The following is a 288,358-nucleotide window of genomic DNA, read 5'->3' as shown; positions in this document are numbered from 1 at the left end:
GATATTTATATACATTGATAAGATCCCCCCCGAGCTTTCTCTTCTCTAGGCTGAACAGTCCCAGCTCTCTCAGCCTTTCCTCATGGGAGAGATGCTCCAGTCCCTTAATCACCTTCATGGCCCTTCATTGGACTCTCTCCAGTATGTCCATGTCTCTCTTGTACTGGGGATCCCAGAACTGGACCCAGCAGTCCAAGTGTGGCCTCACAAGTGCTGAGCAGAGGGGAAAGATCACTTCCCTCGAACTGCTGGCAATGCTTTGTCTAATGCAGCCCAGGCCTTAATTGCCACAAGGGCATGTTGCTGGCTCATGTTGAACCTGGTAACCACCAGGACTCCCAGGTCCTTTTCTGCCAAGCTGCTTTCCAGCTTTATGGCACCAAGCATATACTAGTGCATGGGGTCATTCCTCCCCAGGTGCAGGATTTTGCACTTCTCCTTGTTGAACTTCATGGCACCCCAGCCTGGCCTGAACTGAACCTTGTAGCCTTGCATAATGTGAAGTGAAGACCTGAATCTGGCATTTACCCTCTCCACCTGCTACCCCTCAGGAGGCTTGCGCTATACTCAGTTCAGACCCTACAGAAAACAATGTTTGAAAGTCCCCTTTCCACCAAATAAGCACTTCATGATAGTATCAGTACTGCTGGTACCTCCCTCCCCCTTCATCCAGCTTCACCATCAGAGCACTCATGCAGCATGGACGAGCCCTGCATTCAGCTCCTTGCCTGGCTCAGAAGGTACCAGAGGCCCTGCCACTGTGGATGCTCTCCACAGTCACAGGGACAGTGGCCATCCTCTCTCACAGGCCACACAGACCAGCATCTCTCCTTGTTCCTCATGCCTCCTTTAGATAGCCATGGGGCTCTTCCTCTGGGGTTGGGGCACCTTGACAAGAGAGCACAGCCACACCGCTGGCCTGGGATGGACCAGAGCTCAGGGGAGAAATAGCAGCCACCCAGAATGGAGGGAATTGTCATTCAAACCCCAATTCTTCAGCTGGTGCCACTCCTAGCAGGAGCACAGCACTGGAGCCATGCTGTCTTCCTCTGGCCAGGTCTGGAAAGACAAGTCCTTTCTCTCAGCCCATCCTCAGTGACTGCTTCAGAAAAAAGTCCAGGCAATGAACCCCCCCAAATGGCAGGACCCATGTCCCTAAGCAATACACCTCCTGGGTGCCAGGTCATGCATCCCCCTTGGATTGTCCTTTTCTATGCTGACAACACACCCCTCATAGGGAAAGAAGGGCTGAACATGGGCTTTACATTACAGGTGACTAAAGACTGGGTGCTGCAAGGAGTGTCATTGCTGCACCGAAAACACTTTGAGCACTTGGGCTTTAGATCTTGCAAAGAAGTAGCAGCAGAGGGGAATAAAACCCAACCTGCCAGGGCTTCCCCGGTGGCTGGCAGGCAGTGAGTCTCCAGCCTCCGCCCTTCCCATGGCAGGTTTATTGGCTACTGGAATCGTGGCTGTACCCATTGCCAAAACAAAATGAACATTCGTGCCCAAATTGTTAACAGATGTTGGGAACATCTCAGAAAATACATAAAGCCCTAAATTGGTCTTCCACTGACAGATTAATATTATTATTATTAATATTATAATGTCATCCCAGCACAGTGCCTCTCACAGTAATCTGCCAAACCAAAGAAAGTAATTAACAAAGTTAAGACTGTGCTGTAAGTCCAAATAAGGGAAGAGGAAAATGGAAGTTTATCTTAAGCTATCCTTAGCTCACCTTACTGTGTCTAGATGTGGCAGGTTGTCAGAGAACTGTCTAAGTGCCTTGGGAGCGGGTATGCAGCAGATCAAGTCCTTCAGCTCCCAGCGAGGAGAGCGTGACTGGTGCTTGCAGACTGGAGCTCACTGGGAACCTCTGTAAAGCACAGTTGGATTTTAAGCCTGCGTTTTTCAGTTTCTGGATGTATCGAGGCACAGGGTGAATTTGAAAACAAAACCAACATAACAAGTCTCATGCAGAAAGGCTTTTGCCTCTCTCTCACTGCCTCTTTGAGGCATTTCAGAAGGGTCTGAAGAACAGCTTGCTAGAGACATCTCCACGGAGCATCCTGCAGCCTGCTAGGTGATTTAACGCAGTTAAGTGTCAGCATAAGGGCAATACAAAACCCATGAAATTTTGCATTGGCTATGATCAAACACCACAACCCCCCTACACGTGCACAAAAATCACCCTTAAGGAAGAAAGATCACATTGGGTGAGAGAGGGAAGATGGGTTGTGGATTCAACAGTTTTTATAGGAAACAAATATATCCAAAAACCCCTGAACTATTCACCTTGCTGTTTAGCTAAGAAGAGTTTAATATTCTCCCATGTGCTGGTGCTCTTGGAAACTATGTTGGTGCAACAGAATTCACTTGAGACTAGGGTTTTTAAAGAAAGGCTTTGACATGTTTCTCCTTAGAAATTAGTACCTAAGATGCAGCAATAGAAGGAGATCATGGTGGGCAAGAGGTGGTTACAAAGAAGGAAAAAGGCAAAAGCCAAATGGAGGTGGGAAGGGTCAATAAGCATGATCGGAGAACAAAGCAGACTATAGCAATTACATCATCATTTTGCTCTTATGCCAGTAACGTATTTTGAAAACACAGTATTCTTCTGTTCCCTGCAGCATAGCCCACAAAGTTGCAGGCTTGCTGTGCCAAAAGACTTCAAGTTAACATGCTGTATATTTATATCATTAAAGAAATGAGACCACTTCATTCACCATATTTAAGCCTATATATTTCAAGATCTAAACAGGTTTTGAGTGAGAGGGCTTGGTAAGGTTACTCCATAATTACCTACTATGAAATTTCTCTAAAGCTTCTGACTGCCTGACTACTGCTGCAGACACATACTGGCATAGCCAGACCACGTAATACAGCAAATCCACCTCCTGCAAGTCTCCCTGTTTGCATATAACCTTACGCTCACCCCATCCCTATCTGAGATCAAAGACGCTGCGGTCTCCTGGTTCACAGCACAGCAGGAGCTGAAACTGGAAGTGACGTGTTTAGAGAGTGGTCATTTAGCACTAGCACAGGCTTCATGAGTTTCCACTCGCCTTGATATTAAACAGGTGTTAAACAGTAGGAAATTTTTAAAGTTTCTTTTAACTGGAAACTGTCTTGAAAGCAACAAAAACCTCACAGAGGAGGTTTCGTGAAATGTCAGAGGGAAACATCTGTTATTCGAAAACCTAATAGAAGGAAAGCACTCCAGTTAGAAAGTTCTCTTTTGCACATTTTTCCCATGCTGGGAAGTGCTCCTCTGGGACTCTCACTCTCGCCTGCCTGCAGCTTTGCTGGTTGAAGGCTTGCTTGCAGGAGCGTCAGGATCTAGAGCTGCTAGAGGTTCAGAGAGCAGGCACAGTGAGGCAGCTCGGCATCGCACAACCCTTTCCGGGCATGGGAGGCCCTGCCACAGCTTAGCACCCTTTTGCCTCTTTAATTTGTTGCACTTCCAGCAAGACCTGACTTTTAATCACTACCCGTGTCCATCAAATTGTGTTGTTTAGGGGGAAAAAAGATAATTTCAAGGGCCTGTCCTGTAACTGAATTTTACTGAGGACATCAAGGAGAGCTCTAAATACAGGGAATAACAGGTAGGAATGAATGATGAGCGCTTACAATATGGCCAGAGTCATCATATTCCTCCCCTCAGCATCTACTATTGGCCACCAGCCATAGACAACTGGGCAACTCAGGAATTTTCCTAAGGGATAAATTTGAGGTGGATCCTGAAAAGCTGTTGTTTCAGTTGCAGGCACAGCCCTGGCTGCTTCGCTGGGGATCAGGGAGGGAAAATGATACTTTACAGAGCATTCTGCAGCTGGTGTTTCATGTTCCCCTGATGTCCTCTCCTTTGCTGCCCCAACCTCTGGCACTCTGGATTCTGTGGATCCTCAGTGTCTCACAACCTCAGGAACTCTTGACAAGAGCAGTGCAGTGGGTCCTAGGAGAGAGCAAGGAAATTGCTTTTCTACCTAGACCTGAGTCTGATACACACCTTGATATTATTCATATGCAAAACCAGGAGATCTGAAGTAGGTCAGCAAGACAAGACATACTCAGATTCTTGTTTCTACAGTCATTTCTTTATTCTTCAACTCAACCTGAGAGCAGCAGGGGTTAGTACACTCCCACATAAGGGGAGAAAGGTTAGCATGAGGAACCACAAAGTTTTTCCTCTCTGTCCTGTGAGAAGGTGATAGCCAAAGCAGAAAACAAACCCAGTCCTGGGGGACTTTTGTTAGCTCCGTTCAGCTTAGGGCAAGTTCTCAGAGCCATAGACACCGGTTGTTTACCATTGCGCTGTCAGCTTTAAACTGCTCAGTGTGACTGTTTTGGGTAGAATAAATAGCTTTTGTTTCACTCCTCCGCTGTCTTTGGCTCCTGCATGTACTGGTTTATTGGATTAAAACACACAGATTAAGGGGATAAGCTAATCAACAAACAGGCATCGAGCTCCACAAGGCTGGAGCAGATGGTGGTGCAGTGCATACAGCCAGCTCAGCCTCGACACCTGGCAGCATCGGTGCATGCTTTGTTGTTGTAGAGACAGGTTTGCCTTAGTCGTCGCTGGGGCAACACGCTCACGGGCCAGCACCATCGCACACACCCGGATGAGAAGTCACACCCATGTCCTGTGCGCCTGGTCTCACCTTCTGCTATGTTTGTGGGGTCCCGTTTGGCCTGTGTCTGCACCTGTGTTGAGATCTCCTGGCAAAATTTTAGACCCTAACCAAGTACTTGCAACGTCTGTCCTGGCAAAAGCCTCAGGCAAACTCAGCCCAGGGCCCATGACACTGTCCTAATAAATAGGACAGGCAAGCATTTGTTAGTCACACATTTTCATGGGGCCCAATTTAGCCAACAACAGACGACTGGCATGGGACGGATGAGGCAAACCCTTACCGGCCATTCCTGCACCAATTTCCTTGGGCACGAAGACCGTGTGCTAGCGTGTGGGCTGCTGGCAGGATCAGAGGCCTTAGCTCAGACTCATTTTTACAACCCCAAAGTGTTTAAACAAGAAAAAAAAAAACAAACTACCTTGTTTTTTTGGGGGGAAGGGAAAGAGTGACACATGCACATACATAGGCTCTTGCTTGTCCAGATGTGGGCTCAGCCAGATACTGTCTTTTTCTTTTCCCTCTGAGTAATCTCCGGAGACACTACACTTGAATTGTCCCGGCTCTTCGCACGGGCTGCTTGCTGCTGTGTTACATCCCCATGGTATTTGCTATAATCTGGGCTCCTAAAAGGATTAGCGTGAAGTCCCTTTTCAGAAAGTTATTTGACATTCATCTGCTGCTCAGTTCCGGGGAAGGTTACCTGGAAACCTTGGTAAGGTAACCTGGGGTAGGCTGCAAAGCAATGATGTAAATACACGTAGCTTTACATTACAGAGCTAACTCAGACCTGCCTGGGGACCCACCGCTGGGCCTGCAGGGGAAACCCAGCAAGTGCCTCTGCAACCCTCCTGCAAAGCGCTCTGTCCTCCCCGGCAAAAGCAAGACTGCTATTTTGGCAGACTGTCGCACCCTGTGCCTCACACTTCAGAGCTGTTGCAGTGCCACAGCCACCTCCTTGCTGCAAGATGCACGATGAAGCCATCCTAACCACCTTTTCACGTGGCCATTGCCGCCACCCTCCCCTCACCTCCATCCGCTCCCTCACAGTCCTATTCCCCTGAACCGCTGTGGTTAGTGATACGGTTTTGTGCCCATCCATAATCTGTCTGTGTGCTGGCCAAACACTTCTCATGCAGCTGTCAGCTCACAAGGCAGGCAGCGGCCTTGAGCACAGTGGATTGACTTCATGAGTTACAAAATAAGAACAACCATCCCATTTTCATTATTATTCTAAAAATTCAGAGTGGAGCAGGAAACCTGACCCCAGTAATTGCCTTCTCCTCCAAGGCAGGAATCATATGAAATGAAAAGGAGCCATCTTCGCACCCAACGGCATGCTTCTAACCTCCTCTGAACACACAAAGGTGATGCAAAATGCCCATATTCTAACTGCAAAGGTCATATTTGGCTGAGACAGTACAGGCTGACCCAGCTGGGCATGGGTTCTAAAAGCAACTAACACGTCCTGAAACACTGTTTCAGCATGTGTTCCTATGAGAAATATGGCCAGAAGAGAAATCCTAGGTGCCCCGATGGACAACTGCTTCACCTTTAAAGGCAGGCAAGACCACACTTTCCAGTGCCACAGCCACTGCTGCACAAACTTAAAAGCCTCAACCCATTCCTACCTGTGCTGTGCAAGCCATTTTCTCCAGCCCCTGCCCCGTTTGTCTCCTTTCAGTTGCCTTGATTTTGTGGACTGAAACATATAGATACTTACTGCAGGAGCCTTTTCCCTTACAAAACCCCAAGTCTTGAGTGAAGTCATGAGCTTTGTGTGAATGGCTTAACGTTCACTAATTAGGATCCCTCTTTTTAAGGATATATTTTTTAGGCTATACTGACATCTGCAGGTGCACCATAATGGATTTTGGAAATTAGACATGCTATGGTTGAAAAATCAGCCTCCAGGTTTGCAAAGAAAATGATGATTGCACTACTCTCTCTGAAGGGAGTAGAAGAGCAGCACAAGTTCCCACGAGAGGGTGCTACACATTTCAGTGGCCAAGCTTTGCTACCAAACCCTTGCTGATGCTGTAAGAGCAGACTTAATTACTCCTTGCTCATGAAATTGTTCTCAGGCCAGTAAATCGCATCAGGCCAACACAGTAAAGCACCTGCAAGCTGCAGCTCCTCAGGATTAGAAGAGATTTGCATTTAGGTATATTTTTTCTGGTATTCAAACCTGTGTTGACCAATGTTGTCCTTAATTTATTGTTAAATTAAAGCCAGAGAAATCTACATTTGCAAAAATGCAGAAGATTGTAGGTGAGAATGAGGGTCAAATTAACTTAAGTCATCGTTACTTGAACTTCAAAACACCCATTGAAATTGTATTCAGCCAGAATACAATGATGTGCTCTACAAATGTTCCCAATTTTCTACAGTTCTGCTCTTATAGTGAAGTATTACATTTCTGTAATACTTCTGCAAAACTGCAGCAGGGTGTCACATATTCTTTAAAATAAGAGGTATTCAGAGTCTCTTGCCTTTAATGAAGCTGTACACAAAAAACCCATGAGAGATGCAACGTGAAGCAGTCAAAAGATAGAGCAAAGCCCAGGCGCTAAGACAGGCAGGCATTTCTGTGGCCTAATGCACGCCTGGAAGTTACAGAACTGAAAAAAAAATTGGTTGAAGCTTAACTACCCATGACAGTACTGTAGTATAACATTTTTGCATAAGTGAGGTGTTCTTAGATAATTTCTTCATAAAGTAAACACACAGAGAGAATGATCCTCATTTTCCTCCCAAAGATTTTTCTGGCTTCTTAAAGTATTTTATTACCAATACAAGACTTTCTGCTTTATCTCATCTGCAAAGTATTTCAAGGCTTGAGGACTTGGACAGCCGTTGCGTTACTTCTAGGTATTCCTGAAGTATTAAGAAAGAATAAATCCATGAAAACAACACACAGTCCTTCTAGTTTAAACAGAGAAACTTCCAGTATCTAAGCTGTGATTTGTTTGTCTCACAGAACATCTCACATCTCACATTAAAATTCAGGCTCTTTGCCCATTGCCTAATTGACCTCAACAGACACCCAGGCACGCCCAGGCACAGGAGCCCCCAAAGGAGGGGGCTGGAGGGAGACAATCTGCACCCTCTCCCCTGCAAACCACCCTCGTGCAATCCGTGCTCAGGACCTGCACTGCTGAACCCACTCGACATCTTGCAACTCATGCCAGAGGCGGCAGGGACTGATCCTGGAAGCTGCTACTTTTTAAGATGAGATTGGCATGGCTTAGTACCCAGTTATGAGAGGAATGACGTGCCATGCAAATGAATCCTGTCTGCTGACACACAGAACAGCAGGAGAAAGCCGGGGATTAAGACGCCCTTCTCTTATGCTAAAGGCCAGACGCTGCTCACTTTGCCTTTCCAGATACTCCCACTGAAGTCAAAGCAGCTGCTGGAGCAAGTAAAGTGAAGGCAGTTGGACCGCAGGTGTGCTAATGTTAGAAGATCTTTCCCGCTCCCCAACCAAGATACTACATCCGAGTGTTTCTCAGTGACTGTGCTGGTGCAGAGCTGCCTTTGACTGCACCACTCCCAAGACCCGATCGATCCGGTGGGTGCATGGAGAAGCAGATGAGCTGCCGTCTCTCCCCTGTGAGCAGAACAGGGAAGGACTCGGGCAGCCTCCTCTTGTGCTGAGGACTAAGTGCCCCAATCACAGTGCACAAGAGGAGGCAAGTCAGCTAACACAGCTGTCCTCTGCGCCGTGCCTGGAGGGAGCGACCCGGAGTTTGGCTGGTGCCTTGGAGCAGCTCTTAAAAGATTGCAGCAGAGCTTAAAAATGACCCCAGCGTGCGTTAGTGCAGAGTGCTAGCCGGCTACAGATCAGGAGCATGTAAGCATGAGAAATGAACTCCTGTCAACACCATGTACTCGGTACATGGACTAGATTCACAAAAAAAAGGGTTTTTAAGTCCTTATCTATCTGCCAAACTAGAACCCATCATCTCCCTGAGTTACGTGCCTAAGCTCTCTGCACACTGTATGACTGAGGGGAGTCAAACACCTGTGAATAACAGTCATGAAAACCAAGCTGTGGGGTGAGGGGTTACCCTGCACAGCAGTTTGGAAACACCCAGGACAGGCCTGTCTGCCTCCGTGTGTACCCAGAATAAGATATGGAAGTCCTGCGGTAAGAGCAATGGTTTATTTCCAGCTGAGGTCCACAGCCTTGGAGCAACAGTGTCTATACCCCTCCAGGCATAGCTGTCTGCATCCTTTTATAAATTCTGTAATGGCACATTGCCTGATGAGGCAGGAGGCAGGGGTACAGCTCTCCCGCACCTCAATGGCTTCGGGCATGCCCCTCCCAGCGCCGGATGCTCCCGCAGTGAGGGTCTGAGGTGGGGGCAATGTGGCTTTTCTAGCCCCTCTAGCAGGAGTCACTCCTTTTGCAGTGCAAAAACAGGCTGGAGAGCTGGAGCCAAAGAAGTTCTGAGAGACACTCACTCAGCAGATCTCGTCCTATGTGCGAGCTGTGGAGCAGCTCAGCAGCCCACAAGACATGTCCCAGAAGTCCTTGGCAGCACAGAACCTCCCAGGAGTTGGCCATAGCTTTGCCATGTGGATGCTCACATCCCTGTGGTCATATTTAACAATACAGCAAGCACATCCTCAAACCAAGAGAAGTAGCCATGAATGCATCATTTCCACCAGAGCTTTATACACTTAGAGAGGAAACAAATCTCCCCGTCTTTGTTTCCACAAGAGGAGCCCTGGGGCAGGCAAGCCCTGCAGTACACCTGCCGTACACTGTGTGCAGGACAACCGCCAGCCATGAACGTGAGACAGCCATGAAACAGGTGAGGAGGAGAGGATGGGTCCAGTTCTTATATTGCCATCCTAGCAATGGTAATGACCTTGGAAAACAATCCACAGGAGAAGGACCCAAGGGCCACCTGTTTATTTCTCTGCGTCAAGAGAGCTGTAGATCAAATCACCTAACAGATGGGTGCAGGGTCATAAGAGCCACGGCCATAAAAGCCAGGGTGAGCCTTCCTCTTCTTCTGTTATGAAGAATGGACATTTAATAAAACAGGGAAAATTCACTGCATGCAAGACCTGCTGAAGCCCCTGTGCTGAGGACTTTTCTCACTTGCTGACATGACATAGCTTTAGTTCAGCAAAGAGGAACATGAGAGCTGGTAAAACCCTCATCCAAACCCTACTTGCTGAAAGTGATGGGGAGAGGAGAAAGGAAAGCAAACCCGGGTCAAGACCCAGAATGTATGTTTTGGTTTGTGTTTTCTGATGGTCTAAACCTGAAGTCTGATCTGAGAGTTTCTGAAACACAAGGAATTCAAATTCAGGTCCAGACTTCATATTTGGATCCATTCAAAATAAAACCAAAAAGGACTAAGTCTTCTGCTGTCTGAAGATTAGACGCCTTTATCTGCCAAATTGTCTGTTACCAAGCATGAGTTTAGAATAATTTAAAAAAAAAAGAAAAAAAAAAAAAAAAAGAAAGAAAGAAAAAAAGGGGAATGCATGTATCTGATTTTAAAGCGGTGATTGAATAGTGTAGATCTGAAAATGCCACCTATGAGGAAATAAGACACTAGCCCAGCTCTGAAACTGGGAGTTTTCCAAACTATTAAAAAAACATGTAACACATTGTCAAAACAAGCTACAGAAAACAAGCATACAACAGGTGAAAAATGTGACTGCAAGGGGTGTGATGACAGTTCTGTTTGCACAACACATTAATTTCAAGGTACTTGAGCATCTGTTATATATTTAGTTCTTTTCTGCTAAAGACAATAAAGCAGGTGAGCATCACTTACACCTAGGAGACCATATGTTTGTGAGATGCTGGGAGGTGCACTCAGCAGTAAGAGAAATGCTTTCCCTTCAGGGGAAAGCAAAGCAGGCTGCATTTCTTCTTTGCACAAACTGCTCTCCATTATCATAAAGTTATTAATGCAAGTGATTTAAAATCATGCACACAGAATACAGCACCTGGGCTAAATGCCTCCTCTTCCTTGCTCCCAAGACATTAAACAAGAGTTTTGCTTTGGCTTTTGTGGACAAATAAAGTCTGGAAAGGAAAGTTAAAAGTGACTGCATTTCTCTACCCTTTGTACTGCATCCTCTCCTAAATTGTCAGGAGGGGAAACTGGACATGAAAAGGTGGCTTCCAAGCTGGTTTCTACTACTAAAGAGAAGCTCCTAGGTGCTTAGCTTAAAGTCTCAGCTGGAGGCAGGAAAGGAAGAGGTTACTTTGTTTTAAAAATTCCTGTTTATGATGTCACCGTTCCCAGAAACACCACAATGGCTGCTTTTTCTCCCATTATTTGAGGTATGTTTTCATGTTTTGAGGAAACAACAGACTGAGGAAAGTAGTGACTCCCCTTTATTCAGCATGTGTGAGGCCATACTGGGAGTACTGTGTCCGGTTTTAGACTCTCCAGTGCAAGATGGACATTGATATACTGAATTACACCCAGTGGAGGCCACCAAGACGGTTGGAGGCTGAGAGGGCTGAGCTTGCTCAGCCTGGTGAGGGATGGCTGTCAGGGCTCCTACTGCTGTCTGCAGCTGCCTAATGGGAGGGAATAAGGAAGAAGGAGACAGACTCTTTTCTGTGGTGCACAGCAAGAGGCAATGGGCCCAAGCTGGAACATGGGAAGTTCCAGTTAGCTAGTAAGTAAGTTGGAAGTTATCTGCTGTTAGCGAGGTTTTGGTGAGATATTCTCCTGAGGTTCCTGCCAATCTACATCATTCTGTGATTCTAAAATTGGGTACTCTCCCATGGAGGAACAACCCACCTTCTTCACACTTCAGGTTTTGATAGGAAATGCAAAGAAAGGGAGAGAAACCATATGAAAGTGAAGATGCGCTTTTATTTGACTACGTGGCTTCCAGGAGAATTCAGCTAAAAGGGCCCAAGTAAAGAAACTCCCCAATTTCTAACTTCTAGCAAAGTTCACCCAGTGCAAAAAACTAACCAGGTGAATATGTTTACTCTTCATCGACCACTGCACTGCTGAAACAGCCAGGCCTCAGCCTGGAGAGAGGCTATAAATTTCCTGTGTTTCAGGAAAGGGTTAAACAGAGATCCCCAGTAAAGGAGAGCTGGATGGTTACAGCAGGGCTGGTGCTGCAATGGGGTTTCTAGCACTGTCTTGTGGCCTCCGTTTCCCTGTTATCAAATCAGGACAATGCTACCTGAGCTGTGAAAGCACCTTGCTGGGCAGGAGATCTCCAGCCCACCAAAGATCCCTGCTAAGCTGCAGCAGCTGGGCAGGACAGAAACGTGCCCTTGGGGAGCCAGCTGGCACAGGAGGAGAGGTGGGAACCACCACCCCGTCCCACCCATGAGACCTCTTAGTGCAAACAGGTCTCCCCCGTAAACCCTCCTGTTTCTCCACATGGAGAGCACGGTCAGCACCCATCTGAGTCTTTCCACGTCTCTCCCAGCCATTACTGGGGGGCTCCCACTGACAGAACAGGTAGAGGAGCAACCTCTGGGAGCTAAGCAAACCTGCCAGCATTCTTGGGCTGGTGATTTAGGGGTGCTCCTTTAGCAATTCCAAGTGCTTAGGGACAAGAGACAGGCAGGCCTGTGAGCCATTTTGCATGGCCAAGGAGCTGGGCCCTGCTCGAGGCTCTTTGCTTTTCCCCATACCGGTGCTCCCAGCAAGGCAGTGGCAGCGGAAGGGAGCGGCCCTGAGGGGACGCATGGCCACTGGGCTGCTCTCCTCAGGCAGGCCCTGGGGCTGCTCGAGCAACTTTTCATCGGTCTGGGGCATTTGGTGGGGAGCAACGGAGCGGTACAAACTCCCCAGTGGAAAGCCAATGCTGGCCTCCGCCATGCCCTCTGGCTCGCCTGCTGCCTCCTCCTCGGGGCCTCCAGCAGCCCCGAGCCCCCGGGGCCCTCTGCCTGCTACTTACTTATTTCTCTTGTAAGCGTGAGCCCGGCACGTTTCGCCTCTCAGCCCTTCTTGCGCCCTGGAGGGAGGAGGTAAGGCAAGACCTGGCAGCAGACGCACGTGCTCATCAGCCCCCGGGTCCCCCGCAGCGCCTCTAGGAGGGCCCCCGGCAGGAGGCTCCGGCCCCCCAGAGGGGACCACACCGGCATCGAAAAACATTTGGCAGCCCTGCCATCATTAATCCATACGCTTTTTTAAATAAAGAACATGAACCTAAATAAAGCCAGGGAAAGCATACATATAAAAATAGCAGGAAACACTGGAGACTTGGAGTAGCATCTTTCCTCTACTGGGGGGTTTCCTTCTGCATAAACACAACAATAAATAACAAGTCCTTCAACTAACTGCTATAGATAGCATCTTGTATGCACACTCAGATGATTTACACGCTTGCCCTGGAGTGATTGGGCTGGAATGAGTTGCAGCCTGTTCCTCTTCCTACATGGCAGGAGTTCTCCCATTACCTAAGCTTCATTGTTTTTACATTTTTTATTCCAGGGCTTCACGCATGGCTTGTTTGCTGCTCAGTTCCTTCCTTGCCAGCATTTCCAGCGACGGAGATGACACCTCATGGTGAGCTGATCAGTGGCTGGTTTCCTTCCTCTGAACTCAGCCCGTCCCACAGCCACGCACCACAGCCCATCAGCTTCCCAGATATTCCCACTTGTTTTGTTTTCATAGGATATTTGAAAACATTTCTAATTCACCAATGGCTGGGTGAAAATAATGCAGGCCTTAAGCAACTGTGCTGACTGTAATCATATGCGTCCTGTTGAAGAGGGGACACACACACACATACTGTGCACACTCTTTTCGCACATGTGCATATATACATGTTTTCTGGTGCAAATAACATGTTTCTTCTATTGGTTACTCTTGGTATGAAACACTATCTTTTGAGGCAGAAAATATCACGTAGCACCGACAAGAATTTTGTATTATTTGGCTTGATATGGCAAAGGCACTGATGAAAATTTTCCCTTGGGGACAGACATAGCAGCTGAGATTTCTCCTGACATTCATGAACATATATAAATGAGCCTTGATTGTATGAATTGCTAATTGAGAAGATAGAGTAGAAGATAGAGTATAAGTCCCCTTGCTATCCCAATTACATGGCTGTAAGATTGCATTTGCCTTCTTTAAAGCTTTCCTGCCACCTCAACTAAATAGAGGCCAGAAAAAGGGAACACCATTGTCCCAGAATAGGGCTTCACAGACTTTTTAATCTGATGTGCCAACCCTCATTCTTTTGACCCACAGCTCCACAGATCAACGCCATCTCCTCTGCAACCCACATGTTGCTGGAGGTGGTTCAAAGACATATGGAGAGTGAGAGCCTGCTACAAGGAGAAGACAACACCGCTTCTGCTGAGGGCAGGAAACAAGCCAAAGGAGAGCTTGCGATGAAGTCAAGACTGTGCTTGCTTAGCCCACTGCTCTGTCAGCCTTGGAACTCCCACCACCAACCACTGAGTCACAACTATCGACTGAGAATTCTTGGCCTAGCAGAACTCATCTGCCACTTTGACATTTCTTGTAGGGAGAGATGGAGGCAGACCTCCTGGGTTATCACAGCCACGTGAACATCCATGTTTCTCAACAGTAACAATTGCAAAGAGGATGTGCATGTCCTGAGGCTCCACATAGCTGCAGGCTGGTGCAGAAGGGCTGGAGGCACTCCCACTCACGACAATTGTTTGCTTGCAGCTGGATTATGCACATGATTGTGTCCAATGTCCACAAAAGGTTGAAGAATGCAGGGAAAACAACTCAGACAATTGTTTATTTGTGTTAAAAAAGGAAAAGAGACTCTCTCAGTGGAGAGCATCAATTCATGGCCAAGCACGTGTCTTTGGGACTAGAATAAGTGGTGCCTCCAAGCAAAGGAGATGAAAGTTGATATCTCCTGCCAGGCTGGGCCATGACACCACCTCGTGCTTCTGTCTCGCCACAAGTGGCAGGACAGCATCTCCCCGAGTTGAGTTCAGCAGAATTAGGGTCTCAACCTCTTTGTGCATCTGTCAGTAGAGGGCAATGTAGTTACAAATAACTGACCTGCTCCAGGTCCCCACCCAGCAGAAGGCCTAGACCTTACCTAATATTTTATATTGCCATGTGTGACCCAAAGTGTATCCTGCTGTTATGTGCCGTGTTTAACATACCAGTAACACTATGTCATGCAGCTGATACTAGAATTAAGGTCTAGGGTATTTGTTTATGAAGGCAGGTTCCTTTGCACTCACTGCTATTTGTGGCAGGGGGAAAGGAGGGGACACAGCACTGGAATGGGTTTCCAGTGGGCGTTTGTTTACTGTACTTTCGATTGCACTGGTTTATCAGCCCAGGGAATAAGTTACAGCTTCCCAGCCTGCCTGTCTGGTTACAAATTCCAGTCTGTTCCTCCAAGCTGAATATAGAGAGCAGCTGGCTGAAGCTAAATGAATAATACTGCCTCACAAAACAATAGTGCTGGGCTCAACATGTTGCACAGACATCTATTTTGAGTTTGGATATTTAAAGACTAAGGAGGCATGACAGGCACATTTATGGGGCAGCAATTACCAGCAGCCTGTGCCTTGGATGTGAACAGATTAACACCTTCCTCTCTGCATGTGTCAAATACTCTAGTAAAGAGTTCACCTCTTCAAAGAAAGTGTCTCTGAAGAGTTGACAAGTCCTTCCACTTCTTGTACATCCAGCATTTGCACATTGGATAAGCTAAAGAAGAAAGTTTCTGTGCTACAATCAATCCTATCTAGAATAAAGCAATGAAACATAATGCTGTTATTTTATTCCATCCTGTATCTTTTATTAGTGGGAAAAGGCAGAAAGACCTTACAGGCCTTTATGGTTTATAATTTTCTAATTTCATGGCAAACTCTTTACTCTGGAAGAATGAAAGCGCTACTAAGAACATCCTTAGCATATAAGGTGCCTCAATACTTAACAACAATTATTGCTCTTCAAAACCTAATGGACAAGGAGGGTTATTTTCTGTGTTTCAAGACACTCAGGGCTAGGATATAACCAAATATATTGATTGCTTCTGCAGATACTTCATCTCTTTCTGTTTTACCCTCTGATTTACAGCTATGAATTCCTGCATATACCTATATTCCAGAAGGATACTGGATTCTTATTTTGGGTAGAACCTGCTATTCTCTATCCATTTCAGGTGAAGCTGAACTTGCACAGGAGAGCAATTTTTATAACTCTGTGGCCTGAGCCTGGAATTATGTACTGAAAAGCATGGCTTTCAGGACACTGTCATGATAGATTGAACTGCTCTCAGGCAGGGCAGTGCTAGGATAAGGCCTTAAAACGTGTTTGTTTTACAATCCAGTGTCATAAAACTGGATACAAGCAGTCATAGGAACTTGCCAGAGCTTTTATAAGCTCATGGTAGCTTCAGGTACTTGAAAGCGCCAAACTTTGACTATTATCTTCAGCAGGAGGGAAAAATACTCTAATTTAAATGGTGCTTAAGGGAAAAATTCAATCCTTCTTAACAAGCTCACTGGCCAGTGACCCTGGGGTTAGAGAAAGTCCTGATCATAGTAGGAAGTGACTCTATAACCCAGGTTTAGTGGCTGAGTTATAAATGAACATAAGAAGGATCCTTGTCCAGACTTCAGTTGATAAGCAACGTGGACTGGCCCGCAGATAGCTTTTGCACTGATGTATTAGTAATTTCATGACAAGTAATTCAAAATACCCAGTGAAAGAATTTGGGCTAGGTTAAAAAAAGACCACTAGGAAATCCAAAACAGTTATTCACACCAGCATTTGCTGTCTTTTCCTGCAGTTTTGAAACGAGCACAATTCTCATATCTCATCATGTAGTTCTGCATGCAGCAAACAACTAGGACAGTGAAAACAAGCAATGGACAGAAAATCCCAGTAAAAATACAGTACACCACAATTCTGACTTTTGTCTGAAAATCGCACGTGATACAAATGCTTTGTCTCACCAATAACATCCATATTAATGAAGCTGAACATCTGATTAAAAGCTTTGCAATACTAACAGTATTTAGTCGAGGCTTTTGGAAAGCTAAAAAAGGAATATATAATCATCTGTAAGGAAAAAAAAAAAAGATTCAGGTTCAGGTTGTGATTTCAAGGAAAAGTAGAACTAGCATTCCAGCAGAATTAAACATTCACAGCTGTGTTTATGTCACAAAGCTTATAGCAGATAATGAAGGAGCATATTCCCCCAATCCAATACTGCATACCTATTTACCTGGCTAACCTTCCTAAGGTCTCAGTAAGGAATGAAAGGCTTTTGTAGGGGGCAAATCAAAGAACCTAACCTGGAACTGTGCTCTAGAGCACAGGCTTGAGGAGACCAACTGGCCAGTTTAGTCTGGACAGTGCCTTAGAACCGTAGAATAATTTAAGTTGGAAGACACCTCTGGAGGTCATCTTGTCTGACCTTCTGCTCAGAAGAGGGTCAGCTACAGCAAGCTGCTCAGGGCTTTGACCAGTTGGGTTTTGAATATCTACAGGGACTGAGATTCTACAACCTCCGTAGGAAACTGTTGCAGTTTCAGGATCTTCTTTCATCCCTTGGATGAAAAAAGGTTTTCCCACTATCTAACTGGGATTTCCCATGTTCCAGTTGGTGTCTGTTGCCTCTCTCCCTACCACTGGGCATCACTGAAGAGTCTGGTCCCACCTGCCCTTTTGGAGAAACCCCTGCTGAAACCTTCCCTTCTCCAGGCTGAACAAACCCTGTTCTCTTAGCCTCTCCTCATACATTATCTGCTCCAGACCCCTCACCATCTCTGTGGCCTCCTCTAGACTCACTCCAGTTTGTTGATGTACTGTAGAATCCAAAAGTGGGCACAATGCTCCAGATGTGGTCTCTGTGTGGGGAGGAATCATAGCCCTTAGCCTACTGTCTCTGCTCATGCTCGTACAGCTCAGTGTGGAGCTGGCCACCCCTGCCATGGGAGCACACTGCTGACTCATGTCCAACATATGGTCCACCAGGATTTCCAGCTCCTTTTCTGCCAAACTACTGTCTGTCCTCTTGGCCCCCGCCTGTCCTGCTGTGTGAGATTGTTCCATCCCAGGTGCAGGACTTTGTGTTTGCCTTTGCTGAGTTTCATGAGGTTTTTCCCAGTTCATTACTCCAGCTTGTTAAGTTGCCCCTGAACAGCGGCACCTCTGCTCTCCAGCATAACGGTTACCCCCCCCTTTTTGGTATCATCTGCAAACTGCAGGGTATGGGTATAGGAAGTAATTAGTTGGACAAAGTGCATCTAAATCCTTCGAACAAGCCATGCTTGAGGTCTTCTCTGCACAGCACCCCGTGGCAGCAGTCACGCACAGCGTTCCTGGGAGTCAGCTGCGAGGACAGACACTCAGCACCGGGCAGTGCCGGGTCCGGCGGTGCAAACAGCCCTGCCGCTTGCAGACGGTCTTTCTAGGTGCCTGTCATGTTTCAGATAGTCAGAAGTGTAGGACCGCAGTGACTGAATGTCCAGGATTTGCGTCTTGCCCTATCTGGAGGGTTTATTGTTGCAATAATGTAATATTAGGAGAGTAAGCAGGAGACAAAATGTCATTATGTTTGTTATCAATACTTTTGCCATCAGTCTGCACTGCTAAATTTTTAACAACCAAGGGCATGGAAAGTAACTGAGAATCTCTAATTAAGCCGACAGTTTCCCCTGATTTCAGCAACTCCCTGTCCCACTTTTCATCCTGATTTTAGAGTGCTTTTCCCGGGACCAGCTCTGTCCTCCACTGACAAGGTTGCAGCTGGTCCAAATCTGACAGGCTAAAAGCTCTGTTCATATCTCTGAAAACTTTGCCAGAGCCATGTCTCCAATTTGAATTTGATCTAATAAAAGCCACAGCGTCTAGACAGTGAAGCAAACTGCGCGGGGAACGCACCGAGCCCGACCTCCGCTCACTGCCGCCGTGACGCAGCGCGGTGCCGCACGGCTCCTGGCCGCGGCCTCCTGCCCGGGCCGTTGGAAACGGCTCTTTGTGTCCGGTGGAAGATACCAAACCCTCTTCTGTACCAGGGAGAGCCCTCAAGCAAGAGCAAACCACTTCTCCTTACCTCATGCAAATGTTATTTGGCACAAAAGGTTACGCCGTTTCCCAGGGATGTGATTACAAAGCCAAGGAGACACACTCGCGCTGCCTATTAATAAACATTCAGTTAGTTAGACAACTTAAATCTCCTCTCTGTACACTGAGTTTTGGCAGTAGTGGCCACGCAGGGCTCCCAGCATCGCCCCGCAGTGTGCACAGCACTCCCTGACTCCACAGTAAATAGGTTCCCACCTGGTGCAAGACCCGAGGAATCACTTGGCGTTGCTTGCTTATAAATAGCATACACCTAATCCGAGTGCTAAATTAAATTAGACTGAAAATATTCACGCAGTCTACACCTGGTTCCCTGCTAATGGCAGCTAACAGCTACGTTAGTCAATGCTCTTTTTCTCTAGCAAGCTCTCCCTTCTGAGGGAGCTCTGGCAGAGCTCAGCCCGAGCCAGAGAGGCTGGGGCGAGGGATATGACCCACCTCTGCCCCTCACTAGTGCCGAGTCTGCCATCCAAGGGGGACACCCCTGAAGCCTGCTGCCTGCTTTTTCCCTTCGGAGAGTTCTAAGTTTGCTATTTTTGTATCATGAACAAGGTACCAGCTCCTCTTCATTCTAAAGATTTAAAAAAAAAAGAAAAAAAAAGACACATCTTGCATTTTCAGAGATGCTGAGGGACTGCGTATTGGGCACCTCCAAAAACACAAACCGGTATTTATTCAAGGCGTCTAATAGGTCTTTACCGACTATCTTTCATTTTCTCAGTGACACACTGCATACACAGATTGATGACGTGGCTTTATGGTTTAAGAGTTGCTGCATAATTGTTTCCATATAATAATACGATAAAAGGTGTCGTATTTTTAGCACCTAACTTTGACCTAGAAGGCAGCTTGCCCTGCTAGACTTCCAAGGAACAGCTACTTACAAGCAGTTTAATAAGCAGATCCTGTATCCGAGCAGGTTACGCACAGCTCTGGCCACCGTGGCTGCCTTTACCAAGCTGGATGGTCCAGAAATTCGCAGGCCAATCAAATCTTTTAGCAGGTATAAACAGCCTGGGCCAAAGCCCAACAAAAACCATCTTCCCAAAACAGGAAGAAAACTTTGAAACATGTGGATAACTTATTTTTGTATTTAAAAAAAAAGGAAACACTTTTAATTTTTGTTTTAACCTTGACTTATGTTTGTCAGAATGGTAAGGACAGGTAATTCAGAAAAAAATGCCTGTATCTCTGGCTTGTATCTCTGGCCTGAGGAAAGTATTTGGGGGTTCACTCTTTTTTACAGTTTTGGCTGCCGGATTAAAAAAATCCATTATTCATAGAGCTCTATTCAGGATCTCTCAGCCTACATGTCCCATTTGGCAGGGCTTAGGCTTTGAGAAGTAGCAAATATCAAATATTTGGTGCAATTTTGGGGTGGGGGAAGGAGAGAGAGACTAAGAAAATGTTTATAATTCAGGTTCTGTTTAACCCATGTTAAAAAAAAGTCTTTGAAAGCCACTGTGGAGGCAGCGTCTAATGTGTTTAACTCAGGACTGTATCTCCTGGCAAGCTGGAACTGAGTGAGAGGCATTAAAAACAGCCTTCACAAGCTCTGTAAAGCCCTTGTACAGTTCCTTTCTGCTGGTAGTTGTGAGCTTTGTTCTTAGTGGTGTGGAAACTGTGCCAAAAACTGTATCCCTGTAAACAGGACTTCTGACTTGATCACTTTGGAAATCATAAAATAGCAGTAACACTCAGGGCACCCATGTAAATGACAGGCAGAGTTATGCATAACAGGTGTTAAATAGTAATTTGCAAATTGCCTATTATTTGCTGAGCATTGTGTAAAAACAGAGATGCTGCCTGTTCTGACAAGCGTATGGACCTTGGTTTTTAACCAGTAGCATGCAGCCAGACTGCTGTGGTTGAAGGTCGAACCACTGCTTTCATGTGCACTTTTCACCAGCAGACCTACACATTAAAAGCTGCTGCCTAAAGAGCAGAGCCACCAGGTAGGAAGGATGAAAGGGAAACCAGGGTTTTGAAAGCGGTCTTTCTATTCCCTGCTTTACCTCAGAGACTGTGGGCAAGCTAAAGGCTCATGTTCCCCATCTTTAAAATACTGTGACAGCACTTTGCTACCCTGCAAGGATGGTGAAGCTATGCACATTTAAGACTGTGAGACTCTCTGGCACTAAAAAGAGAGAAGTGTCCTAGACAGACACAGAGTAGGCAGGCTGCCCTGGAAAGCCCCGAGTGAGGAATGTGGCTCAGTATTTGCGAATTACAGCTGACACTTTTTTTAGGACTTAGTATTTTCTGGCAATGATAACACTTTCAAAGGAATAGACCCACAGTCTCTTGCAAATCATGCACTAGAGCAGATGTCATATTTCTGATGCTTTGGCCCATTACATATATTTTTGGAGCTCTAAAAACTCCGAAATCCTCCAAATCTAGATTGAACACCCTATCTGTGTTGTAACATAAATATGCATGGCTGAAACCCTGGTTATGACTGTCAATACTAACTAGAGAACCCTAATGTGCTTAAATTTAAGCCCACTTAATTTGCAGAAAGCTATTCAGGTGCTGTCAGTCAAGCTGGGAATTTGAAGAATATTTAAGTTGTTGATAAAGTACTTAACATTACAGGTTAATGCAAAATTGTCTGTCCTACTTTTCTTGTGGTTATATGGTGACCTGTTTAAATATTGGAGTTCTGTCTCATTCCTTCCACTGCAATCAGATCCACGTCACCCCAAGTAAGCCAGGACTAGAGGAGGAGGTGCAAATGCTCATTCCCATGTCAGGCTGCCCACTAGCAACTCCCTTGTGCTGCTCATTTTCTCTCACCGACGAGATGCAGATGTTCACTAGCTGTGCATGTGAGAGCCAAATAAGGCAGGAGGAAGTAGAAAGTCCACAGAGCTCTTCCTCTTTCTAGACCTGTAGTGAGGTCTCCTTGCATGGGAAGGGAGAAGGACAGTGCCAGCGGAGGCATGGATGGGAACAGGCATGCTCTTCCAAGACCTTGAGTTTTATTAGAGCTCGAAAGTGCTATGAGTCAAGGTGAAAATGGCAATGCTAGGTCCCTCTCCGCCCAAAACAGCTTCCGTCTGAGAGAATCATGACCCTGTCATCGTTTTGCACATGAAAGCTGGAAGGCGAAACTCTCTCCCCTCTAGAGGCTGAGGATTTGTGTGCAGAACAGCAGGTCAACATCACAGAGCAGAACAGAGCATTTGCACTGCCAGCGCCAGAGCTTTCATGGTGAGGCTTTTATTTATTTTTTCTTGAAGTCATAGGCATTGCAACAAGGGTTTACAGGATATTTTCAGCATAAAACAAACTAAAGTACACACAAAACCTCCCCACCAACTTTTTAACCTGTCTTAAAGAGAAATGCCAGAAAAGATAACCAAATGCAATATAAAAGACTTAAAATTCAGAAGGTCTTCCATCCTTGTTGCGGGCTGTTGTCAAATCTTGTGATTTTAGGCAGATGGACATGCTGAATGTTGAGGCTGCCAGCATGGCTTTGTTGAGCACCACATAGGCCAGGGCAATTCTGTACTCCCCTCCAGCCACTGCTTTAGCAGCGCTGTGCTACAAAGCTTCCATGCAGGTGTGTTCCTTTCTTGTGACCCTCATTTACGGAAGAGGAAGTTGAAGACTTTAGATGCCCTCTGACCTCACAGGTCTCACTTGATGGGTTTGAGGCCAGGAACAGTTCACGTTTACCTCCCCCTGACATTGTTTCAAGAGCTGAAAAAAATCCAGGGTGGAGGGTTGAAACTCATTAAGTGGTTGGAGCAGAGATCACCCAGTGGCAATGTCCTCCACCTCCACATACGGTCACAGAACCCACCTCACATCTCTTCAGCTACTGACATGCCAGCCCCATAGCTGCTGTACTTGCTCACTCTTCTATGCGACACTAGGGAAGAGTATAATTTATTTCTTTCTTGTTTTAACAGAGTTTAGCAGATAGAAGGGGGTTAGGAACAAATGCTGCATCATCAGCCAGTTCCTACAGATAAGCACCAAGTGGTCTTCAAACTGTACCTGGGAAAGCAGCTGGTGAAGACGACATGTACTGACATATACATGGACTCAATGTGATGGAGGAGTTTCTGGTATGATTCAAGGGCTAAGGTTTTTTGGGTTAGCTACATAAACCTACATTTTTACTTAGTCAGCTTCTCTGCAGTTAAAGAAATCAGATTACCACCTGCCTGTTTGACTACTGGACTGTAAGGATGCAGTGATTCGTTAAAATAATAATTCTTACAACATGATACATACGTTTATAAATGGCCTAAAAATATAGGTTTTGTAACAATGACACATGGAGTATGTGCCTTTGGGTTGGTTTAGTCCTAAATGTACAGTGAATGGAACCACCGTGTTGTTTAGTTCAGCGTTAAAGAAAAATGCTCGTGACTTATTTCTAAGTGTTTATTCTAGTATGCATTCACTTCCCTGGGAGTTGGTTTTTTAACTGTATTCCCAGGGTAGCCAGGATGTTGGTAAATATTCATTGGCAAAAACATGCCCACATGACTGGAATTCACTCCCAGCAGGCATTAAATTGGAACAGAGGAACAAAGGATATGCCAGACTTGATCAGACCACTGGTCTGTCAAGCCTGGTACCCTGCCTCTGGCAGTGGCCCATTCTTTACGCTTCAGACAAAAGCAAAAAAAGCAAAAAAAAAAAAGAAAAAACCACCTGTCTGGAAATGCATCCTGGATGCTTAACGCAGACTTACTACCTCATCTTAAAGTAGCTGGGACTGGAGTTACAGAGAATAAAATAACTTCATACAGTATTGCAGGGAATTATTGTATTCACTTAATTTTTGCTGCACTTTATTGGTCATCTAATTAGGAGAGACCTTACTTTAATATTTATGCAGCTTCCGAGTTTCCCTGACACTGTTGAAAATGAGCTGTGGCTTCTTAGGCGTAATTCTGGTGGGTGACTGTCTCAGAAATCAATCAGATTTCACTCTGGTAGTTTGATACACAAAAACTGCCTTTCACTTACAGCTCGACAGCCCAAGTCCAGGACAGATGGGCAGTTCCCTGAAGTCAGCACCTCGGGTGGCCTTTGCAGAGCTTCTTTGATTCCAACAACTAGGTTAAGCTTTTATTATCGTAGTTTATAAGTAACTAGCAATAGAACAAGAGGAAATGGCCTCAAGCTGCGCCAGGGAAGGTTTAGACTAGATATTAGGAAAAATTTCTTTACTGAGAGAGTGGTCAAGCATTGGAATAGGCTGCCCAGGGAAGTGGTGGAGTCACCATCATTGGAAGTGTTCAAAAAACGTGTGGACATGGTAGTTCAGGACATGGTTTAGTGGGCATAGTGGTGCTGGGTTGGTGGTTGGACTTGATGATCTTAAAGGTCTTTTCTAACCTTAATGATTCTGTGATTTATCCTGTATTAAGGCTTCTCCAGGCCACCCTGCCCAGGACCCACTGTGGTGGCCCATGCACAAGCCTGACTCAGATCTGACACCCCCCGCCCTCAAAGAGTTTATGGTCCAGAAGAGAAACTGTGGCAAGTGAACGAAACAGGTAAGCCAGCAGGGAAGATGGGGGGCGGACTAGTATATTCATCAGGATAAAATTAACAGGTTTCTCCCACACTGGTACAATGACAGATCGGATCTGCTCATTGAGTATGTGGTTTTATTGGCAGTGTCAGCAGGAGAGCTGAGGTTTCAGTGACATGGAAACGGAGCGATGCTCTCTGCCCAGATATATTGCCCTCTGGAGCAGGTCTGGGCCATGTTGATGAAGAAGGCGCTCAGCACCCAGGCTTGGGTGGCAAATAAAGGCTCTTAGAGAACCTTAGAGGCCTCCAATGCTGTGTTCTTCATGGGCAACACATGAATAATACAAGTATGCTATATCTTTGCATGCACATGTGCGGGACAAGTGTCTTCAGGTCTGTGAGCAAGCAGAGCACCTCTGTTTCCAGGTGAGGAAAAAGGGTCTTTAGGCATACTTTCCTCAGATTTTGAATCCCCCTACCTCAGGCCAGTCTCAAGTACTTCAGCTGAGAAACCTTTGGTCCCAACTGCACTATATTACACAAGGGATATGTGTCATGGAGTCCTTTCTTTTGACCCTAATACATTGTAATAATGTACATTGTGTGCCAGTGCTGTGTGAAAACTAGTGTGTGTGAAAAGTGATGCTTACAGAAGACGGGTGCAGTGAATGCCACTGGCAATAAATGACTGACTGCCGAGGAGGGCAGGCAGGGTAAAAGAGGCCAGTGCTTTGACCTTAAAAGCTGTTCTAAGTGCGTCCAGTCTGTATGGAAAACTCAGTCAAGAACAGCCATCTGTGTTTTCTTTGGCAGCCTGAACAGATTAAAACCAAAATGCATCTCAGCCAGGACTACCCTTGCACTAAAGCAGATAGCTGTGAGGGCACTAGAGGCTGAGATGACAGGCATAGTGGTAGTCGTGGACCCAAGGCTCTGGGAACAGCCACGGTGCTCACTTTTCCTCAGCTGGTAGCCATTTCTTTGAGGATTTGAGCTGCCTGGGGCTGGGTGAGAGTTTGCAAAGTGTCTATGTGGGAAACATTTCCATCTGTGTTTCTGCATGCAGCTGCTGGAGGAGAGGAGCACGGCCTGGGAATCCAGCAGTGCCCTGCACAACCCATCTCGCTCAGGCATGCCCTGGGATGAGTGGCTTCACAGCTGGTTTCAAGCTCTTCTCAGTGCTTTTAGAGATGGTAGAGCATTTCCCCTGCCTCTAGGGACTGTTTGCTTGCTGAAGATAATTAAAAAGAGGAGCTCACATATCTGACCACCATGGGGTATAAAACTGGATGAGAAGAAAAAATGTTGAGCCTCCAATGGGTAACATAAATGTCCAGGTCTGTACCTGTGGTAAAGTTTTTTTGTTTCATTGCTGTAAGAAAGGAATGAAGATTTTTGCCCAATTGAGCCCATGACAGAACACCAGATTTAAAGAAAAGCACCAGTCAACTTTTTGCTGCTAGGAGGATAAATATCAAGAGAGATAGACACATGCAATGCTCACGCCAAGATATTTATTAACCCTTGCCACTGTTAGGACTGTGTCAGAACAAAATGCCCTTCATCAGACTGAAGCATCTAATGGTGATATGCTGATGATAATGATATGCGAATGACAAAAGATTTTGCATCCTCCTTGCCCCAGAAGCAAGAACCAAGAAGCTGATACCACTGTGTTGATTATGGAAATGCATATATCCTGGTAAGGAGGTACTTCTGGCCTCTCAGATAGGAGCTCAGAGTACTGCCCATCGTCATTCTGAAGTATGTCAGTTTGGTGGAGGGGGCAACCGTTGTAACACCCAGCAGTGTTGCCTTCTGCCAGTGTGATGAAGGCAGGAGCCAGCTGGAAGGCATGGGTCTGCAGGCTGCGCTGCTCCAGAAACTCACCCTGTAGCTGAGCAGCAGCACTAGCTGAACCTTCCAGACCTCTGAGAGCCTGTGACCATTCCAGCTCAGGGTCATTTATCAATAACGCCTGACAAAGAGGGCATTTCTTACAAGCTAACATGTGACTGCAGATGTTTTGAGGCTGAAAAATAATCCAGCCAGTAAAAAGCTGGAAACGCCAACCTGGTTGGTCATTGCAAGTAAACCATTTGTTTAAAGTTGTGACTGGTAAGAAGGCAGGATTACATTCCCAGCATCTCTAATGCTTATAATGAAGTAAGGAATAGAAAAGCACCATAAAAGCCCAGTTCTAGTGCCCAGCAAGGACAGAAACACTGAACATTTGGAATTATTTTTGATTACTCCTCTAGAACAGCATGCACAGCCCTTATGGAGTGTCCAGGCTGCCATGTGGTGTGTTTGGGGGAGTCGCGAGTGTCTGGGCAGACATATGGTGAGGTGAAGAACCAGCCAGCGCAGGTTGATGCAGACACTGCCAACCCGCTTTCTGCTGCTGCTGGGCAATTAGGCACATCAGGAACTCAGTGATTTTTTTTTTTCTCTCTCCATGTTTGTAAGTGAAAAGACATAAAATGTCTGCAGGGCTCAAGTACACTTTCCCTGCCATTGTCTTCATTGGTGTGTGTCCCCCCGCCAGCAGTCACCAAAAAATAAGACAAAAATAGCACTGTTTGAGCTGAATGTATCTCTGTGCAGAGGGATCATGTAATGCCCTCTGCAGTATTCAAGCCTTGCCTTGGGACTGCATATGGCTCATGGGTGACGCAGCCACACAAAGAAGGCTGTTGTATTGAACAAGTTCCTTCGGCACAATAAAAGTCTCTGCCGTAAGAATAAAGCTCCTTTGTGCAGGCAGCGGAGCACTTCCAGCGTGCGGCGGTGGAAGGAACACCCCTAGAGACTGGGCAGCATCAGGCATTTGCCATCGTCTTTTCCCAGCACGAGGCTTCTTTATCTGACGTTGCCTTCTCGCCGCGAAACACATAGCGGCATTGATCTCAAAGAAACAAGCCACCCAAAGAGGCCTTCTCCTGCGCTGCTTCTCCCCCCAGGCCGTGCACGAGCCGAGCGGGGCCCATGGCAGTCACGCTGCTATGGGAGGGAGCTCGGAGGGTGCAGAGCTGAGACCTCGTTGCTGCGCGGTTGTCTCTGAACGAGAGAGAGAGGGGGCTGGGAACGGCGGCCGTTGCATACCCGGGCCACCCTGTGAGCTCCTGGCGAGGGTGCCGGGCACGGCCGGGACACCAGGAGCTGGTAACCCCTTCTCCTGAGCCCTGCAGGGCCAGGGTTGCAATTCACATGATGGCTGGAGAGCCAGAAAGCCCCAAACAAGTGCCTACACCCTATGCAGAGACGCCTGTGCTTAAACGCTCTTCTGACGCTGGCCAGATCCAGCTCGTGAGCTGAGGGAGCCCCTGCTGCCATTCCTTCCCAAATGAAAAGCACTCTGTAAAGGCTGGAGCCCTTGTGAGGCCTGTGCTCGAAACCACATCTAAAAACAGACCGTGTCAACAGAATATCAAACCAGACATCGGCTACATTTAAAACCACATGCAAGGCCTGACTTTAAGCTGAATCTGCCAAATGTGCATGGCAAAATGGCTGGTGGTGTGGTGGCCACACTTCCTGTCGTCCCCAGGCCCGGGGTGCTGCGGTGCTCTGAGGCAGAACATTCATCCCCGGCAGCGCTGGCCAGGGGATGGAGTGGCCTCAGGTGCCTTGGTACGAAAGCTCCCATCGCTACCAGTGCTCCCCAGCCCTGCGGCCGCTCCCCGAAGGGAAGGAGGGCACGGCACGGGTTGTCCAAGTGCCCAGATGCTGAGCTGAGAAAGGCAGCAAGACCTGGGGCCTGTCTACTGTCGTGAACATGGGGCTCTTTGCTGGCTCCTCAGGTGGGAGGTGGGGAGGGGTAGTCCCAACTGAGCGTGGTCGGCAGAGAAGCAGGAGCTGCTGGGCGGCGGAGGGCAGCAGGAGCTGTGGGCACCTTGGCACCTCTGGAGCAGCACAGAAAATGTTTTTGACTGGGTTTAGTTACAACAGGACCTGTGGTGGGTAGAAGGACTTTTCACGGGAGCTTGGGGGATGCAGGCAGAAGGAGACAGTTCTGGATTTCAAGCTTCTCCTTGGTTTGGGGAAGAGATGCTGCTGGTGGGAAAGCCAGGCTGAAGAGAGGTCTTGACCCACCATGATTGCTCCTGTTGACATGGCATGAGACAAAGCCCAGTCCCCTCTCCTGTGCTGAGGAAAAGGCCGCCGGCTCCTGCGTACCTCTGATGACGACAGCCAGGGCTTTGCCTGTGAACGACGGCTGCTCCACACCGCTGGAATGCCTGGGGGATTCGTGCCTTAAAACCCACCCCAGCTCCAGAGCAATCAAGTGCCAGGACGAGAGGGACCGATTAGCGGCACCCATGGAGAGCGGGAGAGGCTGCAGTGCTATTCACTCACTGTGTCTTCAAAAAGGTTTTCTTTTCTGTATGTTTAATATGCAAATATTTAATGGGGTGTATTAGAGCATAACAGCCATAACTTGAGACTTTTCAGTCAAGATTAAACAGGTGCCGAGCCTTTCTTTTCAAGGCCTGGCACAGCTGCAAGCCTGGCCTCCCCAGTACGTGATTATGGGATGCTGTGGGGCCTTTTCCACGTCCCTCCCCCACGATGCCTCGCCCGCTCCCGCAAAGACCCTTTTTTGTCTTTCTGCAAGAGACTGTCCTCACCGTTCAAAAGGAGCAGGAAAAAAGAATCGTGATTTATTATTTCTGGCGTAGAGGGGCAAGGTTTTGACCTCAGGTGTGAATCTGAGAAAAATATTATTTTCCTGACAGCCAGCGCTCTCGGAGAGAATTAAAACTGCTATTGTGAGGAAATGGATTGAAGCCATTTTGGCTTTTATGACAATATCAAGGCGGTTACTTTATAGAGTGTCTAGGATGTAGACTTGCCCCAAGGTGCTTTATAATCATCGGTTTAAAGGGAGAGAATTTGCCTGCAGAGATGAATCAATGGGTGTATTTTATGAAACATTAATGACTGTTTTTGTAGATGTAAATTTGGGGGGTATGCGCCTGCATCTCTCCGTGCTGTCCTGCAGCTGCAACTTAAGCTCTTTTGCTGTTAGTGAGGATCATAATCCAGCAGCGCAGTTTTGCTGGAGGAGCTTTACATCATCTTCTAATGTAAACAATATTGTAAGAGAGCCCGACAGCCCCACAGGATTTTTATTGAGCGATGATTGATGTGGAAAGGGATGGAACTGCAGTGATTCTGCATCAGTCACAGCTCTCGCTTGGCTCTAAAACTGACCCTGTTAGCACAGTCTGACTTGGATCATTTGTCTCAGAAGTACCAAGGGATTTTAAAACAGCTGTGGATTCAACCATTTCAAATGGGAACATATTTTTGGTTTGTGGTAAGAACAACATAAACCGTATGTGTTTCAGAACTCGGGCCTCAGCATTCCTGGCTTGTTTTGTCAGCGCGTCTTTGCTCTCCTCGGCAGCATTCGCACATGCGGCTCCACAGCGGCTTTTTTTCAGTTTTGTTTTTCCACTTCAGGACTTCCTCCCTTTTTTTTATCTCCCACCCCCAAAGACAGACAGAAAGAAAATGCATCACCTTTGCTTTTTACGGCGAGGCAAGGTTTAAACTGCAGGAACGCTTAAGTAAAGGAAGTATTTGTTTTTCAGCCTTTGATGTATCCCCCATCTCATGTGTTTTCTCCTAAATGCTGTTGATCGTACAAGTGCCCACTGGTAAAAGCAAGTACCAGACATCATGGCAGCGCCTTGTGCAGTAGTAACTGTGTGCTGCCGGCCCTCTCTCTGTGTCCAGATGGATATCCCATTTCACTAATGCAAAATTACTCTAATTTTCTGCTCCTCTCCCCAGCCCTTTCCATCACTCCTCCCCTTCTCCTTCGGCAGGTTCCTCCCCTGCTGACATCTGTTCCAAGGAATGATGAACCGAGCTTTGGAGCAATTACCACAGTTTGCATTTCCCGAACCAGCTTGCAGCATGTGTATTAAAAACACCAGCACGAAAAGTCAACAGGGTGTAAAAGGTAAGAGTCTCCCACCTCAAAGCTAATGATGTTTTGCCCTGTGAACAAGAGCTGTGGATCTTAATTTGCTGGCTCCTTTCTCATTTGTACAATTTTCAGCCATTGCTTAATGAGGCCCGCCTGTTCCCATAATGTGATATTATATTATCGCAAAGCTCGTGTTAAAGGCCTTATATTTCACCCCAAGCACCTGTGGCTGCTCAGCAAGGAGGAAAGCTCGAATGTGCCAACTTGGATTCAGATTTTGCAGCAGGAAAAGCCTGATTTTGGAAATGCTCCTCTGCCTCCCTCGCGGCCAAGCGCAGCAGGGGCTGGGGAGGCGGCGGGCTGCTCGGGGTGCCTGCTGTCCGAGGCGGGCTCTGTGCTACAGCCAGCGGCTGGGGATTAGTATCCCAGAGAGAGAGAGAGACGAGTTATTTCCGCAATCCGTTCACATAATGGATGTGAATGTCAAGATGTCGCCATCTGAAGTATGAGCGCCTTGGAACAAAACAAAAAATTACTGGCGGTGTCAGCTTTCAGGAATGCTTTTCAGAGGTGGTGGAAAGCTGCACACGCAGCACCAACTTTCTTCAGCATCTTCCTTTCTAAATAAAGGAAGACCTCAGGCCCTCTCCTCTTCCTCCACAGGCAGTCACGCACAGATCTCTTATAAACTAAACGCTGTGCACACTTACTACAGTGTGAGCAGCTCTTTGGCAGGCGGTTTCTCGGGCAGGCACCCTCCTCGGGGTGGATTTGTGGCTTCAGTGTATGCAGACTCTGCCAGAGGGCTGTGAACAGACCAGAGCATCTACAAACCCTGTCTGAAGTTTTATCCCCCTCTTCGCTCCAGACTGTCCAGAGCTCGTGTCGGACATGAGACACGGGCTGATTTGGCAGTGTCTCCTGTACAAACACCACTCCTGGATCTGGAGCTCCAGGACTAAACTGAAGCTGGAGCAGGGTTTAGTGCTAACCATGAGATGGCTGTAATCATCCTGGTACTACGCTGTGCTCATGAGCTTCCTGGCTAGAGGTCTAAATACTGTCCACATCATCACCATCACCATCACCGCAGCTGGTCTGAATAACTTTGACTGTGAGCTCTGATTACATTGGAGAGCCATCTACTTTAGCTGTTGAAATACTTCTCTGTTGATTTGGGGACACAGGTAGAGCAAGATGCATTGCTCATATCTTGGCCCTGGATGCTCAGCAAGCCTCAGCTTCTGGGGCTGTAGCACTGCTATATGGCATGAGTAGGAAATTTTGACTTGTATTTTCCCTAGAAAAATGCTATTGACTTTGCAGTGGGTCAGCGTGTGGGAGAGTGCTGCTCCCCATTTGGAAGGAACCTGGCCCAAACCTTGTAAGAGCTTTGTAAAAGGGACATGGAGGGAAGACAGGGAGTTTTTACACGAGTTCCTATATTTGGTGCCTAAAGTGCACAGTGACTGATGTCTTGGAAATGAAATAGCCTGGCTGTTACATCAAAAGAACTGTGAAAATATTTATATTCTCTCAAATAGACACTCCTGCCCAAAAGTGCCACCCAAAATTTTTGCCAGTAGAGAACCCTCAAAGCCTGGATATTGCACCTTCCCTGACCCAAGTCAGCTGCAAGGAGATCACTGATGCCAAAAATATGAGATGCAAAGTAAGTATTAGATCCTTGGATCAGACTCTGTCCATGGCCTGTCAGGGTACTTCAAGGGCTGAACAGTATTTCCAGTCTCCCGCCCCATGTCACCAACTTTCCTATCATGTGATGAAGTTTCATTTCTAGGAGAACAGGAGTGTCCTGGCATTCAGACACGATTGCCTGATTTGAATTTATATTATTCCATCAAGGTAATAAAAAGATCTGGGATCACAATCTGCTGGAATAGTTTAGTAAACCATGCGAGGTCACTATTGCTTCTTACAAATATGGCTTAGACATAATTTACCTGGCAGTAACTTGACCTGGAAGAGAGAGGTTTATCTTCTTGGCATGCTGTGTCTGGGTAGCTCGACAATCTCTAGATAAATTTGAGATCTTTCATTCTCCAGCTGGTTGCTATTACTTATAATCTCTTAATGCAAAAAGTATTCCTTCCAGAGGCCCCTTTCCTTGTCTTTTTTACCTTTTTTTTTTTTTTTTAAAAAAAAGGATTTATTGCATGTTGTTTTGTCTTAGGATCTCAGGCCCACGCCCTTGCAGCCATTATAATTTGGTCATTGCACCAAAAGCCTTTGTTATGTTTTAGGTGCTTCTTCACTTCTAAATGTTATGCTATGTTGTAACATAAGACTTTCAGGAAACATTGATTAAAGGACCTATGTTGAAAACCTTTCCTTGTGGACGTATCCCATAGCATTGCTTAGAATCCCTTTTGTGAGGTCATTACAAGCAGGACAGGGGAATTACAGTAGAAATGGGGAAAAATTGCTGCAGGAATTCCTGAGGGAGGCCTGATCCTGGCCTCTCTTGGGGTACTTAGTGTGCAGCTCTTACACACCCTGCTCCATCCCTCCCTGGCTGTCTGAGACCGGCAGTGGGTCGCTGTCTGTCTGCACTGTGCCAGTGCATTGCCCTTCTCCATGTCTTGGGATACCGTCCCTATCCCTTGTCCCCTTCCTTGGTGCCAGCAGGGACCAAGCAGCTCCTCATCATCGCCTCAGCTGCCTGCCAGCTGCTTCCTTCTGATGTCTGCCCCTTCTCCCACACCTACTGCTGCTGTTAGCTGCAGCACTGGGGGATTTCTGCTGCCCTTTGAACCTCTCTGGTTGTTGGAGCATGAAACACCCCCTCAGCATTTCCATGTTCTAGAAAGGGTGGTTTCACTTCTCTTTTGGGTTTTTGGGTTTTTGAACCCCAGTAGGGCAACCCACTGCAGGCTCTGCTTCCTCTCCTTTATCAGAAAGAGCCAGCACCAAGGACCTGCCCCATCCTCGTGACTAAGCCCTGAGGGAAGCCCTGTGCTGCCTTCACCACCGTAAGGGGAGCGAGGGAGAGACAAAGCCCATCTGGAAGCAAGTTGTGCTTCTGGTGTCTGCCCATCACTGGCAAAACCCATTGTGTGAACTGACTGACGTGTCCCACTGTCTTGGGACAACAACACTCCCATAAGCACGTGGCGGCCGCCCCCGTCTGTGCAGCGGGGCTTCCCTGGGGGAACCCTGGAGGCATGGCCCACGGCCAGGGCACGTGTAGAGTGAGTCCTGAGGGACTGGGATGCTGGGGAGCACGGCAGGGTCGGCCTGCCCTGCTGCACAGACGCAGCCCCTGAGAGCTGGAAGGCAGCAGCCCCTTGGTGTCTGGGCTCAGCTTCACTGCCAGAATAGAGGGTCAGTGCCTTGACATGTCTAGCACCAGCACGGGGCTTAGCGGATGGGCACTAAAATGCAGTCATCCTAGAAGGCAAGAAGAAGGTCTCTGGAAATGGTACTGTTTGTTTGGCAGAACATATTTGCCTTCATAAAATACACCGCAATGCAAACATGCAGTTTGATATATAGCCATTACAGTTGTTGTCTAGGTCCATGCAGTTCCCCTCAACAATCTTCTATCTTTTCTGTTGTGATTATCTGAACCCCGATCATTACCTGTGTCTCCTTCCCATTATCATTGTACTTCATTTTAGCAATGTGACAAACAGCGGCAGCCTCAGAAATGCCAGTTTTAAAGAGTGACTAAACCCTCACCCACACTTTAAAATTGGGACAGCCGAGAAGGAGCTTTTATGTAAGATGATGCAGAGCATTACAGCCATCCCCATCAGGTTGTTTTGTTTTTTCTTTTCCTCCTCCCTTGCCTCAAGACATTGCAATTTTAGCTTGTATTTGCTTTTTTTCCAGCTCATGACTCCACTTCTGACTGGAAGGCAGAGCCTCCAAGCAGGGCTCTGCTGATGTCTGTAACATAAGCGCAAGGCTGTCAGGGTGCAGACGACACGTGATCTGGAGAAGCTAAGCTGGGACTCTGTGATTCAGATAACCAGCTTTCCTATTTCTGGCTCTGCTTCAAGGTCCATGTTCTGCCTCGGAGGTGGGAGTGCAGGGCCACAGCATCCCGCCATGGCCAGCAGCTGGTGTCCAGGACCATGTAGAAACAGCATGTGCATGAAACAGGGCATCAGCTATGGAAGAGGAACCAGCAAGGGGACTGGGCTGGAAATACCCCAAGGAACAAACATTTTTAGTAGTCTTGTTGCAGAAGCTGAAGGATTTTCTGTTTCTCCGGCAGTTAGGAGCACTTAGCCCTGTGCAACGGAGCTGTTTCATCCCCTCTGGCTCCTCTCCTACTGCTTTTGCTTTTGCTGTGCTTTTTTCAGCAACTCTCCCAACAGAATGTCATCCCCAGCTCTTCTTCCTGCCACTTAGTCAAGTGCCTGGAATGGATGGGAGGTGGAGGGAGGTGCTCCTGGGCAATTTATCCAGCAGCCTTCGAACTACACAGAACTATACAACTTCAGCAAAATTTTAACCTGCCCCTGGAAATTATAGGTTATTTTTTATTGAAAGAGAGATTTAATTGAAAATTCAGGGCTATGTCTCCTGTTGGGCTATTACTTATGATGAGTGTAATCACTTAAAGTGAATTTTACTTTTAAATTATGGGGCAGTGTCATAGGAAAGGAGCATAATTTCATTCCCGTAAGAGAGTTGCCCACACACGTCTGAGAGCGATGCTCTCCGTGCACAGCCTGCCAGAGGCTGGTGTCTGAAGTGCATAAACCTACAAGAGCAAGAAAGCAGAAATGAAACTGTTGCTTACCAACCTGCACTGCATGAAATGCTAAAAAAAAAGGTTGCTGTACCCAAACCACCTATTTAAGTCTTATAACTTATGGCAAATATTACCAAAACACCTATTTAAGGTTGTTCTGTCTTTGCAGATACTATGGCTGATGACAAAAAGGAGTGGGATTAAAGCTGCTCTCGTTTGATGTTCAGTAGGTGGCTCTGGAAGAAGCAGCTGCTGCTCCATTCCCACAGGTCCATCGTAAAAGCTTTAATGAGGGAACAAACAGCGACAGCCCTGTGCCACAATGTTGGTTGCAGGTGGCCTCTCCCTGCCCCAGCCAGCGAGCCCACAGTGCCAGCAGGCCATCGGGGCACAACATCTGTCTGACCTTCACAGCTTCTTTCACCCAAACCCTCAGCCTAAAGCCCTTGCTCAGAGGCCTCCCCTGCCCGGTCTCCTTTCTCACTCCCCTCTCCCTGCTGGCCTCAGCCTCCTTCTGGGACAGGCCTAGTTCTCTTTTTTTCATCTTTCCTTCACAATTTCTGTAATCCCCTTTCTGTCTCCTGTGCATCTCTCTTGCTGTCTATGGCCTGCTAGAGGTGTCTTCCCCATAGCATCTCTCCCCTCTTCCTTCATCCCTTCCACAGATTTCTCTGCCCCACAGAAATGGCACTCGCTGCAGCTGGGCCGCTTCATGTCCTCCCCATCAGCTCTGCCCAGCTTCTGCTGGGTCTTCCCTCTCACGTTGCCCTGTGACCTCCTGCATCAAAGTCCAGCCCCACCACTGCCTCCCTGTATCTACATTTCCTTCAGGGAATCCTCCTGCTTCCTGGAGGCAATATTAGACTCAAGAAGACCCCAGGGAAAGTGGAGGTTTGGGCATCCCTCCTCTATCAGCAGATGGGAAGAAGCTTCTTAAGTTGAGCTGTGAGGACCCTGCTATTGCCTTTACCCATGGACAATTGCCCAGGCTGCTCGCCTAGGAGAAATGGCTTTCTTTCCTGACTGCTTCTCCCTCCCACTCTCTTCAGTTGTGACCTTTGCCTGTGGTTTCTCATACTCTTCCCCCCCATCTCTCCGCCCACCCACCATTCCCCACCGACAGCCTCTGTGAATCACCGTATGGTTTGACGGTAACAGCTTCAACTGCACCGCCGCCTGTCAATCGTCGTCATGCTGTGCCCCGACTGTCCTCTGCACCTGCCTGGCATCACCCCATGCCTGACACGCACACGTTTGCCTCCTGCTGTCGCTCTTTGACTCAGACCAGCCACCCATCAAGGTGGCAAGATACTGCCAGGAAAACAGGAGGAAGGAACTTATTCTTGGTCCCCACCTGGCCTTCTCTTTGCCAGGCTTTCCTTTCCTTTTTCCTCATTTTCCCTCATTCCATCACAGATTTTCTGGGTTAACATGCCCCATTTTGATTTTTCAGCCTGCTCTGAGAGGTAGCAGTTCAGTCCTCTTCTTGATCCAGACTGATTTTATTTTCTCAGGAATTTTTGTCACCTTTTTCGAGACCTTTTCAGGTCACTCCAGCTTGTGCTTTTCTCTCTGCCCCTGCCTCTCAAAGGACTCTTCCCATATATTTTTTTACTCTCTCGTGCATCTTATGCTCAAAGGCATATTTAGGTTAGAAGAATCAGGGAAGCCAGCGCTTTTTAAGTTTCAGCAATGCTTTGGTCTTGGCAGATGTCAGTGATGTTGTAACAGATTAATCTATTGCCCGGGAAACCAAAGCACCCCACCTGCGTCCTGCCCTGCCCTTGGCGGTGACACGCACTTGGACTTGGGTGGGCTTGATGTAATTATTCCTTCAATATGTTTCTCTGGGCTTATTATTTATCCCATGTAAGATCCACTCTTACCTTTTTATTTCTGACACTGACCGCATCGCTCCTGCCGTGCCCTCTCCCTTACCCTCATGTCAGCAGATCATTCCAGTTCATTTCTTTTAGCAAAAATTATGTGTCTTCATAAGCCTCTGCCATCATGCTTCTCTTTCCAGTCAAAAGGAAACAGAGGTGAAATGAAACTAAATTACTTTGTGTGTTTTCCTCTGCATATTTGTAATCTTACCCTGAAGAGCACTTTGAAAAAGTTACAGAAGAGCTTGTGATGACTAATACAATGCTGTCATGCAATTACCACCATACTCATTTAATAATCCATCTTAGGAAAGAAATTGCCATTATATCAAGAAAGTTTATCAAACCCCCCCAAACACTAACCATCTCAACATCAAGATATCAGTTTATCTTTTCTCTTCTGTCTCTTGCTGCTATATAACCTGCATTATATGCAGCAAGTCTGCATGTGTGAACCCTTTTCTTCTTCAGAAATAATGGTTTGCCACACCATTCTTGAAGAACATCCCAGTCTGGGATCTTTTCTCCAGCGATATTTGGTGTTGGAAGTTTCAGAGGATCATCTAAGCTTCACTTGCATGAAATAAGGCAAATTTTTCCTGCCTCTACCTAGCAATGAAGTTATATGCTTAAGGAGAAAGATTGCTTCTTGTGTAGTTTCACAGCCCCTAGTGTAACTACGTGTAGAAATCTTCTTGTTACCAGTACATGGACTCCGCAATTTTGGTTTGATTGTTGAAAAAAAAACACTAAAGCCTTATCTGAGTGGAAAGCTTTCCCTTGTCCCTGCGGTTTCAGATGCTGTCTGTCTCTCATCTTACTCCGTTTCCCTGAACAGTGCGAGCTGGGGGTGACCTGGGCATTCTCTGCTGTGCCTGCAGCACGGAAAAAGCATTTTTACTTCATCTTTCACCAGCACAGTGGTGAGGAGGCAGCTGAAGCTGTATCAGGAATCAAAGCGATTTTATATGCCATGACTCCGGAGGAGAAACACATGCTGCAGCAAGCACAGGGTCTAAAATAATAGACACTAGGGGGAAATAAAAGCATGTCAGTGGGTGGACTGTTAAGCCCACACAGCCAAATCCTGAGAGGTATTAAGCCCTCACAAGCAACTCCTGTTGGCTTCAAGAGGACTTCGGGTGCTCATCTCCTCTCAGGACCTGTCCACAGGGTTTTTATTTAATGAAAAGGTCTCCAATGACCAGGCTGAGAGCGAAAGGTTTTTGAGCACAATGAAATTATTTTCCTGGATTTGTGGAACCCAGCATGGATTGGGGTTCGTAACAGCAGTACCTGTTTCCCTGGAAATGGCGGTCATGGGTCCTGGTGCTGGGAATACATTACTGCTTCTGGACTCGCTACAGCAAAACTGTGTAAAATGGGGAACAAAAAGAGCCACTGTCAGAAGGGCTCATAGGTAGCAGATGCCTGCATGGCTCTCTGGAGGGAGGAAAATCTTGCAATTCAGATGGCTTTGGACTCCTGACTCTTCAACAAACTTCATATTGCATCAGACAAAACTTATATTTAAACAAAAAAGACTTCTTTGTTTCCACATGGAGTGGAAGGGGTCCCATAGGACTCCTCCCAGTGATGCAAAGCGATTGCTAATCAAACAGCACTTCAGTGCTTGTGCATCCCACAAAGAGCAAATCTTTACCATGAAACTGTATATTATTATTATCATTATCATTATCATTATATCATTATCTGAAGACACTGAACAGAAGTGGACTAACTCAGAGTATTATTTTCAGTAGTTCCAACAATGTCTGCAGCACACCTGCTCTCCATGGTCATTTCAAGCCAGCTCCTGCTCTGTTGTTATTGGCTCCATACCAAGAGCCAGCAAAGCAAAAAAATTTTCACTTAAGCCCAAACTTACTGTTCTCCTGTCAGCTTCCCCATAATGTATTACTTCACCATGTCCTTTGACCTCTTGCATTTTTTTGTAGAGAAATATAATTAATTGTAGGACACAGCTTAGCTCTGGGGGTTCAAAACAGTTTCACGTGTTTACTCAAAACATTAACTTTTTTCCTTCTTTTTTAATTTCCAAGCAGAAAAGGTGATGAGGGTTAAACAAAGCATTGCTCCTTCCAAGAGCTCCAAACCCCAGCAGGGCTGGAAGGAGCTGATGGGAGGGAGGAGGGCGGGAGGGATGGACAAAGGGGTTTCTCAGCCAGACCCCAGCAACAAGAGCTGTGCCTGGGAGCTCAGGTGTGGGAAGGAAAGAGGGACACCTCTACTGCAAAAATAGCTTCAGCCTTAGAAGAACAAAAAGGAAAAGAAGATGATGTTCTAGGAAAAAATACAACCCAAACTATGGTCATCTAGTACATAACTACCTAGGCTTTTAAAGGAGTATGGGTATAACTCTGCAGTCCTACCAGAAGCTCTCACCATGCAGGATGAACAGTGTGGTCCGAGATCCCACCAAGAGCCATGGGGGACCAGCCGTGGTGTGCAGCACCAGGCAGCCCCGGGAGCTCATGGTGCCAGTGTAGGCAGCAGCAAACCTGTCGCCTGGGGTTCCGTGCACAGCCTTTGCCTTCTGGCTCCAGAGGGCTGTGAAGAGGAGACCTGAGACCAAGCCTGCAATGCAATAACCTTAAATATATAGGCTGTAAACTTCATCACCAGTTTCTGTGCTGGCCTGGGGAGCTGGCAGCTGAGGGCTGGGGCAGCTGAGGGCTGGGGGAAGGCTGCTGTGCATCTGAGCTGCTGATTTTCCTGTGCTGTGCACCACGGTGGTGTCAGTGATGGAGGATCTCTGCAGATCTTTCTCTGTTTTGAGGGAATATTCATTTACATGCTTACTGCACAAAAAGCTACCGCTGCCAACAGCAACGTCATCACTTGCCCTTCTCATTTGGGCTCCCTCGAGAAATGATGACACAGAAGAGGTGTTAAAGTGACCTGTCCTCTTCTTTATTCACACATTAATTCATGAGGATTTGCCACACAAATGATGACAAACCTTATCACTGGAGGAAGGTCTTGTTTACTCATCACGCTGATAGCGCCTTCATAGCAACCTTACTGATACTGTAGAAATCCTGTTTCATCTGTGGATTACTGTCAGAAGACCCAAGGGTCTCTAGAAGCCCTGAAGGACCCAGTTAGGCCACTTTTTTCAACCTCTTTCTGCTGCAGAATCTTTCTTATGTTGGGGGATACGCTCACAGACCATCTGAGGGCAGCTGCTGCAAATCCAACACCTGGGTGCTGTTAATCCCACAGGAATTTTCTTAGGAAAAAGAGGGGGAAGGGAAGTTGCATATAGATACAAGAACAAGCAAAAGCCTGCTTATAAAACTTCAGCACATTTCTATTTCTCAGGCATCCAGAGCCATCCAGCATCATAAGCAGCCAGTAACTGGAAAGAGATCTATTCAGTAATAATGAGAGATGCACTTGGGGTTATACTTTCAAAGGGATGTGAGGTTTTTAGTCCTTATGAATTCAACGGTAGTCCCATAGCTGATGCTCCACAGAAAGCCCTGGTAACCCTTTGCAAGTCCAGTCAGCACCTTTGAAGTCAATGACAACATTGCCACTGTAATAGCTCTAAAGAGCTATGTTGGCTCTTATATTGCTGAAAGACCATCTATTTTGCTACACTTGCGTTCTTTGAACTAGCGGCACTTCCCAGGCTTACAGCACCTGATACATCTGCCGTCAAGCTTCTTTGCTTCTTCCTTACTGCTTTTCCAAAGCAAGCTCTCTTATAACTTAAATTCTTATTGCTTTTAATAGAAAAAAAATCTGGTTCCATAATAAACTCAGTGTCTAACTTTTCTGGAATGTTATACAAACAACCCTGCTGGGATTCAAGCAGCAACCAGCCGCTGGAGGTTCGTGTTTGTACATCCTCATACTTTAACTCCTTTTCCTCAAAGCAGTCCTGAAAACACTCTTGCACGGAAACTAGCAGGAAAAAGGTCTATATTTAATATCAAGAAAGGTGAAAAACTAGTTGGAAAACAGACTGTGGGTTGTTTTTTAAAAATATTTCATTGTCATATTGGGAGGATTAAGTAATGTCCCAACAAGGATTGTCACATATCTGGCGCAGAGTAGGTGAAGGCAGCAGCCAAATGCTATTATAAAAGCCAAAGCTGACATTTAACATCATGCATCAGCTAAGAAAACATGAAAGCTCACAGCACAATTCTCATCTAATTGTGATACATTTGACAGCTGGATGCCAGAAAGTTCTTTGCAGCTTACTTAATGGCACGATGGAGTACCAAAACGGCAGCGACACCCTGCCCAGGCCTGGCCTGGCGATCTCAGCCTCGAGTCTATGGCATGAACCAAACATTCAATGTTAGTACATGATGCTTCACATGAGGAGAATGTGTTAACTTATGTGAGATTGCATGCCCAAGGGTGATCTTACCCTTGACTGTTTTCTATGCATACAGTGAGAAGCAGAGTGCTCAGTCCTGGGCACTAGACTAGATCCCGCTGCTTCTTGGCTGCTCCTCACCACCTACTGTACTGTGCCAGTAACCTGAATGGCAAACCCAGTACAGAACTGAGCTTCAAAGGCCACATCAGATCCAGTCTTTAGCAGGGGTGGGATAAAAACTAGTTCTGGAGTAATTGGTTGTAGCCAGGAACGAGGAGGAGTGGCTCAGGAGGCAGCAAACAACCTGTACATTTTTTAAATCTGAGGATTTCTGACAAATCATTATGACATCTAATAAGGAAGGGAAACCAACAGTAATTTATCTGAAGCCTTACGGTCTTTTGGGTAAACTACTTCTCCCTGCCTCTCAAGCACAAGTCCATACTGCCAGTACAGACTGGCTACTCTTTTAGTACCCAGACTAAGATAAATGATCATCTTGTCTACAAGTCATCTATACCATTTCCCATAGGAAGACAAGGTTTGAATTCAAATTGATCCTGAAGAACCCAAAGGAACAGACAGAAATCAAATAGATGACAGTACAAAGCACTTAATAGGGAAATGTCAAATGCAAGTGCCCAACAAACCAGCCCAACCTGTTGCCCTCATGAAGAGTGACCTGCCAGGCAGCAGTGTGCAGAGAAAGGCCCACAGCCTTTAGAGATCCAGGGACTGTGGGAGTCCTTGGTATTGTCTGCCCACAACACAAGAAAAGGCAAACACACAAACACACCTGCAAGAGTGTTTTATGTAAGACACAGAAGAAATTATTGTGCTTTACTTGACACCAGTGCAGTTTCAGCTGGAGTTTGGTGTCTAGTTCTCAGCATCACGCTTTAAGGAAAATGGAAGTTGGACAAGGTCCAAAGGAGCTCATATGAAAGACAAAAGGTTTCAAAGATGCAGCCCGAGATAATAGGCTGATGGAGTGGGCGTCCTCTGTGTGGAAATGAGAAGATGAGGGAAACCTCGTAACACTTAACTGTCAGGTAGAAACCTGACTTCTTTCTGCCCATTATAAACTGGTGATGTGAAGTGTGATGTCTTCCACTCTCTGCTTTCATTTGGTGGGCTTGGTACAATAGGACAGCTTTTGCAGTGCAAATTTAGACCACCTGTAAGAGCATTTTCAGACCTTTAATATGTCCTTAGAGAAACCAGATCTTCCTCAGATCAAAGTCCCTCAAGATTCCTCTCAGAATCCAGTTTTGCTGCCAGCATTCATCATTACCAACTGCACATCCAGTTGTCTGGGAGACTGTATAGTTTAGTCCTACAATGCTGTGATTAAGCTGAGACAAGCTCTGGGACACGATGGTTCTTACTGCACAGCATCAGTCTAATGACTTCTTGCTCTAGGAGACACAACCTGGACACACAGGGCTTGAGTCATTTCCAACACGGGCTTCTCCAGTGGTGCACCTGCCAGGGCTGGCAGGTACAACACAGGACCTACAGAAGACCTGCATGTTTCTGGACCAGAAGCTGGGCTCAGGTAGCACTTCCTAGGGGAAAATGGCAACTAGCCTGTACTCTAGCAGCTGAATTGTGCCTGCTGTCCAGGCAGGGGAGGAAGTATTGGAACAGCAGCACATTTATTAAATCACTTACAACAGGGGTAGCCTGTGCATGGATAAAGTACACCACCCTGCAGTGACACTAGTGGGCAGGAGATGGGGTTTCTCTCCATCCTACATCCAAGGCTCCCAAGCTGAAGCCTGGGGCATCCCCGAGTACAACTTGTCCAAGGACCAAGTGCAATGCAGTGCCCAGCAGGGCTGGCAGCAGGGTGCACATGTGAAAGCCAAGGCAGGCAGCAGGACAAGGGGAATGGCTGGAATAGGGGCCATTTCCCCAGCACGTTACTGCAGCCACATATCCCTGCAGGCACTGCCTCCCCTTCCCTTGCTGAAGCCGTTACTCCCAGACCCTCCGCTTACCCAGGGTGGTAACAGAGCTGGCACAGACCTGCATCCACCCCAGATCCTGTTTCTGGGCCACGCTGACCAAGAGTGCAATCATGCACACTTCCTTCCACATTTATGCAAAAAGCATCAACCCCACACGTATTTCCACTGTATTTCAGGCCTTGTGTAGTCTTGGCAGAAGTGGATAGATTTTGCCCAGAATACACAATTTAGTGCTAATTATCTCTTCCTGCTGGGCTTTAGAGCACAGAGCTTTCAGTTCAAGAACAACAGCTACACGAGCTAATGGATTGCTCTGTTACCAGGAAGCAAACTCTTTGCAGAGCGCAGAGGATCCTGCCCCACCACAGGTCCCGGGGAAAGCCCAGCTCTGCAACAATAGGAGGACGGAATCCGTTAACTCTTCAGGGAAGGAGAGAGCATCTCCAGCATCTTAATTGCCTTCCTCTGGTGCTGCTGGGGGAAACACCCCAACACAAAAGAGCATCTCACCCCTCCCAAGGCATAGCAAATTATGTTATAAAAGTAAGAGAAGAAAACTCCCCTTGTTGGGTCAGTGAGAGGCTGTAGAAGAGAAAAGGAAGGAAAATCTGTGGCTGAGATTAATTTCCTTCCATGTCACACACAGTAAACCTCCATATTTTCTGCTCTCCATACACCCTTATTTGGGGTGAGTGTATGGGACATGGATTAAACTGTTGTTTTCCAAACCCCACTTCTCACATGCGTTTATCCCACATCTAGGATGACCTATGGGCCTTTTGGCTAGGGATCCACTGACAAGCCACTTCTTTTTTGGAGACACTCTTTGATATGAGAAAGAGCTTTGCACCACTCTGGTGGCAATTCAGCTGCAGGTAATGAATTAACAGCATATGGGAGTCACACTTGGAACCAATAATAATTTAATTCACCTGCACTGGCACTTAACCATCCAGCAACAACCCTTGCAGAGCTGGTCTCTGCACAGCTAATTTAGGAGCTTTATAGACCTACATGTGGTGATCATTTGATTCTAATGCTGACATGTTACCTGAAGGAGCGTCCAAAGTGCCTCCTAGCATGGTGAGTGTTTTGGCTGGTGGTGACCACATCTTAGCTTCTCTTTCAAATGCAGTCTTTTAGGTGCAGATGCTCACCTACTTGAATATCCTTACAAGTGTAACAAATAAAATACTGAAATATAGAGCAGATGCTTCAGTACCTTGGATGAGATCCATTATTGACACGGGACCAACATTACACCCTTCTCAAAGACACTTTCTCACTTGCTCATATGGTGCACAGATGTAAGCTGCTGGCAGCGATCTCTAAGGCAATGCAGGCAACTTCCACATTTTCTGCTACCCTTTATCTTCATTTCTTGTGCAAGATTCTGGACAGTTGACTCTCATTTGGGTCTCTGTACTTATCAATCACACTAAAATATCCTCATTATGGCTGTGTTTTATCTCCCTCTTGAAAACAGTGTAAGGGAAACACTGCTGGATGAACAGACCAGCACTGGAGGTGAGGGGGTTGTCCATCCCTGGCAGCGTCACTGCAGGCCACTGAGATAATCCTGTGACCTGCCTGCCAACGTGCAGAGGTTTTAGCGGCAGCTCTTCTAGTGAGCCTGTTACTACCAGCGGCAAAGGTCTTCACGGCATGGAATCACGACTACCAGCACCAAAAAGTAACAGCTGTAAGGAGTGAGATTCTTTCTTTCTTCCTGAGGCAGTGGAGGAAACAGCTGCATAAAGCCTGAAGCCCCTTTGCTGAGACAGTTGCGAGCACCCTCTATCATGTTAAGCACACAGTTTCCTGTCTCTAGAACAAGTTGTCCAGCAGTGGCTCACTGGAAAACACCAGAAAAAAAAAAAAGAGAAATACCAGGTTGATTCCAGGGAAAATTCTCTTCTGTAAAACAAAGATAAATAATTCTGCTGCTTTATGACTGGTGGTTTTACTGTGAGGTACTGCACAACAGACTTAAATAATGCTGAAGTATGACTACTTCGAGTTTTATCTGGCTCTAATGTTTCTCCTTAACTCATTGCATCTTGGAGAAGGTTGGCTATGAGGAACAAAAGCCTTTCAGGCTGCTTGCATATGAACCCTTCTTGCCCAACCTCAGCAAAAAGCATGTGAAGTGCATATTGAAGTAATTCTCCATAATGTTTTGTCTCATAACATTTGAAATTGAAGTAAGCTTTTTAATTTTATGAATAAATATTGAGCTAATTGCATTAATAAACATAAATCAAAACTGTATATTTTGGCAAATAAAAGGCAGAACGTACTCTTCCTACCCCACATGTGGACGGCCCCAGGTTCCAGGATGAGCAGGTCCATGGGGGACCAGTGTGGGCAACCACCACAGAGGATGTCAAAGCAACTGGACACCCCGTCCCCGAGCCCCAGCCTCAGGACTGCAGAGGCCCATCTCTCCCATGTCCCTGCCTGGTTGGCCTGCCTCTACTTCTTACACATTTTTATCAGAGTTTGCCATGCGCCTTTTTGTCCAGAAAGTCTCTATCTTAGTACTGTCACAAACCAGCTGCCCACCTTGTCCAGTAGAAAAGGAAGGAGCTGTTGAAACCCCCGCCTTTGAGAGAAAAGCATCAATTTGCCTCGTCTCACATACTATTGAGGGTGCTCCACAAACACCTTCCCCACCCATCTCCTCAAAGGGCAAGATGCTTGTCTTCTCTCCCTTCTTTTATTTCTTGGAAAAAACTCAATTGAAAAACTAACTGAGAGGCAAGTCCCCCCATGGAAAATAGAGCTTTTGCAAAAAATGATAAACAGCTTGAAGCAGATCTAGCTGGTGGACTGTCAAGCCGGGGAGTCAGACTGTAAACATTGAGCAGGCCCAGAGACGTACGTCTGCTTCTGTGCCATGTCTTCAAGCCCAATGCCCTGGGTGTGCTACAACCACAGCAGAGTTGCATTGCACATGTGGGATTTAATGTGTTGCAGCAAAAGTGGAGGAAAGCCATGGCCGGTCTTCCCTTCAGATGAGGCTTGGGATTTGAGCAGTAAGTACAGGACAGCCCATATTGCACAGGGCATCTGGCCACTGAATGCCAGGCCCTCTCTGTACCGCAGGTGATGTTCCAACACCATCCCACAGCTACAGCTTTGCACTCCTAGAGTTCCTATGCTTCACCGGCTAGGCATGACTGAAATTAGATCTCACAGCATGCCTGTGGATACTGATTTATATTTATCTTTCCTCTAAAGATAGGGAAACTGGAGCAGAGACAGGGATTTCTTCCTGCTGTAGAGACATTTCCATTGTTTTCATCCTTGAATCTGACGTTTGTGATCTGGGATTTCTGCCTCCCACCCCACTTATTCCTGCACTGCAGTAGGATGTGGGCACCCGGTTGCCCCCACGGGCAGCTCTGCCAGTGGCTTTGGCAGAAAGGGACAATGTAAGGCAAGAAGACCCACTTGGACCTCCACAAAAAATACGTTGTTTTTTTTTTTCAGTAGGGCAGCACATCACTCACACAGTGGCAGGGGGAACAAGGCCAATCTTTGAGAATTTTTTGGGGAGTTTTGCTGACTGTCAGCTGGATAGCTGTAAAAACACTTACGTGGGATCAGGTCTGAAAACACTGCAGGGCCATCCTTCTTCACTGGAGGGATTTTGTATGGAGACTGGTTGAAAACCAGCGAGGTAATGGACATTGATGCATTTCTTTTTTGTTGTCATGGCTGATAGGAAGAGTTGGTTTGTGTATTCACTGACATCATGATTCACAGCAAAAGCTCTATCTAATGTAAGTGCCTGTAATAGCCCTTGGCCCCTCCAGCAGCCATCCAGAGGTCCCTGCTGTGCAGGTGTCCAGGGCCACCCCAGTGCCAGTGGGTCAGCACATCTTTCCTGCCCAGGGAAAGGTGAAGGACACTTAGTATCATGGATCCCAAAAATCTCCTGAGGAGCCTGACTTGCTGGCTGTGCCCGGAGCTAATCTCATGCATACTGATGACTTCTGTGCCTTGTGAAACACAGGCACAGCTGGTGTTTTCTTCTAAACCTTGGGTGGAGGAGGTACCTGTCCCTTATGCAGCAGCTTGTAGCAAGAGCACTCACCAAGGATGCTGTGCTGGTGCTTGCCATCTTCTACTCCACCATGGTGACTGAACATGCATGGACCAGTCCTTGGGACACAGAGATCAGTAGAGGGGCATCATCTCCACCAAAGGACTACTCTTCCCGTGGGATCAGAGACAGGTTCCTCCTCGTGCCTGTGCTTGTTTGAATGGTTCTTGTCTCCTTTTCCCATCCTCTCATTTTACAAAAGTCCTGAAATACTGTCTAAAGAGGAAAACTTCCTCAATAGAAGGAAAGGGAGTGCTCCAGCCCTGCTCTGAAGTAGTCTGTGTCTGCTGGGTTAAAGGCTTCAGTCACTGATGAAAGGATGATGGGTGGGTTAAATGGGATATTGGATTCTTCCTCCTGACATGAATAATTTTATCTTTTGGACATGGGCAGGAGCGGTGTTTGAAGGAGCTCAGCGAGCCCTGCCCAGCACAGGTCCTGGCTGAGGGAACTGGTGTTGTTCAGTCTGGAGAAGAGGAGGCTGAGGGGAGACCTTATCGCTCTCTACAACTATCTGAAAGGGGGTTGTGGTGAGGTGGGTGTTGGTCTCTTCTCTCAAGTAACTAGCAATGAGCCTCAAGCTGTACCAGGGGAGGTTTAGACTAGATATTAGGAAAAATTTCTTCACTGAGAGAGTGGTCAAACTTTGGAACAGGCTGCCCAGGGAGGTGGTGGAGTCACCATCTCTGGAAGTGTTCAGAAAACATGTAGATGTGGCACTTTGGGACATGGTTTAGTGGGCTTGGTGGTGCTGGGCTGATGGTTGGACTTGATGATCTTAAAGGTCTTTTCCAACCTTAATGATTCTGTGATTATGTGATTCTCAGGGAGAAATCCATGTTTTGGAGCATGTGTGGACAGAAGGACCCAAGTGCATCCCTGATTCCAGGCAGTTCCAGCTGATTTGCATCACATTTTGGTGCACCTGATTTTCCTTTTGTACTGTATAGCTTCCCAACACAGATTCATGGACTTTATTCCAGGGTCAGGCCCTTAAGTCCTTCCGTATGTCTAGCCTGTAGTCTCAGCATGATGACATCCTGCTGCCAGTGGCTCATTTGTAAGCAAGGGAAAAACCAACCCATTCTAATTTTGAATATGCTAAATGACTAATAGAGCTAATTGTGGCCTCTGCTCTTGTAACAGCTTGAAAGTGAAAAGGAGATGTTGACGCAATAAGACAAAGGACATTTTCTAGCTCTGGCAATAACTCAGCAGCCCGGACTAAAGCAGCCATGTGCTGAGAAGGTGCCGTGCTGCCAGTGGCCCACTCTCGCTGGGGTCTTGCTCACCTTTGTAATTTACTTTAGATTTTGGCCATCAGTACAATCTTAAACACCATCACTCTTGGCTTCGTGCTGGTGCCCACCAGAACATATAGAAACCCTGTGATGGACAAAGCAAACCCAGAAGAGTAGAATACCTGCAATCCAGCCTCTAACTGTTATTTTTACCAAAAACAGCAGCATAGAGAGCACAGACATAGGAGTGGGAGAGTGGGGAAACACTATGTTAAGTGAACCAGCACAAGAGTTTGTTCTTAGCTCAAAACCAAAGTGATCTTCTTGCATCATAAAATAAATGAAGTTTTTAGCAACAGTCAGAAGTCTATGCAGCCACATATACAGGGAACAAAGAACTTTGTTTGCACAACAGTGGTCATGCTGCATTTCAGGGTAACAAATGCCAGTGCAGTACTAAGAGCAGAGCAAACCCAGTAGTTTGGGTTTAACTGTGAGCTATTACTGCTACAGACTGTAATGGGAGACTCTTTCCTACATTGTTTCCCACTGTTGATACTGGGGCATGTGTCTTGGCCAAATAAACTCTGTACAAGTTGTCGCTGCTTGGCAAAACCAGCTTTAAATTCAAGTGGAGAACATTTCAGAAGGGCAAAATCAAAGGCATTAAGAAGATGATGAATCTTATCAATAAGCATAAAGGATTTTCAAAAAGCATTTCAGCTAGTTCCACCTCCAAACTGCTCCATCTGAGCTAATTCTTACTTTCAGCAGCTGTACAAAAAACTGGGGCCCTCAGAGGCACCAGCCAGGCGCTGCTGTCCTCCGGAGGCAGGGATGCCCTGGGCAGCTCAGGCTGTAGCTCAGCACCTGCTTTACACCACCGTAAAAGGAGCAACCCCACGCCCCAACCTTCCTTTCTCTTGTTCCAGCAAAAGCTTTCGTGTTACTCAGTGAACTGATCCAGCTGAAAAACAACCCAGGAAATGGGACTCTTAACTGGATCGGTCCTGATGGGGCTGAACAAGCCTGGAAGAGGGCAGAGGATGAGAGGGGGGCCAGATTCTCCCTTCCAGTAGCAGCAGCACTTGCTAATACTGACTGCAATGGTTGTTGAATCACAAGCTCAGTGCTTGGAAATACCTCGAGAGGTTTAAACCTCTGCTTCTGGGCATTCCCAGAAGTCCAACATCATCATGCTGACTAATCCATCAGAGCCCACAGACTGGGTCTTCCTTCACCTGTATCACTTGGGAAGCATGGTGAGATAGGCTTAAACCCACTTAAACCATTTGGACTGAGCTGCACGCTGGTGTGGGAATAACAGGATAAGCCGTGATTATGTCCATGTTACAGCACTTATGAGGGACACATGAAACTTGCGCTCAGTTTTTCTATCTAAACCTTTGAGGAGGTTCAAAGGCAGCATGCTCTGTTCAGGCCCTCCTGGAAGAGAAAGACTCTATCATTGGGTTAGTTCTACTTTGCGTGACAGAATTTCGTATTTGGCTGGAGAGTGAAAAAATAAACGTGATTCTTAGCCTGTGACAGAGACGAGGGTGTCAGCTCTGTTGGCAGCGTCCCATGTGAGTAATGGCCAGACACTGTAGTTAGTACCTTTAAAGTTAGTACTTTTTAAAGGGAGTGCAATAGTCAAATACTAATTAGAAATACTTGCTCTTGTGTATTTTTTCTTTTCTCTTTTGTCCTCTCAAATAACAGCATTAACAAGACAGCAACCAAAGTATTGAAACTCCCCGTAATCTTCCCTACCTTTCTTGGCTGGACAAGCAGTGGCACATGCTGGGGGTGGTTCAGAATTGCACTTAACGATAGTAAGGGGTTGAACAATACCTGCCTTGGCCTATCAAGGACATCAGTTTGGTCCTCTGCCCTAGGCAGACAAGTTTCACAAGTCATGCAAGGACTTTACGTCTTTGACACATCACCTTTTCTGTCAAAGTTGGCCAGGAATAGTCATCAGGTCAAAATATATTGTAAGATGAGAGAAGGGAACATGCAGCACAGGAGAATCCCATTGCTTAGGAGACCAAGGCCAAAAACAATGTAAGTGGTTACATGGTATTTGTAGCAAGGGAATGGTATTTTGCAAGGATATTTAATTTATTGTTGCCATTTTTGATTGAGAAATACATTTTTTTATCCCAAATTCAGAGCACTCCAGAGATTATACAGTAGCATTCTTCCACCCCTTACCACTGCTGGTCATTCAGCAGAGCATCTCTGTGTGCTGCAGGACACTGATGGTAATGTGCACTCTTCTGGGGAGCAAAGGTTCTGCTTTCTACAAGGACAGCTGGGCCCTGCACGCACTCAGCAAATTCCACATCAAGTGGCACCACAAGTCTAAACAACAAAGTCAAAAGGCAGGCAAAACGCATTTCAGAAGCTACAGAAGACAGGTCATTTAGAAGAATTACAGGCAAAGTTCATTTGTGCAATATGAAGTTATTAACCAGGAGGTATCCCACAGAAGTTTGAATTTGTGATTAGAAGGAAGCATATGACCAGGCGATGGTGAATTAGGTGCAGTGGTCTGGCCGACTGCGTAAGGCAGCTCTGCTGTGACAACGAAGCTAGGCCACCTCCTGTTCTGGCATTTTCAACTGCTTGTTTTTCCAGCAGCAGAGTTAGTCACCGGAGCATGGCCACACCACGAGGAGATTCTTCTTTACCTACAGCAGACACAAGAGGTGTAGATGTGTTTGGGTGGATTGGGCCTACAGGGCAAAACTGAGAGCAGCTGGGAAGAAACTAGGTAGCAGGAGCAGCAGAGGATGGACTTGGACAGTGCTTTTCAACATAAAGTTTAAAAAATGAGGAACATGTATGGTCTTTGACCTATACATGGTTCTGTTCATGAAATATTTGCATTTTTTTGGCATCAGATTCTCCAGCTATTTTCAGTTGGGTTTAGATACAGAGAGATGAACAGATTCAGATTTCACAGAACCAAATACATTTCCCTTATCGGAGAGTAAGCAATGCAGTACTGCTGTTCTTAAACAGAGGTGGTGGGGCCACGGTTAGGAACTAGGTGAAATGCCCTAATAAACTCCAGTAAAGCAGGAATTAAGTTTTTGTTTTCCTTGACATTAAAAAAAATCAGGATATTTTAACTGCAAAAGAGAAAGAGCAGATCCTACAATGGTTTTACTTACATAAGTAATCATGAGTTGAGCAATTTCTGTAAAGAAGGATTATTCATACATAGAGCAATTTGCTGCACTGAGGTGGTTCTTCCCCTCCACTCCTCTCCCCCGTGGGTTACAGCTGGAGACCCCACTGGGGAGCCATCAGGACCCAGACAACGTGTCCCTGACAGGTGGCCTTCACAAAAAAAGAAAGGTACAAGGAGCAAGAAGATATATTGGGCCAGCAGGAGCCATAGAGAGTCAGCAAAGCTTTCAGTCTTTCCCCTCCGTAAGTCACCGGCAGAACTTGAACTCCCCCCAGCCTGACAGCACACTCACCACTTTGCTTCTGGCAGCGATCCCAGCATCAGCCTATGCAGGGAGCAACGGGGCACAAAGATTATGGGTTTCTGGAAACAGTTCTGGAAGTAAATTGTTAGTGGCAACCGACCACCTAGCCAAATGTCCCACCAGCCATTTTTTGGCATCTGCTGGCTCTATTGTATACAAATTCTGAGTCTTTGCTGCTTGAGCTGAAGAACTGGCCTCTTGACTGCAGTATAATAGGATAAGCTTGTCAAGTGGTAAAGCTGCTAAAGGGTGAGCTCCACTGTGCCGCTGAAAATCAAAATGCCCCATTTGCCACATTGCTTCAGAACAAACTGCATGCTAAAGCAGAAGGCAGATGGCTTGGTCATGGTAGAGACTCCTCAGTTCTGTTCCCAACTCTGCCTCAATAGCTCTGTGCAAGCTATATTATCATTCATCAGTTAATGTTTATCAGGAAAACTGGCCTCATAATCAAGGTTGGGAAAGATACAGAAATTGTGAAAACACTCATCACAAGTGCAAATACTAGAATTCCTTGTTCCTTGGTTTATAAAAGGCCTCTCACTAAGCTTCAGGACCTTTTAAGAGCACTTGACACAACAGATTGTCTTGGAGACCAAAATGCCAATACGAAGCACCCTGATTAAAAAGGTAAAAAAAAGATTTTAGAGACAATGCCATGTTTTGGGGAACATGAGTTGCTACTCTCAAGAATTTATAATTTACAGACTGAAGGGTGGCTGTTCTCCTGCCTTAGGTGATGCAGGCTGCCAGCTCCTCCCAAGCATGGTTGCTGGCTCCTGCCAGAGGAATTCTTTGAAGCTGTCTAAATGGGAAAAAAAGCTGACTTGAGTCAACTTAGTCAGCTTGCCTTGATTGAAGTCTCCGTTATCTCTGCAACCACAGATGAGATCATTTGACCTGGTCAGGCTGTAACCATGACCACTTCAAACACTCCCTAGCCGGTAGCAGCAGCAGCCGGTAGCGCAACCAGCTCCAACCATTAGAGAGGTTAAACCTTCCTCCCCTTCACTCCGACGCTGCTCACAAGGACCCAAAATGAAGTATGTGCAAGTGAGACAGCTGTTCAGCTCCTGGTTTGGAGGACACCTGCGGCAGCATTACGTTCAGCCTGAGCAAAAGCAATCGAGGACTGCTGTCCACATTTAAGTATTTTCCCATGATTGGGTTGATTTGATTGAGGGAGGGAAAAAAATTCCAAGTACCCTTTTCGTGTATAGTGACATGACCTTACAAACCTGTTGGAAGTGCTTGTTATTTTCAGAATTTTGCATCATTTTCCAATGAACTTATTTCTTGAACAATTCGGTCCAGCTTTGAACAATTTGGTCCAACAGATTTTCTTCTTGCACGCTGAAAAGAGCAAAATGCTCCATCTATACCTTTGCAACAGCTTCAATAGCATACCTGTCATTAAAAATGCAGGACGTTTCACAGAATTCAGGGGTTCCAGTGATACTCAACAACAGTCATGCAGGATTTGGCCTAAAGAGAGAGCTCCTGAATGGTAAGGGATGGAAACAGGACTCAGTCATACAAAGTGCTGTCAGACTTGTGGTCTGTCTTTGGGCCCAGGGTATGCTAAAAGTGAGCAGACTTTCCAGGTAAAGAGGAACAGAAACTCATGAGGAATGACACCAAGTTAGTGTAGGTGTATTTCAGGCTTTTTTAGGGTCTAACTCATTTAACCCTTTAATTCCTGAATTAACATGCAATGCAAATCTCGTGATTATTACACAAACCCTCGTCCACACAAAGATGTGCAAAACCCAAGAACAGTCCCCCATACAGAATGGTTAAAATCTAAAAGCAGAATCAGAGAATTTGAGACTCACCAGAAAATCAAAGGAAAGACCAAAATGGAATTTTCAATATATTTATTTTAAAGATTACTTCCCATTTCCCTCACAATTTTTAAAGATCTTTTTGGGGATCTGCTTAGTGTAGAGGTATGGCCTTGGAGAACTTTACCTAGTTGTAGATTAATACTACATGACTTTCACATTCGGCATGGTACTAGGGCAAACTTTGCCCTGGAAGTGCTCCTGGCATCAGCAGATTTCACGTTTAATCCCAACTATGAGTTTATTTTCTAATTACAGGTTAAAAGAAAAGCAGATTTTTATTTTGGTGAAGCAATGAAATATAGATTATATAGTTTCCCCCAGAGACAACACACATACAATGTGTATGATAGGCATAACACACACAATTAAGACAGCTGTGTGAGAGAGTGACCAGAGGTCATAAAACAGTAGAGGGATAAAACAAAAATTGTAAATATTTGATCACTTTTAAGAAATAATTTGATCATCATAACCCTTTTGTATTTTTTTTGGTGAAAATCAGACTGTGCAAATATCATTAGAACAACTGCCCAAGAAAAACATGAACAATATAAAATACAGACTTGAAAAATACTCTAATAGGGAATTTCCATTATGAAATTTAGAGATTATTCTAGTGACAATTAAACAAGCTATTCTGCCAAGGAAAGCGAAAAAAATACTTTTGTGTTTAAATACCAGAATGTGAATTGCAAAACATACAACAAAACTTGTATCCAAGCAAAGAATTGTGCACAGATTTATACACTGGTAATAAATAAATTACACCCCCCACCCCCCCCCGCCTTTCAAGAAGTGCTGAGGACAGCAAATATTAAGCTCTTTCCTCTCCCCTTCTCCTCTGCTCAAAAGCCATCCTCTATCTTCACTACGACCTCCATGAGCAAAAGGGACTTTCCTCATCCTCAAATCATTACCTGCACCTCTAATGGGTCTTCTGTACACTGGGAAGTATTTTCATTTCTCTGCTATAGACTTCTACGTTGGCTTGGAGCGTGTACGCCTCATCTTTCATCGCTTTGATGATAAAAGCCCCAATGTAGCACTTTGCTGTGGCAAAACCCGTGCTTTTAGTACTGCTGTATTTTCTCGCTTGTAAATGGCTTTGCTTTCACATTGCCACTCAGGCTTGTGCCCACCACCATCCCTGGCAAACTTTACCAGCACAAACATCAGTAACGAGCTGCTTGTACAGACACTGACTGCGGGTTTAATGGCAATAATTGCATTAGAATAATTCTACTCAAGAGTGCGAACACAGCACTTGTTGCCTGTTTAAGCAATTCTTAATCCGTTTGAAGAACAGTGCCTTTTAGGGTAACTATATTCCGTTCTGGGTTGATATGCCATAGTGTGTTCTTCACCACTTATTGAAACACACTGGCACTCTGAGGTTGGCCAAACTAGCAAAACTTCCTGATTTCTTCTTTTGGCATCCATTAATTTATCTGATTATTTGTAATCCAATACGATTTAAAAAAAACCTTTTGAGCTCATACATACAGCATTGCTGAGCACTGCTATGTTACCGATCACACATAAGGATAGGCTGCTCCAGAAAATCAGCAAGTAGACAGCAATGTGGCTACGGAGAATTTTAGGATGCCACCAGAATCACCACTGGGATGCTACACAAATACTACTAAAAAGGAGAAAGCAGTTACTTCTCTTCAACGTATCTTCTAATTTTCTCTGTAGCCTTAAGTCCCTCTTTCTGCTCCTGTTTGCTCAGGATCTCAGAAGTGTATTCCCCATCCCAGGGCATGAAACTTAGTATTTATTCTTGAAGGTCTTTTCCAACCTTAATGATTCTGTGATTCTGTGTGATTCTGTGATTCTTCCTACAGTTATTCTGTAATATTTTTCCTATTCTCAAATTACTTGATAAAAGAGGACATATCACTATCACAATTTTGCAACTGGAACTGCTTTTGAAACATAGCAATTAATGATATTCTGGAGTCATAAATGGGTCAGTAGCAGAATCAAAACCAGAACATCAGGCTCAGGCCAGTGCTCTGCCCCATGCCGCATTCAAAGGATGCTTTTTGTCAGCCTGGACTGTGACTGTGACAGTTGGTGACTGTCCCGATTGCTTAGCTGGGATGAGCCACGCACGGTGAGCACGAGGAAGAAGCAGGCACAGACAGGGCAACTGATGTACTTTTCATCTTCTGAACAAAGAAGAGGTCACAATGCTTGAAGTTTTATTAAAACTACGTTCCATTTTTAGTGCTCTTTTCCAACTTCTATTTAAAGGGCAGAACGCAAAGGCTTTACGCTTTTGCGTTCGCTTTTTCTCATGTCTGAAACTTACTCTCCTTGAGACGGCTTTGCCATTAACTTAGAAGGTCCAGTGGCTGCAGCTGGACTGCTTCTGGTACCTTGGTGGAGGGACTCCCTCACAGCTGCCTGGGCTGCTCCACACTGCGCAGCTATCTGCAGGCACGGACGGGGCTGGGAATAAAGCCTGTGTCTCGCAGGCACCTCTATGCTCCAGATGAGTTTACTCTGCTAAATGAATATGCATCACAGTTTTTGTGTTTTTCAAATGAGTAATAAATGATGTTACAAGGTCACAAACATCACAGGCATCTCTGAGCGTAACAGATGCAAACTTCAACACACCAATCCATTTTGAAGATACAAATATTAATACAGGTTTCATAATCTAAGTAATGAATATACATTTTCTCCCCTAAACCAAGGACATTTCCTGAAGCAAAATTGCTTGGACTTTGCTCTCTATCCCCACATAGTTTTCTCTTGCTTCATTTAAGGTTCTGGAAATTGAAGTTACTGGCCTTTCATGTGCAGCCGTCACTTACGTGAGTAACCTTGGATTTATTAAAATTATTTGTTCTATTACTAAGGACAGCAAAATTTTCCCATTTCAACAAATGTCTCACTGGGTTTATCACTATTGACAAGTAAGATGTTCCTGGAATATGAAAAATGTGAAAAATCTTAAGATAGTTTCCAAAAGGTGTGTTTCATTACCTAGAACAGAGCAGAGCCAGTTTTACTTGCAAGAAACCGTGAGCTACCTGATCGACTCTGTTATGATAATTACAAGGCAACATTATTGATGCAATAGAAATTATTATTTTTTTCAAAACAGCTTTCTCATGTTTACCTCAATGAGACTACTGAGTTAGGAGCTTACTCCACTTAAAAGCGCAATATTAGGTATACTGTACAGCAAAACATGGACAAAGCAAACCAATTAATATATGGGATAAATGCTTTGTATGTATTAATGTTGAGACTGAAAATTATTCAAAACTTACATATGTGAATATAAAATAACTTACATGATGTTCGTGTAAAAAACCGAAAATTAACAACTGAAATCCCCTTTTAGGGATCATTAAAGAACATAACTGTGCTTAAAGAACAGCCTCTAAACTTTGCTTAAACTGCAAAACATTGTAAACATGCATATGCAATACAACTTTCAAGCCTTCATACTTACATTACTGAAATTAGATGTATCTGTAAAGTTGGTGCTGCATCTTTGGAAAGTTCATCAGTAATATATACATCAACCTTTTCGCTAGCTTATTGCTAAAATCAAGAAAACAGTTATAGACTGACTTTTCCTTTAAAAGCAGTCTTACTGAAAGAGAGCATTAAACTGTGTATTAGATAGATACAAGAGAAAAAAAATCACAAAACCACATGGTTTGTTTTGAAAACTCAGTTGTTCTACTACTGGTGGTAAATCACTAAACTAACGTAGCAATCCCTTTGCCTGTGCACAGTCCCACCTTTCTTTCACTTATGTGCTCCCTACATGCCATTGAAACTCAGTATCGACACTGAAGCAGGAACTCTGTCCGAATAGCATCTCCTAGAAATAATTTGAAACCATTTTCTAAATTACCAGAATAATGACAGTAAGTCAGACTTGTTGACGCATTTTATTGTGAGATGGGGAGTCTGGTAAAAAACTAGAAAATGACCATGATGTAACAAGGAACTTAAAAATGAAGTTTCAGATTTGTAACATACATACATGAATACAGGAACAAATTGGCACAAAAATGTTAAACATTGTTCCCAACACTGTTTATAAGATTATTCTAATTTGGCTTACTAAGGAAATGAGTTTTATGGTTAGACTACTCTCTTAATAAAACTGCAGAGCATCATGCTATTAGTCACACAGTGAATTTCAAAATTTAAGAGCTTTATATTAAAAACTGGGTAAAGGTAAAATGAATTGATTGCAATTGTAAAATTAATACATTCCCATTTTAATTCTTCTGTTCTACAGTCCAAGGCAAGTATAAATGTTAACATAACACTGTTAAATCAAATCTCAATGCAAGAGAACCGATTGCATCTCTACTTTAAATCTTATCAACTTTCCAAATTTTCATACTAAAATATATTATTGTATTAATACAAACTACAGTATTATACACTACACTGTGTAATAAATAAAGAAATATAAAAATAAGACACATAAATATAAAAGTTTTCTAAAACTAAAAAGGTACATATGTCAGTAAGAAGGGTATTAATACTGCCAGGTTTGAAGACATACAGTACAAAATGTTGCACAGATCTATAAACTAAAAGAAATAAAATAATACTGATAGGTAAAAATCAGCTAACATTGTTAATAAATGGGGTCCATAATAACTAACATTTGAAAATATTTATGAGACAGATAACATGTCATGTATGTGTCTGAAATTAAAGTAAACCAATAAAGCAATAAAGCAGATTAGAAAATTTCCCTTGTAATTATTGTAGAGAAATTCTGCAAGTCAGGTATTAACCCAAAATACCACCAAATAATTAAAAAATGAAATATACCAGTGTTCTTACTTCTCTGATGGTTGAGTGTTTTTTTCCCCATGATTAGTTTAGAAGTTTGATACAAATCAACAAATGCTAGTTATTGTAGGCCACATATTGGATAAAGGCTGCTTAGAGCCTTTATAATACTGATAAATGGCACTTACAGCACACAGGTCTTGCATAAGGCCAAAGGAGATACAAAGCTTCATATCATATCCTTCATATTGTTACTACATACTCAAAACACAATTACAAACACTGATTTTGACGACTTTGCTGTCCTTACCAGTATTAACACTGTTAGTCCCTGCAATCAGAACTCAACGACAACCTTTTCAACTACGTTTTTAATCACGAGTAAGAAACTTCAGTTCTTCTATCATCTGCTTTCTTAAGGCTAACAATACACTTTAAATGATAATATGCTCTACTACAACATCTAATGTCATAAACCGCTACCTTCTAGGTTGAATTTACAAAGGTAGCCAAGCACTGTTTGCAACTGCATTACAGGTTTCTGCAAAAGGGAATTTTGTAGTGCAGAAGTTCTCACATTTTAAAACATAAGAAAATACTGAAGTGGGTTTTGGGAAATGGTTTACCATAAAAAAAAAAAAAAATCACATAAATCTCTCCCAATTGTACAGCTTAAAAATTAATCAACTTAAGAATGAAAATTAATACTGATAAAACAAACAATGCCAGATGCTTGTCTAATAAATCAGGTTTCCTACAACCTGTTAAACCTTTGCTTCCAGAGTCGCTGTATTTTTCTAATCTGCTTCATGTTATAAACTTGTTCCTAACTTTGAAAACTGTGTGAAAAATTACTAAGTTTGAGGTTCAGGCACACCTGGATTTCTTTTTTTTTTCTTTTTCTTTTTTTATATATATATTTTTTTACACAGTAGTGAACAGAAATCACAGTATGCAGGCTACTGCGTTTCCATGAAAAGCATGTATAATATAGAACGAACTTCATTACCAATTTTTTTTCCGTATAGAAAAAACTATCATTTAAGCTTTATTTGTTTTTTTCTTCTGACACCTGCCCATTATTCTGTATAACTTCTGGTTCTGCATTGCTTGCTTGATTTACAGCTTCATCATTCTTGTTACCTTCAGTTTTCCCTCCTTCTTCTTCTTCCTCTTCTTCTTCTTCTTCATCCTCTACTTCTTGTAGTTTCCTACATTCTTTTTCTTCCTGAAGTCCTTCTATTTCTTTTTCTTCCTCCTCCTCTTCCTCTTTTTCACTGTCTTCCTCTTCTTCCCTGGTTAGACTCTCTCTCTCATCTGAGTCGATCTGCGATGGAGATGCCCTGGCACCAGTATGCTCATTATTGAGGACCTCCTGGCCTGTCTCCTCCTGTTCCGTGCTGTCACGGTCTTCTGCCTCTCTTTTGCAATAGGAGTAGCGATGATTCATGTGTTGAGAGTAAGACCCCGAGTGTGAAAAGCGCTTTCCACATTTGTCACATTGGTAGGGTTTTTCCCCAGAATGCAGTCGCATGTGTTCAATCAAATGGTGTTTGTGTTTAAATGCTTTTTTACAGATTCCACACTCATGAGGTCTTTTACCTACAAAATAAAGCACAAACAATTGGACATGTCGTAGCTGAAGTTTTAAAAATTTATACTGTTGTTTTCATCATAAAATGCTGTTGGTGAATGTATTACGAACAATTAATAATTTTATTTAACAAGATGCTCTACTCCACGCATTATCAGCCTGAGTTTCTCACCTGAGCCCAAAGGGCGAGGGTGCAAGGGTGCATTGTCACAATTACATGGGTAATTTATAAGTTTTTTGGTTACACCATACAAATGATCAACACCTCCATGTCAACTTATGTCAAACAAGCAGTGAGGTGGGTGTTGGTCTCTCTTCCCAAGTAACAAGTGATAGGATGAGAGGAAACAGCCTCAAGTTGTGCCAGGGGAGGTTTAGACTGGATATTAGGAAAGATTTCCTCACCGAACGGGTTGTCAAGCATTGGAACAGGTTGCCCAGGGAAGTAGTAGAGTCACCATCCCTGGAAGTATTTAAAAGACGTGTAGATGTGGTGATTAGGGACATGGTTTAGTGGTGGAGTTGGCAGTGCTGGGTTGGACATGATGATCTTAAAGGTCTGTTCCAACCTAAACGGTTCTATGATTCTGAACACTGCACTTAATTTAAAAGTAGAATGGAAAGAACAAATGTGTTATGAAAAGGAGGAGTTAAAAAGTCTCAGGACAGGAAATGTATGAAAATAGATAGTCTTAACAAATACAACTTGAGAAACTTGATCAAGTGGTAAAGACAAAAGGGAATTTTTAATCTTTTAAATTCTGTATGTGAGATGAAATTAAAACATTAATATGCAGAAATATAATATAGGCACCTAAGCAATAAAAAAAAGATTTTTTTTTTAAAAAAACATCACAAAAGAAGTAAGAGAGCAACACTAAAGATACCAGAACTGGAGCCAAAAGGAACAACTATGAAAAATTAAAAATAAAAATCAAAGCCAAAACGGTGTTCTTTTGGGGCTAGAGTCCATGTCTCATGAGTGGCTGTTAATTTCCGATTATTACAAATGTTGCTCAATTCGAAAATCCTCCATGCAAGATAGATTCACTGCCTTTCATGTAAAGTGTCATACACATACACAATCCTTTTTTCTTAACATATAATTTTAATTTTTCTTAATTTATAATCAGGCAAGGTAAATTAGAAATAATACATCCTTGATTACAGGCTGTGGCTTGCAGCTGATTGTCCATGAGCCAGATGGAAGAAACTCTCTATTCTAATTCTATTCTATTCTATTCTATTCTATTCTATTCTATTCTATTCTATTCTATTCTATTCTATTCTATTCACAAATATACAAACCATAGGTTTCTAAAGAAAGCGGAGCAAAGATGATAAGAAGGACTATTACACTTCCCTACACTTTCCAAGAACTGGATTACAGTTGAGATTATCAGTTATACACTACCAATGAAATAATGATCTGAAACTGCTTTTCCTAGTACATACCTGTGTGTTCATACTTATGTCTCAATAATGAGCTGCTCTTCTGGAATATTTTGTCACATAAATCACATGCATACATCCCGTTTTCTGTCTTTCTCATCTTTTTCTTTGGGGGTGTTGAATCAGAATCATTTTGATCTTCTACATTCGATACTCCTTCTGAGCTAGTGTCTTGCCTTTCATCCTTAAGAAAAATTACAAAAAAGGTTGAGTTCAACAAAACAAATGCACTGATGCAGCACACAATTTATAAAAAAAGCTGAAGCTGCATTGTTATTCTCATTCAATTCCGCAAACAGCCAAACAAAATTCTTTAGACTTACATACTCAAAAAAATCTTCCGCTGCATCACTCTGCTTTGCAGTCCCTGCCACAATACAGATGCAGAATCCTCACTGGGACTGACTTTAATCACATCCAAATCTGACTGTTGGCCAGATCTAAGCTACACTGACACATCATGTTTTAGGGCCCGTAAAATAAATGCAATGTTAGGAAGGAAAAGATTACAGACCTATAAAGGACCTCAGGAAGCTTGAAGAGCAAATGCAATATCTAACTGCATTTTTCAACTCATGTTTGTCATCCACATTTTGGTACCCTGCAGATTTTATGGAAGCTGAGACTGTATTTTTGATGAAGTTTTCCCAAAAAGCTATTTAAGTTACCATTCGAATTTGCATATTTGACTACCCTCTTCCTCATAAAACTATCACAAATACTACTTAACCCAAAATTTGTGGGACTTCAAATGTTTCATTAATAAAAAGTTTTAAAAATATCATAGCTGTTGTCTATTTCTAAGCATTTCCAGTGCTGAAACTCACCTATAAGAAGCACAGTATTTTCTACTGATATCAGCAGTATCACAACACACAGAATTAATTTTGTCATATATTATAAAATCTGAATATAAAAATGTACATGTTAGCCACCTCAAATGTTGTCTGTCTCACAAACTTTAACATACAAGCAACCTTGTAATTCTTCAAGGCTCTTCAGTCTCTGGCAATACAGAAGCCTGCATAAAATGCTAAGCAGCCAATTTCTAAGATTTAATTAGAAACACTCAGTCTTCACGTGAGTCACTTTTCTGTTCGGCTCTGTCCCTACCTCAACAGGCACAGGTGTTTCTCAGGAGGACTGACTCCAATGAGATCACATCTGGATGTACCCCGGGAGGAACAGGGCAGGATACAGGAATAGCAGATGAAGAAGATAAATATCTGCCCAACTTTCAGTTGAGAATACGTCTGAATTTTGTTTAAAGTACCATTATGGTGTAGGATGAGTTCAGCTACTCTGCAAGCCAGGAAAGCAAAGCAGCATGAAGGGAGTAGCCAAAAGTTCCCAAGAGTTTATTTTCTGGATGTGGAAAGATGAGATATGGAGCCAGCAAGAAACACAAGCCATGACCTTACTTTGCTTTTTGAACAGGAGAATTGGGTTGTCTTTGAAATACTGAGCACTAATGTCCTAGAAGACACTTCTGAATGACTGAATAAGGTGAAGAACTGACTTGACCATGCACAAAACTATATAGTTTCTTTCAGTCTGGATTCACGCTGCCTGAGCTAACTAGCTTTGCAGAGGACTTAACAGTAACATCTATTACCCATTAACAATCAATCTGAATAAACCTGATAGCTTATATTTACATTTTTATTTAATTTATCTTAACAGTTTTCTCTTAGTTCAGCATGAATACAGAATGAATACATCATACACAACATACAGGAATACAGGGACCAAAGTACCTGATTTCCATTGGCTTGAGTCTGTTTTGGTGGTGTTTCTTGAACTGCAGGACTAACTGTAGTAGAGTACGTATAAGCCACCTGTGGAATCAAAATGGTTTGCTTATTGGCAGCGAGAGCTCTCAAGCATGGAACACTGTTCTGGTCAGCAATGGCAACAATTGTAGGTAACTGGGCAGTGACTGTAGGTATAGCAATATTTATGGGATTGGCACTTGGTGGGATTACATTTACAATAGGTTCAGAGTCTGTAATACTGTTGTCCTTTTGTGGTTCTTTTTTTGCACAAGTTAAGTTCAAAGGTTCTTCTTGGACAGAATAAACACTGTTCTGGTAAACACTTGTTATGGTAGATCTTTCCAATAGTTCTCCATGTTGCTTTGGTAGCGAAAGGTCAAGAGGTTCAATTTGTGGCTCTTCTTGTACACCCTCTGCTGTGTACGTATAACCCTGTGAACTTCTCGATGAAGAAAGGTTTAGTGGTGATGGGGATGGCGTGCTACTGCGTGAACCATTCAGAGCTGATCCCCCTGGTAAAGTCTGAGATTTTGTTGTACTGACAGGATTTTGTGAGTTATTTGTGCTGTTCTGGGGTTCGCTTACATTTGTAGTTGCTGCTTGATCATCATTATCTGCAGGACTGCTTAATTTAACTTGTTCAGGAGAAGATGGTCCAGAAGACTGCACAGAAATTTGTCCAGCTTGCATTTTTTCAAACCACTTTTTTACCACATCCAGTGGTAGGTTTACTGAATCTGCTATTTTTGAAAGCTCTTCTGCACTCGGTTGTGCATTTAATGCATAATACGCTTTTAAGAGTGATAAAAGGTTCTTTAAAGGCGGCTGACCAGGAGATAAGTTGTTCTCCCCAGTTTCTGATGGGACAGGGGAGTCGGGCTTCTCAGCTTCTGTTCCACTGGGCAGAGGAAGCTCAGGAGGATTTTTCGTTTCATAGTGCTTTAATTCTTGAAGTGCATTAAGATCTCCTGGACAGTCATCACAAAGAAGACAAGTGCTATCATTGGTCTCTCCTTCAAAGTTCTTATCTTTCTCAGACTTCACTGTAAGATCTTCTGGTAATTTTTCATTTTTGCAACTATTTGTAGGAACAGAGTTTTCTTTTTTTAGATTTTGTGGAACAACCTGAAGTTGACTTGGCTGCTCCAAGCTGTAGTTGATGATAATTTTGGTTGTCCCGTCTTGGTCAACCAAAGGAAGACTGATAGCTGAAATGAGGGAATGGCCAGCTTGTTGTATAGATGCATTGCTGATTGTTTCTTGTTCTTTGGATGCAAGATTAGCATGATTGTTTTCCAATACTTGCCTTATTACATTACCATCCACTGCCACTTTAAGTACATTTTGAATGTCACTTAAGTTGATGCTTATTGGAGACACCAGACCTACTGTTGGTAGAACAACAGCTTGCACCACACCCTGAGGAGAACTGGTTGCCTGCAATGGGCTACCACCACTAAAAACCCCATTCTGCAAAGGGGTTGAACAATTAATTCCTGAAGCAACCACTATGGGCTTGAATTCATAATCCACAGGTTCAGTTTTAATTTGGTTAACGGGAAGTTGCTCTTGCAAGGGTTTATTTTCTATCTTTTGTCGTATCTGTGGTCTTGCTGGGCTACCTGGTGATGCAGAAAGGGAAGGGGAGGAGCACTGAGACGTCTTGAGCCCTGACCGGGCTCGACCATTCACGGGCATCAAACCAATACACTTCTTACTGCTTATATGTGAACTGTATGAACCAGAATGGGAAAAACGTTTCTTGCAGTTTGGGCACTCATATGGCTTCTCTCCTAAAGATTAAGAAAAAAAGAAAAAAGGAATATGCAACCATTTACCAGGTTACTGTGTAACTTCATCAAGCAATAGTAACTACAAAAGAATACATCAAAATGACCTCCCAAAGAGTCCTAAGGAAAAAAATCTTATACACAGTGAATTGAACCCTAGGAGTAATTATGTCATCTACAGCTGTGATCCTAGGGTTCTTTAATAAGTTTGTGATCCACTAGTAGATATAGGATGGAGCCCACATGATCATGATATGTTCTAGTATTTCCTAGTAACTGTCTACATATCACATGAGTCTATATGATACTTGCAGATTTCATTAAACTTCATTCAAGTAGTGCCACTACTAACTTCAGAAGCTACATAAACTACTTCAGAATGGAAAAAAAACAGAATATGATTAAGTACCAGAAAAAATTCCACGAATGCAAATCACGACTGTATAATGAGCTATGCACATTTTATTGCAGCAAACTCAAATACAATATATCCATATCCTACAGTACCCATCAGCTGAAAACCAGGTAAAGTTTAAGTAAAGGGAAACCAGACACATGTAGACAACAGATGTATATTTGCCTTCAGAGATGAATGTCAGGTTAAATTGCCAGAAGGAGGCACACAACTAAGCAATCATTACACCCCTAGTAAGACTTGGCTTTTCAGATCTGTGCTACAGAGGAAAAGGGAAGAGCTGAAACAGCTGGCTTGTCTCAGATTGAAAAATACGCTGACGGAGGCTTTCCCACTCACAGGCACAGTGGCACTACCCTCTGGAAATGAAATGAAAACCATGTTTCCTGAGGGAGGACTTCTAAGTGAGGTGAACCGCATTGGCTAAGCAACTGATAAGAAAGGAAAAGACAGCCTAAAAAATTGTTTTCAGACTTTCTGTCAATGGGTAAATCTGGGTTAAAGACAGAAATAGAGAATCTCTTTAAAGTGACCAAATTTAACTTACTGTTATATTATATATTAAGTATATTATTATATATTAAATTTCTTATAAATCAGAACTTTTCTTATAAATTGAAACTGTTGTGACAATACATCACAAGCATAGACCTGTGTCCTGAGGCTGTTTTAATATGACTAGTCTTAAATGACGGCAATCACAGCCACAGTAGGAAGCATAGTTCTTATGTCCTAATTATTATCAATTACAATTTTCTAGCAAGGCTCATAACATGCTGAATGATCTGCAAACACTGAGAAAAATTAGACAAGTGAAAAAGGACCAGGAGGATGCCTCTATTTCTTCTGCCAGAAGTGAAGTTTTCCTTAACTGCCAGAGCTTAAGCTGCAACTGTAAATCCTCTGGAGTTATTCTACATATTTCCTACACACAGCTGAAGGTTGCAATCAGTGCTTACAGAGTCCCAGAGTGAAAAAAAAAAAAGGAAAACACTAGTATTTTAAACTTAGACTTACATGACTGATATCACATCAAAGTTATAAAGAGTAGAAATGGCAACATTAGTACACAATTCAATGCTTGCTTTATTTACCACTGTGGATTCGTAGGTGCTCCTTTAGGTGATGTTTGTATTTAAAAGCTTTTCCACATTCAGTGCACTTGAATTTTCGATTACCACTGGACTGCGTCACATGTCTCTGTAAGAAAGAATTTGTAATTATTGCATAGGACAGCATGTTGGAAAAACATCTTGTATTTTCCCATTGTAACAGAGAAAATGCAATACAAAACTGAAAAGAATCAATCATAATTTTAAGAGACTGAAGGTGGTATGCGTTATGCATGAAAAAGAAACAAATTAGAAGTCAAGTTAAAATTGAGCCATGTGTATCTTCTGAACAAATTTGGTACAGTAAAAAGAAAAAAAAAAAAACAAACACAGACCCGAAATATATTTGCCCCTTCTCCTAACTTCAGATGAAACTTGCACTGACATGTTATGTGAGTAAGAAGTTCCAGGATGCATTCTAATTCTACTTATGAAAGCAAAAAACCCAAGAAAACCCCCAAGTCCACCACGCACAGAATATGTCACACAGGATAGAGAAACATTAAAGCATATAAAAGCCTGTTTAAAGTTTAATCGGTTGACTTGATTTTTCCATTTACATGCTTCCAGCGCTTACTGTTGGCCTTGGATTCCTCTATGTAATGATGCCACCGGATTGCTCAAGAGAAGATGGCTCAGTGACAACAAAGGCACTCTCAGTCACAATTAATTCTCAAAATAAATGCAAAAAACTAAATTAAAACAAATAACAATATGGAGGGATTTCCCAAGTACACAAAATCAAACCTCTTCTCTATTTGCCTGGAAGCTCTGTGGTTGTATTTTGCTGTGTGAGAGAATTTATTGTTAATTATTTTGAATTTAATTGTTACTCTAGTTTAAAAAAAGCAAAAGCTAAGAAAATATTAAAATATATGTAATATGTATGTGATATGTAAAATGCAAGATATATAATGTTATCACAAACTGTATAAACCTATGGATGTGTATTTTTAAAGACAAAAATTACATACATCTTAGAAGTTGGAGCAGCTTAATTACCAACATGAAATGGAGGAATCAGAAATTTTTCTGTCCAAACAAATTGTTTATTTAAAAAAACCCAGCAGCTTCTTTTTAAGTAGAGCTCACTCTGCCAAAAGATACTCTACCCCCATTTGGATGCAGCTGCAGATTTTTGGTAACCGGGGCAAGTATTTTCATCAACCCATTAACAGAGATCTTCATGTACTCTGGGGAAACAGCCTGCCTACGGGCAGCTACCACGCGTCGTCGGCGCGCGTTAACTTTCTCCGGCGTGGAAGCGTGGCAGGGAGCCCCTACGCCGAATTCTGGTGTAGTGTGGTCGGCAGCGCTGGGAGCAGGTGCTCACTGAGTGCTGAGGCTATTCACCGAGTGCAGACATGGCAGCTGGGGGCTGAGACCGCGCTGGAGCAGCGGGGATGAATAAAAAGGCAGGATGATGCTCCTGTTCTGATTTATGCCTTTAGAGCTGAAGAACCCGCAGCCGTGCTGTTTGCAGGATCGAAGTCTGAGCACTCTGCTACGAGATATGCTGTCCAAATTATCAACCCTCCCCATTCTACACCCTGTCCTCCTTTATACAATACAGATGCTAACAGAAGACAAATTGAAACAAGATAATCTAAATTGCTTCCAAGTACTCTTAATTCGACAGTTCCCTTGGGATAAGCGTTTGCTTAAGCTGCAGTTTTCACCTCTCAGCAGATACTGCTCCCACTCTCCTCGGAACAGGCTCCTTCCCGCCTCCTCCCAAGCTCTGCAGAGTGGTCTCCACTTATCCCGATTAGCACTTGACCCTTATTCCTGGGTTTGCCAGTTGTCTTTTGCTAGTCCGCACAGCTTTTCAGCTTTGTTTAAGTCCCTTGAAGATGATGTTCTAGATGATTGTGTCTGACTCACTGCATTTCACTTCAATGATCCAACTTCACTGAGTAGAGGACCGCGTCAGGATTTACTTAAGCTTGCAGAGAATCAGTTACTACTCTTTGACTTGAGATTATATGAGTTAAAGGATCCCAGCATATATACAGCTATTGCAGATGCTGGACTACATAAATATTCATACTAAATATTAGTTCATGTATTCAATCTGTCAGAAGTGTTTCTGCTCCAGTCTTTAAAATGCAGTATTCTGCTTACCAAGGCATGGAAGCCCAGATTTCTCTTACCAAATTTTTAATGAGTTTTCCTGTTTTCATGGTTATAGCTATAAGCTGTCTTAAACTTTCTGCTAGGCAGTGTTTTCAGTGTTTACAGGCTGCCCACGGAGGTGGTGGAGTCACCACCACTGGAAGTGTTCAAAAAATGTGTAGACGTGGCGCTTCAGGACATGGTTTAGGGGGCATAGTGTTAGGCTAACAGTTGGACTTGATGATCTTGAAGGTCTTTTCCAACCTTAATGATTTTGTGATTCATCTATTTTGCCTTATCTCCTTATATCTGTAATTCTTTATTCAGCTTTCTTGCTGTCTCTTTTTTTTTTTTTTGGTAAATCTGGTATATCCTCAGGGTTACTCTGCAGGATCTTCTTTAAAACTAACTGTGAAATTATGACTCTTCTCTAAAGTACCATCTTTGCTACTCTTTCACCATCATTCAGATTCAAATCATTCAGATTCAAATGGTTTTCCCCCTTTCGGTACTGTTAAATCCACATTTTTTTGTGCCTCTGATGTGTGATATATTTTTTAATGCACTGTACATAACTGCTGTTTTCTGCTCATTAAAGAATTAACCGCAGCATTCAAAGAATACTCTTTTGCATTCCTTTAATGACTGAAAGAAGAAAGATCAGCATTAAGGTCTGTAACTAGCCACTAATACATCCCTGCATCAAATATTTACTGTGCTTAGGACTAACGTCCACTCTGTTCATACCAGAGAACAGAAACTAATTAATGGGAATGCTCAAAAGTTGTTTGGAGAACAGGAATTACAGGTACATCAGTGTTTTTTCACAGCCAGTTTAACCATGGTCTTCAAGAACTGCCATTTCTCAGCGGTGTCCACATCAACAGGAGATTTTAAGAGACTAGCTATGGGTGTTTTGTAGATTGTTGAAAGGAAAAATAAATCTAGGAAGCACTTATTCATACTTCAACATCTTTTTTGGTGCTTCACATGTGAAAGCAGATGATACATATCCAGCATTGCCTCCTACCAACCGTTACTGTTGTAGGAGAAGCCACAGAAGCCATGAGGGACGCTGGGGACGGGGAGGAGGGAGGGACGAAGGAGAAGGCTCAGGGATGGCTCTTGGCTCTCTGCTGGAGCAGAAGTAGCCACGGTTTGGCATATTCCCCCCTTCCTCAGAGAGAGGCATGGTGTACACAGACCTCTTCCACAATTACAAAATTGTCACATGCTGGACATTAACCAGCTAACAAGGTTCTCCAAATAATCTACTTCCAGGTGAAGTCCTTTAAGAATAAGACTGAGTTCTGAAGATGCAGCTGTTTAAGATCCACAACCAGGAGGTCTATACTTTACTATGGAAAAAATTTAATTTTCCATTACACAAATGATGTAATCATTTACAGGCACATGAAGCCAATTTTGAAGACATGACAACATTATGACAGTAACAGAAACAAATACACATTTCAAATTTACCAAATATCTAAACTATTGTAGTTTTGATCCTGGCTATGGCTCTAGACAAACACCACACTTAAATGGGTGTAATATTGAGTTCCCAATACTTCACAGAAACAACATTTATCAACTACAATTGTGCCTTCAAAAGTATAAGCCCATTAAAATACAACTGCAAGAATACTATTTAAGCTTCCCTTTGTAGTATTTCTTCTGAGATTGTTTACTTGCTTGGTATTTTTCTCTTTTCATTCAAACTTAATGCAAATGTGGGAAAGGCTTCAAGCCCTTCTAACTACTTTATTCTTCTGCTTTTATGCTTCTAGGTGGAAAAATTGAAAATAAATGCTGTAGCTCACTAAAAAGCATTATATAAAAAGCATTCATAGATTTTATAGTTAGAAATATAAGATGTATGTAAGGCAATAGTAACTTTATAATGGAAGCCAAGCTAATAAACCAGCAAGAGAGAGCAAGACTGAAATGAATTGTTCACAGGAAATGTATTTGAATAAACAAAACCTGCCACATCAGAATACGCTGGCGAGGTTACTCCAAACCCTGTGAGACAGTAAGATCCCTGCAGCAGGACGGCCGATACTTGTAACAATTTCTCCTATCTAATTTACCCATGAATGTGTAATAAATTTTTGAGCCTGTTAAACTCCTGGACTTAGTAATACTTTGTAGAATGGAGGTTAATACGCAATGTGTAAAAAAGCATCTCCTTTACTCTGTATTACAGCCTTTCAGCTTAATGAAAGTTCTGTTGGCTTGGAGCTGCAAGAAATATTGAAGTACCTTTCTCTTTACACTCTTTTCACTATTCACAGTTTTGCATATTTCTATGATGTTTCTGTTTTCTCTCTGGAGAGTATCAATCTTTTTAGTCTGTCCTCAGAAGGGAACATCTTCAAGCCCCTCTCTCTATAACTTGGCAGTTGAAAATCTGTACCTTTTTTTCTGGGATAATTCCTGACTGTTTCACTGAGTGTCAGTTGGTTCCTGAGCCTCAGAGTGCCTCTGATAAGCTACGGAAGCCTGTAATTGGGGATGGATGATAGGAAATTATGGGGATAAAAGAAGAAAAGAAAAAAAGAGAGAGGGGAACAGAATCTCAGGACCTTCCATAGTGATGAGAAGGCATTTCGAGGAACCACGCCCTCAGGTCAGCTCATGAACCACAGGAAAAAAGCTCAGAATATCTCTAACCCTTTTTGTTGCTTTATTTAGTGTTGACATGTTGTATTTTATGCACAAATTATTTGTATATTGTCTGATAGCATGGGTTACATTTAAAAACTGCATCTCACAGTTCAAGCAAATGAATCAACACCATAGTTTGTTTCTTAAGGGCAAAAATGGGTACAGTAAATTTTGAATTAGCCAAACAGGACTTATGAAAGGAAAATTTAAGTGTTTCACTAAAGATCTGAGATTAGACTTGAGTCACAATTTTTATGTAATGTTAGCCAATGAACAGAAAAAAACTCATTACCTATAAATGCAATAAAGCACTTCTGAAAACTAACAATTAAATCCAAGTATACTGCCTAGGTGCAGGAAAACACAGGAATTCAGAGCTCATCCTTTGACAGCTATGGAAAAAGTCTGACTTCAGCAGCAAGTTTAAATGCTCCAGGACTGGGACTTCAGCCTGTAGATAATCTGACATGAACAGCTTACTTGCTCTGTACATTTTTGCTCACGTAACACATCACAGTGTTGTTACAGAGGACGATAAACCCTTAATTCAAAGGCCACTTACTTGATCTCTTCCTGATTTGTGTGATGTCATGTGGCGGTCGAGCTGCGTTCTGTATGCAAACGTGTAACTGCACAAGGAGCAACTAAAGTTATCTTCATTTTTTTCATGGCGATATTTAATGTGTTCCTTCAGAGAGGTAAAACGCTTGTACCCTCGGTCACAATACGGGCAAGTAAGCAGTTGGGAAAATGCATCAGGCGTTCCTACGCAGGAGAGACAGTACACCATTTTTAAATAGCTGTAAGCTCCAGCTTATTAGCATCAACAAACATGCTTTACATTTACATATATTAGTGTAAGAAAACATGCAGCTGCTAGAAACTCCATCTGTTTTAGAAAAGGAATAATGATAATTTATTTTTTTTCCACAGGTATTATGCTACTAATTACAGTATGGTACAGTTGGCCCAGTGTACACTGGAGAGAGTCCGCACAGTATGACTACCCAAAACCACACCCTCCACAGCGAGTCTGTTGGACTTCCCAATGCAGCACTAGAGCTTCTATGTATGCATTTCTGTTTAAAAAGTGGTCTGAAAATCATGAAACATGGTTTAAGATCTAGTAATCTTTGTAGATCTGGTTAGCTCAATCACAGACAATCCTCAAATCCTGTTTAAAAATATAAGTCTATCACTGAAACATTTAATGGTCACCCTGTTTTCAGCTCCTAAGGAATAAGTAATATTCACAAGCTGTAGAGAATATTTTTTTTTTCTCTTTACCTAACACAGAAGTGTAAGTGAAAAGAGAACTGAAAAAAAATCATTAGAAATGTGGTTTATAATTCTTACACCTGGACCTGCTTCGGCAGGTCCAGAGGGCTACCAAAATGATCAGAGGGATGGAGCATCTCTCCTATGAAGAAAGGCTGAGACAGTTGGGGTTGTTCAGCCTGGAGAAGAGAAGGCTCCGGGCAGACCTTATTGCAGCCTTCCAGTACTTAAAGGGGGCTTGTAAGAAAGATGGGGACAGACTTTTTAGCAGGGCCTGTTGCGACAGGACAAGGAGTAATGGTTTTAAACTGAAAGAGGGTAGAATTAGACTAGATAGAAGGAAGAAATTTTTGACGATGAGGGAGGTGAAACCCTGGCAGAGGTTGCCCAGAGAGGTGGGAGATGCCCCATCCCTGGAAACATTCCAGGTCAGGTTGGACGGGGCTCTGAGCAACCCTGGTCTAGTTGAGTATGTCCCTGCTCATTGTGGGGGGGTTGGACTAGATGACCTTTAAAAGTCCCTTCCAACCCAAGCCATTTTATGGTTCTATGATATACAGATATGTACCTGTTAATAGGACACACTTTTTGAATGACAGAAAGGAGAGAGACCAAATTTGAGGCCATAAATACAGCTCTAATGGGACCTGTGGAATCTATCCTGCTGGCTTTCATGAAGTTACTTACCTACCAGTATAGGACAAAGTGAAATAAAATTGAAGCTGAATATTAATTTCACAAGTCTGTTTCTGAGAAGTCACCATTTATGAAGTTGTAACTCCATCTCTTCTTATTCGCATATATTTATCCCCCATATTTATATAGTAACTTACTTACATGCTTAAAAATTAATTTTTTAAAGGATTGAAAAAAAATCTTTTTTTTATAGGTTGATAAAAGTGTGTTTAAATAAATGTAGCATTTGTTGTATTTGATCAAACTATCAACTTGTAAGATGTGATATCCTCCAATGACCATACTACTCTTCCATGCTTCAAGGGAAATGGGAAGCAAATTTTGCAAGGATGCATTTATCCACTGTGCTGAGAGAGCAGGAGAGGAAGGTGGAAGGTCTTTACTGATTATTGTTTTATGCTCTGAAGCAAATTTGCACACTGTTATTTTAAGTTCCAGAACTATAAGCATTATTAATACTCATAAAATTAACTAGTACTTTAGAAAGTATTTATCTCCATGACCTCTTCCAGCTGTTATCACCATAGATTGTTTATACGGTCTATAAAGTAGCAATTTGTTCTGTTGCATGGTATTTACTACTTTATTTTTACCGAACGTGCCGTTGTTCTTGCAAGAGTGGAAGAGTCAGACCAGTTTTTATTATTACTAAAAATCAACACCTTCTCTGTCATATAGGTTCTTTTACACTCGTTATGGTAACAGGCAAGGTAATGCTCATGTTGCACTGGTTTTCCTGTTCCATCCTGTTCTGCTTTTCCTGGATTAGCTGGGTTGTCCAAAAATAGACATGTGTAGACACAGTATGCTTCCCTTCAATTCTCATTTTTCCACCTACAGTTCAGTTCACCTGACATAAAGAATACTCCATTTCAGCACAAATGACATTTTTTGTTCAGTTATGTTTTGTTTTTTTTTTTTAAACAACTGGAGCACAACAACTCCTAACCGTTTATGTAAGATGTTACTTTCTTTTGAAAAAATCTTAAATACTCCAATAAAGGCACACAATCTGGTTGAAACTGCAGTTGTCACAGGTTATGAAAGTTGAACACTTCAGAAAGCAGCACAGAACACAAAAACAATCTAAATGGGTTTTGCCTTCAAATAGTTCATGATGAAGATGCCTTCAATGTTTCATGATGAAGAAATGAACAAAGTATGACATCTCAACTCACTCCAAAGAACCTTTCTCATTTCATTATGAAATAATATTTTCAAAGTCTATTGGAAAGTTCGTATTTCTTAATGGGCTCCCATTAAGAAAAATAACAGTGGGTCATTATTTTATTTCACATAAACTTTTTTGTATAAACAATGTTTCTCTTTGCTCCACTACTGTTTTTCAGGAAAAAATCCTAAGCCTGTCATAGGCTGGCTACCTAGTAAAAGAATTTCTATCTAACAGATCATTTTGGGGTTTTCACTTAGAAATATATATAAAAAAAGAAAACGTTATAACTTCCCCTACATTATTCTTATACAAAACTATACTCTCCTGCTTCAGTCCCATTCTAATTAATAAATGTTTGTTCCGTTCTTTTGTATAATGCTAGTGAATTAATTTATGAGAGCTTGAATTTTTATTTCCAGTTACTGGAGGTTATCATTTAGGTATCCATACAACCGAATCCCAGTGCATGCCTTCTTTCACAACATCAACTAGTGATGTTTCTTGCATGATGATTCCATTATCTTATATTTATTTAACTAAGACTTTTTTCCCCAAAGCTACACGTGTATGCATTGTTGTCTTCTAAAATACAACAGAACTTCTAGGTCAAGTAGTTAGTACAATTTATTTCCTAAGAACTGAACTGGTGGCATATTTACCATTTTCATCCTGACCACTAGCTTCTGGTGTGCCTTGTCTCTGGTCCTCCTCAGGTGCTTCAGGGTAGATAACAGCTGTATCTTCTTGTTGAAGGAATTCTTCAACATTAGGGTCATGGTTTTGTTCATTTTCTGCATCAGAATCACATTCATCTTCTTTTACTAAGAGTGAAAAACAAGATGCAAGATATGAAATGAAGAGTTTAAAAAGAACATAAATGAGATTCAGTAATTCACATTTTCAAACCACCCTCTATCCAAGGAATTCAAAAGTCTTTACAAATACTCATATAGGTCAAGCACTTTTAAGATGCAGGAATATGCCAAGTTTTAAAACTAAGAACCAGGGGCATAATGAAATTTTAAAAATTGACTAAAACCACAGTTTACCTCTTAAACTCAGTGCATTTTTATAATTTTGGATTTAGCTGTTCCCCCTCAACTTCCCTAAAAATCTTAAATGCAACATTAATTATGATTTAGCCCTTGTAGTTTGAAGGCCAGCTTAAAGTCTTGGCTCCTATGTTTGCAAAGGTAAATTTGTTGTCTTCAGGATGCAGTTTTTTATGTTATTTAAGACTTGTTCAGAAGTGCAAACCCAGAAGGTATTTAAACTCTGAATAACAACTTGTCTGTCTGAAATGCAGCAAACTTGAACTGTGAGTGGCTTGTTCTCCCGTGTTGGAAATGGCTATCAAAAAGGTTTCAGATCTAGTTAGCATCCTTCAACATTTTCCAGTTTAAAACTTCAGAAAACAATCAATGAACAATTGTATTTCAAAGTTAACAAAAAATAAATTAAATATTTTACTTATTGGTTGTACGATAAATATTTGCTACCAAGTATTTGCCTAAATACATTGTTCACAAGGTTTACTTTTATCATGGTGGAACATTCTGTGAGAGCTCTGCCTGTGGCACACTGAACCATGACAGAACTCCTCCACTATTAATAATGTGAGGTATATTTTTAACAGGAAGAAGAAGTTCTACAATTCATCTCTCAGTGTGAAGTCACATACTCAATTTCCAATTTAACATAAGGTTTTTATGACATGAGACAGTTTTTCTCATATATAGACTGTGATGTACTATAGAATGTAGTTCTTTGTACTTGTTTGGGGACACCTGACCTTATAGTGACTAAAAAGAATGCATGAATCTACAGTTTTAACATATCTATGTTTAGGTTGTTTGTTTTTTTTAAACAAGGCTTACGCCAATAATATTTAACTATTTAGTATTAAGGGCATTTAAAAATAACATATAAAAGTCTTTTAAAAAGCGGTATGGGCTATATTATTTTTTTTGCCAACCAGAGAAATAACAAAATAACAAAACATGTGTTTTGGTTTGATTCTGAAACTGAAGATACACATTTTATTTTGCCTTCTGCATAATCAGTACAGAGGAGCTGATAATAAGATGCAGTATTAGCTTAAGTTTATTTTGGTATATTCCTTATTAGTTTAAAACACTCCCTTATTGACCTGTAGTTGCATTCTACACAGCTATGCGTAAGATCAGTGCTATTCCTCATTTTGCTCTTGCTCTTGAAGCCATTAGGAGAGGCGGTGCTGCAGCGGCATTGCGGTCAGCCCTTGCGTGAGGGGACTGCTCCGTGTCACGGGTCACCTAGACCTCCACACCAAGGACAGCCGAAAGGAGCCCAGACTATTCTTCCTCAGCTAAAATCCTGTTTACAGTCAAAGACCTCTAGCATGGAATAGCAAGGCAGTTCATAAAGAGAGGTGGGAGAACTTCAAAGATTTCAGAAGGATACTCACCTAACCAAAATTCAATAGCACTATATGAATAAGGGACTCAGATTAACAAAGAAATACCTGTACATCCAACTTCATCTGTCTGAGCTTCAGGCCCCAGGATTTCCTTTGTTTCTTTTCCAGCTGAAATAGTACATTTCACAAAGAGAAGAAAGAATATTTAAAAAACAAAACAAGAAAAGAGCCACAAACACAACAACTTAATATACCTGAGTTATTTCTTCAGCAATTTTTTCCATTTCTGTACCATTTAGAAGAACTGCATTTAAGCACAATGTTCTTTCAAAAATATGGATTCCACATTATTTCATCAGTGTGTAATCAGTTGAACCACAATGATAGTCCATGGTTAAAGAAATGAAATCTTAAAAGGAAGAAATACTAAAAACCAAGCAATATTTGAAGAGAGTTGAAGATGGGGACACAGTGTTTCTCCAGCAAATACAGAGTCAATTGCTTAAATAACCCCATCTAGAAATGCAGCTATCTGATATACTGGAATATTAATACTGGAAACCAGAATATCATAAACCAAGTATGTTTACACTGTTTTCTCCTAGTAGCAGTTTTTGGAAATGATTGATGATTTGCTGGTAATGTCTGCAAACAGCTACTTAATGTGTTCTCTTTCTTGTAAATCGTCTAGAAACCATTTATAGACTGCAATTTCTTAAACAGACATGGATTTTGAACACACGCTCCCCACTTCAGATCAACCGTGCACTACGAAAATGTCTCACGTATCAAGTCCAATATCCAGTACCAGTTTGCAGGTACCAGATGTCCGCAACACTAACGCCGTGGAGCCTACCTGCCTCTGAAGCTCCACCGGCTCCGGCCAAGCTGCGGCGTTCAAGGATGCAGCATGGAGGTTTTAACTCGCTACAGGTTGTCGGTTCAAATCAATAAATGGCTAAAATTGTTCCTAATTTACATATGTTGGGTAGCCTCGACTGGGAAGTTCCCACTGGAAAGGCCACTGCTGCCATTTTTGTCAGTAACTGGCTTGCAGCAGGAAAGCCAGGTTGGTTTTGTCACTCCTTTATCAGCAGTATGCTATGTTGACATAGGTGAACACATTAGCAGTCAATAGCTGCGAGTTGATGGAAATTAAAGCATTACTTCATAGGTTTATTACGGCAACCTTAGATGCTTCAGAGCTATGCTGCAGAAAAAGACCCTCAAATGATACAGGAGGTTAGGCTACACAATTGCTGTAACCTGAAATGGCAATTGCTACGCTTTTATTTACCTTACTTCACTCTGCTTCAGTGCAGGGAAAAATCGTTTGGTTTGGCTAGTCAAAACCTCAGAACTTTCCAGCTTTTTCACTGCAGGAGAAGCCAATTTCTCCTTTAAAAGGAAGATGATAAATTCTGGGACAACTTTAAGTTCTCAGATAAAAAAGGCCTCCTTAAAGGAATAGACTGTTAATTCTACCTTGATAAAATCCCACAGACCCAAAACACGTGGAAGTTATACCTGCAGATAGTCACAAACGAGAAATATGCTTAAAAGGAAACCGTAACACTTAAATCCTACTTTAATTTTAATTGTCATCTAAAAAACCCTCCAAAACAATCCATATTTTATTTATTATCCATATAGTTCACATGGGATTGTGAACTAATTATATTTTTGGCTCGTAATACCAGAGACTTAGCTCAGAATTTGTAAGATGGATGACTGCATGCAATGCAAATTTAAATCAAAAATTTAATTCTTAAAAACAATGATGATGCAAACCCACTATTTTTCTTTAAACAGGGTTTTGTGATTTTTCTCCATTACGAAATAGCCTCTAGAGAAGAGGGGGAATATCAATAAGTTATTCTTCATAGAAATTTAAATTACAGTGTTTCTAGCAAATTCCATTGGCTTCAGTACAAATAAAAGCTATGCCTCCCAAGGGAATGTCAAGGAATTTATGGCACTGTAGATTAATCTCAATGAAGTTAAAAACCCTCTCAATTCTAGTAATCATAAGCTCTGTTTGATACTGTCTCTTCCCAATATCTAGAAGATGGGTATAAGACAGGGTGGAGCCCTCTTCCACAGGTGGTAAGATTCCTTACTGAACGAATAGTTAATAATTTGAAAAATGTGAAGTCATAGTGTTAGCTATGACTGGGCAGCATGGGCACAACTTTGCACCTGTGCCCTCAGAAGCCCAGTTTCCATGCTGCAAATACAGCTGCTGGGAAGCAACGGAAAGGGATGTGATGATAGGGGAACGGATTTTAAAACACTGTTACACCGAGGAGAAATCACAGCTCTGAATTCCAGAAGAAATTTGAGCTACCTGCTGACTGACTGCTTAAATACAGGTCTCCACGAATAGCATCTAGGGCATGAATATCCATCTTGGCATTACATCTGGACATACCAGATAATTGTAAAACATGTTCTTGGACTTCTCTATCTTATCATTGCTTATGAGCAGCTGCTTAGAGATATGGTGGGACTTCCTAGGGTTAAATGCTAATGATTGTTAGATCACAGGCAAGAGTGTGTACTGGCAGTGAACATGCATGACACAAACACTGTGTCATAGGCTGACTCTGAAGATCTCTGCATGAGTAAGATAACTGATCAAATTTAAACCACTAGCAAAATGGAAATTTTGGTTGTAGGCAGAAAGACAAACTTCACTGAAATTTCCACCGCAGTCTTATCTTCAGAGAAGGGAATAAATTCCAAAGCCCATCAAAAGTTTCTAATTTAAATTCTTTAGAGCTAATTTTCTGATATACAACTTGCATGTAGCAAGCGCTATTTACAGCTAACAGTATTGCCTCGTTGATTAAAAAGATGCCACACTTTTTTAGCCTTCCTCCCAAATGAAATCAATACAAAATAGCACAGCAACCTGCCTCAGCAACCCGCTACACTGAAAGAACACAAACCATCTTACAGCACATAACCTCAACCTAAAATTTTATGAGTTAAAGGAATCTTTGAGCTCCAGGAGGACCTTAAACCTAAAACATAACTTCATTAATTTTTAAAGGTTATTTCAGGGTCTGGACAATGTTTTTAGATTTTCAATTTTTCAGAGATATCTCAGTTCCAGGTCCAAGATCTCTAGATTTGCTAAATGCTTATAATACATAATAAACTTTTGTAAGCCTATTAACATAATAAGTCAAGAAGTTTAACCCTTGCTTTTTTTTTTTAAATTGTAGCAAAGGTTTTACTTTAAACTAAAGCAAAAAAAATTCGTCTTATATAATCATTGCACACATGAATGCTGGCACACTGCCAACAACTTGTGCAGGACACACGTGGTTCACTTTTTCAAACCCATATGACTGTTTCAGTTAAACCTCTTGAGATACACACCTTGTATTTAAAACACCTGTTCCAAAGGTCTTTTAGAAATTCAGTTAGAATGACTGGAAACGGAAGGAAACTAATCTGATAAAGAAATGTTACATGTGTTGTTTCTATTCTTGGACATTCGTGAACAGAATAAATATGTAAAAAATTCATTCTGTCAGGTTCAACTAAACCCAGGAACTTTCAGTTCTACTTTACCAATGAAACACAACTTACTAAAACTGCTGCGGTGTATCTTTTCTAAAAATAGTCACCAGTCCTGAAGATGGTATTAGTGTTGCACGGACACCTACCCCAGTACGTTTCCCTGTATGAGAGAGTTCATGTATTCAATACCTGTCTCTTCAGATTTCTAATGTGCAACCAAGACTGATGATATGATTTTCAGCTCACACCTTTTCTTCTAGAAAAGCCATAAAAAAGTAAATAGTACTTTACCATAGCAAATCAAAGCTCCATAAAACCTAATGTAGCCTTCATTTTTCTCATGGAGTCATCGCCAGAAATTCAAACAATTTATATAAAAACCCCTTACTATCTAATAAATAACCCTCTAGACTGCTACAAAAGAGCCCTCAGAACACATAATTTTTACAGAATAAATTTACAGTAGTTTGAGAAAGCCTGGGTATTGTTTAACCTGTCTGTCTGAACACTGATAAAGCCTGTCTTCCTAAGCAACAACCAAGGCAGAGAAAACACTGCCTACATTGTTCTTCTACAATCACAGCAGAATTTGGTTCAAATGTTTCATTTTAGCAAACAGATTTTAAAAGGTTAAAAATGGTACATTTGAAATAAGGAGTCAAAAAAGATGCCATCACATGTCTAGAGCTCTGAAAACCCCCAGAAGGTCTGAGGCAAGATGCTGTGTCATGACTACCTGTAGGCACATCTCCAGGAAACGTTCAGTCCAAAGGGTCTTGACCCAGCACCTCTGTGTGCCAGTGCTCTTCTTTGCTTCATATTTCAGGTTTCCTACACCTATGCTCGAAGGGTTCAAGAAATAGTCTACACACAGCTCATATTTATGTAACTGCAATTCCTGATAGATATAGCCTGCAGTAGAGCAAAGACATAATAGGAGAACTAAGAAAATCACCTACCCAATAATTTAGCTCAAAAATACTTATTTCCCTGCACAGCATACCTTGGCAATAGCAGCTATGTAAAACCAGTCTGAGTTGATGCAATTCTTTGAACTCTCAGCTGCTCTCTCCCAGCTGGATTGCAGTTAGGGACCATATGACTGCTTTCTGTTTATTTAGATGTGAGGTCATGCAATTTGTTTTAAACCACCAGTTTTAACAAGGTGGATGCTCAAGAATTGCGACTGGAGTTCAGACACAAACAGGGGATATACCAGAAAATACTCTGTATCTTTCAGGGGATGAAGGTCAAATTCTGCAATAAATTCCACTAATTTATGCATTTATCCCAATTTGGCTCAAACTTAAGCATGCTGTGTGATATTATGAAACTCAGTCTCCGATTCCACAGTAAAAAAAAGCCCATTTCCTGGTTGCTTCAAATTTTCAGCTTCTAAAGCTGCTGTGTAATATGTACAGCATTTACCTCATTCCAGTGTTTTCAAAATACAAATTCTTTATGAGTAAGATAGCCAATTCTAAAACTGATAATCTAAAATTCTTTTTTCTGGCTATATTTTACAAAAGAAAAGGCAGAAGCAGCTCACAGACAGAAATGTACATCTGAATATTATTTTGTTTCATGTTTTTGGCTTATTGCTTACTCCCCAAGCTGAGCAAACCCTGAGCCTTACTGGGAGCTATGGCAGAGACCCGTCATGCAGAAAGACATGGAAAAACTAAAAGCAAGTAACTAATCTCTGATCATCCTTGAGAATGCTGCATCCAGGGATTTGAAGCTCCTGCTTAACAATGCAAGTGGAATGAATGCACCTGCGAATCTGCCTCGAATATTAAATAAGGAATATAAAATATATTACAATAGATACATTTGAGAACCTCTTTTTGATTGTGAATATTACATGTTATTTCAGTAACAAAGTGACAAAAAAAGTTCTATCAAGTCTTTTTAGAAACCTTTCTCTACATAGCATCATCAGTGAAAATGAACATACCTTCATCTTCCCAGCAACTGTTTGTACTCCCTTCTCTTTCATTGTTTTCTGGTAATACTGCATGGTCTGTTGGCAAGTCATCTTCTGGCACACTAGCATCACAGTCCGCTGCATCGGTTACACTTTCTTCTTCCACTATATGCAATTTATCTTCATCATCTGAATCTGAGTTTGCTTCTACCACGTTATTATAGTTGGTGACTATGGACAGACAAAAAGCAAAATACTGATCAATATACTCTTAATTTTTACCTTATGGAGGTGCAAAGCTTTCAGTACTGTGGCTAGATGCTGTATCTGGGGCATCTCTGGGGAGTCACGTTACTATTTCTTCTTTCCATATGGGGATGGCAGTGGCTTGTGAGCAACTTGGATGTAATGGCAGCACACAAGGAGACATCTGACAGTTGCTGGGCTTCCATCACTGCTAGGAACCATGATAACTCTCACTTCTGCACACCCAGCATAAGGCTGCACAAGGAAAGGCAGTGGACAACTCCAGAGCTGTCTTCTAGGCCACACGGAAGCATCAGGCTTCCAGCTGGATCACTCCGATTTGGGTATCAGCATCACTGCATGTTCCCTGTAAGAGTATGACCGGCCTGCCGAATAGTCTATGCGACACAATACCGATAGACAACACTGACCGCGCGTTTTGTTACAGAGAGACACGTGCAGTGAGGATAGGCTGTATGTACACGGCCGTCAGCGGGGTACAGCCGGAACGAAACCGCGGGGAAACGCCTGGCACCGAGACCAAGCGAGCCCAGGCCGCGCACGTCGCTCTTCTCTGGCCCCACACGGCGCGGGGTCGCCTGCAGTGACGCACGCCGGCTGCGCCCGCCCGCTCCAGCCTCTCACCGGCTTCTCCTGTAACCGGTGCCGCCCTCGTGCTCCGCTACGCGACTCAAGCAGCAAGAAACGGGAACAATAAGGAGATTTGATTCAGAAGGGCCAAAGTACTCCTGATCCAAGCTAAAAAGCTGCTGGGAGTTATACCCAAAGATCACACTAAGGACTCAGCAGGATGAACGCGAAAGGAAAAATTTCAGAGGTGACTTAGGAAATCTCGTGTAACGTTTTCCCCAGCTACCATGAAAAGTAATCACTGTACCTTTTCAGCCTGGAGAACATATTCTGAGAGTCTTGTGGACAAAGGATTACACAACAATATATTTGTTTCTGTCATATGGGAGCAGATTATTATTAAAATAGTCTCAATTTGTAGGCACAAAAGATCAGTTATGGCCACTTCAATTTCAACTGTAAGGATTATGTATTAAGAAAAAAATTACTTTCACAAATCTGTTGAAAGGTCTTGTTATTCATGCTGAAGTTAAACTATTACACAGTTATGGAAGATCTATATGTGTATTACTACTTCACTGCCAAGTTTGAACTTCTTACTGAAATGCTTCAAAATACAGTTTAAGAAAGAGAATAAAGTGATCAATGAGGAACCTAACAGGACTTGTCTTGGCGGCAGCGGTGCCCCTTCAGTGGTTATCAGAACTGTACCTGGGAGGCGCGGAATCATGCTGCGTTACGATACCTGCACCCTGTCACTGTTAGCGCACGAGAAGCCAGACTGATCCTTTCAAGTGAAATCCTGCCCATCAAGGTAGGTGACTAGCAAATCAGACCTCTGCTCTTCTGAAGTTAGCTGTTTTTAAAAAGTAGGTATTTTAGTCAAAGATGCATTTAAGCAGGGCAAATGAGTAGCTTTATGAATTGACAAGCTACTATCTCATTACCTCCCAATTCAGCAGAAAAATGTCTCATCTAAACCATGCAGAAGCATGACAAAAGAGCCTTCTGAATTCAAAACAATCACTCCATGTTTCCATATTTTATACACATAGTGTTTGAAAAATGTGGTACACCCCACTACTCATGGCATCGACATCTTCTAAGACAACAAATTTAGGCAAATTGCCTAAATACTAGTATCTGGTCCAATTCAATCAATAAATTGATATTCACTTTATATTCTGTAGCTGATTTTGCAAAGTAAAACAGGTACTCTAAGGGATGCTGTAAACACTGTGTGAAAGAGAAGACATACATGTACTTCCTCACCAAAGCAGACGAGATTTATAAATTTATTTGTCTGAGCCATGGTAAATGCAACTTTTAAAAATGTTTAAGAACAGACACAAAACAGGAGGAAGTGGAAAAATTATTTATTTTATAAAAATAAAATCTGTTGTCTGTGCTGGGTTTTACTGTGATGCTTAGATGTAGAGGATTAATATAAAACACCAACATATTTACCTTTGCCACACACAAAAGAGAGCAATAAGATCAGGGATCAAAATTAAATCACAATATATATGGGCATAGGTTTAGATTTCAGTAATTTAATAACTTGATTTGAAAAATTAATACTTGATTTTTTAAAACTAAATTCCCTGTTTAGCTTGTGAAATAAAGTAGAATCCCTTTTATTAGAGTGGTTTTATATGGAAAATGGAAGAAAAAAAATCACGAAGTTTGTCCTGCAGCATTACACTTACAGACAAAACCTCTCTCTTCTTTTCCTCATCATATATTTTTTAATTTTAAATATAATCTACTCATTATGGGTCTATTTTTTTCTGTACATTCTCACTACACCGACTCATGGTACTAACTCAGAAAAATTTAAAAACGTCCGCCAAAAAAAGGGAGGAACAAACAGTCTTTGGGATTTCGCTTCCTTCCACTGAAGACCAGTCGTCAGCAAGGCAACACAATAAAATCAGTAAGTAATCTGGCTCTAACGTTCCCGTTTTCCTCTTATGGAGAGCTTTGGGTAATCTGGGGGAAAACAACTGCCAAACCTGCATCTAAAAGGGCTCGGCACATTTGGGATGGCCAGGCAACCCACACACCAACCATAGCACAAAGTCGAGCACTTAAAATTATGGAAACATCCATGTACCTATACACAAGCCTAACTAAATAATTACATGCTGTTTTGCCTCTACAGGACCCTTCCCTCGTCTAGTGCGGTGATGGTAAATATGCAGGGAATGCTCAGTCTTATGGAGTGAACTGAGTATCTATAGGATGCTGCCTCATTTTTTCAGATCGCAAAGTGACTACACATTCTTTTCATCCCCACCAGCCAGCAGTTTTCTCAAAACCGCATTTATAGGATGTTAGCCAAAATGTGATTCCTCATTATATATCTTATATTATACATACAATATCTTATAACTACATATTATATAATTATATGATTACAGATATTATATGCAATTTCCCTACAAGGCACTCAGCAGGAATGCCTCAAAACATATAATGAACTGAACTGTAGTAGGGAGATAGCATGTCAACTTTACAGAGAAGAAACTGGCTACTTAAAAACTGGAGGATTCTTTTGGCAATCCTGGCATCGCATCTTGGGTCTTACTTTTCAGAGGACTTAGCGTTTTTGCAGCACTTTGTATATTCAAAGCACACTTGCAGACATTCCAAATGCAGCTGTGCTCAGAGGCCAGGTACCTTGGCCCGCCATGCCATAGCAACTTGAAACACAGAGATCACCTCCAAAATAAGTGACCTTCCAGAATCACATAAAAACTCCTTGAAAAAGAGAAAATAAAATCCAGTCTTTCAGTGGGGCTTTCAAATGCCTTAGAGAGTGCCCTTTTGATTCCTGCAGGCCTCTAGTTAAATTACGCTTTCCAGCAATTAAGGCAAGGGTTCTGGAGACAACAGCTTCCTTTAATAAACACCCCTGATTCATTCTCCAGGCACCATTCCTCCTGTGAAAAAAATATGTGATCACATAATTAAAGATCTTATCGTTATGCATACATGTAAGGGACAAATTAAAACAGTTTGAACAATCTTCATTCTGACATTTTCCAACTTTTTTTGAATGCTTGACTTTCCAAGTCAAGTGTTTGATTTCAAAGAATGTATTAATATTCTTTAATAGAAACGATGCTTAAAAAACAATCAACCCCGTAATTTACTGTATTTTTAGCTAATTAAAATTAAAATCCCATTACATGGTACCATACTGATGCCCGCACAGCTACAAAGCTTAGCTTTAACAATGCAGATCTGCTCCTCATGCCCTACAAGACCGAGCAGTGGTAGTAGCAGGCTGCATCTTCAGTTGCTTCAGACGTGTTTTGGCAACACGTTTCACAGCTCTTTGAAGACATTAAAGAAACCTTGGAACTACGGCACCCAGCATCCAATTCTAGGTGTAACCGTCCTCCCCCTCGCCCTTCTCCAGTTCAGTTCTAGAGCCAAATTTAGACCTTCCCTATCTACACACATTTTGAGTGTCTTCTCCTCTCTCCTTGACGTTTCCTCAGAATAGTTACCACTAAAAGAAGAGCACAACAAGCTCACTAGCCTCACTTCATGCCTGGCACCACAGCAACTGCTGAAGTTGGGAGGAATACATTTAATTAAACCTTTTTGAATAGAGATTCAAATATACTCAATACAAAAGCAATATGTAGATACTACTGCTTACAACCTCTGAAAGAAATTCAATTAAATGTACATAAATGATGTCTTCAAGGGGCTTCTAATTTGGCCAAATATTCCATGCAGAAAATAAAGCACACATGTAAAACCTTGCTTGGAAGAACAGTTACAGCTTTTCAATGAAGTACCTATAAATATTTTAAACTTCAGTAGTATTTACTTTTAGTTAACATCATTCAAAAGTAGTGACTACCTAAACAAAATAATTCAGCCTGGATCACAGAAAACTGGCACAAACAGCAATCAATGTCTGCATGATCAGACACTGCTCTGTGAAAAGCAAGGACAGATAGAGAGGTTACGTCACCCTCGGCCACCACCGCTCCAGGAATGGCCATCAGCAGCAGGGGAGAAGCAGCAGACCACTGCAGGCAATCTTACCTTCAACTGTAAAAGCTACGTCTGACTCAGATCATGAACCATGGCTGTAAACCTCTGAAAACTGGTCACCAGACAAGCACATATGATGTATAACAGACATACGAGCCTGTTCTGTCTTATACACATCTTATAGTACGTAACCCTAGCATAATAATGTACATTATTAAACAGTTTCATTATTAATTTCAGCTTTACTTTCAGAGATTAATAGTAAAGGCGGCCTTGTTTTCAACATATGTATTACAAATGACACTGAAGACTAAATATTTACTCAATAAAATCACATTTTTATATCATTACTATATATCTTCTGAAAGAAAGATGAAATACTCATTAAAAAACAATACATGAAAAATACATCTTATGAACCATAATTAGTTCTTTTCCTGTTGATCACTTTCTTGCTATAGTATCCTGATTCTTAAAGAATAAATGAGTATCTGCAGTTGAGCTTTCATTGCTTTAAAAGTAAATGACTGCAAAATGAATTGAAGAAAATGAGCTTTGCTTTCAGGACTTTTACAGTCCTAAATGCAGAGAAGACATATGATATTGCAGAATTCTAATTAAAAAAGAAGTATGTTTAAATGGAATAGTGATTAAAGTGCTAAAACAGAGAAACATATTATTTTGCTGGTTGAATACAGCTAGGAAACCACAATACGTTATCTTTAGTCAAATTCAAATATGATATTTAAAAGGAAAAGAATCTTTAGCTCTCCAATTTAAAACCAGTGAATCCAAGAAATTTAAGGTGAAGACTAACATAGTAGTGATGAAAAACTGTAGGACTCACTGTTTCCACAGCACATACTGTAACAGGAGAGTCCCCAAAAAGGTGAGTAACCCAGGCAGCAACAGAGGGAAAGGTTCTCAAAAAGCTGGCAGCAGGTACCGGCTCACCGCTTCCCCCCATCTGTCCTCAGAATCGTTAGACAACAGCTAGTTAACAGCTACTTTACTTTACCATTCCAACACAAACAACGGCCCAACAAAGTTCACAGCACTCAAGTTCTGGTAAGAAGTTACTCACCTCAACGAGAGAAAACGTATGTGGTGAAATATGTATTGGAATAATTTGAGATCAGGTGGCAACGGCGCAGAACTGCACTAAAAAGAGGGCAGGCTTCCACAGAACTAATCCGTGATCTCTATATTACCAGGATCAGATTTATTGCTACTGAATGAAATGCCATACATCTGCCTCTCCACCTATATGCTGCCCAGTATCTTCAGTAAAAGTTAGACATCTATGTTCTTTTCACATTTTTCCAATCAGTTTAATATGTGCATTTGAAATTAATAAGTAACATCCTTGCAGTAATATATACAGAGCTATGTTACCATCTGAAGTAGAAACACTTCTACTTAAGAAAAGGGAAGGCATATGTTGATGCTTCTCCTAAAATTGTCCACCTGTTTCCAGTAGTTTTTGGCTCCTGGAATTCCTAAATGAGACATGTTGTCTTCATACCCGGTAGCCTCACTTGCTGTTAATTTGTCTGGCTACCCAAACAAGTACCAGCAACCCTTAGTGGAAATAATTCGCTGCTTCCCAGTCATGTTGTAGGCTCCATCAGGCAGCAGGTGACTCTTGTAGCATCGGGGCAGCCAGCAGCACTACGGAGGGGAGCGGAGGCAGCCGAACACAACACATCAGGCAGCTTGTAGAACTCAAGTGAAAATACACTACAATGAGATCGCACTATGTGGAAAGTGTGAGGAAACTGTATTATACTCTTAATTAAATGATTCAAGGAAAAAAACACAAAACCCTGCCAGAGATTAGTTTCTGAGATAATACATTTTAAATTTAATTTAAAAACATACTTGTAATTTTCAGAAAAGTCATTCTGCTTTTAAAAACAGTCTGTGTGCTATAACTGTGGAGAATAGAACTATATTTTATATATAAAAGGTTGACTCACTGTTTATTTAGACATACACACATGTGAGCATGCTCACACAGGAAAAGGGGAAGCGGATTCAGTCCATCCTCTGCCTGAAGGGATCAAACTTGCATCTCCCATGTGTGCTTATACAAATACATGAATAGTTGTAAAAATGTAAGTCTAAATATTTACATGTACCAAGCACACTTCTGATAATTTTAACTAATAAAAATATCTTTCAAAATGTTTTTACACCTCAACTGAATACTAATGCCCAGTCAAATGCAGCTTGACACACATTTTGATTGAATATTCTGACACAATAAAAAACATAAAATTCAAGAATCTTAATATGGACTAAGGTATATAAATCATCTCAATACACATGTACTGGATGCTTTCTGGACAACTCAAAGAAACTTTGAGTTTAAAATAAATGCTTTGCAAGTGGACTGCACACTAAAACGTGCTCTAAATGCTGTACCAAAAGTGAGACTGAATGTTTGGCTTGACTTAACGCACATTAAAATCAATGGTGTAAATACAAACTTCCTGCTTGTCAATTTTAAATCATGGTTTTAAAATCGATCAGTATTTGACATTAAAAACAAACTGACCCTCAGTGTTGAATTTTTCTATTGATGTGGCAAAGTCAGGAGCAGTTCCCCAGCATTAGGGTAATGGCTACAGCCCTGGCACTAGAGTCTGAGATGACAGAAGCGATACTTGGAGCAAATCTGGCAAATATTCCGGCTTCAGTGATTACATTTTCTGCTGCTTGCCTGCGTTCATCTGATCATCAGTTTGATTTAGGGTTAACTTAGTCCTGTCTCCACAACTATATTGGAACAGGACAGTTTGGTAGTGTACTATTTAGAAACCCAGAAGCAGAAGCAGCTCCATGTTTCCCAGTGGGGCAGACACGGTGGAGTTTCTGCCAGGACGGTGAATAAAGGCAGACAGCAGAGAGCAGCTGGGGAATATGCTGCTTTGGCTGCTCCTGGCAGGCAGCTGCTCGAGCCAACTACCTGCTTTGCCTATGACTAAGGTGAGTACTGAGCAGAAGAATACACATATTCCCTCCATCCCTCCCAAACTACTCAAACTACATACCTAAGGCACTAGATTTTACTTCTGTATCGTTTCTGGGATGCTGAGCCCAACATCAGGTCAGGAGAGGGATCCCAAAACAAGTCACACTGATTGTAAAGGATTTGTAAGAGTCGCTGGTTCGGATGGCAAGGACAGCGAGCTTGTACCCACACTAGCAGGCAGGGTGGTGGAAGAGAAATAGATGGTGAAACTGTTGATGTTCACACTCTGTGTTTCAGAGACGTCTCTTAATAAAAGTAGCTCTAGTTTGGTCTTCTGAATTAAATTTTATTACTGCCTGCAAGACACTTAGGAGTGCTCCCAGAGCCTATCTTCTCATTTTGTATAAAGAAAAGGCACGCTCCCAAGTCAAAGCACAGTGAGTGAGGACAATCAGGAGATTCACTTCAAAAACACAGTCCTGACCTGAATTAAGACACTGAAGGATGTTCCTCTGTAGCCAAACACCTGTGGAAGGGACACACACTTCTTGCCTGCGCAGTCTGAAGGATAAAACTTTCCATTGCTCATTCCATTATAAAAATGATTAAATGTGACTGGCAGCAAAATCTCAGCCTTTAGAGGGGAAGGACATCTTGGGCCATCTACCCTGTTCCTCCCTCCTACAAGCAAGCAGGTCATATACTCCCTTTCACAATTTACTTTTTGAAGGGCTCAATCAAATTCCTGACAGATTCCCGAGTGCAGGACATCCCAGCAATTGAAAGGAAAGCTATAAGTGGTCCTTCCAGACAACAAAGAGCTTGTGGTGACAGGTGCCGGCCAGAACCGCTAACCACTGTCTGTTAGAGATGGAAGTGGATGAGGTAATGTGACAAGTTCTATGGACTGAATCCCATACTCCTCAAAAAGAGTCTGGATCTATACTGCTAACAAACATCCTCACAGGGATGCTGCAATAGCAACACAGGAAAGCTTGAAAAGCACCTTGGGAGACAGAAGAACGATGGCACAGAAGACAGGGATGCCAGTGAGTACCCAAATGACTCAGCACTGCAGAGCAGGTCAAAGATGAGTGAATGGCAACGGAGCTCTAGGACTGGTAACAATTTGTCATATGGAGTACATATAGTCCAGTAAAAGAGAGACTACCACCTCCTCTTCCCTTTGGGTTGCTTCTTGAATGAAAACCTTTTCTTCCACTTGCTTGAAATATCTTCAGATCATAGACACGGTTGTTCCCACCTGCAATGTTGACTGGCATCAACTCTGAACATTACCAAGTACCATCTAATCAGATGACCTGACAGCAGCAACCACGTGTTTAGGTAACTCCTGAGATTGCAGATGACAAGCTCAACTAGGGACACTGGTTCCACGCTCATTAGAAAGGATCACCAAAACCATGCAGGCAGACCTCTCAACAAGAGGCCTTAGCACAGAGGACCATTGGGTCACCAAGAGGGAGCTCTTAAGGTAGCCCACATACCTTATAGTTTTAACTGTCCATCACCTGAACAATGCGATCACAGCAGTTGTACACTGGGATACTATATAAGCCTCTCCTAGAACACTAGACTCCAATCACATGCCACTTGGAATGGCTTTCCAGATGCTGTAATGGTGCCTTAATGCTACATGTTAAAAATTTATAGAACCTATAAGGGAGGGAAACAACTTTAAAATCAACTCCAGCGCTCATGTGAGAATTTGTCTGCATATAGAATTGACATGAGTCCAGAGATGAGAAGCAGAGAGTACACAGACAAGTATTTCAAGTATTTAGTCTTGGTCCAATAATAATTTTAAAATACAGGAAAACATATATTTATGTATTTATACATACATATATACACTTATATGTATCTTGTCAGGTTTGATAGCCTAAAATTAGATTTGGAAATGTATACCTATATCATCACATAAAAATAATCCAATTTTGAAATATTTCTCTTATTAGGGCTACTTCAGAAAAGCAACTTAAATGTAATTTTCAGCACACTTTTAAGACTTTTTGCTACTCTGCAGCTCTTTGGTGCTAAAAATGGAAGCTCTATAGCTTTGCAAAACGCAGGCTTTCAGTCTTTCAGTGAGACAGAGGGACTCGCAATGGTACTCTCTATTGGATTTGCAAATGATAGCCCATTTTCTAATGAGAAAACTAACTGTTGCCCAAATATTCTCTACTTTTAGTCTCTAGATTGATGTAAAGTCTACATGCAAATATGAAAATTGTCAGTGGTAGCATAATTTGAAAAATGGTATTATTACAAGGTGCTTATAGGTTTGGAAATACTAAAAATGGTCCCATAAGAAAAAAATTAATATTCAGAAACAGGACAGCCAAAGTTGTATGAGAAAATGAACCGTACCCTTTGCCTGTTATCACCATTGTACAAGCCAAGGTTGCAGAGCCTTCTACAAGTGAGAACTTCACCCTGTGTAATTAGATGTCAACTGCTGCTGTCAGGAAGTTTTACAAAAACTTAGAGCAAGTTTAATACTTTAAGGAAGTATTTACAAAAAGGCAAGATCATGAATTACTTTGAGAGACAGATTTTTACAAACGGATGATTTATTACTACAGTAAAAATTAACCCTTGCACACAGATAAATGTCACCAAGTTTAAGATAAGCCACAGAAAATTGTCTCATCATTAATTGCTACTCGGTACCAATGGGTACCAGTCATTTGGGACAATGTGGTCAGTTACAGGAATTTATTCGATTGATGGAGATAACTCATTGTAAGAGATATATATGGGCATCACACACTGACACACACCACAGCAGCATGCTTCAAAATTACATACAAGTTCCCTCATACTGACCAACCTGCTAAAAAGACACAATATCCTATTTCTGTTCATAACTGTAGCATAAATTTAATACAACTGTAATACAGTCAATTTAGGTTTATCCTCATTAAGACTTACTCTGAATTACAGTTTGGTAATTACCTTAATCCATACTCAAAAACTTGACAGCCGTGTTTTAGCATTACATAAAAACTCAGGTTAGTGCAAATTATCAGTGGCAACCAAAATCACCCATGATGCTAACTCAATCACTGTGTGAAATAATTCCACTGCTGTGGCACTCTTGCGTGGGTATCAGTTACAGAGCATCCACTTGTGCCTGAATTGGCCTGAATCTTGTGCCATTAATTCAAGTATCATTAGGCGAGGTTAATTCTTCAGGAAGACATCGTTGACTAGTTTACAGAAATGTGTATTATATATTTCACAATACTGGTGATTTTCTATAATATCATAACCTAGGCTTATATACAGTAAGTATTTACTTCATGAATAATAAAAAGACTGTAACGCAAGAGTACCAGTTTGGCTTATGAAGTTTTGAGATCCTCTTAGATACAAGGCAGAAAAATGATACTTCAAGTGCCACATTTTATATACAAGAATAGTCTATTACAGCAACCTTTCTTGTCCCCAAAGTTTTAAGACTATCATAAGGTGCCATTAGAAAAGTCTTCAGCATTAAGAAAATTATATATATGGTAGAGATATCACCATCATGAATCACATGCCTTATGAAGCCCTGACATTTTTCTTTACTCGTTCTTAAATTAACAGAACAATAAATCATGCAACTTCAAACATATGTTGCATAAATATAATCTACATTAATAAATTATAAAAATAAATTTATTTAGAAAGTATAATTTTATTTTCATTTCATAATTCACAACATTTTTTTTTAATGTCTAAGTAATTTCTTAAATATAGCTCTTGAAAGACACCTAGATTGTCAAATGCGTAATTGTCAGCTATTTATTCTGACTATAGGTTTAAACACTCTGGTACTCAAGTAACTCCCCCGTCTGTCCCCTGTTTATGACACAGGAGAAGGGACAGGTTTTTTTTAAAAAAAAAATTGGCTTTTAAGTTGACAAGCTACATTTTGGCTTCACTCTGATTTCACATAATAACAGAAGAGCATTTTTAATGGTTTTACAGGTTTAATTTTTCAAAATATGGGTCCTTACTTTTGGATTCAGGGTAACTAATTTGTAGACAATACATGTTATTATCATGACAGATTGTTATACTAAACATACCTAACTCACTTTTCCTGAAAATAAAGATTAGAAAGAAATGTTAGAATACCAAAATGTAGACGAACACAGTTGTAGTATGTAATTTGGATGATATGGTTTGCTTCATGTAGTTTTGCATCTTGAATAACGTGACTTTATGACGCATAAAGTCACGTTATTCATATATGACATGCATGTAGTTTTTTGCATTTATGTTCACAGCTAATCAACCAAAACAATGGCAGTAGAAAATTACTGTCAGGGAGTGGTATGACAAGTCCCAAGTCTCTCCACTTTTTAATTATGTACTATATTTTTACAATGCTCATTTTTACATTACAGATTTTCCACATTACTGATTTTCAATTCTTTTAAAATAGTAAATCATTGACCATTTATATAATTTACTTGTGTGAAGTGGGAAATAGAGCACCACCTAAATTCCAAGTGTGGCTTGTTCATTTTGCAAGATAATGAACAGCTATCATTCCCAGAAACCTACTGCAGTGAAGGAGCATGAATAAAGAAAGAGTGAAAAAATATGCAGTAGATTTACAGTGTTTTACTGCATTTCAAGGGTAGACTTTCCCTGGTGTTCTATTTAAACTGGTGGATACATAAGATTATGAAAGGTCTCATCCTGTTTAAATGGAAGCACAAAGCTTAAGGAGAAGTTTACTTTTCAAAAAATTCACTCCATAAGGATAATACACGTTGCTAAAATGACAGTGGGAAATTATACGTTAGTGAATTTTTACACATCTAAATGAAACTTTTTATAAGAAAACTTTGTGTATTTATATAAAACAGAATGAAACCTAATGGATATTTCTGACATATTAAGGAAATAAACATGTTTTGCCATACTAACCTCTTTGCTTCAAAAGGCTGTGAATGTAGTCCCACAGCACACTTTAGCATGACCTTATTTTTCTCTGAAGATCAAGTAATTTATGATAGATGCCACCAAAGGCATCTTTCTCTAAAACTTTAATGTGGATTTGCGGTGTTCCATTCCTGTACACAAATTGTTCACAAATAGCTACTGAATCTCCCTGTAAAGGCAATTATATCCAGATTTTTGGACTTAGGACTGGACAAACCAGCTCTTCAGCCCCTACATCAAAGAATAACCCTCATCTAGCCATTACAATATTTCAGACATAGTTAGCACATGCTTCGGAAGAAGTCAGGTTCACGTAGAAAGCAGGAGAAGAGAACGCCATGAGCTTCCAGGATTGCACAGCCGTGCTGACCCTGGGACACCACATCTGCGACTCATCAGAGAGAGATGAAGATTCAAACCAGCATTGAGAAAGTGTTGCATGAAGAGGAGAATATACAAGACCCTCTTGTTGGAATATAGACTTGCAAATGAGCTCCAAAACAAAGAAATATTAAATTTAGGCACTAGCCTAAATTTTAAAAAATCTCATTGACTTCTCAATAGAACTCTTTAGACTATCTAGCAAACTAATAGACGTACTAACAATTTCAGACTGTTTTCCTTAAAAAGTGGGATAACATCCTGAGAAGACAGCACTGTTGGCCTTGAAGAATGATAGCCTATCTCTCCAAAACAGTCTTAATGAATAAGAAAATATCTTGTAAAGCCAGGAACTTCAGAGCTCAGATGACATGATATTATCTGTCTGAACCACTTACATAGCAGAAAATGTTATTATTAAGGAAAAAAAATCTTACCATCTTAAAACTATTTGGGTAGTGAAAATATTGAGTGTATACATGATTCCTAGTAATGCATTTTTTTTTTAACCACTCAATTCAACACGTAGATACTGAAAAAAGCATGCCCCAGAAGAGCACACAGTTCTCCTTAAACCTAATGCTTTAACCCTACCTGGACTTCCCATCACAGCTTCTTGTGGCCAAATCAAGCATACCCCTTCCCCCTCCTAACAGCTATACGCATCTATAGATAGCATAAAATACATTTTCACATAGACTTTGATGATTTGTCAATGAATCTGAGCTTGAAATCTGACAAGTTCAATTTTTTGAGCCTAAGCACTGTATGAGTGAACTGACGAACAAATGGAGCTGGCCCAGGTGGCCATCGGTCCCCTGCTCCGCAGTCCAGAAGGCCGGCGGCATGCACCAGGTAGGGCTCCCATTCTTCCCTGCTTCCCCTCCCAAGCATTAAGTCACTTTTTGAATGGCAACCCTTGCCTTTAGGCCTTATATTACACTGATTCAAGTTCGCTCTCGAATTTCTGAATCCCACCAGCAACTGCAACTCCTATCAACTACTGAAAATTTGTATATTAATCAAGGATTTAGAAAAAAGTCTTGCTCAAGAGAGGCATGGACTTCAAAAACAAACCCAGTACAGGAAGAAGGGGTTATAATTGGCACAAGGGCAAGGATTTCCAACATTTTAATCTAATTTTACATAATTTAAAGATTTTATCTAGTTTAAAGAAGTAATGGCCAAGAAAGCATTTTTCCAATCAGAAGAGGAATAGCCTTCCTTACTTAACAAAACTCAGTAAGTGGTTCTGTAATGTGACCAAGTTTCAGGAAAAGCCGTTCTACCCATTGTCCTCTGCTGGGCCTCTGGAGAAGCTCCCTTAGTTGCTTTGCTTCGTTCAGCCTCCCATTTGTTTCTTTATAAACTCCAAAGGGAATTATTCCTTAAACTATTTCAGATATTCCCAACACAAAAAAACCTCCCAGGCAAAAATATTTCTAATCTTTCATTAGTTTGTTGCTGACTTTTTTTTTTTAATATAAAAGAGAGACTGATGATTATCTGTAATTATTATTTGGAGGGGCAAATGAAGTGTTGGCACAACATAGTAGAAGTGAGGAGTAAGAGCTTTTTGACATTCTTCAGTTAGTGTAACATTACTGTAATATGAGCTGAATGAATAGTAGCTAATAAGCTAATGCTAAAACCTTTCTTAAATATTCGTAATTACTTTTTATAGTATGCAGCCACCTGACACACTGAATTTCCAAGAAAGCATGCACTCATGTTGGTACAGGATCAACACACGACACAGTAAAGCTTGTAAAAGGTTCCAAACAAATACATACTTTAAAAAAGAGTCCAGCAAATGAAGATGATTTAAAGTATCAGTCCATAAAAGACAACAGTAAGATTTTAACTGTGATATTGGAATTTACTCTACAGCAGGAATATTCCAAGACAAGTTAATTGTGATGGATAACTGTATTCTATTTAGTCCAACACCTCCAAATTCTCACTGTCTACACAAGGATGAAGTTAAACATTTTATGACTTTAAATTAAAAGAGCTTATCTGTTCCGTCTGACATTGAAATTCATATGTAAGGTGAATGAGCAGTGATAAAGAAGAATCTAACAAAGGATCAACTATGGGGTAGTTTAAATAAAGAGACCGGTTTCCAAAAAAAAGGGGCAAATATCAACCACCATATTTATTCATGTAAGTGACCCACCATGCATTGCAGGAATTCTTAAATTGAATTTTGCCAGCCTTTTGTAAATGAATGGAAAAGATAATAAGAAAGTAACAAAGACATGCCTGATTTCAGATGAATACTGTGGAGGACAGTAAGAAACATCTGTCACTCATTTCAAGACAGAGACTTGCTCTTTGTAAAGACTACTACAAAAACAGCTGAGCACCAGAATAGCAGTGTTTAGCTTAAAAATAAAAATGTTTTGTTTAGGAGGCAAATGATTTTTAAGCTTACTGTATTTGGTCTCTTATGAAGAGCAGAACTTCTAAAAAGGGAGAAAAACTTGCAAATGCCTTGTGAACGTTTTTTTACCGCTTCATAACCAGTCTCTCAGAAATTTCTCAAGAGCTATCTGGTTAAAATTACAAGCCAGAGAGATACTGAAGATAGCAAAGGCATAGTGTTACCTGTGGCTATTTTAGCATATGTAATCCTTTAATTTTGTATATGGTATTTCTACAGCAGACTTTAGTTTTTAAGAATAGTATTTGCTCTATCAGATCAGTCCCACTGCAATTCACTGACATGCTACAAAAAGGAATAACAGCAATAACAATAATGCTAATAAATGTAAAACATTTTAACCGAGTTACTCCATTTGTGAATCTTAATAATGGATAGCTGGCTGTTAGTATCTCAGATATTAAACATATCTATGCTTACAACCCTTTATTTCCTAAGGGAAAAGGAACAAGGAAACACAGAATTTGAAGAAGAATGAAGCATTAAAGTGTCATCAGACCTGACTTTTGGATCATCTGAAATGAGAAATATGTTTTCCAATCTCTGATAATTTTTCCAAGAAAATACCCACAGCCATTTTTAAGATCTAATCTTCTGTTTCTCCTAAAAATAGTTAAGACATCTTTATGGTTACAAGTGTAACAAAAATGATCATGATCCTAAAATGGTCAGGATCAGGTAAGGGCCTAAGTCGACCCATGACTACTTCTTCGGGGTAATTCAGTTTTTTGAAAGCCATGATGCTGTTAGAAAAAGGGAGGTGTAGGGAAGTGTATTGAGGGTTACGACACAAGCACAGTCAGTGAGCAGAAGACTACTGAGAAGTCACTGAATATGCCCAAGAGAGACAAATGGCCAAAATGAAGTTGGAAGGATGACACAATCAATGTTTAAGAAGAAAAAACCCACAACTCTGCCAGGTAGCCTGACAGAAATAGCACTTCAGGGAAAGGCAGGAGCACACAGAAAAAGATCTGTTTCCACTGTGCTGAGGACTGTATGGCGAGATTCTGCGTCTAACAGTTGTCCTAACTTTCCTTCACCACAGGGAGTACAACATTCAAAGGAGTTACAGCTAGTATTAATTGCTGCCTGCTAAAACGTCTAATGAAATAGTTGAAAAAAATTACAGTATATACCAGTAATAGCCAAATACATCCATACTGCTCTTGGGATCCAAAGTCAGTTCAACAATTTTTCTCAACTCTTAGAATGTTAAGAAAGAGAAATATTAGGATGAACCTTTGTGGTTAAAGACACTGTGTAGAAGCTTGAGACATCTGTTGTGGACTGGTAAAAACTGAGACACCTATGAAATCTCTTCCCACTTTTTTTTTTTAAAAGCCCAACAACAGACATGCGAGGTAAAACAATTATTCCTCCCTGAAAATATGATTAAGTAAGTCTACCTTTGCCTTCAGAAGAACCGTCATTCTGCAAGCTGATATAAATGACATATTGGTTCTTTCTGGAGGATGAGGAAACTAGAGAGATAAAGAGCAAAAAATTAAGAACAGACTCACAAAGCTTCACATTACAGTTTAAATACCACATGACTTAAGAACTCTTCAGTATAAAAACAAAGATCAACTTTGTTTTACCAGCTAAATTTAGATAAATTAGTAATCACTATACTCTAATAGGAAGCAACTAGTTTTGGCCACTGCAAGTAATCACTGGACTCCGGAAACCAGCAGCTCTGAAAGGTACTGTAACAATACATCATCTGGCTCACTTATGAGATCTGTTGATTAACAAACTCAAGGCCACACAAGTATTCAGTAAGGAAAGAAAAAAAAAAAGAGGGAGTAGAGTGGATAATTAAACTTTTCTAGCCTCAGCGCTACTACACAGTGCATAGAAACACATGTGAGCGTTCCCCACATTGGCTTCAGTCCAGGTTCCTTCTCTGACTTATTACAATGTCGTATTACCACTCGTATCAACTTAAAGCCATTAAAAACCATAGACGGAACCAAACTTCCTTAATACAAAAATGATTTAAACTTTCTATGACTAGGAGTTTTGAACAATGACAGGTGACTTTTGAGATGCAAAACTTTCAGGCTGGCCAGGATAATGAAGAATTTAAGATACCTCCACTCAGTAGTTAGTCAAATCGTAATGTGCCTTCTGACCATCAATAAACAGCGTACTGAAAGGACAGCAGTACTGCCTTCCCAAGAAACACAGAAGTGAGGTTAAACATACAAGAGGAGATCAGAAAAGTTAGGAACCTTGATGAAATAAAAAGAATAAAGCATGAGAGTATATATTAAAGTCTAGCCTATGATGTTCAGCTCAACAGCAAGTTCAGGTAATATTTTTTTAGATGAAAAAGTACAATCTTAGGGCATTTTTATGAGAATAAGCCATAAACAAACAATAGAAATGCAATATAAAGCATTTTAAGTACTTAGAAAAACTTACATAGTTCCAGAATCTTGTTATTCCAAATATTTTTTTTTTTAATGAAATTCTGTCTATTTTGCAAAGCTACATTTCTTTTCTTCAAGCTATATGATATTCAGATTCCTTTCTTCAGGAGAATTCCCAGGCATTTTGACTGACTACCTACAATGGAAACACCCAACACTACAAACCAGCCAACTCCCAAGCAAGCGTCACGTTCACTTTGGGCCAGCTAAAGCAGAGCAGTATTTTGAGGAAGCTGAGTGAACAGTGTTATCAACTAGAACGGCTGAAAGAATATATTGTCATAATTTGAACACACTAGGAAACAGCATCCCTGCTCTGTAAAAAGCACAATCTAGTTCTTTAGAACAGAAGTAATGCAGATTAATTTTACAATATATTTATTTAAACAATATCTAGATCTTACAGTAGTCCACTAACTCAGTGCACCTGGAATACTAATTCTGCACTCTCTCATTTTAGTGCCTTATGGGGTAAAACCAGTGAAATTATGAACTAAGACTTACGGAGAGATATCCTGTATGTTAGCATTTTGCTAGTAGCCACTTATTCTATTAAGAATTTTTAAAGGATCTAGCAAAATTATAAATTCTTTCTATAATTCTACTGTGATTTGTTCCATTAAGCATGACAATGCAGTGGTACCAGTAACATGTTCTTAGTAATAAGCCAATATGAAAATACGAAATGATGAATTTCTGCACCTCTTGTCAAACACTTTGAATAAACAGTTCTGATGTGCACAGTAAGATTTAAAGTATGTTCAGGTCACTGCTAAAAGAAAACACCACAGTGAAGAAAAACGACTACCAGTTTTTGGTCGCAAGAAACTCAAGATGCACATGAAAGTCCTTGCAAAGTTCTGACATACTCTCTCCAAAATAATTTAGAATGTCTTACGTTTTACACTGTCACCATGGGGTGTACAGACCTACAAGGAATTACTTATTCCCATAAGCCAAGATACAAAAGTGAACAGGGGCTTTAATTACTCTTAACCTTTAAAATGTTTCCATGAGGTCAAATGAGACACTGGTAACGGCAGAACGTAAGCCATAAAGTTATTTGTGCTTATCAGCTGTATGGATAAACACTGAATTTTATCTGGTTATCAATCTTATCTACAAGCTCATTGGTATCTACGTATGTTGTTACAAAAACATGAATTACTTCAACGTGATTTGCAACTAAATAAGTCACAGTCCTTTTTTATCTTGATTCTTATTTTTGAATATGAATGAAAAAAGTACCTGATCACCTTTTGGAGTTAGAGATATTTAGAAACCTAATCTAAGATAAAAAAAATCAGAGAGCATTCTTACTCTCATCAGAAAGAGAGTAAGACTGACTGCTTGATCAAATTCATTTGGAGCTATTTCTATTGGGGAAGAACAACATCTGATTTTTCCAAGTAAAAATGGATTTGTTCACTCTTATTTTAATAATACACTATAGATAGATCATTAGACACAGGTAAGCAATTAATTAACCTTCTGCAGTTAAAGAAATAAAAATATGGTTTTTTAGTAATAATAATAATAAAAATGTCAGCCACATATACCTGTTCTATACACTTGTCAGAATGCAGCTTCCCCTCAGAAAAATGAGGTACAGCTGAGCAGCATAAATGTTCTAACAGTGGTTTAGCAAACAAGGAGCTGTCAACCTCCAATAAGCTATTATTCACACCTCTTTAATCACTGCCACAGAGTCGATTATAAATAGCCTCATACATTTTTAAATAAGGTCATTCTGAAATGAAACAACAAAGAGGGTAGTAAATATTCCAGTACATAAGCAATTTAAATTCTACAGCATAACAGAACTGTGCATTCTCAAATATTCAGATTAAAGAAAGCCAACAAAACTGTTTAACTGGTGCACTGTCAGATGCGTAATCTCTGTGAGATCAATAAACCAGCCTAATTATGTGATAGTTTGCAAACAGATTTGGAAGAAATGAAACAATTATTAAGACTTGCTTATAAAATCCAGCTCCAACAGCATTATTTACAAATATACAGTGATACAAATTAAGTTAATACAATACATGCATTGCATGAGTAAATTTACTACACAAAGAGTTTACACGGTATGAAACATCTCCCCTGTGCCTTCCCAGAAGCAGAACACAAATAAAGAGCTTATGTAGAACGCTGATTCATATGAGACCCTGTTTTTGACTTTTCTTCAGATTTTAAATAATTAGAAATTAATACATAAAGAAAAACAAGAAAAGAACTACACAAGTAGGAGCGAGTTCTTATTTTTCCCCAGTTTTTCTCAGGTTGAAGATTACTTGATAAAAGAATATGACAAAATAATACTAATATCAAGTCTTTACAAATTTGCTTAGGGAAAAAAGAATACTAGAAATATTTATAATTATGTGGATTTTTTCCCAGAAACACAATAATAATTGCAGATGTTAAGTTGACAGCAATTTCAAGATGTTAATTTAGCACTACCAGAAAAAGAAAGAATTAGAAGGAAAAAACCAAATAGTTCCCATTTTACTGACCCCTACCAAGTTTTTACTGTGATAAGTACTGGAAAGCTCTTTCCTATTACATGTTTTGTTTTTCTATCTTGATACTCGTCTTTGTAGATAGACACTTACCTGTGGTTTTTCAAAATCGTGACAGAAATGCCTGTTGATACATTGTGCTGCATCTGCCCAAGTATCAATAGTCCTTACTGCTCCATTGTGGACAGCTGATTCTGGAAAATGGGTTCCATGAGTAGGGAACTCCAATACCCACCCCCACCTCTCTGAGATATTCAACCCTGTTACAATTTAAACCTCATTTATTTCTTAGATCTAGCTCAAAGGCATCCTGAGCATGAGGTGAAGCTTACTTAGTTCATAGGCTGCTGTGCATCTGAAACGAACATTTCACATGAGCAGCACACACACACGTACATCTTCCTGGCTAGAAGCATACCTTGGTAGTACAATGTCATGTTTTAGTATTCATACATTTGGATAGACACAGGAGGCATGAGTTCATTCTGCCTATAGTCTGAGTTGGCCGTGCCCAGAAGCTGCATCCCCATAGCACCGTGCCCAACCCAACAGCCCTGCTGCATCTTCTTGGCTTTTCATGTTCTCACCATAAATCATGAGTGACCTCCCAGGTAAAGGGCATTCAGATCAATTAAGAATTTCATAATTATCAAAACCTTTACCTACACCCATAAACACCCTAGAAATCAGTGTAAAGGATCCACTGACCGTCTATTCTCAGCCTTTTCCCACAGTGAGGCAGTACTGCTATTCTATGCACCTACACCTTCTAACTGGATTCCCACATCCTAAATAAAGCATATTACAGCACCTTACACGATGAAGGGATAAAATTGCAACTAACTACAGCAATATCTACATAAAAGCAAGGCATGACTTCAAGGAGAAAACTTTGCTGTTTCAGTTCCCTGATAATACAGAAGTAGAAAAGGTTCGCATGTCAACAGGCATTTCAGAACATCTTCATTTCTGCATTAGGCATGTTACTCTTTCCTCTCATTCAGTGTCACCGGCCTCACAACAGCTCCTACTGAATCCTTAGGAAAGAACAAACACCAACAAGAAATTGGGAAATAGCTTATACAGAGAAGCACTCCTTCTCAACCTTAATATCACAAAAGTTTGGTTCATGCCTCACAGCTTGAAAACATTGTTTTCTTAGGTGTATGCCCTCCATCTACCTGAAGTTCCATAGTTCGTTTCTTAGGACAGTATTCCAGATAGCAGTAAGTTTTATTAATTGCTCTTTTTTAAACTGATTTCAGGGAAATGGATGAATGACTGAAGAGAAACTAATTTTTTTCCCTCCAAAAATATGCACTATCTTACATGCTTACGTGCTTTATCTTCTGTTATTCTACATTCATTGATAAACCACCCCTGATTTTTATATTTGTTCTGTGGAAGACAGTTTTTCTGTACTCCCATCCTAACAACTTTTGGTAATGACAAAGCCTCTTACATGCTGTTTACAGTATGTTCACAACCAGAATTTTCTGGATGAAACAGTGTCAACTATACGTGATTTCTCACTTGTAGGAGCATTTTGGGAGGGGGTTAGCTCTTCCTAACATTGAAAGGACATCTTCATTGAACTATCTGCAGTAAAACAGAAATCCTTCTTCTCATTTGAAATAGAACTAGGTTTATAACCTGGTAATTGTGAGAAGTCTAGTGTACAGCAGTTTCAGTGGTTGCTGCGAGTCTCACGATAGTTTGCTTGCAGCTGCTTCACAACCTTGAGGAAGCCATGGAAAAATATTAAGTTCTGATAAACAAAAGAAAGAATTGCGACACATTTCCTGCCACAGTGAGAAGAGCACATTTTGGATCCACAAAGCACAATGAATTGAAGAGGTGACAAGTCTGAACTGTGAAGATGTTTCAGGACAAAGCTACTCAGCACCATCATCAGAGATCAAGAAAGTTGCAGTCCCATATCAACACTCCACAAGAAAGTATGAAAGCATCATGCAAATGAAACTGGCCAAATCCCATGACCTTTCAGTACCAGTAACGATGCTACATATTCCCAATAACCAAAAAAAACAAGCGCACCCCAAAGTACAAAAGGACCTAGAGCAAGATGAGCCCCAAAACCAATGAAAAGCAGTGAAGACATAAAACATAATAAAACTATACCTGTTATTTGCATTCATTAGTATCAGGGGCGACCTCTATGAACAGTAAAAAAGAAAAATACAGTTTGAGTTTTATAAAAATATATATAAAGAATACACATACACATATGTATTTACACACACATGTACACATACAAATTAACTACAATTATTTATGAAGTGCCTAACATCCTTGAAAAGCATTGCAACCGATTTGACAGTCAGCCAACCTACAGGGGACACAATATTATTGTAAATCCTGCAAGGAGAACCCCCGCTCCTTGCTGTCTTGGCACTCTAACCATCTGAGCTGAGAAGAGAGGCAGGAGTGGAAAAGGGAACAACAAAACAGAAAAGATGTAACTTGGGTAAGAACCAAAAGAGTTAAAGAGAAACCCAGCTCTCGTGATAGAAGAATATCACTCAGTATGTTAGGAACACAACATGGTAAGTAGAGAAGAATGTGATACACATGCACAGATGAAAGTAGCACAACAGCTATGCCTATACGAACTGTAAATGAGAATGAAACCCAATACTTACACAGCAAAAAACTTTAAAAACTAGCAGGTGAGCAGTCCACATGGGATGAAATCTCATCTAACTCAATTCAAGTTTAGAGATAACATTCCAAGGAAGGTCTTGGGGCACATGCAAACAGGAATCTGCATGTGAACATGAGTTCACTGCAATACGAACACTGTCCAAAAGCACAGCCCTCCTTTTACCATACTATAATAAAATTATTTTAAACTATATAAGTCAATGCTACTAAATTACTCCAACCTTTTCAAGATAAAAACCACGCAAGCCGGCATGCTGACCTGCTTATGAAAAGACCTGCTTCATTTCTCACTTCTGACTCTCCTTGCTTCAAACACTTCTCAGTCATCTTAACTGCTGATAACACAGTTCAAGCCAAACTGTTATTATTATATACATACATACACCTATGCCTTGCTAAATACCTATCTACATTATTATAACTCATTTGGTACAATTTTATAGACATACTAATGCAAATGACATGGAATTAAATAGTTTAAGGACAGGTATATGCCTGCCAGTCATGATGCAACGCCTGGATCGAGATACAGTATGTTATCAATTACACCTTAACATACTCATGCTCCATTGGATATGGCATCAGAAGAACCAGTAGTAAACAACATCTAAAATTCCATTTTGTTGTTTTATTTTGATTTTCCTCTTCAGTGGCTATGCAAACAAAGAATTTCACACTTTTATTATAGAATATATTTAGTGCTTCCAAGGGATGCCTAGTGCACTCTGACAGCTGTCCACCTCAGGAGAGGTGGGCTGCCCTGTAGAAGTGCTTATTTCTCTCCAAGACTACGTGGAATTAAGGAAGCAGGACCAGCTCAGATTTCATCATCTAAAATGCTGACAACTAATTAGCACAGGTGACTCTTGCCCAGTATGACAAGGTACCTAAGGAAGAACATACTTGGGAGAGCGTACCTGGCAATCACCTGAAAGGAAACATACTTTTAGGGTTAAGGTGTACTTGAACCTCCACCCAGGGATAAGCAGGTAAACAGTATGTATTAGCAAACGGAGATAACTTCCCTTGCACAAAATCCATTCAGCTTTCAGTTTTTACCCCTGGTTTTCTCTAGTATTCTAATTTAAATGTATTTGGAAAGACATGTCTGAACTCCCTAATTGTGCAGAAATTGTGAGAGCCACCTGCAGAAAGTATGAGAGGGGACAACGTCACAGGAGAGTAATCTTGGGCAGGTTTGACTCATTGGGAGCCTCTAGTTGACAGTACTACCATCGCTGAACTAGCCTCGCAGAAAACTAAGGCACGCTGTATACTGCGCAGAAGGGCCTACCTTTGTGTACAGACTCTTCTGCAAGCAGAAGTCAGCTCCACCTGCCTATGTGCCAACTTGGCCTGATAGAAACCAACATCAAACCAAAAACCTTGCAGGTGTCGTAGCATGGTGCCAAGCCCAGGCAAACCCATCCTGGCTTACTAGCGCAGCCGTGCTGCATAGAGATATAGATCACCTATTTCAAACTAATTCAGAGCAGTAGTACAGGCAAATTGGAATAAAAACACCAATATGTAACTAAGAATAAGCTTAAGGGGAAAAAAGAAAAAGGCAACAAGATCAGCTACAAGCTCCTAAAGCTTGCAAACAGCAGCCACTCTTTTGCTGCAGGTGCCATTCTCTGGGCAGAGAACTCTCTTGGTACAAGCTCTGCCACTCCAAACCCTCTTCAGACAAATTTACAGCCTGAAAGAGATGAAACAAGTGTCAAGGTAGTGTTCAGTCTTATTTCTTTCAAAAAACAATTGTCAGTGTAGGAGGAAACTTAATTTTGTCTTGTGTTTCTACCCCCATCATCCCTCATGAGTACATTAATGCTTGAGTCCCTAACCCAGTCACAAACCGCTAGGAAAACAAAAAAAACAGTGGGAGAAGCAACTAAAGGTCTAAAACACATTTAAAAGTGAAAGAAGGTTTGAGCATCCTAACATGAGTGTAATACAGGGCACAATTTTTCTCATATTTGTTTGCCGCTGTTGCAGAACTAAGAATGAAGATTTTAAAAGAAAATTTTTATTTAGAAATTATGACATTGAAGGGAACATTTTAGAAAGCCATTTTCCTCAATTGGACAAGATCACACAGATATGAGTTTTACAATCCTATTACACCTACTCAAACTGTAAAAGCGCTTTTCAAAAACACAGGCCTTGTTTTTAATTTCTAGCTAGAGTAAAAGCAGAAAATAGTTGTTTGGAAGTTTTAATTTAGGTGAGCCTTTGGTGCAGGTATGATCTGTGACATGTCTGTTAAACAGACTTGCATGGACCCATGACCATAATTTAGTTTTTCCCACACAATGTAAAAAGTTTTCTTCATCGTCAGTCGTTGCCGTGCAACATTTCTCTTCAGAAAGCCCGTAGTGCCTTCTTACTGCATTCTGCATCAGTGATTCTAGGAGTACTTGCATATAGTGACAGCTGCCGATGCGCCCAAGCAGAAATACACGGTGCAATATAGCTGAAGAACTAACTAGTGCAGCGCCAAAGGAAAGGGATCCTTCCCAAGTGCAAACTACCACCTCAATCACAGTTTCTTGTTTTCTAAGGTTTAATTTGCTTGCTTTCAGTGTTCTCTACTGCAAGTAACTAAGAAGTGCTCAAATTCCTTCTGGATTTAGAATATGCTGCTTCCTTTGCTTTCATGCCTGTGTCTACGTTGCTGCTGTCGGATGATATACCAGATACAATGGATGCTTTATCAAATCCCCAGAGGAATAAATCAGGATAACCAAAGGAGACATTTATTTTATGATAACTTTAACTTGCCGCTAAGTACAACAAAACAAAAAGATGGCACCTAATCTTCGTTTCTGAACTTTGCTCTTCCACCCTGAGCACCGGCTAATCTGGGCTATCGGAAGCCACCCTGCACGACGAGCTGCGCTGTGCACATGTCAGCCCACGTTCAGCTGCCCTGTCACATGGAGTACATCTTCTCCCAGCTTACCAGCGGGGAACTTCCAAGAGAATTTGTAGTTCACCCTGCTGAGCAAAGGAATTAGAATGACGAAAAAAGGATCCGTGACAGAAGGGCTTAATGTGGTTCTTGCCAATAATCTGAAAAGATGAGCCAGTTGTCAGAAAGTATCTATGGGAAGGTCCACTTTGCTTTCTAAAGTCATGCTGAATTAGCTACACGCTGATGCAGCTGGTAGGTCTGTTTAGAAGCAATATGACAGGATAGTTTTTTTCCTACCCTGTATCTTAGAAGTTATGTATACCCAGGTCCATATTTCAATCATCCTCAATGCCAAAGACAAAAATCTATCAAGGGGCGATTTCTCTACCCGTTTTAATTTTTAAAACTCATTATTAACCTCATACGCTGAAAACAGACTACAAAAAGCTTATTATTATTAGAAAATGTCAGTGAATTAATACAATACTCTTGAATTTAATGTACAGCTTCCTGGAGAAAAACTGAACAACATCAGCAAGTGTTTTAGAATCCATACAACCTGACTGCATGAGGAACATAAAACATTCCATTGTTATGAATAAAAACCCCTGCTACAATATTAAACGTAGTTCCTTTAGATGAAGGCTCACCTCTATACCTACGCCAGAGCTTCAACTAACCTATCAAAAAAATATTTCTCTTCATTAAACCTAATAAAATATTTCAGCCAGTAAACTTGATCACAACTTTTACATAACCAGCTACATTTGAAATTAGGTCATAGGAGTAGGTTTCACAGGTTCCCTCTGTGTTAGGTCTGCAAAGCATAGTGATAAGCTGCATTTACTTTCAGAATACAGAAAAGTGTGTTTCAGAAAAAGACAACTTCTTCCATCTTTGCTTTTTTACAGTTATTCTAAAATATAAAGGTGGTCTCTTTTGACTAATGACAAAAGCATTCATTCACAAGAAAAGAGGTAACAAGTCTTTTAACTTCTCTTCCCAGTTGGCAAGGGAGAACCTCACACAGCACAAGTGAGGTGAGGGGTGCTGAGACAGAACATGAAGTTCCCCAGACTTCTGCCAGCTTTATGAAAGGGCAGAGCCCAGGACTCCAGCGTCCCGGAGCTCCTGGCCTTCTGCTGACTACCCGAGAGAATGAGAAGTGAGACTGGGAAAGAGGCAGTTTTCCCAGTTCAAGAAAACCCAGGACAGGTGGAGATGGCAGTATCAAGACAAGCTTAGATGAAAAAAAAAGTCCAAAGCCTACGTCTGTAGGTGTGTATCTATGTTTACTTTATTAAATAGAAGCTTAGAGATCCTTTTGTACAGATTTGGTAGCCTTGTATACTTAGAATTAAAATTGTTCTGAAGACTATCCTTTTATTTCCTCTAGTGGAATATTTTCAGGAAGTACTTACATGGCAACTCCTCCTCCTCCAGGTTAGTTAACCAAAATCTGTGTAAAAAAAGCCTGATTTCCAATGTTCTCTAAAAGCAAGTTTGAAATAGCCACATTTAAGCAAATGACAAATAGACAGGTTTGAAGGTGAGAAAAAAATTCTCGTAACATAAAGTCAACTTTAAATTTGGAACTAAGAATTGATCTTAGAGATTAGAAATGAGGAATTAGAAAGGGAAAGTTATTTTTGCATAGTACCATATGAAATTAAAAGTTTTATTTAAGAAATGCTTATACATTAACTTCATCTCTTAAAACCCAATTATTTTTAACTTAACTTCAGAAGGTGTGTAAAAATAGATTAATAAGAAATGCCATCAAATAAACTCTTCTTCCAGAATCAGCGACAGGCAGTTAACAGATCAGCAGTGAGAAATGTGCCATCCGCAAGCTGTTCCAATTAGATTATTTCCAGTAAAGTAATACCCTTTATACCCCAATCATTAGATCTTTCTTATTTCATCGAACTTTGAATAGCATCTCAATAACACGTTATAGTCACAAATCAGCATCAACTCCATGATTTTGATTTAGAGCGGCTCTGCAGGCATGGCTGAACGTTGTACACTGCACACCCTCCCCTTGCTGTGCCGTCCACCTACTGAATACACAACACGTGGGCACGCACGTGCCCGTACATTTAGAAAACAAATGATGAAGCACTTACAATTTTGACATCACAGGTAAGAGACCACAGGAACTATTTAAATTTTCAATAATAAGGAAAACAAAACTCTCCACAATACTGCTCTTTAGGTGTGATACAAATTTCCAAGCAAAGAGGAAATCATGACTGTCCCTTCAACAGATAAAGATACAGTCTTTACAGCACTTGCTAGGAATAACTGTGCATTCAGTAACACAGAATTCATTTCAACACTGAAAAAAGTTTTCTGCAACAAGTAAAGGAGAAACAGATATGGTAAAGTATGAGCATGTGCGTGACTAAAATAAGAAAATTCAACATTTTGTCAAGGACATCTTTATGCTTCAAGCAGAACAGGAGAGAGACCAGGTATTTCTACTTGTGCATATCTTCAAAAATGCAGTATTTATATGAATGAATTCTAATGCTCACCATTTTTAGTTACATTAGAAAACACATTCACAGGCTTCAAAGCAATTAATGTTACAGAATCTTGGACCTTCTGTTCCAATGTTAAATCGAGAGAGACGTTTTGTTAATGTATAGACTAATTTCAGTTGTCTCACCACATTTGCATGCAATATTCTTAAATGGGATTTCATTATATAATCTGACATCAGGAAGAAAAAAAGTAAACACTTGCATATTGAAACCCTGAGCTCATGGACTATCCTTCTCTGAAACGTTTGGTAAGAGTACACTGAAATAGTGTGTGGCTCTTGATGTGACAGTAATAACCCCATATAAGCATATTTGGGAAAAATTAAGGTTCCAACCATGTTATTTGATTCCACAAGAAGATCCAAGTGACAGACCTAACAGCTAGAATCATCACCAGTTAAGGATTTCACTGATAAGAGAATTAAATTGGATCTGATGAAGTTAAAAAGTAAAAAAAAATAGGCTGACTGTAGGTCCTATCCTCTATATGCACACCACTGGGGTTGTTCAGCCTGGAGAAGGCTCCAGGGAGACCTTATTGCAGCCTTCCAGTACTTAAAGGGGGCTGATAAGAAAGATGGGGACAGGCTTTTTAGCAGGGCCTCTTGCAATAGGACAAGGGGTAATGGTTTTAAACTGAAAGAGGGCAGATTCAGACTAGATCTAAGGAAGAAATTTTTGACAATGAGGGCGGTGAAACACCGGCACAGGTTGCCCAGAGAGGTGGTAGATGCCCCATCCCTGGAGACATTCCAAGTCAGGTTGGACGGGGCTCTGAGCAACTTGATTGAGTTGAAAATGTCCCTGCTCACTACAGGGGGGTTGGACTAGATGACCTTTAAAGGTCCTTTCCAACCCAAAGATTCTATGATTATGACAGCAAACCATAACAGACTTGAGAAACTCTCTTAAACCAACAGTTTCTTCTACCCCTTAATGTTCAAGATTTTAAAGCTAAACTACATAGCATCACAAAACATACTTGAAAAATAATGTTGCATTAGATACTTGACAGGAAAACTGTTTGATCACACAGCTGATCACACTGCGAAGCACCAAATGATGGAGGTTGTTGGAGTTATGGCTGGACATTCACTGGACTGCACAAACAGAAGGGGTTTCTCGTGGCACTGCTCTGCTGGTTCCCTCACCCTCTTGCACATGTATGCCAGCCTCCCACCCCTGACAGCAAAGGTCTCTTTTCCTCTCAAACCTTTGAAGTTTAGGGTCTTATTTGTTCCTAGATTTTGCAATGAGATAGGAGATTGTTACAGCCTGAGTGGAGTCTGAGACGTTGCTCTCCTTCAAAGCATAAGTAAATGGGGACTGTGGGTGAAGAAGTAGCTGGACAAACTCCCCTGATAATGCAGTAGGCAGTATGCTAGGATGAAGCAAGTAAGATGCTCTTTACTCCTGCTTCTTCCAGGACTCTGGCTAACTGAGCATCTTCTCCAAGACATTAAGTGGCTCTCAGCAGCAAGATGGGTACCAACTTCAAATGCAGGCAGCTTTTCCAGCGTTTCATTATCCACTCAGTGAAATCTATGCTGTCCTGCACATTGATATTCTGTCCAATTTCTAAGTTTTTAATTTAATTAAAAATTACTTTCAGAATCTATTACATTAAAAAAAACCGTGGTCAACAGCCTTTGCTGAGCCAACAAAATTGCTATAAATAGACGGGTCCTCTTTTTTGGAGTGAAAAGAGAATTCCACATCGGAATAAAGAGGAAACTGCATGTCTGCTCCAAGGACTGGCTGGCAGAAATGGTACTGGAGTTTTCAACATTTTTAATATTCTGTTTTCAAAATGGCAAGACATAATTCTTATGTTGTTCCTTTTCACGTACAAGGGTATTTTAACACTTTCTGGTTTATTATAGCAACGCATTAATGGTCTAGATGCTTATTAAAAGCAAAATCCTTGCTATGCCATAGCCATTAGGTGAGCAAGCTGTTACCTCAGAAGGACAGGAAGTGGTCTGAAATTTCAAAAGCTAAAAATAGTTGGCAGCTTCAAGCAAACCCAAAATTAATGGTATTAAACAATTTTTAGTGTGTGAAGAAAAATCTGTCATATCAGGAAACATGTATTCTAATTTTGATACTGTACTAAATTCACAAGTTTGAAAGACATGTGACCAGGCATAACTGCTAGCTTTGAGGTAAAAAGCAGAAAATCATGCATGTGAAAGGAAAACAAAAGTTAAAGCAGGTCTAAGTTTTGGGGTTTTTTTGTTTGTTTGGGTTTGGGGTTTTGTTTAAGACTCGAGATCTACCTCAAATAATTTTTCTTTTGGTCAGTGCTTCATTTCCCTGCTTTAGTTAAAACGTCTTTAGAAGTCGATTTTTTGAGCTTTTCTGCAGGACCAATTAAACTACTGTTTTCAATAAAAGAAAACTATATTGCTACAAGAGTACAATTTCTGGGGTGTATAGGGTGGAAACAGGACAATTAGAAGGAGTAAAGCCATTAGTTTTTATTTTACAGATCAATAACATTCTTAAGAATTCTGCTACTAGTCTCTAGGAAAATATATTAATGAACTGGAATTCATAATAGAGTCATCTGCATCATCCCCAGAAATGTTTTAGGATCTACAAATTGAACATTGAAAGCCACTGGCAGATACCCTCTGCATGGCACGTGATACATCAACGTTCTGCCTAGCACACAGTTGCAGGGATTAATCTGAAAAGCATCGAGACTTGCAGAAGAGATAAGAGGGGACTCAGCATATAAAAATAACTCAGCATAGATTACATAATAAACATAAACAGAAGTTAAGCAAAGATGACTGCACAGCTGAGGGGAAAATAATGGCTCCTTCTGCCGCTTCAGGTTGAGTCCCCAAGACATTTTACGACAGAGGTTTCACTTACATGACCACCTGCTATTTTTCCCCGTGACTTCTGTCTCATTCAGCACACAGGACAGGCCATGCTCTCTCACTAGGCAAGCAGGCAGTTTTCATTTGCACAAGTATCACTGGGTGTTCACTCACTCAACCCAACATTTCTCGTATTCCTCCTTTGTATCCATGTACTTAAATATCTTCACAACATCCTTCTGACAATAGGAAGAATTGGCTCCACTTGGGAGAGAAAGTAAGACCTAATCTAAAAAAAAAAAAAAAACACCCCACCACAAAACAAAGTGCTCAATGATTCAGAAGTCCAGTTTGAAGTACTTAAGACCAAGTTTTTAAAAGTATTTGTCATTCTGACAGCCACATATATGTGCAGATGAGAATTTCAACAGAGTGCAGCTGCTCCTGTGAACACCAAGTGCTTCTGCTGGAATGACCTGCGCAGCAGCTACGCAGCCAGAGCAACCTCTGTTCGCTGACCACTGAATGAGGAACAGATGGGATGGAAAGTACACAGCTATAATTAAAGACCATTGTAACCACTACTGTCCGAAGCGGAGGGGCCAGGCTTCCCATTTTACAGATGCTCTTCTTCAGCTGATGACCGGGCTGATCTCGCGTAACGATGGCAATAACTTGGCGCTCAGACTGGATCTCAGGCTTGCACCTTTCCTTTCTTCTCAACACTGCAAGTAATGTTGGCATCGTCAAAAGATCAATTCATTAAATTCTCAAGAGAGATGTGAATGAAAGCAAAAGATGAAGCTTTACGTGTACAGGATTCTCTGGTACCTTAAAAGCCTCTGCAAACATTTATGCTCCTCCTGTCCACCTCAGCTCAGCCGACAGCAGCCCTGCCAAGGAGCTGCAGCCTGCTCCGTGATGGTTTCTCTAGAGCTTTGTCTTCCCCATCGGTTAGTTTGCAGGTTTCCTCCTTAGAGTTCCTTTTAATTTTAACCCGAAGAATTCAAACAGGTTAACGTAATATCAAATTCTATAGAAGTAATGCGAGAGGAACACAGAATTTAATATTCACACCAAGCCTTTTCTCGAGTACATGCATCACTGGGATGAATTAAGGTTTTGCAGGCAGTTTTTCCACGGTTTTTAAAACCTTTATTGTTTTATTATTGTTTCTTTTTAGATGACATCCCATGATTATAAGCAGTTATGGAAATCATGTTACATGGAACCACACCCATCTCTGAGGGTCACCAGCAAATTCTTGCTGAGTAGAGTGGTTTTTCAGCATTGGACTCGATTTGAGACACACTAAGGACACCTAAAAATGATAATTTTGGGGAATCCTGTAATTACATGAGCTGTTATAATTAGTAGCAAAAAATTTCTATCACTTAAATAGTTAAGTTGGAACATACCTTATTTAACAACTCTATAATGATAACTAAATCTTAACAACAGTACGCATTTATAAACTGTACTTGAGGACCCTGAATTTCAAATACAGCTTCATCAAAAGTACATTACTAGCCATATTAGTACCTTCTTTCCTGACCTTGAATCTGTGATCCTTTTATAACATATATTTAAATATCTTTTTTCAGTTAAAAAGCAAGTGAAAATCCTTAATCAAACCTTACAGAACATTGCATTCAGAGCTTAAGGCAAATAACTTGCTCAAATTTCACTTCACCCAACTCTGCAAAGTCATTCCTCAGCAAGAAGGAATTTTTAATAGAGACTTGCACACTAAGGTGAAAATGTAGCACAAACTCCAGCATGAATACTGAAGTTTTTGCAAAGCAATAAGCAACCAAAAAGAACAAAAAAAATCCTGCTTTTACAAGGTAAAGTGTTACCCAGGTGCTGCATATATTAATACATATTTTAAACTATTAGTGAGATGTTGGTTCCAAGATTAAATCTCAGAGTCTGAAACTGCTGTTACGAGGAAAAGCTGGTGAAGCAGATGTTTAAGAATTGAAAGAAAAAGAACAGATGAGGGCAGTGTAGATTTTTGTCAATTAATGCTTTAGAAGATAAGGAAACTTTTAGAGCTATTTTTAGCCACTGCTTCCTGCTGTTTTCCAGACTTGTAATGTTTAAATCAAAGTGCCACTTGCAGGGTAAAGCTGCAACTATGACAACTTTCACAAGCTGAAGCTGTTCCAAGAAAAGGGAAAAATAAAGCCCAAACAGGATCCTTCTAACTCCTCTAACTCCTAAGTGATCTGTGCCATATCAGCTTACATTAGCCAGGAAGGATCTCAAAGGGTCATGTTTTTACTGCTGTAATGTCACACTAAACACTGAGAAACAGGGGAAAGAGAGTATCCATTTCTACAGGTTAAAGAGGAGCAAACAAAAAGGAAGAAATAAGCAGTGTTAAGAAAAAAATAAATAGCAAAATTTCTAAGCAGAACAGATTAAGTTGACTAGTCACCACTCAGTTAAAAATGCTGTACTTTTTATCTAAGGAAATGCACTAAAATATATCCCGTTTCAGTTTTACAGGTGTACCTAATTCAAAACACCATGAAACTGATAAATAGGCAAAATCAAATAACTGATCTCCTCAAGATTGTTACTCCAGTTGTCGCATCCAATTCCAGCTCGTGTGTCATGCTAGGAAATCACGAGTTACTACCACCAAGACAAGCTTTTTTTTTTCTCCCGGATTCATTGAAATGAGAAAGACAATTTTTTTTTTTTTTACCGTCTTAAGAAAGAGGCACAGAAATCAAGAAAATTAACAATTCTTACATATGAAAGCTGGAAGATACAAAGTTTTGCCAAAGTATTTTCTATGTAATGGCACACAGAATCATAGAATCATTCAGTTTGGAAAAGACCTTTAAGATCATTGAGAGCAACCATTAACCTAGCACTGTCAAGTCCACCACTAAACCATGTCCCTAAGCACCACATCTACACATCTTCTAAATACCTTCAGGGATGGTGACTCCACCGCTTCCCTGGGCAGCCTGCTCTAATGCTTGACAGCCCTTTCCGTGAGAAATTTCTCCTAATTGCCAATCTAAACTTTCTCATGTTGCTGGGTTTTTTTGCTCTGTGTCACAGGAAGATGGTTTTACTTACCAAAATTAGGTATTTAAAGAGCCATAATTGTTAAAAAAATTATATACACACATACAAATACCTGTGCATCTGGGCGTTTAAGAGGATAAAGCTAGAAATGCTAAACTAGTTTTACACATAGTGAAACCTGGTAAAAGCAAGTGTAATTCCAATAAAGGTATATAGCAACAACCACATCAAATGCCTTTTAATTGTGGCTATGGGCTGTCGGTAAAAAGCATGAAACTATGTTAATGAAGTTTCTAAAACAAAAGTTTAACATGGAAGTCAACTTTCATACACCCACATTAATATAGAAAATGAAAATCTTTGGAAGCATCAACATATTCAGTGCTTAATTCGTTGAGAATGTTTTCAGTGCATTTCATAATAGCTGTTTCACGTTTACAGAGCTCTAACTGAAAACAGATGTAAAAGTCATTGCTTGTTTTAACACACTAAACAAAACAATTATGAAGTGTGTGACAGTTCAGGTAGAAATATCGATTGTTATCCACTAAAAAAAAAAAGTAAGTGGCATTTCAGGTAATTTACTACTACACAAAATAGCTGTTATTACTGTTGGCTTGCCACTACAAAATCTCTCCCTATGAGCAAAACCCAACAATTTAGAAAAAGCAGAGTGAAATGCAGAGACAACCAGAAGTTCTAAACAGAAAGGCAACACCTTTACACAGGGATGATAAGAAAACTTTGTGAAGTGACATAATATAGCATACTAGATCATACAGAAGACATTCCATAGAGCAGAGATATATAAATCCCTCTCGCCTGACTTTTAATGCATGCAGAGATTTTGACTCAGGAAGTTACTGGAGCCACACACTGCTGAATTTGGATGGTTTGCTCCTTCTCCTTTTTTCATGCTATTCCCTTAGCATCTGCTATTGGTCACTCTCTTTCATGTTTTTCTCTGTTTATGGCTAGGTATTAGCCTCACCCTAGCAAAATCAAACAGCCCCACTGTCCTAGAGGAACAATAAATTAAATAATTGACAGGGTTTGGAGGCTGAACAATGGACTGGAAGGAGACACCAAGCAGAGCAGCCCTGCCTACACCCACTGATCCTTGAAGGTGTCCAAGGAGACATCTCCTTGAAGGAGACAGTGGACGATGCCCAGTGATGCTCTGCCCAGAAATGTGAGTCCAGGAGGAGTCTGAGATAGAAGATGGCAAGATGTGAAGCAGCCCTCAGCTTCTGCAGCAGAGGGAGATGCAGCGGGTGGGCTACACAAGCAGCTTGGGATCCACCAAGGCTAGCTAAATATAGTCCATGAGCTCTCTAGCCTTGGTGCTACCTGCCAGAACCAGCACACAGCATGGTAAGGGGGCCTTCAGGCCTGCATGCAGGGATGGATATTGTGCAGCAGGTTCTCAGCAAGGTTCCTCCCCACTCTCTCAAGGACCAAAGGGGATCCAGTTGTTCAGAGACACTTTCAGGTTCTAAAGTGGTTTTGATGGAAGACTGGCAGCTCAGAATAGTCTTGGAAAAGATCTTTTGATACAAGGGTAAAGAGCTGCTGGTCATATTGGAGCCCTCAGAGGAAAGCCCACTCCAGAACACTCCAGGCAAGCCTCCACCACACAGGAATCTCTGTGGAGCCTGGAAGTAGAAGGTATGAAGCCGAATGCAGATATATACCAGGTCCTCTTCATACCCTCCATTCAGGTGGGACCTCAAAAACCAGAGAACCAGGGCAGCACACTTACTAGCTAGAACCTTAGTCTGAATCAGTGCAGACAGCCCTTATAAACAGACCTGATGACTGCAATTGCAGAAAAAGAGGCAACAGTTTTGATGAGTAATCTTTACTTTAGAAGACACTAAAAATCCAAGTCCTAGACCAGACTTTTGGCTCTGGTTTAATTGCACACTCTCACCACTAAGGGTGCAAGAACAAAGGGACAAGATGAGGTCAAGAGGCAGAAGAGAGGCTTTAATTATCTTGTCATCACGGTTGAGGGATAGCTCCCTCTTCTAAAAGACCAGCAGGGAACCAAGGCATTTGTTGTCATTCCAAGAGAACTGTTTAAAATTATGCAAGATAGAATGAAATTTAAAGATTGCTCAATACTCAAGTTGCTATTAGAATACTGTATTTTCACTTGCTTATAAAAGTAACATTAGCCAACTTTGTTAGACTTTTGACATATAATCTAATTTGAGGCAAATAACATGGAGCTTATCTGTCATAAACCAGCTCCAATCATTTCAAGAAGCTTGGATACAGAAAGAATTTTAAAACTTGAGCAAAATGCATGCGCACACACACAAAAGCCTCATCTTTGAGCATGGTGGCACCTCTACATTTAGTAGTAGGAACTCCATAGGTTTAACAATGTGCAATTTACAGGGTAGGAATTTGCCTTTTACTGTTTTTGTCCCCCAGAGTTGGCCTAAAATACATCTTCAAAGCACTGTGGGAATAGGAAATTTGTACACACTAACAACGTAAAAAAATGTCCACAACATCACACAGCAAGTCTCAGTAGTTTTTTTCAACTTTATCAGCTAAGATTTCTAAAAACGGATTCTCTTTTCGATGGTTTGCTATTCTTTTTTCATATTGTTCCTTGGCATCTGCTATTACTCACGATCTTTCATGTTCTTCTCCATTTATGGAGAACCCAAATATTGTCAGGGGTCTCTATGCTCCATTTTCCCCAGCGTAAAGTTTCCAAGTTACAGCACCCAAACAGTTTTATATACTACATGGACACGGCCCCAACAACTGTGTATCTTCTGTGCATCGACATTACCTGGAAGAGTACTGCCACAGTGGCATTAGAAAAAGTTTTGGAACTTTACCAAGAAAAAGTTTTACAATCTGTCTTTAACAAACATGACTTGAAGGATAAAGCTGGTCTTTTTAAAAAAGAATTTTCCCCACAGTATTAGCCCTCTGGTTCGGTAAGCACTGAAAATACAATCCAGAAGCCAGAAAGTTTCTCCTATGCTTTCAACTACTCTGAGCTGACACCTAGGCAACACAGAAAGGAAAATGTGACTAGAATGCAAAGGTCATAAATGAAGTGAGGAAAAGGAAAAAAGTAGATTGTAACAGATCTGGTGAGTGGGAAGCTTTAGGAAGCTGGCAAGGGAGGATTTGAGCCTACTTGGCAAGGCCAGTGGGAACTGGAGGGAGGGTCAGTGGAAAGCCAAATCATCTGGGCAAAGAGGATGCAACACAGAAGAGGCGACTGACTAGAAGTCAGTAAGAAAAATGGCAGATAACTGACAAACAAGCAGTTAGATGAAGAGCGAGAACAGGGATGCTGAGAAGATGGGAAAATTCTGGGAACAGAAGGAAAAGCACAAGTAGGTACAATCGCCAGAGCTGGGAAACTCTGGGAACGCAAGGAAAAGGACACAGAGCCACTATCACTGGTGCTGACAAGCAGCAAGAAGAAGACATATTCATAGAATCAGAGAAAAGTCTGGGTTGGAAGGGACCTCTAATGCAATAAGCAGGGACATCTTCAACTAGATCAGGCTGTTCAGAGCCCCATCCAACTGACCTTGAATGTTTCTAGGGATGGGGCATCTACTACCTCTCTGGGCAAGCTGTGCCAGGGTTTCACCATCCTCATTGGGAAAAAATTTCTCCCTTAGATCTACTCTGAATCTACCCTCTTTTAGTTTAAAACCATTACCCTTTGTGTTATCGCAACAGGCCCTGCTAAAAAGTCTGTCCCCATCTTTCTTATCAGCCCCCTTTAAGTACTGGACGGCTGCAAGAAGGTCTCCCTGGAGCCTTCTCTTCTCCAGGCTGAATAACCCCAACTCTCTCAGCCTGTCCTCATCGGAGAAATGTTCCATCCCTCGGATCATTTTTGTGGCCTCCTCTGGACCCACTCCAACAGGTCCATGTTCTTCCTGTGCTGAGGGCTCCAGAGCTGGACACAGCACTGCAAGTGGGGTCTCAGCAGAGTGAAGTAGAAGGGCAGAATCACCTCCCTCGACCTGCTGGCCATGCTGCTTTGGATGCAGCCCAGGATATGGTTGGCCTTCTGGGTTGCGAGTGCACACTGCTGGCTCATTCCCAGCTTTTCATCCCCCGGTACCCTCAAGTCCTTCTTGGCAGGGCTGCTATCAATCCCTCCATCCCCCAGCCTGTATTTATACTGTGGGTTGCCCCGACACAGGTGCAGGACCCTGCACTTGGCCTTGTTGAACCTCATGAGGTTCACACAGGCCCATTCCTCAGGATGGCATCCCGCCCCTCAGGCGTGTCAACCGCTTGGTGTCATCTGCAAACTTGCTAAGGGTGCACTTCATCCCACTGTCTATGTCATTGATGAAGACATTAAAGAGTACTTGTCCCAGTACACACCCCTGAGGGACACCACTTTTGACTGATCTCCATCTGGACATTAAGCAGTTGACCACTACCCTCTGGACTTGCCCTTGGTGAAGCCATACTGGCTGTCTCAAATCACCTCCCTGTCCTCCACGTGCCTTAGCATAGCTTCTAGGAGGATCTGTTCCATGATCTTCCCAGGCACAGAGGTGAGGCTGACAGGTCGGTAGTTCCCAGGGTCCTCCTTGCTACCCTTTTTAAAAAGGAGAACAATCTTTCCCATTTTCCAGTCTCCAGGGACTTTACCTGACTGTTAGGACTTTTCAAATATCATGGAGAGTGGCTTGGCAACTACATCAGCCAGTTTCCTCAGGACTGTGTGATGCATCTCATCTGGTCCCATAGACTTGTGTATGTTCAGGTTCCTCAGGTGGTCTCGAACCTGGTCTTCTCTTACAGTGGGAGGGACTTTGCTCCTCCAGTCCCCATCTTGCAGTCCATCCACTTGAGAAGTGTGGGAAGAGAGATTGCCAGTGAAGACCGAGGCAAAGAAGTCATTGAGTACCTCAGCCTTCTCCTCATCCGTTGTTACCAGTCTGCCAGTCTTGATCATTAGAGGCGTACGTTTTCTTTGACCTTCCTTTTCTGACTGACATACCTGTAGAAGCCCTTCTTCTTATTCTTTGCATCTCTTGCCCATTAGATTGACCAGCAGGTCTCGACCTAGCCATGCTGGCTTCACCTTCCTTAACTGATTTCTTACACCTGGGGATCAAGAGCTTTTGCGCTTTATGGAAAGTGTCCTTCAAGATCTGCCAGCTCTGTTCTGCTCCCTTATCCCCGAGGACAATTTCCCAGGGGGTCCTGCTGACTAACTGCTTGAGGAGCTAGAAGGTTGCTTTCCTAAAATTCAGGGTCCTGACTTTACTCTTCACCTGCCCCATATTCCTCAGGACTGCGAACTCCACCAGTGCATGATCACTGTAGCCCAGGCTGCCTCCAATCTTGATGTCACCAATTAGCTCACTTGCACTGGTGACCAATAGGTCCAGCATGTCATCCCCTCTGGTAGGGCTGTCTATTACCTGGCTTAACAAGCTATCCTCAGTGCATTCCAGGAGTCTCATGGATTGCTTACAGCTTGCTGTGCTACTTTTCCAGCAGATGTAGGGGTGGTTGAAGCCCCCCAAAAGGACGAGAGCCTGCGAGCACGATGCCTCCTATAGCTGGAGTAAGAAGGCTTTGTCCCCTTGATCGAGCGCCCTGTAGCAGACATCAATCACAAGGCTCCCTTTGTTGCCTTGGTCTCTGATTCTTACCCATAAGCTTTCAACCTGCTCATGGCTATTCTTCAGAGACACCTCTTCACGCTCAATCCATTTCTTGATGCAGATTGCAATGCCTCTGCCCCTTCTTCCTATCCTGTCCCCTCTGAACAGCCTGTAGCTATCAATAGTCACACTCCAGTCATGGGATTCGTCCCACCAAGTTTCAGTAATGGCAACTAGGTCATAGCTTTCTAGCAGCACAGTGGCTTCCAACTCCCCTTCTTGTCACATAGCTCTTTTCCAGTTCTCCTGATAGACACTGGTGAGGTGGGGGCACAATGAGAAGGGACAGATCAAAAAGGAGGAAAAAATTTTAAAAAAGAAAAAAACAAAAGAGGTCCAAGGAAGGAAATAAAGAATGGCAGTCAGAAAAGGGGAACTGGGTTAGCTCCCATGAAGATACTAGTACATACTCAACAAAGAGAGCGCAACTGATACAGGAGCTCTGAATAATGAGTTGGGTATCATGAATCAGACTAAGACAAGCACTCAAAGATGGAGCAGGGATAGGGGGGATGAAAGCAAGACAGAAAGGAAAAATTTTCATGCTCAGAACTGCAAGAAAAGAAGCAAAAGCATCTATGCTTTCTAGAAAGACTTCTCCAAAGCTTCTACTGAATGCATAACTCCTAAGCATTATCTTTCTTCTCTTATAGCAAACACTAAACAGCTTGTTAGTAAAACGTGCCTTGTCCTGTTCTGGGATGGTCAATGTAACTAGTAGCAATAGCCCAAGCAGTATCATTTCTTGTGGAATTTAAAGGTTCACAACCTGCTGATACACTGCATACTGACTGACACAATGAAACTGAAAGTGAAAAGGTATCAGTTGAGGTTGTTAAACTCCACTTCTCCCACCCATGTGAAAATAAAGTAATATGAAACCATTATTTATGTGACCCTTCCCACCAAAACAATATTACTATTCAGTGTAGAGAATCCACATCCATTGGGAAAGAACAAGAATCTGTACATGACTTTAACAACGTACAGTTGGCTGATTTACTGCAGAATTTGCAAAGTTATGAATGACACAAGGTTTGCAGTAAGACAGTCTCTTAGCTGATATAACCACATGCTATTCCTGTCTTTGCTACAGAGTCTCTGTTAATGTCAAGCAGGCCGTTCAGATCAAATTTCTTAGACCTTATTAAATTGTGCTACTTTCTCTGTTTTTCAGCTATCCAACTTAACTTGCTTCTAAAGCAAACAGCAGAAAGCTGCAGCTACAGCCAGTGGGAGCTGTTCTTGGTATTACACAGTATTTCTGCGCTTAAGTCACAAGTTAAGCAGGTTTAAGCATGGAAGTATTTAAGAATGCATAAAGTCACCTAAAATTGATGGAAAACCTTCCCTTTACCATCCCACCTCAGAGAAGCACTGTGAAAAGAGACTAAAATTGTGAAGTCTTATGAACACCCGTTTAGAAATTATTTCAGAATAGCATCAAGCATTATATTGTAAGACATAAAGCAACACATCGAACAATAAAGGTGGAAAAACGTTGTGAATAGTTTTCTATTAAATATATACCACGTATCTGCATTGAAACTGGAGTTCTGTGGAAAAAATGTGTGTGATTGGGAAATTAATTGCAATTATCTGTACACATACATGCACACACTTTTAGTGAAGAGTATGTGCATCTCTGTCTGGAGGAGAGAGACAGAACAGAGCGGAAAAGTAGTGAGATACAAATTAACTGTGTAGTTTGCCATTTTTTAATCTCTGAATGCTCACTTAAAGCCAGAAGAATGTTTAAGGTGTACGAGCATGTAGATCAAGAAGGACAGGAATTCAGAGGGGTCTCGCTTCAAGGGTTCTTTTTTCTTTTTAATAGAACATGGCTCTCAAGTCCTAGAATACAATCTCCAGGTACTCCATTTGCTGCCATGCTTCTTTCAAAGCAAATTACATTTGACAAGATTTGGATATCAACAATTAATTAAACCTAAAGTGGTAAATTATGTTCACAGGCCACTTAAAACATTAAAAAGTTTCTTTTGCTGCTGAAGTTTAGTAAGTAAAATTACCAGGAAAAAGCCACTGATATTTAAAACTAATCCTTTTCCGGTTGGATGCAAGTGTTTGTTTCTTGGTTAGAATATCAACAGATCTGCCAAAGGCTGAGAAGAAACTAATGCTACACAGGGAATAGGTCACCTCCTCTACCTCTACACTGTGAATAAAGAACGGGTGATGGTGACTCACTTTATATGCATATCAAAGCCATGACTAAGGATGAATATCCCTGCAAAATATAGTAACCCTTTGTCCAAAATAAACTTCAATACCTGTCAATCCTTCCTAGAGAATAAATATAAATCAACAGAATTGCTGACACATTCTGCTTTGCTACATGCATTCTGTTGAGCTGTATAGGAAAACCTTGGTCTTAAAGGTTTGAACTAGGATAAAAAAGAAACCCAGAGAAAGACTGGAATCCAACGTGTAGTGCATATTTAGAGTGGGTGTACTTCACTTGAAAAAAAAATTTCCATTCTTGCAGTTGAACAAGTCTTGTCATATAAGAGGTAACAGGAAAGGGAATGTTGAAAAGTGGTATGCCTTGTACTGCTCTTGAAAAAGAAAGAATTTATGGCAACTAGATGGACTCTCTGTAGTCTGCAGCACTCTGGTTCAGATGAAAAGTCGCTAAAAATCCACTGTTCTCATTTTTAATGTTATGTGTAGTCTCAAGGGGGAAATCTGATTTGACAGTGACTTAATCTGTTCTTTTGGTTTTTCTTACAAGACACATAATTCTGTGGTAGCAGCAACTGTGTAAAGCAACTATATTGCAGGATTTGTTTTCCTTCTTGCATTATACTTGCCCCTTAGATTGTAATTTTTTGCTTTATTGTTCTTTCCTGTTCTGCACTGGTTTTTGTATCATCCTTTTTAAAATTAAATTATGCTGGTTATAGACTCAATGAAATATTGTTGATATTCTCCCTTTATGTAATTTGGTAAATATGATAATCTGATATATAATGAACTATAAAAACCTTTTCAGTGTGCCAGTATCACAATTTTGGTTTAGTTTCATGGTGTGTTATTATATCTGTATCCTTGGAGATGGAGACTAATCACAACTGTAGTAATCAGAACCATTTGCCCCAAATAAATGCTTAAAACATAAATCAAGACTCTAAGAGAAGTTAGGTGTTTTCCTGCCAGAATTCCTATTCCTATCACGTTTAACTCCAGTTCCCTCTCTCCAATTCTCACTTTCTATGCTTATGAAATTTTTCTTAACACTGGCAACAGCTATATAGTTTATGTCAGCTGATTTTGTACTTTTGAAAAATGGATTTTACATACTTGATCTCACAATAAGCTGTTAGAATGCAGTAATATTTAGTTCCAAAACATAGAGCAACAAACAACTTTGATGAAATGGCAGTTTTGCTTGGGTCTAAGTCTGTTTTCCAACTCTGCTTTCTACTTTTGTCTGTATCTATACTCTGTTTGCCATTTTGAATTTTCAGATTTCACCTCTTCTGAACTGTGATTCTACTTCTCATACACTTCTTGCTTAAAACAGTGCCTAATTTGTAAAAAGAAAAAACCCCCAGTTTTAATAGTAATACATTTAATATTTATTTTCTTGATGTATCGGCTACAGCACTTGACTCTTTATTGCATGAATGTCTGTTGAGAAGTAAGTTATTTGTCATGTTAGATTTTAGTCTCTCTAAAAGATGAGACAACTACCTGTTCTTTTGATGCATGTATTTGGAATCATAGATCACCTACTTGTCTTTTACAGTAGGACAAATACTCTGCTTAAAGTTTTTAAATACACTGAATTTCATTTTTCCTTTTTGCCTTTCTAGCATGAAATGTCTCTGCAACTCCACGTCACCCTTGTTTATATGACCCTGAATAACTTTACATCATTAGAAGAAGTTACTCTTTTTACTATCTGCTACCATTTCCAGGTCATTTATAACATTAGCAGTGTATTGAACAACACAGATTCCAGATGGGACACTCGCACAAATGTGGAAAACTATTTTATCACCACTCTCTTTTTCCTGCTACCCACAATTTTAAGCGAATTTATCTTTCCAAGAATCTTCCTTATCTTCCTGCGGACTAGGACTTAAGAACCTTTAATAAAGGTTTTGGTTAACCATGTCAACTACAACCCCCTTGTCCACCTGCCCTGTGATTCCTTTGGAGAAAACCATCAAGCCTGCTGGTCTGGAGCTCTCTGGACTCGCCCTGGAGCCGTGCCCTCCTTCCCAACTGTCCCGTACCGAAGCAGTCCTGGGCAATATGCTGCAGACAGCTCAACCAGTTCATTCTCACGTCATTCATGAGGAGGACTACATTTGATCTGGGAGTCTGTTCATTTTGATCACTCCCCCCACCTCCAAACTCTTAACAACCCGTTTTAAGGCAGTTTCGCAAGGAAGCGGAGCTGGACTGAAGTGAACTTGCCCAACCTCCTACACTGTGAATACAGTTAGCTAAAAGCATCACTTTTTTTGTTCTGTGACCTTATTTTCTTCAAGTGCCACTTCTATACTTTAATCAGTTTCTAGTATTACAGCAAGCTTCTTGTTTCTGATGCTTGAAAAACAACTTTAATAGTTTTCAGGCACCTTGTAAAGTGTTCCCCAAACTCTTGTTCTGGCCTTCTCTTTGGTGTTTTTAGAGTAAGCCTACCAGGACCTAACATTCTTTCTATTCCTTATGCTGGGCACCATTTCAACTTTATGAGAGAAGGTTATCTTCCTCTTTCTGTAGCTTCATTTATCGCACCATCTAATCATACAAACTGTCTCGATGTTTCACAAAAGTCAACCACTTGCAGTACATGGCTATTTCAAGGCTTCAAGAAAAACCACCCCACTTGCAGCTGCCCCTTCTCATTTCTTTTTAGGGTTAAGGAATATCCCCATTGGGGAGGGCTTCAACAACACTACAAAGGACTTGTTTTGGACAATTGCAACATCCCTGCAGGAATGAATTACAGTCTGATTGCTGATTGAAGAATTCCTCAATAGCAGCATTTCCAGGATCTTAATTTGGGTTCAGCACATACTTCAGGACAAGTCAAAACCAGTTCTCCGTGCATGCTCCCCAACAATCTGGTCCATGATATTTTTGCTGTCTGATGAAAGTGTCAAACCGTGTCCTGGTATACCGACAACTTCTTGCACTAACTTATCACCCTCTCTAAAAGGGGGACCAAGCGCATCTGTGGTCTTTCTGGAATCTGACAGTCTTACAATGTAATTTAAAAGGCAGCTACAGATCCTTCAAATTATATTATCTATGAATAAAATCACTGCGGGCAATGATTTTATCGTGACCTTGAGGGGACAACAATGTTCAACTGGGGATGATCTTATTGTGTGTATGTGCATGTATTTACATATTAATGCCAGAGCATGACAGCAGCCTGAACTGAAAGCTCTATTACCCCCTTCAGCAATCACAGCTTTTATTTTTGCACTTCTGCAGCTCACTGGTGTGCTGCATTCTCCACTGTAAGTACCTAATTAAATACATAGTAATTTTTGCCCACGGTATACTGTGCTAAAAGATTTTTTCTGTTTGTAAGAACTCAGCAATGTTTACAACCAATTTGAAAACAAATTGTTTGGGGTTAAGTTTGATCATTAATAAAATTAATTTATTCTTTTATTTAATAAAAACACAGAAAATATATGAGTAAGATGACTCAGATGTCTTCACATCGCCTTTTTTTTTTTTAAATCATGTCTCCCATTGAGATATGCAACTAGAACTAGCTTTCATATTAGAAATATCTATGGGAAGGTCCATCTGCATTCAGTGTTATCCAGGTTAATACTGACTGATGGGAAGTCACAATAATTGAAACAGATTTTTTTAAAATAATAAGCTCCTTATACCAACAACACTTGTATTATCATATACATAACTAAGTGATTTCAATCAATACCTTGCAAACATGTTTAACCTGAATCCCACAAGTGTCAGTCTGTACTGTCAAAAGAAGTATAAGGTCACGTCACCTAGCAGAGATGATACACAGGTCTCCATGTGCACATGAAAAAAATTCCTTAGGGACAGCTGTATAGAACAAAAATTCCTACCAATAGCCATAATCATAAACCAAGAATTACTTTTAAGCAGCTCAACTGTGCTCACCAAGATTAAGCTGTCACTAAAATAGCCTTCCAGCTTTTCTTAAAAAAAAGTTTTAACAGTACTATCATTTTTACAGAACTTCATTTTCAGACTTTGTTATTCATATGCATTTAATCATCTCCTTTGGCTTCTTCAAGCCATGAGGTAAAATTTGAAGGGATTATTTGCATCCAAAAAACAAAACCAAAAAACCCGCACCCAAGTCACAGCAAGTTTAAGGCAAATTGACACTAAATTTAAAGCTATTTACAGCCAAATCTTAAAGAGTGTTATACACCGAAGGTAATTTATATACAAATACTTCATATCCATTTTGACAGGATATCCTGAAGCTGAAGAAACTCTGAGTTTTATATTTTCAAATGTCTGAATTGTCAAGGCTGCACTGAACTCTCAGACAGGTAAATATTTTCAGTAGCTGTGTGAATATATGAAGAACTACAATGTATTCATTAAACCCCATAATCCTTATCAGAACTACTATTCATCAATCCCATATTAGCAGCAGGAAATGTTTACCACACAGAAAACTCTAACATGATTTCCAACTGAAGAAAAGTATTTTCTTGATTAACTAATAAACAAGTTAGGAGAACATTATTGTATTAGATTTTTCAAGTTGCCTTGATACTACCAAGTTGCACTGCTTTTTTCCTCCCACTTCTGAAGTACGTATTTTCATTTAGGGCATTTCTAAATTTCATTAAAAGAAAATTCCATTAGACTTACAGCTAAGTCACTAAATAAGGAAGTTGATTCTGCTTAATGATAAACACTGGTAATTATATCAGCTTCAATGGAAATTATAGATGCTTTCCAGTCATGAAAACTAGAGAGCAGCTTTAGAGACAAATGAAACGTTAAAAGAAATTTTGAAAGTTGACCAAAGTTCATCTGTTCTGCTGTATGTCTTTATTTGCTTTTGAAGGATCTTGCCTCTAATGCATTTTTTTCTTTTCCTATCAGGATAAATTCTTTTTTTTTTTTTTTTCCCTGTAGACTAACGTTTTAATCTGAGTTTACCATGCGTTCTTCAAACGTGATATGGAAGAGTTCACCAACTACTGCAATGAAGAAACAAAAAGGCTGCCAAAGGCTGGTTCACTGGAAATTACTATGCATCAGGCAGAGGGGTGGGAAAGGGAAGGACAGGAGATCCATCTGTGATGGGGGAAAAGTCTCAGTGGCTAGTTAGTAGGGGTTAGGTTGTTGCAGAGCACAGACCAATGGGTGCACTGTTCTGACACAGCAAAGTAATTATGAGAACAAGAAGACAGCAGAGAACATTTGGCCAGGTCCAGGGTCTTGCCATAAGTCCTATACAAAACCATCCTGTGGTCTTTCTGCACAAGTAATCATAAGATCCCAGCTCTGAGGTTTTGAATGTAGGCCATGGGACATTTGATAGGGTACTAAGAATAGGTAAAACTATTTATTACACACACCTCCTCAAAACCCACAAAAAACCCAAGCCCCCAAAAACTCCAAGACTGTACCTGATTCATGCATGCAAGAGGGTTAGTTAGAGCTTGTAGTTGAGGACAGAAGACTGAAAGCCTGTGTTAATTTCTGATGGGCTTAACTGTAGAATTTAGCACTATTAAAAAATAGAAATAGGTAAGAATATGAACTGAAATTTAGCATACAGGAGGAAACATTACAGGCAGCTTATGTTAACTTCACTGTATTTCAGGTGTTAAGTAACCAGGCGATAGCAGAGACAGAGGACAAAAACTGAGATTTTCTGTTGACAAAACATCAAAAGAACTCCTCTTAAACACAAATAAGCAATAAATATGTATTTTACCTTATAATCATTCCATCTTATTAAGATAGTATGATCATACTCTATTACTTTGCCTTTTTTAATATAAAATGTACTAAATAGTTTTGCTCATGCAGAGATTCTTACAGGTTTCAAACTCTCCTTGAAACTTTTGCCTACAAGTTCAGAGTAACAGGTCAGTTCTTTTTCATTTTATTCTTTTTGAAACTTAGTTTTGACTTTATGTATTCTTCCTCCCCATTTACACTTCATTTTCATTTACTAGCCATATAATTGCATACAGTCATATCATCAGAAAATTCATGCAATATATGCCTCAGCTGTATTGTACTGTTCTTTACTATTCATTATAGTGCATGTTTTGATACCTATATCTAACTATTTAAATTGACAGACATATTTAGTAATACTTCTTTATCGACTGCCATGAACAGCTGGTCACTTTGATAATGGTTTCTTGAATGCTGTTGGTTCCTATCTAAACACCTGGAAGCCATCAATATGCCATAGCTGTGCAAAATCACTTTTCATCTTTAATCTGAAAGCAAGAAGTAAGTAAAACCACTAGGGTTATCAATCAAAATTGTTAGTTCTCCAGATTTGCTCTGAATTAATTAAAAAGACAAGGAGAAGAAAGAATGATCCTTTTTCAGGGGTCGGGGTTTTTCCTCTTAAAACTTGCATGGAAGGAATACAGAGGTCTTTCGCAGTATCAAAAGTAGTAGTGGACATTTTATAAAACCACTTCATGAATGCATTTTACAACCACAGGTTAGGAACAGCTTCCTAAAGGACACAGGAGAGAGGGTAGGAAATAAAATGAGAAATGCTTTAAAAAAAAAATGCATTTGGCTAAGGGGACCAAAAAAAAAAAAAATCTAGATGCTACAGTGGCATCTGCATCTTCATAAGTGCGTAACAGGATTCCTGATAGGCTAGCATTCCTTACCTATAAAAGTACGGTAACTCCCGTCTTCTACATGACCTTTCTGATTTCCTTTGAATTGCCTTATTTAACTTTCTATAGTCTCTGCACAAATGTGCATGTGAAGGAAGTACGTAGGTCACAGAAACATACTGATGTGTAATTTCAGTACTCAAATACTGAAGTACTTGGAAGTACTAAAATTTTTTACTTGCCTTTAATAATAAAAATGTAGGACAATACTTAAATAAAATAAAATCTGTTCATGTTCATATTACACACAGCTATCATATGAGTACTATGCATATACTATGCATGTACAAGCTTTTTTCCTAAAGGACTATTTGGTATTTGTAACACAAACCAAGCAAGAATTCACAGGGAAAACAGAATACCGAAGGTATTTTAAAGCAAATGGTGTCTACAGAGTTCTACATGTAGAATGCAAAACTGCAATATTTATAAGTTTTATAAAAATTCAGCAAAAGCATATAGACATTATCTGTGACCTCCCAGTTACAACATGGCAATTACTACTCATGGCAGTAGAACATCTGCCTACCACCTCCATAAGGTGCATTTACATTAGGTATTGGCCTCAGTAGCTTAGCTCTTGAAACTGTATGATACGGACAATGTCATGTGCATTTGCAGGAGGCTAAACTCTTAAAAGAAAAAGGTTTTTTTAATTTTAATTTTTTAATATAAAAACTCAACCAGGGCCTGATCAGCTTGAATGCTTTTCCAACGTGACTATTACAGGTTGCTTAATTACCTAGGATAAACAACATCTGCTTAAAGAATTACCTTACTTATACTTAATAAATAACACTGCTGCTTAAGTTTATAATTCCCAGTTCTTAAGCATTTCACACTGCTCACATACTCAAAACTGTAAAACAGTCCCATCACTAAAATTCTCAATAACTGGCATTGAAGACCCAGACTACTAGTTTAAAGTACCAGATGAGACAAGCATTTACTTTTAAACCACATACTAGTCTTAGGAAGAAGACCAACAAATCTTAAAAAAAAAAAGAAAATAATTTGCTCAGCATGCAATTAAAAGGGCGAACGTGAGAGAGAGACCTTCTCAAGGGTGACATCAGAGTCCCAGAAAGCAGTGCCCTAATACAGAGAGAAGCACATACGAAGTTCGCTGTATCTCTGCATAGGCTGAGGAAAGACTTGCATAAATATTTCCATGCAATTCTCTAAGTAGGTCAGGACAGTACAGTTACGTACAATTACTCTTTGAAACAGTTTGAAACTTCCTGAAGAGTCAGAATTGATTTTTTTTTTTTTTTTACACAATTTAAAACAATGAACACAACTTGCACCCAAACCAAATTAATAATTATAAAGATGAAAGTAAGCTACAAAATGTTTAACATAGTTACATACAAGCAAGCTGTTGACTAACAAATTCCCAAAAGCCACACATGCACCAGAACTTCTCCTGCAGTATAAGATCAGAACGTGAACAACTCCACAGCTCTGAATCTGATCGAAAGAGGCAAGGTTATTTCTCCCCCTGCCCTGTAGCCTGTACTTTACTAATGACTTACTGTAACGATACATGGAAACAGTACAGCATTTGAAGGTTAAAAATACCCTTTACCAAAAAAACCCTCCACCTGAGAACTGATACAGGAGACACTGGGCAGTGCTTTCAGGGATGAAGCTTTCATCCTTAAGAAATGGCTTAGGCATCTAATAGTAAAAATTTTAAACTTGTCTTTTAAAAAAACAGTCTTCCGACATCCCCCCAAGCCCCCAAAAAACATAATCCATGCAGACAAGTCAACATACAAAAACGAATTGCTACAAGGTTTGTCTGTGAGTGTGTGTGTTTGGGGGGTAGGAGGGATTGGGGAGGAGAGGAGCACAAGACATGTTATTTTAACGTCAATCTGGAGACTACTATGTCAAACCTGAATCAGACAAAAAGACCTAAATGTCAGTACAAAGAAGAACAACAGCCTTCCCTTAAAATGGATGAAATAGAGAACCAGCGTGAAACTTCAGGAGTTCTTAGGTTGCAAGGGACGTTGCTTGGTGTTTATTCCAGTTGCAATTATTCTTCCCAAGCCCTGTGTAAGGAGTTATTGCCTGGATCAAGTTTGTTACTGTCAATTAACACTTGTAAGGAAATGGATTATGAAGCTGTAAAGACTTTTATCTATGGAGTGAAATAAAAACAAACTAGGATTTTCTCACAGATAAAAAGATTTTAAACACCAGAAACCACAACAACAGGGGGTCGGGTGGGGGACAAGCAGTAATGAACTTGGTCTGAGCAAAGGATGGATTCTTGATACAGAATCTTTCTGTTATTTGAAAATGAAGATGTTCATCATACAAAGTTGAGACTGGCAAAGCACTACATCTCCATTTAAACTGCATCCCAAAACACTATTGCTTTATGCAAGTTTACCCCTCAGCAATTTTCCTATCTCAGGGAGTACAGAGAACACCCAAGAACTACACTCTCCATACAACTCCAGGAGAAACTCTGATTCACAATCACCAACAGCTTTAGCTTTGCACTGAATGCCAAAGCCATCCGCTTCTTAGAACACCTACTTACTGATGAAACTTAGTACATAGGTAGGGCATACTAAAATGACAATTTTTCTGAGTTTTATTTTATTTACTGAAGCTTACACGTCTTTTAATAAAAAAAAAAGCAGCAAAAAGACTTCTTTTTAATGGGTGTGTGATTAAATAAATAAATAAATAAATAAATCCATGTAGTACAACCTGCATCAGTACAAATGGCAAATCTTAGGTTCTGACTCTCTTAACACACCCCACAAGAAACATGCTTTCAGTAGTCTTCCTCCTGAAAGACTGATGGCAGGGAGGAGACTTCCAAAAAAGGGATTCTGCCTGGACACATTCATTCAAACACTGCTGAAAGCCTCCCTGCATATTTCTGCCATAAAGTGCCAGGCGAGATTGTATTGATTTTATAACACTTATGTCTAGAAATTGTAAGTGCATTATCACTGCCGCTAAATAGCATACAATTGATAATTTGGGGAACATTGCTGACATTTCTTATTATAAAATTGTTTTCAGTTTGTAGTATCAAAATACTAAGCATAAAAGTTCAAGATTTGTACTTTGTTGGGTTTTTAGTATAGACTTACTTTGGTTCTTACAGGCACAGAGGTAGACAACAGCCACAGGGAAAAGTCTGAGAGTAATGTATCTTGTTTTCAACTTATGCCAACAAGATGCCCACAGACTGAGAAAGCTGGTAACTCGTATATTAAACACACACAGAGCACACACAAAGTTCCTTCACAAGGAAGTTGTATCCAGAAAGAGAGGGCAGAAAGCTAATGCTTTATGGCTCCTTTTCAGACAGCTGTGTATTATTAAATAGTATTTAGGGAAAACTGGTATTCCCTTACAAGACTTTACAGATGAAGTGACCAAAAGGGAGAAACAAGAAGTAATTAAAAAAAATTTTACATTGACAGTTTGGAGCAGAAAGACCTCCCCTGACTCTCCCACAAGTTTATGATCTCCAAGAAGCCAATCCAAGCAAAACCAGAAATTTTAAATCTTCTTGTGCTCAGTAATAACACTCTACCCATGCATTTGCCTATTTTGTTTTCTCTCCTACAGAGGGTAAGCCCATCTCCCAAACCCTAAGTCCATGAAAGATAAATAAGAAATTTCTTTAAGCAGCAGTTTCATTTGAAGTTTTCTTACAAATACATTAACCTTTTTTAAAATCATCTCTATACCTACACATATATATATGTATGTATTTTTAAACCAGCAAGCATATGGAACTCTTCTATAGGTTGCAAGTTATTCTGTGAGGAAGGCTCAAATGACTTATTGCACACACTTTGCACTATGATCCAAAACTGCGTACTTCATAGGATGCTCATTTGGGCTTTTTTTACCTCTTCAGTGTAGCAGCAGAAAACTAGGAGACAAGAAAGAAGGTATGAGCCCATTGTACAGAAGTTACACACTTTCTCCAAAACAGAACCTGTGGGGAAGCAGGTACATCATTCCTCACATGTTTATGGACTATTTCTGGCTACACAGTCAGAATCCACTGAATGTTTAATGTTCTTAAGGAAGGCTGCATGGCTTAATGGCAGTAACATAAGAGAAGGTCCATCCTCATTGACTAGAGCACTGCTGCCACTGACACACTGTCCCTAGCCCAGAAACATTTATTTGGAGTTGGAAGATGTAGCTAGAACATGCCAAATAGGAGGAAAAAGGTGGAAGAAAGTTCAGGACCTGTATCATCTAACAATGATCCTGGTCTTTTTTCTTATTAATCTCCCTCACCAAATCATCCAGAACTTTAATCTGAAATTATTCTGGTTCCAAGCCCTTTATAAACCCATGAAATTACCAATTAAGGATGCCAGGGGTGCTGGGGGGAAGGAAAGCCCTCATCAACAATGATAATGTGAAAAACGCTCTTGTAATTATGGTTTTAAGTGTAGCCTGTTTGGTCTACTGTTTGGCTTAAAGTGTTCAATATGCAATATGAAGAGCCATCAGGATCATGAAACGTGGAAGTTATCTTTCTGACCCACTCCTGTGTAACTTTGCATTATATAACAGCAGAAGGGCAACAAAAGGAGTCAAGCCCTCTCTTTGAGAAGGACTGTGGCTCATTTTGCATTTGTTAGCAGGCCCAATAAATATCTGAAACAGGACTGGAAAGCTATGCTAACAGTCTGACATTCCTCCCCACCCTTTTGTCCCTCCCAAACAGGAGATTGGCAGGGTTTATTGTTCCTCTGCACAGTAGAGTAATAGGAATTAATGCCATCATTGCGCTGGACTTGGAACAACTTTATTTCAACACACTTTTTAACATCAGTATGACAAAAGCATTGCAGAGTCTCTTTACTTAGCTTACAAAACTTTAGCCAAATATTCTAATTTATTATCATCGGTTATTTTCAGCTATGAACGATTAAAGCCACAGATACACAATATAAACTTTTGCCTCTCTACTGACAGTGAATTTAGAACGTACTTTACTTTCTACAAGATTATGCATTTTAAATATTTCTATATGCCAAACATGAATGCAATAACTGTATCCAAGCCTGTTCCATAGAATAATGAATGGCTTGCTATAAATGTTCACAAGTTCAATTCAAAATACGCAGGTTTTAAAAACTCACTGTATTAGTGGCAGTTTGAATTTGAGATCATCTAGAGTAATGTGTGTTCCATGTGTACATTTGAAGCATTCCTGGACAATGACAACCAATCATAAACAAATAAAATCCCACAAGCAGAAATGCATCAACCTTCTCCTGTGGAAATCCCGCAGCAACGGGCAGATACAAAGCAAAACCTATGAGCTGCTGCACCAGGTTGTGCAGGGCAGAAAGCATGATGCAGCAGTTTCCATTAGCACCAATGCTTGCACACATCTTGCAAGAGCAGAGCCTCTTTAAATAGTTTGCAAGGACATTCTGTAACTTGTTCAGCAACTGAGATATATCCAGCTTCCCTTCCTCCTTCTTCCTGCTGCTGTTCTACATGCTGACGAGGGAGATGCAAGCAAAAAAATGGAAGCTAGTACAAGGGATGGTAGTTCACACTGAGAAATACAGTTCATAGTCTGAAAGAATATTTTGAAGTCTCTTGGTACCAAACTGACAGTGAATATATATAGTGCAGATTTACATCACTAATTCAGAGCACTATTCAGCTGCAGTCTTCAACTGTGTTCCGTAAGGAGGAAGGATGTCTATGGAAGTCAAAGAGAACAAGGCCCAGTAGCTTTACATTTTACAATGTACTAGTAATAGACTGAAGAGAAAAAACACTCAACATTTAAAACCTACATTAGACTGCTACATTAGGTTAACTGTGCCCCTTAAAATGAAGCATGGGAAGTTACATACAAGCAGAACTAGTTTTTTTTTTCTCTAGTTTTCTTCTGATCTCTTCTTCATTCTTACGCAAATTTTTTTTTTTAAGCTATTTAATTTGAAGCACTTTTTCTTCTTTAAATTTACCTTTTATGTGTTCTTCTAAAAATCTGTTTTGTTTACTGTAGCTGCTAATTAGTAACTAGACAGTATCTGGAAACATTACAAGTGAGCAGTAACTTAGTTGAAAGAAGCACAAACATACGGATGAGGAAAGCTTACAATGGAGACAGCTGAAGAGTAAAGAGGGAGAATGACTTAAAATTTGTAAGAACAAAAACCCCTACCAAAACCAAACCCCATGAATCTTACCACAGGAGTATGTTCACAAGGTATGGGACTGCAAACTATTATACTCACATGAAATGCTTGTAAAGCTTAAATATCTACCTCATGCTGTGCTTTATCACCCATCAATCTGCTCCATCGAAAATAAAACATGTAAAATTTAAAATTTAGTCAAACTGCAAGTTTATGCTTTTCTGTTACTGTGGGAGCTTGTCATGCTTTTTTACAAATAGTTTTGAATAATTTAAACTTGTTCTCCATTGAAGTAACAGAAGTGTAACAGCACTTGCTTGTGTACAGCAAGTGCAAGTGCTCAGGAGGGATACTGAAATGTCTGTTCTGCACTGCTTTTTAAGTTTTTCTCTGAAATATAAACACTTTTTGTAGCTCGATACATTCTTCACAAACTTGATTTGCAGCTGTTCTCTGAGATTAATATGTAGTTCTACACTTCTTTCTGCAAGGACGACTGCCTTTTTAAGAGATAAAATTCCTACAGCAGACTACGGGAGGCACACTGTTCTCATCATGATGCTCTTAATTTTAAATGACTGAAAAAAGAGACTTAGAAGTAGCACTTTCCAAGAGGATAAATAAAAAAAGTTAAATAATTAGAGATACAAGTGCAGGTTACCTATGCCAAGAAGATGGCCAGGTAGATGCTGAAAGGCAACAAGCATTGCATATATAAACCTGTTAAGTAAAACACTTCCCCCCGCCCTCTCCCCCAATATGAACAGCCTCCCAAATAGACCGTATATTTAGCTTTATTCAAAAAATGTAGAAATTTAGACACCTACTGCCAATAAATACCATCATTTGAAGACCAAAATCCCATTCTGAATTGATTAGATGTTGGAAGGATCATCTTTTATCCTGTTAAATACATGGGTGGGCACACCAGGTTAAACACTAATGCTCATGCATACTAACGGAAGTATCACAGACACCGTTTGAAAAACAGTAATAATAGTAATTACTAATAATTATTGCAGAGAATCCAGCATCAGTTTTATGCAAATCCTTAAAAAAAAACAAATTCCCAAAACACCTCCAGAAAACTAACATTAAAATTGAGATCAATACATTTCAACTTTGAAGAGAGACAAATAGAAGGCTGCAGTTTAAAAAAAAAAAAGGTCAAATATGAGTCTGAATTTCAGTATCTAAATTTAAGTATTAACCTTCGTTCTACCCTCTCATTCCTGCATCTCATCTAAATTAGGAGATACAGATCATCACTATTTAAAGTGAAGCTACCAAGTCCAAAACCAGTTAATTATTTCAGATTACAAAACACACACTCTCCTGTGCTAACTAAATACCATAAGGAACTTTCACTGGCATTTACATGCAATCCTGCCAGTTACCAGACCTCTCAGTTGAGCGCTCAGGGCAATGCAGTTACAGATCCAGGCCATCTTCACACATAACCACAACAGTGGTCCATTACACTTCTACACCTCACATTTGAAACTTCTCTCGCTTTCAGTGTGGTGTAAATAGACACCACTGCCAACAAGGGTGTAGGGTCATTATAAACAAAACATTTTAAGCAAAGGGGCTGTTATTAATGCCCTTGGACCACTGGAAGGACGAGCCAGGCTAATCGGAGGCAGCATTAATCTTGCTGGGGAGGCTTTTTCCCCAACAGAATGACAGCCTTATCAATATTGCTTAAAGTCAGGCCCTTCCTCTCTTCAAACTTTCCTTAAGAAATATTAGAAGGTATAGGGGAACGCTATTTTAACTTTAATAGGGGGCCTATCTTCCCAGAACACAAAGATCCTCTAATATATTAGGACGCAGACTAGTGTAATTAGTTCAGCAACCTCCTTGCCCTCTCAGAACAGAGGACATGCCTAATTTGTCCTCCTTCCCAGTGCCACTCCCATCCTAGATGGGTAATCACATGCTGTTTCTGCCTCTTCAGTTAATAAGATGACCCCTTACCCTGTGGAAACTGCTACTTTGGCTGTTTTTCACCCAGGAGTTCAAAAGCAGGCTCCCAAGCACAACTGCAACTTCAGTGAACAGAAGACCAGCTGGTAGAAAAAACATGAATTACAGTTTCAAACCTTCCTTGAGGACTGGTAGCATTAACTTAATTCATGAGCTGGAGTCTTAAGGACAAACAGAAACTAGTGGACGTGAAGGCCCGGGGAATCTCCGCAGGCATGGGTGCTAGCAGTACATCATGTGAACACGGTTCTGCTGTGAAACTAGAGGGTCTCCTGCAGCAGCATTTTTCTTTTGTGTGTTGAAGTGCCTTAGGATGGTACTTGAAGGCTTGACAAACACAGTTAGAGCTTGAAGAATTTAGATAAGCTGAGTATTTCTTTTAACTTTCTGAACAACTACACTGCCTAGCTTTCATTGACCTTTACATGTACCAAAAGCTTTATAGCTGGCAGATTTGATAGCACAAGTATCTAAAGTTATTAATCATTATTATTTCAATAATTTGTCTGTTTGTGTACGCTGTCATTATTTGTCATTCTGCACAGTGTGAGAAGAGGTTAATACAGACACAAAAAAAGATTCATACATTTCTACATGTGCCTATTTTCAAATTGCTCAAGCCAGAGCATTTCTGGATGTGGTTTCACTATGAAGGTCTAAATTTAAAATCTTGACAGCTATGATTTAGATGTACTAATACCATAAAAGCCTTAATAATACTGACAAAATCTGTCTTTCAAATTTACTTTGTTCAGGAAATACTGTAACATATACTACCATAAATTACTATTTTGCCAATATAAACTGAATTTAATTTAGAAGCATCTGCAGTTATTAATAAAACCACTTCTAGTTCTGCCCCCAGTTTACAGTTGTTCTCCATCAAGAGTATTACTCTGAGTTACACAGTATTTCACAAAACATCCGCAAAACATTCGGAGGAACTCACGCCAGCTCAGTATTTACTCAAACTATGAATGTAAGTTGTTTTGACTTCTCTTCTGAAACTGCATTCATGGAGTTAGTTATCTGTGTTCTGATAACTTGTGTCCTTGTTGTATCATCAGGCATCTCTAGAGTATCACAGTTGGATTTAATACTAGTAAAAACTATCACTCAAATTCTTATTTTGTTCTTCACTTGGTAAATAAACTGGTTCAAGTGCTTTAACCTTAATTTTTTAGGTAAACAAACTAAGAACAGTCTTGTCAAAAAGCTTAAAATAATTATAATAAATTTTCAAAATGGCTCTGCTTGAGTGATTGGTCTCAACAGCTCCAGTCCATCCTCACCCTTAAATAAACAGCAAAGTTTAATTTCCCCATCACTTTATGGCAGCTTGAGTTGAACTTAACAGTACGTTTACTGTATGCAGTTAACATTTTCTCTACAAGCCTGGGAAGATTTTACCATCTCTTGCACATGCTTCCTTGAGTAGATTAAAGTTACATTAAAGTTATAACACATCCTACAACTTTTCTCTGAACTTTCAATAAGGATATCCATAAACTGAGAAGGAATCAGGGTAGCCTAGAAAAGGCAGCTCACCAAAACCAAGTTTTAACTTCTGATCCTGTATTTACCTGAGAGGAACCTGAACTGAAGTCAGAAATTAAAAAAGGCATCAGGAGCTAAATATGGCTAAGAAGTTTATAACAATTTCAGAGACTCTTCGTAGAAAGTCATTTGGTCTATACTTCCATTGCTTCTTAAAATGGCAATCAAAACATTTGTTATTGTCATAATCTGTGGAACAAGTAGTATAGCCAAAGCAGCGACCTATGCATGCGGATACTAACCAAAATGCAAGTCAACATGAGGAGACTCGAACAGGAAGTGAAACACCTTTGGATCAAACCTTAGAAGAGCTCTCCATATAATTCTGGGGAAAGCCTTTAAATTTGGCCTTAAATAGATACATGGAACTTCCTCAATCATCTACTCTACTGCAAGAAGCTGGTGACTATCTTTGTTTACCAACAAAACAAGGAAGTGATTCCACATTAACCTACGTAGTACTTTTAAAGTTTATATAAAAGTGGCAGTCAAAAGCCGCAAATAATATTCTAAACGTTATACAGGTATGTTCTTGATAAGTACAGAAAGCAGATAATCATTATTGTACAGAACTTTTCATAGTAGCCTAATGCCTAACAGCCATCGCCTATAAGGGGTTGGATGTTGCTGACAATACTCGGGGGCTGCAAATTACCTAGATGGCTGTACCAGGTTTGCCTGGCAAGGTTTTGGTAGAAGGGGGGCTATACGGGTGGCTTCTCTGAGAAGCTGCTGGAAGCTTCCCCTATGTCTGATGGAGTCAGTGCCAGCCGGCTACACGATAGACCTGCCCCTGGCCAAGGCCGAGCCAATCAGTGACGGTGGTAGTGCCTATGAGAGAACATAGTTAAGAAGGGGAAAAACAGCAACTGCAGCCGGAGAGAGGAGTGAGAAGATGTGAGAGGAACAGCCCTGCAGCCCCCAGGTCAGAGCAGCAGGAGGGGCAGGAGGGGCTCCAGGCGCCGGAGCAGAGGTTCCCCGGCAGCCCCTGGGGAAACCCACGGGGAGGCCGGCTGTGCCCCTGCGGCCATGGAGCTCCACGGGGGAGCAGATCTCCAGCCGCACCCGGGGAGGGCCCCACACCGGAGCAGGGGGATGCCCAAAGGAGGCCGTGACCCCGTGGGCAGCCCACGCTGGAGCCGGCTCCTGGCAGGGCCTGTGGCCCCGTGGGGAGAGAGAGGAGCCCCGGCTGGAGCAGGTTTGCTGGCAGGACCTGGGACCCCGTGGGGCCCAGGCTGGAGCAGCCCGTTCCTGAAGGACGGCACCCACGGGGGACCCAGGCTGGAGCACCCTGTTCCTGAAGGACAGCACCCGTGGGGGGACCCAGGCTGGAGCAGCTTGTGAAGAACTGCAGCCCGTGGGAAGGACTCACACTGGAGAAGTCTGTGGAGGACGGTCTCCCGTGGGAGGGACCCCAGGCTGGAGCCGGGGCAGAGTGTGAGTCCTCCTCCCCCTGAGGAGGAAGGAACGGCAGAGACAAGGTGTGATGAACTGACCACAACCCCCATTCCCCGTCCCCCTGCGCCGCTCGGGAGGAGAAGGGAGAGAAATGGTGTATGAAGTTGAGCCCAGGAAGAATGGAGGGGTTGGGGGAAGGTGTTTTAAGATTTGGTTTTAGTTCTCATTACCCTACTCTGATTTGATTGGTAATGAATTAAACTATTTTTTCTGAAAGTGAGTCTGTTTTGCCCATGACGGTAATCAGTGAGTGATCTCTCCCTGCCCTTATCTCGACCCATGAGCCTTTCGTTATCTGTCTCCCCTGCCCAGCTGAGCAGGGCAGTGACAGAGCCGCTCTGGTGGGCACATGGCATCCAGCCAGGGTCAACCCACCACAATGGTTCTAAGTTACAGAGTTATATCCAAAGGCACAGTAACTGGGAGATACTCTACATAAAGTGTCAGTCAAATTAAAAAAAACCCACAATCGAACACACACACAAACCAAAACTACAAACAAACAAACCAAAACCAAACACACCCTCTTCATTCACCATCACGCAATCTTAAAGCCAGTGTCTACCATTATCCTGGAAAATTACTCATTCAGAAAAGGAAGACTCTGATTACCAGAGCTAGACAGCACCAAAAACTGAACACAACTACTCCATTTGAATCTGGTGACAGCACAGGAGTCAAGGACAGTAAGAAAAAATGAAAATTAGATTTATTTTTCTTCCATAGGGTAGATTGATTCTTCCTCACTACTGTTCTTTTAGGGTAGCTAGGAAGAGCAAGTGTTTAATTTGTGAGGAAACAATAACTGTTTATTACAAGGAGGACACACACCAAACCTCCAAATCCTTCAAACTAGACACTTCTAGCAAGGTTAAAAGCAGTCACCTGTTTCACTTTGTCAGCAAGTTCTTTACCCACACTCACACACCAGCAGAGAAAGAGGAAAAAAAAAGGTGGAAAAATGACTAACAGAAATAGTAGTGAGATTCAGTGTGGAAATATTGAAGTGGTTAGCTAAAAAAGGCCAGGCTTCCTTACAGCTGGCTAAGTTGAGCTCAACTTCTGCACCTTGTGAAATTTCTTGAAGAAGAGTGTAATATGAGACAGGCATTCATTTCTTCAACCAGGAAGATCAAGGTTATTAAAGATAGGTTGGTTACAAAGAATGTTTATCCTTCAACACCACACTTACCCTTTAATACCCTGAGGCAGGATCATACAAGAGAAGAAAACCCCCTACTTTAAGTCCTCCTCATGATTTGGCCATGCGCTACATTCGATGCTTTCACAAAACTCTGGCTGTGGTATGCTTCATCTTTTAACATACCAGTTTTCATTGTTCAATGTTAGGTAAGCCATGAATTACTCTTTTTCAACATCAGAAATGTAACTATCTTATTTCTTTCAACTTTGAGAACAAAGGTAACTTAACTAAGGATTTTCTAAGACATGGCCATTTCTTTCATACATCCTTGCTCAAGATGCAAAGGCTGCTCTGCTTAACGCATTCGAAAGAGCCACTATAAACTTAAACTCAGGTTTAATTAAGCCACTGTAAACATAAACTCAAGTGTAAATGGCTCTCTAGCTGAACTGAAACAGGCTTCTAACTAAAGCAGAGCCATAGAAGTGTTATACTCCATCGTTAGGAGCTGCTGAGGAGTAGCAACCTCCTTTGCAGTTTGAATGATTACAGGTAGCTCTGAGAAGCACACAGATTAAAGCAATACCATCCTTCCCAAAACATACACACACACGCGCACACAAATATTCACATACTACTCTACCACTTGCAGGCCCATACATTAAGACAGATAACATAAAAATCCCTCAGGCTACAATTATTCATTCCCAGAAGCACATGGTGGACGCAGCAGTATGTGAGGAACACCACCAAGAACTCCAGGGAAAAAAAAAATCAAGTCTCATTTTAGTCTGCTGTGGAAGACTGAGTTTTTCAGTGCACGTGGAACCAACTTTTCTAAACAGGCTGAAAGCTGCCTTAACAAATATTTGAGTGCTGTACATTCTACAGATCTTACATCTTGTCCAATGAAAGTGATAAACAGAATGTGTATTTCAATTATTTACTGAAAACATCTGTCTAATCCAAAGACACAGTTACACCATACTGCATGAGCAGTTTGCCTGATTGCTTCTAATGTTTTACACCTTCCACAGTTATGTAAAAGTTCTGGACGGATGGGAGCAATGAACTTGTGCCCCTTAAATTCCGCAGCAAAGCCCATTCAACATACATACATACACTGCACCGGGAATTCCTGTTCTCAATACACATTCGTGTATCCACACAATTTGTGTGCATATGCTACCTCATGTTGTACAGAAAACAAATGAAAGACAAAACTTTAGACAAGTTTACTAAATTCAATCCTAAGACTTCAGATCCAGAACTCCAAGTTCAAATATTTAAGCAAAGAGAAAAATGACTATCAGGTTAAATTCTGTAGTTGGTGCACAAAGAGGTGTCTAGATAAAACACCACGTGTCTTATATTAAAATATAGACATTATAGTTAAATATAAATGAGTTTCTAGATTCAGAAGAAAACATTATCAGCTTCCTTCTGCTGATAAACAGAAAATTAAGTAGAAACAAAAACAAACAAGAAAGCTTCATTCCAATTGTCTGAAGATACTGGTTTCTGCCCACCAGACAGAAGTTCCTAAGCTAAATTTCTTCCTCCAATGAGTTCATTTAGATAAATTCCACGAGATGAAGATGTAGTTAACATGTAAAAAGACAAAAGTTTAATTGTTTCCGGATTCCCTATTCATGACCTCCTGTGAAACTTTAAACAAGGCCATATCTTCAGGAAATGGTGCAACAACTCAGCATGTGCAAAAGTGGTTCTGGACACATCCCACCCCCTTCAGAGGCATTGCTGTTCTAAAGTAAAAAGCCTTCATCAATGATCCCACTAAAGCTGTCTAATAGAAAAATCGATACAGCAGTGGCAGCCAAAAATGCCTAACACAGAGCCTCATAAATCTCGTTTTTATATAAAGTCAGAAATACTCTGGGACTTTACTATGCCTCCTAATTTTTTTTTCTCTGTTGCAGTCAGAGAACACTCTCCACTTCTTGCAAGTCTACATCATAGCTTCTAGATCTCAAATGACAAAAACATGTACTAAAGACCGCAAATTAAAGGAACAAGTCTCAACTTCCTCGAGATGTGATGCTGTCTTAAGTTTACCTTTTCAACCTGCGGATGTTTTAAACTCTGAAGATTAATAAAGTGAGGGCAGGGAAAAAACACACTTTTTAGAAGTTTCCTACTATTCTCTTGGGGTAACCCAAATAACAAGCTGACGTCTAACAGAAATTACCTCCCTGTAATGATATTCAAACAGTCTCATAAATAGTTTCCTCCAGCACCCCTTGCCCCCAAATTCTTACAGGCTTTGCAAGGTTTTTTTCCTAGAGATACACAAAGGACATCACTCCCCAATATACATGAAGAAATATGCTCTTCTGGAGTCTGGACCTCTAGACTTCTACATGTTGTGCGCTTTACTCTAAGATGCAGGATGAGGCCTTGCATTATTCCCTGGGAGAGAACAAAGGCTTCAACATGAAGTCTATCACAAGCTGAACAGAGGGATTACAACAGTGAAGAGTCACAAGGGGTACAAATATCCCATATACTTAATTTTCCCATCATGATTTGTTTTGCTATACAAGGATCCCCAGTGCAACAGAAAATACAAAAGTCCTTTGTGCAGAGGGCAAGTGTAGCTGAAATAGTGCCAAAAAGACTGACATGCTTTTTGCTCCATCTGCCTGCTAAAGACCACACGAGCAATCAGCCAGCTGTCTCTACTGCCGATCTCTAATATACAGAAGTTCCTGAATGACACACAGAAGTCCCAAAACTCCTATCCACATGCAAAACCACAGCAAAGAAAATGTAATGTTTTTCTCCAGAGAGACTGGAAGACAGGAGACTGCAAGGAACTCCAAGCAACTATATTTTTTTGTTGTTTAGTGAGTATGAGAGGGAGCCTTACATCATGCTACAGAGGCAAGTAACGGTCACAGCAGTAACTCAGTGTTTGAGTAGTAGCGGTACTCCTACAATCAAGGAGATTCAGAATAACTTTAGAATGACATTAAGAAAAAAATAATTGCTTTTGAAAACAGAGGCTTGCATGTATCTCATGGGCTTTCTGTAAATGCTATCACTTCATCAGCAAACACTAAAACAAACAAACAAACAAAAAATACAGGGTGTGGGGAGGAGGGGAGCTGCCCACAACAAAAATGCTAGTGCCACCTTTTCCTTTTGCAATACAACAGGACATTAAATTGGATGAAGCCTAAACAGACATAAATGTAAAGGAAATCTTACAATTATATTTAGTCCCACCCCTATGAAAGCACATTAGTCCACACTGTTTTCATGTGTATAAGTGAAAGATATACTTAGCCACTGGAGGGCTCTTAAATCTGAAGATGTAAATATTGCTACTCTACTCCCAAGTATTTTTTACTTACCTTTTCAGACTTGAGAAGCAGAAACTCTGACCCTTCAGGATTTACTTAATGCTACTATTACACTTTGATCTCGAATTTATATACATGCTTTGCTTTAAAATGAGTATTATCCCCTACCCCCAAAAAAATTCACATATTTATATGTCATGGTATCATGGTTTGTGGGGTTTTTTAATAAGATAGGAGTAGAAGAGTGATCCAGGGTGCTGAATGTTAATGAAGCTGGAATTATGTCTCAAGACTTGGGAAAAAACCCAAACCTTTACTTTTTCCAAACTTACATTCCGTTCTTGGCAGAAGAACATTTAAAAAGGAACACCAAGATACGACCCAGTCTGTTTTCTTCATCCCCTCAGGTTCCTTATTTTTTAGCTGCAGTGGCTTCAAACTCTTTCCCTGCCAACCAGTTACTGGAAATCAGATTTCTTCTTGGCAGGACATGCCACAATTGTGTGTTCCAACACACAAGGAGGCGCAAGCTTGCCCACTATATTAGTGATTAGAACTGACTCTCCAATATTTAATATAGACAGATAGCTTGGGAAAGCCTCACAAGAATCTCTACTTTAAACTATATGTTCTAAATAAGCACTGAGACAGGAGAAAGGCAGCTTAAGACGTCCTTGATGTTGACACTAAAAGTAATTTTGAGAAATTCATTAGGTGAAGGATTGCCCAAAATGAAAGAACGACATTTTTAGATAAGCAAACTGAAGGTATCTATTTTGATACTGCTCCTGAAATGTTATCCATGACTTGTAAAACTGATCAGTATAAGAAATAAGAAGCCAATATACAAGTTAAAATAAAAACAAACCACCAAAACAAACAAACAAATAGAACCCCATCAACTGTGATTTCAAGTTTGGTATTAATACTTCACATACTTTTTGCTACAAATTAAATTTCTTTATACTACCAACTGTGATGAAAATCTTCTCTCAGCTAAAGAACAACATACCCCAAATAGCAGCATGATTTAAAGTACTGTGTACTTTTCTCAGTTTTCTGCTTAATGGAAGAGGGTTTTTTTGGGGGGACACTCAGTTAGGATCCACCTACCAAATAATTTAGAAGTTCATAAAAATATTCAGAAGACTTAACTTCCGTAAGAGAGTTATTCAACAGTTAAAGGGGTAATTTCTAATCATGTGTTTAAATCCATAAAGTGCAACTTTTTCAGATTCATGACTTCAGAACAAGTATGGGTAACTAAACCCGTTACATAGAAATCACGTTATTAATGCAGAAGTATGGAAAGCTTATATAATATTGGGTTGTTTACCATTTAAGCCTTCTGACTTCAGAGTATGAATGAGAATTATGAAGCAGCACTGTATATGGTTCTGCCCCGAAACAGAATCATAGAATAGTTTGGGTTGGAAGGGACCTTTAAAGGTCAAATTTCCACATGTGCTGCTATGGTAGAACATAATAAAGTATTTTATTGTTGACTGTCTGCAACTGAGAAAAAAGGATGAATAAAATGAGAGAAAAGTAGAGGGTGTTGGTTTCATACTTCTGATGCAGAGGAAATTTTTCTTTAAGTGGACTAAAGTCTAACTGAAGGAGTTTAATTCTTGCTGAGGGTTTGTTTTTTTTTTTTTTTTCAAAGTCAAAACTCACAAGTTGCTTCCAGTAAGCATGGTGTTTTAATTAGTTTTAAACAGGTCATAAAAGAGTCATAGTTCACATACAAAGCAATTTAACCATTCACTAAAATCCTATTCAATAGGCAATGAAGCTTAACAAACTGCTTCTTCCAGAGGTCTAGCAAAGACAAGCTCCAAACACTCCTCAAGTGAAAATGTACGCGTTGACCTTTGTTAGCAAAACACATCCAACACGGAACTCACAGCCAAACTGATTCCCCCCTTTGGCCGCCCCCCTCACAGCAAATGGAGCATTAAAAAAATCACTGTCAGAAAACTTAAGTGAATTTTTCCACAAGTTGCCCAACCATAAAATGTATTTTCAGGAGGAGGAGGAAGCCATCATTAACAGTTAATACTCACAAAAAGTTACTGCAAATCTGTATGTATTAAGCCAGTCTCAAATCCATAAAAGTCATGTAACATCTCCCTCCCCTAAAAGAGAGGAAGCAAACAGATGGGAGATGAAAGGATGGCAGTACAGAAGACATACAGGAAGAGACTCCCTTGAACATAGTAGCCAGTTCTTAGATTTTTGAATTGCACAAATCCAGTTGCTTTAATACAGCTAGCTATGATAAGTGTTAGTTGCGTTAAATCTTAAATTTGTCTGCTTGATGAAAATATCATATTAATATTTTATTGTTACATAATGCTTCCTTCACACAAAGCTAAGTTCCAGAATCTTATACCTTTATGTAACAGAGAACATACGGTCCCTCTCCACAACCTTCCCCCACATTTCACATTAACTTAAGATGAAACCAGTGCACCTCATCCTTTATCCCACAAGACAGAGTCTGCCATGTCCTCCTTTCATGCCTGCTTCCCTGCACACCCCCTCACTGCAGCCCACCTCCCTCGAATGGGTGCTGCAGCTCTGAAACACAACTCAAGGCCACTCCTGGATGAATCTACTGAAAATTCTATATGAAAATATTCCTACTTCTCTTCTTCACCCACAGTATGATACAGAAGGAGTCAAGCAGTTGAGAGGAAGGCCCACTGTGGATGGTGGGGGATGAACTTACAATAAACCAGTAGTTAACACAGGAACATCTTCAGCCCAGGTAAATGCAAGGGGAATGGCTGTAAAATGCACGCAATAAATGTTTCGGAGAATATGGCTCCTTCTGCGAGTGCTCTTCTGGTCACACCCTAATAAAGTCATCCCCTTTGCAGCTCTTTGACTAGCATGATGGCAAACAAGGCTGTCAGAGGAACATAGAGACTTCAATAAAGCCTAGAGCCTCTCAAGACAGCGTTTATTGACAGTTACATACATACTTTCCTTTAGGGGTTTTACATTGCCATAATGCCTGGGATCATTTCTTCAATGCATCACAGAGGCAGGAGGTCTTTAGAAGAGACTTAAGAGCATTAATCTGCTTGGCTTGAGTTAGTCTTACTATTAGCTGAAAATGAATGACTATTCAAATATTAAACTGTGAGGTTTACTAGGGAAAAAATACAAAAGCAAGTTGGGCCAAGAAGCAGAAGACATTGCAATGCTTTCCATTCTTGCTCAGGGTTGCTGTTCCCCATTCAGGCTTTTTAGTGTATATTCAAACACGTTATGAATCCCTCCATTTGTACAGCAGTGTTTTCATTCTGCTCTTAGCAGCTACTATTCCCTCAGAAAAAGCAACACACCAACCACCTGTACTTAAAGTATGATTTCTGATCATTATTTCTGTTTTCTTAAGCTCCTTTAAAAAAAAAACAAACAAAAGCACCACAACAAACTTAGAACTGATTTTCTCCCCTTGAATTAAAGCAGAGCCTTAAGTCACATTCAGCCCTCCTGCGACTAGGCCACTTCCCAGAAGCCTGAAGCTTCAGGCCTGGGACATCTAAACTCCACAAACTCTCTTATATTAGCTATGTCTGCCAGCTGCTCTTCTCTTTTCATATATAAAATAATCTTTAAGCAGCATATGGCCTTGACTATGCGTGTATGTTCTGGCAGGTTCAGGCTAAAAGGGTTACAGGCCATTTGTCAAGCTGTATCACATTTCCTCCACGCCCTTCCTCTCATGAGTAACCCAACGCCGCTGACAGCTAGAGCTAGACGCAGAAGCACGGCCATGACCGAGTGAAGGCTATTATCTGAACCCAGCAAAATACATTGGCGCACACAGAGTGAATCACGGCTATTAAAATAAAGGGCATGACACAGCAGAAGTTAAATTGATGAGAAATTAACAGTTAATCAAGCTTGAGTAGAAAAGCCTCCAAAATCACAGTTTTATTGGGGTAGAGTCCTCAGCTCTTGAGTTTGGCCAGTGGGTTAGACAACCACTGGAGCTGCCGTACACCAGCACAAAAGGGAGGTCGCGCTACGCCATCCTTCAGACTCATCGGCAAGGAAGCTCTAGGCGCTCAGGAATCCTGTTCCACTCTGTGCAGCGTGAGATTTGTAATCGAAAGGCTTTGCCAGTATAATACAACCAGCCAAGTGATGACCTGCACAGTCCACTTAAGAAAAGGACAGTTCTAATAACATTTACTGGCTTATCTGAGTATCTCCAAACATGTTACGGGAAAACCAGAGTTTTGCCAATATAAACCTCCGTGTGATATAGGGAACTTTTACTGCCATTAGCTGTATCAGTCACAAGTCACACTGCCACACCTCTTACCAACATCGCTGAAACCACTGTAACCAAGATGAGTTTTCAGTGCACTACTATCTTGGCTTTGGTGTCCTACTTTCTCTGAAGTAGAGTACTGCTTTGGGACAAGGTATCAACAGATGGCTGGAACGTCATCTTTGTTTGCCCCATCCATAGCTTCACAGACAAATTTTCTGTACTTCATAATTAAATCCATCTACTGAGCCAAACTTTTTCCCTTCTAAATAGTGCATTTAAAGTGAGTTAATTGCATGTAACAGCAGAAATCTCTTTTCTTATTCAAAATAAACACAATCTTTATATTAACAGAATGGATGACAATTGTGAGAGAGCACATCAAAAGCTCTACCAAGAGAATCATTCTGTTTCATATAGGTCAGAGAACAGTTACTTTACCATAAATACTTCAGTATCAGATGAGGACTTTTTCCCCGTCTAGGCCAGAGACCTTCGGTAGAAAAACAGTAAGTTACTACTTAGTATATTTAATTATAGTTGAGGAAAGTCTATGGATGCTTCCATACTGGGGAAAAGGCCAATATGTTTCAGAACTTGAAATGTACAGGTATTGTAACACTACAGGAATAAGCAAATCCATCTTGTTTACTTAATGCCTCTGAATTTGATCATTCCTAGATGACCTACAGGAACATTGCCTGAATCCAAGTTCATCATAAGGATTAGGTCCTACACACTGCAAGAATACACTGTATAAATCTGCTTAGATATCTACACAGGTAAATATGAAATAACTGGTTTCATAAAGCAACTTGTGAACAGGTGGCTGTGTTTCAAAGCTTTTTTGTTCAAATACAGTTGTGGCCTAATGCTTGAGAAACAGCAAAAAAACCTTCTGTTTTGAAAACCTTCAGAACACACACCTAACTGAGACCACACAGCATACGGCAATATACACACTGAACAAAGACACAAATCAGCATGCAGCAACAGATTCTGGATTTACAACCTATTCTACCAACTCCATCCTTAGTTCTTATTCCGAGTGAGTACATAAACACTACTCAGAGAACGAGAATATATCACAGCGTCTACTTTCCTGATCTTGCTGAAAGTTAGTTCTGAGATGCCCTAAAAAGAGGGAGTTCCTCTCCTGACAGAAGACCAAGCAGTTACCTGTAGAAAATACTCTCACCTTGGGACATGCTACTCTTGAAATTGCTTACCCTATTTCTAATAAAAAGGTTTGAGCTTAAATAACAGAAGCAAATTACAAAACCTGGCTTCTGAAGATATTTCTGTGCAGAAAGTTTGTTGCAAATTGTTAAGTATGCTATTAAAAGCATTTAGAGCACCATAAAAGAACCACAGGAATGCCCACTCAAGATAAGGCTAAGTATCATTCCTACACCTCAAGTGGTTAAGAGTTCAACAGCTACAGCAGACATAACTTCACTTCCCTGCAGTAGGGATATCTCACTTCCCTATCTCTCTCCCTCCTCCATGAACATTCATAAAAGTAGAGTAAGTTGGGGGAAGAGCAGAAAACATCTAAAAGGACATCCATGTCCAGATTAGTATTGTCTGGAAAATACAGTCCTTCGGTGCCTTTTGTGTACCCTGAAGAGGCATCCATACAAATACTACAGAAGCGTCAAAACATTACCGGATCAACTTCTCGGGATTGCAGTTAGCACTGCAGTAGTCCTCTCTACTGAGACTACTGACAGCACTGTAGCATAGAAGACAATTACTGATTTTGCCCGTCTCACTCCAGGGGTAGACTGGAAGGGACAGAGGCAGCACAACATCTTTAGATAGTGCAATAACATAGGAGCATCACAACATCTCAGGAAGTGTGGTCATTTTAAACATAATTTATTAGCAAGCTACACTACAATGCCCAAAAACCTGCTAACTCAACAAGGTAAGAGCTTTCAGCTTTGGATCACTGGGTACAGAAGCAAAATTGTGTTCTGCAGTGCAAAACACAAGTTGAACCCTTCATTTACAGCTCACCTCCATGGATAACAGCGGAATCCTTTAATAGTGCCTCTTGCCATACCTAATATATTTTGTTGGCTGTGCTATTTATTAATATAACAATAGCATGTAGCAACCTGGAATCAGAAATAGCAAAACTAATACCAGTGACATTTATTTCTAAATGTGAATACCTAGATTCTGAAACCTGGAATTACTGCACTGGAGTCTGAACAGCTTCGTACCACCAGCTAAATGCCACATATTTTGCCTGGAAATGAGCTGCAAAACAGACTGTCAGACATCTTTGCATTAGTTTGCTTCGTGGTTTGTTTCATCTATCCCAACCACATTTTAAACTGGTGTGTTTTTCTTTTGGTTCTTTTTTAGCTCAAAGCTATAGAAATACTCTTTATGGGACTTTTCCCAAACTCCTACACATTGTAAACTTGGGGCAAAAACTGCATTTCTTCCATGCTTCTCATACTGATTACACAGGGGGCTGGAACTACGGTAGTCCTAACAGGTTTAGGGTAAAAAATTCTCATCTGAATAGAACTTTTTCCTCCTTTTTCCTCTGCCTTAAGATACATTAACTTTCCAAACCACGCCTGACAGCTGCCGGCTTTCTACACTGGAAAGCTGTTACAGCGCAGGGTATCAAAAACATTGCTAAGCACTGAAATTCCTCATGGGTTCTTTTCAGGAGTTACTCCTCAGGAAACACTTCAAACCTACCCAAAACCTGTTTGACTCATTTGAAGCTGCTTCACTTGGCTAAATAGCTGTACTAAAGTAAGTGCAGATTATACAGGTTTTAAATTATCCCTTACCGTGTAACTGCTGCTTGGGTGGTTCAAAATAGCCACTGGAAAATGGTGACCAGCTGTCCAGACACCAGTAGACACCACACTAGGGGTCTGTCTTTACCAAAAATTGCTTGATATATCTCAAAGGAAATCACTGACAGATATGATAATGTCGTTAGCAATTAATCCAGTCACAGGACAAGAGATGCCTATCAGTTACCAAGACTGTCGTTATTTAATTTTTTATCTTGATTCCACAGCAGCAGGAACTTGCTGCTGTTACTTGGCAGCAAAGAAACTACTAAAATACTGAAGATGTAAGCAACAGGTTTGCTTTTTACTTTAAAAACAACATAGATTCTCCTGACCTATTCCAAGTAACAAGAAAGTTTTTACCTAGTTCAAAGAAACTCCCATTACAAAAACCAGTTATTTAATACGTATGTCCCTGTCCCTAGCCCTTCACACACAAATACAATACAATTCTACATGATTATTAAAGGACTGTTCTGGGTCATTACTGCCCTTACCAAAAACATCACAACTCCTGAGCACCATCCTGAAAGAAAACCAAGGCTGACTTTCCTATTTGTGTACTTGGTATATTCATCACATTTAGCAACTTATACAGATCTTCTACACTTGCACAGCTGGCAGAAGCTTTTTCTACTTCAGCAGAAATCAGGTTTAGACCACTGCTACAGCTAAACACCCCAGTTTGGGGGGGGGGGGGAACACTGGGGAGAAGAGAAAAGAATGGGAAAAAAATCCTCCACACGGTTCCAGAACTGGTAAGGTCTGCTTGGGCCCCAAACCCAAAAAGCATCCATCTTTCATAATCTTTGCAACATAAACAGAAAACAGTGAAAGTGCATAGCTAGAGTGCAAGAACTGGAAGAAAAAAAAAAAAGACAAAAAGAAGACACAAGGAACTATTTAGTTAACTCGAGAGAATGTTTGGGATGAAATGGATGCAGCCTTGTCTAAACTCAAGTTTAATTCTTCTAGCAAAGATCATGGATTTTTTTTTTTTCCCCTGCACCTGATCAACATCTCAATGCTGGAGTTATACCAACAGAGACTGCTAGCATTTATTCAGTTCAACTACTGTTAGACACTACTGCAACAAGAATACACCAGAGCAATCACATCCTCCAAAACAAGGAATAAGTCTAAGCAATTTACAAAACCCAAGACATTTTCTTGTCGTGCATGGCCCTGCACTTGGGACAGAACAAATACAGTTAAAATCCCTACAACATCCAGAACCTGAACATATTCTTGGTTTATACTATTGAAAGCACGAAGTTTTAGCTGTGAAGGTAAAAGAACACTCTCCCAAAACAAAACAAAACAAAAAAATCAAGTAGGATATACTTCCTACGGAGATTCCAACTTAAGATGCACGCAGGAAAGCCTATGGCGCACATTGTGTGCAGCAGACTAGACCTTAAGTAAATCTGTTCAAGAGTTTATCAAGTTAGGAAACAACCAGATTTCCTGAACCAAAGTAACTATAACTCTGTTGCTTGCAGCAAAGTAATTTGTAGAGGTGCAACCAACGATTGAGATTGAAACTCTTCACTGACTTCTACAAAGAGCTACATTCTACATTGAACAGAATTGCACTGCATGTGGATATTCCTCATCAGGTAATTCTTCCTCCCAAAAACTCTGTTCTGTTTCATTTACAGGAGGATGTTATTAAGTAAAGTTATGAAATATTACTTGTTCATATCCAGTAAAGCAGATGTTGGTTGATCCATAGGGAGTTTTCGCGTACAGTATTACTGTCACCAAGTAGAGTACCCCAGACAACTCCTGCACAATACAGAAAGCAGACAGGCTGCTGGGGCTGGCAGCATTTCAAAGCTGATCCTGGCCAACACCAGTGCCATTTGCCAGCTGTGTAAGTTAAGGGTCAGGCTGGGCTGTGCTTCCAGAAGGCCCGGCACCTTAGGTACACTGAAGCACTGGGTGCATAACCAAAGAACACACACATTCAGCAGAAAGCCAGCTCAGAGAAAATGCAAACATGTTGGATCTGCTGCACTGCAGGTTATACCCATTATATGCTGGCTACCAACTGCACTAGCACGAGCCTATAGAAGAATGCATTCAAGAGAGGAGTGGGAAAAAGATGACGATTTCACATCGTCATCATCACTTTGCAGAATAGCTGGCAACTACAGAGTTGCAGGGATACCGGCTACCAGCATAGCTCATTTCTCCTTACTGATCCATTTGAAGCACAACAACTGCTTTTCTTCCCTTCTGGAAGATGCAATATCTAACTGATACGGGGGCGTGAGGGGGCATGTGGTGGTGTTTGCTTTGAAGTCAAAATTACTAGATCTGCACAGTGCTATAAAAAGTGAAATAGCAGCCTTTCTTGGTAATGGCAGATGTTTAAGGTGCATTGGCACATAAGCAAGGATCAAACAATCACCTTCATCAGTTATTCCTCCCAATAAACCGCAGAAAAGAAGATATGCCGTATTAGCAATGCATGCTTTCTCCTTCCGCCCCAATCAACAGCACGTCATATTTAAAGCTGGCTTTAAAAAATACTCAGACACCTCGGGGGGAAAAAAAAAGTCTTGTAACAGAGGGAGGTTAACAGTACATTCACTCCTCGATGAGATTTTAGCAGACAACAGCAACTAATATATTGTACAGTTGGACTATCTACTTTTCTTCACAATACACTATCTGGTTGAAAGAAATCTGGGATACCAGGTGTAGACCAAGAGCATCTCCAGCTTACTGTGAGCAGTCTGCTGCAACATGTGACCAAGAAAGTTAATCTGGCAGCATCCAGCCCCCAGAGAAAGTATGGCCAGGTGCATCATTTGAAAACTCAGAGGTCTGATATTTGAACAGACAAGTAATGCAAATAATCTACATTTCTACCTGAGCAGAAGTTTTACCCGCTATTCTCCTGATATAAGAATCCAGCCCAAGAATCCAGACATCCTCCTACAACCCTTTAGACATCACACACAGCTCAATAGTGGAAGTGATGTAAGAATCAGCTATTAATTCACTTCCCAGTTTGCCTGTTGGGGCAAACAACAACTCCCTAACATGTCTCAGTACTATCTGTGGAAAGCCAGCACAGATACCAATTCTATGTACCAACTCTTTCACAGCAATGCACTTTTGGATTCCAGATGGGAATCCCAGATGGGATGCAGGCATACTCATTTTAAGCAAAGACACAGTGTAGAAAATATATAGCCAAGTTATCATCTAAAAGAATATTTAAGAAAAAGGCTGCATATATTCTCCAAACTTAGAGATGCATTGCAACTAAACTGCATCTGAGTAAGTTTTTCTTAACTTTTCTTAAGCAACCAGTATTTTGAAAGGTTTCTCAGAACACAAATACTGGAAAATTTGTATCTGGACTGTAATCCATTCACAAATGTGTAAATAATTGTGTTCCCCCCATCCCTGGGTAAAAGACAGATACCAGCATGATGATCTAGTCTGCTGTCTTGAGTAGCACAGATCACAGAAGTTTCGCCCACTAACTCGAGAAGTCCACCATTTCCAGTTAATCTGAAACCTATGATTTAGAAAGGCTTTTTAAGCTCACTTAAGACATTCACTTATGGACATCACAAGCCAACTTCTGGTAGATTCCCCAACTTTAACTGTCTTTTAAGAGCTGGCATGCAGAAGCAGAAGCTATGCTAAAAGTAACTACTGAGAAGCAATACATATCTACCTTTGCCTGCTAGAACTACCCAACTTCAGCTTTCACATCTTCCTTCCTTTAAGCTACGAGACTTACCACAACACTTCCTATCCTTGTTCTGGGTAAACTCGAACTATACTTCTTTATTCTCAGCACTACTAGTTTTACTGCAATTTTTATGTAAGTTTTTTTGTTGTTGTTGGTGGTGGTTTTGTTTTTATTATGAACACAGACACAATCTTCCCCATGTATCATGCTATGCTGGCAGCCATCCTGAAGAGTTGACACAAGAAGCAGGCATGATATTCTAGCTCTGGTCCTCACCAGTGACATATACAACTGCAGCACCACTTCCTTAGCATTTTCCTGCAAACAAGGAGCTATTTCTGAGAGTCCTGGAAGCTCACAATCAGTTGGTCACCATGAACCTCAACATCTTTCAGGACCACTCTTTCTAAAGTATGCACACATTAACAGCACTGAGCAACTACAGCCTGAAGAACTCTAGTGTTTTCTGTAACTACACTCTAGCTAAAGCTAGCTATTCAAGACTGAAATCCTCAAAAGGTCAGTATAAAAAGTTAGTGAGTGAAGATTCCTTCTGAGTAGATAATCTCACTTACTTATTGCTACATATTGGACAAATTATTTTCAGCCCACCAGTTTCTTTAGTATTACATTTCATAAGTTATCTATCAAACATGTGGACTTGAATTCTTCAAAAGGATATTTGGAACAGCTAAAAATATGTTTAAAAAAATGCATTTCCTAAAGACTTCTTAAAATTTACACTAACATAAAATGATCAGAAGAGAACATTGCATAGATGATTTTCACTCAAACATATTTTCAGAATATTGAAGGAATGTGGTGACTTTTAACAGATCTTCTTCTATGACTTCAAGAGATTTTGATTTCTACAGGAAGAGTTTAATATAATGTTTAGTCCATGAAATTAAACTAGTTCTTTTCAGTGGCAATTTGAAGAAATTAATGTAAAACTTCTAATATAGTTGTGTAGATAGACTTAGCTCCTCTGTAATTTGAAATCACCTGACAATTCTCAAATAAAAGCCAGGACACAAGAAACAGATACAAATCACTGTTTCAAAGTAGACAAATACTAGTCTGATACAGTTATGGGAATGAAGAGAAGGAAGCACAAAGATACTTGTCAGGCTGCATGAATCTGTATCTGCTGAACAAGACACTGAAAAAAACAGCATGAAGTTTGAGAGAGAATGCAGGTACAGTCCCCTCTTAGTCTCCTCCTCAGAAATCTACATCTGAAAGAATGGTTCAAACAATCCCATCACTCAACCTCAGAATAGAAGATTTTACAAGAGATGGTTACAAGCTGAATTCCTACAGGATACCTACTGCATGTTTCACCAGTTGACTAATATATTGCAATGGCGCAAACCTACTCCTGTTCTAACACAAGTCTCTTCATCTCCACAAAGAAAGTCAAAAAGACTGTAAAAAACCACTGTACAACATGAACATTAAAAGATGGTGCAATTTCAGCTGCAGGTTTGCACAGTGTGGGAGACTTAACTAAAACCATCTATTTGTTTAAGTATCATTCTTCAGGTTCTTGTCTGTGTGTCCCCCCGCCCCCAGCCACTTCACTAATTAAGTACCGAACGTATCCTGTGGTTAGTGAGCACTCTCAATATTAAAGACATAGCAAAATCCAAGCTATCTGCATATCTAGAGACACACACTCTGGCTACGAAGAAACTTTTAAAAAGTAAGTACAATAGGAAGAAAGGGAGTAAGGAAAGACACTTTTGTGTCTAAGTTGCTCAGTTACACAATTGACTCTTCCTTGATCTGAAACAACTAGCAATTACTCTAACGACATTGAATTCAAGGTCATTGCACTGAAAAATTCACTGCTATTAAAAAAAAAAAAAAAAAAATCTTAGTTCTTCATAGTGACATCTCACACTTCAAAACAGCTTTTCCCATTACCAAACCTCCCTACTCCAATGCCCCACACAGCAGTTTCACTTGTGATCATCAATTCAGTACAAAAGCACTATTTAAGTAATCAGCAGGAATTAACATATTAAGTTAAAAGCTAGTTGTGACCAACTCTGATAGGACATACAACTGAATAAGAGAAAACAGAACAATTTCATTTCTGTTCCCTAGCAAGACTTCAAGTTAGCATACTGACTGTGAGAAGCTCATTCGTTTCCCATTATGAGATCGCAGAAACCTCACTTGAGTCAGATGGGTCCAGCTACAGCTCAACACCACCATGTTCTGAAGGGAGGTGCATGGGGCAGGGGGAAGGCAGGATGCCTGCTCCCCAGCTGACCTGAGATACGAGTCTGAGTCCCAGAGAACTGACAGATACTTAAGATCAGACTGTCAAAGAAAGCACTGAGACAGGTATCATCTTCAAGATGTAGCTTTTAGCACTCAGGAATTTCAACCATGACTATAATTTTCAAAAGAAAGTAACACGGAAGAGAAGTCACAGGTGGAGTTTTAATAGCAAAAGGAACATCAAACAGTTTTTCAACTGTTAGAGATAAAAACAGCATTAGAGTGAGATACAGCTCACAGGTAACAAAACCTAGATTTAGGAATTTATGCATCAACTAGCTGCCTAAGTTCCTACTGTAATCAGTGGTATCTATAGAACTGTTCTGCTTATCCTAAAGCAGATACCTATGTTCAGTCAGCTGAGCAGCTCTTCAGGTCATGGGCTAGGTCTCTGCAGACTATAATGGGAGCGCAGGCAATGAGCTCACACCCTGGCATCTAAATTTAGGTGCTCTAGTCCATGAGCCGACCCTACAGTTTATACAGCCAAAGTACATAGGCCTGCTGATAGGCCAAACATACACATGCTGTAAGCAACTGCTGGGAGAACGGTCCTCTAAAAAAAATATTTTCCAAACAAAGACTCTCATGAGAAAATGCAAGTCAGTATAATAAGAAAGCCTGCTAATAGAGCACGAGTTGAATTCCTGAACTATGTTCCATACGAGTTTCAGTCTGCATGAAAAGCAAATGGTTTCTAGATATACATAAGGAGGGAAAGATTCTGCCCTACAAAAGCTGTCTTCAAAAATAGCAACACATCTGAACGATTTCCAGCACACAACTGGTCAGGGAAAATATCCCTCATTCATGAACTGTGTGAGCAAGGAAGGGTTGACAAGGATTTCTCTTTTTAATAAGTAAGCATTATAATTGTGCCACGTTTTTCACCAGCTTCTATGTATATGTATGTAGGGCTGGACTTACAAACTGAAAACTAAATAGAGGTTGAGCAAAAGGAAATAATCTATTCTTTAAAAAAAAGAAAAAATCCTACACCACAGAAGCCAGGAGAATTTCAGTTAGGGCATGCTCAGACACCACAATATGACAACAAAGTACCACTGCCCTGAATTTCTGTAAATTGAGCACTTGTGCTTAATTTGTCCCAGTTCTCAGATAAAATAAATACAGAGGATAATCTCTGTATCCTACGCCTTCTATAGATGCACTTGATGACAGAACCAAAGACCACATCAATTGCTCACCCATAGAGTAACGCTGGGGCCACATGTTCAACAATTATGCAGGCTAACTTCCTTCTCTCTCTCAGTCCCGCAATACCACACAGTTGCAGAAAAGGACAGAAGAGCAAAAGCACAGGCTATGTTCTTGACCCTTCAGATGCCAACAGCTGGCCTGTTGAGGTGCTTCTCTGCACCCGACTTTTTTGGTGACCAGGATTCTCCAGGGTAGAGGATGACTGACACCTCACTGCAATTAATCCGTTCCTTCTCCTTTGGGTTGCCTGCCAGCTTGACCAAGAATGATTTTCAGTCAAGAACCAGGATGTAAAAGCATAGATTCAAGCTGCAGTTATCCGGAGATTTAAATGAAATATTGCTGTAAATAACGTGACATTGATTCTGCATTATTCTGTCTTCTTTGAAGTCTCACAAAAGCTGTCATTTCCACACTTTTACTAAGATTTCATCATGAGCACCAGAGCTAACGCCTTCCCTAAACCTTTGCTTAACAGAATTTTATTTCCTTCATCTAATACTTTGTCAAGTCATTCCCAATAGCAACCTTTCTGTTATTTCACCTGGGCACATAAATTCATAATTATTTTGATTGCCCTGTATTCCCTCTTGGCAACTGGGATGGGATTGGCTCCAAAAAAACCCACCAAACCAACGAACAAAAACTCCAGAAAACAATTCCACAATACTAGAAGTGCAGAGTTGTTAACTCATTTAAGTCTTCAGTAGTTGCTACCTAAATAGGATCAAAGTCAGTTTTAAATGAACAGGGGAGGTAACTTCCAGTTTTCCTTTTCGAATGATGTATTCTACAACCTGACATAGTACAATGCAGCTGTACTGCGTTCAGCTCTAGGGCCCCCAACATAAGAAGGCCGTGGACCTGTTGGAGCAGGTCCAGAGGAGGGCCATGAAGATGATCAGTGGGCTGGAACACCTCTCCTATGAAGAAAGGCCGAGAGAGTTGGGGTTGTTCAGCCTGAAGAAAAAAAGGCTCTGGGGAGACCTTATTGCAGCCTTCCAGTACCTAAAGGGGGCCTACAATAAAGCTGGAAAAGGACTTTTTACAAGGGCATGCAGTGACGGGACAAGGGGCAATGGCTTTAAACTGAAATAGAGTAGATTTAGATTAGATGTAAGGAAGAAATTCTTCAGTATGAGGGTGGTGAGGCACTGGAACAGGTTGCCCAGCGAAGTTATGGGTGCCCCAGCCCTGGAAGTGTTCAAGGCCAGGTTTGTGGGGCTCTGAGCAACCTGGTCTTGTGAAAGGTGTCCCTGCCCATGGCAGGGGGTTTGGAACTAGATGTTCTTTAAGGTCTCTTCCAACCCAAACCATTCTATGATTCTATGAGATGATAACCAAATGCTAATATTTAGCTAAAGTTCAAAATAAGAACAAAAACCTTGGGGCTGTCTGTAGACAGACATGCTAGAGGGCTCAACTCCACTATCCCCAGACAGAGGGGAACCTGAGGCCAAAACCACTTCTTTCACATTTTAAGATGAGGCCGTTCAAATGTTCAACACATCTATATTTTTTAACAGCTCAAAACTAAAGTGCTATAGGCTTTACACCACTGGGCTCCAGGCCTCAGAAGGCAGGCTTTCCACATTAGCAAGAAGATTCTGCAGTGTTGCAAGCTACAGAGGCAGATGAGCTGAAGGACCTCCACACAGCAGGTTTCTGGTCAGCTATTCCACCAGGAACTGTGGCTTTGAATGCACTTCTGCCTGTGCCTTTATGGTCTAAGCTATTCCAAATTATACAGTCTAAACTATTCAAAAAACACCTTAGAGCTCCTTTTTTCCCCCAGGCACTTGTGTTCAGGACAGCAAGAGAAATATAAGATCAGCCATGTTAAGTTTACATTCCTGAATTGTCAACTGTTGGTATTACTGAAGCATACAGCTGCCTCTTTAAACTAAACTACATTTGTGATCAACTGTGAAATTAGATCAGCAGCACACAGCTAGATTGTTTTGCTGTTTCTGTGATGGATTTTTAGCATTGTAGAAGTTCTAAAAAACACGAGCACTGTTACCTCCTTAATATTCATATCACTTAAAAGAAATGCTGCTGAATAGCAGGTTTTTCTGGCTGTTCCCTGTTCTGCCACTAATTTACTCCCTTGCTTCATCTCTCTATTGAATGTCTTCCCACCTGACACTGGCAGAAGGTTAACAGTTATTTTGACCTTCTTGGATGACCCCAAAAGCAACTAGGGATGTTCTACTTTGCAACGAGGTACAAAACAACAGGTTTGTTTCCTTCAGCATTGCTCCTCCAGTTGAGCCTTTTCAGTTCGCAGCTGGTAGAGCTGTTTCTCTAAATCCCACCTTCATACCACCAGAAGTAAAAAAACCAAAAACCAAAAAAACCCAAAAAACCCAACCAAGAGAACACAGCAGATTTGGCAGCCAATAGACTAGCCATGGGAACATTAGTTACTAGAACACCTCCCTTAACATCTCAAGACTGAAACAGTCTTGAAAAGGAGAACATAAAGAGAAACTCTTACACAGCATGTAGTTTCATAGCCTGACAGAAGAGGAGGGAAGCAGAAATAAGAGAAGAAAAGCTGCCATTATATAACAGCATAAGTGGCATTTTAAGAAAGGGATGCTTGATTCACCAATTAAAAAAACTTGATATTGCAAAAGTGAACATTTGAATGTTGCCTTTTAGTTCTAATTAATACAAGCAAAGGATTTTCTGGTATTATTTACAAGTACCCAAGATTAGTAGATGAGAGCTCATAAACAGCTCTGAAAAACATGTATCGGTTTCACTCAACTATGGTGGAATTGTTCAGAGTTTTGTTGTGCTGTGAAACAGTAAACATTGTGGCATATAATTGTAGGTTGATATTCTAGATATAACTTACTCATTTACAGCCTGCAAGAGTAAAGGAGTTTTAAGACGCAAGTTCTTGCTGTCATTAATGTTATACAATTAAAATAAGCATGCAACAAGGACACTACAATCGCATACATAGGCTTCTGCATGCAGGCTGTTAACACTCAGGTATGTAAGTGCAACATCCAAAGAAGTACAGTATGGCAGGTTGCGATGGGAAAGGGGAGGGTGAACAATCTGGGAGGAACCCACAAAAAAAGTACACCATGCTGCTAAGCCTGTCTGAGATTCTGAGCAAAATTATTTTGGCAGTGTTGAACAAAGGCACTAAACTTACTCCTTAAAGCAGCACGAGGTGATGACAGTAGGTTCCCCCGAATTACTCTCCTAGAGCAGTTACTGGTAGCACTAAGCAGACTGGGGACTGAAAATGTCTCTCTGACACAGACAAAACTTGAAAGGATGCAGCTAACAAGGAATGAAAGCCATTACTGAAACCCTATCAGACTGCTTCCTAACCCCAAATACCTCTTCTGCCCTCCTGCCAGTGGCTACTGCCTCCATAGCACAGGCGGCTAAGGTGGGCATAGGTCCAGGCCTCTGCTACTTCATTTTAAAATGATTCTGCTGGGCTGGAGCCTGTTAGTTCCAGGTCATGTGCCAGGCTGTGACCTGTGAGGCTGAGGACTCCTTCAGTTGCTCCTGCGATGGAAGCAGAAGCCTGCTCTGGGTGTTCATGTCCAGCAGAGGAGCGGAGCAGTCGTTCCTCTTCAGCCACCCCAGCTCGCCAGGGTCGGGCAAGAGAAGCAGAGCCCTGCTCTCCCCAGAGCACTCATTCTCCTCTCTCCCAAGGTCAACTGAAATAACTCAGTTCTCCTTTTAAAAAAAAAAAAACCCAAACCCATCCAGCTCATCAGCAAGTCTTTGTGTGAAAGTGTTTTAAGTCTGAAAATGGGTGCCGAGTGAAGCATGTTTGTTTTCAAGCAGAATGAACAGGTTTTTAAGCACTTATCCACTAAGCTATGAAAAGAGAAAGTAAACAGTGAAACACGCGGACGAAGCTGAAGGGAACTGCAGATTTAACACAGAGAACATGAAGTTTCAAAGTTTAGCTTAAAAAATAAAAAAAGCACACTCATGCTTTCAGAATGACTCTTATTAGGTTTAGTTTAAAAAAAAAAGAAAAAGAGATATCCTTGTTGCTTAATGTTGCTTTTAATCTCCAAAGTTAATGAGGGCTAGTTATCTCCTAGTTTGGAAGCCCTTAAAAACCAACAAAACCCCCTCTTTACTTAAAAATAAACTTTGCAAAGTCTGATTAAAAAGTAAACAAAAAAATCCCAAACAAGTGCACATGTAAGGTGGAAAACACGGGTCGGAATGTCAGATTAGGAAGTGCTCACCCCGTGAGGTGCGGGGGGTTCAGAGAGACGTGTTAAGCAGTTTCGGGCAAAGCCTCAGAAGGCGCAGGGTAAATCTACACAGGCTGAAAACCCTCAAGTCGGACAGAAACTTCCCACAAGCCTCGTGTGAAAGACTGCCTTCTTATACTCAAGTCTTTGAATAGTGCTTTTCTTCTGAAACAAAGTGTATGAGGTACAGCGAACAAACTGTAAAGGTAACTAAGGCCTTTTGTCATCTAGTTCCTCCACCCACTTGTACTTTACCGCACAATAGCTCGTTTACAGATTCAGACCACTCCAGCTCCACACAGAAACAATCCTGTATTGTGAAGTGAATCTACCACAGGAGTAAAATCTAAAAATACTGCAAAAAGTCTATAAGAATCATTTAGTAGAACTCTACGGTTCTTCCCTTAGAGACAAAGGCTTTTCCAATTTGAATGGGTAATAACAGACTTAGTCACTCCTTACTTGAGTATGACTAATAGCCTGCACTAGCAAAAAATACATAGGTACAGTACAGTATAGCTGTTCATCTCTTAAAATAAAAAAAATGATTTGCAACTGAAGTTGTAGTAGAAAAATCCACGTTATTTCCCTTCCCATCTCTGCTGGGGAGAACAAAGCACTATGTAAGAGAGAGCCATTTCTGCATGTGCTACCCAAGACAAGCTGTGTGTTTGTTTACATCAGCGGATAGGTGCAGCAGCTACAAAATAGCGATGGGTAGAACAAATAGCAGATCACACGGATCAACCAGCAATGTGCCTAGTCAGTTGTACATTAACACAAGTAAATCATGGGAGACCAGTTAGGTTGTTGGGAAAGTCTGGAAGAAAAGACGGATAGCCTACCTACACTCTACTTGCACTTTCACCTCACAGAGAATAGTTACTCCATCCCCCACAAACCACTATAATAGAATAAAGATAAACGTGGGGATTATGCCAAGTTGACCCCAGGCTTTGTTCTTTCCCTCCAAGCACATTCAGTGAAAAGGTCTAAACACACATCTGATTTGACAAGCATTCAGATTGACAAAGAACGTGGTGAAAGTGAAATCATACTTGGGGCATTCATGGGTCCCTATGTCAAAGGTCATTCAGCAGCGTTTCAGCTGCCACTTGCTAGGATTTAAAATGGACTAGTTTAAACCCCCATCGCCACAAACACCAACATACAGCTTGTGCCAGCCAAATAATATAATGTTTAGAAAAATTTAGCTCAGAGATAATATAATTTCTGAATAAACATTTAATCCTCACAACTGGCACTATCTCATCTAGAAAAGACGAATAACTTTCCTTTTTAGCCAGATTCTTGATGTCAACTCACATAATTAATCTGGGGAACACTAAATTATTATTAGAAAGAAGGTCTGAACAAACCATTTACATCCCTTCCCCTTTAAAAAAAAAAAACAACAAAACCACAGCTTTTTCTACCTAACTGAAGGTTGATCAGTCAATTCAAGCAGAAAAAAAAAGTCGTATTTAAATGACTTAGCTAAACCAGAGAGCTCAAAAAGCTTTATTAAATAACTTTTCATTGATTTGCTCAGTTTATCAAATATTATTCAAGTCTTTCAACCTTCATTAAGGATGTTTAAAGAAGGTGTATTAGAAACTAACTTGAAACAGCAGCAGGCTGGGCAGCTTCAGGGCTACGAAAAGTGGAGGAGCAGCAACCGAAAACCTGCTGAGAAATAACAGCAGCACAGGAAAACAAATGTGTTCTTCCAAAGCCTTTGTGAAGCTCGCTCTCAGCTACGGGCAGCACAGTGGTAAGCCCAGCTGTCGATTCAGCAAGCTGCAAGACTGTCACTCCAAAACAGGTCACAGTTCAGCAAACAAGTTGTTATTTGTTTTTACTGCAGATGAAGAGGTCTACTTGCTAAAAAGCAGCACTTCTGAGGCAATGTTTTCCTAGGAACAACTATATGCCTTTACGTATTACATATAATATAGTGTGTTGCCACCAGTAGACATCAACAGGCTTCTTTACTGGAAAAAATCTCAAACCTCACTTTATTACAGGAGGCGGTTTCACATAAGAATGCTGGTTTGCCGTAACTGGCAAGCAGACATGTTTCTGTCACTTTGTTAGCAACCCAGACTTCCCCGAAGTTGAATGGTAGGGCATCGACATCTCCTACTACTACCCCCATCTCCTGTGCTGAGGCATTTTGAGTGCATCTGCCAAAAAGTTGCCTCTGTTCCTTGAGGTTTCCACCAAAGGCATACAATTTGGTAACGACAGACATGACCCACAACTAACTGCTTCTCAAGGAAGTAGCAAGACAGCCTGTGCTTACTGGGACACACGCCATTAGCCCACAGGAATTAGTTGCATTACATGCTCTCATCTCATACCCTCAGGCATCAATTTAAATAAACTTTGGGCAGAAGACAGCCTCTATCCTTTTGACAAATGGGAAAAAAACTTCTCAAGGAAGGACAAAATGTGCTTGTTCTTTTGGCTAAGAAGATAGGCCCTCTCAAACCTCCAGATGCCCAGTATGACTTCTTCATATGCACCCTTCCCCCATGAATAACTACGAATCCAGTTTAAATAGAACATTGAGATCACCTCAAAGACTGAGTATTTTGTTCCAGAGCCCTCATGCCTAAATGGAAACCCATATGTAACAGGCTTTCCATGAGTGTCCTGCTTGCAGAAATGGAGAAAAACATTAAAAATAAAGACACATTTCTAAAGAATTTGGGATAGGAGAGATGACTAAAAAACCCTTGTTCTTCCTCACGTGACACTATGAGGATGACAACACAGACATCAGATGGCAAGGCCGGCCTCACTCCTCTCCAGACCCCTTCCATCCCCCAGTGGGAGCAAAGCACATTGCTTTCCTAATGACTGGCAGGTCGTGTTCAGGATAGTATGGAAATCCCTCCTACTCTATCATGCTGCATAAGCAAACGTATTTGTCATGTTGCTAGTAGCTAGTAAGCAATTGCTTATTAGTTTTAGAATATTCTGAGTTTTGTGGATAGCAGTGATGGCTACCAGATATTTTAGGAATCTGTGAGGTACAGAGGAATAAGATTCAATTAAAAAAAAAAATCATCATCAGATGTATTGATTAGATACCATCAATAGCATCCAAGGCACTAACATCAGCATGCTCTTGGCTGTATGGTTTTCCAGAACACTCTTACAAATCAAAAGGAAATCTAAGGGCAAGCACATGTGAATGAATCTGAAAGATTTTGAACACATGCTTTCCCCAAAACAGAGCTGGGCACTCCTTGTTCTCATAACACTACAGGCTGATCTCCTGAGGATTACATTTCAGTTTTTGCAAGTTACCCCAGTTAAAGAGTTCCCAACTGTAAGTGTCCACTGCACTAGCTTGCAATAGTCACACAGGTTTTACAGAATTGCATGAATTGCTCCAAGAAACCTAAACCACCTATTACTAGAGCAGAGATAATCATAAGCCTTATTTTAAGCTCAAAAGCATTGATTTGGCTTTTTTGGTAGTGGTTTTTTCTCTTCTCTAAAATAGTCTTTCTTGGAAGAGGAGAAGGGGGAAGATAGGAGATGAAAATACACTGTAGCTCTGCATATCTTAAAATCTTGAAGTTCTTGGACAGCTAGATGAGATGGCATGACAGAGCTCACTATCTCACAGAACCATAGAATTGTTTAGGCTGGAAAAGACCTTTAAGATCACCAAGTCCAACCTAGCACTGCCAAGTCCATCACTAAACCATGTCCCTAAGCACCACATCTACACATCTTTTAAATACTTCCTAGGATGGTGACTCTACCACCTCCCCAGGTTCCAATGCTTGACAACCTCTTCAGTGAAGGAATTTTTCCAAATATCCAATTTAAAACTCCCCTGGTGCAACTTGAGGACACTTCCATCACTTGTTACTTGGGAGAAGAGACCAACACCCACCTCACTACAACCTCCTTTCAGGTAGTTGTAGAGAGTGATAAGGTCTCCCCTGAGTCTCCTTTTCTCCAGGCTGAACAACCCCACTTCCCTCAACTGCTCCTCATAAGAATTGTGCTCTAGACCCTTCACCAGCTTTGCTGCCCTTCTTTGGACATGCTCCAGCACCTCAATGTCTTTCCTGCGGTGAGGGGCCCAAAACTGAACAAAGTATTCAAAGTGCAGCCTCACCAGTGCTGAGTACAGTGTGACAATCCCTTCCCTAGTCCTGCTGGCCACACCATTTCTGATACAAGCCAGAATGCTGTTGGCCTTCTTGGCCACCTGGGCACAGTGCTGGCTCATAGTCAGCCGGCTGTTGACCAACACCCCCAGGTCCTTTTCTGACAGAGAGCTTTCCAGCCACTCTTCCTCAAGTCTGTAGCATTGCATGGGGTTGCTGTGACCCAAGTGCAGGACCCAGCACTTGGCTTTGTTGAACCTCACAGTTGGCCTCAGCCCATTGATTCAACCTGTCCAGATCCCTCTGTAGAGCCTTGCTAACCTCAAGCTGATCAACATTCCCACCCAACTTGGTGTCACCTGCAAACTTACTGAGGGTACACTCAATCCCCTCATCCAGATCATTGATAAAGATATTAAACTGAACTGGTCCCAATACTGAGTCCTGGGGAACACCACTTGTGACCAGCAGCCAACTGGATTAAACTCCATTCACCACAACTCTTTGGGCTCGGCCAGCCAAGCAAAGAGTACACCCATCCAAGCCATGAGCAGCCTGTTTCTCAAAGAGAATGCTGTGGTAAACAGTGTCAAAGGCTTTACTAAAGTCTAGGTAGACAACATCTGCAGCCTTTCCCTCATCCACTAAGCAGCTCACCTTGTCATAGAAGCAGATCAGGTTGGTCAAGCAGGACCTGCCTTCCACAAACCCATGCTGCCTGGGCCTGATCACCCAATTGTCCTGTATGTGTCATGTGATGGCACTCAAGATGATCTGCTCCATAACCTTCCCCAGCACTGCAGTCAGACAGGCCTATAGTTCCCCAGATACTCCTTCCAGCCCTTCATGTAGATGGGAGTCACATTTGCTAACTTACAGTCAACTGGGACCTCTCACTTAGCCAGGACTGCTGATAAAGGATTCAAAGTGGCTTGGTGAGCACTTTTGCCAGCTCCCTCAGTACCCTTGGGTGGATCCCATCTGGCCCCATAGACCAGTGTGTGTCTAAGTGGTGTGGCAGGTCACTAACCGTTTCCCCTTGGATTATTGGGGCTACATTCTGCTCCCCATCTTCCAGCTCAGGGGGCTGGGTACCTGGAGAACACTGGTCTTACCATTAAAGAGTGAGGCAAAGAAGGCAATAAGTGCCTCAGCCTTTTCCTCATCCTTTGTCACTATGTTTTCCCCTGCACCCAATAAAGGATGGAGAGTCTCTTTATCCCTCCTTTTGTTGCTAATGTTTTTATAGAAACATTTTTTTATTGTCTTATACGGCAGTAGCCAAATTAAGTTCTACTTGGGCTTTGGCCCTTCTAATTTTCTCCCGGCATAACCTTACAACATCCTTGTAGTCCTCTCGAGTTGCCTGCCCCTCCTTCCACAGGTCATAAACTCTCCTTTTCCACCCTGAGTTCCAGCCAAAGCTCTCTGTTCAGCCAGGCCAGTCTTCTTACCCACTGGCTTGTCTTTCAGCACATGGGGACTGCCTGCTCCTGCGCCTGTGAGATCTCCTTCTTGAAGAATGTCCAGCCTTCCTGGACTCCTTTGCCTTTAGGACTGCCTCCCAAGGGACTCTGTCAACCAGGCTCCTAAGCAGGCCAAAGTCTGCCCTCCAGAAGTCCAAGGTGGCAGTTCTGCTGACCCCCCCCCCCACCTTACTTCTCCAAGAATTGAAAACTACCATTTCGTGACCGCTGTGCCCAAGACGGCCTCCAACCATCACATCACCCACGAGTCCTTCTCTGTTCACAAACAACAGGTCCAGCGGGGCACCCTCTCTAGGTGGCTCACTCACCAACAGTGTCAGGAAGTTATCTGCCACACACTCCAAGAACCTCCTAGACTGTTTCCTCTCTCCTGTATTGTATTTCCAGCAGACATCTGGTAAGTTGAAGTCCCCCACAAGAACAAGGGCTAGCGATTGTGAGACTTCTCCTAACTATTTCATCTGCTTCTTCATCCTGGCTGCGTGGCCTATAGCAGACTCCCACCATTATACCTGCCTTGTTGGCCTTCCCCCCAATTCTCACCCATAAACACTCAACCCTATCATCACCACCACTAAGCTCTAGACAGTCAAAACACTCCCTAACATACAGGGCTACCCCACCACCTCTTCTTCCTTGCCTATCCCTTCTGAAGATTTTATAGCCATCCATTGCAGCACTCCAGTTGTGCAAGTCATCCCACCATGTTCCCATGATGGCAACTATGTTATAGTTTTCCTGCTGCGCAATGGCTTCCAGCTCCTCCTGTTTGTTGCCCATGCTGCATGCATTGGTGTAGGTGCACTTCAGCTGGACTATTGATCCCTCCACCTTTTTATGGGGAGAAGCCGTAATTCCTGACCATTCTCAGGCACTTCTGTGGTTTCTAACACATCAGTTACCCTTTTGTTTTTGATGCTGCATGGATCTCCATCCCCTACCTCCACTGAGACAGCAGACCAAAGGACCTCGCTAACACACCGTCGCTCAAAAACTGGAGTGCCACACCCAGGTTTATCTCTAGTGAGCCTGGTTTTACCCCTTTCCCCCTTCAAATCTAGTTTCAACTTCTTTCAATGAGCCCTGCTAATTCCTTTTTCCCCTTTAAGACAGGGAGACAGCCAGCAGTCCTGGTGTAATGTAAACCGACCTATGATCAAAAAATCCCAAATTCTGCCGGAGCCAGGTATTGATCTGCTGGCTCTTCCTGTTTCTTCCCTCATCATTCCCTACAACTGGAAGGATACAGAAGAACACTACTTGTGCTCCTGATGTCTTAACCAGTCGTCCCAAGGCCTTGAGGTCCCTCTTGATTGTCCTCAGACTTCTTTTTGCAACTTCATTGCTGCCTACCTGAAAAATCAATAATGGATACTAATCTGAGAGCTGTACCAGGGCAGGAAGCTTTCTCTCAACATCTTTAACCCAGGCCTCAGGGAGGCAGCATACTTCCCCAAGAAGTGGGTCTGGTCTACATATTGGGTCTTCTGCTCCATTCAGAAGGGAGTGTCCCCTTGACAATGACCTGCCTTTTTTTCTTTATGGAAGCAGTTTTGATGCAGGGCATAGGCTGACTTAACCTTGGCAACATCTCCAAGCTAGATGAACCATGACCTTTGTTATTGTCCAGTTCTGCATGCAGAGCCTCGTACTCATCCAGCAGGGAGAGCCACATGGTACGGATAAGAACTACTCAATTCTAGGATAAGGAAAAAAACATGAGGTTTTTTAAGATTTGTCTCTGAAGCACATCTAAGAGACTCTTCTATCTATTCACAGAAATCCCACAAAACTGGAGTCACCAGGATTCACATAGGGCCTACAACACATAGAAGAGATGGCAATAAACAATATCTGAGATAACAAAAACACATACTCTAATTCTTCTACTGCAGAAACACACTTCTGTTCTACCTATGGAAAACAGCAGACAAGTAAAACTGAGGTAACTACATGGTTCTGGGCTGAACTAGGGAGCAACAGCATATCACTGTAAAACCTATGTGCTTCCACATGTTAACAGCTCTGCATTTGTCTAAGCTTAAGGCAAGGGTTGGCCATCAGGCTTCATGAAAGCAAAATTGAGGGGAGAATACAAGAAGGCATCTTCCAGGCCTGTATCCTCCAGACATCTCATTTTGTGTCAAGCATTGCACCTTCATTTGTATGAGGCCTTCTGTAGTTTCATATTTTGTACATTAGATACCTTACAGAGGAGACGATTTGTCCACAGAAGTTTTAAAATACATTGTACTTGAAGTTAAATCTAGTAATAAATATTCTGAATTGGTTACCGCTTAAACCTCAAAAATATGGATTTCCAGGTTTGAGATTTCTCCTGCACACCACCTCAGGCACTCCATAGCTCTGTGGCTGGTGGCCAGAATTAGTATGTCCCAAACTCAGATTCCAAGTCTGCTACACTTGCCAACAAGGAACAACAAGCGATCTTAAGTATCAAGCCAAAAGCTGTTAAAATTGAAAGGTAATCCTGTTTATTAGTACTAGAACTATATTTTACTAGAGTATTTTTAAATAAAGAACCTCAGCTACACTAGTTAACTAAGTATTTATTTTCAAACTAGCAGGTACAAGTCCTAGCTGAAATTCTCAAAAATTCCTGGTTGCAGTGAATTTGTCTGAAAGAGTAATTTGGAAATGGTCTACAAATTGGTCAGACTGACATACCATATCACTTGCCACTGGTTAAGAGCAATCATGCAACTTCAGGAAGCGAGAACAGTAAGTTTTGGCCCCTTTCATGGTATATCCCATCACAAGACTTATTTTATGAATATTTGGAATAATTTAGCATACCTGCAAACTTTCCTCATACATGGTATCTGAACCAACTACTCCACCGTTGTAGCCTAAATACCGCAGAAAATAGCAAAATTATCTGCCAAAAGAATTCTTTTTCCTCTATTACCTAAATACCTTTAAGATAATGAAAACCATATTTCCTATGTTTCCTTCTGGTTAAGTGAAGCTGAGCTTTCAAATATTTTACCACTCCGTCTTTGGTATTCTGCAACTTCCCAAATCGTTCCTGAAAACCAGCCATGGCACAATACTGTAGCCACATCAGACCAGGCTGGTCCAAGGCAACAATAACCTTTCTCAGTATGATGTGTGATTATTGAAAGAAAAAAAAAAAAAAAAAAAAAAATCACAGAAAATTTGAGATTAGCTTTAGATTTTTTTATTCATATTCATAAACACAGCTTCCCTAAGCTGCATTAATGTGCAACATACTGCTTTCGGTAGTGCCAATTAAGTCACAGATGTCGAAAGATTTGTAAAATATGTAGCTACCTCCTTTCCCCATAAAAGAGCTCCCTTTCTTATTTTTACTCAAACATCTTTGCAGTACCTCCCAGTGACTACCTCCTTTTCCACCTGTGACTGCAGAAACTAGTGGCTTCCTACTGTAAACCACAGCAATCACATGGGGCAAGGAAAGAGGAGAAAAACCCCACAGATAGTCTCTTAATAAACTAGCCTAGAACGTACTTTAGTTGTCACCATCTACAGACTACCCACTGTTTGAGATAGTTAACTAAGCTTTTATTTTATCCATAAGCAGCTTCAGTCTTCAGCACCATAAAAAGCTCATGTGATCATAGAAACAATTCTGAGCTGCAAATAAAAATACATGTAAAGTGAATTAATACTGCTGTCAAGGGAGCAGCATCTGTGGAGCTCTGCGGTATAATCGGTCTCAAAAATCACTCCCAGTTGTTTCCTTTTTCTTTGGGGGCTGGGGCGGGCAGACTTTACTGGGGGAAAGGAGGGGAGAGAAAGAAGTATGTATGAAGTACACATTTTGAGGAATGGTTTTCCCTTAAGGAAAATCAATTCAAGAGACTGGGGAAGAGTTGGTGTGTAAAGTGCAGCTAAAAGGGTATCTTCAAGGGACACGGTCCATGTAACAGATGGAACATATGTCCAGAACAGCCACAATGAGACCTGGCAGCAGCTGACAGAACAAGAAAAATAACACAAAGGTTACTCAAACAGTATTCCCATCTTATTTATTACAAGTTGTAATTTGTACATTTTGTTGCTAAAACATCGATTTCCAGAGTACACTTAAGTTGTATCCACAGTGACATACTGAACAGACTCCAGCAAGAGAAACAGACTAAAACAACTATCAAAGGGTTTCTTTAAAATTCTGCATTTTAGGACAAGTTTTGCATGCTTTAACAATTCTTCCATATTCTAAATGCCAAACTGTTTTTATGCTGACTTGCCAGTTAGGTTGGAAGCCCATGTTTATCAGAAGTTGTCTTCATTTCCTGAGCAGATGCAATCCAGGAAGATTCCCCATTTAGCAGAAATGAAATTAGCACACCTTTTTTTTTTTTTGGGGGGGGAGGGGGGTGTGGAGCAGGGACAAGAGCACCTTTTAGAGCTTGCATGCTATAAAACAAACAAAGGAAAAATCTTCTTGAAAGCTGTAACTGGAAGTTTGGAGGGCAAGAGCAGACACTGCTCTCTATGGACACAGTATACTGTAGACAATTGAAAGGGTTTTTTTTAAACAGTAGATTCTTTTAATGGGCAAGTATAACTGTCAAAAACCTTGATAGGAATCCTAGTTATTTTTCCTGCTACTGTGTGCTTCTGCATACAGACAAGGGCCTCTGCTTGATCCAGCTCACTACAGCTTTATATTTTATATCCTCCTCCAACATCTGGATTCCCTCTGTCTCAGCCAGCCATGTTTCTGGCCCAATTTCGTTCAAATCTGTATTAGCACATCTTCCAAAAGACTTAATAAACCCAACACACTTCTGCAGGGCAGATTATGTAATCCTGTAACTAATCAAAACACTAGAAATAAAAAAAAAATTTAAAAAAATACACTCATATGTTGAAAATGAAATTGAGCCATCATGCTATTACTCCCTTCCTTCCCCCACACATATATAGCGATCAGGAACAGCAAGTAGTACAACATCCATTTAGCTCATTAGTGTTTTCCTGCTAGAAGGATCTTCAGCACTACTCTGTAAAGCACCTAGAAATACTTTTGACAGTTGAAAAAAAATTAAGTTTATTTTACACCCATTAACATGATCATAAACCAAAGGCTACTCTCTCCATCTCCCCAGTACAGATATCCTCCATGGCAGGCTTGTCATTTTTTGCTTTATAATGGAGTCATTTTATTGTACGCAAGAAGCCTCAGGCATTTTGTGCAGCCCATTACTCTTTGCTGCCCACATTCAGATGGCTAATCTGCTATCAGCCAGAAGCTTGACAGACAAAAGGAAAAGGCAGGAAAACAGCACACATGGTTGCGCATGCGCGCACACACTTCAGCTATAAAGTGTTTTGCCAGTAGACCCAAGAACCAACAAGGCACACATTTGACTGCAGCCCTACTTAATGCTTCTGTGGTTGAAGGAAGACATATGAGTTCTTTAAAAGTAGATAGGCTAGAGACATTTAAAAAAAAAAAAAAAGCAGCTTAATTAGGATGTCTGTTGAGATACTGAGTAAAGCCTTCCAGGTTTGTGCCTTAATGTAAGTGAGCATCTTGGAACTTGAAAAGTCACAAATATCTTTCTATTCTTAAGATTTTCTATACAAGACCTTCAAAATGTTTAAAAAGTATTGGCAAAAGTTAAAAAGATGAAATAAGGGCTAAATATATGCAACTGTAAGCTATTAGAACAAGACATTTGGCAAGATTTCAATTTCAGCACTTCTGTTTTCTTACCTGCTCAGAAAAGAACTCAGATTTTTTAAAAAAAGTTGTATATTCTCTCCTATATCCCAAACTATTATGACACCACACATATGCAAAACCAAAGGCAGTGAAATGATTTGTGTATCATATTGCATAACAAGAAGCCTTTAAGTTGTTTTTTTAAAAATAATTAAATGGGGTAATTAAATGGAGAAGGCTTGACACTTCATACCAAAATAAAGAAAATGCCCATATTTGCTGGAGTTCTTAACTACCTTACTTATTTTGTTTCTGAAGGAAAGCATTTCAGCAGAGTCACAAGCAGTACTGGCAAATATTTTTTGAGCATCAGATCTACAGACAACAGTTTGCATCAAATACCTCGTAAGAATTTTCTGTCAGGTTCTTAAACCTCTGCTGTGTGTCATGATTTTCATTCATCTAAGCCTATATGTATCCATTGCACCTGGAAAGCTAAAATTGTCCCTCTTGCGTGAACTGGCTTAGCTCATAGAAACAGAAAGTCTGCCTAGTTTTAGTCACTCACATGCCAGGTACAAACCCGGGTCATCCTTTTAAGAAGTCCCTCTCCATCGCGTAACTACCACATCAGCTATGCAGGCTGATCCCTGAAGGCATGATTAATCACGTGGTGAAATAGAGAGAACTATGGCATTTTATACCGCATTATGTGTCATTGGAACTATTTCCTTTTTCCTACACTACAACTACCAATTCTATTTTGCTTCTCATTTCTGTTTAAGTTATTATTCCACTTTTGTGCAGAAAAAGCCTCCCAGCATTTTGACTGTGATATAGAACTGATTCTATCTTACTTCCACTATTTGTTGTAAGACATATCTAGGGTTTCAGGAATACGGTATGTCAGTCAACTTAAAATCTGGAAAAAGTACAAGGTAAGGCTTACCATGAAGAGCAGAAGTTGTTAGAATAGTCTTTCCATAGAAATAGTTTCTGTGGTTTTAGTATCATTACAGCACTGTTACGAACAACAGAATTTTACCTTGTGTTACTACAGGGAGCATTCAAGCTGGCCTAATGTATTAAATTATTGGACATAATAACTATACATATTTATGTCTACAAAACAAATTCTGATTGTAAATGCAAATGCACTCTCAGCACTCAGAATGCATCAAAATAGGTTATCATAACAAGTCGTCCAACAGTCTGCTCCTATCTAAAGTTTATAGTTGGCAAGATCACTGTTTTCTTGTTGCCTTTGAGTCACAGAAGTTCTGAAATCCCCCATGAGTCTTGTCCTGCAGAATGAGCACTTCTCTCCTCCTGTGGCCATCTGCAGCACCTCAAGAGCAGCACCATCCCTGGCGGTACTCTGCAACCTTATCTTTCTCTCCCACATGTACAAGGTAAGAGGGGAAAAAAATACTACATTTGCATATGTAATTACAGTGTAGCTCAGCAGTAGAGCAAAAAATTACTGGAAGTTGAGAACAGATATGCCCAATGACCACACCTTAGTTTTTCAAATGAAAACGCTTTGCAAGGAAGGGGAAGGGACAGCAACAGGGAAGGAAGCCAGTCATTACAGCTCCAAATGTGCTTCTAAGTCCTTATTCACCATCTCATGCTCTTTGCGGGGCCAACTGTACCTAGGTCCTTCCTGTGAACAATAACGTAAGAATGAATCCAGTAGTTTGCATCTAGTTCTATTTCGCTTGAATTTACCAAACAGCTGTACCAGGAATACTAGGGAAAAAAGGAACGGCTAAGGAAAGACATAAATAAAACAGGACAGATGAATAAACAGGTTACAGATTCTGAATAGTACCTCCTTTTCCAGTCTAAAAATTCACATGACTTACAGTAGATAGCATACAGGAACTTATGAGAAAGAATAAAATGGACTAGAAAGTGCGAAGATGGAAAATGCATACCTGCAAAGACACAAGACAGAAATTCCTCAAAGCACTGAGCAAAACTGTTGAAAAGCAACTGTATTTAGGGAAAAGGGACAACTCATCTCCCCTGTGTTTTTGAGCATTAAGAAAAATTATGTTAGATTGTGGGAGAGGGAAGGCGTTAGGAAAACAAACAAAAAACCCAACCTGCTTCTTTAGGTCAAATCTACCAGTTTAGCTAAAAGTAACCTAATGCCTGTAACTAAGGTCTGATTCTTCTGTTCTTTAGTTTGCACTTTTTCAGATGGAATAGATTTCCTCAGGCCTTTTTCAATCATGCCACACTTGTGATGTTTTATAATTTTGTTTTGCTTTCTCCCATCTATACTCTGTGGACAGAAGTTTTACAAAATGGAACAGAAAACTGCCCTCAGTGTCTGTCAGTTGTCTGTCAGTCAGAATTTGAAAGAGACATTTGCTGAAATAATGAAAACATTTCATATCACAATAACTGCAGGTGCTCCCTAGCATCACTGGCCCAAGTAGCATTTGAGCCTAACAAGGACAGGCACACTAGTTCATAGGTAAAAATACTCCCTCTACCACATCAGACTCTTCTAACCCCTTTATTTCAAGTGTCATCCATGAAAGTCACTCTCAGGATCATGGTGAAAGGCCAGGTTTATAATCCATTTATCTCCAGTGCTCTTTCCAGCTCCTGCAACGTTCCTATCTAATGACTGACTTGTGAGAAGCTAAAAAACAGAAGAGCTTGCAGAAAGACAGAGGGTATCTGTATCAAATCCAGAAACATATTTTAAAGAAGTACATAAGAGGTAGTTAAGGAACAGTTGTTTCTTTTCCTTCTGATACACTCCAGTATCATACGGTGTTCTTAGCATTTGAAGAAGTAATTTTACATGTCCTTTCACTCAAGAAGGACTGCTGCTCATACTTACAGATCCTAATTGGATACGATGGAATGTCATCTCAGCACAGGATAAAATTTATCTTTTTTTACTCTTTCTCCTCAGTCATAATTGAGCCCCCTAACACATCCGGAAGAATACATTCATCATTAGACATGTTCATTTGCTTTACATAGTTCTCCAAAAATAGAATAGATGGAGCATATTGAAGGCAGAGCAATGAAGAAGATGCTACCAAACAGAAAGCAAACATTTGTAAGGGAAGCAAAAAAGGATGCCAGTTTTCAGGTTTTTAACCTTTGGTGACAGCAGTTGTTAATGAAACTGCTTTGAAACAACAGGGGTAAAGTCCTCACATCAAGGAGATTGTGACAGCTGGGAATGACAGCTGAAAAGGAGAGAACTGAAACAGGCTGCTTTCAAACAGTACTGACTTCTTCATGATGAGAAAGCATATTTTTAGTTAACTTCTGTTGCTCTGGAAAAGCACGTTAAAATAAAAGATACAGTTACATTACAGTAATGGCATGACAAACAAGCACAGAGCGAGGCAAGGTAAAAAAGCCTTCTTTCATCCCTATTTGGGGTTCATTTCGGGACAAATGTACACGTCTAAAGAACCCTGGTTAATAAGTTCAGCACCAACCAACTGCAACATTTGAATCACCGTGCGGCTACTCCACATGTAAAGATACAAACTTAACAAGTTTATTCTTTCTGCTCTACCACCACCCACCCTCCCGACATCTGAACGTAACCTGTCAGGCACTTGCCCAAGGAATCAGGTGTACAGGCCCAGATACAGGAAGAGAAGACCCAGCACGTGTATTTTTACTGCCTGAAAGGTGCTTACATACTGTGGTGATGAGGGTAGTATTTTTCTCAGGAGTACAGGAAATATATTTATAAAGCTATTCTGCATTTAACTGTAGTCAGTATTTAATCCATCAGGTCTCATCTTCTTGACTGTGGTTCCCATTTTTCTCAACTGCCACACAGGAATTCTACTTATCTATGCAAGAAAGGGACAACAGATTATTAAACAAACAAATGGAGGCTCAACACAAAAGGAAGACTGAAAATAACCCTAGTCCTTCTTTAAAAGAGGAGGGCAAGCAAAGATTAAAAAGCTACAACTGTGAACTGTTTTTAAAAATACCAAACTTCTGTTACTCTTTCCAATAACTTAAAAATATGGCATTAGGAATTAGACAGCCAGAAAAGCAAACCAAGACTGTGAGAAATACCTGTGCACTTGATAATTCGCTCAAGAAATGGACTCGATCAGAAGAGGCGATGGCCTAGTGAGAGTTTTAAAAAACTTCCCAACATAACACAGAAGCAGAAAGCATTACAGAAAACTACACACACCCCCCAAGAAAAAGAAACCCCCAACAATTCCAGTGTTTCAAGGCATCATCTGGTCAGCTGAGGTCAAAGCTATTTCCCACTGTGATCTTCCTGTGCAGCCAAGGAGGAACAAGATTCATCAATCCCTGGAAGGCCACCAAGGTACATCAGAAGTAAGGTATCAGACCTTCAGTGAGCAGCAGACTACTCCCGTCCCAATTCCATCCTCCCTCCTTCCCACGCACACTCTTTGTCTCGTGCACGCGCTCCTGCCCACTCATACATCCCTCCCTCTGCTCTCCATGGTGTGCTTGGGGTTTTTGTTGGGTTTTGGTTTTTTTAATTATTAAGGATTTCAAATAGCATTTCCCTCAACAAGAAAGAGTCCCTGTCACAACTATCTATCGCACTGTCTCGCGACTAGAGCTAAGCGCATATCTTCACTGACGCGGATACCCAGCTGCTCCGCGCAGCCGCCTTGCCTCGTGCTGCCCAGGCCCCCCGGGTAGCAGCAGCACCCACCTGCACCCACAGCCACTTCCCATTTGCCTCCACCTTAGCAGCAGCAGCCCTGACAAAAACAGTAGCAGTGGTAAAACCTAAATTTGGCATGTGTTTGTCCCAGTCAAGTCGACTTTTCAGGCTTGACATTTATTTATACATTTCTAGGGAATTTTTGTTTTAAGGAGGATTTATGCTTTTTTATGTACCAAGCAATCATTTTCAATTATTAGAAATACCAGTTACATGCTAAGATTCTTCTTTAGTCATTACTGTCCCAACAAAACCAATATCCAATTAAATCATCTCTGCCCAGATGTTAACCTCTAAGAAAACATCTTCTAAACACCTCAATTGCCTCCTGTTGTGTTTTACTTTTGTTTACCTACGTATCATTGAACTTAAATTTTGGGAATACAAAAACCACCAGAGGACATCTGGCACATTGCTACATCAGCATTGACTACACACACAGGAAACACCACCAGTGAAGATGCTATCTTAATACCATCTAAAAATTACTAAAGAGAAAATGGAGTTTTGCATATCGTCGCTTGTTTGCCAAAGTACAAGTAATTCAAGACAATAAATATGAAAGTTTAAATACCTACACTAAAAGGAATAGTAACAGCTAAATCATAAATCTGTTCTTTCTCTTTAAGGCTCTAGATCAAGCCAAATGCAAGGGTAGACCCAAGGATTAAAAATGGATTGAGACTCAGTCTTGCTATGGACTTCCTGTGTGACATTGGGTAAGTCACTTGAGAATTTAGTTCTCAAAAATAACAGGCCTATTATAGCTGCCAGAATGAAGCACCAAAGTTTCTGAGACCACAGATGCAAGCCAGGTCCTGCTTACTTGCCCATAATGGAGAAGATCCTACCTGGTGAGCCCTTTTGAAAAACACTGATAAGTATGAGCAGAACTTCAGCAATATTCATATTAAGCGCTTGAAGGTTCATCTGGAACTGTATTTTGAAAATTGGTATCAAAGCCTACATAAAACCAGAATTATTTAGGTTTTTCAAGCTCATGTTTTTTGTATTTGTGTGAAACCTATCACGAGTAGAAGCTTTATGATCGCCAGAGATGCAGTATGTACTGTTAAATATTGGATTTACAGTCAACGAAGCACACCGTATTCTAATTAGCTTGCAGTATCAATTAGTTAGAGTTTCTGAAATTACTACAAACAGCTAATGAGTTGAAAGCAATGAGCTCAAATTTTTGCTAAATAATAATGACCAAATTTAGAAGCTGGGATTTTTACGAGCCATATGGCTAGATACTGTAGTTCCATCAGTTTCCCTGCAATAGAGAGCAGTTGCTCAAAAATCAGCTAAAAAACAACCAAACAAAAACCCCCACAACCAAAACTTCACAGAAGTTGGTTTTATTTCTTTAACATAGTAAGAGTCCCATGCCTGTTAAAAATGTCTGCCATCCCTCACTGGCATTTTAAACCCTATTAAAACAGATGTTTCCACATGAAAAAAACCATTGCACTGATATTTTTACTTTAGTTTACTCCAGCCTCTCCCCCTGCTCCTGTAAAACTTCTATAAGAAGAACTGACAGGTTAATGCCACCACCTGACTCCCAGAGGGGAGGGATGCAGAGGAACAGCCGGCTGCAGAGCCCCTTGCCCCTGGCACTGCCGACGGAGGAGCTCGCTTACAGAGAGCGGGGGCCTAACCGAAATCAGTAACGCTGCCATTAACGGGACCTGTAATAAAGCCCAAAGTCCACAGAAAGACTCCATGGGGAGGGATATCTGATCTAACAGAAAACGTTCAACAGAAAATTTGGACTGAGTTCACAGAAGTCAAATCTTCAGGCTTTTAACTAAAAAAATGTAATCTGAATGACTTCTGTGATAGGGGAGCCCATGTCAGAGGGCAAGTTTCATCTACTTGCCACTTTCCATCAGCTGTTTCAGCAGCATATTTACCAGAGTCCTATGAGCAAGGAAAACTGTTTCAGGCAACTAATCACCTTAAAAAACCCTGTCTCAGGTAGCTAGTTACCTTAAACACCCTGCTTCACAACTGTTAAAACAACAGGCATTGATTATGGAGAGAAAAATGAAGAGCTAATGACAATTTAAAGCGTATTCTCATTATATTTCAGTAGTTAACTTTAAAACAGAAGTATTACTTGTTTACAAGAGAGAAGATTTCCCTGGACTCAAACAGTTAATTCAATTGTCCATGTAGACCTGTTCACTGTGCCTGGAATTTTAACTCAGGCTACATTCCTCAATTCCCAAATTGCAAATTTAAATTAATGCTGGAGTGAAAACATGATACCTAGTGAAAAAGAAAGGGAGGGGGACAAGAGAAGAAAGGCACGACAAGGAATGTTGTATCCCAAGTGTCACTAACACCTGCCATCCTGCCAGCAGTTAACACCTTGGAGCTAACAGAAATATGCCACGCTTTTGCCTTATTCAAAAGGCATTCATGATGTTCTTACAGTCCTCAGCTTTGTAACAAAACTTTATATGAAATGATTATCTAATAAAAATAAAATGAGAGGAAATACAACTGTAAAGCAACTGAAATAGCACTCTAGCAAGTCAATCTACATAACCTTTAAGTAATGAACCTACTGTTACCAGGGGGTAAAAAAATAAAAAGCCTGCCTCAATACTCTCTCCTCACACATACTTGACAGCATGCAGAATTCACTTAGTTTCATACGTTCTTCTTTTTACCATTAAATGTGCTTCTAAGGACCTGAGGGCATACTTACATGATTTTCAGAACATCAGTATAAAAGGTTGCTATATTTTTAACCCTCTAGTAAGGGAAGTTTTAAATATTTTGCTTGTTTTACTTGTCTCACAGCATTGCTGAAGAACAAGATGTGTTACTTTTAGTTTTGCTGTTTAATAAGAATTAAGACAATCCTATAATATATATAAGGGATGCTAAGAAAACAACTAATCCTGATCCTGCAAGCCAACTCGGAATGACAAAACCTTTGCTGATAGTGAATCTATTTAAAGTCCACACAGGATTCACACAGTGTGGCAATGCAGATGACTGGCAAAAATCACATCCCTCTTTTCTCCTCCCCATTTCGCTATCAGAAAAGGGGGAGAAGGGGAAGAGGTAGATGGGAAGAGAGACTCCCAATCAGCACTGTGTTCCTGCTTCATCAGAACGGTGCTATCGTCCCCAACACTTCTCTAACTCCTTTGGTGAGCGGATGTTTTCGTGTGCTGGCCAGAAGCGAGGACAATGACACAGGATAGTTTTTTCAGGTATGAAGTGCCAGATTTTCTTTTAAGTGGAGGCTTTAATGACAGTGGCAATCTGCTCTTTTGCTGATCTCCTGTAGGGGCCAATAAACAAGGTAGAAAAGGAACCAGCTCTAGAGTTAAGAAGATAAGACTGTCTTTCCAGTTAATGCACCAGAATGGCAGCTGTAAGTTCTGGCTCCCAAACACAGAGAGGGAGGAGAATTAAAAAAAAAAAAAAAAAAAAAGAATGAAACAAGAGTTTACAGTACAAGAATAGCTGTGATAAGTTTATCAACAGATAAACAGAAGGGAAGTTTACAGTATAACAACTCGACACCATAGCCCATTATTATTAACTGGTATACTGGATGTCAAGTGCACTCTCTCTCTAATATTAATCTCACATCCTGTGGGAAAGGGGCGGGGGGGAGGTAACTGGAACAGTGTAATATTGGTTATACAACGAACAAGCCGGTTGCTGAACCATCTCCTGGTACGCTGATCTCTCATTAACAGAAGATACTCACCTATAAGAGCAAAGTGCATTCAGAGATTGAGAAGAAAAATAAGTCTCACACCTATTTATTTTAAAGGTTAAAGGGTTAACATTTTCCTAGCCATTTTCTTTAGTAAACATTTGCAAGTCAAACATAAACCCGCTGAGAAATCTCTATTATCCAGAATCTATTACCTAACCAATCCTGATGCTTCGATGCACAATGACTTAAGTTGGTTTTAATTCCTCAAAAAGGAACCAAAACCAGCCTAAAACAAAACATGCTACAATTCTACCTTGCAGAATTAGTTGATAAAGACTCAGAGGCTTTTTGTAATAAAACGGGTGTAGTGATGAGGTCCAAAAGTGATGAAGATGAAAGATACCTGGGATGATACCACATCTTATACACCTATTGTTTTCTGCAAGTGATACATGCTGCAGACAAAACGTTTTGTGCTAAACAGCCTCAAATCTGGTTTTCTAATATTAAGCACAAAGGAAAAAAACTGACAGCAAACGTGGTAAATAAATCCCTCCCTTGAGAACGAAAGCAGCAGACAGGAGGGGACTGACATGCATGCAGGAGAAAACTAAACACCATCTTTTTTTCTACCTGCACAAGTTGCCATTTGCTGCAGCGATCAAGAATCTCTTTTCCCCGTTGATTTCAAAAGCTAGGTTTTCAGAAAATTTCTCTCTCAAGTCATCTGTTGCTATGCTCTAAGAGTATGATATGAATATCTCTGGATCTTTAAGAGAAAAATCCATTTTCTTTCCTGTTCAGGTAAACATGTTTACAGCTCCTGCACAGAGGCTGGGTGGTTCAGACTCACATGTCACACACATGTCGTCAGCAACAAGAAAAGCCCCTTTCTCTGATCGTCAACATTTTTAATAAGGTAAAGAGAAAAGCACTTTCCAAACTTACCTTTAGCACAGCCACATCATGAGCTAAATATAAACATTTACACTAGGAGAAGGAATTAATAACGTGAGCGTGCAAACAAAAATACTTGCCAGAAAACGCATACAGCAAAAATGAGAACCCCCTCCTAAGTTCAAAGCAATCTGACCAGCTTGTCAGCCCCTGGAAAAGCCGTTATTTATCACCGCGTTACGCCGGGAACAGTCGGGATTAGAGAGAAGAAGCGTCGATCGCGACTCCGATCTATTTCAGAGACCGTTCACCGCGTATGAAAACATCTCGGACCTCAGGCGAAAGCCTTCCTATCCGTGACCCGGCGCAGGAAATGCCACATGAAAGCTAAAATTGCCAAGGAAGGTTACAAAATCTCCTGCTTTACATCCTTTTGCGAAGAGTCGCTACGAGAACCCAACTACTTCTCCATTTTCCAGAAAATAAGTGCAGAGTGGGTGTTGCGAGTGTTTATTCCCCCCACCGTGTACCTTCCAAATGCATCTTAAAGTAACACACGTACCAAAGGAGGGGGGGGAAAACCCCCACCCAAACCCCAACAACCCCACAGCAGCCCTTAAGTCCGTCATGTTCATGTAATTCCTTATATAGGCTGCAGCAGCCGGGCACACACGCGCGGCGCGGGGGCCCCCGGCCAAACCGTTACTCCCGTTATTATACAAACAGGTACCTCCGAAGCCAGCGGGAAGGGAAGAAACTTCGCCGCCCGCCCCCGCCGCCCGAGAGCGGCCCTCCCCTCCCCGCCGCCCCGGCGGGACCCGGGCCGGGGAGGCAGCGCGGCCGCGGGGCGCCGCCGCTGCCGGGGACCGGCTCTCGGGGGGGAGGAGGCGGCGGAGGCGGCGGAGGCGGCGAGCGGGCGGGGGGGCGCCGGCCCCCTCCCGCCGGCCCGGGGCGGTCGCGCCGCGTTGCCCCCGCCCGAACCGCTGCCCGCCGTCGCGACGGTGCCTCCCCGGGCGCCGGTAGCCCCACGCTCCCCGGGTGTGCCCTCCGGTGTCGGCTGGCGTCCCCCGCCACCTCCCGAAAGGCGAACGCCAGCTAGACCCGCGGCGCCGGTCGGCAGCGAGGAGCCGGCCCGCTGCCGGACGAGCGCGGGGAGCTCCGGCGGGCGGCCGAGAGGCGCTGCCGGGCGGGCGGCGGGGCGATCCCGCCCGCGGGGCCGGGGCGGGGGGGAGAGGGGGGTGCGGGCGAGGCGGCCCCGCTCCGTCGGGGCGCGCAGGTAACAAGTTTCGGAGTTGGGGCTGCCGAGGCCGGGCGGGCGGCGGAGCCTGCCCCGCCGCTCCCCCGCGGGGCCCGGCGTCCCCGCCCGGGCCGGAGGACGGCGGCGCGGCCGGGGGGCCCCTCGAGCCCGCTCCCCGCAGGGGCGGCGGGGCGGTCGCGGGGCGTGTGGGGGAAGGCAGCGTGTAACGGTCCCGGACAGGCGGCGGAGTGCGGAGGCACCGCTAGGCGGAGGAGGGAGGCAGGCAGCGAGGCGAGGGAGGCACCAGGTAGCGGATATAACGGTGCGGAGGGAGCCGGGCTCCCGGCGAGAAGCGGCGGGGGAATTACTTTCGCGCCCGCCCGACCTCCCCCCTCCGCGCTCGGGACGGCTCTGCCCGGCCCCCGCCCCGGCCCCGCCGCCGCCCCAGCGCAGCCGGGCCGCTGCCCCGCGGGCTGACTGACCGTTATTGCGCCTCGGGTTCGCCTGCTTCCTGCGCTTACACCTGGGGCCATCCGCCATGATCCTCTCGCTTGTGTCTAAATGCTCCAGTCACCTCCTCCCCCGCCCTCCCCCCTCCCTCCCCTCCCCTCCCCCCCGGACCTGGTTTACGACACTGGGTGGTTTTACTTTTACATCACCTTCCTACACCTAGTGCTCGGCCGGAACCTTGTTGCCAGGGGTGACAGGCGCTTTACGGCAGGACGTTTGAACGGCGGCGGGGGAAAAGTTGCGGCCGCAGGTACCGGTGGTGGCGGCCGCGGCGCCGCCCGGGGACCCCCAACCCGCCGAGGGTCCCCCCCTCCCCCTCCGCCGCCCTGCGGTGGCGGCAGGGGGGGGCTCCCCGCGGGCTGGACCGGTAGGGCGGGAGCCCGGGGGGCGATGGGGGGCGTCGGCCCCGGCGCGGCGGAGGGGGGGCCCCGCCGCCGGCGCGGCCCGCGGGGGAGTTCCGCCCGCCCCGCATCGCCGCGTTGAGGGACCAGCCCGCCGCCCCGCTGCCAGGTGCCTGGCGCCCCGCTGCCCTGCGGCCTGCTCCGTGCAAGCCAGTGGCAGCCACCCCCAGGTAGAGCGGGGGCGGCCGGGCCTGGCGGGGGAAGGCCCCGCTTCCCCTTGCCCCCGCGCCGGGCACTCGCCTCCGGCGTTCGAGCCGCGACGGGGCCGTCCCCGCCGCGGGGTCCTCTCTTCCCCCGCCTCCGCGGCCTGACCCCCCGCGGGCTCCCTTACCGTCACCGGGCCGGGGAGGGCAGCGCAGCGCAGCTGGCACGAGCCGATCCACGTCGTGACGGGCATCTTGCGTTACAGGTCTCACCGGGAAACGAACAGCTGGGCCAGAGTGGTGATGTTCCCACCGTAGGTGAAATCTGGCATCCTTGGGCTTTCCTTAATCGTACTTTCCGCTTTTACGAAAATGAGAAGGGATACAAAATTTTATGCCCTGAAAAATAGAAAGGGAAGGGAGCCATTTTTTCACGGATAATTAATAAACAACCTCGTTTGGGCTTAATAAATGTATTTAATCTATTAAAAATTAAAACATTACTATCAAGCATTCATACTATTTATTTACTCTTGCTTTTCACTTCAGGCAATAAAATAATTTAGTAAGTTTCTGTTTGTTTCTAGGCTTTCTTATTTCCTTTTTTTTGTTGTTGTTGTCTTATCCTGGGTTGATGCTGTAGAATTTACAGTTCTGTGCTTCTGGGGAATTCTTTTATGCAAACAAATTAAATTTCAGTGAAAGCATTTCTGTTAATGTGATACTTTTAATAAGTAATCAATACACTACTAAATTTGAGGCCTTTAGCTATTCTACATTGTCTTCACGTGCTATATGTTCACACATATGTTCACTTCATCTCATGGAAGCAGCATAACATATCTCTAGAAACTGAACTATTGAACACTGGCATTTTTTAGAATTACCTCCCATCTGAAGTTTCCCCGGAGGTCAGTACAATCAGAAATGTGTAGAGAAGAGATATAGGGTTAAAATGGATGCAAAGTAAAGATCTAGAAGGATTTTCTCAAAATTAATTGTATTCTCAGAAATGTACATCTGTCATGGATTTGGGTACTCGCATGAAAACAGTTGTTGCCCTTCTTTACAGGTACAAATCATTTGTCTAATATCTCTCAAAATATTGGTAAATCTAGGTGTAGTGGTTTTATATATGTATCTTTACCCAGTGTGAGTTGGCTGCTGACTTCAGCAATTAAGGAGGATCTACCTGAGAGTCATTAAAGAAGAGTAACAAATCAAACAGTTTGAAGTGTTTGATGGACTAATAGAAGTCATTTAAAAGCATTAGATTTGACATTAGCTGGGAATACTGAACCCCAAATACAAGGGTAGCAAAGAACTGCAACATGAAACCAGTTACAAGATAAAAATGAAACTTGCCAGCAAAATTTTGAGTGACTGATTTGCAAAGTTTAAGGTAGAATCTCGTTTTTATCCTGCTTTAATAGTTCCTTGCTTGTCAAGTTTTTGTACAGAAGATACCTGTGGCTGTGAAACTTCTTGCAAATGAGGGCTTAAGGTGTTTTGCAATTCTTGGATGTTTTTATCATTCTGTGGATGACTTTAACCAAAATATCAAGTACAGGTTTTCATGAGTTTTCAGTTCCTTAAAACTTGTCATGTTTTAGAATGTAGTTGCAAAAATAAAAATAATACTGTATCTGTAAATATATTTGTAGATTTGTAACACTATTCTCTTGCATGGCCACACAAAATTCCAGGCCCTTCTTTAAGCGTTTTTCAAGTAGCTTGTTTTCATTAGTTTTGTTACTTTTTACCTCTGTATAAGAATTCTTGTCTCTCTGTTTTGAGCAACTTGTGTTTCCTAACAGAATGAGGAGAGAAACAGTCTCCTGGTGTTTGTTACTGCTCTTTTTCAAATAGCCATAGCGTCTCTTTGAGCGTTAGTCTCTTAAGATTTCCAAGCAGCTAGGAGAAACCAGTGACGATTCTTGCTACCCATTAGTTTCTGAAGAGCAGAACTGAAGCTGGCAGGAGCATTCTTGCTCTACACTGCTATAGTTTTGATAAGTGAGAAAAGAAAACCAAAGCAATCTTTGTATATGTTATCTTTTATACCAAGGAGGTCTAGAAACTAAAAAAGCCAAGGATAGTGTTTTGCATCAAGTTATTGATTACCCCAATCACTGTTCATTGTGGAAAGCATCTCATCCACAACTTGTAAATAGATATGTGGGTGGGTTGGGGTTTTTTTGTTTTCTTTTTTAAACTTTGATATGGGCAACTGGGCAACTGGGCACCTCACATCCTTGTATACAAAGTTCCCATTATTTACTGTGCTAAAAAGCATCACAATTAAGGATGCAGCCACTGTCAAAATGTTTTGACCTCATACATTTAAGATGAGAGGAAATCGCCTCAAGTTGCTTCAGGGGAGGTTTAGATTGGATATTAGGAAAAATTTCTTTCCTGAAAGAGTGGTCAGCCATTGGAACAGGCTGACCAGGGAGGTGGTGGAGTCACCATCACTGGAGGTGTTCAAAAAACATGTAGATGTGTCACTTTGGGACAAGGTTTAGTGAGTATGGTGGTGTTGGGTTGATGGTTGGACTTGATGATCTTAAAGGTCTTTCCCAACCTTAATGATTCTGTCATTCTTCTAATCCTGGATGCAAACTCACTAGTTAAAATTCCTGCTATTTTTGTAGTATTCTGCAATATATGAGCACATTGTATATGTAATTTAAACTGATTTGTGCTGCAAGAATGAAGAATCCTGGGTTTCTTTATAGTGCACAGCTTTCACTCTCACTTTTCAGTTAAGGATGCATGAATTAATTAATGTACTAATTTGCAAAATCTCAACAAAGCAGTATACTTTCTGCATCCTCCTAAATGTGGCAGGCTTGAGAATATGTTTCTTTAAAGGAGGAATTCTAAGACAGTGGTCATCCATAATAACTAGTTTGTATCTAGTGACATAATTTGTGAGGAAATACAGGCAACCTAAATAGGCATAATGTAGTTGAAATGTCAGATTGCATAGCTGCTGTACTTCAGCTTTCTTGACATTTATTTCCATTGTCTGAAGATAGGAATTAAAATACTTCAGTAGTCACACTGGAGTATGGATGCTCGAAAACCAGCTAATGATTATTACAGACAGTTTTTGCCATTTCAGAAATCGTCATGTATGTTGTGTTTTGGTTTATGATCTCTTGAGTGTGTATTATTAAATTAAAGCAATTGGCCCTCTGATTGTATGCCTACTCCTTATTCATGTTTATGAAATGAAGTTTCACATCCTATCTTGAGTATTCTAGATTTAATGGTGTTCATTTGGTTGAATGAATTTAGAATTACAGTGGAAAATGACTCCGTGAATTGTTTCTTGTTTCATTTCTGGTTTGTGGAGATTCTTTTTTCTTTGTTTTCTGATTTCCATTAGTGAAACTTTATTTTCACTTCCGTGTATTTTCTTGAGATGTCAGTTCCTAAAATTTACTTTTCAATTGATGATTTATTTCTTTTTTGGAAATACGCTTTTGTTCCTCTATAGAAATTGTAGTAGAAAGATTTACTAGGAGAACAATGACCCAGAAATACACAGCTTGACTGCAGCTAGCTGAGGAACTAATCTTGAATAAAATTTGTGGATTTTAGAGATATCAACATACGGTTTTAGTGCCCTTCCAGATGGTCTTTCAGTTTCTATTTTTTCTTCCAAGTGAATCTAATAAGTTTTGAAGGTATACCCTGGGATGTTGTACAGTCTCAAAAAATGGTAAAACCACCTGAAATTTTACATTCACTTAGAGCAGAGTTTGTAAATGTTTCTCAAGAGAAATCACAGAATCATACCCTTTTTTCACTTTCCTCAGCTCATAATTTTTTTTTCAGTACCTTACCATGAATTTATTTTTCATTTAAAGCTTGAAGCTGTGATTCCTAATAAATTGTCATGTCTTGCATGACTTGAGAAGTCTGTACCTGCTCGAAAGATTTAAATATAAGGATGTAAACTGCCATAAAACATCAGGGTGTACATCGTTATGTATAGCTATAATGACTTGCATATATGCAATTGATTTTTCAAAAAATCTTCCTTGTTAAGAAAAAGTGTTTGTGAAGATCACAAAGGCCTTCAAAACCATTTTGTTTCTCTTGCTCTCCTTTTTGCCCTACTTGTTGCATAATGTTTTTCTCTTGAAAGCAATTAACCTGTGCTGATACCTATGTCAGGTTGGTATGCTGTGTAAAATAAATGTACAAAAACATAACAAGGACCTACAATTCCATTCTTATGCTAATTTTAACTTTAGATGTGATCTCTGTTTCAGAGCCTTCACACAAGCAAAACATTATTTTAGAAAACAAAAAAATTTGAAAAGGTCATTCCACATTCTTCATCCAAAAGGCAAATCTTGTGTGTTCAAAATGGAATTGGAATGCAAATTTGGGTGCAGGCATTGGATTGTGAACAGTTGTGATTTTTTTGTTTGATTTTTCGAAGTACCTGGAACTTCAGTTGACAATGTCTACGGCAGTACTTTTCTACTGCTAGATGCAGCAGCAAAATACTGTATCAAAATATTATTTTTTTTTTTAAATTACATCTGAACTTGTGACTGATCAAATTACAGTTGTAGTGCAGTTAGATTACCTGGTTTTATTAGCAGCACATTTTCCATTCATCTTTGTTTATGATGATTCTGCATAAGTGTCCTTATCCATTGTATTATCTAATTAAACACTAATGTATTGTGAATATTTTCCCATATGGTTCATGTTTGTTTCCTTCTGTAACTTACACTCTGTTTCAGGTTTAGTTCTACTCCCCAGCCCTCTTGCTGTTCGCTGTCTCACAGTTTTGTACCATTGCTCCTTTGGCTCTCGTTTGGAGTTACTCTCTTTGTTACAATATCTGTACAGCTGGCTCACTCAGCTCTTTAAATCCCAACTTAAAATTGATTTCTTAATTATTTCATTGCATACTCTTCTCCTTTACATTTGGGGTTTTTTAATTGCTGGAACACATTCTAATGTTAGATGTTATTAATTTGTTATCATTTGTCTTTTGTTTTTTTCTCACTGCAAAGTGTGTAATACTTCTGCAGGAAATGTTTGTTATTACATAAAGGAAAGCTGTTGTTTTGGAGCTGCTATAGATTTGGAGCTGGCAGTGTGTGTTCTGAACATACAGAATTAACATAAAGTAAACTAGAAAAAAAGAATATGAGAGTCTACCAAAACAAACAAACAAATAAATACAATTAAAAGTCTAATTTTGCGTAAGAGACCTGAACAAATCATCAGTCAATGGCATAAGGAGAAACACAGAATACCCTAATGGTTATTTTCCAAGATGTGAACTGAAGCTTTGGTGCACTCAGCATAGCTGGTCTGATTCTCCTATTTGGCCTGGTAGGGTCTGGTAGAAACAAACATATGGTATTAAAATGGACAATAGTATGTTTGAAACTCAGATGTGCAGACCAAATTTGTTGGCACTATAGAGTTGTGTAAAATCTAGTGTAATTATATCTGAGTTTAGTTTACTGGAACAGGGAACAGCAATTCAGTGCAAGAATGATCACGTGTTGATAAAGAATTGGAAAGGGATTGTGATTCTCATGTAAGGCTATGCATATCAGGAATTTTTTGGTTGCAAGATCAAACAAGGAAAGCCTAGTTTGGACCCACTCAAACAATAAACTGTTCTTTTTTCCCCTGTGGAAATAAAAGCCTAAAAAATTTTATGTGGGATCAAATAGAAAATGTCTTTTTTACCCAAGTATTAAAAGCTTGAATTAGAGCAATTTTTACAAGCAGAGCAGGTGGTCCAGGGGTTTCCATGAACCAAATGATTCCGTTTATTAGGTTCCCTCTTCTTACTGCGGAGATTTGAACAGAGATTCTATTGTGGGCAGTACCCTAAATCACTGGGCTTTTGATATTCTGAAGAACTCTCATTTTCTCTTACTGATGCAGACTAACTGTGTAAGTACTGGAAGAAGGACAAGAGCTCCTGTGTCATCTTACGAGAAGTATTTTGAGGTTCTCTCTACTCCTCTCACCACTTAGATAAATGTTCTGGCTGTTAGGTTATAATCTTTCTTTAGTTCAATGGCTATTTTAAGTATTTTGTAGAAACAAAAAGCATTCGTCAGTACAGATGAAGACCACCTGAATTGTTGTCTTTATGAAGGTGAATTGGCATCATTGGTGAATGATGATTCAGATTTCTTTGAGGAGAGGGTAGAATCAAACCTTGGTTTTTAATATCCTGGAGGAACTCAGTGACTACTGGGATTTCATGTTAAAGATGGGTTACACCCAACGCTTCATGCATGCAGGACATGTTCTGAGTGGCCCAAACCAGTTTCTGCAGAGCAGTCAGGTAGCAAAAAGCTGAACTTGAAGATCTGCAGGTGGTTAGGTAGAGTGAAGAGCTAGGCAGCTGTAGGGATAACCAGAAGCAGATCTTCACATGCATGGAGAATTTAACGTAAAAATCCTGAGTAACTAGGATTAGTGAGAAATTGAAAGCAATAATGGAGAGCTTTGTTTGGATTTAGAAGCCTGCAGGATCTTGTCTGACCACTGTTTTGCAAATACAAAAGCTATCTGGAGTAATAAAATTAAAATTTTATGTGTTTTAGGTAATTTTATTTCTATTTAAAAGATCCATTACCTATTTCAGTAGCTGTTGGTAGGCATTCATTGAAGCAGTTTATTTCTTGCAGGTGATCACTAATTCATGTTTAGTAACCGTAGTAGGTGATTATGCATGGGCCTTAGCTGCCTTATGTAGAGTTTTACTTTTGGGCTAGTCCCTCCAGACTGCCTTTGTCATTAGTGGGGATCTAGTCAGTAGAGCCTGATATACCCCATGGGCATCTAAAGTTAAGTGAGATGAATCCCACCCCACCTCTTACTCTTGACATCAGTCCAGTCAGTGAGATATGTTTTCCTGTCGTGAGGTTGTTGAGGTTTATGGAGATGACTTCATCTCTGTGCTCTAATTTTTACTCCCAGTTTTGTAGGGTGAAAAGTCCTAGAATTTGTTGCCTCACATGCAACTGGTGTCTCTTTTGCCAAGTATCTTTAGACATTGTTCGCTGATAAGGCCATACCAGCTCTGTGGATTTTTGCATAATGTACCACATATCACACAACACCAAAGGCATCAAAAGCTTTTGTTATACCGTGAAAAAAATTGTTTGGGTTTTTTTAAATATTTGTACTCCAGACAAATGTTTATAAAACATTTGGACAGTCTTAGCATAGAGGGGATAACTGTGAAAAACTTATTCTGTAAAGATGTATAATTCAGAAGCTCAAAGTTTGTTCCTGCAGCCAGGTGTGCTTGTATTTTGGATTCATCATTGCAGCATCTTGAAGAAGAGGTCAGAAGAAATTTGCTTAATTGTTGTTAATAATAGTACTTCGGTACCATGCCATTTATTCTAAATAACGTCAAAGAACTTCATGGGATTCATTGCTAATTTTAGGTGTAAGATTAATTTTCAAAATGGAAAAGCTCCTCAATACAGTAGCATTCTTCACCATGAATCCAGGACTATACATACTTGCATGCTTCACCTTAAACTGCTTTATCTTTAGTTGGTGATGGCTTCATAAAGACTGCCCTGCTCCTAAATAGTATTTATAGGTTCTGTGATGTTTTTATCTTAACATTGTTGCTTGCTTAAATGTTTATTCCAGAAAGTCTGAAAAATTATGTTTGCAACTACTGTTAACTTCCCCTATGAAACGTAGCTTATGCACAACTATTTTTCAGTATATTTCAAAACATTTTAACTATAGTTTCATCTTAATCTGAGTCAGACTAAATCACAGGCACGTTTTCTCTTGAATAGTAAAGCACTACATTAGTTTTACAGCCTCTGAAAGTGCATTTTAAGGACATATGCATTGCTTGGGTCTCCATTTTCCTCAAACTGATGCATATTGATATGAATCCTAAACAAGTATTTTTGGTGCTGTTTTCCCAGCCTGTTTTTCCTGTGATACAGTGATGGATAACTCTTTCTGTTGACCTGGGCAAGACTGAAGAAAAAAAAGCAGACCGACTGACCTGTCCATTGCTGTGACTACCTAGACTGAAATGCCAAACTCGGCAAACAGGCCATTCTTCATGCATAGAAGAAAATACTAGACAGAGTATCCAGCCAGCCAGGGATTACCCAATGTACCAGAGCAAAGCCCATGGCTAAACTGACATGGAAATACTTTATGTAAATTCATCTGTGTATTCTTTTTTCTTGCTTGCTACTCGATGCTCTCTCATGTCATACTGCATGAGAGCTCAGGGTGCCTTTCTTCACTAGCTTTCCTTTCAGAAATACGCAAAACAATTTTAGATAACATTTATGGTGTTTGTGTGTTACTGCATTGCATCTGTTTGTATAGGCACACACATGCATAAAGCTATTTTTAAAGATTAGGAAGGTCACAAAGTCATGGGCTTGGCCTAGATTCTTGATCCCTTGGTTATACCCGCATCTGCCTGCCCCATCCCTCCCCAAGAGATTACTACCACCACAGCCAAGGCTGCCATTCAAATCCCTATGTATTAGCAAACTGAAAACAGCAGTAGTTCAAATTAAAAGTACTACGCTGGACCAGCAGCTGCAGCCTGAGTCTCTCTCCCAGTTATGTGAAGTGGCTGAAGAGGTTACCATTTCCAGTTGTATGATCGATGTTGTTTTCAGCTGCCCCAGCTATATCCAGAATGGATGGCCAAGTATGGAAATATTACTGCTTCCCGTTTTCAGTCAGAGTTTTAATTTTTATCCTATGTTATGTTAGCTACATTACCCCATCTCTTCCTGCGCCTTGAGAACATGTCACTCGGCAATGTATTAATATATCTTTCCTCCTTGTTCAAAATAGTTCTCAAATCCTAATCATGCAGGTTATGCAAACCTACTCTGAAGACAATCTTGGAATTTCCATGAAAGACAGTTCTAGGCAAATGCTTATATATGATTGTGACTTACATGACATGGAACGTATGGAAGGTCATATGTCAGACATGTTTCATTCATCAGAGTTGGCTTCCCAAATGCTTTGAGAAACTAGGCAAAATCACAACATGGGAAATTCCTTAACCAAGAAGAGTGTTTGAGATGTCATTTGGACTTTCTTGTTCCAACAGCATCCACTATAATGATAACTACCAGCAAGGGGTATACATCTCTGCATCTCTGAAGGGTGAGTAGCATGGGGGAGTAGGTAATAGAAAAGCTCCAAGTACTTTTCATTCCACTTTCCTGCTGGGAGATGATTCAGATTTCTCCAAGCTTTTTGCTCTTCCTCATCAGAATCTCAACAAACTCATCAGGAAGCTCTTGCTTCCTCAATTAAAAGAATGTCAAAACTACCTAATTTCCCTTTTGCAGTCCTACTTGGATCTAAATCTGCATTTGACATTTCATGCTACACCCAGTTCCAACAGATGTAGGCTCTGTGGTCTTACAATTAGGTACTCTGTTAAGTGGTATCTAATTTTAGGAGATTCCATATGGCTTTCCCTGTATTTTCCTAGATAGTTTATGAAAGGTAAGCATGCTGTTTCATTACCAAGATACATCACTTCCTGAGTGATGAGGGCTCATGCTTCCTCAAGCGAATCCAGTGCTCCTTGGACCACAATCCATCACCAGACTATGCAGAGCCCTTCCTACCTCCTAGTTGCAGATATCATCTCAAAAAGAAAACACAGAGATTAATTAACATCATGACATTGATCTGGAGCCTGAGAATATAAGTTTCAGGATGATGATGTAGCAGTCATTTTTCTATCTTTCCCATTAGAAGATGCCATTCGATTTTAGGGACTAGTAATCTCCAATTTTTAAGTTACTACTCATTTCAGTGTGAGAGACCTAGCTCTTCTGTTTATCTGACCATCTGGGATCCTTTTATAAGAAAAACATCATTCCAGTATTAGAATATTTCAGCTTGCCATATTTAATCAGAACATATTGAAGCAAGATGCAAAGCAGTATCAGATGAAAGCTAAACTCCTCCGTTAGATGCTAAGTGAATATAACTTTCCTGTCTAAAAAGAGTCAAAGAGTTTAAGAAATTACTGGCTTAGTGTTATGCAGAAAATAATAAGGAGCAGTAATTTAATAATATAGTTAAATATAATAATAAAACACACAAAGATTAAGATATGTTGATTATGATACATGTTAAGACATCTTAGGGGTTAAGATATACGTTGAAGAGATTGTCAGGTTTGTCTCTGTGCCTCTCCCATTAGGGATTAGATCACATTCCACAAGGCTAAAGGTAATCTCCTTGTTATCATTTTCCATTATGAAATTTTCAGTGCTGCTCTGTCAAGCTCTAACCACGTGTTTCCTAAACAGAGTCTGTCTGACCAGGTGTCAGCTGCTCTTCTTGATGGTGGCACATCCGTCACTCAGAGTGTGTTCCCTCCTCACCTGACAGCGTGGCTTATCCAACTGTTCCCGGAGTGGGAATCTACAGAAGGCACTTAAAGGAGATACAGAGGAGGCTGTTCCCCGGAAAGCAGCGCTCTTCGAGATGAACACAAGGAGATTTTTTGGCCGGTGCCTCACCACATTCTGCTGAGTCAAGTCAGCATTAAGTGAATACAAATTCTCCCTAGAGAGTCCTAATTACAGCTGCGGATCTGAGGAAGTTATGGAAGGAAACAGGAGGGCTGGAGTGCTTTCATAGCCTCTTCTTTTGAATATGCAGGAAAAATGCAAGGAGAGACCCATGACCCATGGCACCCGAGAACTGCAATTGCAGGCCATACCCAGCTTCGCCTCTATTGATTTCATCCGCAGGACTCTACTGGAGAAGGATTTTTGGGGTGACCGATTAATCAGCAGCAAGTCCCTATAGAGCTGTCTGTAGTGGGCATTACTATAAGATTTGCCAGCATCAGTGCTGATCTTTTGTACATACAGCTGCTGGTGCCTAGTGTCCATTTCTCCTTGCTTAAATCGGCATACATGGCATCTGATTATTTTTTTAGTGTGTTTAGTATTTTGTAACAATTTATATCATTATGAGAGTGCTTCAATGCAACTTGTTGAGAGTAATCAGGCTGTAGTTGCCCTTCATTCATGTAAGGGCAGTAAAAAGTAAAAAGCAGTTACAGTCCTTTGGAGTGACACAGCTGAAATAAATCCATCGCCCAAAACGTAATGGTAGGCAATATCTGGAGTCGGCTGTGCAGATGGAAGGAGGGATGGGTGGAAGTGGGTGTCACTGGCATACAGCCTGCAAAGCTGCTAGTGAAAAGGCAGCGAGAAGCAACAAGAGGAGAAGTAAAAATGTGTTTTGGGGAGAAAGTCCAGCAAAATAACTTCTGTGGCAAAGTGCTGGCTAAAACCAGGTCTGAAGCGGCAAGCGAAAACCCTTCCTTCTAGTGTTTGATTCCTGCTTGGTTAGGGGAGCCGTAAACCAGAGGTTTCTGAAAACTCTTCTGGTTTGCATTTGGCAGCCAACAGCTTCAAGAGCGGATGAGGGCACGAGGGGCTTAGGTCAGCCCCTGCCTGATGCACCCAGCCTGGCCCCCGCTCCAGCGGCCTGGGGACAGCCCTGTGCCACCCCTCCCTGCAGGCTGGGGAGGGCACCCATCGGCGCCCTGTTCAGCAGAACAAAGGGGCCAGGTCAGGTTGGAAGGCTTCCTAAAGCATCAGCCAGCAATTAAGGATCCTCAGTTAGGAAGAGCCTTGAGGCAGGATGATGACCTCTGTCTGGGAAGAAAAGGTTGGGCTTTAAGTCAGTGTCAGTATCTTGAGAACTCTTGGGTTGTGTTTTGTTTGGGCTTGCTTTTTTCAGTTTTTGAGAGGTTTTTGGTTTGGTTTTTGTGTGCGTGTGGGGTTTTTTTTCTCTCTCATTTTTAAACATCCTCACTTTATATTCCTAAGTGTTTTAAAATGAAGTGCTCCAAAAGAGTGAAGCACAGATAAAGAACAAGAGAATTTCCAAATATTTGAACTAGTAATCATCCCCAGAATTTTCAGTACAAATTTTTGATACACACTGTTACAAAAAAATAACAAAGCTACCTGCAGTGGGACATCAGGGAGACCTCCCAGAAAGGTCTCTGAAAATGAGCAATGTCTTGAATCTATAGAAATGAAGGTCCAATGGAGTATGATCTTCATTTTCTGGCACACACTGCCTTACTTTCAGCCATTTTTTACACCTCGTTTTTGTCCATCCACTTTCAGATGTAACTAATCTCCCCTGGTGATTAGTTGGGTGGTGATTCCAGCATTGCTGCAGAAACCGTCCCACTGCACATTCCGTAATAAAAAACACGCCACAGAGGTTATATTTAACAAGGAAAAGAGGAACAGAAAGTGGTACATCTGCACAATGAATATAATATAGCATTGACTTGGAATTTCCTGACTTCAGCAGTCCCTCCAAAATAATCATGCATTAATAGAATTACACTTAGCTTTCTGCTTTTAAAAGGAAAGTATTTGAAAGCAAAAGTCTTTTCATCTTCCAAGTTCTTCTGGCTCTGTGTGTGAGATAGTGGAAATAACACAGGACTGTGTAACCACAGCAAACAAGTGGGGTGGGAATTCTGTAGCTGCTTTGCTGGCCCAAAGCAGAGCGGTAGTGAAGGAGCAGCCTGGATTTTGGATTTAATAGGTGGAATTTTTTTCCTCCTAAACTCCATTCATTTCTATGGATGAAAATAGAATTACTCTGTTGTAGGCAGAACTGGTGGTGACCTATAATTAAGGATGTCTGACATTTCCATTATAAGAGGCAAGTTTTAGTTGGCTATAATTTCAACTGTTGGTTGGTTTAAATTTTAACTGATTAGGCAGGAGTTTCCTTTCTGGACATCTCCTGCAATCTGACTTTTTTGAGAGAGATGCAGTAGAGAAAGTGTGAGAAGCTCAGCAAATTGTCCATCAGTATCTATAAAGCAATTAAGCAAAAATACATTCTTTTGACCATATAGAGAAGCTCTAAACTCCTTGCTTAGAATTTGACAAATAAGTCACCCTGTTGTTGGGATGTCTTTTCTGCTTTCTGTGGAAAATCTCAGCTGATACATAGGCAGCAGAAATTCGTTCAAATTCAGCACATGGATGTGCAAAAAAAAAAAAAATCCATCTACTCAGAGCATGCTCCAAAGCAGGGACAGAATTAGCTCACTGAGGAACACTTGATTGATCCACCAGTAAAAATGCTGAAAGGCAGCAGAAATATGTACATATTTAACCTCCAAGCAATTTTAATTTTAGTGGGGCTTAGCTGGTAGAATGTATAAAGTTATTTTTCTTTCCTGTTTTACCAGTAAAATTCCCTGATATAGACAAAACTTCAAAGTGTAGAATTTTTTCTCTCTTATAAATGAATTTTGTGTTTAGCATCGCTGTAAAACCAAAAACACGACCCTCTGACTCACTGACTTCTTCCTAGGTGTTTTTCTAGAAGGCATTACCAAATGCTCTTTGGGTACTGGCATTTTTAACCATATAAATAAATACATCAACGATGTGTATAGACAACATAATTTTGGTATCTTGGTCAGTGGAGATCAATCGACATTATCTGTATGCGAATTAGCTCCATTCTCCATTCAGTCTGGTTTTAATATCCAGTCCATTGCTACCCAATAGGGATATTATCGATGTGCCGTAGTGAGAGGCTCTGCTTCTGAAGCTTCCTCAGTGGTCTACCAAAGTAAAAATCCCATCTGCTCTTCATTGTCCATGTATCCTCTCCCTATTAGTTCTCTTCTGTCATCAATAAAATCTTTTAAGAAATAAAAAGTTGTAGAACCTGCATTACTACTGGTAGAAAAAAGGCCTTATTATTGTTTACAGAAGCAGTGCCAATCTTTGGTTTCATGATAAAAGAGCAAATGTGTTTGTTTTCCTTTGCAGGTTACTGGGTATGTCAATAATTTAAGATATTGGGTTTTGACACTTCACTGTTTTCCCATGGGAGTATTTGGAGGTAAGTTCACAAGCCAGCAGGTTTTAAATGAGACATATTGCTCCTGGTCTGGAAACACCTCTTAGAGCTGGGTGTATTCTATACCAAACGCCAAGGAGCCTGACTGACGGGCTAGTGCCATCATTGCCAAGGCTCCCCGAGACGTTGGTGGATATTGGGTCAGGCCCTAGAGGTGATCTGTTGTCTTCCATTTAACTGCAGGCTTAGAGCAAGCCTGAGCAGCTTTTCCTGCGGTGAGCTGAAGTGTGGGATCAGTGCAAACACATACGTCCTTGTGGCTTCGTTGGACCTAGAAAATGTGGTGGGAGTGTGTATGCAGCTTAGTCGTGACTGCTGCAAGCGGCGAGCGTGACCAGGGACGTTGCAGACCTTCAAAACCTTGTTGAAGACTGTGTTAAGGTTCATGACATTGGATATGCAACTAATTTACAGTGTGCTGAAAGCATCCCTCCTATATAAGATATAGAAGAATAAACAATGTGAACTGGGATTTTTTTGATGTTCAGTTGTACACATTGCTGCATCCTAAAATCATCTAGGAAGTTTTGTTTGGGGTTTTTTTTCAGACTAAAGATGTAATACTGATTTTCAATAATTAAAAATCACAATGTGTGTGGTGCTTACAAATCCTAGAAGCTAAATCAAGGTCTTTGTCTACCACTTATGTGGTCTCTACCTACTGCATGTCCTATTATTTGGCTTAAGGGGAAAAAATGTGCTGGCATTACTTTTTTCCATGTGTTCCATAACCTCTGATATTGAGCTTCTAAAAAGCTCAAAGCAGACTAAACAGGTCACAGTCAAAACAGTGTGGTTGCTTTTCGTGCATTCTTTAAATCAGATGTTTTAATTACAGTTTTTAGTTTGTTTGCTAATTAGAAAACAGGTCCACAATGTGGTATCTATCTTCTTGTGTTTGAATCAATAAACAGAGAAGTCATGAGAAAGGGACCTCTTCCCTTCAGGGAGTCTTTTCTTGTTAATGTTGACTCAGGTTGTTAGTGCTTATTCTTGTCTCCTTTCCTCTTCTGCCTACTTCCCAGTCTTTTCTCTTTCAGTTCCCCGTCTTGTTTCCCAATGTGAGATCTGTTGCTGTACACATAGCATGTAGGCATTTGTCCCTCATATTTACCTGCTGTGTCATGAGTGCACTGTATTTTTCAGTCTGCATTGTGAAAATAAGCTCTTTAACCAAGCTGAATGATGCTTTTTAAGCCCATAAACATTTCAAATGTGAGTGTCACTGAAACAAGATAAATACTTCAGCTATAAATAATGGATATGCATTTTTAAATAACTTGTGAGACCTGTTTGGAATTTTCCCGAAGGTTTGCCTCCCACCTGAAAATCACATTGCTGGCTGAGAAATGAGTACGTCGTGTGCTTGCAACTTGATTAAATTGAGATAAGTTACTAAATGGTCTCACTTTTTTGGTTTGCTCTGTGCTTCGGATGGCATAGTCAGATTTTATAACTTCTCTTTTATGGCTAGCTGAGTCTGATTCCTGCAAAGACTTAATACGTGTATTTAACTTTTATTTTGCTTAACTGTCTGTGTAAAGACTTTTTAGATTTGGGACCCTGATTAGTTTCTTCCTTGCTGAAAAGACCACTGTAAATTTCAATAGGGAAACAGAAAAGTCCCTTAACAATTTTTAAGGAAGCTTTTAAAACAATGATTTGAGGATGTACTATTTAAAGCAAATTGCATTAGGTACTGGGTTATTTTGAAATAAAAGATGACTGAATAACAGTGACCTGCTTTTTGTGAGTTGAGGCTTGCTACTGCATACTAGGAAATTCAGAAACTATTTGTAAGGGAGTGAATAATCAGAAATTCAAGCGTAACCAAATGCTGTGGGGTTCAAGGGCTGCAATTCCCACTCGTTTAACGACGAATGCAGGATATACTGGGTCCCTGCAGACTAGACACACCTTGCTTGTACTCCACATTGCTCCTGTATGTCAGCTCTGAAGGGCTTCCCCTGTAATCTGGAAATAAAGAAAGGTCAGTTAAAACAAATACCATAAAAGGACACAGTAGAATTTTTCAAATCCCCTCGCTAGACCTACATTAAAATAATGATCGCAACCCAAATATAGAACATTTGAACTGTCCTTTTCCAGGCCAGATGTGCTATGTTATGTAATGTCATTTTAGGGTGATTGCTGGAGCTTGGAGTAAAAGGAAAATGAACATATTGTAGATATTGTTCCAAAGAGCAAACGTCATAAAAAATGTTATAAAACTCAAGGCCTTGAGCAAAAAAATTTAGCAAAGTTCTACATAGAGCCTTGCCTACATACAGGCTGAACTCTCCAGCAAGGTACAATCCGGCCACAGGCCCCAGAGGTTATGATAAGATGAGAGCCCAAATACACATCCCTACACCAGCACGCTTTACCCAGATATAAAAGCACTGTAAGTCCTAAGAGCTTATTCCTCCAGGCACGGCACATTTCTAAGTTAAATGCACCACAGCAGAAATTTTCTCCATATGCTTTTCAAAACCCTATTAAATAAAAACCATCCAAGCAAGTAGTTGTTGATACGTATGTGCAACGGGCTTTCCAGAAATTCTTTGTAAATAGAGCATCAATGTTTTCCACTGTTCGCAGGGAGGAAATCTGCTGAGTTCAGATCCCCGTAATCAAATCCACATTGCGAAGTCACAAATAGAGAAACAAAGGACAATCACTGTCCATTTTTTGCACTGCGGATGCATTAATCAGACTCCATTTTCTTCACTGCTTCAGATTGCGTTCTCAGGGTGACGTGCCAGCCTCCTGCCTCCGTCGCTTCCATAGCTGTCCCCTCCGTTGCTGCAGCCAGAGCTGGGACAGCACACTCGCCGCCTGAAGCATTTCAACGGTTGCGATCCCAAGCAGAAGACCAACGTCTACACGACTGGAGAGGCAGATGTGCCAGGGGCAAGACGTGGAACCTCTAAGTGTCTGAACACGTACAGGGAGCATACCACAAGAGACACCGAGCTCAGTCGACTCGGGGAGCATTTCTTCTCTTTCAAATCTCTTTTCACTGTGAAGAAAATTTTCTTCCCTTTCAGGCATTCTGTAGCAAGAGCAAAAATAGGAAGCCAGTTATGCCTGGCCTCTCTGCAGGGAGGTGAGAGCGGGCGAGCGCAGAGCGTGCTGTGCCGCGGCTATGCCCAGGGCGCAGCCCGCGCAGGAACTGGCTGTCCCCGGCGAGAGGGGCGGCTTTTAGCGACTCACGGCACTGGGGGACGGCAGAGCAGCTGTATCGCGGCTCTGTTCCCCGAAGGGCTAAGACTTGGGGTGTTCATATTTTAGGCACCCTTTGCCTCCACCTCGTAGACTCATGATGCAAGAAGGGGCAAACAGTCTTTCCCAGAGCTATTTAAGAGAAACCTGCTGCCCTCTGGGAGCGGGACTCTGCAGTAAATGGGCAGCGTTTGTAGGCTATTAAAGTACCCCCATGGCTTCAGATTCTTTGTAAGGGGCAGGAATGGGCAGGAATAGGTAGGTAGGTCGGGCACAGCAGATACTGAGATCTCTGACTTGGCTCTGGGAGTGTGCCCACACAGCTCTCAAACGTTGTTCAGAAAAGCCAGCGTGGGTTTTCAAACCTATGTAATCCTGCAAATATGTTTCATTGCTGCGGTATTTCTAGATCTATGCCCTTTTTTTTCCTTTAGCATCAATAACATCAATAAGAGAGATTTAAAGAGAACAATCATATCTCCTTTCTGGCTTTATTTAGCAGGCTTTTTTAGTCTCATAAGGTGGTTTACTCGTAAAATAAACTGCTTAACCTTGTAGCCTTCCTCTGCACCTGTCCCAATTTGACTATGTATTTTCTGAATGTGAGCGACCCAGTTATTCAAAAGATGTCAGAAGAGGTGTCACCAATGCCTTGGACAAGGGCCTGAATTCTTCCTATGCTCTACCAACATTTTTTTTGTATCCTGTGATCATGTTTTGCATCCTATGATCATGTTCATCATTTCTCAGGACCGCACTGACTGGTAGGCTGCGGTAATCCTGTGATCAACCAGCACATTTGTGCTTATCTTCCTCCTCTGTTTCCGTTTCGTTCTTGTTTTTAGTAGAAGCTCTTGATCTCACACTTTCTACTTTAAGTTCCAGCTCATTTCTATTACCTCGCTCCCCCTTTCTGACTCTCTGAAAAAGATATGCTATATTGATGATGATGCCACCTTATCCTCATTATTATTTATTCATTTTCTTCAAGGCACTAGTATTTTATGTAAAATAATAACGTAAAACTTTTTTTTTTTTTTTTAAGTAGGAGAATCAGGAGGCCTCGCTCTTTTTTGAGTTGCATCAATTCAGATAATCTTAGATAGCGTGTGCCTGCCCGCTGCACCGGTTGCTTGTGGAACGCAAGTGTTGCAGTAGCTGGCAACACACACAGAGTCTGCAGCTCACCCCCAGGGAATCACTGTAGGGTTTTCATGCAATTGGCTAAATGATACTGTGCACAGTCATCAAAAATGGAGCTTCACAATATATGTAATGATGTACTTCGTTCTAATCTTGGCCTGCGTAATATCAGAGGAACATCTATTTCTAGGTAAAGTAAATGTAAATGAGTATAACCAAGCCTGACAAAGTTATCAGACTTTCCAATTGCTGGAGGTAAGCTGAGAGAATAGAATTTCCCCATCCTGTTCCCAATAAAATATTTTAAAAACTCACAGGTGGGGAATTTGCTGCTTTAGAGGGCCAGTGATCCGCGTGTCCTGCAAAGGTGGGTTTGACGAAGCGGTAGAAATTTTATGGTAGCTGAAATATAAATAAAGGAGAAAGGCAAATGTCTGAGGATGAGTCAGCCAAGAGGTGAATGTGTTTACTCGTAAGTGGGCTGTTTTGTAGATCACACTGAGACTTGGAAACCAAGATAAGGCTGCAGAGCCTATGCTCGAACTTTTTAGAAATCTGATTAATTGCTAGAGGATGACATCTAAAATGTCTCTGCTCCTTTCCTCCTTTCTTTTATTCAGCCTCTATTTCTTTAGCTTTCTGTTCTCTTGCCTTCTCCTTTTTCGCTTTAATTTTTTTCTCTAATTAAATATAAATAAAAAGGACTGCATGTTCTGTGCTGTCACTTATGATATATAACTTCTCCCCAGCAATCCCAGATTCAGTACTGATTTTAACTGACAGTTTGTAATTAAATAAAGGTAGAAGGTTTATAGGTTTCAACTGCATATCTGCATTTCTTGTCTTCTGTGTGGTTTTTGCAAACTCAACAGTGTGTAAATCAGGACTTTTTTACATGTGTACATGTATATATTTCTGATCAGATTAGTATTATTTAGGTCACCCCTAGTCAAGAAAGCTGCGCTATATCAGCTAGGCCAGTGATTGGAGTTTTGGGGGTTTTTTCTTTCCTGAAATCTGAGTTTAATGTGCAGTGAAACTAAAAGAATCCCCACAAGGACATGAAAATTCATGCTTTTTTCTGGGAGAGCTTATTTTCCTTTGGGTAAAGCCCTACAGGTAAGATTAGTCTTCCCCCCTCGCCCGTTCCAGCCGTCTGTACTCGACTTCTGAAGGCGGCCAGGCTGCCAGCATGGCTGCGGCAGCGCGGCTCTGCCAGCGAACCTCCTGCCGGCGCCAGAGGCGACGCTGCTCTGGTGCCACGGTTTGGGCTTCGGGGACGAGCAGGGGCCCTCCACCGCCGCTCGGCTGGGAGCGGTGGGTCAGCCGGGGGTGAAGGCGGCGTGGCGGGTGCCGGCCCTCCGTGCCCGGGGGGGGACGGCGGCCTCCGGCGGCGCTGCCGGCGCCCTGGCACGGGCCGGCCCTTGGCGGCCACCGAGCCGATGTGTTCCCCCGCGTCCCGCCAGCTCCAGACAGACAGACGGCTGCGAGAACAGCTGCGGAGCAGGAAGCGAACCCAGAAAAAGCTGAAAACGGATTTTGAGCCGGGAATCGGCCGGGACGGAGGATGCCCGGTGCAGCTCTGCTCCCTCGACCGTGCAACAGATTCCCGGTGGGACCGTGCGCGCACCTCGACGGCAGCGTACAGCCCGCAACAGTCCTCCTGCGGGAAGGCTTCCGTGCTAAGCGTCAGGAAGCGGCCCTGAATGCATTCACCCACGCTCGAACCAGCGAAAAAGCTCCGGGCACCTCGTGTCATTTAAAAAAACTTAATACTATAATTTTCACAATATAAAATCCAGTGATCTGAAGGTGAAATTATTTTCTTCTTTAGCCTCGTAGTGAGTTGGCTTTTTGAGGAGAGGCCTCTTCTTTATCACTCTTCAGGGAGACAGCTGGCTTTTCCTTATGGAGGTGATCGGCATTGCCTCCCCAGGAGACCTGAAACGGTCCCCCTGGTTCTGCTTGGAAAGCCATGCCGCAAGGCGACCTCGGCTCCGGGAACACTTTCCGTAGAAGATGCTGCGAAACAGGAAAATCGATTCCATCCTGAGTCCGATTCACATCTAACCTGGCAATCCCACTTCATGTTAGCAGAAGTTACTAAAGACTGGGAAAACTTAGTTTATGCTATTCTGCTACAGAGCTCACTGCAGCCTTCCTATTTCGTCTGTATTTACTCCCTTTTAGTATCAGTACTGCTCGCTGGGACTTTGTTATGAAGTGAAAGCCTTAAATGCAAACTACTTCCCAGGCCAGTAAGAAATATTTAAACACTTCAGGCATTCAGTCTGTGATTCAGAGATTTATTTATAAAACTGTTGATTTTGGGACACTAAACCATTGCATTTAAACTGCAGAAGTGAGTCATATTTGTGGGAGGTAATTACTACCAGAAAGTACAACTAACTTTTGTAGGTTTCTCTGTAAAATGTCCACTTATGATCTGCAGGTACTAAAAATAACATACTTTGTTGAATTTCAGCACAAGTTATCTTTACAGAATTATGGCTTTATACATATATTCTGTTTTCCTGACATATGATAAAATAAATGACTCGCATGCCTGAGAATTTATTTGGGTGTATTATGCAGACTGTCCTGACCAGGTCACTTGTTCAGCTTATATACTTTTCATGAAAACCAAAGACTTTGTGGAGAAAAGCCATTTAACATGGGAACAACAATTGTAACTAGCACTTACAAACAGTGTTTGTTCACCAGAAAGGTCTCTTGATTCCTTGTATCATCCAAAACCAGAATAATCTACTCAATCTGTTCTCTTCTCTGTGATAAATAGGTCTTGGGCGCTGAGGGAGTTCCAGATGTCCAACACCTGCAGAAGCTACTTGTAGAGCAGGAGGGAACTTTCCTCATTATCCCTCAGTCATGACTGAGGAATTCAAGTTTATTTAACTTGTGGTCACTTTGCAGCACTCCCTACTAGCAGATGAGTCAGATGCTATGCCACCTATCCCAAGAGAATGCCCTGCAACTGGGTTCAGAAAAATAATGTCATCCATCCTGGCACACGAGGCTTTGAACAGTTTTTCCCATGTCAATCAGAGAGAACTTAAGGTACACCATAAACCCAAGCAGCCTTTCATGGCTAGCAGACCAGGAATCACTGCTAGCAGACCAAAAATGGAGTTGCTACCCAGAATTGAAACCGCAGTCCTCTGAATATCTCCTTCCCCTCCAAAATGTGCAGTTATAGAAGAGGCCTTCCTTTAAAAACTGCAATTACCTGTGTGTGCGACTTGCCAGGAACCAGGTAGTCTCATTTCCCAGGAATCTTGTGACCAGATCACAGTCAGGAAGTCTTTCTCCTGTTCTCCCTGCTCCTCCAAGATGAATCAGCTCCCACCAACTGCACAGCCTCCTTGAGGTGATGGGGGTCAGAGATGGGGAGGATAGGACTTGCACATGCCTTTCCGAGGAAGAGAACTAAATATTAACATCCTTAACTATGCCTCTTTGAGCAGCATAGTTAAGCACTTCGTTTATTTTTCCTGGCATTTTGTTTTTTTTCTTTCTCCTAGGTTTTAAAACCAGTTGGCTCTGGGCAAATGTGCTGCACTTGGCCATGGCAGTGGGGCTGGCTGGCCGAAGGTTTGTCCACATTAAGGGAGCTCCCCATGCTGCTGGGATGCCACTCTGATGTACCCATGCAGGAGGAGGGCTGGGTGAATGTCAGCCCACACTTCGAGACACCACACGTAGCAGGATGTCAGCTGGTGGTCAGGGAAGGTCAGGACTGCCTCTGGTCAGCATTGAAATGGCCTTGGTTACACTTGACGTTTAGTACCAAATTGCATCTTTGAGGTGTTGTATCAGTACTATTTGCTACAGCAGAGTAGGGTTGGAAGGCAAATTGCCTTTTCCCCTGACTTCATTCTACAGGAATGGATAGGACTACAGGACTGTTCTACATAGGAATTACGATTTCAATCTGATTAATGGCCCACTAACTCTAGTGTCTTCAGCCAAGGAGCAAGAATCCCCAAAGCTTCAGAGAAAGAGACAAAACCTGGTAATAAATGTTTATATAAAATGCTTTTTTTGGCAAAATTCTCCTAATATCAAAGTTATTTTTGCATGAAAGGTTCATGAAAGATGAGCACAAATCTGTTCTTCTGATGGCTTCTGTGGTGGAAGGAAACAGTTGCATCCCAACCAAAATGCAGCAACGGGCTTGAAATTGGAAAAATATTTCACAAGATAGCCTTATATTATGGCTATTATTTCACAGGATAGTCTCTATAAAAATGGGCTAAAGATAAAGCTAAACATATTTTTTTCTGTTTTCAAAGACATTTTAGAATTTTCAGTGTTCATAGTGGATGGAGCCTTACCCAGACGGTCCTTACCATACAATTGGCAGAGCAGTTTAATGGCTGTGACCCTTTAGCAACCAGTGTATTAGGGATTCAGTGGTCATGGATAATAAAGTTAAACACACTTGCACCAAAACTAAGCATTTTTGATATGTCACTAAATCTCATAATCTCAAATCAGTAGTTTTTGAACTTCCTGATTTGAGAAGTGTGACTGTACATCTTGCATATGTTGAAGGGAGATCTCTATTAATTCCTCAGCACTTCCTCAAGCCTTTCAGAAACCCTCCAAATGGCTGCGGGCTTTTAGGAAAGCTGGTGGTCACCACTGAGCACTGGGCTGTTCTGCGAGCTGAATGCTTTGAGGTAGGCTCTGTGTTTGTTGAAGTGGGTCTACTTCTATGACTCATAATTCTTCCTGCAACAGCGAAAGAGCAGCATGTTCTGCTTCACTTATGCATAGAGATCTGCCCAGCAACTGCCTAGAGCTGAGTTCACACACGTACAAAATACTGTTCTCCCTGCACTGGATCCCAATGGGTGTTCCCTTGGAAGAGCTGTGTCCCAATCGCACCTCCTGTAATGCTCCTGTACCATATTGTCAGTTTTTTGCTGTTATTTCGCAGGAGGGAGAAATATGAGGGAAAAGACTCGTATTAAAATTGTTTGTACTTCTTGAGACCGACGCACATCCCGTTAAAATATGTTTCTGTATTGTAGTTACTCAGTCTTCTTCATGATATCACTGTTGCTTCAAAACAAATAAACCTGGGACGGAAATGCTGCCGAGACTGTGCTGCTAGCCCTTGATCACTAGCAGCGAGGCCAACCATGGTTTCCGGGGGACGTTTGCTAAAATACCGGATTCAGGTCCTCGAACGAGGGGATGCTAAGCCAGCCCAGCAGAGCTCCTGCTGCCTCTCCAGACACAAGAGGCAAATAAAAAGCACAATCCTTCTGGGAGGACTTGACTAGCAGCGAGGAGGGCTTGGCTGGGGGATTTAAAGGGGTTGCCACTAAAATGGTGCCCCAGCCCTGGCACTCACAGTGGGCAGGGCAGGGGTGGCATGGGGCTGGCGCTGCCCAGCCCAGCGACTTCTCCCACCGGCAGCCCCTGTGCTCCGCACAGGCACTGGCGAAAGGCTTTTCCCACTTCCCAGCTCTCCTGGCCCCACAACACAGCCCCTTTCTCTTGTTCCTTCCTCTAGCTGCAAGCTCTTGCGCTGCGTTAGGCTGGGCACCCTCCTGGGCTTTGCTTCTGGGGTGCTGCCTCCGGGCTTTGCCCCACCATGGTCCCACTATTTTTAGGCATAATTAATTGGTGCAGCCTCCTCTAAACTACTGCAAGTAGAAACTCCTTCATGGTATGTCTCCTTTTCTAACAAGGAATACCTTGCCAGAGCAGTGAGGTGATCAAGCCCAGATCTTGCACTCGGAGACATTTACTACATGCCTTCTTGCTTCTCTGCCCTTCCGACTTTTGGTAAGGACTTTCTGCCTTCTAGCTTCTGCCGAGAGACTTTTGCCTGATATGGAGAGGCGTAAGAAAGGCTGCCTGCAGACAGACAGATAGGCAGACAGAATGATAACTGCATTTTGGTACAGAGCTTGGGCTCTGCAGTCTCTGGTTTAAGTGTTTATAAGGGGAGTCAGCAGTATTTTCAAGCCAGTCGCTTCCAGTGACTCACCTTCAGGGGACCTAGAAAGGTAGTGGGGATTGCAGGGATACAGACTGGTCATAGATTACTCATAAAAAGAAAGAAATTTTAGTAGAACAATTTAAATGCTAGCTGACAATTTGTTTGCCAAGTTTTAGTCCGGTAGAGTTGAACTGGCCAAGTTTTTAATGCCAACAATTGAGGTTTGTAAAGGAAATACCAAACCAACCTTGGCGGAAAAAGAGGCGGACATTAAATTACAGAGCAAAGACTGCATTTGCTTTGCAGGTGGAGGAATAAACAAGTTACAAAAAAGAAAATCAGTTTGCATTTTTCAGTTTGATACCTGTGCCTAAGTAGAAAAGTGTAAGATTTACCAGTAACGGTTGAGCTCCAGCGGACGCTCTGCAAGCTGTACAGAATTGCTGGCGAGAGGAGCAGGGAAGGGGACCGATACAGGGAAGTGCTGCAAAAATGCTCAGAAACTGCTGCTCGGTCTCATCATGTAAAGACTTTAAAAAGAGCCCAGACCACAAATTCTTGACTGTTCTTATTTCAGCAAGTGCCAAAAAGACACATTCTTTAATGTATCCAATGGTTTTTCTTGGATACAATGTCGACAATATACACTTGTCATTGGACATTTGTGTAATTTTTCCTGTATAATGTGTAAGAGCGTGTCCCTGAATTCCTGCAGCAGCAGCAGGCCAGCTAAATTCACCGTGAGCCCTATCTTCTATCCAAGAGGCATTCCACTGAAGCTGGAGAAGCTATTCACTGTGTGGGGACTGCCAAGGCACACTGGAGCAAGGACAGCAAAATCTTCTCCCGAAATATTATTTCAGTCGTTTCAGTTTTATAAAGGACAAAAGAAAACATTACACATTGCATGGGTAGAATTATTTGTCTACTCCAGAAGGCTGAACGTATTTCACCCAGAAGTGACAAGCAGTGCCTGAAAAACCACTTCTCAGAATTAGTATGTTTATTTTGTAGTGCAGCTTGCCAAGCCCAGGTTTCCAGACCCAGTAACGGACATCAGAGAGGTCACAGGACAGAAATGCCAAAGCACAGGCACCGGTTCTTGTGCAGGACCAAGCCAGAGAGAACTTGATAGAGCAAGTTCTACACCATGTACATCCCTAACAGATGTGCTGTATGTGTGGTTGGTGGCAGAGGCTGGCAGTCAGTGGCCATAATTTCCAGACCACTTTCTTCAGATTACCTATGAATGACCGCCCTCCTGTTTCTAACTTGCTAGCTCAATGCAGTGCTTTCCTGTTCAGTTAAGCAAATGTCATGCCATAGCAGAGTATTTCTGGGGTTTCTGCTGTAAATTATTCATATCTAGAAAAAAAGCAGCACCAGCTAATATTGGGGTGCTTAATCACATACACCAGTCACCTATACGCCCCTTTTGTAATGGTTGCAGTCATTTGCAATAAGCTGCTGCAGTTTTGCTTACTCTGTACTATGCTTTTCCATTCCTTCTCAATTGTCTTTTTCTGTAAAATAGTGTTTAATAAATTTAAAGTGCATAAGGGAGTGCTTTATCACATGCAAATATGTAAATCTTGCAATGCATAGGAATACACAGACTATTGCTACTCTTCCTTAATCAATGCACGAACTCCATCACTTTAACCTACCAAATAAAATCGGAGGTAAGTTTTACCGATTAAATGATCTGTAGCAGCAGGAATACATTATTTAGTTTTCCTTATGTGCTCCTTGCTAGAGGTAAATAAGATATCATTGCAATACCATTCACTCTGTTATAGCTCTGGCTGTGTCAGCATTTACGTTACAAACTTCTTCTTCCAGGGGTTTATAACTCAGCCATAAAACGCACTCCAGTCTGAAACTTGGCACACAAGGTCTCAGTCTGGCAATCAATTTATTTTACAAAAAGTGAGAACAATGCAATATCTGTTTGGCCGAATCCAAGTTATAATTGTTGAGGTTCTTAGCGACGGAGTGGGCCTACATAGAGAAGGCCTCAAAGTATCCACCTGCCCAACACATCGCTCCAGTCTCGCTGTTTTAAGGTCACCATAAAATCCAAGCGTGTCAAAGCCTAAACTGTTTCATGAAGTTTTGCACCCTGCAGTGAGTTTAATTCAAAAAGTGAAGTTTCAGAAGTGTTGGGCATGGCCCTTCTCCCCACTCCCACTGCAAGCGGAACTCAGCTGAGTTCCTGGATGGCTTTTCATGGTTGGACTTGATGATCTTAGAGATCTTTTCCAACCTGAATTATTCTGTGGTTTCTATGATTTCTGTAGCCAAACCCCAGACCTGCTCTGATGGTGAGGAACGATGCCTGTTTCACTTACACTTGCACCCTCACTTCCCAGAGCGTGAGCGTTGGCTCTCGTGGCCGTGACAGGGCCTGACTCTTCTCTCCCCTTCGCTTCTCGTGTCGCAGCAGGAGCCTGGGCATGTCTTCAACCACGGCAGCCGGGGCCGTGCAGAGAGCGGGGCTGCCTTCCGCCTGGGGGGCCCCGCAGCCACGGCCGGCCTTTGATTTCCAATCAGTCACGTCGGAAAAGGTCCCATAAACAGCAGAGCTGTTAAAGTCATTGGGTTTCACATTCAGAAACTGAATTCGCCGTGCCCTCCCCTTGGGCCTGTTGGGGGTTTATAACGTTACGGTGCCCGAGGCCAGGTGTCCTTGCTCAGCTGCAGCCCTTGGCGGGCGAAGGGGAAGCCGTGCCTCTACCACGCAGCCACAAACCTCCTCCTCCGCAGCGGTTACCTACCCAAAGTCCCACCCAAAGTTTCCAAGAGACCTTCTGGCATTATCACAAGGCTTTCTTCTCCTACCAATACTGAAACATAACTTGGCTAAGTTGACATCCTTGGATTTACTGCAAAATTACCATTTCCAAAGACGTTAGTGTGTCAAAAGGCGAATACCATTAGAAGAGCAGGCAAAGCACCTTTTTATGAAGCACGTCTACTCCCTGCTCTTGCTTCGTGCCACACCTCAGGTTTTCTCCTCCGGTTTCAAGAACGTGTTTTGGCTCTCTTTTCATCCCCAGCCGGTACGAGGACCTGAGTGAGCACTAGCTGAGTTTGCCAGGTTTGATATACACTCACCAACCAGCAATTACAGAAACCATTGAGAGCATATAACATATAATAATACATAGGTTCTGAGTGATGGTGTTATTAACCATTAAAGGACATGCTTTGTTTAAATAAAAATAGAAAGGCTGATGAGATTTTATCTAGAATCCGTCTTTAAGACAAAAATATGAGATGTAGTTTCCAAAGATTAATTCACTTTCATCTTATGATATTTCCTTTTGGAAAGCCTCAACCCTCCAGGTTCTCTCCGTTTCTGCACTGCAGATGGTGGAAGATCGTGATATTGATTGCATGTGTTTAAAAATGAGCAGTTTGCTCCTGTATCTTTAATCCAAGCGATGTAAGACTACACTTAGGAAAAAAAAAAACCATGAATGTGGTTTTGAGCATATACATGCAAAAGCATAATATTAATAATGCCATCATCTTAACGTATAACTCAAATAGACACCTAGTATTCTATAAAACTCAATTTAAAGAAAAACAGACACAGTGTTCTGACTTGTTTAAGCCAAAGTTTGCATTGGATGTACATTTAGGGCATATTTTGCCTGTATTGTTCAACTATTCATGTCATTTGGAAGGAGATTATTTCCAGTCTCCAGCAATGGAACTGATTTTCCAAACTCCCTGACAATCTGTATCACAGAAATAGAATCTGAGCAATTAGGTGATTAACTCACTGACACAACCAATTCAATTAAATACTTGGACTCCATTTTAAAACTTACGTTAACTGATAGTCAAACTGTTTTGCTGTCACTGGGGAACATTAAAAAATGGGAAGAAAATAAATCTTAATATTAAAATACGCAAGCTGTCATAACAAGGATTTGGGGAGAAAAATAGGCAAATAAAAAAGTGTGATTAAAATTTTTAAAAATTGAGCCAAACCTGTACATTGAACACTTACAGAACTCAGTAGAGTTACAATGATGTACAACCTCCTTCCTGAATGCAGGATAAGACTTTGTTCCATTAGTTTTTTTCTGGCCAGGGAAGGCATATACATTTTGAGTGTATAGTAGAGGCATACATTAGGCACGTATGTTCACCCTTACAGTGGAAAAGCAGGACAGTTTGGGGTTTTTTTTGTAGCAGTACCTTTTTAAAAAAAGCAGAGATAGCTAAAGTGCTTGGTGTCACCAGCTTCCGTTCCTGAAGGAAAAAGGTAGCAGAAGCATCCACCTAGCAGATAATATCTGAAATGCAACATTAGCAGAAACGTGAATCTAAATAAGAAAATACTTTCATGGCAGCACAAACAAATCACTCAGAAACCTTATAAAAGATTTGCTCTGATAAATTGTTAGACTGAGTCTGAAATTGGAGTTGTGATGTTATTTGTTTGTGGTTATGGAGACAAGATGTTTTTCTCGGTGCTGAAACCCTTGAAATGACTGGTAAAATTCAAAGAATGAAAATATAGGTCTCAAGTGACAAATTGTATAACAATATCTCATCAGCTTTCTGATGAGAAATTTTTCTTTGAATGTATGAGTTCAGGAAATAGTCTGACATCTTGAAAGAAACAAACTGGACAATATTTCTTTTTCTACCTAAGGCTTTCCCCTCACTGGACTTAGTGGTCACGTAAAACTGAGCTGGAACGAGGATGCTGAGGGACAGGTTTTTCTGCCTGTCCACCGAGCAGCTGCAGTGGGGGCCCAGCCTTTTCCTCCCTGTCCCACAAGCAGTGCATCAGTTCCAGCCCAAAGAACCAGCGTCATCAGGATAAAGCCTTGTGGCTTTTGTGGCCTAATAAATCTTTGGGTTTATCCAGATGCCCGAAGAAAAGCCATCAGGGCTATGCTGGATGCAATTTGCTTATGCCATCAAATAGGCACAGCCATCAGCTGAGAACAGCTTTTGATTGCTACCAGTCCTCAAGATGTGAAAATTTTCTCTTTCCTTAACAGTTCCCCGAGTCATTCAATTCTTCTACTTTGCTTTTGGCCCTGTTTAGGAGTGGTGTATGTAAACTAGATTAATTTAACTTGCAGAGGTTGGTGCTCTCTATAGCATCTGCAGACCCCGATTAACGCCTTGAAAATTGTGTTGGCTGACCGTTGAGTCCCTCTACCAGGATCGAAAGCTATCACAATTTGGTAAAACACTTTCGTCCATCACCTATCACAGAATCACAGAATCACTAAGGTTGGAAAGGACCTTCAAGATCATCAAGTCCAACCATTAATCCAGCGCCACCATGATCCCTAAACCATGTCCTGAAGCACCACATCCACACGTTTTTTGAACACTTCCAGAGATGGCGACTCCATGACCTCCCTGGGCAGCCTATTCCAATGATTTACCACCCTCTTGGTGAAGAAAATTTTCCTAATATCCAATCTAAACCTCCCCTGGCGCACCTTGGGGCCATTTCCTCTCATCCTATCACTAGTTACTTGGGAGAAGAGACCAACACCCACCTCACCACAACCCCCTCTCAGGTAGTTGTAGAGAGCGATAAGGTCTCCCCTCAGCTTCCTCTTCTCCAGACTAAACAACCCCAGTTCCCTCATGCGCTCCTCATAAGACTTGTTCTCCAGACCCCTCATCAGCTTTGTTGCCCTTCTTTGGACACGTTCCAGCACCTCAGCATCCTTCTTGTAGTGAGGGGCCCAAAACTGAACATAGTATTCAAGGTGCGGCCTCACCAGTGCCATGGTATGTATGATGTCTCATTTGCTTTCTGGTCCTTGATTTCTGAGAGGTTCATTTGTCACAAAACTGCTATCTGAACAGTGGTCCGAGCTGACAGAAAGACAGCACTGGTTTACAAATTACTTTATGCCACAAAACCAAACATGGGTCAGAGAAGGGAAAAGAGCTTCCAATTATTATTTTCAAAGTTGACAGACGGCTTTGAAGTCAAAGTGGGCAAGTTTTTATTTTAAAGCCAATCTCAGATAAAGATTGCCTTGTGAATTTTCACTGAAACAAACAAGCAGATGCTTTGTGGTATGAATCACGCAAATCATTGGCACGTTCTTTGAAAAAGTTTGGGTCATCAGCTGGGCGAACGTAATAAGTATCTACGAAAAAGATATCATCAACACCGTTCACTCATCTTCAGCCAAGAGTGAGTTAAGCTGAGTTTGAACGCAAATCCCCCATGAAGGGTAGCGTTCACATGACCAGCAGTCAGGTCTGGTGGTGTGGTCTTCCTCTACACTCCTTCCTTGCAACTGCAAGCTTACGATGATTGCAGTCTGCACATTCACATTTCCACCATGAAGATGTTCACATGGTTGCACACCTGCCCGTAACTCTCTTAACAATACAGAAACTAGCAAATTGGATCAGACCCAGCTGCTTCAGCCTCCAGTCCTGTCCCTAGTGTGTTTAAGAGGCATGTTAGAGACCCATGGAGAAAGGGGCAACTACAGAATGAGCCTCCTTGGTTCCCTCCCATTTTATAACAATCAGTATTTTAAGGAATTTTACAATAGGAAGTTCAGCCTGGCACATTGGGCTCATAGATGGACGTATCCTCTATGATAGTGTTCAATTACAAATCACAAATCACTTTTTTGCACTCAGCAATACTTTCGGCTACATCCTGCGACAATAAATTTCAGAGATTAATTACGAACTGCGTGAAAAAGGACTTATTTTTGATTGTTTTAAACTTACTGTTGGATAAGCACATTGGCAGCCCCCAATTCTATTGTGACTGGTAGCATCTAATTGTCCCTTTTTCTTTTTTTCCACAAACCATTCATAATTTCATAGCTTTCCATTACAACCCTGTAAAAGAGGAGTCGCCTCATTCCTGAAATTGAACGTCCTAGCCAATGCATGTTCCCTGCACAAGTGCTGTTTCAGACCTCTGATCCTCACCATACTCCCTTTATTCTCTGCAGTTCTGCTCTGTGCTGCCTGGGATGAGATAACCGGACCCACATGCAGCATTTAAGGAGCAGGAGCACCGCAGCCTGACACAGCGGCACACTGGTTTCGGGTCAGCTTGCTGCTTCTCTCCTAATAACTCTTACAGGCTGCTTGTCTTTTTGGCTGTTGCAGAACATTACGCTGGTGTGTTCAGACTCCTCTGTCTCAGAAACATCCCTGGTTTTGAGAGACATGGGCCTGTTTCTTCTAGACAGTGGAGAGCTTTCTGCTTGTAGAGCTGCCCTTAAACTCACCATGACTGCTAATTTCAGCCAAAAAGCATGAGGTCAATATATGGCTGCAGATAGAGCTCTCCCTTGTCACACTGAGACTAGAGCAGGCTTCTTGCAAATACAGTCACCATTAATCCCTGTGCACTGGCGGGTAGCTCTGACCTCCTGGCTGGGGCGGGAAGGCGCATGGGAGAGAAGGATGACAAAGATTTGAAGGAACAGTTCATTTAAATTTTTTATTTCAGTTTGCATTGTGAAGCAAGTGTGTTCTTACTTGCTTTAACAGGTAAATACGTGTTTTCTGGGAGAAATGGCTTCAGGTTACGATGAGAATTTGATCCTATGAAAACATTTTATTAATTTTATTTGTTCAGAGAGCTTTCAAAAAGTGATGGAGCCCGTATTCTTGACCAAATCAGCCTATCGTTACCCAAATTTAACCCTTCACCCCAGTAAAAAAGAAAGGGTAATGTAAATATTGCTTAGTCTCATTTTCCGTATTCCCAGTGTTATTATTTCAGTGTCACATGGGCCCTTCACATATATTTAAAGTGCATATGCTGAGAGGAACCCTTTGACTCTGCCCTTTTTGTTATTTCAATGTCCAGGAATGAAATACACTGTTTATGTGACTCCAGGCTTTGCACTTGTTCATATGCTGTGTATACTGTTCCTAAGCTGGGTTTATAAAATGGAATGACCTCAGCCACCTAGTTTTCAGCCCCAGGTCCAGATGTTGACACAAATACTTCAGTCTTCAGCTCATTTCTTTCTTTATGTTACTGATGGTTCTTATTTTAATATTGTATTTTTTTCTTCTTGCTACTTAGAAAAATGCATAATTAAAATTAAAGAATCTCAGTATCCAGCCTTCTCCTTCACTGAAACTTTAAAACTCCCTTTGAGGCCACATTTTCTTCCTTCCTTATTTATTTACTTTTCCAAAATATGCTTCTAAGAAGTTGTGGTTTCTCCTCATTGCAGAAGACAGACAGAACTTTATTGGTTCAAGATACCAGCCAGAATCTGCCCTAATACAAGACATGCAATACGTTTGGAGTGGGACCTGCAAGCACTTGTATTGCCTACATGGAACAAATAGAAGAGCCTAATGGAAGTAACTTTTACTCTATGAAATGCTTTATATTTACAAAGTCCAAATTTCATGATGTCCCAGAATTCCCTTCCTACCCCCCCCCCATAAGGAAATGTTGTTATCCTTGTTTTATATTAAAAGAATTATACTATAACATTTGTTCTTAGCTTGGGATGAATTAGAAATGCCTGACTTTCTAACCTGCCATTGCACCAGACCATCTCTTCTCTGTTCTTATATTATTATATAGGAATAAAATATTCCTCACTTCTTTCTTATCACTTACTTTTTTTCAATTAAACCTTCTTCTTTTTTCTTTTTTTATTTCCCAAAGAAAAGAGTTGAACTTCTGGAATTTTTGGTTCCCCATTTGTGAAATAGCCCCAGACTACCTCGGAGGAATGTTTTAATAAAATGAGTGATTTCAAGGTAGGAGGTCATGCTGGTAGGAGGTCTCGAGCTAGACTCTGGATATATGAACCTGCCTGGAAGCTGGGGGAGGAAAACAGCCTGCAAGGCAGAATATTTTGGAGAAGGCAGTAAAAGGTCAGACTGTGTGCACATGGCTCAGTGTTTGCCACAGGTGCAACATCTTTGTATATTATCACTTTTATTTTCCCAGCTTTGGTCCCAACACTTGATATGTGCCGTTAGCTGCTTGTGGGATTAACAGTCTCCAGGAGTAGATAAAGCAGGTAGAGAGTTGGGATGTATCAGTGCTGGATTTCCAGGCAAAAGATACTTTGAGTAGGGGGCAAGTGGGAGCAAAGCCTGAACGCTTGTACAGAGCCATGGCCGTAGTCATGAAAAGAAGAAATTGAAGGTAAATCTTCTTTATTTACTTACTTTCTCTTTCTCTCAATGACAAGGAGTGAGTGAGACTTCAGCATTATGCCCAAATCATAGAATCAGTGGATAAGTGTCAGACGAATAGCCTATTCCAGGCAGATGAGACTGCCCAAGAGGAAAACAGAGATTTATACTACACAGATGAGAAATCTGTTATCCTCTATGAATCTGGAGACATTAAAGATCCCCCAGTTAATGACAGGGTCATTTGTGAGACACGCGCTTCCAGCTTGCGGGAGTGATCGGTGAAAGAAACAGCTCTAAACTGTAGAAAAATGCCTCAAAATAGTGAGGGCCACTAAACCGTCCTGGGGAAAGAATGGACATGAAAAAATGAACAGATATGGGACACCAAAGAAAGCCGTCTGTCCTCTCCTGCACTGTCAGAAAACCCATCGATTCTGGTTGTGGGTGCAACCAGGTGAATGGTGCGCCGCTGAGCAGCAGGATTAGGTGCAGAAAAGCCACCAAGACCTGGGTCATACCACAGACCCATTCTGTGGCCAGTAAGGAGGTGCAGGCGGCTGTACAGACATCTAAAGCCAGAGGCTGTCACCAGGATCACCCACTGCTTCTGTTGGAGGAGCGAGGCTGGGGATCGCTGGGCAATATCAAAACGATGCTCCTGGGAGGAAGCCCCTGCGGGACCGCAGCCTCTGAGAGCCCCTGCCCCACTCCACAGGGTGCACCCGTAACTGCCAAGCTTCAGACCATTTGTTTTGGCGAGACAGTGACAAAGGATGGGCAAAACCGGCCATCATTCATCCTCTAATCCCAGCGCAGAGTGGGTCTGCCTGTGGCTGGGAGAAAACCGTTCAGGTACCCAAAGCGTCTGCACCAGCCTACAGCAGTGAAACTGAATATTGAAAAGAATCATTAATGGCTGAGGAAACACTACTTAGCCGCGCACAGAACAGAGTGCATCCCTCGCGGCACAGTAACGGGCCCCGGCTTTCCGAGACAGATGAGCCATTCAGCCAGCCACCAAGGCCGGACGCAGCTCCTGGCCAGCGAGGCTTGGCAGAAAAGCCCCTGGGCGTCAGGCCAGGCGGAGAGGTGCTGCGGCACCGACCCGCACCCCGACTCCCAGGCACCGCCGGCTGATTGCGGATGGAGCCCCGTGCCAGAGGAAGCAGGCAGGAACGTGTCGCTGCGCTCTGCAACCTCAGCACAAAGGTCAGAAGGGCAATATCGGGGCTAAATTAGCCTGATGCTAATCCTCTACATCTGACGTCTGTTGATTTCTGAAGAACGTTGATTGACAAGCCCAAACCAAAAGGAGAAATCTGGCCATTTGTGCGGACAGGCAGCTGTCTTTCCTTATTCTGGAAAGCCCAGGAACAGGCACTGGGAGACCTCTGGGGCCTCCCCAGTGAAGCACCAGTCCCCGTCCCTATGGGACAACCAGAGCTCCAGCCTGCTGCCCCAGGAGGACAACTTGGGAGTAAAGCAAAGCGTCTGCCAGCGGAGTCCCAGCATGCTCAGCAAGACAGCAAGACCGAGAGAAGAATTTCTCTCCTCTATTTCCTTTAAGTCCGTTGGTTCAGCTTTGAGTGTGGAGCAGATGGGTTGCCTCATTATCAGTATCCTGGAGAAGTCCCAATCACACATGTAATTGCACCAAGCAACTACATGAATTATTTTTTAGTACTATAGTGCAAAATAAGGTACAGACCTATTATAACAACATAGAAAATGCATTTCTCTGGGGAAAATAAATAGCATTTAACACATGATGACACTGTATTGGGACTGTCTAGGCATCTCACAAAGCAGTGAAGAACTCCAGGTGCTATAGAGAGTGAGGAAGCTCATGGACAATTGCAAGGGGATAGGGTCGAAGAAACTACCCCTGCTACTTGGTAAGACACCATCCGTGATCACAGCAATAGGCAGAGCAGTAGTCCCAGCAGACTGTCATCAGGAGATGGACATGCAGGCAAGCCAGTGAGTATCTGTGCCAGCCAGACTGGGATGCTCAGGTGATGTACATCAAACTGTGCGAGCTGCGTGAGCATTGAGTGATTGGCCAGGAAAAAGCCAGCCCTAAAACAGAGTCAGAACCGACTTGTTCCATTTTAAAGACAGGAACTACATGGCCATATTAAATTGTTACTTCTCTTTCTAAAAAATGGGCTATGTCGAGGGCATTCAACCAAGAACTGAGATCATGAAACTCAAGGTACATTTTCTCAGACAGCAGGTTGTAATGCACTGCAGCAAAATCCAAATGATTCTGTACCATGGGAATCTGAGCACAAGACCTCTTCCCCTGGGTGCCTACAAAACAAGTAAAAGGCAGGAATGACAGTAAAGAGCCAGGAGCAAAAACTGCACAGACAGGAAGGGTTGTCTACTTAGAAATGCTGTGCTCTTGCAGCAACCCTCCCAGGGACTAAACACCAGCTCAGCAAGAGACTGACGAGTAGGAAAATCAAGACCCCGGGGTAAGCTGGCAGACAGGCTGTCAGCAGCCACAGGCACGACGACGCTGGGATAGACCAGCAGCTCGCAACAATAAAGGGAGCTGAGGGTAAAGCCCCTATAAGACAGCGACCGAGTGGAAGACCAACCATCAGGCAAAAGGCCCAGTGTGATCTGCAGTGAGATGTGGGGCATAGCTGGTATTCAGGGCAGCAGTGGAGATGATACAGCTGAAGACAGAGCAGCAGAAGGCAGCTGGCAAGCACACAGGAGAGCAAGGAAGACATAGCAAGATCTCAGGAATCAACTGGTTTGACACAGGAGTGCTGGGGAAACGAGTGTCCCAGAAAGCCAGAGGAGCAGCAGGGCACCAGCCAGCAGGACTCAAGCAGCCAAAGAGGCTTGTAAAGCCCCCTCAGTGGCAATAACACAAACAAGATGTGGAAGGCCGGACTGAAGGGGAGCACACTTGAAAGACAAGGCTCAAGGTACTGCTGGGCGGTAGCAGTAAAAGTCAGAGCCCAGTTTGGGCTATGCAAAGGTAACTACGTGCTCAGCAATAGCTGCCAACATGGCGACAATAAACAGCTAAGAGGAGAGATTAATGACCTTCACAGGTCTTGGAAGGAGCATGCGTGGCCACGGCGAGGGGCTTGGAGGGGGCACCAGGAACTGCATTTGCATTTGCTTGGCTCGAATGGCTGCAGCGGTTCAGGTTTTACAAGTGTGGAGTCCTTTCATGTTGTTGTCCAGCGCCCAGAACATGAAACACTTGAGGTGAAATCCTGCCCCCGCTGAAGTTAATGGGAATTTTCCCTTGAGTCTGGTTTCTCTCTGCTCACACTATCTGGTATAAGGAAAGACAGATCCCACCTCAAGAGAGAGGGAGGGGGAAAAAAAGGAGTCAAAGAAAAGCATGAGTGCAACTTCGCTGGCGAGCGGGTGCCAGGCACAGGGGCACAGGGCTGGTGTCCCTTACGCCAGGGACCAAGGCAGCCCAGGGCTCACTGAGCTGAACAGAGACAGGGAGCAGGGCTGAGAGCGCAGGAAAACCCTCAGCACAGAGGGAAGGAGATGAAGAGGGGAGCTGGCGGGAGAGCAAAAGAGCAAACTCAATTAAAAGCTGCGGCAAAGAGCTCCCAAACGGCGAGGGAAGACCATCCCCATAGGGCAGGAGGGTGGGCAGGACCGTGCCACCACAAAGGTACCTCGGCAGCACCAGCAAAGACACAATGGAGTTGGGAAAATCACAGGGACAGGTTTCCCGCAATGCCCCGCTGGTGTTGTAGTTTTGCTGCTGCATCGGCAAGGCAAAACACCCTCCTGCGGTACTGCTGGGGGAGGTAACTTCAGGGCTTTGAAAAATGAGAAATGGGTAAGTTCATTTCATCGTGGTCTCCCTGGGAGGAAGGCAACATTACCATCAGGTATCTGTGTATTTCAGCAGGAGACCTGAATCCTATGGGTTAGTAAAAAGCAAGCGGCAGAAGCAAGGAGATAGGAAGATCAACGTGCAAAAGGTAATTCAGTATCTGGAAGCTGTGTAAGACGCCACTAAAGCAAAAGTAGCAGCTGCATGCATCTGAGTTGTGTCAATTCCTTTGACTCAAGTTTTCATTATATCTTTGGAAGAGAGACTATGGAAGACACAATGAAAGACCTTGCAGAAGAGGTCCTTTCCTTTAGCTGAAAGCTACAATTGTGATACATACAATTCCTGATTGTCACAGTGCTGAAAGTGCTGAAAAAAAATCAGAAAGAAAGGAAATTCCCACAGTAGAGCTGCCAGTGAGAGATGACAGCAGTGCTGAGAAAGGTAGAAAAAGAGCCAGAGCAAGAGATGTCTGTGGGCAGACCTGCTTAGGGCTTTTTTTTCCCCCTTATCTGGAATGTTTTCTGATGGGAAATGCCCACTCAACTATATTGACGTTTTCGTTTCTTTCTTCCTTCAAGAATGCATGTCTGAAGCCTGTTGCTTGCCTAGAAGCCTCTTGTTCCTCTCTGGCCAAAGCGAACATCATTTCCTAGAAGGCTCCAATGCTGAGTTCAGCATCTTTGCCCCACAGGACCTGGTGGCCATGCGAAGGCCCCCGTCCCACCACCCACAGCACCAGCGCTGGGGCGAGGGGCTGGGCTGGGCCACCACGAGCTCTTGGCAGAGGGAGTGGGCAGGCACTGAGGAAGCAGCAAGCTTTCAGTTTTCACCCTCCTTGTTCATGTGGAAAGTGACTTCTGGGAAAAAGACCGTGGTTTCTATGCTCCTTCCTCCTGCATATGAGGGGGACCATCCTCGGTGCAGACCCAGCTCCCAGTGCCTTGTGGCTGCTGGGCTACTGCATGTCTAGCTGGTAGCCTGAACCCTGCCTGTCTCCACGCAGCCTCCGCTCGTCCCTCTGCACTGCCGCAAAGAGTTGTTCCTCGCTAGCCGGGCTGTTGTGAGGCCTAATTACTGAGTGTTTATGAAGAACCTCATTCATTAGAGGAGCTTGAGCTATATAAGTGCATATTATCATTTAGGATACTTCAAGATGAAAGGCACTTAAGTGCCTGACAAACTGAGAAAGCAAATGTATACAGGAATCGCGCCGTTCGCCTCTGAAACGAAGCATCTGGGCTGAGACATGACAACTGTTCCAGGCGGCAGCGCCAGGGGAGAACGGCAAACCCCCAAGGTTCAGCTAAACGCCCCGAAGCAGCAGCAACGCCGCTGCTCAGGGGGCGGCCGGGGCGGGGGGCGGCCAGACGGACCCCGGCGCTGGGGCTGGCGTCCCCATGCCGGGAGTCTGAGCCGAGGAGCGGGACGGCTCCAGCTGCTGGGCTGCTGGCCCCTCGCCGGAGGCTCGCACACCTCAAAGGACGCGGCCGGCGGGTTTGCAGCTGAAAGCTGCCCCCGGTGGTTCTTTCCCCAGGAGGAGAGGAGAAGGGAGAAGCGCAGGGATGGGGAGGTTGTGCGCCGGGCGTCCGTGCCAGAGCAGGTCACCCAGGAGGGGCAGCGCAGGTTCGGGGCAGGAAAGATTCATCGAGCCGCCCTTCCTGTGGCTGTTTTGCATGCATAACTTTGAGGTGAAACAAATACCAGTGGATGATTTAAGTCCCCTCCAACAGGCCCTGTAGCTTTTCAGAGGTATTAGCAGTGTGCCTCCAATAAGGAGTGCTCTCTTTTTCCATGATAAATCCGTGCTACACCATGCCTCCCACGTACACAAGCTCTCCATTCTGCAGCAAGTGGAGATAGCAATGAAGAGGCCTGGAAGGAAACCAGAAAGTAGATTACTGAGTACTACAGACCATTTAAAACACATGCTGTAGTGAGAATGAAGCTTTCTAGCGTGTTTTCATGAGCTACATCCTTGGGTTTGATTCGCCCAAGCTAGGAGCCTTGTAAAGCATATATTCAACAGCATTTTTGCCAAGCTCCTAAACAGTGTGGGATTAGTATGTATTTCTAAATTTCTTTTTTTGGTTCAGTTTCTTAAACTGTGTACATCATCCTGATATCGAAGCACTGAGTGAAAAATATACTGAACTATATTTTGAAGACTCATTAGGGAGAAAAAAGCTGGAGGAAGACTTATTAGGTACTTTCTGAATTGCTGAGCCCTAAAGTGTGTGTGGCAGTACACAAAAGCTGAACCAAAGGACTCTGCTCAGCTGACTTTTATATTGTTTCTTAAGGTATGGGACAAAATGTTGCATATTTGACACCTAATAATCATGGGAGTATGTATTTCCCAAATATCAGTGCTCCAATTTATGTTTTAATTCTGATCTCATCTATTTTTCTCTCACTAACTGCACTTTCAGAGGAGATCTTATCATTTGCACTGTCCACCTGTGCAAGATTGGTCATTTTTTACATCCTCTGCTTTGCTCTCCTCTTCCCTCCTATCACCCTCTTGGCCTGAGCCATATTATTACTGTAACTTCTAAGAACATGTATGGTCAAATCCAAAAACCTTCACTGGCCATTTTAGCCCGGCTATCGTGTATTTTGGGCTGTCACTATTTTACTTTTTTTACTAAGTCTTTCCTCTTGCAACAAGAGCAGACGTGAGTTATTCAAAACATTTGGTAGGGTCTAGACCAATTCTTTTTTATTTGGGAATTATGAATAATCAAATTCAGCTGACAACACTTTGTAAGTCAGCACAGCTTCATGATCTTCCACAGGATCAGGAGGGCTTTCCTCTTTTAACAAATCCCAAGGTGCGCGAGTGCCACATGGCATAACCCATGCTGAGCTGAGTATAGGGCTGAGCAGGGGAGAGCATGGGGATGAAACCCCACCATGCAAGACAGCCAAGGGTCTCTTCCCAGCTTCTGCCTTGCACCAAAGGGCTTTGGACGTTGGCTGTTGTGTCCCCCACTTTTATCATCCCTGTGGCATCCTTTGCTGCCTCAGCCATTGCTGTTATCTTCCTCTATAGCCATAGCACGAAGGGGCTCTGTTTCTGCTTTGTGCGTGCAGGGGCTGGGACTGTTGTTTATCTACAGGACCATGTGTGAGCAAGACAGCAGTTATCAGCAGGTCAACTTGTAGCTCACCAGCCAAACAGAACTTAAGCCTAAAAAAAATAGTTAATGTTTGCTGGCTTCTGTAGTCTACTTATATCCACCTGTCTTGAAAGAGACCCTCAACTGGGAGTGTGGAGAGTCTTAAAACCTCCTAAGTCCTTGTACTGGTACCTTCAGCTCCCTGGGTACCTGCAGCACCTCTCCCAGCAATGCCCTACACAGGCAGGGACCTGTTCTGAAGAAGAGCGAGCTCCCTCCAGCATCACTGACACTGAGCTTAATTCAGCTGTATTGTCTGATAAAGTTAAATTTCAATGATTTAGGATTTCTCGCAGCCCGAGGTTGAGACTTTTGAGAACTTCAGCATCATGTAGAACAGTTCCTGAATACGTACAAGGTAGACATAAAGGAAACATGATGCCCCCTTCAAATATGTAGACATTAGCAAGCGGGTGTCTGTGGACAAAGAAGAAAGTGAAGGACGGAAGGGTAGAATGAAAAATCAGACAAAAGGCAAAGCCCAGGTAAGATAATAGGGCCAAGGCAAATTTACAATTAGTGTATGATGCAGTATTGAACCCCTAAAGCTCTATAAAGTCCTGAAAGTCTGAAAGTATACAGCTGAAGTACCAGGCTGAGTGGACTCGTTAGCACTGCTGAAGCTGGAAGATATCTAACTCAGCCTTTAAATGTTGACTATTGTGAATGGAGATATAAGAAACACACTTTATCTAACACAGAGCTTGATCTGGTGTGCCAGCTTCAAAAGAACAGCTGCTGCAAGCACGTTTCCCAAGGGTTGATTAAACATTGGAAGGAAATTTCCAGAGTCAGAATGTACATTGTGGAGAAGTATCTTTAAAAATAAAACACAGCCTAAGTTTAACAGAATGTTTCTGTACCAGCTGCTTCTGGTAACAGTCACTCCAATGCAGAAAATATTTCTTAATAATATGCTGTGCTGTTGCATAAGAAACAGGAGAGGGATATTAAGTAGGCAGAAAGTCAAAATGAGGTAGTCTCTCTTTCTTTACCCAACTTCACAGATAAGGAGGGAAACAAGCACCAAAAATTGCTAATGAATGAATGAAATGTTAAAAGTTTTTCTTAAGTGCTAATAAAAGAAATGTTATTCCTTGCTTGTCATAGGTGTAGGAGTAAGGATTGATGAAGAAGGGAGGTGATGAATATAAAAGCCTTTCCACATCCCTTTCCTCAGGGAAACTAAAGAAACCCAGAAGTGGCAATGGGGATAAGGTCTGCTAGAGAGGGCAGGGGGGTGTGCCGTCATGGTGAGGGGAGGGATGGAGAAGGGTCTTCATCCTGCTGCGCCCTCTAAGGCTTCCCTCCTTTGTCCAGAGCGAGAGAGGAGAAATGCACGTACAAGCGGGTGAAAGGTGCATCCTTTTTGTGTTTCCATCAATCCACCTTAATTTACTCTATTTACATGGATTTAAACGTATATATGTCTTGCATGTCAAGAGGCTGAAAGATGGTACAAGCCAAATCAGCATGTAAATCACAGCAATTCCTTTTCTTTTTGTCAGGTGCATCAAAGAAGTAAAGAGGGTTCAAATTTAATTTAATGGGGAGTCTAATTTAATTTAATGGGGTCTAAGCTACGCTGCTATCATACCGAAATGGTCTAACCCTGCCCAATGTTTCTCCTATCAGGGCTGGTACAAGCACTCCTGGGGCACCTCTCCTCAGCATGACGAAGGCTGATAGGTCTTAAAAGTAACAGAAAGGGACACTTTTCCTAAAAAAAAAAAGATTTTTAACATTTACTGCAAAATCTGCTCCAGCATACTGCATTAGAAAATCTGTGAAAAAATTCAGTGCAAACAGGAGCTAGAAACCAGACTCCCTTTAACCTGAACAAGACCCTTTTCTAATAGATTAACAGAGGAGTTTGCCTTTCTACCTCAGGGTCAGAGCTTGTCAACTCATTTATAGAAGGATTCCGGGAAAGCAGACCTTCCTGCCTATACACACACAGATTTGGGGGAAAAGAAAAATCAAAAAAGGAAAAGAAAAAAATAAACGACATTTGTCAGGCTGTGCTTAAGGGCAGGCCGTTTTCTGTGCCGCAGCTTCCTTCTGCACTGCGAGCACGTAGAGGATTCAGTCGCGGCAGAGAAGTCAGAGGCTCCCGACGGCAGGAGAGGGGCTGCCAGGGCTTGCTCTTCCCTCCCGGCGAGAAAAAGAGACTTTTCCAGGGACGCTCTGTGGGCAGGGCGAGCCGAGCCCGCTTGCAGCAAAGAGGCCGACGCCGTCTTTCCATCGCGGTGGCTCCACCTTCCACCTGCCGCGCACCCGCCGAGTGCTGGGGTCCCGCTCCGGCCGCCGCCGCCGCTCCCGCCGCCGAGCCCTCCAGCAGCAGCGTGCCGCCGCGGGCAGCCGGCGTGGGCCGCACGTGGGAGGTGGAAGCGCTTCAGTGGCTCCTCCTGAGGCCCGCGGCAAACTGTAACAGCGGAGCCCCTTGCACGGTGTGCGGGAAACAGCCAAAAAGGAAAGGGTTTGCAAGGCCCAGTTTGCGACTACTGGGTCCATCCTTGGTTTGTACGGCTGAGAAAATGGGTGGGATTTTCTGTGCAGCCGGGAGAAGCTCAGTCATATGAGGTGGAAAGCCATGCTGAGGTGTTTCCCAACTTTTCTTAAAATTTACACAGCGAATAAAGCCATTATGTTGATGGAAGGGGTTATAGTCACAATATAAATCGCTCCTTCAGGAAAACACTGGGACTTTTCCTGTGCATTTGTGGGGCCTGTGTTCAGGCCCTCATATATCAAGTCCATCCCTACGGTTTTATGATGAAATTAAAAACCTCTCGGAGTCTGTATCTGCGGTCGAAGGGCACTAGGTATATTTGCCGTGCAGAAGATGCCCTTAGCATCGTGGGTGATGAGGTGCAAATACTGCAAATCTTTCAAAGATTAATAAAAAGCTTTGCACTCTATTCTTTTCATGCTTACTTTGGGTGTGAATAAGAAGTAACTTCATTAAAGTTGGTGAATGACACTGGTAACAGTTACCAATATGGGAGAAGAATGGCCTCTCTGGATTGTCTCCAAGGTTTCGTCATACCGGTTTGCAGTCTGTTTTCTCACTATGAACCCTTTTCTGTTATTTTGTCAAGTCAGGCCGAAAGAGATTAAATCTCAGCTCCAATAACTGTTCAATAGTTTAAGATCTATAAAATATTTATGCACTCAGCAGTTTGCTTCTGCATAATAATTTTCAAAGATTGATAATGTTCCATCTCTGAGGTTTTCAGCTGATGGTGTTAACTTCTAACATGCACTTATTTACTGCCCACAGTATTTTCCTTCTCTTTGGCTACCTCCATCCCAGCACAGCCGGTGCCACTGGTGCGTTGAAGGAGAGGTGGAAAATGTGATGAGGAAAGGGCTCGGGAGGGACACGCAGCCAAACGGAGCCTTTTCCGCTGCTGTCATTTGGGTCAGTAATAAGCCGGAATCCCGGGACCAGCCTAACCCGAAACGCTGTGGATATCAGGTCCCGGGAGGGCGGCGATCCACCTGCCGCTGGAGATGGCCGCGGGCTCCGGTAAGGCTGGGAAAGAGAGCGTGAGATTTTCCTCTCGCTTGACAAGCCTCCTGCCCCCGCAGTTTCAGAGCCCCCTCCGGGTCTCCTTTCACATTTGGGAACAAATCAGCATCGCGAAAGGGTACAAAGCATGGTCAGGGAAAGAAGACAAGCCCTATTTTGAGGGAAATGAAACAACAACGGGCTCAGCAAGTTGTTTGTGGTCTGCTTGGCAGGACCCAGATGGTTTTTCTTCCCTGGCTCTGCGCAGCGATAGAAGCAGGGCTGCAGCACTTAAGGCCTTGGCACTGTCGTCTCGGTTGGGATTTGGATTTACTCCAGGAGGCCCAAGAAACCCGCACCTCAGGCCAAAAACTGGAGGCTGGGAGTACGCGGGGCTGTTCTGGAGGCTGGATGATTTAAGGTAGATAGCAGCAATTTGAAAACGCCTATCGCCTGGCTACTCCTTCAGCCTGTGAAAATGTTTGTGGATGGCTCCAGGGTTTCAGCTGCTGCAACAGTGTGGTTACTTCTCTTTAAGAGCCTTGTTTTTCCCAGGAAACATTTCCACCTGCAAAAAGCTCAAAGGAAAAAATCAGTAAATGCAAAGGAAAATCTACAGAGGAATCAGTTAAGAAAGAGCATGGAAGCTCCTTGCTCAGCTCATTTATTCTGAGAAATTCACTGTGTTGGTTATTTCCCTATTCCATGTTGGGATAATGACAAGGAAGACAGGAATATATTTGACCCATTTCCAGGAACAAAACGTGTAAAGCTCAGCTATGTCCTTGGACTCGCACAGTATCACCTCTCGTTTGTCACAGTGGTTTCATGGTCGTGACAGGGTTGTCTAGATGAGGTTCAAGGAAAGTATTTAACCTCAGGTGGCTACTATCAAAACTTCTGTGCTTACGGTATTTGCCCATGCTGATTACTCAGTCTTGGGTTGCTTATTCCCAGAAAATTATGAATCATTATGGGTCACTTTGCATTCTGCACATTCACTTTTAGAATAGACTATTAGTTTCTTAAGAGTGGGGGTTGTAGAGCAGCAGCCTCCTGGTGAGTTCTATGGGAAAACAACCACACTAACAGACACGTTCCCCAAGCAGTAAGTAAATTCACCTGTCTGAACATTTTCCTATAGCAAATTCCCACTGCTGCTGTAATTTCCAAATAATCACGAGCATTTGGAAGACTACAGGAAAATCTTCAGGATTAAGGCAGTCATTACTTTGCATGCAAAACCAAAACTCTGAAAACTACAGAGTTCTGCTTGCAAATCACAGAGTCACAGTGTCTTGAATCCACACCTTTCCCATATATATGGGAAAAGCAACACAGGTATCCCAAGATATTCCCTGCCTTATTCTGATACATTCTACTGATGCTCATTCTGAAAAGCTCAGATCTGATGTCTGCCATATAAACAGGTTGGTCTTAAATTAAATTCTTAAGAAAATGCAGAGAAATGTGTTGGTACTCCTCTGATGGACAATGAAGGAATTACAAAGACAGTTTAAAAGCACCCCGTGCCCATGCAATGTTGATGTTTGAAAATGGAAACAGAGAGATAACGAGAGCAAGACATGGTACAGAGGGAAGATGTGGGATGTGGTGGGAGCTATGGCATCAAGGCTGCAGTGCTGTCATGCTTGCAGTGAAGACCTTGATGTCTGGATCTGCCTGCTTAGTCCATAGCATTCATATCGGCTCTTCTGCCTGCAATCACACGTCCCAGGTAAACCCTGGATTGCCAGTCCTCTGAAAACATTACACTGTGTGCTTTAACTGTGAGATAAAAGTGCTCTTCTTCACACAGAAAATATGGCATTATACTAAAGGAGCTACCAAGAAGGGAAAGAGTTAAGGGTGATGGCTGGGAGCACTAACGCTGACACTGTCAATGTGCAGAAATCCAGCTCTGGTACTAGGAGGAGGAGATCTATGTGTCAGCCCAAATGGCTTTGGGGATATGTGTTATCTGGGATATTTTCAGTTACAGTGAGTGAGAGATCACTAAAGAGATTGCCAGGCTCTTACTGCAAGCTCCATGTCCGTCTTCTTCCACTGTGGCACTCATGGTCAGTGCTCAGCAAATCAGAAGCTCTTCCTGTGTGTTTTCAGTCCAACATTTTTATAGTTCTGGGCAATTTCTAAGCTCTCAGTTACGGCGCTGTAATTTTCTTGACATTCGCTATAAATGTGTGTGCATGAGAGAGAAATGGAAAGAGAACAGGGAATATTTCTCTTCTGGCAATACTGCTATGCCACTCCCTATCAAAAAAGGGAAAATACATGATGTTTTTAAGTCATGGTTGTTGTAAATGTCCTATTTTATGTACTTATTTTATATTTTAAAAAATAAATCTTAATTTATATTATTTCAGTAACAACACTCCTACTAAATTCAAAGGTGCAGACTCCTGCCCTAAATAGGAAAATCTCTTGCAGGTTTTGTGGGTAAGTGAAAATAAAAACAGCTTTCAGGATAACACTCTAATGTGTATTGGGAAAATAATAGTCTTTAGAGAATTGCTTCAATAATTTCAGGATTAGCATTTGGACAAGCTGCTGATGTTCGGAAAATCCCTCTTTAGAAGAACGAGACTGTGCATTGGTGGGGAATGCGCTCTACTCCTACAGGGACAAGGCAAACATATGTTCATCCGGAGCAATGACTGTACCCACTTCAGAGAGGTTTGCTTCAAGTGACTCTCATGACTCTCAGTGAATTGTGCTTTTCAAATCCTACCAGACTCTTCTACCAGCTTCAATGTCAGCCACAGCTTCTATAAGGATTTCATAAATATTTGAAGATACAGCAAACTGCAGCAGACAGCTGTTTTCAGGAGATCTGTACAGTAGCAACACTGCCAGACTCCAGAAAGTCTCCTGGAAGGACAGCTACAGTGAAGACCATCATCATCTCTGTATGTGGCCCTCATGGTCAAAGAGAGCATTACCTGAAGCCCAAGGAAGAGATACCAGCTCTTTCACAAAAGCTAATTATTTTGAACACAAACCAGCCCCTTACTGCATTAAGAGATGGCTGCCGCTACAACTAAAGAGCATAGCTCTGGTTCAAATAGTCCTTGAAAGTAGGTAGACGAGCTGAGTTCAGTTCTTACTGAAGTGGTGTCCTGGTGGACAATAAGCTCAATATGAGTGAACAGTGTGCTGCGGCGGCAAAGAAAGCCAACAGGACGCTGGGTTGCATCAACAAGAGCATCACCAGCAGAGAGAAAGAAGTCATTAGCCCACTCAGCGCTTGTCAGCCCACACCTGGAATACTGTGTTCAGTTTTGGTCCCCACTATACAAAAAAGATGTGGATGGGCTGGAGAGGGTCCAGAGAAGGGCCACAAAGATGATCAAAGGACTGAGAAACCTGCCATATGAGGCTGAAAGGCTGAGAGAACTGGATTTGTTCAGCTTTGAGAAAGAGGGCTTAGGGGAGACCTTATCACCACGTTCCAGTATTGAAAGGGTGGCTACAAAGAAGATGGAGACTCCCTTTTTACAAGGAGTCACATGGAAAAGAAGAGAGGTAATGGGTACAAGTTACTTCTGGGGATATTCCAATTGGACACAAGAATAATCCCCCCAGGGGAGTGGTGGATTCCCCAACACTGGACACTTTTAAGATTCAACTGGACAGAGTGCAGGGCCATCTTGTCTAGACCGTGCTTTTGCTGAGAAAGGTTAGACCAGATGATCCTTGAGGTCCCTTCCAACTTGGTATTCTATGATTCTTATAAGGCAGATGAGACACTGGTAGATGCAAAAGGCTATGGGGCTCCGTGATGCTTTACAATGCCACCCAAAAAAGCCATTTTAGGTAGCTCCAATTCAGACAATACTTTAAAATAAGGTGTTTGGGACTAGGATGCAGAAGCAAGGGTTAGATTTAGCCTGCAAGAGTTAGATCTAGTTTGCTTACACATTAGAGTGTGTAGGAGGGTTAGGTCCTCAGAAAACCCTGACTGCCGCTGAGGGAGATACCTAGAACAAGGCAATAGAAAAAAGCAGAGGTGCCACCTGGTCTGTAGGAGTTAGAGCTGACTGAGAGCTTCATGTCACTAGTCTCTGCCCAGGCATGGTCTGGAGGTGGAAGCCTTCTCCCGAGGCTCAACACCCAGCTGGGCAGGGCTTGAGAACCAGGTTGCCATATTGCCCATGACACCTGGTGTTTTAGTGGTGGGAGGACCTTCCAGGAAGGAGAAATCTGGTTTCAGATGCTGTCATTGCCTGAAGGGGTTCTGGCTGTCATGTACTCCTTTGAAGTGTACCCAGTTGACTAACTTAGGGTGATGGGTTACAGGGAATATCAGGGAGGCTGCAGAGTAGAAGTGGGGTGCAGAGCATTCCAGTGGCCATACTCCACTGTGGATTTGCCCCTCAATCACAAGGGATGAAAGCCTTGGTTTAGGGAAGGTTGTTGAAAATGTTCTTCTCTCAAGCCTGTCAGAAGTTAGGAGAATTATTCCTCTAATTATATGGGTTTGAACAACATGGGAATCTGGCCTTGTGGCAGTGAGAGATTGTTCCCTGCAGGATACATTCTGGAACTAATGCAATTTTCCTGCCCGTTTGAATGAGACACTATTAATATGTATTGACTGCTCACTTAACAATAATTGTATCTACTTCATTACTAATGACAGCAATGTTGCCACTTATAAATTTTATTAAAAATTTGCATCTAAGAGGGGATCTTGGTTTAAATACTTGATTCCTATTACTGGAGCTTAGACCAGCGACAGCCTCTTTATTCGTCCTTAAATGCAATGGAGGAAGTTGGATGCTCACAAATTATTAGCATTTGAAAATACCATCCAAGCTGCTTTAATGATTGATCCATCCAACAATGAAAAGAGCTAGAGTAAAGGTGAAACTCTTTCAGTAATCCTGTGCATTGGTTTTGCTGTTTCACAGAGCTCCATCTAAATTGCAGGATCAAGGGCACTTCCCACCTCTCACATCTAGCTACCCATCCTGTTGAAATCCTAAAAGCATACTGGGATGAGATCTGGATGCACTCATGGTCTGCTGTGGTTTCCAAAGAAAGGAAACAGTAAAAGAAATCTGGTTCTTATTGCTCTTTATGATAGATCATGAGTGCACCAAGGAGTATGTCTGCCTGATCCAGATGCAGTTGGCCAAGTCTGCAGCTGCTGAGCTCTTCAGGTGTGGGTCCAACCTTATAAGTGAGAGATCAAACTGTTAGTCTGCTACTCCTCATACTTCTCCAGAGTGACATGGTCAAGTGTGTCTTGCAGGTGTGATCACAAGAAGTAAAACAACTCCATCCCTGCCAGAATGTTCTTTGGAAATTGAGATGTATTCTCTTACCTGGTTCTTTTTTTGATGAGTTTTTCTACACAGTTCATGGGCCAAAGCAGCAGGAAGGCGCTGCTCACTGTCTGCATGGCCCTTCCCACAAAAGGTGGCCAGTCCCACCTCAATTTTTGTTGTCCTCCACCCTTCAAATAGCATCTACATTCCTGCTAATAATAGCCTTCCTCTAGCGGACAGAGCCTCACGATGTGCTCTGAAATTTTAACTAACATCTCACATGCCTATTAATCTCTTGACAAATCAAATAAATTAATGGTGAAATGAAATCTTGTGCCATAAGTGGATGGGCCTTGTAAGCCTTAACTCAGCAAAAATACATTGAGATGTCACTCAGGCTGGCATTGCCAGGATAATAGGGGACTTTCTAATAGGATTTCTCTCCCTTTTCAGAGTTTCCTCCAACACTGGAGTAAGCATTTCATTGGTCTTGCTGACTCACACCTTTAATTAGGAAAAAGCAATGTTTTCTGTTCATTGAATACTACGCTTAAATAAAATGTTACAAGTACTCAAATGTATTAAAATATTTAACAAAATATTCCATAATATAATGTCATATATATTTCTTGGCAGCAGTGAACGCCAAGAGCCTGAATCTGTAATTGAACAATAAATTTAAACCATGATTTCAGACCATGTATTATAGATGTGTTTGGGTCTTTACCAAGCTCCTTGCTGATACCCTGTCATCAGTATTCCTGTTCTTCAGACAAACTCTTTCTGTGCATTTTTTACAGACAAGTCCTGGTATTGCAGCAGTAATGCCTGCAAAATCATATTTCACTGTAATTTTGAGGTCTTAACGTGTGGAAATTGGATAAAGCTATGACGTCCTTTCCTTCAAAGCTCAAAAAGAGCCACTATATTAATTTTTCTGACCTGAGAGATTTTTGGGTAGGTTATTTTCTGGCTTTGTATAAACACCTTAATAGTTTGTTCACATACAGAACTGGCACTCTGCACACCTTGCTAGCACTTGATATTTAGAATATTTACCTCTTCAGTCCTTCAGAGATCTTTATCCACTGCTTATAGAATCAGATTTAATCATTACAGATGCTCTGTAAAGCTTACTGAAAAAAACTATTCAGTAGCTATTCAGAAAGCTAAAAGAAGGATCCTTTTCCTCTAACCTGCTGTGTGTGTAGATCCAAATTCTGCCTCTGTGCTGGATCTACAGCCAAGTTAATCCAAACTGCCTCCATTCAGTTTATGCAAAGTATCTCTAGCTCTGGGAAATGCACTTGTTATTTTGCAAACACGTATGCTTATACCTGGATTCAGTTGCTTGCCTCTGTGGTGGCAGAGCAATATGGCAATGGAACAAATTTAGAGTCTGCTTCTGCTTGTGTTTTGGCTAGTGCTTCTCCTTGAGGCTTTGCAGGGCCTCAAGAGAAACTGCTCTGCGAAATGTCATCTGTGCCCATGCTATCCATGGCACATGAAAACTGACAAAAAAGAAGTGCCAAGCAATGAAAGTTGCCATGTCCAGATTAGGGGGGAAAAAATAGCTAATGCTATTTCTTACTGAGGGATTTGGGAGAGCTCCGCTCCAAAATCTGTCCCTTGAGGTTGACCATCTGTTGTTACTGAATCTGCTCCAAACCCCCTGTTCCTGAGCATGACTGTCGAGAAACGTGTGGTAAGACAGTCCCTGCAGTCTGGACACCCTCGAGCCTCCCGTGACCCCACGCTGCCTGGTGCCCAGCCGGCGAGTGGTGACAGACTGTCCTATTTGGGCAGCCAGTAGCCAGCAGCAAGGTACCTGCCAGCACAGGGAGCTCCAGTGGCCATACTGGTCCTGTGTTTGAGGCTGTGATTCACAGGAGGTTTTTATGAAGGTGCTGCTGACGGGGCCCCTGTTCATCCTGGAGCAGAGTGTTAGATGTTGCCTCTTCTTGATTCGCCCGTGCAACATGAACTTTGCCTGGGAAAAGGACTGGTATTTGATGTCTGTGTATCTGCTTTACGTTCCATAATTTAAGGGTGTTTTGGAGACTCCTTCCCGTTCCAATCAATGAGAATTAGATAACTCTTGTGCTAGGCTGGCGTGACTGAGCAAATTCCTTAGTTTGAAACTACCACTAGGTCTGTGTGAAGACCTTTTGTTCCCAAGTGTATGAGCTCATTTTTGGTACTATAGGATTTCTTTGCTTTCCTTTACTCTAGCCCTGAGGGCCATTTTCTTCTTTTTGTATGGTATTCTGCTGTTCCTCTGTACTCATGATGTTCCTTAACATTAGGTCACCAGCTAATTTATCAGCACAGTTCTAATGGTTTTGACAAGGTCATTATCAAAATATTAAGACTTTGGAGTCTCGCCTAGTAACCTCCCTCCAGCCACATACTTCTTGCAGGATTACTCATTGCCTCCTTTTCCTTCCACACTCCTATCTCTAAGCCAGCTTCTTACTCACCTTTCACTTTCCATATTGACCCCAGCTTTTCCAGTTTAAAGAAAGGATTTCCATATGACCTATAGCAAAATATCCTACTAAAGTCCGGAGAGTTTGACTGGAACATTTTCTTTATTAGTAAAATTTAATGTCTTATCAAAGGCAATCTGGCAGAAGCTACCTTAAAATCACTTTTGTTGTGTTTTATCACATTTTCCCTTTACGTTCATGTCTTTAATTATGATTTTCTTCTGAATCTGTTTTAAACCCTGAATGCTGCTGAGACAGACTAATGAGTCTAGACTTGATCTGAGCACTTTGTTTTCCTTCTGAAGCACCCGTCTTGCCATTTTTTCTGCCAGTTTTTTTTTTTGGAACGCGGGGATGAGATCATCCAGTTTCTCTCAACCAAGTGCATTGAACTCCTTGAGTTTTGTTTCCACCAAACTCTGTCCCTCTCTTTTTGCTTATCAGTCCTTTTTCCAATCTTTGTACAGATTTATTCTCTTTCTTACAGCTCTCCCTCCAGTCCAGTCGGGAGCAGAAATGTGTCTTCTTGCATTTTACCCTGTTTGGGATACAGACTTCTGATCCAATTTTTGACACGCTTGTCCTGAAAGTATTTCTTTCACCTTCATGTTCAGGACTCAGCCTTAAAGCCCAGCCCACCAGACTGCTGGAGGATGAGGCATGCAGCTGCAGCAGGTCATGGTGTGTGTTTCAGCTCTGCTGAGTACCCACATGTCTCTGTCGGGGTTGCAAGCTGCAGACTGGAGGACCGTGGGCAATAGCTGGAGAATGAGGCAACTGCTGCAGGTACCTGCTGATGGAATCGGCCCTCGCTGTGATCCTGCTGCGCTCCCAGGTGCACAGGCACTGTCCCAGTCAGTTCTTTCCTTTGAAACGAAGGCAGAAGCCCTGGCAGAGTATTTCCTCAGCCACTGATGCTCGGTGTTTGGACATGGCAGAAAGTGAGAATTGGGCAGAGAACACAAGGTTTACCTAGCTGTGAGGTGGGCATGAGACACAAAATAGTCATGAACCAGGCTTTTAACCCACACTGTCTGCAAGGTTTATTGCAGATGATCATCTCAAGCTTTCTGACAGGGAAAACAGCAGGAGTTCATGCTGAACCAGCACTCCATATGCTGCAGGCCAAAGCTCAGCAGTGGCCAAGGTGCATCCAGTGTAGCTCAGGATGAGGAGGAAAATAATGGACTGGTGCCATTCTTGATGTATGTAAAAGTAATCCTGAGACTGTCTTACCCCTGCTTTGAATGTCCCAAGGCCTCTGGCAGGGGTTGTCATTGGAGGGATTATAAATACATTCTCAAGACCTTTTTTCCTCAATCTTCATCTCTGTTTTGGGACTGGGAGTGGAGATGGTAAATAAGCAGCTTTTACCACTAAATAGCTCCAGTAGTGAAGGGAGTCCTCGGGAGATCAAAGAAAGGTTTCCTCCAGTAAAGCAGCACAAAGTATCCCAGCAGTGTGATGGATCTGATCCTTTGCCGGATTTTTGTTCCAGCGTTTTGAGTCATTTATGCCACAGCTGAGGGCTGGGATGACTTTAATTCTGGGGTTTTGGTCCGTCTGGGTGTCTAGCAGCGTACGGTAAACGAACGAGGCGGGAGGCAGGCTCTGTTGCGGCGGCGGCAGGCGCCCAGCGCGGGGCTCAGACACTCCGCAGTCAGCACCTGCCATTCCCTCAATGCAGCCCTTGTTGGTTTAGAAATGAAAAAAAACTTCCCATTGAAGGAGGAGCTTCTGCAGACTCGCTGGTTGTGACACTTGGTGTAAGCACAGCTTTACTAGGTCTTACTCACATGTGTTGTCGGGTCATCCTGGTGCTACAGCCAGGGTTGCTGTAGGTGGGGTTCTGCGTGCCCTGGTCCTGCGCTGTAGGTCCCAGCTGGTGTGCCCTGGTCCCGCACACCCACAGAAGAGCTACACCTGAGCAAGCGTGGGGACAATGCACGCAGGGAGCAAGGCAGGCATCGCCCAGGCCCCGAGCACGAGGCTCAGATACTCTCAGCTAAGCGAGGCTTGAGAACGCAAAACTATGCCCATGCCGCCCTGTGGTGGTCTTTCTGTCAGTGGCCACCGCAGTGGCCAAACGGGGGAAACATCTGTTCTGTAGACAACACACTTGGGTTTCAACATCAGGTGCTTCAGAAACACTCATGTACTCAATGAAAGTATTTCTAATGTGTAACCCACTGTACAGCACAGAGACTTCATTAAAGCCATGAAAGCTCCAGTCCCAACTGATATGAACCGGCACTGAAGTCAGTGGGGCCATGCTGACCTATCCCAGGGGAGGGGCTGACCCTAAAACCTTTAAAACGTGTGATAACGTCTATATCTAGAAACCGTGCAGCACTGAGCACTTCTTTCTTTGTATCTTTTTTTTTTTTTTTTAAAGGAATCTTTCTACAAAGCCAGTATTGCCAAAAGGAATAAAGAAGTACAGCACGTCATTCTACACCAGGAAAATCTTACACTGAGCCCTTAAAATGTTTCCGTATCTCCTGTGATCTTTGGATGCCTATTTACTGATAGGGTTATTCCCAGACCATTGCCGCTCTGATGGAAAGTGGATTTCTCTTATTAAAGCATCTGTGTTTTTATTTCAGCAAATGAAACTTTATGTGTGTCATTGGTATGTTTTGAACACAGGATCATTTTTGTAACACAGTGGAAAGTCTGAGATTTTTTAATGTGAAAAAAATCTCACAGAAAATGAATGATAAAATGATAAAAAAAAATACTTTATATAAGAGGGAAAACATAAACCCCACAGCAGTGTCTTATATAAAGTAGCAGCAGAAAATTCCACGACAGTTTCCCTGTGAGGGAGAAGTGAAAAAAATCCAGTTGCATAAAACTGTTTTGCTGTTTATTAGATTATTATTTCTTTGTATAGTGCAATACCAGGCCCTGTTTGATAACTAACACAGACTGAGAGCTGCAAAGATGACAGAGTTCACATTCTCTGAAAGAAAAACCAAATAAAATTCTTTAGCTATTCAGAGCCATTGGGCTAGAACATCATAGTACAGAATATTACATTCTATCACAATTTATCTACCTTTTAAGCAAATTTATTGTTCTGTTTATAAAAAACCCCAAGTCCTCTACTTGTCATATTTGATTATACACTGTATTCTTTAATGCCAAGTGCATTGCTGTGAGTGCCTGTAATTTGCCATCATCCCTGAAGATGTTCTTGAAAATGAGATGTTTCATCTCAGTGGTCATACTCTGCTGACATTTTTAAAATAAATAAATTATCAGTTCTGTAGTACTGTTGTCAAGGTTTAAGAGGAATTTACATAGAATGCTGTGCTTCTGTGGGAATTGTCAAATCTTAATCTTCCAGTAAGCTACCAAACTATTATTAACATATCTCTAGGTAATGTTGTTTAGTGTTAATACTCAGTGGAATATACTTTTCATTAAAATATGAAAGCAGTCCAAATATGTTTTACCCTCAGGCATAATATCATCTATGCTGTTTCTTGGAATAACTGCAACGTAGAAATTAATCTAGTCTTGCTTCAAATTACTTTTGTGTCACTGTACAAACTCTGGATTCCTTTCTGGGTGGCAAGATGAGTAGAGACGAGAGAAAAAAAACCTGGCAAGTGAAGCCTATAAAAATGTGTATTAAAGCCAGAAGTTTCAAAGCAATGAGGTCTTCCCAGTGATGTGCAATGCAGCTCCTCTGTTCTCTATGGCACACTTCATCTGATCTAGAGCTGCTCTCCAACACATCCTGTTTGGTGAATGTTTATCTCAGCCTCGTCAATGAATGAGCTATGAGAATATAAATATGAAGCTCAAGTTGGCCCTGGGACATGGAAGGGTGATTCCCACTGTGAGAAGAGCAGGCACTGTATTTGGCAGAGCATGAACACACAGTCCAGGGCTGGGTGTCTGCAGCTCCCTCTGCCAGATGGCTAAGCAGAAAGTCTGAGCAGGTTGTTGGAGCCATCCAGGTAACCCTTAGAAAGTGGAAATCCTTCCTTCCCACAAGAAGAAACATAAACAGTCTCAGATTAAAAAAAACAGTAAATATGAAATTAGATTGTGTTTGCAGCAAAAGTAGCTCTAGAAATAGTAAAAATTTAAAAAACAGAAAAAATAAGGGAAAAGGTTTTTTTCAGTGTGTTGGCAACAGGCTGTCTTCAAGGGATTCAGTGAACTCATTGGGAAGTAAACAGGATAGGTTATTACCATGTGGATAGGGAAGGGATAAATTACAGCATAATGCCACTTTAAGTTAGGAAAAGTTTATTCCTAGCTGACAGTTTTATCGGTGCAAAACTGGTGTGTGTGAATTCAGCCTAACCAAAAATTAAAAAATGGGAGTAAATGGCTAATTTTCACTTGGGCAAAAGGTTATCTGTTGGTTTAAAACAAAATACTGTTCTAGAAAAAGGAGTGATTAAAATGTGCATTAATGACATGTTTGGAGAGATGGAAAAAAGTAAAAGGCAGGCAGGGTGCAAATGACATTGCAAGTAGCTTGAAATATCTCAAGACAGTTCATGGGCAGCTCTACAGAGAAGGAAAACTTTTTCCCAACAAACCCAAGGCTGAGCAGTGTTAACAATGGATTCGTTACTGAGCTCTGAACGGACCATAAACAGACAGAAAAAAACCCTGGAGTGAGGGAGGAGATGGTGAAATCTTTGTAGGAAGAGTAAATTTACATGGAAAAGTGGTTTTGAATGTCCTGAAACTATTTGTGAGTTCAGCTTAAGGCACTCAAATGGTTTGACTTTGTTTCTTTCTTTTTTTGACAAGAAAGAGGGAGCCAGAAGGGGAGGTATCATTTCATCATCCTTTGCCTTCTACCTCACCTTGGCCTTGTCTGGGACATGGGAAACGCAGCTCCAAATCCTTCCTCTTTCTGAAAGGACCAGACCTCGCAGAAATGCCCAAAGAGATGGCCATAAAGTACTCAAGGGAACTCCCAGCTTCTTGCATTGAAAGATCAATGGGACTCAGGTCTCAGGAAGGTGTCTGACCAGAGGGCTCTGGCTCCTCCTCACACTGCCTCCGTCATGACTTAAAACTTTTGCTCAAAGCAGAGCTGTTTCAACAGCAGAGGAGCCCTAGAGAAGGTTACAAGCCACAAGGAGATAGGAGACCTCCTTCACGTTCCTCCTGTAGATCAGGCCGTGAGCTGAGCCGATACAGGTCTTCCCCCTCTCCTGTGACCCCTCTGCTTCCAGGCAATGGCTGGGGCAGGATGCTCTTGTCCAGCCTGGTTTAGTAATTTCACTCTGCACAAAGCACAGAAAACCCCGTGTCTCCTGGTAGGAGGATACACCAGTGCCCATCACCATCCAGAGAGAGCTTATTTATGCACGCTGAGAAACGGTGCGAACTACATTGCTCCTCTTTTGTAAACTGTGCACCGAGTTTTGGGGACTAAGTAGCACATACAGCCTTTGGGCAGCTGCAGAAGGAGAACCAGGATGGCCAGGGTGATCACTCTGAGGAAAGTGCCGTCAGAAGTGACTGGATGTGGCCTGGAGGAAGGTACCTGAGTCTTGGGGTCAGGATAACTCTGGGTCCTCTGTACCATTTTGTCTGCCCAGAGCCAGCCGGGGCTCTGCCGTGCTGGTGGGCATCCTTCTAGGCCGTGGGAACTCAGACCCCGGGTGGGGGTCAGGAGAGCCCAGCAATTGCCTTGGCACTGCCCCACTGTGGCATTCCTGGAGGCTTGGTAAAAAATTGCTTTGTGTTGTGTGGGATGAAAGCAAGGGAGAGGGAAGAGGGTCCATTTCTGCAGGGAAGAAAAAATTAGGAGTTTTGTGGCTGGGGGCTAATTTACATTCCAGCCTCTGAAAGGTGTAGTTTCTCACGCGGACTGGTTTTTGTCATAGTCTTTGGGAAGAAGATCACTATCCTCAGGTGTTGATCAACACCTTTCTGAAACTAACCTAAAACAAAAATTAAATATTTGACAAAAAGAAAGGCCAAGACTTCCTTTTTCCTTATTTTTCCTCCACTGCTCTGAGTGAACAGTTTCAGCTTTTCTTTTTAAATCTCACAGCCTACAGCATGCAGTAATAGCTCATTCATTATTCAAGTAACTGTTTCTGTAACTGGGTTAATAATAGTCCTCATAACTAAGTACAGTAGTCTAGCTGGTAGAGTTAAAGTTCCCACAGAGCTTTTTTTTTTCTCAGTTTGCAATAATATTCCCAATAAAGCTGTCCATGAAAACAACTGTGCCACAGCAGCTTGTGCACAACACCCAGTGAATTATTGTAACAACATTTGTTAAAACTGTGGAGAATATTTGTAATAAGATAGTTATTCATAAATGATCTTTCCAAAAAAAAGTTGAAAGCTCTCATTTCAAGCTATGCTGCTTTCACTGCTGCAGACAATTCCAAGAGCTGACCAGGTTACTGTAATATCTGAAGGTAATTTGTGATTAAAAAGCTTAGAGAATTTTTCCCCTCACAAAGCAGAAGCTGAGGCACAAATACAAGTAGAAGGGCTCAATGTGGAGTCCACATTTAAAAGAGGAGCTACGGCTAATTTTCAAAACAAATACTTCAGTGAGCAGAAAACTGAGAAAACCATTAGAGTAATAAAGCACAAGTATCTTTATAATTCGATAAGGACATATTGATGTGACATACACAGAAGTAAATTATGCTTCTCCTAAACTCCTAGAATTCTCTGAGTTAAAAAACCAGCACATTAAGGCAAGATGATGGATATAATTTATTTAGTGTGTTGAAAAGCTTTCAATAGGCTTCTGCACATGAGACTATGAAAGAAGTCCGGTAACGAGAAGGTGAGGTGAAATCTTGTCCTGGATTAACAACTGCTGAAGAGGCAAGCTGGCAGCGGGAATAAATGTCTGAAGCCTGAGGTTGAAAAATATTAAAAGTGAAGTGCCCTAAGGATGTCTGTAAGGACTATTTTTTATCTACCCATGTGCAGGTGACTATGTTGTATATATATTACACTGATTTCCTTCAGTTCCTGTGAGGACCTGTTTACAACAGATAGGAGACAAGTATGGACCTTCAGATAAGGAATGTAACCATTAGGTTTTTTAGAGATTTTTAGAATTATTTCCTACGTCTTAAGACTGTGATCATAGTTTCAGTGGATTCGCTAAGTAGTGCATTTCCTAATAACACTAAGAATTAGATGAACAATGAAATGTCAAAATATGCTGCTGATAAAAGCTTGATCAGAAAGGAAAAGCTGCAAAGGATTGTTTGAAACACCAGACAACTCTAATACCACCAGTGGTTGTCCTAACATGATGGCAGATGAACTTGAACTAAAAGGTAATGCATCTGAAAGAAATAATTTAAACTACTCTGACACACTGATGGCTTCTGAATTAACTGTAATCTCCGGGGAAAAGAACTGAGCATTATTGTGAGCCGCTCAGTGAAGATACTAAGCAGCAGAAGCAAAAAAATGTGCCTGAGATGCTGAAGTGGGGGGATGCATTAAGAAGCGAATAAGAACATATCTACCCTGGTGTGCAGATGTGGCTGCACGTGTAGCCACATGTGCATGCAGAAGGATGGCTCATCATCCTCACTACTGCGTGCGACTTTAGATGCTGCACGTAAAATGTGAACCTGATAAAAGAATATTTGAATAATTCACATTCCCCAAGTGAGTAGATGGGCTAAGGATGAAGTTGGTGACTTGCATCTAGGAGCCAGCCAGTCCCTCTGGCAATGCACCCAAAGTTGGGAGCCTGGAAAGATTTGGATTGGCATAAGGGGTGTCTGAGCACTCAGACTCCTCATTAGCATTGGCCCTGCTGCTCCTTTTCAGGATATTTCCAATTGCTTCTGCCAAAATTTCCGCCTCTGTCATTTTCCAACGATGGTCATGGCCTATCTTGCCTCTCATATTTATTAATTATTATCATACTTATGTCCTGGGTTCATAAACCCATATGCCAGAGTAAAATGGTGCCAATCAGGACTCATGAAGGAACTGGAGGAAGGGCTGAGGGATAAAGCTGGAGGAGAGCAATGCCAGTGAGCAATAAGCAGTGGAGAGGAGGCAGGAGATGGCATAACCACACGGCAACCTCCATCCCGGCTGGATCAACCTCTTAGATGGCCTCTCTTCAGCAAGTTTTCCTCTGTCTCCAGGTCAGTGGTGCACCAACACCCCTGATGCATTGTTTTACAGTTAGCTCCTTATTAAGATAAGTAGAGGAAGCTCATAACTCCGTGGTTTAGTTGCAGTTTCTCTGGCTTTGACGCAACAAGATAACCTCTGCAAAACGCAAGCTGAAGCACGGTTATCTTTGCAACCAGAAGGGCTAAACACTTCATTAGCTTTTTAAATGAAAGCTCAGGTTCTGGAGAACGCACTCAAATCTGCAGGAAGGAGCTAATTCCTCCCACATTTTCATGGGCACAGAGGATCAACATCTTTGCCAGACAGCCGCTCTTGTTCTGCCTGTCCCAGAAAACAAGGAAAAGGGGACACTCGCATGTACAAGGCGAAACGTTTAAAGCAGATAAAGACAACCATGAATAAGTAAGGTAGAGCAAACCTGTAGAATTCACTGATGAAAGTTCTTACTGGATTCTGCAGAATTAGAAACGTATCATCCTTTTATACAAGTAATGTTTGCAGCTGCACTAGTTACAATGGCTGCAAATGATGTTAAGAGCAAAGATGTTTTCCCTTGGAGGCAGCACAAGGCCTGGCCTGGTGCAGTGGGTTGGGTTCAATTCAAGCCGGGGGGCACTAGGAGGTATACTCCGTGGTGTGACCCTCCTCATTTATTATGAATGTCATCCCAGTGCTGTTTGTTGTGGCCTTTCCCAGTGGTGGTAATATTGTGTAAAAATGAGAGTTTTCATTAAAAGAAGGAAGTGAATTGTTTGCTTCCATATCTGTAGAAAGAAACTTGAAAACCTGACTCCTGAAGTTTAAAAAAAAAAGAAATTAAAAAAACTAATGAAATCTGCACGTGTTTGGTGTTATAGGTCATGATATGTGAGTGGCTAGTGTAAGCAATACTGAAAATCGCTCCTGGAGCTGACAGGAGTTGTGAGGAGTGTTTCAACAGGCACGAGGAGATACGAATGGCTGCTCACACCAGTGAGAGGCTGAGAAAAGAGAGGCGAGCACTAGGAAAGAGAAAGTAGCTCTACATCTCCCTGTTCTAGAATTCTCTGAAGGCAGCAGTGAAAAGGCTCTGGAAGAAGCTCAGATAGATAATCCAGCAAACAACAAGGGAGGCTGGATTTCAAAGGGTTGCTGAGAATGAAGATCAATAGCCCAAGAAGGAGACCTCAGTCCTGCAGAAGAGCAGGAGAAGGCTTCACCACGCTGGATTACTTCATGTTTTGAATGTGTGTTCACTTGGACAGCATGGAGTTTCTGATTTAGTGGGACAGCTAAAATATCCAAATAGCAGGAAGAAAGTAGTCATTGGCCAAGTTATCATGATAAAGAACATTCTTGTTTAAAGGTTATGAGCTCTTCTCTTCCAGAATTGCCACACGGGAGCAAACAATACGTGTTTTCTTCATTATCGGTGTAAGTGACAGGAGAATGCTGGAGAGAGTGTGCTAGATGTCCATGACCATGTTAGTGACCCATGTCCCCATGGATCATAAACAAGGACACCTGAGACCTCTGAAATCTGAAACATCATAACTCAGGAGCTGGATGTGTCCTTTCCTATTATAGCAAGTGAGGACCAAAGGGAAAATATTTGCTTTCTCCTTTAAGTTCTTCAGCAAAAAGCTAATGAGGAATTGACATAGGACCCCATTTTGAAGCATAACTCGGATAAAACCCTGTAATTGGAGCTGAGTCAATGGGAAATGTCATGCTGGCTTTCGTAACGCAAACCATGCACCTGCCTCTATAATGGCATAGCCCATCAGGAGGATACAGTGGTGGGGTCTGATAATGAGCCAACAACACACAGCCACATTGCTGCTGGAGGTACTGCACAAGGTGTCAGCATCCTGCCAGACTTATTCCCTGAATAGGCATGGCTGATGTTTCCAGGAGCTGTAAGACATCTAGGAGAATCGCCAACGGGGAGCAAAACCAATGCTGCCAGTAGCAGGATGGGATAGTGCCAAATTAGTACAGAAGTTCCTGTATGTGCCAAATAGCTTTCTAATTACATTGCGATCAGCAAGACAAAACTGTGTCTCTTTAAAAACATATGTCTGTATTCACAGTGGGTCTTTAATGCAGAAAGGGAATTTAGAGGCAAAATGGCAGATAAGAAAGGCTTGTTTGTTTTGAGATGTGATCCCTGCCCATAGGACTGACCCCCTCCACTCCAGGGAGAGGAAACGAGAGAACAAAGAGGAGGTGGGATCTAGCAGATTAGAAAGTGGAGGGACTAATTCACTGTATGGGCACATGTTGAAACATATGTGACTCTGGCAGGTACCTTCTCACTTAACATCAAATGGTAGGTACCTTCTCACTTAACATCAAACAAAAACGTTTAGGGTTCTGTTCGGCTGCTTTTATGTTGAACAGCATCTTACTCCAAACACAGTACTGAACCACTGGGCCCAGTTCTTTTTGTGCTTTTGATTTCAATGTAATTTTCTTCCCAAATGAACATAGAACATATTTCTAAGAGCTGGGCTGCAGCAGCCCGAACTTGAGTAAGTTGGTCCAAATTAAAAGGATGCATCTGATACTCATTAAAAAGAGGATACAACAGCTTTTGGAACAGATAGTGGACTCCTAGGAGTACATCATGGAGGAATTTACAAAGAATGAAAAGTGAGTCATGTTGCTGTAGAAATAATTATTCAAATATGTAGTAAGTAAAATTTCATCTGGATCCTTTGTACTCTCTCAGACCTTCCTTGAGCTCCTCTAACTGGTAATGTAGCCACCATGCAACAGAGCGATGATGGTGTTGATGTGCACATGGGCTTAACCACCTGCCTCTTCTCCACGCCATTACCCTCGGGAGCCAAAAAAAAAATTAAAAGCGGAGAACATGTGAAAATGTTGACTGCTCTGTTGTTTTGATACTGCTTTTGACTCGGGGAGGTTAAGGCACAGTGAGCTATGGTGTAGATCTGTGCCACAGTAGCTACCCTAGCTCCCTTTCCAGACTCCTGGAATTCACGCTGAGGCAGAAAAGCTTTCTCCACTTTCAGTGCCCCATAAATTCATACAGGACAGGCCTAACTAGAGCTGTGACATGGCCAGGGATGCTAGGTCATCAGCTGGTAGCAGCTAGGTAGCTGCTCCTGCCCCACATACCTCCGTGGGGTTTTGGGCAGTACTTACCAGCTGGGCTACAGCACATGGGCACCCCTGAGATGATCACGCAGGTTCCCTCTGTGACTATGAGTCTTTCGAGAATCAGCAGTACCTAACTGTGCTGGAGCTTCAGCCATTTCCCACTTCTCCCCACAGCCTTGGTTGAAGCGGCCTGTTCCCATTTATCATGTGAAGTGACTACACTAGGCCTCCCCAAAACCTCATTCAGAGCAGGCCTGTGTTTGCTCTGAAATGTAGAGACACAGTCCTTATGGGCAGAGGTTATCAACCACCCAAGTGTGGAATGCACAGCAGTGGGTTTTGTTAAGATAAAACAATAACTGTGCATTTAGAAATAACGCTAATAAATGTGTTCAGTATGGCCATTGCTATCTCTGGGCACATAGGGTTCGTGCAGGACTGCTTGGATGTAGGTATCATTTACCACACCCAAAGCAACAGTTCTCCGGTTCCCAGCGTGCTCTTTATTCTGCAAGACATCTATGCAGACGCAGCACCTTGCAGCAGATCTGTGCATACAAAATAGCAGACAGTTTATTTTATTTTGTTTACTTTTTGTGGGTTTTGCCAAATTTATCACCAACAGTTGGTATGAATCTGCTGTACAGAGTTCTGGGTCCTCCATAATTAGGGAGGGCTAATTCAGCAGGCCACCACTCCCCAGACCCAACATGTAGTGCTCTGACAACCTGTTTTCTTTGAGATTTCAGTCATCCCAATATTTCAGGCCATTTACTGTAGAAGTCTCCTGGCTTCTGTTGGAGAAAAAAAAACAATTTACTTCACCAGGAGGTAGTCCCTTATGAGATACATCCAGCTGGCCACAGCGGGGGCCGGCCCTGTCGTCTTTACAAGCAGGATATGTTCACATGCCAAAGTCAGCAGAAACAAAATAGATGACACATCCACAGTCTGAAGGTTTGTATTCCCAACAAACCCAAGCAGAAATAAGACAGGATGGGGAGCCAGGTCCAAATCAAGCATTTAGTTCAAACATTTACATGCCTGACATCAAACTCTTGGATTATGGATTAAATCCATAAAATGTGTAGGAAGGAGGGAGCTGCCTGTGAATTGTCTCTTAGACATGTCTGGGGACGTTTTGTGACATGTGTTGTACAAGCTTGGGTTTGTAAAACCCACAAGTAAAACAGTGAGTTTAGACCAAACTGCTGATGTCTGAAATTTTCACTCTGCTTGATACGAGACACTGCCAAATCTCCAGCAGTATCTGTGTCTGAGGCTCTTTTTCCTCTCATCCCACACACCTTGAGCTGATTGTTACTTGTGCAACGTCTCGCTCTTCATACTTTGGGAGCCATATATCAAGCAGAGGCCTGTTTGGGAGGGGAGAACAGGGATTCTGACTGTTCTCTGATCCTTATTGCAGTTTTCAGCTTGAGGTGATTTAAATCTTTCTGTTCAAAAAACCTGACATCAGTCATGCACTCTCATCCATATGAGAATACCCAAGGTTTACAGCTTTCTGTTGTGTGACCATTCAATCTGGAGTAGTTTTTTTTAGGATTACATTTCCTGTTGTGATTTGAGGACACTTTTGGCTTACCTTTCTTCTTTGGATTTGGTGTCCCCGTATCCCTGCACAGAAAGCAGAAGAGCAATGTATCTCAATAGCACTTTGCAGAACATGCTGCCAGGACCTGCTGGTGAAACTACCACAGAGCCCCAGGCCAGGCCACCTTCTCTGTCTTCCCCTGGGTATTTTTGATGAGGAACACGCTCCTCACAGATAATTTCAGAATTTCTAGAGAAGTTTCTTGCAACTTTGTGGAGTGAAGCCTTGAAGCCTGGAGCACTGACCAGAGAAAGCCCTCGTGAGACTCATGGCTTCCAATGAGTGCCTGAAGGGAGGGCATGTCCCAACCCTTCCCTTGCCCGCCCCCCCCCCCCCCCCCCCCCCGCGCCTCAGTTCTAGAGTGACAGCCCTGAGGGCACGAAACTGCATAGTGCTAGAAGGAGAGAGCTGCTTTCAGCGGCTCCTGGAGGAGTCAAAGGTATCTGCAGATCACTGCTATGGGCACTTTGTTCTCTCTATTTTGGACTAACCGGAGCGGACTTTCTCTTTTACCACACAGTTGGATTTGAGAAGGAGCCAGTGTCAGCAGCTGTCCATCACTGACAGACAGAAAGTGCCAGATCAGGCCCTGAAACGGACCTCTGTGCAGACCTGGCATTTCAACTCTGAATTCCGTGGGGAACAATTCAGGGCTTCTGTACACTCAGTGAAATAGAGCACGAGAGAAGGTGTCCTAGCCCAGGCAGCTTGGTGTGTCCATCTCATTTGAAAACTGGCTAGCAGGGGGTTGATGCCTTTTAGACCAGTTACACACCTTTCGGAAATCTTGTGGGGTATAAAAGTCCAGAGGGAAGAAAATATTATATTGTTATTGTTGGGGGACTGGGGTAAGGCTGCTTGTGACCTGACCTTGTGTCATGAAAGATGTCCATACTATGCTGCTACAGACAGCTCCCTCACCACACAAACTCTCTGAAAACAAGGGCACTTGAGCCTAGGAGTTGCAGAGCACCATGACCACCAGTTTAATTGCTTGGAAATAAAAAGAATGTTGTTTAAAGGGACTTGTTTTATATGTTTTTGACAGGTTGAGCTCTTCTTTTTTTCCTTTTGTTTACTATTTTTTTAACCTTCACTGCATATACTCCAAGTATTTGTTAACATTCTTTCCTTTGGATTAGCTAACAATAAAACTCTTCTCTGAATTGCTCCTCAAATCTGTGTAGTTGCATTCCTCCTTGACCTGACAGAGGTCCAAGACACTACCCCACAGATAACTTGCCACACAATGTGTGGCTGTGTGTATATAAATGTATATATGTAGCATATGTGGCTGTTGCGGTTCAACCCTAGGCAACAACTCAGCCCCACACAGCCGCTCGCTCATTCCCCCCCGCAGTGGGACGGGAGAGAGAATTGGAAGGATAAAGTGAGAAAACTCATCTGTTGAGATAAAGACAGTTTAAAAGGTAAAGCAAAAGCTGCGCATGCAAGCAGAGCAGAACAAGGAATTCGTTCACCACCCCCTCATGGGCAGGCAGGTGTTCAGCCATCTCCAGGAGAGCAGGGCTCCGTCACGCGTAATGGTTACTTGGGAAGACAAAACATCATCACTCTGAATGTCCCCCCATTCCTTCTTCTTCCCCCAGCTTCGTATGCTGAGCATGACGTCATATGGTATGGAATATCCCTTTGGTCAGTTGGAGTCAGCTGTCCCAGCTGTGTCCCCTCCTGGCTTCCCATGCACGCCCAGCCTGATCGCTGGTAGGGTGGTGTGAGAAGCAGAAAAGCCTTGACTCTGTGTAAGCACTGCTCAGCAGTAACTAAAGCATCCCTGTGTTATCAGCACTGTTTTCAGCACAAATCCAAAACACAGCCCCACAGTAGCTACTGTGAAGAAAATTAACTCTATCCCTGCCAAACCCAGCACAGTGGTAAAGGCAGACTGTATACATTAGAGCTGTTTAGCATCAGCATGAACTTGGGCAACAGATGTTTTTTGCATTTCATTTTCTCCCTCCCCTCTTCACCAGAAAGAGACTAAGTAGAAATTGCTCATTTGAGAAGGTTCATCCCTGTTGGATCAATTCTTTACTCTGGGGGTGCCTGAACTGCTGCATTTGTGCAAATTGGGCAACGTGTACAAGACAGCCAGAATCCCAGGCCAGCAGATCTGGTAGAAATAGAGAAAATTGGCTGAGGCTGTACATGCAGCTGTACTGGCAACATCAGTGGCTGAATGGTGCCTGGAAAGGTGAGCTGCAGGCAAGGACCATGCTGGGATGGAGTCTGTGGCTGCGCCCCGCCAATACCCAGCAATGGGTGGAGGAGTGGTGCAATGTCTACCTATGGGCATGGGAGCAGGCAGCATCCTCCCCCAGGCAGGATGAAGCTGGCTGGTGCCCACAGGGAGGCACAGCTCTGCAACACCTCCCCTGTGCCTTGGGGCTCACCAGAACCGAGAAGAATGTGTGCCTAAGAGATCTTTTCCTTCCAATTAAAAAAATGCAGCCAATAGTGAATTGGGTGAAGGGTGAATTCTCAACGTACACATCTCACATCTAATTGTTTTTCAAAGGCTTGTAACTATTTGTTCCCAGCCCTGTTATTGCTTTCGGTCACACTCCCTTCCCACTTCCCAATCCTCTGAAAGTTTCTCCAGTGTCTGCTCCGTGGTCCCCCCGAGGCGTGTGTGGCCAGGGCTGAGCTAAGAGCCCCAGCTCAGCTGAGCTGCACAGAGCTGGCTCAGCTGCCTTAGGCCTAGGATGCAGCTTATCTGCCAACGGAGAAGCCACCCATGGATTATGGAAAGTGACTGTAGCCATGGAACGTGTTACAGAACTCCTATTGACTTCATGGGAGGTGGCTGACAGAAATCGCTGTGTACTTACACTAAGGAAGTAATCTGGGACAGTAAATTAATCTCAGCCGTCCTAGCTTCAGGGGTTCCTAAAGCTATTTTGTGCAGTTTTGGTTTGCATGGATTCGTTCCCTATTAAATTCATAAGGACAGAGCCAAACTTCACTCAAACTGCTGAGCTGTGCTTTGTTTTGGGATTTTCAGAAAAACGGACAAAGCCAGAGTTTTGTCTGAATCCCACCTGGAAGCAGAAATGGGTGCATGTCTGCTGAAGGGCTTGTGATTCTCTGCAAACTTGAGTCAAACCCGGCCTGGGATCCATACCTGTGTCCACCTGGCTGCAAGTCTCATTACAGAAGATCCACCCAGCTATAGCTCAGGGGTTTCAGGTATGACCTGGACCACCCGTGATATTGGTTGAGTCAAAATGCAAAAATAATAGCCATAATCACAGCAAATAGTGGGACTGCTGTTCTTCTCTTTAATAAGAGATGCGTGAAATTCGGGGGCTGGGGGAAGAGTACTATGTCTACATGATGTAAGGAACACATATTTACTCATTTTACTTTTTGCAGTTAGAAATGGGCCCAGCCCAAACATCTCCAGGGAAGATCAGATTTGTATCCAGACCCATGCTGGTATTCCATTTTTTAATGTCAGTGGAACAGAAAACAATGTTTTTCTTTTAAAGTTGAATTTCTAGCTGTGGTGCTATGAGGAGCAACTCTGTGGTGAGCGAGAGAAGAGAGAGGAAATCTCTTGAGTTGCTGTGGATTATCATGCAGTGCAGGGAGGACGCAGATGAATGCTCTCTTTATAAAGCTGCCTGGGCATGGGGGAAATGGCTTCCCCTCCGTGGGTGCAGGGGCTCTCTCGACAGCAGCATTGCTGGGCTGCCTCTGAAGAGCTGCCCCTCACCTCCTTCCTGCCTACCCACACAAACCTCTCACCAGGGGTGACCTCCAGCCTGGCAGGGAATATGGGCTAGAGAGAAGATGCTGTGCTCCCTCTACCCCGCCCGCTGCACCGAGCAGCGCAGTGACCGGTAGGAGATGCTCCTAGAAATGCAGGTGGCACAGGTGGGGAGCATGGCCACACTAAGGACACCATCACCCAGGTGGGACGCTGCCGGGGCAGCCTCAGGTTGCCTGAGATAACTCTGCTCTGGAGCCGCAGGTTGGTGGACACAGCCCTACCTGTAAGAGATGCCAAAGGCAGCAGCACCACTACCACCACGGGGAACAGAGTCCTCATCATGGCCACTTGTGCGAGCACTCAAGAGGCAAGCCCACGCAGTCTTTCTTCCTCTGCCCCAACTCACCGCTCCACGCTGCCAGCCCGGACGCTGCCCAGCTCCCTCGGGGTCGCTGAGAGCCCTCCGGCTTTCAGGAGCACAGCTGTTGAGCGACCTGACAAAGCAGCAACAAATTTGTTATGCCTGCTTCATATTTTTATTGGCACTAGAACTTCTGTGACGGGAGAAAGGGAAGCTCATACCTTCTAAGAGGCTCAGAAGTGAAGGACATACTCATGTATCGTTGCTGGTAATGGTAGATGACGGCCACAAGAAAGGTCCTCACTCACTACGTAGCAGCCCTGTAACTTGCAGAGGAAACAAAATGCACTCTGCTAGAAACTCTTCTTTGCTTTCACTTGACAACTAGCAGCAAGGCAAAGATCACACTCTGCCAGGCTTGCTTTTGCCTCAGTACAGGCCAAAGCTTTATTACTTGTAGAATTAAATATAGGTTTTGGTTCACTTTTCTTAAAGTATTCTTTTCCCCTCCTACTTTCTCAGCTGCTCTTAGGATGGTGCTGCCGGTCAGATGTGTGCATTGCCACAAGCCTGAAGGTTTGTAACCTTCTATGAGCTGAGACACTTTCTTTTGCCTTCAAAGGTTCCCACAGCTGATGCTTGGTGGCTTCCCCTCTGTATTCCTGTGCCAGTGAGTCATTTCCCTGTCTACCTTCTGCTTACACAGAGTCCAGGTGCTGACAGCTTCGCTGGGATGTTGAGCACGAAACCAAAGTGATTTGCTGAATCAAGACTACATTAAGTATTTCCTTTTTGTTGACGTTTTCAAAGATTTCACATCTGTTTTTTTTTCTCTCTCTTATTGTAATGATTCACCACATTTACAAATTAGCTTGGTCTGCAGGCTGCGTTCATTTTCCATTGACAGCCAGATCAAAGAGAGGTGCTTTCAAATTGATTTTTTTCCCCTTTCTGCAGTGGGAGGGAGTGATGTCACCTGGGGAGCAGGAGGACTATATCCAAACTGCTTCAGTGAAGACAGGGAAGGAGCTCATTTAATCAGGTCTATGAAGAGGTTATCAAAAGACAAGGTTTGGAAACACGCTGTTGTGAAGTCTGTGCACTTAAATGGAGGATCCAAAGGAACCGTGACAGTAAGGTCCCAACTTGAACACCTTGGCACCTCTACATCAGTGCCTTCGTTTGGACCAGGAGCCAACTTTCAAAGCCAGTCTCCCAGTTGTCCCCACCTACTGTGCTTCCTTTTGACTCATGGAGCAGATCTGGAAGAGATGAACCCGATACCTTTCAGATGAAACACATGCTTGAAAACATGCTCCGGTGCACTCCATGTACAAATGCATATTCAGTCCATGCCATGCTTCAGGTAACACGTCATTCCCATGAGGTGGCTGCTGAGGGGCCTGAATTTTATGCTTAGAATAATAAAAAAAATCAAACCTTCAACAGGAACAAAGGAACTGTGGCTACTGCTCCACTGTGCATTATAGACAGAAAGTCTATTGATATTTGGGAGTAAGATCACCTATGGCCAACAACTGTGTTTAGAAAAATGTTTGTGAAGTCACAGATCATTCATGAGAGTTATCAGTACAAACAGAGCCTCTGAAAGATGCTACACATATTGTATATGAAGCCCTTCTACACGTTTTGGAAACCTTTTAATCTCCCTGAAAATATATATTAATATATAAATATATTAATATCTATTAATATATAGTAATATATTAATAGAAGATATAGATAATGATTATTTTTATATATGTATATATGCACATAAAATAGCCTCCCTGTGTATATTGTCATTTTCAACACAGTGGATCTATTCTTCACTCATGCTGATCTCTGTAAGGGAATACATAGGCTCTTTAACAAGTTGTTTTGTCCCAGTCCTTCCTTTGTATACAGAAACTCTGTAAAATTACTGATGTGTAACCTGAAAGCAAATAAATCTTAATATCTGAAACATAAACTTTGCTGGATAGCAAACTCTACAGGACACAAGAGTAGACACAAGTTATAGTAGTGAAAGCTTAATTATTCTTTACTAATTACTGGTTGAAATGAAATAAATTAAATGTCAAGGGCGTCTGTAGTAAAAAATGACATCATGTATGATATAATTAAATACACAAAACTATGTTTAAATAGCTGTAAGTCTCTGGCTAAACCAAATCAACCAAAAAATTCAAAGACAATATTGACAAAGGCCCTTACATCACACTGTTGTGAATAAAATTTTGTCACAGAATCCGTGTTAGTTTTAATTATTAATTTTCTGGTAGATTAAGTTTTGGGTTGTATTTTTATGATTTTTCATTATCATTTTTACTGTAATAAAAGCCAATGAGACTCTTATATCAAACAGTTGGCATATTTGAGGAGATTAAAATGAGTTGATCAATGCATAATATCACCTTGTTATAGATATAAAGTTACCTAAAGGCTCTGGGAAGAGATATCTAGATTTGTAGTGTGACTGCTACCAAGTTTTGCGTCTTCAGCAATTTTGACCTCACGTGATCACAACAAAATGTCTTAGACTGGATGTTCCTGATGTCAGCATGACTAGAAAATATTCGTGCAGTCTGACCAAGACGTACGAAAGCCTGCGGCAGAGCAGGAATTGGCGCTGGCTCCAGGGGTAAGTTTGATGACCAGCTGGGGCTTCTCCCTTCCTGCAGCTCCAGAGAGTCTCAGCGTTGCTTTGCCGACAACTTTTATCCCCGGTTTCAGGATGAAGCAGACGTTACTGACATTAAAAGAGGAATGTATGTAGTGTAAATGCTGACAGAGACCAAACGGGAGCGGTGTGAGTGGTTACTGTAAGGAAAATCCTTAGGGAAAGCATCATAACCCTACATCATTTAATACCACAAACCTCAGCTAACTTACACTAGCCATTGACCCATTTAATTTTTAATATCAGGTGCTTTCAGCTGATTTGAGAGAAGGAAGCTCAGCCAGCCCGGCTCTTCGGCCGAGGTCGCCGAGGCAGAAGGGTGCGGTGCTGGCGCGTCCAGCGGCACCGGGGAGCAGGCTGGCTGCCGGCGATCTTTGTTCCTTTGTTCCCCCCAGCCTCGCTTCCCCGTCCAGACCAACCTCCGGGCAGCCTGGTTGTGGCGTTGCTTCCCCCCCGCCCTTGCTCACCTGCAGTCTCTGTTCATATTGTTTTATGGTACTTTAGACAACGGGTTTGAACAACTAAACATAAAAGCCACTGTGAGCATAAACAGGAAACTTGTGTTTAGGTGGGAGTGCCTAGGAATTTTATACTGCTGACCACAGAGGCCATGGGAGAAAGGAAATAGGAAAAACACTGTAAATACCTGGGTGACTAATGACTTGTGCTGCTCATCTGGCTTTTCAGAACATGAAAAGTTCAGCCTCTTCCAGGCAGAAGAGCGCAGGGCAGGCACGGTTTCTCAGGATGACGCTCTCCATGCCTCTCCGCTGCCTGTTTCCCTGCTCTGCTCCCACTACGGAAAGCACCTCGCTCCTATGAAGTGAAATAAACCCGCAATAAATGGTCTCCTGGCCCTCGAGGCTGCATGCACCGACAGCGGTGGGAGGGAGCGCAACGCGTGAGGGCGCGCACCCGCTCTCCGCAGTCGCACCGCCTAAGAGGATTTAGATGAAAGAAACCAAATTTGCCCCCCCCACTTTGTGCTGCGGCGGCAGCTGGGGTTTGGGGCAGCGCGCGCCTTTGTCCGGCCTTCCACCGCCGGCTCCCGAAAGGATTGCCATTGTTCCTGAGGGGCCTCCGCGGGGCCGCTCCCGTGCCCGCTCCCTTTTATTGCCAGCCGCATGGCTTGCGAGAGGTTTTGTCTTTTGCTGACGGCAGCGGATTTGGCCGATCGGCCTCCCCCACGCAACGGCGCTGGGGCGGGATTTCCAAGTTGGCCATCTGCACAGGGGGGACCGGCAGAGCGGGGCGTTTTGGTGGGCTGGCGATTCCCCGCCCAGGGCCGGCGCTGCTGGTGAAACCTCGACATCTGGTCACCTTCACCGGGAGCGCGGGGTCCGATTTCACGCGAAAGCCGGGGCGGTTTCTCACACAGGGATCGTGACCCGGCAGAGACGGGGCGAGGGCAGATGAGGATGCTCCCCAGAGCTGCGTTTCTGTGGGGGGAGCAGCAGCCCGGCGGGAAGGCACGGAGGCCAGGCTCTTCAGCTGGAGCGCGGGACGCGAGCACAGCCCCCTGGGACCGCAGGAGCCCACCCGTGGCTGCGGCCGGTGCACCCCTGGCTACGGCGCGCGGCCCAAAGGGTCGGTGCTGCAGGCAGGGCAGGGCACTGTGGGCTCCGGTGGCAAGACGGAGGGAGCCCCTTTGGGGTCCTCGCTGCTTCTATCTCCCACAGCACAAAATCTGACACAGAATAATTGTCCGCTTTTCATCAAGCTCCCGTAAAAAATCAATAACCTGCAAGTAATACTGATGTGCCCAGGCTGCTTCAGAGAAGGGACAGCACGTCCAGGGCTGGGAGTCCTGCTTCAGCAGCTGGGTCTTGCCGACATCAAGCGTGTTACTAAACAGGGGTGGAATTTCACTCATGGAGAGTTAAGCACATCTGTAAGCATTTCTCTGAATCCAGGCCGGGGTGTCATCCATAATGAACTTGTTTGATTGCTGAAGGGATACGATAAGCTATGGCAATGTTTGGCAGGGAGCTGGCGAGGAGACCATTGCTGATATCCAGGCACGATCACTGCCAGACTGCGCAAGCTCCAACGTTTGATTGATACAGACGTATGTTTACACTTGTATGTATACTTACATATGTCTATCTATAGGTTATATAGATACAGGTGTAGGTACAAATTGACCCAGTCTATAATAACATAGTTACTTTTTCCTATGCAGTTACAAAAATATATAGGGAAGGTTGCTGTGATCACAAAACAGGAGGCCAAACTTCTACAAATAGACTCCTTCATTTTTCCACAAATCTTGCAGCAATGAAAGATGCTGAGCTCTCTGAAGTCTCCTCTTTTCCTACGGACAAGCACAGGCTGAGGACACAGCAGTACAAGCTGACCAACACCACGTTTCCACCCCCACCGGGCAGGACCCACGTGGACTCTGTCTCCTCAGCAGGCAGTGCCTCACCTGAAGCACGCACGCAACCTCTCCGCTGTCGAAGGAGATAGCTAGACGCTTGTCAGGCAAGCATAAAGCGACATCGCTAAGTGACAGCCCCAACGCAAAAGTCACAGAGGGACTTAGCGGTCGCAGTACCGCAACGGTGACGTTTTAGCTCCCCGCCGCGGGCCGTGCGGCACGGGTGCCTTGCTTCCCTTGCGCGTCGCCTGGAGGGGATGGCGGTGCTCGGCGGCCAGGGAAGCACGCGCGGCACTGCCCGCACCGGCCTGCGGGACATGGGCTAGTTTGAGGTGGGCAGGACATCGCTCCTCTCACTCAGCTGAGCACCTACGCCACCGCTCCCACACCGACCCTGAAGCTGCGTCCAGAAGACCGTGTTGGCCAAAGCACTTCTCAGGTTTTGCTTCCAAGTCCCTTCTCCTGCATAATACTGAAAAGGGGCTCTGACCCAAGACTCTCCTCGGTTAAATACCCGAGCCGCCAAGCTACAGATCTCAGGGATTCCTTTTGTAACTCTTCCACTTTGTGCGAAACGATTAAATATTCATTGGCGCAGGGACTAGAGGCTGGCCGCTGGGATGAGCACCCCCACCCCAACCCGCAGAGCCCGTTTCACTCCCATCCGCTGAATATTTAATCGGCTCGTACAAAGCAGAGCAGCTTCAGCAGGGAGCCCGGGGGAGCCCGGGGCGGCGGGGAGCCTGGGGGAGACCCGCTGATCACAGTGCACAGCAGCAGGACCCGATCCCAGGCCGCTGCTCCAGAGCGGGCGGATGAAGGATTTAAGCATTCGGCTCAGCACGGCTGGGAGCGCGTTAGCTATTCAGAATGGAGGATGTGACACTTCCTTTCTCTTCTCTCCCCCACCCCGTCTTTCACGCCGGTTAGATGTGGTTTAACCACCTTAGAGTCCAGCAGGAAGACAGCATGAGGAATGCTTCATTTGTGTCCTGAAAACTGTACAAAATGAATGGATGAAAATTTGATGAGAAGTTTTTCCGACATTCAAGCACCTCTCTTAATAATTCAGATGTTTGATTTTCTTCTTCAGTATGCAGTAAGGATTAATGCACTTTGGAGGCAATAGAGAAACTTCAGCTTACAGAAAAGAAAAAAGGCCTCAGATTTTAAAACAAAAATCCCATGTAGGAGTACGGCACTGTTATGTGACCTTCTATCCTCCTGATTCTCTTAACTGGTGACCACCACAGGCTTTGCACTGAAATTTCAGCATGGAGAGATCTTTTGCAACCAACCTCTAATAAACAAAGTTCACAGCAGAAATGCTGACAGGCTGTGATCAAAGCAGCACCCTCAGGTGTTGCTGTGATATACTGCTTGCTTACTAAAACACAGCAGTTCAAACAGCCTGGCTGTATTTAATTGGGATATACAGTATTTCCAACTCAGGGATCTCAACACCAAAGAGGGTTCCTCTTAGATCTTTCACTCTGCCAATGTTCTGCTGCTTTCTCAGAAGAAAGACATTTAGGCCACCAAGTTTTGGTGTTTCATCTAGAACAAGGACTCTAGGACTATCCATAGCATTGCCTTGAGTTTTACAGGAGGCTGCCCTGTGAGCTCATCCGCTGTTTCCACTCCGAAGACCATACTCTCCTCTTCACAGCTGTGTGGAGCAGCCCTTCCCCAGTGGTGGCAGAACTTTACGTCAGTCACATCAATTGCGTATGTAAAAAAGTGTCACTAATAGTACACCATAATGTAGTTTTGGTGTCTTCAAAGTATTACAACAGAGAAGGAGAAAAACATCCAGCCGATGAATTCTTGGAATCACCAACACAGGCTCTACCAGTCACCGTTCAGGACTTGCTAGAGTCTGGAGCAGTGCTTGGCTCCACGCTCAAAGTCCACAACTCATTCTCTGAAATTCTGATGTGTGTCTAAAACTTTGGCTTTGCCTGACCATTGGAGATACAAGCTATGTCTCAAGGATGCCAACTGGATCTGAACTGCGCTAGCCCTCAACCCGTGATTAGAGCTGAGAGATTTCTTTAGGGGCACTTCTTTCAAGAGACCTCTGAAGCAGTCAGAGAGGATGGAAGGGAAGTCTTTCAGGTAGTAGGATCTGCTTCCATCTCAGGGGAGAGTGCTACATACTACATATGGTACATCCAGGTTTGGAGTGAAGACAACTCATCTGGGCTATGGTCATCTCTAACTCTCAACACCATGCCCTTGGATGCTGCACATGGTGCAGGGTTCATAAGGTGGGTAGGGCACAAGCAAAATGCAGGACCGTGGATCAGCATGGTTCTCTCCACATCCTTTCACCATTGAGTTGGGGCAGGGGACAGACTTTGACACCTGAAAGGAAAGGCTTGGGGAAGATGACAATGATGTTGCATGAGGGAAATGTCAGAAAGAATAACGGGCATCTCAAGAAAGAGTATTTTTTTCTTGCCCAGTTCTCTCACAACATCCACTGCAGTCCTGGATCCTGGTTCCCAGCCTTAGTCTTCTTAACCAAGCAGTCCAGACCCTATCACTGTCACCTCCCTCCATCTTTGGTCAGTGAATCCCCATTTCTAATCAGCTTCTACTTCTTGGTCCCACCATCTATTTGTGTTTTTCCTTGAGTCAAGTCTTTGCCTCCTTCCCAGTTGCTCTGAAGAGTTCCTTGAATAGCATCTTCTCTGCTCCACTCCAGCAGCCCTGAGAAACCGGCACGTGCACCTTAAAGATGGGATGTATGGAGATATTAGCTGCTAAAATAAAAATGTCTCTACTGAGCATGGGCAAAGTAGGTGTTATTTCAGAAGTTTCTAACTGGACCTAAATGAGAGACTTCTACAAAAACAGCAACAGGCATTTCACAACTGAAAAGACCACTTTGCCTCCCCTCTTACATTTTGAGTCACTGCTACAATCCCCCAGAAATTAGACCTTTTTGAAAAGCAGTTTGTTAGCATTTTGTATAATATGAACAAAACAAAATGTTTTCTCAATTCCTGTTCCTGGAACCCGCTAAAATGTTCTGATGAAAATTTTTCAAAAAATTCAGCCTTAGGCATACACCTGGAATATAAAGTATCAGCCCAAATGGTTAAAGTTTGACAAAATCTCAGAATATGGTTTTATAATAGGAAATATGGGGCAAACTTCATATTATGCACTATTAGCCCTGCTTATTAAAAATATTTCCTTATGTGTAGCAAAGAGCTTTATACAAACTAGCATTTGCAGATGTAGTCATTATTTCCTAATGTGTGATAGCTCAGTAATTTTGACTTTTCAGAATTACCAAATGCAACGAGACAACATTAATGGAATAATCCCTTGATGAATTTATTTTTTAAAATCAAAGCTTGCTTTGAATTATGCTGAAGAAAAATGCATCTTTAAATCAACTAATTTCCATTGAATTACATGGAGATTAGTTAAAAACAGCTGAACGGACTCTTTATTTTTTAATTGTGAAAATTCTCTCCCAGGCTGAACTCTTCTATGCCAAGTTTCTGGGCCGAGCACATTTTTACGGTCTAGTTATAAACCCTAGAAAAACAACGTTTATAGGAAATGTTGACACAACCTTAACTAAAGTGGTGCTAGCTGACACTTCTATATTTTCAATTTGGGGATTTCTACTGGGAAAATATAAACGCTAATGCAGTAAAGGAAGCCAACTATAATAAAACCCTCATAGTCTTCCTGTTCACCCCATGAAGACCTACTTCAAAAAGCACCAACTCGGACTGGAGATGAGTTGAAGTTAACTGCATTCCTCTGAGGGTATTAAAAATTACCTGCAGGTAGTTCAGCCTTACAGTTACTTGCAAGACTTCAGTTTGGTCAAAGCCACGTGAATATCCATTAAAAAATCCTGAAAATGAGAAAAAATATGCATAAGCTTAAAAAAGGATGCTAGTCCATTTATATCCTTCCTAGCACAACATACAAAGAGGAAAATAGACTTTATAGATTCTAGTGAAACAAATGTAGGTACACACAGGGGAAAAATACAAAGACGGAAAGTGCAAAGTGAATTTAGCTTTCCTACCTATATCTTTTAAGTCTGGCTTGCCTAAAATGAATTAATAAAGGAAGGGTCGGGGCCTCCGCTTAGCCTTCTTTTTAAAGGTGTTTGCATGGATTCATGAGCCAAGTAAGATCAGAACAATTGTCAGGACAGTTTCTGAGTCTTGGTGAGAGAGACCTGAAAGTCTTGGGTAGCTGATGCTGCCTCAAGAATAAAACCCGATCATGTTAGTGGTATGTTGGAAGTGATATATAGTGAGATAGTGTTGGAGGGAGGGTATGGGAAAAGGTGGTAATCTCAGAACTTAAACATGAAATTCAGAATAGAAAAGAAATGACATTGTTTAAGGGCAAACTGTGCTGAAACAGGTGAGATGACTGGCTCTGTACATGAGGGGAGTACAATGAATAGCATTTACCTTGATTTTAGCAAGATTTTGAAGATTATTTCCCATAGCATCCTAGCCTGCTGGGTTTCAGATGCCATTCAGATTCCTCCTTTAGACAAACTGGCTGCTGATGGAGCTGGATACTTGCCGGCTTCTGAGAGTCCAGCCTTCTCTGTTTTTAAAGAAAGGCATGCTGAACTGTCTAGCAACAGCAGAAAGTATTGGCCTGACTTTTTCTTTAGTTGATATCATACATAACCTTCACCTCTTCAGAGGCAAACACTAAAAAGTTATGTAAAAAGCCAAACTGAATCATCCCAGTAAACAAATGCAAAACAAATTGAACTTGTCTTAGACCTGTAATGACCTACCCCTATATAGCTGTAACCCACTCTACTCCATGCAGTTAACAAACTGTAGTCCTTCGATTCAGTGAGACACTTGCTGCTTTTACCATTACTTTTGTGTTAAGTCTAACTGTCTATTAAGAAGGCAATTTGGGTTACACCCCAATTAAAGTCAGACACAGCTAACCTTCTGCAGCTCCCAAGAGACCTTTCACTGAGGTATCTGTATGAGCAGAAGAGTTTTGGATGATGTTTTTTTTTAACCTTGCTAACATTTCAGCTGTGCTGGCAGCCATTCATATCACTGCCTCCTTCTTCTCTTTTCCTCAAAAGGTTTCACAAGGTATCACAGTAACCTTGGCAAAAATGTAAAATCTACTTTAAGGTTAATGCTTAACTTCTGTAGTACATTATTTTAAGGTTTAAAAGAAAGATAGTAAGTTCCAGTATGTACCTGTCAGTACTAAATGATTGTTCATTTCCTGTGAATTGGGAATAAAGTAATAACATACATCTGGCGGGCTAAGACATGTTGCTTATTTCTTTTTCTTCTCTGAGCCATATCCTTTACCAGCTGTGAGACATCACCATGCAGAATCTCCAAATACCTTTGAGGAAAATTAAAACAAAGGAACAGAGGACTGGAAGGGACCCCCTGCATCTCGGAGCCCAGTCCCCCGCTAGCCCCAGGCCACATCACACAATGCCTTTCATCAGCTGTTCGCACTCCGTCTTACAACCCCTTTTGTGCCCCCATACTGGTGCTGGAAGTCTGCGCTCTCCAGTGGTGGTTGCTCAACGGGCTAAATAACGTCTTTCAGTTTTCAGTTAAAATGCATTCATGGGCAGTTTATGCCCATTTGTTCTTGTGCCAACACTGTACTTTATCTTCAAAAGATCTTTTCCTTCCTTGATGTTTAACCTTTTGGCATATTTATAGTGAGCAATGACATTCCATATCAGCTTTTGCTTTGCTACACTAAGTCAGTCAAGCTCTTCTGGCCTTATGCGAAGTAGGCTTTCCCATTCCCATCATCACAGTACCTCTTTGCTGCCCTTGTTCCCAGGTCATCTTTGACCCAGGGGGCTATTGCTAGACACGGTGTTCCTGATAAGATCTCACCAACTTATTTTATTAGTTGCTAACCATTTTCTCATGTGAATCATGCCAGAAGATGACATGCTAAAAGGACACACATTACCAAATGTACCAAATACATTGAAAAAAATGCAATTATAAACCTCCTTCCCTTTTTAAGTGTTAGGTACTTGTGGGCTTTGCAAGACAGTGGAGTTTTGATGACAGATTCTGAAGAACACATTAGAGCCTAGAAAAGGAGGTTGAGGTATGCAAACAACAGCCATGGAAACGCAGTGACCAGAATGAAAAGAGTCCAAGGGAGAGGTGACGTAGGATTTATTACTGCACTGCAATGGATGATAAAGGAGGTGATTAGAAATTAACTGTCAAATTCAATTCCTTATACTCTCCTGGCATGAAAAACACTTGAAACATAACGATACATATTTACGTGAATAAAAATCTCAGCCTGTGGCATTTTCACAACCTCTTCCATTTGAAAGCATTAAGGATGGCAAGTGAAATTTACTTTACGCATAAATACTGTTTGCTTCCTGCATATTTCCAAGTCAGAACAATAGAAAAATGTAACCAGCATGATTAAGTGGAGAAAAGAAGATCCTTTGCATTTTTCTCCACATGCACTCAGTCTACACAGCTCGAGTGACTTAAAAGTTTAAATTTTATGTTCTCATTGTTCATTTCCAAGGCATGACATGAATAAAATGAAAAACTGAAAGAAAAGATCTTATTAATTAAATGTTAGTATATGGTCTTTTATAGAATAAAATTTAAATGCATACATTGTTTATTATGATACTAAAATAACAAATTTCTCCAGCCTTTCAAAGCAGTTCCAGAAATTAAGAATCTGTCTCATGATTCCTGCCAGCACTGAACTATGTCCCAGTAGAGTAATTTTCTTTAGTATCATATACCATATAAATATTATAGTTTTATCTAATGGTAATGAATCTTAGAGGCAAATAGTTCTTTTCCAGCCCTTTCATACTATAGTCATAAAGATATGAATGCAGCTTCAATCATTAAACTGAAGGCTGCATTCGGAAAAGACCTGAATGGGGACCTCCCCGCTGGATTAAATGTAATGTTCTCCTTGCAGAAAATGGCTAACTTGGCGGCACGCAGGAGGTTAGCTCAACTGCTCTGTTATTTCCCAGAGAGAAGAAGTTGTGGTTTGTGCCGTTTTGCTTTATGTAAGCAGATTCCCAGTCATTGTTCAGATGCAGTTGCATTAGGCAAAGTCTTTGTACCTTTTCTGCCCTTTGTGGTTCTCTAGACACACAAGTCTTGTCTTTCTGCATGTAAATCTCTGTGTGTTTTGAAGATATTTTTCCTCCGTGACCTGCCTACTGGACTGGCTATGGCTCAGATTACAGCGGTTTTCAATGGACATTAAGAACATGCTGGTACTTTTTCAGGCAGGAATGACCTCTTGAATGCGGAGCTGTAAAATGCAGCTACTGTGTTTACTCAGTTGAGGGACAAATCGTGCTCCACAGGTCTCGTATCCTCAGGTTGGTTGTAAATCTTTTTGTTTTGCTTATACTATGTTCTGGGACTCAAATTTCTCACCCTCCTGGGGTCGCTGCGTGTATGAGACTTTCTTGAAAAATATGACTGATTCAGTCCTAATTCTGCATCAGTCACACATACAAATGCCTACATCAGCTTAAGCATAACGCCCGATAATGGCAAAAACTCAGCTGCACTGAAAAAAAAAATTGCTACACAGGGTCATCTTTTTTATTCTAATATATTCAAATGAGGCTATTTCAGGAATTGAGAATACTTCTCTTGGAGCAACAAAGTTTATATAGCCAACATAAACAAACCTATGCCTGCTTCATGCCAGGGGAGGAGAGAAGGGGATGACATTTCATTTGCTACCAACATAGGCTCTTTTGCTTGAATAGTATTTTTGGCAGATGCTACCATATTTAACTTCCCACAATGGCACTGTTTATTTAAGGCCAATATAAAACATCCCTGGCCCTTTTAAATTTTTCAGTCTGTTGGTTGACTTTCATGTATCCTTTTAAGCACATTTTTTGTGGTGCCTTTAGAATTGCTACTCGTTGCCTTTAAACGAAACACTTCCAAGCAATGAGAACTCCATCGTAGCTGGGCAAGGAAATAAGCTGTACCAGCTACACCATTGCTCACGGATTTCACTGCTTTCTGTACACTCTCTTCTCACAAGTAGTTTGGAGGAACAAAATAACTGCCAGCCCAGAGGTCTAGCTAGCCAAGTAGTTTGTCACCAGCAAAGACCAGTTGTCAAGGCAATCCCCAGTACCAGTACAGGCTGGGGGATAAAGGGATAGAGACCAGCCCTGACAAGAAGGACTTGGGGGAACTGGGAGATGAAAAGCTGGACATGAGCCGGCAATGCGCGCTCGCAGCCCAGAAGGTCGACCGTATCCTGGGCTGCATCCAAAGCAGCATGGCCAGTGGGTAGAGGGAGATGATTCTGCCTCTCTACTCCGCTCTCGTGAGGCCCCACCTGTGCCCAGTTCTGGAGCCCTCAGCATAGGGAAGACATGGACCTGTTGGAGCGGGTCCAGAGGAGGGCCACCAAAATGATCAGAGGGGTGGAACACCTCTCCTGTGAGGACAGTTGAGGTCGTTCAACCTGGAGAAAGAAGACTCTGGGGACACCTTCTTGCAGCCTTCCAGTACTTCAAGGGGGCTGATAAGAGAGATGGGGACAGACTTTTTAGCAGGGCCTGTAGCAACAGGACAAGGGGTAACGGTTTTAAACTGAAAGAGGGAAGATTTAGACTAGATCTAAGGAAGAAATTTTTGACAATGAGGGTGGTTGCCCAGAGAGGTGGGAGATGCCCCATCCCTGGAAACATTCCAGGTCAGGTTGGACGGGGCTCTGAGCAACCTGATGTAGTCAAAGATGTCCCTTCTCACTGCAAGGGCGTTGGACTAGATGGCCTTTAAAGGTCCTTTCCAACCCAAACCATTCTTTGATTCCATGATTCTATGATTACTTAGAGTGTAAAAAAAGCATAGAGGTGCTCTGCCTAATATGTACTTGAACTTCTGGTGATCGTTTTGCTCAAGGCTGCACTGTTTTCTTTTATTAGGCTGATCTATGAGAAATTTATTTCTGGTTTTTGCTCTGTGCATTTTTGTGGTATATAAAATGTATTTGCAGCTATAAATCTTTCCCAGCTTTGCATTTTATTTTAAAACAGATATCTGTAGCTGTAAAAATAAGATTAAAATCCTTATAGGAAGTTTACTAGGTCCTTACAGATAACGGCTTATGATCAGACAACACAGCCTCAGCTTTCTACAGAACATAGTTATTTTTCACCCATGGTTTCAGGCTGAAGCACTCACTGTGTGAGTGCAGTGACACCGTTTCTATTTGTACCTGTTACGTGCAAGTTGCTGTTCTCTAGCTTTGCATAAGCTGGAGGAGAGCTGCGCTCCAACAAAAGCCACTGCCTAATAATATCCAGCTGCTCTGCCAAGCTGCCACAGCTGCTGATAAGCTAGCACGGGCTGCCCCCCATGAGTCACTGTGGCCACAGTCATAGGACATTTCTGTCCAGGAGCACCCGTGGGGTTGGACTTGGACAGCATGAGCAGCCAGCGCTTCCCCTGCCTGCCAGGACAGCTGGAGAATTCAGTCTTCACCTTTCTTGTCTACTGAAGCAAACGTGCTGGGGATGGACTTATAGTGGCCTATCTGCACCCTGCCTAACGTTTCTCCCAAATGTGTTGTTTCTGCTAAATAGTATTTACTGTTGGTATTTAGGTAAAGCTCTGGCTCTGGATGCTCAGAGCTTCTGGTCATGCTCTTCTACTGTTTTCCCCAGGTAAAAATATCACCTATTACTTTAGTACCCTCATCACCATCATTGCTTTTTTCCTGTATTTTCCTGTGAAATACTGTGGGTGCCAAACACAACCCAAACAGCCGTCTGCAGAAACAGTGTCTCCCAGAGGAGGTGCAGAATGTGCACAAATAAGTGCTCTGTTTTCCTAAGGACACCTGCTAGAATCCTGCTGATGCATCAAGCATAGGAAAATATTTGGCACAAGCCACGTCTCCAAAGATTTCTCTCCTTGTAGGTAGTGGAAAATATTCCTTTTTTAACATACTTATTCCATTTTTTTGGTTCTCTCTATGTAAGTGAATGCTTCTGTCTTTCCCTTGCTGCAGTGTCCAATAAGCATGGCCACTCATGGTTTCCTATGATCTCTCAGAGCACTTATCCAGTCCCATTTTAGCTCCTGCCTCAAGGTGAGTGGTGTGAACTGTTGTCATGCTGCACATTCTCTGCTCTGTCTTGTGCTTCTGAGAGTTTCCTTTTCCCCCAGAAGACTTCCCCTAATTCTTTTTCATTTTTTAAGTTGTTGGACTTTCCAACAAATGCGTCTTCTTAATGGCACTAACAATTTTTTAACGTATTAATGGGTACTGTTTTCACTGGTATACTCACAAATTGTGCTGAGGTGGTGGCATGACTAGAATATTAATAAATAAAGCGTTAGCTTGCTCAGGAAGGACAGGCAAGATTAGACAGACTGAGGTATACTGCTCTGCATTCAAGGGTACCTATGTGTGCTGGGAGATCCAGAACATGGAGGAAGTTACCTTCCCTGAGAACGTAAAAGGGAGGAAAGAATATGAGGGTTTCGATTGCAGGAACTGCAAAATATCAAACAAGGAGGACCTGAGGGTTTTTGTATCCAAAAAGCAGAATCAGCCAAAGGACAAGATTTAATATTAATAAGGGATTTTAACAATCAGGTGTTCATTGGTGAAAGAATGCAACAGAACACTCATGTCCAGCGAGTTCTTGGAATTACTGGCAATGTTGTTTAAAAAAGTGGAGGGAGGATTCAAAAAGTGTGCTTTTCTAGGCTTGATGTTAAGCAGTTAAGAAAGCAGCAAAGAATTATGTGAGAGTGTGAAGGTGAAAGATAACATGTGTAAGTGTAACCTTGGAGTCACAGGGTATATGATCCTTGGAAAGGAAATGAAGAAGAGCAAAAAACAGGTGATGGACTCGAAGTGTGGAGGCTTCAATAAACTACTAGATAGCTGGTAGCTAAGGGAACACAAGCATTAAAGACGGCTGTAAATTCCTCAAATAAATGTTCCTAAGGACAGTAGTATACATTATTCCACATCAGAGAAACTACAGTGTAAAAAGAGACCAAACTGGTTGAGCTATGATCATTCATAATACATGCCCAAAGGACGTAAAATGAAACCAAGTCAGATTACACAGGGCATTGAAAAAAAAAAGTAGCCTGGTCATGTAGGGCCAAAATCTGTGCTTTGCCTTTTCTGATTCTGTTTTTTCTGACCCAAAACTAGATGCAAAGAGCAAGACACATGAGGCCAACAAGTTCAGCAGTAATGAGTGAATCCAGGGAAAGTAATGGTTTCTACTTAAAAATGAAGGAAAGCTATAAAGCCAACAAAACTGAAGTAGGTAATTTTGCATCAGTTTTCACTCAGATGATCAGCTCTAACCAGCTGTCTAGCACAATTACGACTATCGATTGCAGGGCTTAGAACAGAGAGTAGCTAAGGTTAGGTGCTTTCAGATACGTTGCGCTTGCTTGATAAACTCCATCTGTGGATGGCACAAAACTTTGGTTAGAAAACTGTATCCAGAAAAAAAATCATCAGCTCTCTGTTACAGCACAGGTATACTTCTGGAGGGCTTCCAGAGGAATCTGTTCTGGATCATTTTCTGCTTGATGTCTTTCCTGAGGACCTGAATAATGCAATATATTTAATAAGTTTGCAGATGACATGGAACTGGAGGGACTGAAGATGGACTGCACAACAGGATTAGAATTCAAAATTATCTTGATGAAATATATTGAAGAAATGACCTGCAAAAACCAGATAAGGACAACTGCAAAGCACTACACTTGGGCAAGAATGATCACCTGAGCAATTACGAGTTGCAGGGGCACCTGGCTACCTGTCAGCTCTTCAGATAGGCGTCTGGAGTTGCGGTGGGTCAGAAGCTGAGCAGGACTCAACACAGCCATACTGTTTCAAAAAGGCAGACTCAGTACGGGGTTGTGTAAACAGGAACATAAGTTAGAAGGCACAGGAAGGTTTTCACCTGCTCTATTCAGTATTGCTAGGGCATCAGCTGGAGCATCATACCCAGTTTTAACTAATGCCCTTCAAAAAGAATGGAAACTAGTTCAAAACAATCCAATGGAGACAAAGATGAATCATTTGCGGTAGGAAACATGACCTGGGAGGAAAGCCTGAGAGAAACACACTTGCACAGCCTAAACAACAAAGAGAGAAGGTAGAGGGAAAAGGAACTATATGCAATAATTATTCTCAAATATATAAAAGGTCCCATAAAAAACTAAGTAATTTTTTTTTCCCAAAACAACAGGCTTATGTTGTAGAAAAATCTTTAATTTCAGGATTAAGTCAAACTTGCTAGTGGTAAAGTACAAGAGAGCTAGATTAAATCGTTTGCGACTAGGGAAATCACAGAATTTCCATCACTGGGGGTTTTTAGGAACAGAAGAGACAGACAGATGTCAAAGTCAATCTAGAAATAGTTTTTCCTATTAGTGGGTGAAGAGGTGGGTTACATGATCTCTTGACTATCTTTCTAGCCATATATTCAATTTTATGGAACTGTCATAATGGAATATCATTAAATTTTGCAATTTGTTCACAAACACTTCCTTTGGGAAGAGTTCATTACTTAGAGGTCTAAATCTTGTTTATCACTTCCTTTCTGTGGATTTTTAGTGTGAAAATTCACAATGGTCCTGCTTTGGCTAGTATACCTCTGTCCTCCTTAAAATTTGGAACTGTCCCACTTCCTTTATTGAATCATAGAATAGTTTGGGTTGGAAGGGACCTTTAAAGGTCATCTAGTCCAACCTCCCTGCAGTGAGCAGGGACATCTTTGACTACATCAGGTTGCTCAGAGCCCCATCCAGCCTGACCTGGAATGTTTCCAGGGGTGGGGCATCTCCCACCTCTCTGGGCAACCTGTGCCAGGCTTTCACCACCCTCATTGTCAAAAATTTCTTCCTTAGATCTAGTCTAAATCTGCCCTCTTTCAGTTTAAAACTATTACCCCTTGTCCTGTCACTACAGGCCCTGCTAAAAAGTCTGTCCCCATCTTTCTTATGAGCCCCCTTTACGTACTGGAAGGCTGCAAGAAGGTGTCCCCAGAGCCTTCTCTTCTCCAGGTTGAATAACCCAAATTCTCTCAGCCTGTCCTAACAGGAGAGGTGTTCCATCCCTCTGATCATTTTGGTGGCCCTCCTCTGGACCCGCTCCAACAGGTCCATGTCTTCCCTGTGCTGAGGGCTCCAGAGCTGGATGCAGGACTCCAGGTGGGGTCTCCCCACAGTGGCGTAGAGGGCCAGAATCACCTCCCTCTACCTTCTGGCCACGCTGCTTTGGATGCAGCCTAGGATATGGTTGGCCTTCTGGGCTGCAAATGCGCATTGCCAGCTCATGTCCAGCTTTTTGTCCACCAGTTCCCCCAAGTCCTTTTCGGCAGGGGTGGTCTCTTTCCCTTTATCCCCCAGCCTGTGTTGATACCAGGGTTGCCCTGACCCAGGTGCAGGACCCTGCACTTGGCCTTGTTGAACCTCATGAGGGTCACACGGGCCCGTTCCTCAAGCTTCTCCAGGTCCCTCTGGATGGCATCCCATCCCTCAGGCATATCAGCCACACCACTCAGCTTGGTGTTGTCTGCAAACTTGCTTAGGGTGCCCTTCATCCCACTGTCTATGTCATTGATGAAGGTGTTAAACAGTACTGTTCCCAGTATGGACCCCTGAGGGACACCACTCATCACCGATCTCCATCTGGACATTGGCCATTGACCACTACCTTCTGGATGTAGTGGTCGTCCAGTGACCACCATCCAGCCAATTCCTCATCCATCAACATTTTCTACTGATCCTACAAAAAAGATCCTCTGAACTGTAAGTACTGTTATTGCCCTTTTCATTCCTGCTGGGCATACTTTCCTGCCATTTGGAAAGTCTTACACAGTGATGCTGTCCTTAGGTCTTGCATCTTATTCCATGGAACAGCATTACTTTCCATATGTTGTCTGCACAGTATACAGCTCCATAGACTGTTTTGAGGGACACTGGTTCTTAGCATCAGTCTAGATTACACGACCTATTACAACTGTGGTAAGTAAAATTAGGAGGGACGAACTGGATCACTGTTTCTACCCCTGTCTGTGCTATCATTCCTAGATAGATGATATTGAACAGGTACTTGAAAAAAAAAGAGTATTTTGAGACTAGATTAACGGCAAGTACATTCAAAATTTTAAGATGACAGGTATTTGCCCTTCAAAATATGAAGAGGAGAACAATTAGAAGAATGAAGGGTGGCGGCAGGGGCATATGGCTTGAATGTAAATTCATGGTGCAGGGGCAGATCTTGCTTATCTTTAAGATTTTCACTAGAGTGAGTTGCAAGATAAGAAAGAATCAGGAGGACCAGGTGACTGAGGCCAGCTCCTCCTCTTTTCCTTAACCCCACTCTTCTTAGCAATTCATTTTTGGAGATTTTGACTTGTGCTCAATTTCCCTAGCAGCAGAGTTCATATGTACTTGATTACTTACACAGGAGACAATTTAACCATGAAAACCTCATATGTGAGGGATTAGCTGAGGGCAAAGTAGGGCTCTTAAACTCTTAATGTAAGTATGGTCATGACAGCACAGTTCGATTAAATTGAAACATTTCACTTAGCAAAGTATAGATTTAATTCTAATAATTTTAAAGGTGTCAAAAAGGAAGGGGTACTCATTCAACTCAGCGCATACTGTCTGCACATCTGTCTCCCTGAGGGGAACAATGAACAAACCCTGCATGGAAAAAAATAAATAATTACCTTTCCTGTACATCATTCATCTTCTGGTACTTGCAGTTGTTATGGACACATATGCATGATTTCTACATATCCTATTACACCTCATATAGAGAAATGAGGTTAGTGATACAAAGTTTTATTTGAGAGGCAAGGCATGCTGTTTGTCTGCATTAAGATAAAATATACTTAGAAGTGTTACAAGTTCTCTCTTTTATTTCCTGCAAATACAAAAAATAACTTATTTGTAATGTCATGCAAATGCCCTTCAGGATACTACTGCCATCTTTTTTGCATTGTAACAGTTTCTCCACTGACCATGGTTTTCATGCTTAATTTTTATGTTTACCATCAGTCATGCAACTCCAATTGACATATGATTTGATTTTTCTGCTACATAAACCAATTTTACATCAGTGTAGTTCCAGTAACTGGGGCTACTCACGCCATAAGAAAAGCACCAAGCCCTCTTTTGTTTCCTTTAGTTTTTCTTTCCTAAAGTTTTTGGGCCAGATTCCTAGCTGATTTAGTTTTTCTCTGTTGTCTTCAGTCTTGCTCTGTTGACTTACTGTATTGGCAAAATTTGCGCTTCATTGTCACAAGGTAACTTTGAAATGAGTCAGTTAAAATTTCTGCTGTTCCATTTTACTTAAATCTTTCCTCTGGGTTGAACATTTTGAGCTCTCTTCCTGCCCTCATAGGCACCCACGTGATTTGCTAAAATAATTTCTGTGAAACTGCAGGCCTAACTTGCAAGATACCTCCCTAAAAATAATCGCCTTGAAATCAATGGCCGGTCTTAAGAAACCTGGTTTATACATTTTACATGATGTGATAAATTACCGCTGCACTGTATGAAGAGTTTATACTGAGAGTGACTCAGGTGGAAGGTATGAACTGTTTTATCCACCAGCTAAAAATCTGTTCCCTTCTGCCTCACTTTTATCTCAGAGAGAGGGGAAAAAAGCAAAGTAGATTCCTGATGGGTTCCGACTTCAGTAACGCAGCGAACAGCCCCGCAGGTGTGCGTGGAGACTGAGAAAGTGTGCAGCCGTCACCCTTCTACAATTGCTCACCGTTTAAAAGCCAGTCAGCAGCAGGAACAGGAAGAGAAAAGGTCACAGGAGGACAGTGTCCATGGCCAGCATCAGGTTTCAGAGTAGGGACCATAAGGGAGAAAATGAAAAACATTTGGACTTAATTAAGGCACTAATCTGGAAAAATGAGGAACAGTTGAAAGCTGCAGAGTTGGGGCATTGTACAAACTTATTTTCTTGATTGCAACGTAACCTTGCAGTAGCTTTTGCTACTGAGAATAAGGAAGGAAGAGGTTGGTAGAAACTGTGGCTCTGAGATCTACCCTAAAGCACGTTTTTTTTATAGTGCAGTAGCATCAATAAAGGCAGAGCAGGGAGTAAAATAGGAAAAGGGTCTGGGAGAAAATGACATGCATTGCTTAGAGCTTTGCTCCTCAGCGGGTAGTGCTTTCACACCTTTGAAAATACGTATTTCTCCTAGAAGTAGCTTTTCAGTTGTCACCTTAAATTTTCTGCTAGAAAATTCTCCTTGTGCTTATATATAGTATATAAAAAGCAGATAAAGCTTGAGTTATTTAAAATAACATTGTGGATAATATGCACATATATTTCCTTGTATTTATCTCAAAAAAAAGGTGGTGAGGTCAGCTGCACAAAAAGAGATGAAAGAAAACAACATGCTGGAGTCCCTTCGACCTTCTGCAAATCCTATCTACACTACAGCTTTAATTAGTTAAAGGCAGGGGTATCTGACTTGGTTCCAGTCCTCTGTGTTTTGTCACTAGTTTGGATACAACAGCGCTGAAGAACAAAATTAGGAGACTTTCTTACACTCAGTGGCCTGCCCATACTTAACTTGAAAAGCGCATTAGAAAAACTATAGTTCTGGGCATCCCAGACAGGCAGATGCCGAAAATGCTGAACCTCAAAGGCTATCCTTTCAACCGCTGCAAATTGGCATAGCTATGCATCCAACTAATGCAGTGCTGCTCAATATGGCACTGGTATAACTTTACCCATTAGAAGCTGCATGCACATGTATGAGGTTATTGAATAAGCAGGGATTCCAGTTAGATGAGGGTCAAAATGGATGTTGTGTGTCTAAATGCATAATTTCTTTTTTTCCTTATGGCCAAAACAAAGACTAAGAAAACCATACTTTGTTCATGTGCAGAGACTAAGGCAGATTTACTACAAGACTAGGTAAGCATGTCTTATGCAAAACTTTCTATGGAAAGAGAGATTTCTAGCCCAGGATTCAGGACAGAGGAAAAAAAGTTCACAGCAATTATTACTTTACATCAGCTGTCTTCCACCTTTTAGAATCACATTTAATGAAGAGAGAATATTAATTTTCAGTATAATCAAATGAAAAGTTGGACATTAAAATGTTTTTCCTGTTCTAGTTTCCATCTGCATTTCTCAGCTTTACCAGTTTGAGGACCCCTATCCATCCTCTAAAGGATCTGTCTACAGAATTTTTTCATTCATTTAAGTGGAAGAAGTGAAACTAAAGGTTCTTATATATAGCTGAATAAGGATGTAAAACCAAAAGTAGATGTGGGGAGAAAGGAGGATTACAGTGAAGTTCCCTGAAATGTCCAGCCTATTAGGGAGCACGTTTTGTTGACACTGCCTCTGCCAGTCTGTATAGTTACATGCCATCCTGATGTTTCTTTTCCAAAAGCCTCACCAAGGAAGTTTCTGCCTTTTCTTATGTTACCTTGCTCACCTAGAATATTACTTTGCGTCACTCTTCACTGCAGTGTCTCTTCCCACACCTCGAGTGGATGGACTGTGAGACGAGGACTGCGGGAGCAAAGTCCCTCCCACTGTAAGAGAAGACCAGGTTCAAGACGACCTGAGGAACCTGAACATGCATGAGTCTATGGGACCTGATGAGCTACATCCCAGAGTGCTGAGAGAATTGGCTGATGTATTTGCCAAGCTATAATCCATGATATTTGGAAAGTCATGGCAGTCAGGTGATGTCCCTGGAAATGGGAAAAAGGGAAACATTGCACCACTTTTTAAAAAGGGGACAAAAGGTGGACCCTGGGAACTACTGACCTGTCAGCCTCAGCTCTGTGCCTGTTAAGGTCATGGAACAGATCCTCCTAGAAGCTATGCTAAGGCACATGGAGGACAGGGAGGTGATTTGAGACAGCCAGCATGGCTTCAGCAAGGGCAAGTCCTGCCTGACCAACCTAGTGGCTTTCTCTGATGGAGTGACTACATCAGTGGACAAGCTAAGAACTACTGATGTTGTATATCTGGACATCTGTAAGACCTTTGACACAGTCCCCCACAACATCCTTCTCATTCAATTGGAGCGAGATGGATTTGATGGGTGGACTTTAGGGTAGATGAGGAATTGGTTGGATGGTCGCATCCAGAAGGTAGTGGTCAATGGCCAATGTCCAGATGGAGATCGGTGATGAGTGGTGTCCCTCAGGGGTCCGTACTGGGAACAGTACTGTTTAACACCTTCATCAATGACATAGACAGTGGGATGAAGGGCACCCTAAGCAAGTTTGCAGACAACACCAAGCTGAGTGGTGTGGCTGATATGCCTGAGGGATGGGATGCCATCCAGAGGGACCTGGAGAAGCTTGAGGAACGGGCCCGTGTGACCCTCATGAGGTTCAACAAGGCCAAGTGCAGGGTCCTGCACCTGGGTCAGGGCAACCCTGGTATCAACACAGGCTGGGGGATAAAGGGAAAGAGACCACCCCTGCCGAAAAGGACTTGGGGGAACTGGTGGACAAAAAGCTGGACATGAGCTGGCAATGCGCATTTGCAGCCCAGAAGGCCAACCATATCCTAGGCTGCATCCAAAGCAGCGTGGCCAGAAGGTAGAGGGAGGTGATTCTGGCCCTCTACGCCGCTGTGGGGAGACCCCACCTGGAGTCCTGCATCCAGCTCTGGAGCCCTCAGCACAGGGAAGACATGGACCTGTTGGAGCAGGTCCAGAGGAGGGCCACCAAAATGATCAGAGGGATGGAACACCTCTCCTGTTAGGACAGGCTGAGAGAATTTGGGTTATTCAACCTGGAGAAGAGAAGGCTCTGGGGACACCTTCTTGCAGCCTTCCAGTACGTAAAGGGGGCTCATAAGAAAGATGGGGACAGACTTTTTAGCAGGGCCTGTAGTGACAGGACAAGGGGTAACAGTTTTAAACTGAAAGAGGGCAGATTCAGACTAGATCTAAGGAAGAAATTTTTGACAATGAGGGTGGTGAAAGCCTGGCACAGGTTGCCCAGAGAGGTGGGAGATGCCCCACCCCTGGAAACATTCCAGGTCAGGCTGGATGGGGCTCTGAGCAACCTGATGTAGTCAAAGATGTCCCTGCTCACTGCAGGGAGGTTGGACTAGATGACCTTTAAAGGTCCCTTCCAACCCAAACTATTCTATGATTCAATAAAGGAAGTGGGACAGTTCCAAATTTTAAGGAGGACAGAGGTATACTAGCCAAAGCAGGACCATTGTGAATTTTCACACTAAAAATCCACAGAAAGGAAGTGATAAACAAGATTTAGACCTCTAAGTAATGAACTCTTCCCAAAGGAAGTGTTTGTGAACAAATTGCAAAATTTAATGATATTCCATTATGACAGTTCCATAAAATTGAATATATGGCTAGAAAGATAGTCAAGAGATCATGTAACCCACCTCTTCACCCACTAATAGGAAAAACTATTTCTAGATTGACTTTGACATCTGTCTGTCTCTTCTGTTCCTAAAAACCCCCAGTGATAGAACTCTTTTTTTTTTTAACCTCTAGTGCTGTCTGATGCAAATTTAGCCATAGGTGCCAGGCAGTAATCATTAATGCCCTACCATGCAAGTATGTGGACTGCTGCAGAGGTCCTGGGCTCAGTCTTGTCCTTCACAAGTAGTACACTTAGTTCCATCTAGGAGTCACTGAACATGAACACCTAGAAGGCCCTGTTAGAGCAAATGAAGCAGAAAAGGTGCTCCCAAAAATCAGTAGACACGAGTATCTCCCCTCTGCTTTCTGAAGAGTTGCCAGTTCCTCCTGTGTATACACCTGGTAGAGCAGCACTGCTGAAAGAAACATCTCAATCTTCCATGGCAACAAGCCCAGAAGCTGATCTGCCAGCCCCAACCTGGTTAACTACTAGCAGGCAGTAAGTGGGGGTAGCCGGCTTCCCAAAGAGCAAGAGCAACCGATTCCTTCTGCATTGTGGGCTACTTTCACACTGCTGCTCTGGTGCTGCAAGTCTTAGGTGACTTCTGGGACACAGATTTCTAGGAAGTGTCCTTTGCCTTTCTGACAATCTGCTAGGAGACCCAGTCATCCAAGTTTTGCTTCCCCACCTATCCCAGGAGCCTTGCTAGCTGGCTGAGTCCCCAAGCACATTTCATATGAAGTGCAGTGATTCCCGTGATTTCAGTCTTCATCTTCCTGCTCCTTCTCCATTAAGCGTATTCCCATGTCCTCAGAAGCCCTGTGAAACTCCACTGCCAAATCTATCTGCCTGCACGCCTGCCAATGCATGTATACTCTGATAGACACGCTCGTGGCACGCAGCAGCATCCCCTACACTGTCTGTCAGCAGGTCAAAAGCAGCACTGGCAAAATCATTAGATGCCAGCAGAAGATTCATGGGAGTTGTTAGCTTTAAGTCCAATCTCCAAATTTGGTAGTTTCTGGTAGGCATCCTAGAATTTACCATTAGAAAAACCACTATGGAAGAGCTGCATGGAATACTGAAGGATTTATTCATTTAGAGGTAGAGCTGTAGAGACTATGATTAACACGAAAAGCACCTTGACTGTGTAAAAAAAAGGTGGTATGGGTGCACTTCTGTTTAATACACTGTAATTACTGCACTTTCAATGAATGAATGAACTAATCCAATGGAACAACCCCAAGTAGACATAGCCAGGAATTTCTCACTCTTTGCATTTTTTCTGTCTATAGTTTAGTAAGAAGAACTTCTAATTTTGTACACTTTATTCTTCAGCTGGTTGCAATTAAGAGTACCCCCACAGAAAACTTTGTTTCATTCTCTCTTTTGTAGGGAGAAAAGCTTTTATGTTAAAAATCAAAACAGCCCTTCTCCCATATTCTGGTTTTGTATTGTATATATTCTGGCATCTTGAATTTTACCAATGCCATTTCAGAGACACGATCTCTCTGCATGGGGGAAAGATGTAGTTATTTATATATAACATAGAACATCCTTTGGTATGTGTTCCTAGCTAAATATATAAAAAAACTCAACTCAACAACAACTGAAAAATTAACGTTCTCAATTCAGTGACATTTTTCATTAAGCACCTTCATTTGGCTTAGTACACTATGCATGAAAGCTTCAGATCTAGAATCATTAGTGACAGTTACTAAACTTCAGCTTTTACCTCCTCTTCCTAGGGTTGTTCTTGTACTTCAAGATAATCCTGACTACATTTTCAAGTCTAAAGCACATAATTCATAAAAATATTAAACAGACATTCACATACATTAGAACCTTTGTTTTCTTCTCAGATTCACCCATTTCATCTATCTAGGACTACGCTTATGTGTTAAAGGTTTGAAAATAGTGTACTGAGTGTCAATATCAATTAACTCGTGATGCTTTGAATAACCTTTTTGTGTGACACTTGGGAAAAACCTGGCAAGAGCAAAACTTCTACTTTCTCCTTGTTTGTTCCAGGTGTAAATCAAACTTTGAGTCCCTCATACTTCGCCTGTCCTTCAGATGTGCAACTTATACCCATTACATGTCATTGATGCTCTGACTCCCAGTTTCATGTAACTTAAATTATGTACTATGCATGCTCATGAATTAAAAGATAGTTGTTGCTTTTTTTTTAAAGGAAATAAACCACAGGGTATATGTTATTGTCATTATCAAAGAGAGCTTTACTGAATGATACCTTTGACAATAGTATGAAACATCCAACTTTAAATCTCAGTAATTCAAGTATGAACAAATGGACTAATAAAACACTTTTCCGAGCAAAGTTTCATCTATTCCAGTGTCCTATCTCCTGGAAGATATGTAGGGAAGAGTATTACAAGAAAAGCATATTTCAGTACTTTTTTGGAATACTCTCCCACCTTCCATAATTTGCAGCTCTTGGCTTACCTTTTTTTTAAAATAAAAATAAAACCCCACCTATATTGTATATATTAGTACAATTGTAGTATTATTATTAATAATAATAAAATGTAGTATATATTATAACATATATAGTATACTTGTGATTATTAGGCTAACACCTTTCTTTAGCTTTACTCCACGAGCTGGCAGTTCTAGCTAGATTGCTTGCGCCAAACACAAGCGCCCTCCTCTCTTTTCTCCCGACAGGCCCTGCTGCTCTGGAACCCGGCGTGGGGAGAAGCAGCCATGGGAGACTCGATGTCTCAACAAGCCCTCAGCATGGAAACCATCCCAGTAGCTTTGAAACTGAATGGGTCCTCCTTGCACCCCGGGTGCGTCTATCGCACCATGACCAGGATCTGTCTTACTCCTCTGTACCAGAGATACCACGAGGTTCCTGAGACCAGGCCATCTCCTTTCTTCTTTCTTACATCTGCTAAGTAATTCAGTGAGTATATTAAATCTCCCTTCATTTGTGTTCTCATTACTATGTGGGCTGTAATTGGTAGGAATTCCCTAGGATATCCTGCATCCTTCTTGTGACTTATTTTGCCCTTAACTCAGGAGACAAATTACCAAAATGGTTCCATTTCTTTCTATTCAGGACACAGATGTCTTGGCACAGGATTTGCACTGAAGAATCACAGCTCAATATTACCGGTCTTTTCCTTCCTCTCACTGCTAGACTGCTCATGGCCAAGGGCTGGACTGCCACAGGCCTTATAAGCTTCTTTTCTTAACCTGGCTGCCTAAGGAAATGAGATATTTGCAACACTGCTTTTCATCTGGGTTTTTGGGGGTTTTTTTCTGCCTGTCAGTGCCCTGGTAGTAGCATAGGAATCCACCCAGAAACTTCGCCTACATCTGAAAGAGGTGGTCTCAAAGAAATTACGTTCTTGCTGGGTTTGCTGCAATAAGCAGGTAGGGGAGAAGAGCGAGCTAAAATAGTGCCATTGTAGGGTATTATTGGACATAAATTGTGACATATTTTACGTGACAGCAGCTGGGTGATGAGCCAGCAAAGCTCAGCGCATCCTAGCCATAGGACTGCCTTGCAAAACTGGGAGCATCAGTATGGTCCTGAACAGGACGGAGGTGGACAACTATATAGGAAATCAAGGTTCAGGAATTTTAAGCCTATGGGAACAACTTCTTTTCTTGTCTTGTGCTACCCTTTTACGAACATACTGCTTATGGTTTTAAAGCTAAAATCAGGTTTTGTGTTTGAATAACTTTTCTATTTGAGGATCACGATGTACTATATGAGCATTAAATTATTTTCACAAACACTCCTTCTGAAATTAGGCACTCACTGTGTTACTAAGTAAAACATGTGAACTGGCTTTGCCCATGTAAAGTACAGTTCTAGCTTTTTCTTGTGGACCTTAATCACTAATACCTTTTTAATATACCTATGCACAAACAATACCTATGAAAAATAAAATAACAGTAAATGTGTCAGCTATGTAAAATACTCAGAGAATAAGCCATGAAAACTATCAGGCTTCTTCACCATTGTTTAAAAACTGTAATAGTTGGTTTCATAGATAGGTATGAATCCTGAAAGGAGCAAGTATAAAGAATAAAAATAAATTTTAAATGCTTTTAAACATAACTGATTTTCTGGGGGTTTCAGGGGACAGACTTTTGTTTAATCCTATTTCCGGGCTGTTGCCAGGCTGTCACTATTCCCTAGAGCTGAATCTCTGGACATCAGAGGTTATTCCCTGGAGCTGCATCTATAGACATTAAAGATTCAGGGTCATTACATACCTTAAGCTAGAAGAGACAGGGGACTAGGTCCTAATTACAGCTTATGCCCATTTAAGGTTCTTTAAGCTTAATGCAAAAGCCTTAATGCAAATGAAAATCAGGTCCTCAATCACTTCAAAAAAAAGGTTAAAACTCTGTTTAGCTTCCTCTTCTTATCAAAGCCTTGGAAAAAGAGAGCCTTTCCACAACCGCCAAGGCACTGCGTGTTTTATCTGAAGTCTGCCGTTTAAAACGGTGATTGATTTTTCCACATTAAGGACAAAATAGCAAGAGATCTGTGCTTCACTCTTACACACATACCTGCTAGCAACAGAGTAGCTCACTATTCAAATCAAAATGGGATTTCTGGGTTTTAGCTGTAGGACTTGCAGGGCTCAATTCTTTTAGCCTTGTCTTAAATTGAGAGCCAGAAATTACTTCCCCATGAGACTTCAAGTTAGATCTTTGCCAAGGCCATTGGGTCACTTGATTGCATCCAGAAGTTTACTCTAAACTTAGCTGGTGATGTGTCGATGTGATGATGTTTCAACACATGATACTTCATAGTGACCGAAGCTGGTTCCCATGATTTTTTAATTCAGTTGGGGAATAGGAGTACATACACTCTGAATATAATTTTCAGAGTTTTATTCCATGTTATATTTTTCCAGAAACGCAAGCATTTATGAGGACCTTTGATTTCTCACTTCTGTCTGTAGAGTTATTCTGGCCATAGAGTTATTCATGGAAACGAAAAATAAAACTGCCATGTAGATGCACTGCTGTGAAAAAAAAATTACTAATTAAATCTGGAGTAAGTGGCTATGAGAAAACCTCTTGGTAATATGCCTGGCCACTGTGGGACAAGAGGTCACGCTTCACGTGCCAAGAATGACAGTGTGATGCTACAGGGGTTTGAGAACCAGTTGGAAAGTCAGTTCTCTAGTTCAGTGACCTCACTTCAGTGGGAACTGTATAAACACAGAAGTTGACCAAATAAATTTAGATGTATTTATAACTCTCTTCTGTAGTGAAGTACACTGAAGACAAGGGATGTAGAAATTACAGATTGCCTGTAATGGTAAAAGAAAACAACAACAAACACAACTTTGAATATATATTATATAGAGCAGACAAGAAAAAAAAAAACAACTTTCCAGAGAAGACTGCCAATAGCTCAGTGACACTCAGCTTTTCCATACCAGGGTGCTTTTCCTATCTGGTTCGCCTCTGAGGAGAGCCTCCATCTTATTTAACAGTCTGGGCAAACAGATTGGCTGGGGTCCTCTGAGAAACCTTGCAATAATATTAAGGCTTCCTCACCTCAGTGCCTAACTGGAAAAGGAGAATATAGTTTTCTTGCTCGCTGGGTATCATACAGAGAAAGTATTTGAATTATTTCTTCAACATGAAAGAAAGGAAATAGTAAGTGAGAACTGCTTTAAGAGGTATTAAAGAACTATTTTAAATTTCTTGAGGCTAAAATGAAGAAAATTCTTTGCAGTCCAGTCTCCCACACATCCCATTCCCGTACATTTTGCAGAGACCTATGGGATAATGTAAAACAAGTCCAGAAGCAACACAGGAGATTGCAATTTTCATTAAAACCATTGGTGTATCTTGTGATTCAAGAGCAATTCTCTCACCCTCAACTCTGCATCTCTGCTAGACAGTGCTGCATGTACTCCACCTTCGCACTCCCAAGTACGTCCTGTGCAAACTGCCTCCTGGGACAATCACCTGCAAGAAGTGAAGACCCAACGAGTGAGTCTTTGGCATTACAAAACCGAACCACAGAAAGGCAATTCCTTGTAATACAGCACATACTGCAAAAATGCACACAAATGAAGATTTTTATGAGAACATGTAATAAACCATCTAGAAAGCTTGTAGCATATCCTTGCCACAGATCATCAGGTGTTAAAAGGAGGGGCATCTCTGCAGGGTTCCTGCTCTAGTCACTGCCTTGAAAGGTCTCTCTGTGAGCTGTAATCTTCATTCAAAGCTTTATTTATATGAAGCATCTCTTCATTGTCAGCACAACAGATTCATGAACT

General features: G+C 42.1%; 1 protein-coding gene across 4 annotated transcripts; it reads right to left on the bottom strand.

The window, feature by feature from the left end:
• Positions 1-58,696: 58,696 nt before the first annotated feature.
• On the bottom strand, positions 58,697-188,334 carry ZEB1 (zinc finger E-box binding homeobox 1; the record flags this gene model as incomplete). 4 transcript variants are annotated; one of them, XM_081996719.1, is made up of 9 exons in its annotated part: positions 58,697-60,186; positions 61,634-61,814; positions 63,388-65,198; positions 66,705-66,810; positions 72,070-72,272; positions 75,315-75,476; positions 77,159-77,221; positions 82,542-82,742; positions 188,277-188,334. In XM_081996719.1, the coding sequence occupies 9 exons, from the start codon at positions 188,332-188,334 to the stop codon at positions 59,633-59,635; spliced, it is 3,339 nt and encodes a 1,112-aa protein (XP_081852845.1). In that variant the 3' UTR covers positions 58,697-59,632. The 4 variants fall into 4 exon arrangements, with proteins under 4 accessions (XP_081852845.1, XP_081852846.1, XP_081852847.1 ...); XM_081996720.1 differs by lacking the exon at positions 77,159-77,221; XM_081996721.1 differs by lacking the exon at positions 82,542-82,742.
• Positions 188,335-288,358: the final 100,024 nt, after the last annotated feature.

Source organism: Phaethon aethereus (genome assembly GCF_964289735.1).
Source record: "Phaethon aethereus genome assembly, chromosome: 2".
In the NCBI taxonomy this organism is placed as follows: Eukaryota; Metazoa; Chordata; class Aves; order Phaethontiformes; family Phaethontidae; genus Phaethon; species Phaethon aethereus.
This window is presented reverse-complemented; position numbering and strand designations above follow the sequence as displayed.